This window comes from Lates calcarifer, linkage group LG6, assembly GCF_001640805.2.
Source record: "Lates calcarifer isolate ASB-BC8 linkage group LG6, TLL_Latcal_v3, whole genome shotgun sequence".
In the NCBI taxonomy this organism is placed as follows: domain Eukaryota; kingdom Metazoa; phylum Chordata; class Actinopteri; family Centropomidae; genus Lates; species Lates calcarifer.
The window spans coordinates 16,983,506-17,208,064 of NC_066838.1; the positions used below are offsets into that span (position 1 = coordinate 16,983,506).

Genomic DNA, 224,559 nt, shown 5'->3' on the forward strand with positions numbered 1-224,559 from the left:
TTATCATTCCCATTTATAGAGGCTCTTGTTAAGAGAGCCAGAGCCATTTATTGCAGGGAAGAATATTATGAAACAAGTGGAGGGATGGTGGAAAATCACACTGAGCAATGACCAGACTCACTGTATTCCTGTGTCAGACTATCTGACAAACACCTACACACAAAACAGCAAGCACTCGTCAAATTATTATTTGAAGTACAACTTTTTCTACTCTCTGCCCTTTTGATCGACTTTGTATTACTCACACACACATACACACACACACACACCTTCCTCCAAGCTCCTCTTCTGTTGTGCTGCTGTCGTTCTATCTGGGTCTCTCCCCCCCGCCTCGGAAGAGAAAGCAGATATGACTTGTGTCTGATCTCCAGCTTACTTTTTTTTGGAGGGGGTGGGGGTTCATTGATATCGCTCCTGTTCATGTAATGTTGACACTGACTGCCTCAGCAATTATGTGTTTTTGAACTCTTTGTTTTCATCGACTTTCCCAAAACACTGCAGCCACGGGGTCAGAAATGCATCATGGGTAACAGCTGGTATCTTTTATAGCTGATCACACACACCAGGATACACTGGTGTATTTACAGAGACACAAACACACACCAAGTAGTCTAAACACTCTGAAAAAACAATAAGACTAAGAGGAAAGGACCTGCTATAAGTAATTTGCATGAAATGCTACATGCATAGCCCATTAAAGAATGGGATGAAGGGAAACAAGCCAAGGCTCTTATGGTAATTGAAGTATGTTTCCTGAGAGGCTGCCAGTTGGCCCACCAGGATTTGAAGCAACCCTGGCCCCCTTGTGTCAAATGAATCCCCCCTACACCAATCTGTCTGATTGGAAACCCCAAGTTGAAAACATGGAGGAACCGCCCTCACACACAGGGAGCTGGGATCTGAGGGGTCAGACCTTGACCTCCACAGTGTGTCTTTTCCCTTTCAGCTCCACCTTACCCTTCCTTGTCAGTTGCTCAGGGCTGGGTGTGCATCATAAAGATTTATTTTAAAGTCTTTTAAGTTCCTGAAAAATCTAGTTTTTCAATCAGCCTCTGATGACAGTTGTGGGTTTGTTTCTCATATTTTCCTCGGTTGCCAGTACACCCACTCACAACTTATCAGACCATGCCCTCACAGTCCTGATAAAGCAGATTAGTTGAGTGTTAAACTATTGATAAATCATAATTAAGGATAATTTTGCAGATATTTAACTGATTGTTGCGTGTTTAGTCAAGAATATTTAAGGTTACAAAGAAAAGGGGCCTTAAGCATCTTGCAACTATAGAATACTCCCGGAAGTTATTATTTTCTCCCAATTTTGGCTTACTCCTGTTTCTGTTGCTCTATTACTGTATTAAGAACTGATTTGCAAGGCCATTGGACCCTCATGCCAAGGCAGCTTCCACAGCAGAGGAACACAGAGATTACACAGGGATTAAGTGGTGTAATCTCACATGTTGCTCTGCGATGCTGTCCAAAAAAGGAATAAGTGGAGCTTGTTTTTCTTCAGCTATTTGAAAGTGCTTCTTCTCCTTTGAAAAGAATCAGGCATTTTCAAACAAAAACCAACTACCTCCAACTCAAATTGAGAAACCGAGAAACCTGAGAATATATAGTCTGACAGCACTTTATCTTCCTGTTTTCTTTTCAGAACAAAAATATATAAAACCGAAGTTTTCAAGATTTCCCCATCGATCTCTTCTTTCGTCCATCCTTCTTTATCTAGTGTTGACAGATCGTTGACCTTCCTCATCTTTCCTTTTTTTTCTTTCTTCTGAGGGAGAGATAAAGGAAAAGATGGGACTCTTGGAGGGTCTGCAGTGTTTGGGAGGATTGAGGATGATTATTTTTCGTGAAGGGGGGAGGGAGGGAAGGTTGCTGGATGAAAACAGAGGTCCTGGCTTTGCTTTAAGATAGCCTTAAGTGATGCTTTGATTGCTATGACAGTTTATCTTTATTATAAAATTCCATAATGGAAAATCGACCCTGTCCACTAAGCCCAGGACCTTATCTGTGGGAGTCTGCACTGGGTGGAAGTGTGAGTGCAAGAGTGTGTGTGTGTGTGTGTGTGTGTGTGTGTGTGTGCGCGTGCGCGCGCATCTCAGAGGTTATTCAAGAGATAAAAAGGGCAAAGACAAGTGTTGAAATCAGGGACAAGAAATCAAACTGGCCTCAAAACTTTTTGGACAAAATTTATCAAAACACCTTGGAATTGAGCCACTGATTTAATTATTTTTGCTGTTGGAGATTAATGTGCTAAAATCTAAATTTCCTTACTCCGGTTGGGTGAGTTTCTGTGGTGAACAATGCTGCTGTTAGCCAGACCGCATCACTCCAGCAGGGCCTGGTGATAAGGGGCCCTACATTCACCCCACAAGGCTGAAGGACAATAGCGGGCTGGGGCCTTGTTGCCGTCTCAGCGGCCTAGCTCTCCTTTGTCTGCGTGGACGTGTGAAGCTCCAGTGACAGATGGCAGCGACATACTGCCATATCTGTTACCTTTCCGAGTGACGTGCAATATGTACTCTTTCCTACAGACGACCGCGGAGAGACGGCAGCTGTCCATGCCTCTCCCCACACCGCCCTGCAAGGACACAAACTGTACAGTTCACCAACAGCCCAAAACAAACGTGCTTGAAAATTTCCATACAGAATAATCAGGCTACCGTACAGATAATACTATTACTAACAGAATTATACTGTCACTTCCTGTTCTGGCTGAAGCAAATATTATGACAAAAAAGGGAATCTAGACAAATTTCTGTTAAATGAGAGTATTCTATTTGTAGCCAGTGTTATTTTTGGTTGCTGTTGAAGTCCTTGTTTGTTGTTTGAGAAAAAAAGTGAGGCTGTATGCTTTCATAGTTACATCAAATCAGTCCCCCAGGGCTGCACTGTGCAGCATAATAATCTCAAATTGCATAACCTATGTCATCTTTATTCTGAAAGTATCTCCTCTCCTCTCCTCAGCTTTCTTTTGCTCTCCACTCCTCTCCTGTAGCATGGGCACAAGTAACATCAATTTCTTTGAGCCCCTAGACAGAATCAAAAGCTATCTGTAATAAGCAGCCATGATGAGAATATGTATGAATCACAAAGGGCAAGCCTGAGAGATTTAATTCTTTTAGTTTATATGACTCACAGTAAAACACCACCAATAAAAGTGTCTGCATGCTCTCTCCCTGTATCTGTATATATATGTGTGTGTGTGTGTGTGTCTGTCTCCTCCTCCCCCTCCTCCTCCTGTAGGTGATTTATAATGGAACAGTCCTAGCAAGGGCCTTTGGAGGCAGATCGCGGGGAATTGGTCTAATTTGCGTGAACTGCTGTTGATTTATAGCCCAGCCAGAGGTTAATGATGGCGTCGCTCATCGCCGCTTGTTCTTTCCACTGTAATGTCGTTATAAGGAGGCAATGCCAAGACCCCGCGGCATTGTATCCATCGTTCCTTTTCCTCCCAGTGACCCCACTCTCCTCCTCCTCTTTTAGCCGCTCACCCCGACACCTCATCTCACCTCACCTATGCTGCGCAGCTCCACCAGTCACTCACTGGAGATGTACTGGAGAGGTTGATTATCTTTATGAACAGGCTGTTTTGGACAAATGCCTTGACTCTCTGAGTCCTTTGTGGAGTTTGTGCTGCCTCTGTGTTGACATGAAAGCCTCAGGAGCATAAAGGAGCATGTGATGGAGAAAGAATTCAGATCCTTTACTTAACCCCAATATACACTCAGTTTCAAGTTTAGTAGCTACACCTAGCTAAAAGTGATACAGGCTAATGCAACAGTCCTGCAATAAATCCTCCCTTAATGAAGGTTATAATGTTAAATTTTATTGAAAGTGTTTAAGGGAGGTGTTGATTCACTTTTATGATAATTTTGGAGGAAGTAGTTTGTGATACTGTGGAAGTGCATTTTATTATACAGAGAGGTGTTTCTGTTATTTAGCCTACCCTCACTGATATAAATGGGGTGGTGAAAAAACAACTGCCAATATAATGCAATACATTATTCTGACATTATAACCACTGTAATCCTCATGACGTTAGGAATTATTGCAGGACTGTTGTATTAGGCTAATTTACTTTTAGCCAGGTGTACCTAATAAACTGGCAACTGAATGTAACTGTGCAGCCCTTTTCAACATGAGTATATGTGCGAAATTGTATTCTTTTTGTTGATGATAACAGGATTTTAATGTTGTAGAATATTCTAAACTCAAGGTATGACAGTTTTTTTCCAAGATCAAGGATGAACCTCCACTCTGAAGCACTTTAATATCGTACTCGGTCAAGGTGGACCTAACTATTTTGATATACTCTTTTAACACACTTTTAACAGTAATCATATGTTTTTCCTTATCTACAGGTGAGTGGCGGAAGTAGTATTAATTAAGTCAGTCAGTCCTGCATTCAAAATTTTACACAAGGAAAAGAATATAACTGTTGTCAGCAAAATGCATATAAAGTAACAGCACTCATGCAGACTGGCGCCTGTCAGAGGGTTACATCTTCATATATACTTTATATAACTGAATAATTTATATTGATGCATTAACATGTAGGCAACAAGTTAATGTTATAGCTTGTCAAGGTAGAGCTTATTGTAGCTGCTTCATATAGATCTATAAGAATACAGAATAATTTTCTTGTTTTATTATTTTACAGTAATGAATTAAAGTAGATTTAATTTGGGTGATAATTTTGTAGGTTCAGCTATATGTAATTTGTCTTGTTAGAAAAGTTTCTAAAATGATGATAATAATAATAATGATAAACTTCATGTATAAAGCACCTTTCAACGTAGGATTATGGCCACTTTAAGTACATCAGTAAACATACTTTCCAGGTTACTTTCTGCCCCTGGTGGGAGCATGCTATAGAAAGTCGGCAAACACACACCACACAACACACACACACACTATGACATTGACACAGACGCTCAGTGGTTGCAGCGGCGGTTCCAGACAGGGCTCATCTGTGCGTGTCTCCAGAAGCAAGGAATGTTGGTAGCATCAGCCCAGGAGAGGTTGTGTCTGTCTGGGCATGGACGCTGCCCTGTCACCCACCCCGCTGCTCCCACCCTATAAGCCCACCTTTGCCTCCCAGAGCAGCAGATGCAGCAGCAGCAGCACGGCGTGAGAAACCCTGAGACAAAGTCTGCATACAGACGAGAGGGAGAGAGTGAGAGAGAGAGGGGGGGGCTGGAAGCTGAAATCACATCCGCTAAGATGTTTGCGAGTTCACACGCCTGCTCGTTTTCACACCAACTCTGTCTCCATGCTGTGTACTTCTATTGCTTCATACACTGAAAACAATTATTTGCTGATCCATCCAGCCTTTATTAGACAAAGTAAAATTCATCCACCCACATTAAACCCTGAAAATGTTTTCTGCTTGACCTTTGAGAGAGGGTGCTTTGGAGTATTTGTCACAAGAGCAGCACTGTGACAGGAGGCAGCCCTAGTCTGATGCTGGGGGAGGAAAACATCCAAAGTATTTACAAAACACCCATGACACGTGTCAAATCAGTGCTGCTATGCTGTTTGTAGTCAACTCTTGATGGTACCAAAGCATTGCCAAAGAGAATTCTGTAGCGCCGTGGCTCGTCAGCTGGGTATTGCATTTGCTGCTTTTATGAAATGAAATCTACGTGCGCGTCTTTCCCAAGAAACACTCATGAATTCCAAACTACTTTGACAGATTTTCAGAGGCATGAACGAGTATCTCTTGCACGCTCCCCTCTCATCGCCTTCGTTCCCTTTTTGTCATTTCAATCACATTTTCAATGAATCCGCAAAGTTTGCCGAGACAACTTTGAAGCCCAATCTGTTCTGGATTACCAAAGAAATGTGATCCTCAGGGAATTTTATATTTCCTCTTCTTGATTTGTTGCTTTGTTTTATGTAATCTATCTATCTATCTATCTATCTATCTATCTATCTTGTTCATTCCTTTCATAATCTCTCTCTGCAGCTCCATGTGAAAAATTATCTGAAAATGTCAAACCTCTTATGGAGTCATATCTACAAGCCTAGTTAGGACAGTTATTAAATATCACTGAACAAGTGCAGCAGAGGATCAGACAATATCATTATCCCTGTCATTACACATTGAGCTGCAGCATCCATGATACTGATAGGTTTGTGTCTTTCTGATATGCTTGGTGTAGACGTATATGTGTTGTCTGAAGGGAGCACTTAAGGTGGAATTCGGAATATTAATTTTACTCGGTGGTTAATTTTGATGCCAGGCGTGTACAGAAACTGGAGTGGTGTGGTCCACAGGAAGAAATATAAGTGAGAGTATAAGAGCAAAAGCTCGACATAATTCATTACTGTGTCCTAACAGTACTTTTTTAACATGTTCACTCTAAATAAACAAATGTGATACCTTATCGTGATGTAAAACCTTATGTTGCATATGTTGTATAATACTAAATTTACCAAATTATGTTTGTTTGGGTCTTGTTGGAGCTTTGTCTGCGTTGCAGGACAGGCAGAAAGATAATGATACCAAAAGTCTGAAAATGAGAGGAAGAACACGGTAGATTGGAAGGTGCTGTGTGGTTGGCCGATAGCAGTTGGCATGATGCACCACAGAGCGATAAGGTGCTTCTGCCAGACTTTGTAGGACACACACACTTCCATGCACATGCACGCACGCGCACACACACACACCATCTGTTACAGACACACAGGCAGTGCAGGGGCCAGACATTTACTTTGCATGACTCAGAGACAGAAACACATCCAGAGACCATATGTAGTTAATATGCACGGCATGGCTACATGTGATAGACATGAAATAAATCTACTCTTTGAATCAAAGGGCAAGAATTTAACTATTTTGGAAAATCACAACTAAACACCTCCGACATTACCTTCTGAAATTTATTTCTGTGCATGCTTTTAATGACAAATTTCAGGAAACATAAAGAAGATTTGAAACAGCAACTAAAACAGTGTTAGATGACTTGTGTGGACTGAATTGAGTTTTGATGAGCTTCCATTATTTTGTCATTTTATGTGCCTCTTTTATTGAAAGATTTGCATCCCTTTTTCAAAAGAACAACAATCATTTGCAAGATGTTATTAAGCTCAATTGTAAAATTTAAACAAATCAAATATTGACCAAATCCTAAAAAAGGCATTTAAGATTATCAGTGCCATCATGTGTCCTCTAAGCTAATGTCATAAGGAATGTGTTTTGGATTTTTTCAATGTAAAACAAACAATAGGAAGTTTGGTTCGAGCCAGAAGACTTGTGATCAGTCACAGTACAAGAGATGGTGACTTTGTGTATAAATTGAGAAATGCACTTTTTAACATAATGTGTCTTTGTGGTGATGGACATCAAACTGAGTAGAAAATTTAACTTGATGATGTGTTTGAAAAATGTGAGAGCTCTGTAAAGCTTCACACTTTTTCTTACAATATTTTTTTTTTATTTGACATTTTCCAAAACTCCTATCTGCTGCAGACCGAAATGCCAAACTGCTTTGCCCAAAATGATATTTTATCTATTTACATCTTTAATGTGATTTATGCAACCTCAGCAGATTACAGTGCAATTTTTTAATCTAAACTGAAAGACAGACAAACTAAAATGTCTCATTTCAGCCCGTAAATAATGAGCTAACTGAACTAGTTAGCATAATAATAACAGCTTCACTTGCATATGTATGTTATTTGACGGTATTGATTTTCTGCTGCTTTGATGGATGAGTGTGGCGTTTCTCCTGCTTCATTGTCTGAAAGTGTGCGCGTGTGTCGTCAGAGCAGGTTGTGTTTGGCTTCAGATAGAGTTTGGGTCGGGACTTGTGTAGGGGGGAGGTTGGAGGTCAGAGTTTAGCGCTTCAGGCTCGGCTGTGTCATCTGTCTTTGTTGCGTAAATCAGTTGCCTTCTGCCGGGTGGGGGGTCAAGGTTTGGTTAAGGTCAAAGGTCGCCAACAACAGTGGGGTGCCGTACGAGGCAAGGTGCTGCGTCTGTTACGTCTGCTGCGTCACACAGACACAAAGACGCACACACAAAGCTCTGTGGACCTTATCTGGTAGGCGCAAGCCGACATAACAGCCGGACGTCTCCCCCCGATGTAATGCTCATGTTTAAACCGCTGCTTATTCTGTCTGATCTCCATATCTAATTGACACCCCCCAACACACACATAATCTGACCTCTACCCCTACTACACTCAGACACATATTACCCTCGCATTATCAGATTTTCTTCCCTTCCTCCTTCCCAATCTTTCTCTTATCCACCATATTTTTTTATTACAGTTCTCCTCTGCTGCTCCATCTTTGGATAAAAAAAACCCAAGCAAAGAGGAAAAAAGGGCTGCTTACTAAATGGTCTTCTCAGCACCTGCCGCCCCCCCCCCCCCAATCCATCCATCCATCCATCCATTGCTCCATCTCTCTGCTCCCCACCTCGTCCTCCCTCAGCCACCAGCTGAGCCTGCTGACGGCGGCGGCTGTGTGGGGGTTGAGGTCTGTTTGTGGGTGAGGGGGGAAGGAGCAGAGGGATTTTGGGGTTGCTGGGGATGAATGAGGTCGTCTGAATGTGCGACACGTGCCAGGGTGGCTGCTGCTACTGCTGCTGATTCACCCTATAACCCCTCACCCCCACCCCTCCCCCCACACACACACCCCACCCTTTTAAAAACACAAGATGGCACACACACACTCTCACATATATGCACATATGTACACACAATCAAACCTCACAGCATTCCCCTTTTATCTAGCTTAATCCATCTATTAGTGCATATACGCTTGAGACAAACAGTCTTGACAAACATGGCGGTCTGCATGTAAAGACACTCAACATACACACACACACACACACACACACACACATACATGCATGCACAGCTCATTCCTGATTGGCTGAGCACGGCACAAGCAGGCAGGGGGGAATTAAGGTCACATGGTGTGTGCTGCTGTAATCCTTTACTGCACCCAAGGACAGGTTGGCCTCCACCACCACCACCAGCACCACCAGCAGCAGCAGTAGTAACCCGTGACAGGAAAAGAAAAGGGGAAAGGGCGGTGTGTCTAGGTGGCAGTTCATGATTATTTTTTAATAAGAAGATCACACATGTTTTACACACAAACGTCAAGTGTCGTAGCCCTGTCTGCCCTGGGCTACAGTACGTGAGACAACATGGAGGATGGTGCATGTGTGGGCTTGTGTGACTGTGCGTGTGTGTGTAGCAAGAGAGATAAATCAGTGTATTCCCATAAATTCGAGTGATGGATGCAAAGAGAGAAAGCGAGAGGAGAGAGTACAGTAGTACAGTATTATGTGTTGTTTCTCTGGGGAGGCTGAGGTGACAGACCGGTACGCCTCTCACTCCAGTGATTTCGCCTGCCGCCTGCTGCCTCATATACCCACCGCTCTACGGTCAGTTGCCATGGAAACAAGAGGATAGGGTGTATATTTTTTGGTGAAATGTACATTTGGTGTGTTGAGGAGGACGGGGGCCTGGCGGAGGCGGGGCGGAGTGGTGCTCATTTGTTTGACTTGTTCATTTGTCTGTGTGTACACGCATGCACATAAATAGAAACTCTGTGTGTGTGTGTGTGTGTGTGTGTCTGTGTACACGAGTGGGTTTCCTGTTGTCAGACTTCCACTTGATGTCAAGTACTCCTTTTCCGTCTGTTCACCTGAGGGATGGAGGATTAGGTGATTAGTGCAAGATTATCGGGAGGTGAATCCCCTGGTTCTGTTAACGACTCAACAGAGATTCACACTCACACAGACACACAGGCACACACACACACACCAACGAACGCACCAAAGGATCCTGCTCTCATTTCCCAGCTCTATCAGCACCCCTTGTTCTATCGCACTCTTCAGCAAACTCAGAGGCCTGGTGGAGCTTCGATGTTGCAAAAAGTGTGAACGAGAATGTGCGTGCGCATGTACTGTCTCACAGGCGTATTCATATGTATTGGTGTGTACATGTGCATGGTGTAAATGCGCGCATGTGTTTGTGAGCTGAATTCCTGCACATCACTGTTGGTGTGTCATTCCCCCTGAATCAGCAGACTCTGGGTAAACAGAGGCACGGCTAGTTTTAATTACAATGTTAATTGATAGGAAACAAAAGGGGCTTAATTAGGTGCAATGAGGCAATGGGCGCAGTGGCACTGTGGACTTAATGATTCAATGCACTCAGCCTGCCGATACAGACACTCATCTGTACAAGCGTACACACACTCAAGCACGCACAGGAAATAGAGGGCATACTGAGTGAGACAGAAAATGCATGGGGGAAACCCTGAACGGGGAGAGAACAAGGCAGCGAGGCAGAAATTTTAAGTTGTCGCCGTCAGTTATTCACTGCGCCTGTTCTCGTTAACAATTTACTGATGTGCTGTTGTTCCTCATACTAATGTTGTGGAATCGCCAGAGAGCAGAGGAGGAGCGAAGAGAGAGAACAGAAAAAAAATCAGTAGGGCTGCAGTGGAACATGTTGCACAATCCAATCAATATTTTCTAGTCACAGCCGGCATCAGTCTCAGAAATAAACCAAGCTTGATAAACCACATGGAAAATCACAGCCAAACTCTGACAGATACCTCTGAAAATGCCTCTCTGTGAGGGGAAGGTGGGAAGTTTGTATGGTGTCAAGGTAATAGGGTGTCACTCTATTTGCTTATGTGAGCATGCATGTTTGATGACTTTGATAATTGAGCTTTTGTTTGGGACCTCCCTCCTCCTTCCTGCTGCCTCCTGCGTTCCACCCCTCCACCACCCTCACCTCCCTCTCCTTCCCTCCTCTCATCCCTGGTGCTGTTATTGCTGTGATATTTTTCTCTCCTCCATCCCAGAAGTAATTTGGCTTGTGAAATTGCACCTTTTTCCTCGACCCCCCCCCTTGGAGTGCTCCTCTTCGATTTCCTGTCTGGGTGGCTGCAATCACTCTTGCCTTGTCCTTGGTCCGCAACCTTGGCGGCCAACACCCTCTCCGATCCATCGTCATGGAGATGACCCCACATCTATCACCATGGAGACAACCTTTGCACAGCGGTGTGCCACACCCACCCTAAGGACTCGGCAGAGTAACCGGTACCCATAAACACGTATTAAAACACAACAAGCTGCACACATGCATTGTAAACATTCGGGAGGATATTGTTGCTTGTTTTCGTTGTTTGGTATTCTTGTGAGCTGCCGTCTCGCTGAGAGAAGTCTGAAAGTCAGGCGAGAGAGCAAATTCGTGGAATTCAAATAGAACTTTCTCACAAAGTGAACAGCACGCAAACAGATCTCTTAGATGTATCAGTCACATTGATATGCTATGATTAAAGAAGGGCGAGATAAGGCGAATGAAAGAGATGGAGATAGGAGAAATGTAGAGCGAGATAGGCACATAAAAGGACAGAGCAGTGGCCCTTCGGGCTGCTTGATTAACTCCTCTGAATGCAGCACTACTCGATCTATTTTCAGATATTAACATCAACAAAAAAGCCAAAACAGAAATAAGCATTATCATGACTTCCCTCCTCTTCCTCACCTTCATCAGCAGTGCGGTCCTTGTGAAGTGTATCATTGCCCTCATCGACACAGTAGTTGTCGTCCCCCCTTCTTCAAATGTCAGACTTTATTAAACTTCCTCCTCCTTTTACTCATCACAGTCATCATCTTTAGTGAGGCCATTATTCTGAAATGAGTCAGTGATTTCTGCTAGAATACTTTCAAAATAATCATAATAGTGATGTTTTTAATTGAAAAATAATTATTTCTTCCTACTCACACACACACATGCACACACACACACAGACACAGTACTTCTACTTCTGTCTATCTGACCATTCAGTATCAGTTCTACCACACAGGGAGGTATGTGTCACTTGTAACTGGCCTGACTCTTAGATGCCACCATTGTCTTGTATGTGTTTAATAGCTCTGCCAAATAGACTTCCTCCATCTCTATTGCTGAAAGCCCAGTCAGTCTCATGGCATGTGTGCATCTTTCATTACTTCCAATTCAACACTAAACCCCAGAGAAAAGAGGAGTTGGCAGTCAGAGAGGAGAACAGGAGAGAGAGAGAGAGAGAGAGAGAGAGAGAGAGAGAGAGAGAGAGAGAGAGAACAGGATGAAAGGAAGGAGAAAAGCGGGAGAACCAAAAATAACACACCACCACCCACCACCACCCTCCCCCTCCATTTACACCGCCACCCTCAACCCCACCCTCTCCCAGAAAGGGAAGGGAAAAAAAAAAATCTGCGGACCCCCGTTGGAATTGCCAGTACCACTCAAGCGTACTCTTATGCAAATTTTGCTGTGTCCGTGTCAACGGTTGCCGTGTTAACAGGGGGAGCTGTGGTACGCGGGCCCTCCTCACTGCCACATCATTTGTTTAAGTCATCCAAACAAAAGCCAGGGGAGAGAGCCACATGATTGGTGAAATATGCTTGTGTGGGACCACTGCAGTGGAATAATGATTGCAGCATTACTCCTGCGTGTGCCAGGGGCTGTGTGGCCATTTCATGCCAGCACTCAGTGAATGTAAGGGATGTTTATTCATGAGGGAGAGGGGGAGAGAGAGAGTAAGAAAAAGAGCGGTAATAAAGGATGGCGGGGAGGTGGGAGACACTGATATTACTCCTGTGTGAGCTGCCTGTGTCTTGTATGTGCTGAGACAGTGGACCAGCAGGAGGAAAGAAGTGCAGGATGAAACACAGAAGAGGTCTGCAGGTGCAAAAAAAAGAGAGATCATTCTGTGTGTCATTCAAATGGTAAACATTTTTTTCACATGAAGGTCATTACTTAGTGAAAAATGAGTGAAATGCAGTCTCCTTTTTATATACTTTTTTTTATCTGTGACCTTTATTTGGATATAAGAAAACACCCAAACAAAAATTCTTGTAAATGCCTTTTTTTATTTGAAATCAGTATTTTCAGAGTTTCTTTATCTGCAGCAGTTCAGTGTGTGTCTGTAGCCTGGCGAGTCAGCACAGCAGCCGTTCTACAATGATGCTGCGATGTGCTTCACGTGTTTATCAAGGCATTTAAAGACATAAACCCACGCAAATGTGGTTACTGTTGCCACTTGTGTTGAATTTTGCAGTCATTTTACAGTCACAGGCCCAGTCTTTCCTCCTCAAGCCGTGTTGGATTTTTTTCATGTTTCCACTTGAGATGAAAAACAGTACCAACATGTAAGATTTATCATTTTTGCAGAGCGTTAGAAGAAAAGACTGAGAAGACAGAACATACTGTATCTCTGTGTGTCTTTGTAGTTGCAATGTAAGCCTTTATAGTTGGTTAGTTATACAGACTGTGGTATTACAGACAATACAATACAGACTGGTATTGATAGTTAAGGGTGATAGTTACTCTCTCACTATGAACTGATCATCTTTTGGGTTCGCTGCTTGATCTCTGTTGTCTCTTGCGTTTAACACCAAGCTAATTAGAACATGGAGAGAACAGTCTCACTCAGATGATCAAAGACACAGAGTTTTGTGTGTGCGCAATGCTTCAGCAAGGGAATGTAACACTGCAAGAAAACACACACACACACATAGACACACTATGAGCACTTATGATTGGCATTGGTACTCAATTAAAGGCCTGCCTGGCACGTGCGCATCAAGAGCAGCTTTCACAGAAAGCTATCAGTCATCCACATGATGACATGCATATTTCAGGCTTTCCTTCCTGCACTCCACCTCTCATCACTTTTCTTCCTTCACTCCTCCTTTTCTATGTTTTCTTCCCTCACACTCCCCCGCCCCTACCCCCCTCATTATCAGCGTGAGAAACGACACGCTATCTGCCTGTTCGGTAAATATTCCTCAACCCTGTACCTCATTTGCAAAACGGGTCACTGCCACCTGCGTTGAAGTATCCTTTGAAATATAGATAGCGCAATGCACAGGGGCAAAAATCTCCCATGCTCGCCACAAATATGCAATTATTGATGTGTGCGGCTGCATGCACGGGGACGTAAAACATTTTAAAAGCCCACCATTTTGCTCCCTGCTGTTTTTTTGCATCTAGCTATATGTGGGGACTGTTGGCCCAGTCACAACAGAAAGCAACATAGCATCAAAGGCACATGACAGCAAGATAAACAAACCATTGTGATTGCGTGTGACAGAGAGACACTGCAGATATTAGTCACAACAGGAGGTAACGTTTGTATAGCCTGCTTTTACCACATTGTCTTTACAAAAGGAGACTTGTTTATTTATAGAAATGAGCTTGACTATCAGCTTCTTATTTTAAAGATGCAATTTTTTGATGATCTTACAGTGTGTTTCGCTGTGGTTTGCAATACAAGAACCTGGTCTAAAAAGAACTGGAAAGAGCAGAGGTCAGCCTGGTACGTGGATGTGTGTGTTTGTGTGTGTGCGTGTGCCGCCTCATTGCCGTTCACCCCTCAGCAGACATCTCCAGGCCCAGTGGCACATTTAACCAGCCAGGTGTGAAACATGCAGAAGGCCAGATGAGGAGAAAGCTACATTCAAGTGGAGCAGAAATAAACGCTGCGTTGCTTATTTGCATGGTTCTTCTGTGCAGCAACCCCGTCGGCGTCCCTCAGAACCACAGTTAGTATTTTGCAGTTTGCTATTTCTGTTGTTCTGAGGCTTTGATGTCGAAAAGGCTTTGTGTGGCTCCTCTCCACATGGAGAACAAAAGCCAATGCTGACGACGCAAAGCTTGAATGCATATTCAAGTTGCTGCTGCAGAGTAATCCGGTAATCGCTATCTGTTCAACACAAGAGTTTGCAGGATGAGTGTGTGTGTGTGTGTGTGTGTGTGTGCGCCTGTGTGAATAATTGCACATAAGGGTGTGTCTTTAAATGTGTGTGCATGTATGTAATTTTTTTGTGTGTGTTTGGACTTGAATGCACGCCTGTGTGCACGTGTGTGTTAGTGTGAATATGTGTCAAGACCTATACAGCATGCTAATTCAGATGAGAGGCCACACTAGTTATCGGTATTGAACACGCGCCACTGTCAGTGCGTGAGCCTTTGTTTGGGGGCTGTGCTGTTCAGTAATGAGAGGGACTCTGTCGCCTCCGTGTGAGCTGTGGAGGGAGAGGAGAAAGACGCAGTAGCAACACACACACACACACACACACACACACCAACCCCCATCTCTTTCCAATCATGGACTCTGCTTCCTTAACCAACCTCAACAGTCCATAAATTGTCAGGGACAGTTGTAGAGCAGTGCTCTTTTCAAGAGCTAACAGCGATATATCTTTACCTCTCCACTTTCCCTCTTATGTAGAGATTTCTCAGTTGTGTTTTTCCCTTTGTTTTTCACTTTATGGTGAAATTATGATCTCTTATTTTTTAAATCTCTCCCCCTTTCCCCCTGTTTAGCATTTATAAGCAGTACACAAACATATAATGTAGTCATTTGCAGCTATAAGGACATTTCTAAGTATTTGTTAATGTATAATATTTGTCAACAATTATAGCTTCTTCCAGACATAATTTATTTTATTACAACTGTGTTTCACTACAGTGTCATTTATTATCTGTTTACACAGCAGCCTCCACTTATGGGTGCCCACAGGAGGAGTTATAGTTGCTGACAGATACAATAATAAACACTTAAACCTGCTTACACCTGCATTATAGTATGTTATCAAACATTTATCAGATGCTTAGATAAAGCTTATAAATGCTTAATAGGGAGAGTTTAAGTACAGTATTACCAATTTTTGATATGTAGAATGAGCCATTACAGCTCTGCTTGCAGATTAAACATTTGCCTTGAATTCTCGTGTTTGTAGGACACAAATCCTCTTCTCAGGGTTAATTTTGTATTCTCTACATTCTCAAAGTGGACAGGTTTATTATGTATCAGTATATCAAAGTTAACAGACGCCATTATATATACATGTCTCCATGATGGATAGGTTGGCGAAAATCACATTGCAGACAATACTGATACCTTTGGACTGTAGGGTCAGGGGAAGTGGAGTTGAGAGGAGGGGAGAGATGGTGAGACCTGTTGTGGAGGACAGGAAGAGGAGGAGGACCAAGGGAAGAGCGAGCAGCACCCAACTTTGAGCCATGTACACCAGCCATTCAGAGCCGACCTTGTAATCAAAGAGAGTTGAAAAGCAATTAACTGGGACAATTATAGCAGCCAGAGGAGGCTGAATGGTTGGCTAAGTAAAGCAGTGTGTCATTGAATGGAGATTAATTGATGAGGGGAATATTTCAAGGTCTCTATTTGGCCTCTAGAAGTTTAAGTCGAACATGTTTTGTCACTGTCAAAGCACAGAAGCCTATTCAGGGATTTCCCCATCCTCATTATCTGGTTGAGGTATCAAAACATTGGAGGTCAAACAGATTTATCTTCTTTTTATTCTGGTTCTATACGAAGAAGTCCATTATACAATATAGTAAGTCTTCTTTTATACATCATTAATATCAATATTAGGGGACTTAGATTACCTATGTAATAGAATTTGCAAAAGGAGACTAACTACATGTAGTTTTTTAAAGGGGTATAGCATTTTAGTGAAAACAAGAAGAAAGACCCCTTTTGCTCCGGTCACCATGAGCTATGAGAGGGCAAATCTCTGCAAATAGAAAACTCAGATGCCAAAATCTTCTCTGAAAAAATCCCAGCGATTGTTGGAGAAAAGCCAATCTGATATAAAAAGCTTTTCACCATGACCAGCTAATGCAGGATGCAGGCGGGGGGACAAAATGAAGAGATGATTACAGTGTATTCAGAGAGTTCATATGGGGGGCAAATACTGTGTGAAACTGGTCGAGCAAAGAGGGAGAGGGTCAGAGAGGCGATGAGTAATGGCTTGTAGAGGATGAGCATTTTACACAGTGGGTCAAATATGACTGAATGATGAATGTCTTGTGACTAACTACCTCATCTACATCAGTTCTTTTCTCTTTTTCTTTCTTTGCTTTTTTGCTGGAGCATTGTGTACTTGGACAACAAGATACCAGCTGGCTTGTCTGGCACATACAGGTTCTCTACAGTCACCATGGAGAAACTCAGTACTCCTCCTCACTCGGTTACAAGAATCCACACAGCATGCATCACACATGAATAATCAAATTTTACCACTACATTCAAACACACTCCAGCCCAGTGCTCCTTCCCCATTTCATTTTCCAGCGCAGTTTGCTCCGTCTATCAATAATTCAACAAGCGACAAGATGGAGGAGAATGATTGAGCTTGTTTTCTCTTTATGGTTGGACGACAGTCAGTCCAATTAAAAGTGGAGACAGTGTTTTTTCGATTTCCCCCGTTTTTGGATTAATTAACGCGTACGTGTGTGTGTCTGTGTGTGAGTGTGCATGTGTGCGTGTGTGTGTTTTGAATAGAAGCACAGAGTGTGGGACTCTGCCTGTGCCTAGTTATCAGTGCGGGCCAGCCATGCCGCCGTCTCACTCGGCCTCACACTCAGTCAACGGTGAACAAAACAGCAGAGAGAACTCTGTCACTCACACACACAAGCACATGTATGCACGTACAGTATGCACAAAAGCACATGTGCACACAAATATCCCTTAATAGGACCAGACATAAGATGAATATGACTTCAGAAAAATGATGCACACTCACCCTTTTGACCCTATTTACACAAAGTTAAAACGATGTTGCTTTAAAAGGTAATTCATGTTCATTACTACTTGGGTTTTTGTGGAACTGACCATCACTTCTATGACAACATAGTAATTACTGTGGTAATTGTTGAGCTCTGGAAACATGACTGCATTATACAACAAGGTCAGACAGAGCAAAAAACACAATCTGATGATTAGCCAGATAACCATAAATGAGCACACCTGAAATGTCAGTAATAACACCTCACTGCAAACTCAAACTTTCTTTTCTGAACTGGGGTTTTGTTTAAGGATACATTCATTGATATTTTTGACCACTTGGGGGCAGCAAAACAAGCTTAACTACACTACTAAACGCAATGATGACCTAATCTTACATAGTTGTTGTTGCGAATGTGTGCGCAATTGCTTTTTAACACATCTAGCAGCAAGAGCAACACACAAATTTATTTTAAATTGTGTTTCTGGCTACCTGATGAATGCATGTCCAATTTCAGTCTCCTTCTAGCTGTAGTTTTGGTGTCCGCTAACTTCTGATGGAAAAATATGTCTTTTCAGCTGCTAAATGCTCCACTGTGTTCACCAGTTAGTCTGTTTGTCTGTCTAGAATTGATCAGGTAGTGCACGGCTGCCTGGGCTGGAAATGACATCAATGAGAACAAACTTGCAGGTGTAAAACCAAAGCAAGTAACTGAAAGACCACATAAACCTGTAAATCTGCATTCATGAGAATAATCTGTGGATATCTTGGCAAACCTCTTGTAGAGACATCACTGTTTATATTTGATTTATTGTTGACATAACAAGACTACAACCATGCTACCAGCTCTGAGAAGCTGTATTAACTTTCCTGGGGCTAAGTGCTAATGTTCTTTAGCAGATATGGTGTTTACCACATTCACCACTTTAGTGTGTTAGCATGCTAATCCTGGCTAGCATAAGAATTAGCATTAAACCTGAAGTACGTCTGAGGCTGATGAGAATGCCATAATAAAGTACAAGACAAATTAAAATTCTGATCTTTAGGGATCACCAAAATGGCTGCAATTGAAGGGGAGATGTACGTTTGTTCAAATTCCATTCCATTTTATTCAGTAGTTGTTGAGACAGTTGACTCAAAATTAGAACTGTTAACTGAATGAAAAGTCAGGGAATCACCAAAGTCAGAAGGATTTGTCCTCTGGACACCATGAATATTTGTACCAAGTTTCATGGCAATCCATCCAACAGTTGTTGAGAAATCTCAGTCTGAACCAAAATGGTGGACAGACCAACTGACATTGCCATCCCTAGAGCCAAGCAACTAGCATGACTAAAACTGTTGATAAGTGTGGCTTTAAACCTGTATGATTGTCTAACTGCTCCTGTTTTTTTGCCCAGTTGGACTTTTGTTACACAATGTTATTGCATACTCAGTTCTTAACAAATACTATGGTGAGTACAAAGTTATCGTTACTGATAAAAAAATAATGACAACAATGAAAACAAGACCCAGGCTGTAATAAACCACAATTATCTTTTAAGCTGTGGGACCTGAGACTTGATTTGGACTTGTTTTTCTTTGTTTGTTTCTTCAGGAATACTTAAAGTAAAAAGGTTGAGTGAGTTAATCTCCCATCTCTGTCACAGCAAGAGTCTCTACATTTTCCTCATTCTTTTTCATTGCACAATATTTGCATGGAAAACGCCTCAGAAACCCACATATGCCTTGACATTGAGTCGTCGCCCCAATGATCTCTATTAGGCTAATTAAGCCAATTAACCTACTGAAACAATTCAGCGAGGCCGCTGCACCACCTCGCCAACGTTGAACGAAACCCTGAAGGTACATCGCACAGAGGCGTGTGTGTGACTGATCCCTTCCCAGATACACCAAAAGGACAAGCACTGTTTCATATCATTAGCATAAACAAATTAGGGCATCGCTCCCTCGTTAGGCCAAATATGTCTCATTAGTGCCACAGCTGAACAAACCTCCTGATTAGGCCTCACTGTCTCCCTTTGAAGCCCGCAAAAGGAGAGTCTATTTTTTAATTAAGCTCATTTGCATTTACAAATGAGAAGCTAATTAATGAGACTCGTTTTCTGGGGCTTTTCTAGTTTAGCTGAAAGCATGTGGAACAGTTTCTACCTGTGTGTAGAGAAGTAAACAGTCAAAAGAGGCCAAGAAAGCAGAAACTGTGGCTGAGCTTAACAGAGAGCTGTGTTGATGTTGCTTGAACTCATGAAGCTACCAAATTGATGTTGTTACATAATTTCAAATGACTTAATGCAGAGAGCAACGTATAATTGAGATGTTTTTCGTTGTTTGTGTAACCAGCTCCTTTCTTAGTCATAATCTTAGATAAGGCTTCTTCTACACAACATTATTGTGTCGCTCTGATGGGAGCAACTGATTTAAGTTTGTTTTCGTGGGTTCACACACACTACAGGCCTCGCAATTCCCCGGGGAGCCTAAGGTGGGCAGAGCAGAGTAGGGGGAGGCGTGGGCGGCTTGTCAGGATAAGAAGGTGACAGGGCAAATACGGTGTGCATGAGTGTCAACGTGTGTGTGTGTGTGTGTGTGTGAACATGCGTGTGTGTGTGTGTTGGAGGAAGAAAAGAGGGAGAACAAGAGGGAGAGAAAGAGGGAAAGAGAGGTGTGATATCATCAATTAAATAACCCTCCCACACAGCATCTGGTGCTCTCTCTCAGGCCGTCTGTCTCTTTTTCCCGACCGTTGCACGCTGATTATTTTGCTCCTTCGTTCCTTCTTCCTCTTTCTGTCGTTCAGTAACATCAATCCCTTTTTGTTTCTCAGCCTGAATGTGCTAGTTAGCCGAGGTCACAGAGTGCAGCTCCCCCCCACCACCACCACCACCACTAGCATCAGCACCACCTCTGCCTCTCTTGAACACTGCACCTTCCATCCACCTCAATAATATTTGCAGGTTAGCTCAAGTGCAGCAGGTGATGGAAACAGGAGGAAAAAGAGAAGAGAGTTAATGTAACCAAGTGGAAGAGCATTAAGAGCAAAACCACTGATGCTACATTAACCAGGCAGATGTGCACGCTACTAATTAATTCCTAACCCCTGGTAACTGCGCTACCTTGGTTTGGGCCTACTCCATGATTCAGTAAGACACTTTTCCATGCTAATGAGACGACCGTCCTCTCCGTCCTCCCCTGCCTTCTCCGTCTTTCCTCTCTCCGTCTTATCGTAGAACGAGGCCCGGTTCGTGTGCATCGTGGAAAGACTAATACGAGATCGAATGATGGGGATGAAGAAAGCTTTTATATTAATAGGCAGAATCCAATTATAAGTTTGTGTGAACTGAGCTAGCTGGAAAAATGAATTAGCATTTTAACATTTTGGTTTGATGTTAGATTCCAAGATGAGAGAGGAGGAGGAGGAAGAAGACGAAGAGGAAGAGGGGAGCTTCTGAAATGAGAAAAAAAAGGGGTGGGGGGGGATCACAGATAAGTGATTTGGTGTGAATGGATCAAATCATTTGTTGGATCTTTCAAGGTAAGAAGTGATGAATGGAGAGGAGAGATCTTGTAACACATGAGGGTGAGACATAGGTTAATGTGTTTTTTTTTTTCCTTCTTCTTATGTTTGAATGTGAGTGTGTGTGTGTGTGTGTTGACATGGGGCAGCATATCTCGTTTTTATGTGCCAGATTTTGGAATCTAGGTCAGCGTGGTGAATTAGAAACAATCTGCATCCCTTTGCACGGCTACAGCGAATCCCTCCAATGAAGATTCATACACATGCGCTTTCACATGCACACACACACACACACACACAAAAAAAAAACACCCACGCACACAAACACGTACTCACGCATGCACATCAGTCAAGCCCTAACAAATATAATCCAATTTTAGATATGAGCATTAGTACCTCAAAATTCTCAAAGATTTGAAAGAAGAAAATATTAAAGGAATTTCTATTAGGCCTGCTGACAAAAAAAATGATATGTGCCTTCGACAAATGGGGGCATTTTTTTTCACTCACACAGCGGTTCAGTGCAGGAGAATGATGAGTGTGACACCAGTGTGTGGGAATGAGTGGGATTTGATGGAGTCTGCGCTTTGTTGTAGAAACACTCTTGGTTAATGATATGCCTCTCTCATCCAGCCCCGAGTCTCGGCTCCCCTCCCATTCTGCGAGCGAGGAGAGATAACGAGGGAGCAGACAGCTCAAAAAACTTCACACAAAGAGGGAGAGGGAATCGGCGCAAACGCACGATCTCAGCCTTCACTCGGTAGAAACTTTCTCCTCTCCTCCGTCTCCTTTTCTCCTCCCGTCTGTTTCCCGACAGTCTTCAGATGCTTGTTCAAACTTGTTCAAATACGCCTACTGATCAAGTAGGGGACAGCTGCACTTGTGTAACTCAAACGTTGGAGGGCTCTCTGGAAACAAGTCCAATTTGAATGTAGTATATAAACAAAACTGAATTTGAGTGTAGCTCAAGGCGGGAACAGCAGTAGGGTGACGGAGACACTTTTGAGTCCGTGACTCATAACTATGAGGAGTGTTGGTTTGAGAACGTGTCTGCTGCTGCGCTGCGCGTGGTTTCTGCGTGTGCGCACGCGCCTCGCACGTTCGTGTGCGTGGGCGCGCGTGAGCTGTGCGTGTGCTCACATGTATTCATGCATGTGCTGTATGTGCGACTCAGTGGGACAGGGACTCGTCCCCCTCTAGAGCACCATGCTCTGATGGATGTTAATGTGGACTGACGCAGGGGTGTCCCCCGAGGGAGGAAACACGGCCAGCGAAGGGGAGAGGGAGGAAGGGTGTGTGTGTGTGTGTTGGGGGGTGGGGGTGGGGGGGGTTCATTCCTCTAATCCTCTCCCTTCTTCACAGAGCCGGAGTGGGGAAGAGGCACTGAACCGCCCAATGAATAAATAAAAGCCTCAGCCTCCGCCTCCACCTCCCCCCCTCCCGCCCGAAGCCCTGCACAGGAGCACTTAAAAGCATTTTAACAAGAGAGTCACTTCATTAAATATGGACTTCCTGTCCGCAAAAAAACCCTAGAAGGAAAACTCAGTGTGACTTTTCACATTGTGAAATATGGGGAAGAATGTGGGGGTGGAGGAGAGCATGCACGGGAGTTCGAGGCAGAAAAGAAAACTATTGCGTAGAGAGAGACAAAGGGAGAGAAATATAGCAGAGTTGGGAGTTGGGGGGGGTAAGGGATGAGCAAGGCGAGATAACAGAACCAGTGAGGTGGAAATTGGCGAGGACCTGTCAGATCTCTAAATTTGCAGAGCACACATTGGGCCAGTTTTGCATCCATAGTGTGTCTTTTATTTTGTTCTCTTTTTTTTCAAGGCCCATACAACAAATGTCATAAAATCATTACAGAGATGAAGAATAAGATTGAGGAGGAAGAAGAAATGGAAGATAAAGATGCAGTGGGAAGCAGATCAGCTCAATAACATTCACATTTCAAAGGCTTGAAATCTGTCTGGCACTGAGCAGTTTCTCAGAAATGTGAAGTTATGTAAAATGTTCAGATCTGATAGCTTCCTTTGTATTATTATTATTTTTTTGTCACTTTGCGAGAATGGGTCCGACTGCCCAAGTTCAACTCACAGTCGCATTATAAATAAACCATTTGTTATGAACAGTTGTGTTTGTGTTTTAACAGAGCGGCGTTCAAAGAGAATATATCACCTCGCTCCTTTCACAAGATGCTTCACAAGTCGAAGGATACAAGTTCAAGGCAAGTGTCAGGTCTTTTATTTAAAGTCCATGTCATGTCTGAAGTCTCTGTGTTGGATCACTCACAACAATGTGTGCATTTCTATGAATTTCACTGTTTATTAATTATATCTTGTCGAGTAATAAATGAGAATGTACAGGAGCTATGGCCAATCAGTTTTGTTTGTTTAATTATTTCAACCTGGAGAAGTTTGGAAACAGGATGGCGTTATTAAACATGTTCAGCTCTTATTTCCGAGAACTGAACTGTTTTGTATTACTGAGTCTGAGAGAAATAATGACATTTGGGAAACACACTGATTCGCAGTTAGATAAGAAGACTGATAACACTCTCCTGTCTGTGCATTCACTATGTAACTGCAGCTGCTTCAGCTGAACTGGCTGTTTTTACATTTCGTTTTTGCGCAGGTTAAACAAATGTCGTACAACATGTTAAACAGTGAGCATCAGAGGTGCTGGTGGGTGTGTTTTGAACTTTGGGCAGAGCAAGGCTAGCTGTTTCCCTGTTTCCAGTCTTTATACTGAGCTTTGCTAATCACCTCCCATCTGTAGCTCCACAGTTAATGCTTCGGCATGAGAGTGGTATTGGTTGAACTCTGGGGGGAAAAAAAACTATGCATTTTCCAAAATTACAAACCTCTGTAACTAAAAAAGGATTAATTGGCACTACTATCAGTCCCAGTGTGATAAGTGAACAATTAGGGGAAAAGATATTCAGTCAGCAGCAAAATGTGCTATCTTACAATTTGGCAAACTTTGAGAGGAAGATTTTTTCTATGAACATATGCGATAAATGGTCAAATCAGACATTAGCGAATCTATATGCAGCAAGTCTGACATTAGCCTGCAGTAAGAACATAGGTGTCATCCACTCGTAGCTGACGCTAACAGCTAAAACCTGATATTTCAACCTTGTCTCCCAGAGCTAGGTTTATATACAGGTAAACTGCAACAGCAAATACATTTACTGAAGTATACCTGAATGCCTAGACATACATTAACTGTTATATTTAGGCATCCACAGCACTTGGTTAAGGTTATGGAAATGTCATGGTCTGGTTTAATACATAAAAAGTCAACAGTGACATCAGACACAAAGTGTTTATTAACATATAACCAAAACCATGATGTTTCCCTGATCTTAGCACTCTTGATGCAAACCCTAGTTTGTGGTGTGATAGTCATGCGCACTGCATTTTCTGCAAAATGTATTTGCTGTTGTTTAGTTGTATATAAACGTATTTTCTAGGAGACAGGGTTGGATATTTGCCTGGATATATTTTCAAAAGCCCTACAATGGATGTTGACGCAGTGTCTTCAGTTTTGTCCACAGTCTGTACGCAACTCAATTATTTTCAGCTCAAAATCTTAGATGGTTTTGAATCCAGATCCACTTCATGGTACAGCTTTGTCACACTGGAGCTAGAAAAGCTTGTTGTGCATCATTTCAACAACGTGTCCATTCACTGTCACAGGATGGCTGAAAAAAAATGAAAGAAAGGCGCCATAGCAATGTTTGAAAGACCTATTTCTCAAATGTCATGATCATCAAGTATGATTCAGCTGTTATGATGAGGCATTATCTTTTTGTAATTTGAGTACAAATCCACAACTTGGGTGCATCACCAATATCATTTTCAGTTGTGCAGTGGATTTCTCTATTTTTCATTTTCTGTGAACATAAATGCTTTTAGTCATGTTCCTCTGTGTTTGTATCTCTATGATCAGCGAGAAATTTTGCCCAATATTTCAACAGAGTTCTTCAGTCCTCCAGAGACCAGCGTGGAGCCTCTCATCATTTTTATCTTGGATGTGGGCTGGGAGCCAGATTTCACGATGTTAAGGTAATTACAACAGTACAATGAGGATCAAATAATAACAAACAAAGACATTTTTCACAATCGTAACATTAATTTTTTTTTTTTTTTTTTTACTAGTTCAGTCAGTAGATACAAGAGCATTTGTCTGGCCTTTTCTCTCCATTATATCCATCAAAAATGATATTCTTTGCACATCCAAAAAAAAAAAAAATTTTTTAAATCATGAACTGCATGTTTGTTGATGAACACGTATAAACCAGTATCATAAAACTGATACAGTTACTGCTTAAGTAAACCTAGTGCCTCTTAAGGCTTTTTATTTGGACTTCCTGGCAAAATTTTCTCATCCACTCTCACTTTTTACTGCTATTTACTCATTGAGCACCTTCTACTGTTTCCACTGTGATGGACGTTATGAATCACCTTGCTGGTTCAAATCAATTCAATTCAGATTCATGATAGCTAATTTTGTAGTTTGTTTTTCTAATGTAGACAGCTGTATCACCATTCAGATGCACATCAGTACATACATTACTGAGAAATGTCATGTTACGTAACCGTTTATAAGCACTTTCAGTTCAGTCTGTTACTGGTTCAAATTGTTCCGTTTAGTATGCAAAACCAGATCTCCATAAACACTGATGTTCAGGTTAACAGCTGGGTAACTACCTGTCTGCAACAGTGTCTACATCATGACTGATTCTGCGACTTTTGTTCTTGTCGTACACTTTGACACAGGAAGTATATGCTATGCTATGCTCTATCGCACCTGAGCCGACACTTTCAGCGTAGAGGTGGAAATTACAAATGACTTTACTGATTCAAATTGATAAGTTACAAATCTTTTGTACAGATTTGTTTTCAAGTTCAGTTTGTACTGGGTCTGGGTCCTTCAGGAAGTAGCCATATGCGCCCACTCTAAAGTCAGTCACCCTCTCCTGCCTGTTTGGCTCAATTGGTGCTGTGTGACAAAGTTTTATTAGCTTTAAGCAATGAAGTAGGTGACCAAGTGCTACACGTTTTCCCCTCAGGGCTTACCATAGCTGTTTGCCCTCACCGCGGAGATCATTCAGTACAACAAACCCCATGTTCTAGACTCAACCTTGGCTGCTGCTGATACCAGCTCTCCTACATACATACCCTTGCGCATACCCTCGATACTTCCCTACATGTCGAAGCACATGCAGCAAAAAGTCAGCTTGGGACGGTGCACAATTTGTTCATGTACCAGAATCAGACAGTAATTTCAGTGGTTGTTAGCCTGTGGATACTAATCCTGGCTGCCTGCAGACTTTGCTGAGACTTGCTCCCGCTGTTTAGTTGGTAGTTAGACAACTGTAAGCCCTGTTAGTGTTAATAATTGTTTTAAAAATTGATTCAAACACTTTTTATTGTCTCCAATTCATTTCTAATTTCTGCCACTGTCATGATAGAACACACATATGAGTTGGTAGATGTTTGTTTATTCACTGTAAAAACTAAGAACACACACATACACACACACAGAACATCAACACAGTTGTCACACTAGTAAAAAGTAAAGTAAAACACTTAATGATTTAATCTTTGATAGTGACACTTTTTACTACATAGTGAGCAGAGTATCTTGAGGTTGGAGACAAAAGACAAAAAAATAATATAAATAAATAAATAAACAAACAAAAAAAACTTGTAATATAGGTAGGAAGACTTTGTGTTTACTCAGTCATAATCCTCAGGTTAGGAAGCTGTAGGGATTCATTTGACAGTGGAGACCACACAACTCACCTGTGAATTGGTTTCTGCATTTGCAACAGTCATTTAAACATCCTATGTTGACTTAAAGCAGCGGCACCTTTAAGGGGGGCGAAAGGGACTCCAAAGTGGGTCAGAGTAAAAATATCTTCAACAATTATTCATGGGACCCCGCCTATCTCTACCATACCTCCACCCTGTGAAAAATCTGCATTGCACTGCAGTGAGGAGAGACAAAATGGAGAGGAAGAGATAAGGACTGAGGGGAGACACGGAGGAGAAAGGTTTAGGGTGAAAAGATCGAAGCGAAGAGTGGGCACTTTGTTTACTTATTTTGGCTTGGCTTGTGATGAAACGTGGGTGCAACGTGCAATGCACAAAGAACAATGTTCAATGTGTGCCATGCAAACACTTCCTTTGATGCTCGACGCTAAATTTTTCCAACATTTGCTCCGCCGTCAAACCTCCCACCAAACACCAACACTGTACCCACCATTGCAAATGACTGCCAGGACTGGCTGAATGAAACATTTACCATACCGATCCACAGCTATCTCATGTACCTTTCTGTCTCTTCTGAGATGAAGCAAAGGGTTCAGATTGGTGGGGAACAGGCTTTGCAAAGCAGAGACTTTGTGAAATCTCTCTGATTGGGCAGGTACAGAGCATGGCGTCCTGTGATTTGTGACAGCGGTGGGATTTTGGAGACTTTGGGTTGGGCGCTTGAGGTTGAATGAGTGCAAGGCTTTGGGTTTGTTTCGTTCTTCTGTGAGTGCCTGTACCAAAAAGCATCGCGATTGGAGAAATGAATAAAATCGAGGATTATGATTGGCTGCAAGGAAAACTGGATTCCAGTGCAGCAGAAGGGTGTCATGGCTGCCAGGTCCCTGTAGGTCTGCACTGTAAATCCACACATTAATCAGAGTCGGCAGGGAGAGATCAAAGGAGCCTGTTCCATCTTTACTCAGAGCATCACTTTGATGTGTGTGTGTGTGTGTGTGTGTGTGTGTGTGGGAAAGGGGGAGAGTCAGACAGAGAGAGTGGGGCTCAAAATTAGGATATGAGAGAGAGCCTGAAGAGAAAACCCTCATGTGTGGAGCCTGCTGGGTCTTAATATACAACATATTAGCAAAAATCAAGATCTGGTGTGACTTTGAATATCAACACACACTTAAACATACACACTGCTCTTACAAAATGCTCTCATTCCACTGCATCCACGGGAGTACAGACACAGCAAAATTAGCACATGTAAGGATGACAGTGTAAGGCTGATACAGCACATGCACAGTACAGAGGATCGCGACCACATGACTGAATGCATGCGTGTAGTCATACACACATTTGTGTATGTGCACACACATGCATTATTCCTGTCAGATTTGACAGCACCACCAAATTCACACCAATAGAAAATACTTTTCTGCCCCATGGTGGTCCTCTGCTGTCACTGCAACGTGAAAGCCTTTCTCGCAGCGTGCGCACACATACACACACACACACACACACACACACACACACACTGAGCCACAGCACAAAATGTGGTATGCCACCATTGTATGGCAGCTGAGCCTGCAGTTGCCATGGTGACGTAGAGCTGCAGCACAGGCTTTAAAAGCATCATGTATTATTAGTTGGTGTGTTGACACTTTTCGTGTTTCTTCCATTCTTTGTGAATCAGGAGCTTTTAGTGCTCGGTCCTCCTGGAAAAAAGGTGAGGACTGTGTGCAGTGCTGCCAGCTGAACACTAGGGGATGTGATCACAATAGATTGAGAGGTGAAACTGTGCTATTATTATGGTCTGTACCGGATATTTTTCTTACGTCAGAGCAACAGTTCAAAGTTGTTATTTCAGCTTATTTCAGCTTATTTCAGCGTGGACACTGAAGCTTTTCTTTCGTCTGCATCTTGTATACAATTAGCTTCTTTTTAATGGAGCTGTTGTTAGATTATTAGGAATTAATACCCACTGGATGGAATTAACAGAAATAAATCACCAAAATTACATCAGGAAATACTTAAATATTTTTACTGATCTGTGCACAAATATTGTGTTGTCCATTATGTGTTTTAGCTATTTTGTCAACTCATGGGCTTTTCTGCCATCTGCTGGCCAAAGTATTGAACATACAGTGATGACATACCCTCGATTTTAACCCAGTGTAGCAGCAGTTTTTGATACACTGTTTCAGATCTAAAATTCTTCCTCCTCTCCACTGGCATGTGAATCAAGGGAGGATCTCACATACAAAAATATTTCATGAGAATGTCTGCTGTTAAAAAAGGCCAGCTGACTTTTTTGCAGAGTGAAGTTTGAGTTTATCTCTTTTAAGAAATAAAAAATAGATTGTAGTTTCTTTATGAAATAAATGATTAATATAACATCATAAAATACTTTCCAAACTTTTTCCCATTTCACATTGTTGAAGGTAATTTCTTTTCTTAGGCACTTTTTGTTTGTGTGCTTTGTGGTTTTATGGCATTATGTTGTTTTGACAGCTTGAATCACGTCTTTGTAGTCATCTACCTGTTTTTTCATTCAGCATTTATTGATCACTGTTGGATGAATGTGTTCGTCTTTTGTAGCTTTTTCTTGGATACTCACTACCACAATTTTATAGAATTGCTTTGTTTCTTTCTCTTTCACTTGTGGAAACACAAATGTACATACGTTGTATTAAATGCATCAAAATGAAATTGCCATCGAAAAGATTTGTTCACCATTAGTGTTTAAATCAAAATTACAGCCCAGTGCACTTTTCACATCAGGACGTCATGTAATGGTGCATAAGAATAGTATACTATATGTAGTAGATTACATGCATAAAGACTATGACAGTCAGATTTGGTGGTGCATGTGACTGTGCAGACATCTTCTTCAAATCTCAATTAATGACAGCTCAAGAATTGAATCATTAAAAGCTAAGTACCAATTAGCAGCAAGTGTCAGTTTTAATAAAAGTCTGGTAATAATCATTTTATCAGTGCGTTTTTACAATGTAACATAAGGGAACATGTACAGGTGCAAAAGTCTGAAAAATAATAACACTATTTATCAAACACGATAATAATTATATTAGCAAAGATGAACGTAGTCATAAATGGACCCTGACTACCAGTGACTGAAATAAACTTACTAAGATGTTTACCTAAAGATACTGATGTTAAGACAGGAAAAACACTCTACTTGAATAATATTTTGTGTCTGATATAATTTCACACACAAAAACTTTCATAAGTGAAGTTTCCACATTATACTTGTTAATTGCATATTGAACCATAGTTGACTTCTAGTTGTGACGTTCCACATGTAAAAATCAGACCAAAGGTGAGCACAGAGGAACTTTCCGCCTTCAGCAAATGAATGTGAAAACACACTTGAGTGTCAAACTCAGCATATAAATCATTCTGTATATAAATCATCCTGCGGGGTGAAGGTCAGACATTCAATTGAAATAATAATAAGCACAAAAACACACTTATTTGTGAGTGTAGGTGGACAAACAGCCCAAGGAATATTGACCAAATGAAACATAAACCTCCACAAAAACTTCACTAACTGGATTATAGCTTTTTTTTTAGCTCCTTCCTCCACAAGGTGGCACCATTGCCTCAACTATTTCCTCAGCAATATACAGTACAAATGCAAGGGGGACTGAGTTTGCAAAAAGTCATATGGAAACTCCAGCTGTAGATTGTGGTTTAAGATTGAAGTTTAATCACACTTGAAGCTTCATCATGATGTAATGCTCTATAATGGACACAGAGTGGCAGCCTCACCTTCACTATTAACTTTCATACTTAGCCAGTGGCAGTCATGACACCTGTTCCTTGGCTTCAGGAAAACTTGTAAAGAGGATGTCTTATCATATCACCTGTGTGATATGTCAGCTCATTGTCCTAAGTCTGACTGAGAATCTTTTGCAAACATTTACTGATTTCTAATTACTATATTTATCCCTGTATTACTGCTACTGGGGTTTATTCAGCAGTGAATTCACAGTGACATCTTAACTTCACTTTTAAGCATCTATGGCATCATTATATCCCCCCTTCTTTTCCTTTCTTTTCTCAAGTTCTTGGGATTTTGGAGAAAAACCCTATACGTGTATATACAAGATACACAAATACTTGCCTATAATTTTCATGAGGGTTAGGCCCATGTAGCATTGAATAAACCGACAAAATTGAAGCTATTTGTCTTTCTTTAATCACTGTCTGGCCAGCGTAAGATGCTACATTACTCTGCAAAGGTGGCTGAGTGTGTAACCTGCCCCTGGGCAAAGCCTTTTGGTGCCAATGCTGACTCTGCTATAGGTGCTGCAAGGTGAATGGCGGTCAAGCAGGAGCACTGGAAGCTTATTGTTTCTGTGATCTGTCCAGAACAGGCTGCACAGATAAAAACTACAGCCTTATTCTTTCACTGTCATCTTCTCTATCTAAATTCATAGATCCACAGTTTTAAAAAAAATTACACCCTGGATCAGGATGTTGAAACCTCTCGACATCCTTATGTTGTGTCAGTGTCTTTCTGCACCCCCCGCCTGATCTCTCACTATGTATTCTTGATCTAGATATACCTTCTTTAGACAGGTGAGTACTTTTTATCCACCTTCCTTTCTTTTACTGCTACATCTGTGTACACTGAGCTCATGTTGCCTAATACTTCTTGTGACCTACGCATTTGATAGTAATAACAACGACTAAAGACATCGACTCTCACGTTCATTTAAATCTCCTTTATTTAGACAGGTCTAAATAGGCTGTAACATAACAGTGAACAATACAGTAACAGACACGGCTGGGCTGCGTGTCAGTTTGCGTCGCAATTATCACGTTATGATTGAAAATGGGAGCAGACCTGCGCTCTTCCCGAGTTAATTAAAACGCCCCCCTGATTGGACGGGCAGATAATCCCGGCGGGCCTCGTGCTCCTACTAACTTGCGAGCAGGGCAGAGCGCGAGTCACAATCTGCCCAAGGCGAGGGAGGGCAAATAAGACGCGCGAGAGGAAACCGACTGTATAGTCTTATACGAGGGGAGACACGAGCGCTCCGGTCTCACCGAGCACAGTTATAGAGAAGTGTTGTTGAACGTGGGCTATGCGCGCAACAAGGGGGAGCGCAGTGTACAGAGGAGGTGAACGCATGTAGAGGCTCAGCTTCAGATTCACAGCCTCCCTTCTTGAAGAGTCACTGCACTGACAGAGGAAAGGAGTGAGGGAAGAGAGAGGAAGTCCTAGAAACAGCAACTCTTGGAGAGAACTACGTGAGTACAACCCTACAATCTTCAAAACAAAAGATAGGACAGAGGGGAAAGAACGGAAGAGTAGACTTTTCCTGGTCAGAATCTGCTCTGGAAGAGAAAAATGAATGTCAGCGAAGAGAACCTGCTCAAGTCCATCAGCAACGACGCGCTCCTCGACCTGACGCAGCGCTACGGCCAGTCAGCCTTCGGGTTCGGCGCTGGCCATGGTGCTGGAAGCCCCGCTCGGTTCCCGCTCACGCCGGCCACCGACTTCCTCTCCGGGCAGACCGCGAAGTCGAACGAGAGCGGCGGGGAGCACACGAGCGACGACGAAGACGGCTTCGACTCGCTGGAGTCCCGGAAGAGGGGCTCGTCGTTCGGGGACGACAAGCCCGGGGGGCCTCTCGCCAAGAAGTCCAAGGAGCAGCGGTCCCTGCGGCTCAGCATCAACGCCCGGGAGAGGAGGAGGATGCACGACCTGAACGACGCGCTGGACGGCCTGCGAGCCGTTATCCCCTACGCCCACAGCCCCTCGGTGAGAAAACTCTCCAAAATAGCCACTCTCCTCTTGGCCAAGAACTATATCCTCATGCAGGCTCAGGCTCTGGAGGAGATGAGGCGGCTGGTGGCGTATCTGAACCAGGGACAGACCATAACTTCACCAATCCCCACCGCCCTGGCTCCCTTTGGACAGGCTGCCGTCTACCCTTTCTCGGGCTCTGCTCTCGCCACCTGTGCCGAAAAGTGCACTACTTATTCCGGGACACCGTCGAGTCTCTTCAAACACTGTAACGACAAGCCTTGATTTGGTTTCATTCTCTTTCTCGAACTTTTACCTATACTGCACCCATGTCGGTCTCTCTCCCACTCTAGTTATTTTTAAATCATTCTGTGGAAAATAAAAAACGAGTTTAGTCGAATGCATATAATCTTAAAATATGGTTAAGTAATTAAATGCTGCGATCTTTCATCCAGATTTAACAAACGCTAACTGTTTAGGCCTTCTTATAGGATGAAGTCAAACAAAAACCCTGTCACTTTTCTCTCTCGCTTGTACTTTACAGAGACTCTACAGGCCATGTCCAAATTATAAGTTTGGGTACATTTTTAGAAATGTTCTGTCATCAGCTCTTATTTGTGATCTATGCAACATTCAGTAACAACAAGAAAAGTAGAAAAGCCAAGAATTGCGCCCTAATCTCGACATTTAGATTTAATCCCGCAATTATGAAAGGACTTCCCTCGACTGACTGTGCTGATGCTATGTGGGGATAAAAAAAAAGTCTAATGTGATGTTGGCTGATATATTTTCTGAAACGACGTGTTGACAACTCTCTTTTTGTTTGTTTATTTTAATTTATTGCACATCTCACATGATTGTATTGTACAACTGTGGATAAATCACTCGCTCCAAGCCCGGCTATACTAATGGTTATATACAGCCTATACACTGAAGAAGCGTTTTGGTTGTGTTGCAACATGGATTTCATATATTGTTTATATGTCTTTATAATTAAAACACATATCTATGCTTGGGCCCGGTTTGCTTCATTTCAACAGCCATCTCACAGCTTTTAAAACTCACATTAAACACACATTGTACATACACTAAAATGACAAATGCCAGCCACAGCTGCACACGATATAGCCTATTTCATTTTCATTATTTAAAACAACAGTTTCAAACACTTTTCTTCTCGCGCATAATTAGGTTGTTGACAAATGAGATTGTTTAAAACCAGGTGAAAACGAATCTACTCTTTAACGCACGACGTTTAAAAAACGACTGTGGTGAAAAACTGGCTAAAATATAGAGATGAACAATAAAATTCTAGACAAATAATAAAAAAAAAAATCTATAAAATCAAGTTGTCAACTCTCACGCAGTTAAAACAATCACCAGTTCTCACCCTCTGAGTGGCCCTCCTGTAAAAAAAAAAAAATGAGTTGGCAACTTTCTTTTCTTGCATGAGAAGCCACTGACATGAGGGAGATAAGTCTAAACGAGCTCAATTGGGGCTGGTAAGGCCCGGTTGGCACGCAGTGGGGTCGGTGGCGCTGAGGGGAAGGACGCAAAAGCCCGCCCGGGGCACCCTGGACCTGTCTCTGGGTATTTGGGTGATTGCAGGCTTCCTTTGCCGGGCTCTTAAACCCTGGACAGCTATTAACACGATTTCAGCTCCTGTCTCCTTGCTCCACTTAATTCAATGAACGTTACAGTGCCAGTTTTTTCTCTTTTTTGGTGGGGAGTGGGTACATTTAGAAAAGCACCTGAAAATTGATGTAGAAGTGGTCATAGTGGGGTCATATTTGTGTTCTTGAAAACAAGCATCTCTTTGTGTTTTCTTTGTCTTTGATTGTTTTCATCTGTTAGTCACATTTACCTTGAAACTGACACTTTTTTGGGATATCTTTCTCCGTATTTTATTGGTTTTTGGTGTGACACTGATGTAGGTATATTTTGTCTCTTTTTGAGTCTATCATATTTCTATTTAAATGTTCTTGTTGTAAATAACAAACACCTGACCTGACAAAAATAATAGATGTTTAGTGTAATTGTAGCCTGAAAATTAGCAGAGAATTTCTCAAATACGCCAGTAAATATTCTTTTTTCCCATCACAGCTTTTCCACTAAGTTGAATTATTTTGTGATTAACAGCATCAGTCTTCCCTTATCATTTTTTAGTGTGCTAAACCAAAAGGGATCATTTCTCATAATCCCACAGGTGCCCTTCTTTTCCCAAATTATCTACATTAATTTGGTGTCTCTGTTTGTTCCACACAAGCTAAGACACTGGTCAGAATACATTAGACCAGGCCAGTCTATTTATGCCAGTCAGAGTGACTAAGTGATCCACCCCAGTCTCTCTCTTACAATTTAGTTGCATGTCACAACAACAGGCCACCCATGGCATCTTAAATTGGCCCTCTGATGACACACGTCTTTTCTGAGGCCCCCACGAGACAGTCAGGGCAGCGGGGATGAAATGTGACAAATGCTGCCGATGACGTGAGGACTCGGGGGCCCCTGTGCTCAATCAGTCTCTGCACAGCCTAATTGCCACAAATGAGACTGTTGCCTTTTTTTTTTTCTTTTTTTTTTGCATGGATGGTTGGGTGGTCACTTTCCCTCCCTATAGGCCTCTAATGTCAAGCTGCTGAGATATATGTTTTATTGTGTCACCTTATTATCTTAATGGCCTTCAGTGTGCATGGTGGCAGTGTGTCACTTGGCATGTAGGCTGTATCTATACATTACGACAGAGTTGAGACTTTTGCTGGTAATGTTTCCTGGCCCCTTTTGCCCACTAGCAGTGGATGGTGTGTACATCAAAATCACCAATTATCTTCAGCTTTAGCTATACTGAGAATTGTTGTGTAGTTCAGGGATGTGTAAGCTACAATTTGTTGGTGTATTTTGCCTTTTCTTTGATGAACACCTGAGGAATATTAAAGTGATATCATTATAAAAAAGTGGTAAAGCATGCCTGGTGCATAGAGTACATAGTGTATGTTACTGCGTGTGTTGAGTCCCTATTTGATTTGATGGTGGAGAGAAATGATAATGTCATTTTAATTTATGTGAACATACATTTTATGTCACTTAGAGCATTTGATTTCTAGTACAGTAGCAGACAGTTATAACTGAGTTTTTTGATAAAAGAAACCGTCACATACAGTAAAATGAAGGCTCAAACAAACACATTTGCATAGTATAGAGGATGGTTTTTAGCAGTATAATTAAAATTATGCAAACACACATTTTCTTTCATTTCTGGATGCAACACAGCAAGCAGATCAATGCCTGAAAATGCCCTGGGCATGCCCCTGCAGAAAAGTCTGCCATGTGTGTCAAGATGTAAAACTCGAAAGCACCAAGTGAGTCTCTCTGAAAAAAACTTGAGAAGGCTGCAATAATACAAACATTCTTTAAAGTTGTTATTAAAACAAAACAAAAAAATCAGCACAGTTTACAGAGAAAGACAATCATGTCTGCTTAAAATATCTAATGAAAATATCTCATTTGCATCAGATTTATTTGTTGTACCATGGCACAGCACCCAGAACATGTAAATGAAAACACAGTGTGCATTTCCTCGCAAAAAAAAAAAAACACACACACCAGGTGGAGTATTACAGATGAACATAATTTCATCTTTAATTATGATAACAGGTCATCGTTTTGAAAAAACACTAACTAATCCATGTAGTTCAAACTATTGCAAGATAATATTAATCTGAGATTTAAATGAAAGCTGGATAAGATAGGATAGAATAAATCAAATATCACAGCATTACAAAGAGCTGCCACAGACTGACAAATTACCACCTATTCCTACCCACTGTCTGTTGCTGACAGTGTCTCTTTTGCAGACAAACACACAGCACTATAGTCAGTGCACTACCACTCTCTCGACAGCCCAGTGTGGTGCAGGGTACGGACAGACTGTGTGATGTCTGTAAACATTTGTGTTTGCTCTCAGTGGGATAGAAAGGGAGTGATTTCATTAGCATGGCTCGGAGCTTTGAGGTATGTTTGTGTGCTTTTCTCTAACCCGATGGTATAGTACTAAAACCATATGCCCTTAAGTGCGTACCTCTGCCTAATGCATCTGACAGCGCTGTTTTCTCTAATTAAGTTCTTTCTATGTGCAAGCTCATGTGTCTGATGCACACTGTAGCACTCCATCTCACACACACAGCCTTGTACACAGACCGTATTTACAACAGGGGCCTTGAAGGAAAATGAACATACTTCAGCTCTGATTATGCTAACAGTGTTGGGGACCATAAAGCATTTTTTTTTTCAGTAAAATTTGCTCACAGAAGCATAGTTGCCGCTTTAGACGCCAAGTGACATGGAAGATTTGGTTGTTCTGGGCAGGTTCAAGAGGGGGGAAGGGGTGAGGAGGTGAGATAAACAATAGAGCTAGACAAGTGTATGTGCGTGTGTGTGTGTGTGTGTGTGTATGATGGTTCATCAGTGTGTGTGTGTGTGGGGTAGTAGAAGGAGAACACAGGACAGAGAGTAAGAGGTGCTGGTGTGTGCTCAGTGTTGTTTTTTTGTGCCGGCGGTGGCACTGTAAGGATGCCTCCGTTAACCACCTTCCACCCACCCACCCATCACCCATGGACCCCCCAAACTTCTCTTCTTGGCTCCACTATGACATCACACTCCCGTCGTCCCTCCCAGCCCCGCCTTGTCGAAAGCGATGAGCGGGTGAGTCAGTTGGTTCCGAGGAGCCATGTGATTCGGGGCGACGTTGCTGCAAGTGCAGCGGGATGGGCCGGGGCCTTTCATTCGTTAATCAGACGTCTAAAGGGGGGTGGAGAGGGGATGTCTGTATGTGTCTGTGTGTGTGTGTGTGTGTGTGTGTGTGTGTGTGTGTGTGTGTGTGTGTGTGTGTGTGTGTGTGCGCGCGCCTGTGTTTTGTGCTCATATGGCCGCAAACCCTTGAAACATGGCAGTCAGGCAAAGCGTTTTGCCTATCGCCACAAGGCACCTGACACCACGCATGGTAGACCCAGACAGTGTGGCAGGGGCCAAATTGGGCCTGGTGGGAGTGGAGCAGGAGATGGAGGAGGGACAGGCAACACTGGATGACAACAGTCTAAGCCATTGTTGAACATGATGTCCTATTCAGGGCTGCAGTTATCTCTCATAGGTGCTCTTTGAGAGTGGCTCATGTCGAAATAGATCCTGTGACATCTCTGTTCTCAAGAGCGCAGACTTGTTTCCTGTCCACTTTGTTAAAGCCTCCCTTTTCTTTTCTCCTCCTTCCTTCTTTTTTTTTTTTTTTTTTAACAAACATGCTTCCATGTTTCTCTTCCACCCACAGTTCCCTCCCCCTCTTTCTATCACTGCGCTCGTCACTCTCACTCTTTCCCTTTTAGCTTGTTGTCTTGACAGAGGATCTGAGCTGACAAACGGGGGCATCCGTTACTGTAGTACTGCCTAATCTCTGTAATGGCCCCACAGATTCACTGGAACTGGTGGTGAACAAACACACACACACACACACGCACACACACACACACACCTCAACTTGCTGGACAAGTGTACATGCAAAGCTCCGGGGTCAGCCTTTAGTACACACTATATCCTCCTACACTACTCTGTATCTGCTGCTCTTTCTCTCTCTCTCTCACTCACACACACACACACACACACACACACACACACACACACACACACACATGGCCCAGCTCCCCTCTTCCTGTTCAGTACCAGCTGAGGAGCACCATGGTTTTGTGGGGAGCAGGGGGAGCTCGTTATCCTCATTAATTAATGACAAAAGCGATGTAATTGGCCATCCATAATCCTCCATGCGGAGACGGTGTGACAGGCAGGGCCGGGACCATCGTCTACAGCAAGTGCAACTCATAAACACACACAGAGAAAATGAAGACACTTCTCATCCTGTTAGTGTGTGTGTGTGTGTAGCTAATGATGTCGGTCTTGTAATTACAAAGTGATACTAAAAGTTGTAACAGAGGGGAAGTGTAACCCTATATATTTCTATCACTTCCACACAAATGGAGAACAATTCAAAGTATGTCACTTGATTTTCTAATTCTCGTCCTGTTGTGGCTCCACTGGGCCCAGGCTTCTACACCAGGCTGCAACATGCTGTACCCCCCCCCCCCCCCCCTCTGAATGAAAAGACAAGATTAATGGCACTTCCTGTCGCTGACGATCTTGCGCTAGCCTAATTAAAACCATTGGAACATGCGCGTGGCCAAGGATCAGTGGCTTTTAATGAGGAGCTTGTAGGCTGATTTGGGCCTCATTTTCTGCTTAATAAGGCCGGTTTAAAAAGTAATTTTGGAGGGATGTGACTCCTTTAAACCTGCTCATTATCAATGATAGCGCTTCACTTAAGTACTTCAGGAAACGCTGTGTTTAATTAATATTGTGTCGCGCACGTGGATTAGCTGACAGGCTGGAATGGTGGAGTGCGAGCAAGTGAGCGAGGGAGCTAAAATTGATGAAGAACTTTCAAGGGCACTGATTTCATTAAGCAGCTTCATTACAGCCCAAATAACTCTTCATGTCATTTCAATGCTTCAGTCGCTCTCACCACACACACACACACACACATACACACACACACTCACACATGCACACAAAATAATCCTGTGCTGAGTGGGGAAGGTGCACCAAGGATTTTTACATTTTAAGTGAAAATAAGACAATGACATTTTTGCTTCAGGCGATGACACCTTTTCTCTACCTGACAAAATTTTTTTAATGCTGCCATACAATATTAGCAGGCCTGTGTTTTGCCATTTAATGTATTGTGTTGTGTTTTTTTATTCCCTTCTCATTTCACAGATTTTTCTTTGAGAGCTCATAAACAGAGCTTTTAAGGTCAAGCAGTTTAAGGGCTTGAGAGTGCTGTAACAACTTTCACTGTGCACTTCTAACCCTCCCACAACAGTGAGGTTACAAAAGCTCTTATGGACCCTTCATCCCATTGTGATAATCTTCTTAGCCCCCTGACTCCACTGTTCAATATGTATAGAGCAGAAAAAGAGCTGGTCTTGAGGGGCTTTGATTATCCTGAGGCTCAGTCTCTGGGATTTTCCTCTCTCTAGGACCGGTTACCACACACAAACAGTCTGAGCACTTTGCTCCATGAGGCTCTTTGTTACACGGCAATGTGGTGTAGTTGACATCAGTCAATCAAGTTTACACTGGTATATACTGAAATAGACTATAATACTATTTACTCACATCCTAAAGGCCAACACTGATAAAAACATTCATCTTCTCCTGCCTACTCAGCCTTTACACACTACCAAACTGTCAGCCATATTCCGTCAATGAAAACATTACAGCCCTAAAAGGTAACTGATCAATCATTATCAACCCACAACCCAATATACACTGAGGGAACACTCACTGTGTATCAGGTTGAATGTGTGTACCAATTTTCAAGGCATTTAGTTCCATTTGTTGTGAAAACATTTCACCCAAGACCACAAATGTCAACCTCATGTGGGAAAAGTCATTAGGATACATCATCCTGGGGCTGTGAATGCTTGTACAAAATTTTGATTGGGGTATATCATCTGGGAACCACGAATGTCTGTGCAAAAATTTGTGACAATAAAACCTGGTGATTCAGTTGTGATATTTCAGTCTGCAGCATAGTCGTACACTGACAAACTAGGACCACCTCACTAGCATGGCTAGAATCACAAATGTGTAATGTTCAATAATGGTTGAAAATCTGACTCTTGAAATCCCATACATACTGTCATATACAATTTCCCCAATGAGATGATCTCTCAAATTATTCTGTTAATCTCTCTTTATTTATCTCTTTCTCTTCATTAACCCCTGTCCTGCAGTTTGTTTTATAAGCTTTGGGATGGAGTAAAAGAAACAAGTAGCTTCCACTTGGTTGAAAATTCACTATCAAAAGAGGAGAGGAAGAGAGGGGGGTGAAATCCAGAGGAAATGGGGCGTTACAATTCAGGGAAGAGATCAATTGGGAGAGAAACGTACTCACTCTAATCTCTACAATGGGGACCTGCTTACATTATTTTCAGCATGTCTTGTTGCTAGTATTCACACTGTACAACATCCTATCAGGTAATATCACAGTCTTTGAAGGATTAGTAGGAATAAGAGGGGTTTTACTCTGTTTTTTTGAAAGGGATAATTCTCCTGAAATATTCTAACATTTTTATACTATTATGGAAATGGATTGTAGCCTTTTTTTTTTTTTTAATTCTGAGGTTTCTTGAGGACAGTGTGATAGGAGAGTGGATGGTGTTAGTGATTGAAAGAGAGTGACAGGAAACAAGCAGACACTGCATTGTGGGGAGAGGAGGGGTTTCAGCAAAAATATTATGCAATAAAACCCTCCCTCTCTCTCTCGTTCCTTCTCAGAAAGAATGACTGACTTTCAAGGTTTTTGATTTTTGCCCTCCTCTCTTTATGTAGCATTATGAGCCACATGAAGGAGTTAACTCTTGGCTGCTAATGCTAATGCCACAGTGGTTAATACAGGAGCTCTAGATAAGCCACAGCTCTGCTACCTTGTTATTCCTTTTTCATAGAATGCAAATAAGAGGATAATAACGCCGGATATGATCCCTAGAGACAGTTACTGTTCTCCAATTGTTTTTTGGTTCCGAGTCAAACAACAGAAAAACACCTCTTGTTTGTTTCCGTGCTATCCCCTGCTGTTTTTGTTTTGCTAATATGAATATCTGGAAAGAGATGAAATCGTATGTGAGACATACCAAACGCCACAGTGAAAACAGTGCCTTGTTAAAAGACAATATTGTTCGCAATTAATGAATCAATTAGCTTATCTAACTGCCAGGCTATACTGTATATTAATCATTCATTATCAGTGCTCTGCTAACCTTCCATTGTTATCTCAGTGGTCCAATAGTTGTCCCCCAGGCCTCCTGTCTCAAGGTTGATCTGCACAGAGGATGGACAAGAGACAGCTGCCCATCAGTCTCCTGCCACAGCAGGCCATTAGAGCATGGCCTGTGTTTGTGTCTATGTGTTTGTCATTTGCAGGTTTAATTAGACACTGCTGTTAATGGAGGAGATGACTTTGGGGCTGTGGATGAGTGACACTCCATCATCTCGGGCAGCAGGGCTACAATATGTTTCACTAAGAGCTGAGGAGGGGAAGGAAAGAGAGAGAAATACGATAGAGGAGTGCAGATGAAGCAGAGGGAAAGAGTTAAGGGTGAAGGGAGGGTCATATTGATATTATTTATGAATGGATGGCTCTGTGTCTGTGAGTATGTGTATATTTATGTGTGTGTGTGTGTGTGTAAGAGAGAGAGAGAGAGAGAGAGAGTGTTTGTTAATGGAGCCCCATACTGTATCTCTGTCGGTCCAGGTCACCTGCCGTTCCCTCTGTTGTGTTAAGGATTATCCCAGGAAGTGAATTGGAGCAACAGTAATGTGAAGCTTGCCTCTTACTGTAAGCCCGCCCAGGAGTCTCTAACACACACACACACACACACACACACACACACACACACACACACATAGTTTTCTGGAGAGGAAAGACCCCCCATACACATACACAAACTCATATAAACACAACATATACATAATTCATTAAAGAACCACAATGATGATTTTGCATGTTATGAGGTTTTGCAGGTTATGGGCCGTTAATAACAATAACAATTACATTTGCAATGATTTCTACACAGCAGAAAAATCCATTTGGCAGTTTTTTTTTTCAAAATCACAGTTAACATTTGATAGAGTTGATATATATATATATATATATATATATATATATAATATATATATATGTTGTTGTTTTGACTTATACATGTTTGTACAGGTGCTTTCGTGCTGCCATTCCACACAATAAAAACATGTTTTCCTCAAAACACACTGCTCATAAACAAATTAATTTATTACTTTCTGAGAATGGAAATGCAAAATATTATTAATCCAATCCCATCAATCGTAATCTTTCTTCTATTAATATTGCAAACAATAAAAACAGTGTTTTGTGATCCAAGTCAGGGAATTATACAGGGCACATTTATATTATCCCCCTCTTATGCACACACACACACACACACACACACACAGATTTCTGATCTTCCTTATAAGGTGAACATGGGATTTCTGATAATGTCCCGGCTCCATTTTCATTTTAATCACGCAATGGGATCAGACAAGCTGGTGGGGCAGGTTTGGCCTGGCTTGGTTGATTGTTCTGATTGAGTTTTCTTTGTTTGGCAGATATGTAATACAGCCTGCTTAAGAGGATTTGATGAGGGGAAGGAGGTTATTGTGTGATTTAATCATGTTCACTGAGGTGAACCTGCACTTGTCCACTTTCTGACAGGAAGACAGCCAGCTTAATGTCTTAGCACAGAGAGGGACAAGTTTGTTGGTATTAAAGCCATACTGCTGGCATGCGTCACATCTGCATAGTTTATGATTTGACACGGGTGATGCCACGAGTGATGTAACATATATATACGATTTTTAGGATGGGGTACCTGAATGTGTGTGATTGGAGTTGGGAGTAGATGGGTTGATTTTTTTTTATGGAAACACACACAAAAAAAGTGATTTATAATGATATTAGTTTTTCGAAAAATTTGACATGTGAGGCTGACAGTATTCATGAAAGGACAAAAACATCATTTAGGTGTCCCCACTACGTCTGTGGCATTCAAGTCACTCCTATTGAAGATGTAAACCTTTAAAAGTGAGTCATGCATATATATTTTTATTTATTAAAATGAGGCTAAATAATTTCAACAGGTCTTCCTTATCGTTTTTGGCAAATGTTAGTCAAGCAGGAGTAAGTTTGTGTGTGTTTGCGGTGGCTATTTTCAGCTGTGGATTTGTGAGTATTTACAGCAGCAGGATGGTGTATGTAGCACTGGCTGAAAATAAACTACAGTGCCCATGTTAATCGTGATGAGGGAACATATCACCCAGTGCAACAGTGTGACTCATTGATGTGCACACAGACAGTGCTTGTCAGTGGGATCAATTCGTTGTCGGTTTTGGCTTTTTCACGGGATTTGTTGACACCAAGAACGATAATAGAATTTCACCAGAATTATTTGTTAGGTTAAAGAAAAAGTGTTGGAGTTCAGAGAGTCGGATGTCTGGGTGGGTTTTTGGGGAGGAGGAGGAGCAGGAGGAGGAGGAAGGATGGGTGGGGGGTTGGGGGGGTCTTTTAACATTTAATGTTTTAATGTGAGACTGGATATAAGCAAAGATGGATTAGCTAGAGACACATCCCTAGACAGATAATAGACAGATTATGGATAAGCAAATGTCAGGAGGATAAACTATGTCATGAACAATGCACAAAAGATGAAATCAGCTGACGCAGTTTCTCACATATCATGAGGATGTAAGGATTTAAACGGCTACAGCCTTAACTATTTCCATTTTCAAACTGGCATAAGGGCAACCAAAAATTTTACCAGCTTTGTATGACATAAAATATCTTATTTAAAAAGCACTGACTTTTTCTGCTTTAGTCATTCACTGTACCCGTCATATTCACATAAATGTCATGTGTGGCCACCAAGGTGTCCCTGTAAAAGCTGCACTCTAAATATGTCCATAAGGGTTTCCTGATATCTAACTGGTCTTGCCGTCTGCCACTGGGAGGATTAAGCTGGCTGCGGTGGTGGGGTGACCCCCTTCTCCTGATGTTCACTCTCCCTCTCACATTCTCACTCTCTGCTCCTCATTAACATCAGTAATGATCATCGGAAGAGATAATCATCAGATAGAGCTTCATCTACAGTAACTTGAGTATTGCTGAAAGGAAGCAAAGCAAACTTGTAATATAATGCACTGTGCAAGTGCTACTATGTGTGTGTGTGTGTGTGTGTGTGTGTTTGTGTGTGTGTGTGTGTGTGTGTGTGAGAGAGAGAGAGTGAGAGAGAGAGAGAGAGAGAGAGTTAAGCCTAGCATTAGCTTTGCTCAGTTTGTGGATTTTCCTCCATCAGCAGCAGTATTATTTACACAAGTCCCAGAGGGGTGCCTGCTCCTGGTCCAACACTTACTCGCTGGTATTTTGACATGACAGTTTTTCTAGACTGAGAGAAATGAGGCACCAACATGTAAAATCCCTTCTTCTGCCAGTAGACTATATAGGAAACAACATAAGTGTATCTTTTTACAATATAACACAAACAGTTACATGATTTTGACAGAGATTGTACAGTGGGTTTATTTTTCCTGGATCTAAGCATTATGATATTAATATACATTTTTTAACAGTGTACCCTTAATTACTTAATCCTCTTATGGCCCCTCCAATGCCCTGAAAAACAGGGTCATGTGTGGTTGCGTGTGAATGTGTGAGTGTGTGTGTGCTTGCAGGTACTGAATATCCAAGTAGAGTCCCACATGCCCTGCTGAAGGCACGATGCCCCACCCAAACACACTGCAGCTGCGCGACGTTGCCCGTCAGCCTCTCCCCTCCCTCCGCCTCTTCTGACCTCTGTACAAACACTTAGCTGGGCCCATCACATCACGACCAGATCAAGATTTATATCTGTGCACATGTATAGTATTTATTATAGCAGCCACAACCAGAGCAGCACCTTAAACGCTGACGTTGTTTCTTGTTTATTCACTAAAATTTTGCAGAATTGTAGCATTTTTCCATATTTTAGTTTTCCTTTATTTGCTGTCATACAATCACATTGCTTTTCTTTGTTGTTTCTATACAAATACACAGATAGAAATAACTGCTGTATTGTGAGTTTTCTGCATACCTGCAAAATAATTTCACACAAATTGTTGTAAAATGTCTCAAACTTCTCCCGTCTCGTGTTTTTTACTGGCTGCAGTACAGAGGCTTTGTTGCTGACTTGCTGGCTGGTTGACTGTGACTGGTTGGCTTAGTGTCAGCTGTTGGCCCAGCCGGGCTCAGCTCAGATTGCTCCAGATTAGGAGATGGGGCACTCTGAGAGCAACTATGATCCATATTAAAGCTGCATAAAATGAAAATTGCAAAGATTTAGAGGCGGATCATAGGCCACAGAGAATTTAATCACAACCTGGCAGTGTGTGTGTGTGTGTGTGTGTCTGTGTGTGTGCGCGCGCGTGTGTGTGTGTGCATGCGTGCGTGCACGCTTTTGTGTGTGCGCAACTCTCTGCATAATACATAGTGCACAGTGACATGAGGATTATTGATGTAGGCTGTATTTACTTATCAACCCAGTGTTCAGAGATGTATCACAAATGTTTTATCAGTTCTGCAGTTCCTCTCTGTCATGGCTGCCCAGCAGCATGATGATGCATGAAGAGTGTGGGGTTTCTGTGTTTTAAACTTTGGAAAGACAAATGTGATGTGGTCACAGACAAAAAATATAAAAATAATGGACATGCATTTGTTCTGTGTTGGTGTGCGAGTGGGCGAGAGAGAGAGAGTGTGTGTGTGTGCGTGTGTGTTTATGTGTGAGCACAGCCGGGGATGATACTGTTCCGGTGTCCTCAACACTTGTAATCCCCCTAAAGCTTTAAATACTGTTACTGTTTATTCAAATGGTAGTCTAGTAATAGTTAGTGGTGCAGAGGTCCTAAATTCTGAGGCATGATATTTAAACTACATTTCCTGTAATGTCATAAAAATCTCTTCAAAACTATTAATTGGATCTTACATAATTCAACACTCAAGTATCTTTGCAATTATACAGTAGGTAAGACTCAACTCAAGTCTTTGGAAATATCTAAATATGTGAATCTATAAAAAATATAAATAAGTCTTCACAGTGTATTACTACATTACTAAATATTACTCAGTTACAACTTTAAGGGTACTTTGACGTTGCTCGGGTGTTTCCATTATATTTCTTTTTCATTGCATTTGAGGATCAAATAATGGACTTTTAATGGACATACAGAACATTACCTCAGTTGAGTAAATATGAGAGATTGATGTTGATTAAACTACCCATTAGTATAAAAAGTTGTCAGGACTGGCGCCTAAATCTCATCTTAGATTTTACTGCATGAATAAGTACGCATTTGAAAATTTGCACCGTGATAGGGGCCATTCTGCATGATGAGTATTTTTACTTCAATTCTTACAGTATGTACATTTTACTGATGATACTGTGTTTTTGATCTTTCACTTGGAATTGCCACTAACAATTATGTCCGTTATCAGTTAATCTTCTGATTAGATTCTTCATTCATCAATTATTTAAACCAGAAAACTGAAAAACTCCCCTCAGAACATACTAGAGCAGAAGATTTTGGTTGGTTGGTTTTGTCACACTAACAGTCCAAAACCCCTCAAATATACAATTTACTATAATTTAAAACCAAGAAAAGCAGTAAATTCTCATATTTTTGAACCTGCAAATATCAAATGTTTGGCATTTTTGTTTAAAAAATGACTTATGAAACTGCTTATCTTTATTGTTATAGATATTTTTTTCACTGTGGTATTTCTAGTTTTATTCAAATAAAGGAGCAGAATATTTCTTAAGTTTGACGTGTTCTTCAAGAATGAAATTTACTCTTTAGACCATATTATCTTACCATTGATTATCAGGATGATTTGTTTAATTCATTCTAACTACATACTGTAGTACTGTATGCATTTTTATATCCTGTTTCTTGTCTTATATAGAGTCTACATAATACTGTGTGCTTGGCTTATAGCATCAGTAATTATGCTGTTGTTCTACAGTGAAATGTTACATAGAAGGTGCTGCCCCTCTGCTTTTACTTCACCCTCACCCTGATAGTAGTTTTATTTTACCTCTCCTCTCTCTAACAAGTCGTCCAGATTAACTCTAAGCATACCCAGTTTAACAGTAGTTTAGTTGTCAGTTTCTTTTACAGTACTGGTGTTAAAAATGTTGTGTTTCTTTACAGTGTTGTTTTGTTGTTTATAATGTTTTCAGTGTATGTGCATGAGCATTTGCAGCCGTTGGCTACATGTGCTTGAGAAACCTGACAGAACTCATGACTTGTGCCCTATTTGTGTTCACCTGTATCAGCATCTCTGCTGCATGTAAACACATGTGATGTTGCCTACATGAATATCATTTCTGTCTCTCTTTTTCTATCTCTTTCATTGTCTACTTCTCCAGTCTTGTGCAGGTTTTTTGTTACACGTCTCTCTTCTGTTAGCTGCTTCCTCCTCTCTTTCTTCCTCCCTCCCTTTTCTTCCATTCCATATTTCGAAATCCCTCTCCAAGAGCACATTGTGTGTGTGTGTGTGTGTCTGCATGATTCTTGTACACACAAATGTGCGCACACACACACTCTCACAGAACGCAGACTTAGATCGAGCAGATGGTGACCGTATTCATTTTTTCCCCGACTAACATTAACCATTCATTATAGACAGCAGACTAAGCCAATCCCACATCCGCCCCCATGCAACACGTACACACACACACACACACACACACACACACACACACACACACACACACACATAATGTCCAATAATTTTGCCATTAGCCCAGTGACGGTCCCAAAATCTTGCGTGCCCCTCAGTCAGTGTTGATACTCTCTCCTTCCAGACGGTCCCAGCTCTGCTCTGACTCAATCTGTTGACATTTCTGATTCGGTCCCCATGACTCAAATTTCTCCTCCTTCACTTTCAGCAACCCACAACAGGAATGAGGAGCATCTGACGATTCCCTCTGTCTCCCCTGCCATCCAATCCTGCTAATTTTTTTTTCCCTTCTTTGTTCCTTCCACTTTCACTGTCTGGCTTCTTCTGGCAACTTCCCCATAAGTAAGAGAAACAATCACTCTGCTTTCATCCTTTGTTTCTCTTTCTGTCTCATTACCTCCTCTCCTCATTTCTGTCTCTCTGTAATCAAATAGGGGGGGAAAAAACTAAAACCTGTTAGGCAGTAAATCAGGTTTAATCTCTGGCTTGAAGAAAAGATGAACATTAATCCACATCTGTCCATACAAATGTTTACCGCTCATATTTCAGACCTCATTAGGCCCTGCTGTTAAGCTGCATGCTTGTGGTTATGTACATAATATGCTGCAAGAAAAATAAAGGAAAAGAGAGGCAGAGCGACTGATATGTGTGTACAAATGTAGTTTTGGTGAATGTGTGTGTGCGCACGCGCTTGCAGACATGCACGTTTGCCTCCTTGCATGCCTCCCCTGTAGTGAAAGCCATCTGAGAGGGTTTTGGCCCTCTGCCGCTCTGCGAGGTCTGAAAGGTGCAGAAGCAGAGAACTCTCACACACTTAAACTAATGAGAGTTTTAGATGCAGTCAGAGAGCAGTGTGAGTTAGTGTTCCTCAGCCACCCACTGGACATCAATCGCCCTGCGGCCTGAAGGCTTTACTCAGCTCCCTTTGCTAAACTGTGCCCATTGCTACCCTTTACACACACACACACACTCGCACAGACCCACATGCACAGTCGAGACATCCTGAGGAGTCTAAACCAACTGTGGTCTATACCAGAAAGGAGTGTATCATTGCTGTATGCTGCAAGCTTTTCCAAAGCCAAGACTCTGACTTTATATCACAATATGGTGAGTTGACTGCATACAAGGAGTGAACACAACAACCTGTAAAAAAAATTACAGCTTAAAGGTCTTTACACACCAGGGGCATGACAAATAAACAACACGAAAAAGCAAAATATTTGCAAATCCTAAGGAGCTGAAGCTCTACCATGGCCAGTTCTGAACATATTTTTAGGATGTCGGTAGGACAGTTTGAGGTCGTGCAGGGGGATGTTAGCGCTGCACCTGAGGAAGCTGAGGATCAACTACTGGGATCCTACTGACCTAGAGTAGCCCCTGGTAGTCTATGTTATTGGTTGGTGCCTTTATTCGCAGTGGGAAAGCTCAGAAAAATTTATCTCCCTCCTGAAAAAAACTATGTCAAATATTCTCTGTGTAATATTTGCATTGTGTGTTAAAGGACTCATGACAAAAGCAACAGTTTGACTAAATATACTAAATATATAATATTTATATTATAAGTATCTTCAAACATTATTGCCTTTTCAATACAAAATTTCCTCTTTGCATTTAGCTGTACCATCTTTCCTTGAGCTGCAATGTGTAGATCTCACCACAAGGGGGGAATTTGGTGCTGAAATGACTCTAACTTTAAAAGACATTTATTTGTCTAACTCAAACTGCTAACTTAGCTTAATCTAAACATCGTACAAAAAGAAGACTCTGGATTTTTCCCCCGTCTCTTAATTAACAGTATGAACAGCAACAGTAACAGCAAAAGCAAAAACTGTTTCAATGCTCATATCGTCACCCAACTATTGTTTTAAGATAGACTTGAAAAATGTCAACCTTTCCTTTAAAGATACTCTGTGGAGTTTTTTTTAACCATAGAGTGTGCTGTAGAGCACTATTATTATAGGTGGATCAATAATACAAGTATTGTATTATATGTACTGAGCACATGGGTGAGTGATGCGATACTTCCTGCCACCAGTTTCTCCTACTCCTACTGATGGACAGTTGGTGGTGGTAACACACAAAGAAGCGTAGCAAAGACCGTGAAGAAACCAGCAAACATGGATATAAACAAAGCGTGACTTAAAATATTCAGAAAATAAGCTTTGTATTTATTATGAGGAAGCAAATTGCTTTTCAAAATGATTGTTAGACCTTTAGAGGGAAACATGTTACCATACTTTTTTTGTTTACAGAGAAACTCCACATGGCACCTTTAAATTTTGTTACAGCTTAATTCAATGCAGTCTAAACCTCATGTGTTATAGAGACAATGACAGTGAGGTGTGTGTGTAGCACTGACGTATTGAATTGTGTCATATTGTAACGTGTTTGTAAAGTCTCTAATAATGGACATAATAACCAACACACCATTTCACTACATTATGTAATACGTTATTAATAATAATACATATTATGATTTCACACCATGTGTATCATGTGTATGATAATATTCAATTTGTGACGTAGACTTAGGAGTTGCAGCCTTTAATGTTTGCATTATTTTGTGAGATCACAATATAAGATTCAGTAAGCATTGATTTGATATCATTTGCACAAAGGCTGTGAAACTTTATTTAGTGTGTGGTCTAATGACTGACTTTTCACTAATGAATTAGGTGGAAGGCTTTAGTTCCTGGTGACACAGCCTCAGACAATCACAAGAAGTTTACAGAACATCACGGAGAGAGAGATCAGATTCCATGTGTTTGCCCTTGTGCTATGTTTAATATCACAGGTGTTGTGTATTTGACCTGGTCTGAATCTGTTCATTTTCTCTGGTGTGTCTAAATTTTTTTTTTTGTACAAGTACAACCCCCTCCCCCAAAATACTGTAAAAACCACATTAACACCCTCCCTCTCCGTCCTTTTTGTCTCCTCTCCATCCAGCTCCTCTTCTGTCAGTCACCCCGGTGCCCTAAAACTGTCCTAAATGACTTAATCTACAGGGCGACAGTCCTCCAGAGAGGCTGGTGAGTGAGGACGGTCTCTGTGTGCTGTAAGGGGATTGCTGTAATTACTGGGATCTGTGCACCGTATTTATCTTTTCAAGGGATGGGTGATCCTGCCATAAAAAGCCCAACATTTGGCAGTTAACTAATGCACACCATTAGATTGATTGTGCTGGATTTGTGTTTGTGTGCGTGTGTATGTGTGTGTCCCATATTTCCCTACTGCTGCCATCCTCTGTGATGTGTGTTAAATAATGCTTGGTTGTTCTCTGTAATCCTGATTAAATGGGGGTTAATGTGTGTCTGTTTTACTTTAACACAGACCCTCCCACCGCGACCTTCTGTGACTTAAGAGTCTGTATAAACGAACTGGCTCATGAGGCACAATCAGACAGAGAGAGATGCGGCGAGACAAGGCTGAGGTATGAGGTTCGTGTGACACCGGTGGGTTTGTCTGTTTTGCAGCCTTGATGTTTCACTATGTGGGAACAAGAGACAGGATGAGTGACATTTTGTCCCAAAATAAATAAAAAAACATCGCCTGATATGCTCTTTTTCTTGAACATAAACCTCAGCAGCTTTCAAAATCTGACATTAGGCGTAAAATAAAAGGGAGAAAATAATGAAAGAAAATGAAATTATCACTCTTCTTGGATGTGGCAGAGAAACAAACAGATTGACCACGCTCTTCTTTCCAAAATCCTCCCCCGTGCAGGCAACATGTTCCTCACGTCCATCTTGGCTGTTTTTTCAGATATTTGGTGTCAGCGTGTGTGTCTGTCTCTCTCTCTCTCTCTCTCTCTCTCTCTGTGTGTGTGTGTGTGTGTGTGTGTTTGTACGTGTAAATGTGCACATGGGTTTGTGTGTGTGTGTGTGTGTGTGTGTGTGTGTGTGTGCGGGTTGTGAAGACGGAGGCTGCACCAGGCTGTCCAGCCTACACACAAACCGTCCCGTCGTTAAATCACCTTACTGTTCCATCCACCATCCACTGCCCTGAGCATGTTTTTCATTTGATGTGTGTTTTGGTTGAAATGAAAGACGCACGGGGAGAGGAGAGAGCGAAAATAAAAATGCTGGGGTATTGGAAGAGGATGCATAAACATTGGATGTCAAAGTAACTTCAGACTGTCTTCTCTTTGCGTTAATAAAACTAACTTTTGCCATCTTTGTCACTTCAAACTCTCTCTCTCGCGCGCACACATTCGCTCTCTCATTTAATCTCTTTTCTCCGTCCCCCTTATCCCACTTGTTCCTTTATTAATTTTTATGTTTCTGACCTCGGACACGGGCATGAGTACACAGATATATTACAGTAATTATCTAATTTTACAGTGCCATTAAATGTCACAGAAATCCAGAGTTATGGCATTAATACAATAAAGAGGTTTTGGGCCAGAGGGATGATAACTTAATACTGGACCAGTCTGTAACAAACTGTCCACTATGGATTTTTGCCAGTTTTATTCTATCAATATCATCAATGTCTTTGATAGTTATAACACTGAATACATTATACAGCAAATGTATTAGTATTAGTATTAATATTAGGTAGAACTGTCCAGTGCCATGTTAAATGTGTTTCACGACACAGACCACAACGTGTTCAAAGTTTCAAAAGTCAAATGTAAAGTTGCTTTTAAAATTGCATGTGTGCCATTCTTGGCTGTTTTATATTTAGCTGGATATTCAGAGCACAATCGTAGTTCCACATGATGGACAAAACATACATATCACATCCTCATTCCTCTGTTCAGACAACTATGTTTTCCACCAGGATTCAGATTTTTACGACATATTATATTTAGATTCTCCTCATTTTCCCGGATCCTGGCCGGCAATAGTGTTATTTACTGTGGCTCTGACTGAGGCACATTTGGGAGCAGTTCAAATTCAAAGCTGTGCCAATCTACTCGTTCCTTTTTTTGTCTTTTTTTCTACCCCCCCCCCTCCAGCCCCCCCTTCCATCTCCCTCTATTTCTCTCGCTCACTCATTGCTTGTTTCTATGTACCTCTGTCCCAGTAGATGGAGATGTGAAATATTTAAACACACTTTGTTGTTTGGGGGACAATGCACTTCAGCAGATGGGCCATCGCCGCACAGACCCCAATGTATGCAAATCTCCATACAAAGCAGCCCAGGATGTTTTCAATATAACACAAGTGCCTCAGGCCCTGTTTTAATCCCTCTTTACCCGCAGCCAATGCACTGTTTCATCCAGTCAAACGCCTTAAGCGCTATGTCAACTTGGACATCTGGCCACATAACTGAACCAAAAAAAAAAGAAAAAAAAGAAGTGTGCATGTGTGTTACGAAGGGAGCATGTTTGTGGAGGGTTAGAAGGAGAGATAAAGGTGACACAGTGCATGCTGTTGGACTGAAATATCGAGAGATAAAATTATCAGTGGCATCATTAGAGGCAGAGTACATCCAAGGAACCGCGCGCAGTAGTTTCTGAGGTGGATTCTTCACCCGCTACACCAGGGGAAACAGGTGCCAGTGTTGCTTTCTTCATTGTCTCTTAACTTGTTTTGCTGTTTTCTCACTTGTTTTTCTCACCCCCACCCTCTAGGAATAAGCAGCCACACGCACACGTAGAAGTACACACGCATGCATATGTGTGCACAGATGCACCAACACACACACTCACGCACACACGCACACAAAATGTGGCATGTTAACACACGCATGCTGCCTGCAGACTTTCTGGTCAGAACACTGATTTCTGTCGTTGTGACATCTGAAGGGTGCTACAGCACAGCCAGACACCTGGATACACATGGCATCCTTCACTACTGTGTGTCAAAGTCCACGTGCATGTGTATGTGAGTGCGAGTGGCTTTGTGTGTGCACACTAGGTGTGCGTTAGGTGTGGGGGAAGGTGCCATAGAAGGCAGCATCTCCTGAGGGTAACTCATCAGCTTTTCCTGGATGGACCACAAGTTCAGATGCTTGTGGCAATGTCGCATGTCCTCATTGACCTACATGATACAGACTACACATGTTCATGTATGTGGTACATACCTTCATGCAAACCTACACGTGTATACTGCAAGATTCATGGATTCACATGGGACAATGAAGTCATATTTGATCATGCAAATCCTTGTCAACGTTTATGAGGATTGAGCGGTTTATTAGAATCAGTTAAATGTTACCTGGAGTCTTTAGTTTACGATGTATTGGACTCATCAAGGATACTTACTGTAAATCAAGGCAAAATACTTGTATGTGTTGTCTCCTTTGTGTTTTAAATGCTGTGTAGTTTATTTGCAACTGCACATATAAGCTGAACTGCACCACAAAACTAATATGTGTATATATATTATATATATATATATATATATATGTATATATATATATATATATATATATATAGAGAGAGAGAGAGAGAGAGAGAGAGATTTTTTAGATAATTAACATATGGGTAAAAAAGAAAGAAAGATATGTTTCAAGACTTTCTGTGTTGTTTCCCTCAGTGGTCATTGTCTGTGTTGACAAAATAGGTTAAAAACAGACACTGAGCCTGTATCACCTTAAACTACCTTGATTATACTTGAATTGCCTTTTGTTCTCTTGAGTAAGAGACACTGACTTCTAATTTATCCTGTAACTGATTTTGAAAGACATTTAATAGGTATAAATGTCATTTATAGCTTATAAAAACAATGTTGATGAAAATACAGCCTAGTCCAGAGCTTAAATTATGAGTTCATGTGGATGTTGATGGAAAATATTGTTTTAAGCGTATTTCTCTTGTTTCCTCAACGTCTTTGCTGATTTTCATCAAATTGTGAAAATGTGTTGAGGTTATGAGTAGCCACTATATATCGGAGGCTCTGTAAGCATATTCCTTTTGCACTGTGTTTGTAGCTGGCATGAGAGAGACTGCCTGCAGCTTGTGTGATGGTCTGTGGATATGTGTGGATGTGGGGGGTGGGGGTGGGGGGTGGGGGGCTCGTGTGTGCATGTGTACTTAAACCTCAGGCCATGAAAGTGTTCGTGTCTGTATGTGTGTGCCTCATTATGTGCATGTGGTTGCATGTGTACGTATCTGTGTGTGTGTGTGTGTGTGTGTGTGTGTGTGTGTGTGTATGTGTGTGTGCAGGGGGTGTGGGGGGTGTGGGGGGGAGTGTAGGTGAGTGCAGAAGACAAACCTGTCAGTTTCACAGCTGGTTTCTCTGGCTGCAGGGCTCAGGCCGGAGCAGGGTGACACTCGGCATCACAGCACCACAACACAGGGCCTGGGGTAAACACACCATTGTATACTGTAGGCAGATGCACACACATGCACAGACACACACATACCTTGGTTCAATGCCCTCACCCGTAAGACCAAGAGACCAGTGAAACACACCACCTGGGCAAGTCATCATATCTTGTCAAAGATTTTTTTTTTTCTTTTTGGCTCGATGGAGGTGTGAACAACATCACAGACCAGATTGCCTGGCAATGGACTGGCCATCATGTTGTAAGGAAAGGGGTGGGGTGGGGGGTGGGGGGGTTGAGAGGAACACGGAGTGAGAGAAATAACAAGAGAAAAGTATAATGTAAGACGAGAATGGCTTTCCTCTTTTTTTTTTAATAGCTCTGCTGAAGGCACGGCATTGGCTTGTCTCCTCGCATCATGAGCCGCAGTTGCTCGATCTCGACTATCATGGCCGCTCTTGACGCATTATTGATGATAGGGGTTGACGTGGGCTATTAGCTGGACGGTCCCTTTCCCATCCAGCCGTCCAGGAAGAGACGGTACTCCCGTCCCTTTGGTCTCATTTCGGGACTCGCCTCTTAGTGTGCTCCCGAGCCGAGAGTGGACTCTGTGGGGAAAAAGAGCCTCAGGCAGCCCTTGCCCCACCTCCCCTCCAACCCACCACAACCAAAGCACCCCCCTACATCCCCACACATTTCCACCACACATTGCCATCACTTCCATCTCACTAAGATGGAAGTGATGGCAATTTCTTCAGGGTATTAGGAGGATGTTGGCCTTTTTTTTTCTTGTAACAAGCACAGTTTACAAGCAAAAAGCACATCAAGGGAAGACCAAAAAAAAAGGTTAGGAGACATCATAATGTGGAATCTGGAAGTGATAATTATGATTCTGTAGAGAGCTAATGAGGAGCAGAACGCAGGTATAGTCAGAAAAATAAACACCACATTGTGAATTCTGTTGACATTTTGGAAGGAGAGACCCAAAGTGGACTCAATTAGAAAAATAAAGTAAACATGTTGACAGGAGAAATGAAACTGTGTTTTGACTGCTGCTGTCAAGGGAGGTTCCCCTGTCTAAAGTTTACACAGTAAATGATTCTGCCTCAGTGATTCTGCCCCGGATATGTATGTGTGTGTGCATGTTTGTGTGTCAAGTGTGTGTGTGTGTGTGTGTGTGTCTGTGCGTTTGAATGTGTGCACTCCACGATCAACTTCTGCTAAATACTAATTACTGAATACTTAGTACGGATGCCCTTTCTATTGGGTCCCTTTAGTATAAACATTCATTATGGCTCTTTTTCTCCTTTGTAGCTCCATCATCATTATTCTACCGCATCCCCCGAGGAGCGAGACAGAGCCGAGGCCGGGGCCGGGGCCGGACTAGGCTGGGGGAGAAAACACTGTAGAACCAGAGCGCCAGGACCTGGGAATGCACACAAGTGATATTTGTGCGCAGAGATCAAAAAGCGTTTACCTTTAGATGTTTCCCTGATATGAATATTCAACATCCTTATTGAAATCTAATTTGGGTCTCCTTGTCTCAGGGGTCTTTTCATCAGTGCCTGTTGCCTGAGGCCACTGCTGATTGACAGCCAAACTTTAGAAAAGAGCAAGCAGGAAAAAAGGGGAGATCTGGTGGTGTTGGAGATGTGAGCGGTGTGAAGCTGGGGGAGAGCTGGAACAGATGAGTGGAGGGGTACTGAGAGTGGGGGGTGGGGGGTGGTGGGGGCGACGGGGGTGGGGTATTTAACCTCCTCGTGTGCATGCACAAACAGAATGCTGCAGATTAATAGAAAGTATGAGTGAATGTACTGAAGCAGAACCATTTAACACCATCCCATCATTTCAGGGTTTTCTCCTCCTGTCTGAAAGCCCTTTATCTCCCTCTCACCTTGATGTGAACACACACACATTGTTTTGTTTGCACAGGAGGATCAGTTAGTATTTCTCATTTGGAAAGATCTGCATAAAGCTGCGATGATAGGTCGATTAGTCGATTGACTAATCATTGAAGCTTTAATTAATTTAACTTTTAATTGAACTATTTTGATAATCGAACAACGGTTTTAGTTGTTTTCCAAGCAAAAGCAGCCAAATGTTCTGATTTAAATCCAGGATTTGCTGCTTTTTTCTTTTCTAAAATTTGAAGATGCTGCCCTGGACTCTGAAAGTTTGATGGACATTTTTCACTATTTTCTGCTGTTTGATGAATTGATTCATTGAAAGAATAATGAAGAGATGATAATGAAAATATTCATTAGTAGCAGCCCTAGATCTGCACATGTGCTACATGTAGCAATGGCAAATTTTCTTTCATTTCTTGTTTTAACAAACAACTTTACTGTTGATTCCCAAACAGTTTTCACCTGATTTATCCTCATTACAGCTTTGCTCTTTAAGCCTAATCAAACATAATGGGTGTGTGTGTGTGTTTGCATGTGTCTGCACGTCACATGATCTACTAAAAATCAGAGCTGAAACTACTCGTCTATTATGAAGTTGATCAACAGATTAATCAGGAACTGTTTTCGTAGTCAGTATATCATTAATGTCATTTTTTAAAAGCAGAAATAGTGAACAGTTTGTGGCTCCAGCTGCTCGGGTTTGAGATATGCTGCTTTTCTTTGTCTTGTGTGAAGCACTAGAAGTAAACTGATTATCTCTGGGTTCTGGTTCGACCAAAATATCTAGCGTTTTCTGACATTTTATAAACCAAACTGTTAAAGAAGAAACTACTGACCAGATTGAACAATAGCATCAAACAGTGTATACAATATTGTTAGTGGCAGCCCCAGCATGAATAGTGGAATAAAATCATTCCTAGACTGGTATGTTTACAAAGAGTAAAGACAACACACATTTAACACAAATACTATAAATTCTTATGGATGAATTTGAAAGATTTGCCATATTTCTACATTTGCGAGAGTTTTTCATTTGTCCTCTTCTTGTCTTAAAACGAAGCATCTGACGCTCCTTGCCAAAGGCATGGCACCATATTGTTTTCTAAAATTATATCTCTAAACATTTGCTCAGTTATTTGTCTCCGTTTCTGACTGAGGACCTGTGAACTCCATAACCATTCATTTGGCAAAATAAGAAAGAAAAAAAAAATGCTGTACTCTCACTCTGACTGCAGGGGAGAGCTGGTCTGTCATGATGGAGTGCATTTGTGCCTTTGTTTTTCTGGCTTATATAATAACAAATATTAGAGGCTGAAAACAGCCTGAGCTGCCCTTCTTCTGGTGTGGCTCTGAAAACAGAAAACATGGACCGTGAAGAAAGATTCAAACCGAACACACCTATAGGTTAAGACATTATTGCAATGTTAGCCTCACAAAAAAAAAACTGCCAATGTTGGATATTACTTTGTTCTTTAAAGACTTCCTATTGCTGGTGGGGCTGAATTAAGATTAAGGAGAACAAATGGCATGTGTATGTACCCACACACACACACAGCACACACAAACCAACACTGTCCTCATCTGGCCAGTGGGTTGTGCATGGTTTAATGTTATTATTGCGCAGGTGTGGGTCTTGTCCCTCAGGGTTCCATTAAAATGATGCCCCTCTCAATGGCGGCTCCATTTGCTCTTTAGATTTAACACAGGCCATATGTCTAGCAGGAGGCAAACAGCTGATGGGGTTTAATTGACAGAAATCAACATATTTGGTTGTGTGTGTGTACGCGTGTGTGTGTTGGTGTGCTAATAGTGGATGTGCTGTGGCATCAGGGGATCTCTTTAAAGGGTCAATTATGTATCAGAACAGAGTTTAGAAAGAGAGGGGAAGAAAAAAGAAGAAGGGCAGCAGAGAGGAGACACAGAGGCAAATAGAGAGTGATGTTCAGAGCAAGGAAAGAAGAGGAGGAAACTGCCGCAGACTCAAAGCATTGCAGTTTAGCATTGCAGGACGTAACCCTGCACATCAGCAAGTGAATATATTTCCTTCATTTTGGGGCTGACATTCTTGTCCATTCCAGGAACACCGCTGGGTACAGAGTGTTAACTTCATGTTTCATCTGGCTTCACAGAGATACTGCGCCTGACTGCAGTCAAATCATGTAAAATTACCTCTGTCACAGAGCTGATTTAGGCTCAGGAGGGGACCCAAAACATATGAGATCGTATCCACCGCCAGGCCCTCAAACTCAATCAAACCATGCAAGACAGTGAAATAATGAGATTTGACATACCAAACCATTTTATGTGCATTTAACAGAAACATTTCTTGGATGCCTTTGGAAAAAAAAGAAGAATGGTTAAAAGTAGTTCTAAGTCATAAGGGATAACCCAACATTAGACCAACAGGCACAATGCAATTAGCACATAAAACCTGTCAATGGCCCTCAATATCACAGCCCTCTAAGGAGTGGCAGACTTATAAAGCCTCCTGATCTATTACTACAAAGTGATTAATCCTCCCCACACAATGACCACTCTTAAACTGGGCCTCTATATTATTAGGTAGCCCTATATGGCGCTTTAGCTTTGCACTAATTAGCATTCAGATCAGGGACCAAAGAGACAGGCCCTCCACCACTGAGGAAGGACACAGGATGAGATGGCGACACAGTGAAATGTCATTAACTTGATGTTAATTACTAATTAATGGGGCTATTTCATTTACATGTATCTCTGGCTCTCTGATGGGGCCTGCCTTTACCGGGTTACTCTTACCAGCCGACAAGTTGGGGGAGGGTTTATCTCCCCTCTCCTCTCCACTCCCCCCCTCACAGTGTTTCATCTCTGCTAATTAAATAGTGGGCCACTCATCATGATTATGTCTGCTTTTACAACACCATTTTGTGTCACTGAGAGCACTCCAATAAGCGGCTGACCACTTCTTTGACACGGTGGCTGTTTTCTGTATGAACTGTACATTAAAAAAGCCAAACTCGCTCCACTCAACTGACTTCTATCTGACTTGTTACTTTCACTCACTTGTGACCCCCCCACCCCCAAATCCCCTTCCCTTTCTTCTCATCGCCACGCGGCAGCCACAAACCACCCGTCTCCATGGCAACCTGAGCCGTTCAGGTCCCATGAGAAGGAGTGGGTTGGGTTGACTAGCGTCTGGCCATTCACACGTGGGCAGTGCCAGCTAGCCAACATGGCACACAGCATCCTGCCATATGGTGCCACCACATACGTCCTGCTGGCCCGGACTCGGGATCTGGGCCTGTAGTGAGCCGATAGTGTGAACAGGACAGACCTGCACCAGAACCTGTTCAGCAGCTGATCCACATGCAGAATTGGCTACAGATGAGCAGACAAATGGTTCTCAGCTTCACAGTGGAAAAACCCTTTTTCACTCTTGACCTTTCACTCTTGTACATGTATGAAAATGCTCATGTAGTTATGGGTAATATTTGGAAGTCATCTCAGTGAAAACTTCAAAAGAGATCTTAAGACCTAAGGCCTCCACTATAACAGGCAGAAAATGTTTGTTCAGTGTTTGAAGGCTAGATGGCACCATGTCCTCTCCTCATTACTGAGACTGTGCTGCCTCTCTGTGGCACTAACGAGAAAATACATGCAGATAAGTGCAGCATACAGAAACCACTCACCAATGCTGACAAAATATATTTTTATTCAAAGATAATATAGGCTTTTAAATACAACATATCTTAAAAGCAATACTGCATTTTCTTGCATTAATGTTTCTTTTTATCATACATATCTTACACATTATCAAAAACTAGTCAGAAGGCTTTCAGGAACCTGCAGTGAAATATATTGGTGAACAGAACTCTAGCTATTTTATCATGTAAATGTTTACATTTTGCAGGACATCGGCAGAGTGACAAAAAGGGATAATGAAAAAAAGTGAAAGTCAAAAGTGAAAAAAAGGGACAAGCGATGAAGGCATCTGGAAATGCACATCTGCTAAGGCGGGTTAAACATCTAAGGAATGTGTGGCATTGGTTTCCAAAAATAAAAATAAAAACCGGAAAATGTTGAAAGCTTAAATAGACGTAATTGTGTATCTGAAAGGCGGAGGTGTATACTTTCTTTATAATCTCAAGATATCTATCTAAAGATATTTCAGATCGGGTGTCAACTCTGCTGTATAGTTAATTTCTTATTCTCATACTTTTGTAACCACTGACCAAATATAACAGGCATTTCAAAAATAAGACAAGGCAAAAGAACCAAAAAAAAGACTTTCAAGTGACTATAGAAAACATCCAAGAAAACAAAAGCCTATGTGCCTTTGTATGTAAATAACAGTGACAAGTGACACAAAGCAACAAAACCCCTAATAACAAGGCAAATATTAGCAATGTACGATGACACTGTGTGATGTCAGTGAACACATCTTGCAGTTCTCTCATTGCTTAAATTAGGCACAAAATAATAAATGCATAGATTTAAAGTACACACATGTCAAGTAAGCGTCTAGACTGGACACATCTTCTAAATGTAAAACAGAAATGGCAAAGCTGCTTTGTGAACACTGAAGCTAAATGCTAGAAAAGTCATTTCAACAGTCAGCCAGAACTATGCAGCTAGCTGCATGCTGCTACATACTGTACTTTGCAGTAATAACATTACACCAAATGTTCTCCAGTTCCTCAAACAAACTTGAACCCAAAGACATCATTTTTAAATCCTCTCGCCTCTTCCAGTGACATTCATCACATCAGAGTCTAACATGGAGACTTATGGTATTTAAAACTGCTTTAATGAGACAAAGCGTAGAGATACACTTCGTCTGACACCGCCATGACAAGCGAATGGGTTCCCTCCTCTGCTAACGATCTCCTTTTCCGACTACTGACATCACTTCCTGTCTAGAGGCTAGGTAACAGTGATATTAAGTGCGATAATAAGAGTGGATCTTTAAATGAGAAAAAAAGTTGGAGGTGATTATATGGGCAAGTTTCTTTCCACCAATCCTGTCTCGTTAGGAAAGTGCAGGTCAGAGAAGAGGAAAAAGTGAGGATACTAGACTTGCAGAAAGAAAGATTTTCCATATTGCATCACACTTTTTAAAACTTATGATTTTCCATCGTCTTACCTGATATATTTCTTTTCCTGTTATCTAACTGAATATATTTTTTTCTCTCTCAAAAATGTTTTTTTTAATTGACAAAAAAAATCATTGAGCTGTATAAATATATAAGTACACAAAATAATTAAGTGAGGTATTTCTATCACATGCAATCACATAGAAAGAAAATAAAAATAATTAATAACCTTTGGTCTTCTGACTCAAGACATATTCTTCAAGACAACAGTCAGGGAGAATGCACTCGGTTAAAGCCTTGCTTGCCATAAAGCTTTATCTGACCCCCTTGAACTGTAACAATAAGATGAGCTCGTAACTATGGAGACGGGGACCGTAGAAGGTAAATCGTACAGGACATTAGAGCGACTGCCAAGTAATTAGTGGCCGGGTAATGAGGTGTCACTCAGAGCGTTCTCTTAGAGATGGGTGAGTGGGGGATACTAATAAAAGACCAGGTATGAGGTGCTGGACTCTTCCTGCGTCAAACACCCCCCCCCCCCCCCCCCCCCTTTCAGTTGCTCCCACCCACACACCCCTCTATCCCTGCAGGGTAAGAACACACCACCTTGGTCTGTCACAGCTGTCACAGGGAGGCTCCTGAGACTAACACATCCATCACTCTCACAGCTCCTTTCACACACACACACACACACACACACACACACACACACACAAACACACCAAAAAGAGTGAGCTACTGCTTTCGGATAACAATCTCTCTGACTTCTCTAGGCTTCAGTAACACATTCTGTAACAAGCATAAACCGTAGCCCAGCAACTATGTAACCACCATCCTCTGCACGAGCTGGGACCTGGAGGTAGCGTAGACTTTTTCTTTTTTTTTCTCCTGTTCCCCATCTTCCAGATGCTCCCTGAGCTGACAGAGCATCCGCTAACACAGCTGTGTTTTTCTCGGCTTCGATGCTCTAGCTCCTTAAGATTTGTCGGTAACATTGTGCAGACTCTGCTGTGTGCTTTTCAGTAACTGTTGCAGTACTTCCTTAACCAGACGCGGGACCGATCTATGTTTCCCGGGTGTTATATGCAGGTTTTATCCGTGTGCCACTTGCTATCCATTGGCTAGTTCTCCAGTGTGGATAATGTCCTAGCTGCTGGTTGGAATAGCATTCTGGTCCCTCCGATGAGTAACGATTTAGATGTGGATGTTGTGGTGGCGCACCTTGCTGGAGTCAATATCGACCCGGCGGGCCTCGGCAAAAGCCAGGAAGGTGCAGAGGCCCAGCAGGTTGACTGTGGTAATGAGGGCAAACACAGACGCCCACGAGCCTGTGGCCTCAATGAGATACCCCGAGAAATACACCATGAGGACCCCTGCACAGGAACACACATACACACATACAGTCATCATTGTTGTCACAAAGATGGCACACACTAGCTTCCATGTGGTAGCTGAGTTCAGTTTTCCACAGAGGAAGTGTCACAGTCCACTCTACATCCCTCACAGGATCACTAACTGTCATCCTCTGTTCTCTGCATTATTCATCAGACACAAACTCAATCATGCTCCCTTGATGAAATATGCATTGCACACAGGAGCTGTCATGACTGACAGAAGAAACACCAGCTCAGAAGTTTGAATTTAGGGATGTCAATGAATTATTTCACTTAATAGATTGTTAAAGGCCAAACACAATAATTCAGCAGCTGCTGGTGAAAGATTCATCACAGATGTTTGTTCTCAGTGTCTCACCTGAGAAAGCACCGACATGTATTCATAACACCTGTAAAAGAAATGCATACACACATTTAAAATTCAAAACTTAATTAAAGTTTCACCTGTGGTTTTAAAAAATGATCACATAGGTCAGTGCTTAATGGTTTTATATTGATGAAAATTTCATAAAAAGGTTTTAAAAAACATTTTTTTTAAACTTACCAAATAGTGCTCCAGCACAGGAAGGAGCAAGATCTTGAACATTTACAGACACCCCGCTGGAAAAGACATTAACCGTCATTAACTGTTTTATCTTAAAAGGTGAACTGCCTCAAAACTAAAACTAAAAAAGAGAAAATAAAGGCCTGTGTCCAGGGAAATGGACAGTTTATATTCTGCTATCATTTACTGTATCTGCATAGTTTCCTGCATAAATTGTACTTAACACCTCTGGAGCCTGAATGAAAAAAACAAAACAAAAACATTTTCTCTCTGAGGAAGTAAGCCCATTAAAAAATAGTGTTACTGTGGCCCTGGAGGGACCGACAAATGTGAGATACAATCTATTTTTTATCCTGACCAATAAGCATAAAAACACCAGATCATGAGGTCACATAGAGTCAAAAGATTTTATCAAACCACACACTTGATACTTCCTCATACTTCCACATTCTTTGGTTTTGTCTCCATTGCACCCACAAGCGTTCATCCACCCTTTCTGACTATGCAGTCATGCATTTGTTACAATGAGGGACATACCCTCACAGTTTAAAGGATACAACTGATGTTATTATAAATGTAATTAATTAGCTTTATTAAGAATTACAGTTCATATTAATGAGCCATTTTAGTAGGTATGACCTCTTCCAGGACAAATAAAAGATAATAAGCTCCTACAACTGTAATTTTCCTGAAGTGGTTGAAGCAAAACGGCACGACACTAAGGGACTGAATGACTAAGAGGCACTGACTGGGTCAAACAACAGAGCAAACTTTCAAACTGTAGGTCGAATATAAGTTGAGACGATGGGCCCGACAGCATAATTTGATACTTTCTGTGTAAAAGCAAACTTGTTCATTGGAATAAGTGGTGGTCGTTTAGCACTTTAATGTCTGAGAGGCTGCTATGCAGTGCTGTCTGCATAGCAATGGAAATGAATGTAATGGTTTTAAAATGGCATCGCCAAGAGGAGGCATACAAAACAATACAAAACATATAACTGACAAACTGATGCCTGGGGAACACCACATTTAAAAATCTAAAAAAAAAAAAAATGTGTTTGTTTCAGGACCAGAGAGAGAGAGAAGAGTGTGAGGACATTGTGGGTGCCGGTACCTGTGACTGAAGGTGGTGAGGCCCATGGTGGCAGACACAAATGCTACAGCCCAGGGGAAGGTGGGGTTGCCACACAGAAGAAGGGTAAACACACTGGACACACCCATGGAGAAAAACTAACAGAGGGATGAATGCACACAAAAACACATAAATCAAAATTCTTAAAGAATTCATTTAGTGTAAAGAGGAAAGAGGACATTCATACACTGTGAGCTGAAGAATATCCACACAGTGACATTAAACAGGTAACATGTACACAGAACAATAAGGCAGCTGTCAAATATTGTACCTGCATCAACTTCCTCACTGAGGCTGTATCGAAACCTGAGGAGATAAGAGAGAGGAAATAGGACAGGCAAATTATACAGCTGCTTTATCAATAATAAACTACATTTATAATTATTAACTACACAAATAATCCTGGTATCAGTTCCTAAGATGCTCTACCTTGACTGATGAGGTGGTCAGACAAGCAGCCACTGAAGAGGGATGAGGGTATAGCCACCAACCAGGGAATGACATTGAACACCCAACCCTGAAAAGACAAAACATTTTCTGGGCATGAATGAACTTCAGGGAACCAAGTGTTGGGGCATTTTGTTGTGTTAGGCACTTGTCAGGTTGCTGTTTTTTATGGAGGGGAATATCAGTCAGGGTGTCAGTTAGCCCGTTTGGTCTACCACATTGGTCCAGACTGGGATATCTCATTAGTCAGTGGATTGTCATGAAATTTGGTCCAAGACATTCATGGTGCCCAGAGGATAAACGTTAATGTATTTGGTGATCCCCTGGCTTTTTCTGCTGCACAACCATCTGGTTGACATTTTGTTTTACAGTGAAATGTCTTGACAACTACTGGATAGACTACCAAGAAATTTGAGACATCAGCTATCCATGGTCCCCAGAGGATGAATCCTTACAGCTTTGATGATCCACTGACTTGTCATCTAGTGCTATGAGCAGGTAAAATTTTTTATTTATCCGGTGAAAAACTCTACATCTTCAGAGTGGATTGGCACAAAATTTTCTACAGACATTCATGATTTACAAAAGGTGTATCATTATGTTTTTGATGATCACCTGACTTTTCTTCTAGTGCCAACATCATTTTTTTTTAATTTTTCCACTTTGATCTATGACCAGTTATCTGCAAAACTGATAACATTCCCATCAACCTAAGCTGTACTTTGTGTTTAGTGTTAATTAGCAAATGTTCATATGCTGACATGCAAACTAAGATGGTGAGCCTGGTAAATGTTAAAGCTGCTTAACATCAGCATATTAGCAGTTAGCTTTTGTGAGGTAGTTAGCATTCTAGTGTTAGTAGTTAGCTCAGAGCACTGCTGTGCCTGAGTACAGCCTGGTAGTCCCAGGAGTCTTTTTGTCTTCGAAGCCTGTAATCTTCAGGTCAAATATGTGATCAAAGGGAGGGTGAACAGGTAGCGTGTTTACCTTGGCATCCGGGAAAGTGTCTTTAAAGAATGTTGGCAGCCATGACAAGAGAGTGAAGAAGGTGCTCGCTGTGCAGAGGTGCGTAACAATGACAGCACTGGTCGGAGAATGTAGAGAGACAGACAGAATAAGTGCACTGCAGCTACATTTACACATATAAAAGGTTGTTTGTTAACAAAGACAATGCCATATTTGTTTGAACACTGTCTCGCTGATTTTGACAGAGGCTTGTATCTGTACTACTTGTTTGACATCTATTGTTTTCCTTTCTAAATCACATCTGTGGCAAGGCAAACAGCAAGTTTTTTTGAATAGTTTAATCCCAAAGCAACCAAACTAATATATTTTCTATTACCCTCAAGGTGGATACATCAAATAAAACCACAGAGGTTTGTCTTGTCACTGAAAATGGCACATATCAGTTGCATTACAGTATATAAATATCTAGGAAAGGAAGGACATGGAAGAACTCAATACCAGAGACACTGAAAGACAGCTGAGAACATATAAAAGCTGGTTGTGAGTCCACAGAAACAGCTGTACTAGAAAAACCTGCTTACTAATTTATGATCTGTCAAGACTGAGATGTGTTTTTAGACGTCTCTACATTCTTCCTCTTAAATTATTCTTCTAAATTTCTAGATTGGCCCCTGACTCATATTTTCACGGTTTCAAAACACAGAATCTCAGGGGTTGGATATTGCTGTAATACAGCCACAGGGTTACAGCAGAACTTCCTGACTCAAGCAGGCAAAATTACAGTTGCTCATTCGTCCAAATATGAGATCAAACAAACAGCTGTGTGTATGGATAGCTGTACACACAGAGGACAGAACACATACATACACACCCACATGCGCACACAAACACACACACACACACACACACACACACACACACACACACACACACTTCCTTTATCCTTATCTCACCAGACTGCAGGTTGTTTGAGGAGCCGCAACCAATGTCTCCTGGACAGTTTGGATTGGGGCCCACCGCTTCCCAGGGACTCAAGAGTGATGATAGGGCCTGCAAAAACAGATGAATGCAGGCACGTGGGCATACAAGAGGACACTGACTCCAATTATACAAATAAGTGGCTACAAGATAGGAGCATGCAGTGACACCGCAGATACTGTCGGCGCAGTTAAAGCCTCCCTTACCTTCCCCTTTGAGTAGATATTTCCACATGCAGTAGGCCCACAGGACTGAGAGGAGACCAGAGACATAGAAAACACTCTCCCAGCCATACAGGTCCAACATGAGGGAGCCAGCCCCTCCAATCACAAGAGTGCTGGAAAAAAAAGGTCACAACAAGACATGACAAGTCACGCAAACACACCCCTGTAATAACAATGTTTCAACATAGTAAAGCACTTGATTAGGCATGTGCAAGTATCAGATATGAAATGACTTTTTCTAAACACTAACAGGTATTACAAGTGATTGTGGAATCATGCTAGACCCAGCTTTCCAATGAACTCACAGCAGTGATTTTCTGGCAAGAGACTCTCATCCCATTCCCACCATTCCCCCCCCAGTCGTTACATAACACTTGACTCACCCCAGGTAGGAGCCACTACCCACGGTGCTCATGAGGAAGCCTCTCTCACTCTCCACCACCTTTTGAGAGCACAGACTCGCGAGAGACGGGTAATGAACGCCTAAGATCAAGGCAGAAAACACAATCAGGGAGAACATTCAGGAAGAAATCCCAAAAAGAATCAAAGAGGGGGGGATTTTTTTACCATCTCATCACACAAAATAACATATGAATTTGTGGGGGAAATGGTAGATTTTTTGAGTGATATGAATAACATGGCAAATGCTTTTGCAGGTGCTGAACTGATTGTGATTCAGAAATAGCAGCACCCGCCAAAGAGATTTTCCTACATCACCACACCTATGAATAACATTCAATTGTGTTCTCAAGCCAGATATGAAAATGTCATAAAGGCGGTGAATAATAATGATGTTGTAATTCATACGGGTCACAAACAGAGGTCTTTAAATGTCAGATGGTTACTCAACAAACGTAATGATCTTCAATTTCTAAAAACAGATGATATGATACCTGTAAATCACATCAGTTTTAGCTCTTAAAGGGCTTTAAAATGAAACAAGTTTCATGCCAGAATGCAACACAAAGTGACAAATAAGAGTGTTTGATTGTTAAAGAACAAGAAATAGGCTTAACTGACTACGACTTTATCATGTGTCTGTGTGCTTTCATGTTGTCTTAATTAATTCTGTCCTTCCAGATCTTTAAAAAATGCATAGGACAATCTTTTTCGAGGCCTGGAAACGACGACTATGTTTCATCGCCGACTTAACCTCAAGCTGTGATTCATCTTAGCACGCCACCCGTCTCACCTTGCAACAGGCCCATGAGGAAACGGGCCAGTGTCATGGAGAGGATTGGCTGGGAGCAGAAGTGGGCCAGGATTGGGGTGAAGGCTGTCATCGACCCCCAGGCTGCTGCAGACAGCAGGAGCACCTTCTCACCTCCCACCCTGTGGATGCACAATATACAGAACAGTGTGTATTAGCTTGAGCTCCTGGCTGCTCAGAGATCAGCTTACATCACCTAAAGATGTCTGTAAAGTCATGTGGGTCATGGTTATCCAAGAAAATCTACAGCCAAGTCCAGCTGCCCTCGATTCAACTTTTCGTGGATCATGTAAAGGTTTTGAGAGGCGGCTCATCTTATCTCAGATTTCACACCGGTGAAAATACACAAGCAGCCTATCAGTTTATTACACTGTGAGCCTATGACCGTTAACAACATGATAACACAGGGAAAACATTTATTTGGTATATTATCTGTCCAGGGTGAGCAAACAGCTTTTGCGTCACTGCCAGCTTGCAAATGACACTTGATGAGCAGGAAGCCAAAAGAGGTGGCAGCTGAAAACCAGTATCACAGTCAACATTCCTATTACTGGCAGACCTACGGTAGGATCCGGTAACCCTCAGCCCATTATCTTATCACGTAATAAAACGTTTCCTACCGGTCACTGACGTAGCCACCAAACACTTGGGTGAAGCAGTAGCCCCAGAAGAAGCTGCCCAGCACCATGCCGGACTCCCTTTTGGTCCAGTTGAACTGCTCTGCCATGGTGACGGCGCAGATGGGCATTGCCACGCGAGCGCAGTAGAGGAGGCACGTCCCCAGCAGCAGCACCACTGTCCATACCCTCGCCACTGGCCTGCACGGGAGGAGGATGGGATTGAATTATTTAGTCGAACAGAGGCAACAACTGGAAACAAACTTTGGACTTAAAAAGTAGATAGGGGGATTGATTATATAACAGGGGGGAGGAAATCACTTCACCCAATTTGGTTTCCCCACAGTAAATGTCTCCTAACACATGAAGCATGTGACAGTTTTACATCAATAGGGAATAAGTGCAACTTCCCCAAAAACTAGGGAAAGAGTTTGGTGTCACAACAGTATAATAATCTAATATTACTGTATCACAATCAATTTTTCACACAGGAAGTATGACTTACTTCCTTCTTTCTTTATAAAGCATGTGGTCTATGTGGCAGCTACATCTTAAGAGCTCTGAACCATGAAACGCCATTGATGATGTGTCATTTCACTTCCAGACACAGAGGTACTTTAGTTACAAAAAGCGCGGATATGTTTCTATACTGCCTGGTGAATGACCTCTAGGGTTATTACAGACCAAACAGTTAATGTAAAAGTGTCAGGTTTTGGTTCTTATAGGGGGAATTTGTTGGGTTAAGACACTGGTAAACACGACAAACAATCAGCACTGTTGAATATATGTCTATCAAGGTTTTGAAGATAACATTACCTTGACCAGTTCGTGTTGTGTTCCGGCCACTTCTTATGACACCCAGGGACTCCGATCTTGTCGGACGGATGGTTTTCCTTGTGACAGACCAAATCTGGACCATAGTTCTTGCCATATTTTTGAATTACTGCCATTCAACGCGAGGTAACGGCAGCCTCCTCTCAACCGCTTCGGCTATTTACTTTGGAGCTCTTATTTTTCCGGGGTCGATAGTGAGAAAAGTGCACGTTTCAGCGAGAGACAAACCTTCTCCGCGTAACCGTTTCACATCTCGGGAGGGTTGTTCGACGTTTAAAATCCGTAACCCGAAAGACTGGACGAACAGGACCTCAAGCGATGGTCGCGGAACTGAGCTAGAGGAGGAAGACTGTTTTTCCTGATGCCCTAGGAGGAGTAATCCACGTGTCAGTTTTTCTCCCCAGCCTCCTCCACTCAGCCACGCAGTTCTTCTTTTGATCGGTAGGGTTCATCAGGAAGTGATTTAGTCTTTTTTTAACCTCCTCGCTAACCCTGTTTTCAGCTGCCTGGTCAGCCCGTTTCAGCCGTTACAGTATCACCCAAAAACGCCGGAGAGAGACGCCCCTGGGCTGCGGTGCTTTTCCAGTCATGACGGTGCAATATAGAAAATATAACAGCGTCGTCTACGGGAGCATCGTTAGAGCACCAGGATGTACTCTCTCCTACTGACCTGTCCTTGCCGGATGAAGTCGTGATGGTGCCCGTTCCTGAGAAGCTGCTGCGGGGTACAGATATGCGCAGTGCTGCCTACAAGGTTGTTTTAATGGTCCGTCTGCTCCTGGCTGTTTGGAGTTAGGAGGCAATCGTTATGTAATAATCTGCATTCAGCACAACTTTTACCAGCTCCCTTACAGTGCCTGTGGTGGTGGAGGAAGAAGTCACATCCTTTACTCAAGTTAAAGTTGTACCACAATGTAAAAACACTGAATTACATAAGGTATAAATGTTATTATAAAGGCACAGTCATGTTGTTTGTGGTCGTTTTGTGTTACATTGTGATCATTTGTGTGTCCTTTAACTGAGCTCTATGACTTTCAAACAAGAAATAGTCCCATAGAAAACTGCCTGCACACTGACACACTGACAAAAAAGTGACATAGGTTCTAAAGATGCAAAAGTAGTAAGGTTATTTTACTTTTTCTTCAGTATGCGGCAGTTTTTAATTAATGAAACTGAACTCTTGATTCTGACCACATGCAAATATCAACAATCACTTCAAACAGAGACTCTGGTGCAGGTGCCCCTGGCCTCTGTGGCCTCTGAGCCTACATGGTAATTCATCCCTGTGCAGAAGTATTATCAGCAAAATGCACTTTTTGATGTTTAAGTAGAAATACTGATAAACAGTATTTAATCAAGTACTAGTGAGTGCTGTTAAGTACTTATTTGAGGTATTTCAATTTCATGCTACTTTATACTTATAGTAGGCCTGCATTTATTTGACAGCTTATTTTATGATAATATAAAATAGTTTAAATTATCTTCACCTCAACCAACCACAACAATAAAATGTTACTTACATATTAATGCATCAGTAATTATCCAGTAATGTCATATATGCAAAACTCATATTTAAATCAATTTTCTTGATAATTATTTTCTAGTTTATGTTCAAGTGACACTTTTATTTAAGTACAGAACAATAATAATATACGTTGCTGGGTTATTGTTACTGAAACATTTTATTGTTACTGGCAGCATTTTAATCTTGTAGTTGGTGTAAATGGAGATTATTTTAACTACTTGGGCAATTGGTTAACAATCTTTGTGAATTGGAGTCACTGTATCTGTCAGATACTTTTAGTGGCGTTAAAAGTACAGTATCTCTCTTTCTCCAACATTGTGAGGCTGAAGCATAAAGTGACATAAAACAGGAAGTAAAAGTACTTAAAAACTGTACATATGTGCAGAACATGAGTAAATGTACTTAAGTTACTTTCCAACTCTGCTTCTGCACCACTTTGAAATTTGCAGAATTAAAAACACACCAAGCTCTACAGTCTTTTATGACTTGCCCAGTTTAAAAATTCACTTTTATTGCAAAATAATATACCAGCAAAAAAAAAGCACATCAAATTTTGAAGAAGAGCTACTTGTTCCATACATGTAAGTAATCCATCTGTAAAAGTGTCCCCATGTCTGTGGACATAAGATTTATCCATTCACATCTTTCAATATCATCTCTATTTTATAACAATATGAAACCAAGGCTGCCTTTAACGTACGCTGCAAACTCCATGGCATTCCAGGAATCTTGCTCCTACCTGTTTTAATTGCTACCGTGCTGTATAGCTTGAAAGTTTCTCTATTCTTTGTTCTTGCTGTCGCCAGCTTAAGCAATAACGCAATACAAATCTGCAGCTGAATTTAACTTTCAAAGTCACAGTAGTTTGAAACATCCCAAGTATCTTGCTTTGGCTATCGCCGTCACATAAGAGTACTAGCTAAGAGACTACCAGCTGAAATGTGTATGTTTTATGTAAGGAAAAAGAATGTTTATTTGAGGCAGTGCACACTAAGCCAACCATTTTCCCTGAACATCAAACCCCTTCTGAGTGGTCACACACAGAAAGTGACAGCCTAATTTAGGCTTTATTCACACCTTCCTATGCCAACAACTTTCCCTGCCAACAGACAGAAAAACTAGTGTAACTGAAATATACTCATTTTACATAAACAAAATATGTAAATTATAATATCAAGTAAAATAATGGTATGCATGTTATTTTAGTGTGAGAAGTCATTTTAAAATGCCATCAATCCAGTTTGCACATTCTACGTTACTGAAGTATCAAAAAGCAACCCTTACAAAAAGAAAAGGTTGTACTCTATATGAGTCAGTTTGTTGGGATATAAATAGATAAAGGAAATGTGTCCGTTTTATAATGCTGTGGTATGTTTTCACTGTGGGTCCTTATTTTGGGTCTTCGATGGTTCCCTTGCTGAGGTCTGTCATTTTGGGGTACTTCACTTTCTTTTGGTCAAGTTCGTTTTGAGCCCACAGCAGTAGTTTCAGGAGCTTGGCCAGTTTGGGTGTTGACTCTCTGTTTTCATAGTCTAGCACACACTGATTCACTTCACTCCACACCTGAAAGACAAAGGCACATACATGTTATTGCTCTCAATACTTTCACTATGGAACAGTTAATATGCTTTCATTCAGTTGGCGTACTCACAAGGGGGGAGAGTTTTTTAAAAAAGGGGCACAGGCTGAGATATCCTGACCTTTTGTTCCCTATATGAGTCATGAAAAGTGGATCCTAAAATTCCCATAATTCAACACATTTATGCTGTTTATTTAACCCCCCCCATGTCTGTCAAATGCCAGTATATTTCAAACCCCAAGTCCCAACATCTTAACATAAGCGTTCTCCCAATCTGACATAACCCTGCCTGATTACACTTTTAGGGTCATTTTCTTAGACTACAGAATTTGTTAACAGGCTGAAAGGTACTCCTTGTGACATAATTGGTCCTTTTAAGCAGTTAAAGGAGAAACACAGCCAGCAACACAAAACTACATCAGTTTCAGCATCAGTTTAAACTAATCTACTCCTTGTGAATGTGAATATATGCAGCACATTAATCAAACAGAAAGACCAAGTGCAAGACAAAAGTAGAGGAACTTTAATAATTTTCTTTGACCCTACCTTTTGTCTCTGCATCATATTGAGCAGATCGCCAAAAGGTGACTCCTCAGGGTTGTCGAATGCTAGCAGGGCCAGTGTCCTCTCCATCTCAGTCAGACATTCTCGGCTCTCCTCCCCCTGCTCTGCTAATTGGGACTGGGCAAACTCAAGGGCAGCTTCAGTCTCCCTCAAACGGATCAGCTCAATCAGATGCTGCTGCTGCAAACACACACACACACACTCTCAAACATTAAAATATGCAGTACAAATGACATCTCTGAAAGAACAAAGCCGAGACATCTGCACTGTGTTTTACTTTACCTGTAGGTGAAAGTAGAGGTAACGGTTAGTATCCAGCAGTTCTGGGTGCAGACTGTTGATCAACGCAATGGCATCTTGGATCTGTCCCTTCAGGATCATCTCTCTTATCTTAATTCTTTCATCTAGGGAATCCAAATCCACACTGGGCTCTATTCCAGACTCCATCCTGAACTTCTCCGCTGCCTCCTTGAAGCCCTCTGTTGGACAGAAATCGTGGTGAAATCCTGCACATTCCACATTCAGACGCCAGGCACAACTGATCTGTTTAGACAACTGAGAGCAAACTGCGAGTAACAAAGAATACTCCTTCACCTGTCACCAAGTAGTTCATAATGAGCCTATTCATATCAGCTCTCTGAATGTGGACATTGTTGAGTTTATCCATCCACTCTTCCCTTGTTATATCGTCCGGCTTCTCTGCATAACTCATTATGATAAAATCCTGAAAGAGCAGAGAATGATGATCTTGTCAGTTAACAGAATGACATTTTAAACTCATGGCAAGAACGATTATATAACATTTTAACTGTTTTGGTAATTTATTCTTCAGTTTGGCAGCAACACGGCACCGGAAATCCACAGTCAAAACATTTGGGGCCTTCGATGAAAAACACAACATTGAAGCCTGACTTTCGTCAACGCGAATGAAAACAAAGACAACTTCCGCCTTTCTGTGCATTTATATCGAACATACACATCCCGAGTGAGTGCTGTTCTATTTCACTATATTCTATTGATATGCATCTACAACCCTATGCAAATATAATGGTTACTTTATTCACAATACCTGAAATTTTTGTCGCTACTTCCCAGCAGTAGCTAGCTAGCTAGCGGAGGGGAACCTCTTCTGTTGCTGCTGCTTCTTCTTCTTCCTCTCCTATTTCCGGCACTGTAAACTACACACTGCTGCCCCCTACAGTAAGTTAAACGAATTGCATGACTATTTGAGACTGGATACAGGTCGAACGGTGTATGGACATAACTCAATTTTCTCTGCTTGCATAATTTACAGTGGTTTGTTATATTAGCGTTCAATACTGTTAGTTTTTATATTAAACTATTGTTATATAACTATTTTATTGTTATTTCCTTTAAGTAATTGATGTCTAATTGTACTCCGTGGATATATTGAAAACATCCTTTTAGGCAGAGGAGTAGTTCTGTTTTGGGCAGGAATAAAATGCTTCACATAAATGTATGCTTATCTCACCAAATGAGCAAAATTTGTAAAGAAAATTGAAGAAACTATTATATCAAAATACAATACTTCCCACATCAGTGCAGCAATCTATGATATTTTCATAACTACTTTTACATGATATTATTATTGAATGTGTGTGTTATTAAATGTATTTCTTGTTTATTTAATTCTTATTCAAGTTTTTGCATGTCACACAATAAGCTTGCAGATTTGAAACAGGTATAAACATGACAAGCCCCGCCTCCCTCCTGTGGTTACCCTGTTTGCTGTTTCTGTGGTAACAATGTTGTTAACTTCAGTCAGGAGAGCTTTTAGAAGCGAAGTGAATAAGTGAATAATTGAACTTCACTATTAATTATATAACCAAACCGAGAAAATATTGAATGAACGAACAGGTAAAACTATAACTAGTCTGTTGTTATTCACTACAATTAACTTTTGAGGTTGTTAAGTGCGACATGACCGCTACTTGTTCAGGGTCAGCTGCCACCAACTGGAAATTAGCCCTAGCGTTAATTTACAACAGCTGTAACTCAGCCTCAAACCTTGTGTGTCTCGTTTCTGGTTCTTTTCAGTGTTTCTTTTCCAGAGATGTCTACCTCTCCCGGAGTTTTAAACACCACAGCGGTGAGGGACATGTTACAGTTTCCAGTTTTGCCCCCGATTGAAGGTGCGCAGCAGCGGCGAGACATCGAGCAGAGCACAGCTGCCAAGGAGGAGATAGTGGAGAAGATAAAAGCTCATAAGAGCTTGCTGAGGCACAGAAGGAGTAAAGTGCAACAAGAGCAAGTTCATATGAGATTGTATGTTTTTTGCCAATACTTCACTTATAGCCAGACCTCTAAAGGATGATCCCACTAGCTAATTTAGACAGTTACTCATTATATTGACTACTGGGTTTCCTGCGATGTAACAGACTGTTGACTGAATTATTACAGGGTGTCTAGAGCAATGGAAACTTACCGACAGAGCAAAGAGAGGAGAGTACTGCGCAGCCATTCACCAGAGCCTCAGCTTCCAGCCTCTGTACGACAAGTATCCCACTAACTATGCATACATTTTGAATATTAATTTACACCCAAATATTGCATAATATAACATGGTATATCTCAATACTATCTCATTACAGATGCTTAGTGAGGAAAGGAAGCGTAGGGTGAGTTTTCTTTTTAGTTTTAAATCTCACCTGTCGAGAGACTAAACCCTGTACTGTATCTGTTATTTTATTTTGGCCTCTTTTGCAGATGAACTATGTGTTCCTGAGGCAGCGTCTGGAGAGCCGCCCATTCACTCCCATCCAGCAGCAATGGTTGGACGCCATTGTTTCCAGAGTCCCACCAAAACTTAAAGAGAGCCCTCAGACAACTAAACTGCTACAGGAGCTCTGCATGGAAGTCAGTGATGACTTCCGCAATGTTATTGTCAAGCACACAGGTATTTCCAGTTATTTGTGTGTGTGTGTGTGTGTGTGTGTGTGTGTGTGTGTGTGTGTGCGTGCCTGTACTCGTGGAGTACATGATGTAGACTACAGGTGAACCACATCTCATTGTGACATATTTTCTTCTTTTAGTGGACACAGTACTAAAAGATCCACAGAAAGAGGAACTTATCTCAGAAAAACAGACAGCTACCCAAACAAAGTGAGAGCAAATTATCAATGCACAATAACAGTAGACGATCTGTTTTTAATGGCCTTTTGTAAAATACATGTCCAATGTTTTTGCAGAAGTCTCGACTTCTCTCAGCCATGGCATGATAGCTTTATCAGAAGCCGCAAGATGATAAAAACAAATCTGCACGTTCTTCATCCGGTAATGCAAATTATCTTGGATATTGGCCACACGACATTTTCTCCACTGGTCCTGGTTGATCTTTCAGGATGCAGGTAATACGAATGTAACATGGTACTGTTAAAATAGGCACATAACGAGGACAATTTTTTAAAATTTAATTTTGGCTTCTGTTGGTTCAGGGCCTCAGGATCTGTGGACTGTAAGAGCTTACAGAACAAAATGGCTGTGGAGTGTAAGAGGACAGAAGATCGTATCATGAACACCTGGTTTCCCAAAGTCATCCACTTACTAACCAGTAAAGAGACTCTGAAAGGAGTTAAGGAGGAGAAATTGGACTCCTTCTATGACTGTGCATCCACGCTCATCTCCAATCAGGTGAGATAATGCTGATTTTAGATTTAATTTTGACTTGAGAACAGACAGTAATGATTTAAGGTAAGGCTATTTCAGTCATTACTGACATCCGAGACGGTACTTAGATATAATAATTATGTGATACTGATCTTAAGACTCACAGACATTTTTCTTTTATAAACTCCTAGTTGAAATCCCTGCTTCAGACAAGTGTAGAGGAGTTTGTCAATCTGTTTGATCCAAGCAATCACCACCGCTTGCCCCCTCTTCCGTATGGCCTTGACATTTGATGATGAAAAGATGGAAATTTACCCAACCTTGCAAGACCTGGAAGCTGCTGTTTTTGAGATTCTTTATGTCATCACAAGTACTCTGCAGGTGAAGTTTTGTGTGATAGCCAGTCAAAGGAAAATTACCAAATTGCATTTTGAACTAATAGTTGATAGCTAATGACTGATTTCTATGAAATTCATCAACAGAAAGTACAGACGGTCCAGTCTTGGTTGACGCAAACCACATCTTCGTTTGTGGATGCTAAGGTGGCTGATCACATCCTTGCCTGGGCTCAGGACACTTTAAAGACCGCTCTGTGCAGGAACCTAGAGGAAACTGACAAACATTTCCAGAGTTATGGTGATGTTCCATAATGCAGTCATTCCCTATCATCATGCCATTGAAGTGGGAATTAATCCACTTCACTGCTGACTTCTCTGTTTTATTTTGCAGTCGACAACTATGACTGGCTGGTCAATGGAACTGCACAGGCTCGAGTGGAGATGTTCATGGAAGAGGAGCACTCTTTTGACCAGTACACTAAGGTAACAAATAATGAAGTTTCATTCATGCTGCATAATACTATACTCACCTTGTAACCAGTTTTCCTGATGATTGTCAATGTGTTATCTCACTGCTTTTTAAAGCAAGTGGAGGAGTTTCGTGCTCTGTCAAAGGAGATTATCAGACTCCCAGCAAAAGCCCACTTCACAATGGTCCATCTGGACTGTGAAGAGCTGAAACAAGGGCTGGCCAACAAAGCCAAAACCTATGCTGAAATACTTCTGAAGAAAATGATCACTAGCCACCGTGAGCAAAATTTACAGTGAGTAACTTCTTGTCACATTCGCAAGCAAAACTGTCCTGCATTTTTAAATGTTTACGTTTTGATCTATTTATGTTTACATTTGTCTTTTCGAAGGATCTGCTCTGAATTTGAAACCATCCGAAAGAAAGCTCTGAAAGTTCCAGAAAATACAGAGGACATGACTCAGATGATTGATTACATAAATTTCATAAAAACAAAGGGTATTGCAGAGCTGAGTGAAAAAATAAAGGTAAACACCCTCATGATTGGTTCTACCTGTTGTATCTTACAAAATATCATCATTCCTTCATAACATCATTCACTACTAAACTGTGTTCTGACAGGAGGCTTACGGCAGAGTGATTTACCTCCTGGATGTCCACATCATTGAGCCAGAGGATCTGGAGCTTAATACGACTGTCTTTCGCTGGCCAGAAAACATCCTCCATGACTTTGAACTCAGTGATGAGGTAATGCTCCTGTGTCTGCCTATAACAATATATCATGGATGTTTTTTTTAAGGATGACCTGATTCAAGAGAGTTTTGTCATTTTCTAGGTGATGCAATCTGCCAAGCTGAAAGGGGAACAGGAGCTGCTTGCTAAAAGAGAAAGATTAATGGTACAGCTGGAGAAGTTGGGACGCAGAATAGAGGAGTTCCCACATTGCTCAGAGCTGGATATGATGCAGCAGGTACAGTGTCACTGGCGCTTTCAAATAACCTTAAAGGAATACTTTAACATTCTGGGAAACACATGTATTTGCTGTCTTGCAGAGAGTTAGAAGACTGATAACACTCTCATATCTGTACAGTAAATATGTTTCTAGATTCAGCATAACCTGGCTCTGTCCCAAAGGTAACAAATCTGCCCACCATCACCTCTAAAGATCATCAAAGACATCAATGCACCTGGCTTGCTCCCATCACACCGCCATATTGAACAGACAGATATAAGACTGATACTGATCTTTTCATCTAACTCTTGGCAAGAAAGTGAAAAAGCTTATTTCCAAAATGTTAAACTATTACTGTTACAGTAGTTAGGAGCTTTTTTTATAACCATATTTCAAAGCGCCTGTGACTCATTTACTTTGAGTTTTGCTGCAGATATAATTGCCTTGTTATCATTTTTTGGGCAGTATGTTACAGATGTCAGAACAGTTCAGAAACTTCTCCAGGAGGCTGAGGAGACAATCAGCTTTATTAACAGTGAAGAGGCCTTCTACAAATGGGACCTTACATGTTACCCAGAAGTTGAAGTCATCAAAGAGAGTATTGAACCGTATCAGAAGCTGTTTGGACTTGTGCTAAAGTGGCAGCGCACAGAGAACAGGTCTAATTTCAGTTTGATGGATGTTGTGTTTTAATTGAAAAAAATTATTATAGTGTGTGTTATATTAGTGTTATAACCTTTTATTCTCTTTGTGTATAGATGGATGGATGGTTCCTTCCAAGACCTAGATGGCGAGAGCATGGAGGTAAAAGTGGATGAGTTCTTTAGGGAGATCTTCAAGACGCTGAAGTTTTTCCAACAGAAACAGAATAAGGCTGAGCAAGAGATGGAGAAGATTGCTGGGAAGACCAGGCGGCGACCTAGTGAAGACGATCCAAGGAAGCTAGAGAATCCTACAATACTTTTGTGCTCCACTGTAATGGAGCAGATCAAAGAGTTCAAGGTATGTATGTAACTGTAACTGTATGTACGTAACTGTTATTTCAAAGGGGTTCATTAATAAAGTCATGTAGTAAGTAGAGTCTAAAGAATTATGTGGAATGTGCTTGTGTCAACAGGACCATATCCCTGTAGTGTCCATCTTGTGTAATCCAGGCATCAGAGCCCGCCACTGGGACCAGATGTCAAAGATAGTGGGATATGACCTCACTCCTAATTCTGGTACTACACTACGCAAAGTTCTTAAACAGAACCTGACTCCTTACCTGGAAGAATTTGAGTCTATCAGTGCTGCTGCTAGTAAAGTGAGAACTCCTGAAATTTTGTGTTTGTTTTTATAGCATTTTGATAAAAACCTCAATAGTGAATCTACATGTTGAATGCTACATATCCACACTATGCGTCTTTACAGGAGTTTTCCCTGGAGAAGGCAATGCAAACCATGATGCATATTTGGGATGGTGTTTCCTTCCACCACCAACCTTACAGGGAGACAGGAGTGTCTATCTTGACTGCCCTGGATGAGATTCAGACAATGCTAGATGACCAAATTGTGAAGACTCAGACAATGAGGGGCTCACCATTCATCAAACCTTTTGAAAATGAGATCAAGGTTAGCTTCAAGTTTTGAGATATCTGTTTAGCTAATGATAATAAATACATGTGCTGTGTCCCAGGTGGGTGTATTTTTAACTCTGCTTACACCCAGTCCTGCAGAGCTTTAACTGTTTGTCGTTTGACCTCACAGCTATGGGAGGAGCGTCTGCTTCGCATTCAGGAAACCATAGATGAGTGGCTGAAGGTGCAGGCCCAGTGGCTTTACCTGGAGCCCATCTTCTCTTCTCAGGACATCATGCAGCAGATTCCAGAAGAGGGACGACTTTTCCAAACTGTTGATAAAAATTGGAAAGAGGTCATGAGGCACTGTGTTAAAGACCCTAAGGTACTTGTCAAAAAAGGTTTTTAGTGATCACCAAAAGAAAAAATCAGAAAGATAAATTGTTTGAAATAACCAGTGATTTGTAATCATAGATCCTGCCGGCAACCTCGCTGCCTGGTTTGCTAGAAAAACTTCAAGATTCCAACAACCTTCTGGATAGCATCATGAAAGGACTTAATGCCTACCTGGAGAAGAAACGTCTCTTTTTTCCAAGGTAAACAAAAACATTTTGCAGTGTCTCTGTTCAATTCTTTGTTAATATCACTGATTTTGATACTCATTGCTGCGGCCAGGTTCTTCTTTCTGTCCAATGATGAAATGCTGGAGATTCTGTCTGAGACCAAGGACCCCCTGCGAGTGCAGCCCCATCTGAAGAAGTGCTTTGAGGGCATTTCCAAACTGGCACTTCCTACCCAACCTGGATATCCAGGCAAGGCAGCCACACATATTGTTCTTGTTACATGCCACCGTGGTTGATAAACGTTCATTAAATTATTTTTCTTGCTCAGGCCATGTATAGCAGTGAAGGGGAGCGTGTTCAGCTAATCCATCTTATCTCCACATCTGAAGCCAAAGGAGCTGTGGAGAAGTGGTTGGTGCAAGTGGAGGATGTGATGCTTCGTAGTGTCAGAGATGTAGTGGCCCGGTCTAGGGTGGTGAGATCACTGTTCTCCATACCTTGAATAATGCACACTACCCTAATTTATTAACTCTAATACCATTATTGTGTGTAGATTACATACTGCGTTTGGGCAATTAATGAATATAAATGTGAGTCAGTGACAGCTAATTGGTTTAGTGTGTTTGTGTTGACAGGCCTACGCTGAGACTGCACGGAGCCAGTGGGTCAAGGAGTGGCCTGGGCAGGTGGTGCTTTGCACCTCCCAGATTTTCTGGACCTTGGAGGTGCATGAAGCTATCAGAGCAGGAGCTGATGTAAGTTCTTACACCTTCTTTTCTAAAAAAGGTCAATTGTAAGATCAAAATTTCATTTAACAATTATGAAAAACCTTAATAGTGTAACATTAATGAAATTTGATAGTGTAGAGGTGCAAAGCAGTGATGTGTCTCACCAACTGACCTGAATTTTTTTCTCGAGATTATCATGACAATCATCAACTTAGGAAAAAATAAAGGTAATTGGGCTTTTATTCTTTATAGGGTTTAAAGAACTATTATCAGCAACTCCAGAGTCAGCTGAATGATATCGTGGAGCTGGTGAGAGGGAAACTGCCCAAACAAACTCGGATTACTTTGGGAGCACTGGTCACAATTGATGTCCATGCCAGAGATGTAGTCATGGACCTTATTGAGAAAGGTACAAAGACAAAGTTAATAACTGTAACAGTGTTTTGCTTCATCATTCACACTGGCACACAGAAAAATGTTTGTCAAATACATTGGTGTCCACTTTTAACAGGTGTATCACATGAAACAGACTTTCAGTGGCTAGCCCAGCTGCGTTATTACTGGAGCAATGACAATGTTCGTGTTCGCATAATCAACTGTGATGTCAAATACGCTTATGAGTACCTGGGGAATTCACCGCGGCTGGTCATCACTCCACTGACTGACAGATGCTACCGAACCCTGGTAAAATACAGTAACCGCCTGCTTAAACATGAATACAAGTCACACTCTTTATTGGAATACTGCAGAGCAATCAGATATTTTAATACTAAATTACAAAGACTCACCTCTGTTTTAGATTGGAGCTTTCTACCTGAATTTGGGTGGTGCACCTGAGGGTCCAGCTGGAACAGGAAAGACCGAAACCACCAAAGATCTAGCCAAAGCTCTTGCTGTGCAGTGTGTGGTCTTCAACTGTTCTGACGGATTGGATTATCTTGCTATGGGCAAAGTAACACCCGCAGGAAATTTTGGATTTATATTATTCTAATGCCACAGTTATACATGTTAAAACATCATGTTTTAACTTGTACTTTGGTGTATTCTCTCATAGTTTTTTAAAGGTCTGGCTTCATCTGGTGCATGGGCTTGCTTTGATGAGTTCAACCGTATTGAGCTGGAGGTGCTGTCTGTAGTGGCCCAACAAGTACTCTGCATCCAGAGGGCCGTCGAGCAGAAGCTGGAGTACTTTGACTTCGAAGGGACAATGCTCAAACTCAATCCCAACTGCTTTGTGTCTATAACAATGAACCCTGGCTATGCAGGACGCTCAGAGCTCCCAGACAACCTCAAGGTCTTTTATCAGTGAAATATTTTATCACACATTGTCAGTTTGCAATGTCAGTTATGAATACATTAGCTCTTACATGCTCTGCATTATTTATGATATTAATCAACTTCTCAAATAATTTTAATTGACTTCCCAACATCAGATTAAACATTGTGTTGCACTGATGGTGTTTTTGAACCCCTTGCATATAATGTCACATAGTATAAGAAAATGTGCTACTGTCAAACATCAGCAGTAACAGATTTACTTGATTTTTCTGTCTTTTCTCTGTGCAGGTGTTGTTCCGAACAGTGGCCATGATGGTCCCCAACTACGCACTGATAGCAGAGATCTCTCTGTATTCATATGGCTTCCTCAATGCCAAACCACTGTCCGTAAAGATTGTGATGACCTACAGGCTCTGTTCTGAGCAGCTCTCGTCCCAGTTCCATTATGATTATGGCATGAGGGCTGTCAAAGCTGTACTTGTGGCTGCAGGAAATCTCAAGCTCAAGTTTCCTGATGAGAATGAGGACATGCTGGTATTTGTACTGCATTTGCCATACATTTGTCCATACAGTATCCTAATTGTGAACTTTTTTGGTTTGTTAATTGGTTTGCTCTTTCTGACCCTTGCACTTTTTTCCCACATATTGTAACACTCAGCTCCTGAGGTCCATAAAGGATGTTAATGAGCCCAAGTTTCTCTCCCATGATATTCCGCTATTCAATGGGATCACCAGTGATTTGTTTCCAGGTATCTCCCTTCCTGAGGCTGATTATCAGGTGAGTATATATGTTAATGTCATTACTTATTCTCTTGTACTAAATCTAAGCACAGTTATGCATTTTCTAACACTCTGTTGTATATTAATATCAATGTTTTCATATGTTTGGCAGCTGTTTCTGGAGACTGCTGCAGAGTGCTGTAAAAATCACAATGTACAGCCAACAGAAGTCTTCTTAGAGAAGATGATTCAGACATATGAGATGATGATAGTCAGGCATGGGTATGTTATATATCAATTTCCCATGTTACCATATTTTGATATCCTCCTTACCATCTTTCCAGTTATACATTACTTCACATGATTGAGACATGGCTTGAAGGGAGTATGTGAAACACAATATTGCATGAAAGTGTTCTTTTTTAATTTCAGGTTCATGCTGGTTGGAGAGCCCTTTGCTGGAAAGACCAAAGTGCTACATGTGCTAGCTGACACTCTGACTCTCATGAATGAGAAAGGGTATGGTGAAGAGGAGAAGGTCATCTTCAGGACTTTGAATCCAAAGTCCATCACCATGGGACAGCTCTTTGGACAGTTTGATCTAGTTTCCCATGAGGTACGCCTGTGCCTTGGATCCTCTTTTATTTATCCCGTATTACAGATCCTGTGGTTTTCACAGTATTGATGTAGACAACAGGTATCCCTTTCTTCCTCTTTTTCTGTTCACTTATTGTTTTTCCTCACTTGTAGTGGACAGATGGGATTGTGGCCAACACATTTCGTGAATTTGCATCATCTGAAACACCAGACCGTAAATGGGTGGTGTTTGATGGTCCCATAGATACACTGTGGATTGAGAGCATGAACACTGTGCTGGATGACAACAAAAAGGTAAAGAATTGCATTTTTTTTTGCAATATAGTAGTTGAATCGTTTTCACATTATTAATAAGATCTTTATTGCTTTACCTTTTCCTCTACAGTTGTGCCTGATGAGTGGTGAGATCATCCAGATGTCCAGTCAAATGAGTCTGATTTTTGAAGCGATGGATCTGTCACAGGCCTCTGTAAGTTAAATATTTGGAGTAAAAGAAATTACTTTAGTTGGATTATCCCATCTTAAAGTTTAACAGTTGCTAGTGCGTTTTCTGGAGGGCCACTAACATGTTTGATAGGACTGCAGAGGATATTTGATGCAAACAAGGTTTGACATAATTTAGAAGTCACCCCTCAGTACATAGTTTGTTCACTAGAGGGCAGTGACAGGTTGATTTATCAGCTGGAATATTTACAGCTCAGTATGTACTATAGCTTGGTAAAATTTTAAGCATACTTTGTCACATGTAATACTGAAAAGTATTAGCCTCAAAAACACAATACAGGTAGGGCTAGAGTACTTACAGGATCTAATTGGATGTTATAAAAAGGTCATGCTTGGTTATTTTCTCACTGCAGCCTGCCACAGTCAGTCGATGTGGTATGATCTACATGGAACCGTCTCAGCTGGGTTGGGAGCCCTTAGTGATCTCCTGGATGGACTCTCTTCCTGATGCCCTGCAGAGCCCTGACAACCGTTCCCTGCTGCTAGAGCTCTTCCACTGGCTCCTGCCACCTGCCCTCAGGATGCTGCGTAAACACTGCAGAGTAAGTGACCCCAATCCCCAGAAAAATCTAAACACAAGTATCTGTAGAACATTTATAAGTTTACATTTATTTCTATATAAAATACAGAAGTTTTGTCATGCCCGATTATGGTTTTGTTTACAGGAGGTTGTTTCCACTAGCAACAGTAACACTGTGGTGTCCTTGTGTCGACTGTTTGAGATGCTGCTCACTGAACCTATAAAGACAGATCCTGGAGATAAAAATGTTCGGACCTGGATCATGGTAAAAAGGCTGGATCATTTATCATTTTGAATAATGATTGTTGTAAACATTGTTTATTCAAAACTCTTGCTTTGGACCTGCAAACTTCCATGCAAATATTTTGCTGTTTTTGTATTTGCACTTTCTGCTTCAGTTGAATTAGATTTTTATATGACACCTTCCCTTCTCGCTTTGTATGATCGCAGGCAGCTTTTGCCTTCTCCCTGGTGTGGTCTGTGGGTGGCAGTTGTGATGCAGACAGCAGAGAGAAGTTTAGTGAGTTCTTCAGGGTGATCATTTCAGGAAAAACTGAAGAATCCCCAGTCCCCACCACTGTGGGAAAATGGGAGTGCCCCATGGATGAGAAAGGCCTGGTGTATGACTATTTTTATGAGGTACTGTGTAATCACATTAGTCAGGTGTATTTCACTTGTTTTTATTTTAGTAAATCAGACTGTTATCTCTCATACAGTTTAAAGGAAAAGGCCGCTGGGTTCACTGGAATGATGGCATCAAGAATGTCAGCCTGGGGGACAAAAACACCAAAGTGCAGGAGATTATTGTTCCTACCATAGACACTGTTCGCTACACCTACCTCTTGGACCTATGCATCAACTATGGAGTGTCAGTATTCTCAAGGGTTGCAGTGGCAATGATCAACACAAAAGTGCTTTATTACCATAAATTATTGTGACTTCTGCCAGGGCCACACACACTGTTTTTCCTCATTGTTACTAATTTTATTTCAACCTGAATTTATTTATTTAGTCTCACAAAATTGATTTATTTCTTTTGTTTGTTGCATTTTTTATATCTCTGCCCAGGCCTCTCCTGTTTGTTGGTCCTACTGGCACTGGGAAGTCAGTGTATGTGAAGGAGAAACTGATGAACAATCTGGACAAAGACCGCTATTTACCCTTCTTCATCAATTTTTCAGCCCGCACTAGTTCCAACCAAACCCAGGTGAGAATTTAGGAACCACGGATGAAAGAATGTTCCAGAGAGAAATGTTGTAATTACCAGGAAATAGATAGATGAAGTACTTTATTAATCATAAACATTATGTGAGGAAATGATCTAATCAAACAAGAGAGGATAATTCTTTTAATTTTTTATCCTTTATTCCGTATATATGTCATCCTCCAGAATATCATCATGTCCAGGTTAGATAAGAGAAGGAAGGGGGTGTTTGGGCCCCCCATGGGAAAGAAGTGTGTCATCTTTGTGGATGACATGAACATGCCTGCACTAGAACAGTTTGGAGCACAGCCTCCTGTGGAGCTTCTTCGACAGTACATAGACCATGGAAACTGGTATGAACCATTCACTACTACAGACCAATTTCATTATAAAACCAGCACAAGATATAGCTGTAAAAGACTAAATTTACTGCATGAAAGCACTGGTCATTTCACAGACAGACCTTTATCCCTGTTGCTATGTTAGGTACGATCTGAAGGATACCTCCAGGATTGCTCTTGTCGACCTCCAGCTTGTCTCAGCTATGGGCCCCCCTGGTGGTGGGAGGAATGCAGTGACATCTCGCTTCCTGCGGCACTTCAACAATGTTAGCATTAATGCCTTCAGTGATGAGACCATGGTCCGCATCTTCTCTAATGTGGTGGCCTTCTATCTCAAAAACAATGAATTCCCTCCTGAATATTTCACTGTTGGCAACCAAATTGTGACAGCTACTATGGAAGTGAGTGCTCTAAAGACACACCTTGAAATCACATTAGCTGTTGCATTGGATAAATGTGTTTTCCATGTATTAAAGACTCTTAGCAATCATGCCTTCTCCAATGCTTTACTTTTCTTATATATGTTTTATAACCCAAAGGTGTATAAGAAAGCCATGGAGAACCTGCTACCAACTCCAGCCAAGTCTCACTACACGTTCAACCTCAGGGACTTCTCACGCGTTATCCAAGGCTGCCTGTTACTGAAGAAGGAGTCTCTAGAGAACAAACGCACTATGATACGCTTGTTTGTCCATGAGGTCTTCCGTGTCTACTATGACCGTCTGGTGGATGACAAAGATCGAACATGGCTCTACCAGCTGATGAACGGCATCCTCAAAGATCACTTCAAAGACTCCTTTGATCAGGTGTTTGATCACCTGAAACAAGGCAAGAAAGTAAGTTGTGTCTGAGCTATAACCTCTGTAGTGTCATGTACTTTACTTAAATCAGGAAAGAGGAGGAGCTTTTTGCTGCCTGCATCTAAATAAGATTTGATATATTTTTTGGATATATTTTATACCAGCATATGCAAAATCGTGGCCTACTAACACAAAATACTGTATATACTTACAAAACAAATCAAACAAATATAAATGCTTTAAATTGTGGCATCAAATGTCTTCCTTTATTAGCTGGTTGAGGAAGACATGCGGAATCTTCTGTTCGGCGACTATATGAACCCTGACCTAGAGGATGATGAGCGCCTGTATGCAGAGGTGCCTTCAATGAAAAGCTTTTCCCAGGTGGTGGAGATATGTCTTGATGAATACAACCAGATGCACAAGAATCGCATGAACCTCGTCATCTTCCGGTAAACAGCAATAAACAGCTATAGATTAAATTCAGCAACAGGCCCCACAAAAATATTGATGTTATTATATATATTGATGTGAAACAGCCTTTAAAATGTGGAGGTGTTTCACCTAGTTAGAGAAATTTATCTTGTTGGAAGAAAGATTTTTAGACTGACCATACAACCAAATGACTTCAGCTTTTATGAAGTAAGTTAATGAGATTATTTATTTATGTTCAAGTCAGTCTTTGCATGTAAACTTTAATTGATCAAAATGTCTGCATTATGTAGCTATGTTCTGGAGCACCTGTCGCGTATCAGCCGTGTGTTGAAGCAGCCAGGAGGCAATGCCCTGCTTGTTGGAGTGGGAGGCAGCGGACGCCAGTCCATCACCCGTTTGGCTACGTCCATGGCTCACATGACCATGTTCCAGCCTGAGATCTCTAAGAGCTATGGCATGACTGAGTGGAGAGATGACCTCAAGGTTAGTTTAATGGTTTAGGAAAGAGTTCTGATGCATTGCATGTATTCTTCATATCATTTCAGTCTCTGCTTGTGATTTGTTTTCCATTTTCAAACAGCTGTGGACATATTTAACATACATTTTTAATGTCACAATACTCTGTCTCCCTTTTTTCCTTTATACTACAGATGCTGTTAAAAAATGCTGGGGTGAAAGGTCAAAAGACAGTGTTCTTGCTAACTGATGCTCAGATCAAAGATGAGGCTTTTCTAGAAGATGTAGACAGTGTCCTGAACACAGGAGAGGTGCCCAATCTGTTTGCCATAGATGAAAAGCAAGAGATTATGGAGGTAGGTTGTTATAAGATCTTACAGAGCAATTCATACATTGAGTAAAGGCCCTATTCATTTATATTTAATGTAACATATCACATATCATCTTTTTCTCTAGGCAGTACGTCCCATTGCCCAAGCTGGCAATAAGACTTTGGAGTTGAGCCCTTTGACTCTTTTCGCATTCTTTGTGGCACGCTGTAGAGAGAACCTGCACATTGTTGTGGCCTTCAGTCCCATTGGGGATGCCTTTCGAAATCGCCTGCGCCAGTTTCCATCTCTTATCAACTGCTGTACCATTGACTGGTTCCAGGTAGTATATAAGCATAGGAGGCATTCATTCACATTTTATCTGCAGTGAAATATACTGCATATACTAGACACCAAAAACACTAAAAGCTAGGTGTGCATCTGTGAGTCAGTCAGTCAGGTAGTCAGTCATTTGAGCCAGAGATAACATCAAAAGAAAGAAAAGGGGAGAATATATTAGGTATAAGTTAACTCCTGACACTAGCCTTAACAGTGTGAGCAGTCTGCTTTTGCATGTTCCCGTCTTTGTTCTTATCCTCACTATCCTTTTCTTGTCTGTGCCCTGACAGCCATGGCCAGAGGAGGCCCTCGAGCGAGTGGCCAACTCCTTCCTGGAGTCACTGGAAATGAGTGAAAATGAGAGGCAGCAGGTCATACCCATCTGCAAAACATTCCATACCTCTGCCAAACAGCTCTCACAGAGGTATGACATGTGGTTATTTATAAGTCTTATATTCAAAAGTAAAGTACATTTATATTAAAATGTTGTTTTCATTGCAGATTTCTCTCTGAGCTCGGTCGGCATAATTATGTGACACCCACATCCTACCTGGAGCTGATTGCAGCTTTCCGTCTGCTACTCACTCAGAAAAGAGACACTGTCATGAAGGCGAAACAGAGATATACCAACGGTCTGGATAAACTAGCCTTCGCTGAATCTCAGGTAGTGATCACAGGAACTGTTTTGTTTGTTGTCCTGTTTTTTTAATGTTGAGCATACCTCAGCCATAATTTGTTTTAAAAATATTTTTCTGTAGGTGGGTGAGATGAAGCAAGAACTGGTAGATCTACAACCCAAGCTGAAGCAGGCAAAGATAGACAACACCAAAATGATGAAGGTGACCAAAACACATCTTTATTCAGCCTCAACATTGCTTTAGTGAATGTCAATGCATTGCATATATTTTATAATGTGATGACCCTCAGGTGATTGAAGTGGAGTCCGTTGAGGTGGAAGCCAAAAGTAAAGTTGTGCGTGTTGATGAGGAGGCAGCGACTATAAAAGCCAATGAGGCTCAGGCTCTGAAGAATGAGTGTGAGAGCGACTTGGCTGAGGCTATCCCTGCCCTTGAAGCTGCTCTCTCCGCCTTGGACACTTTGAAGGTGAGGACCCCTCAACCGCACTGTTACTCTGTATGAGGTTTAGCCACTCAGACCAATGCAGTTTAGACAGTTGTTAGTAAGTTGAGCTGTTTGTTTCGTTTTAGCCCTCTGATGTCACAATTGTGAAGTCGATGAAAAATCCACCTTCAGGGGTGAAGCTGGTGATGTCAGCTGTCTGTGTGATGAAGGACATAAAGCCAGATAAGATAGCTGACCCAGCTGGGACTGGAAAAAAGGTTGGACTAAGGAAAAGTATATCTTATTTCAAAAGCTCATCATAACAGAAGCATTTTAACATTCCAACCTGTCCTAATATAAGTAATATGTCTTTTGTTATTGTCTAGGTTCTTGACTACTGGGGTCCAAGCAAGAAGCTGCTGGGGGATATGAACTTCTTACGAGATCTTAAAGAATATGACAAGGACAATATTCCTGTGAGTGTCAGAAGAAACTACATTCCCATTAAAGGAAACACTTATATTTTGTTTTCACTAACTCTGCTATCTCTTCATTGCAGGTCCCAGTGATGCAGAAAATCCGTAGTGAGTACATGACAAATCCTGACTTTGACCCCAGTGTAGTAGCAAAGGCCTCTTCTGCTGCAGAGGGCCTATGCAAGTGGATCCAAGCAATGGAGGTGTATGACAGGGTGGCAAAGGTGCAGTGTCTCCAGATTTGCATAGATTTTTTTCTCATTACCTGTCCTAATAACATATGCATGGATGAATAAACATGTTATTTGTTTTCCACCACTCTCTGTGGTTTTAGGTTGTGGCTCCTAAGAAGGCCAATCTTGCAGAGGCCCAGGAGTCCCTGGCTGCTACCATGGCCCTGCTGGACCAGAAGAGAGCCGAGCTAAAGGAGGTCGAGGACCGTTTAGCTGCTCTTCAAAAAACGTTTGAGGAGAAGACAGAGGAGAAGGCTCAGCTTGAGTTTCAAGTGGATTTGTGTGCCAGGAAGTTGGAGAGGGCTGAGAAACTCATTGGTGGTCTGGGTGGAGAGAAGACCAGGTAATGATGCGCAGAAATATTACATGGTTAATTATTTTCTGCAATTAAAATAATTGCAATATTCCACTGACTGAAACCATGTCCATCTTTAGATGGTCAAAGGCAGCAGATGACCTTCAGAACACATATGACAACCTGACTGGAGATGTTCTCATCTCCGCTGGTGTCATCGCCTACCTCGGTGCTTTCACTGCCGGCTTCAGACAGGATTGCACCAAGTTATGGACCAAACTCTGCCAAGTAACAGTCATCCAGATTTTGTATTTAGACTTTTTTTTTACTTACTCTCTTTAAAGTCATACACATTAAATTGCTTTTTATCCTTTTTCACCTCTCTCAAACTCTCTAGTCTAAGAACATTCCATCATCAGATGACTTCTCTCTCAGTAAGACCCTGGGAGATCCCATTAAGATTAGGGCTTGGAACATTGCAGGCCTTCCCAGTGACTCTTTCTCTATCGACAATGGTGTCATTGTCAGTAATTCACGTAGATGGTGAGTGTTAAATCTAATTAAGTACGAGTAAAACTGGCAGCAAAGATGTGTGGTTCAACCTAAAATTCACGTCATGCTTAATGTTTGTGTTATTACAGGCCCTTGATGATTGACCCTCAGGGCCAAGCCAACAAGTGGGTGAAGAATTCAGAGAAAGACAACAACCTGAGTGTAATCAAGCTGACAGATGCTGACTACATGAGAACCTTAGAAAACTGTATTCAGTTTGGAACACCTTTGCTGCTGGAAAATGTAGGAGAGGAGCTGGACCCTTCACTGGAACCACTGCTGCTCAAACAAACCTTCAAACAAGGTGCTGGGAATGTGATATGGCTGCCAAAGGACCATCTGAGATTTAAGTTTAAAAACTGTGAAAATAAGCCCAGTAATTTCTGTTTCACCCAGGCGGTGTGGATTGCATCAGGCTTGGGGAGAGTGTGATTGAGTACTCCTGCGATTTCCGTTTCTACATCACCACTAAGCTGAGGAACCCCCACTACCTACCAGAACTGGCCACCAAGGTGTCCCTGCTCAATTTCATGATCACTCCAGAGGGCTTGGAGGATCAGCTGCTGGGGATTGTGGTTGCTAAGGAGAGGTAGTGCTCATAAAATAGTCACTTTGGTATTCCACTGAAATACAGCTTGTCACCTTGGTAGAGCATTGTTCTCTGCTTCATTTGTTCTACAGGCCAGAACTGGAGGAGGAGAGAAATGCACTAATCCTGCAGTCAGCTGCAAATAAGAGGCAGCTAAAGGAAATTGAGGATAAGATCCTAGAAACGCTGCAGTCTTCTGAGGGAAATATCCTGGAGGATGAGAGTGCCATTCAGATTCTCGACTCTGCTAAGATCATGTCCAATGAGATTACCAAGAAACAGCAGGTGTGGGCAATCTACAAAATGAGATGAGATCTGGATTGTGAATGTGACAAGTCTGACATTTAGTCATCTAACCCAACTGTTTACATATTTCCCAGATCGCAGAAAAGACAGAGATCAAGATAGCAGAGTCCAGAGAGGGTTACAGAGCCATTGCCAAGCACTCCTCCATCCTGTTCTTCAGCATTGCTGATCTGACTAACATAGACCCTATGTACCAGTACTCTCTGAGCTGGTTTGTCAACCTCTACATTAACTCTATACAAGACAGGTGAGTGATACACATTAGTATCTTAAAAGAGGAAATCTTCTGAGACTTTATGACTGAATCAAAGACAATGACTGTACCAGTCATAACGTTTAGAGAACATTGTTCTCCATCTGTTGTGCATACTGTAAATACACCTGTAAACACAATATCACACAGGAATCACACATTTGAGGATTATTACTGCAACTTTGTGTTAATTCTCATCGTAAATGCTAATGTCTTTTAACTTTAACAATTTTCAGAAAAATTTCAGAAAAGTACAGTCAGTAAACCACACAGAGGACAGGCCTTTATTATATACAATTAATGACATTGTGAAAATGAAAGTATTCATATACAGTAGCTGCAAGTGAAAAGGATCAAATTTTAATTATTTTATTTGTGGAGCTGGAGTATTTGTCTGCTATAACATCAAATAGCATTTGAAGACATCTTAGAGTATAATGTTTCATTCAGCTGTATAAGCATATTTAACTTAAGTGGGACTAACTAGACTGAGACCTTCACACAGTCAGCAGAGATTAAGCTACATTTTGAACTTCCGAATCAAAGACAAACTATACGCTAAAATCTGAAACTTTTAGCATAGGTTTATATGATCTTTAATTGGTCTGTGTTTATCTCAAGCTTCCTTTGTTTTTGTCTTTTATTCATCAGTAACAAGTCCAAGATCCTGGAGAGGAGGCTTCGATACCTGATTGATCACTTCACCTATAACCTGTACTGCAATGTCTGTCGCTCTCTGTTTGAGAAGGACAAACTCCTCTTCTCCTTCCTCCTCTGCTGCAACCTACTCCTGTAAGTGGTAAAGCTACCGTGGGACATTAGTTGAATGAATTAGTATGGATTTGATTTCAGCTGTTAACAAAGTTCTCATATGAAAATACGATCTTTTAAATTGTGGTATCTTCTTTTGATATTTACATTCAGAGCGAAAGAGGAAATTCAATACTCTGAATTCATGTTCTTGCTGACCGGAGGAGTGGGCCTGCAGAACACCATTGCTAACCCCGATCCCAGCTGGCTACAGGACAAGAGCTGGGATGAGATCTGTCGAGCCAGTGAGCTGCCTGGCTTACAAGGAATAAAGTAAGGAGCATCACTCAACCAAGGACTCATTTTAGTTAGTCACGTCTGTTCTGTTTCTAATCATTACTTATTTTTGACTGATGGAGTGAGTCTGGGTGTTACTTATTCCACAGAGAGGCTTTCATCAAGAGTCCAGGAGACTTCAAGCCTGTTTATGACAGCAAGGAGCCGTGTAATACTCCTCTGCCTGCACCATGGTGTGACCAGCTCAATGACCTGCAGAAAATGATCATTGTTCGTTGTCTCAGGCCTGATAAGATAGTGCCAGCTGTGACTAAATATGTCACTGGCAACCTCGGGAAGAAGTTTGTACAGCCCCCTCCCTTCGACCTGAGTAAGAGCTACCTGGACTCCAACTCCACCATCCCTCTCGTGTTTGTGCTGTCTCCAGGAGCTGATCCCATGGCTAGTATGTCCTACTTCACCAATGTCTGACTGTCAAGGTTTCATGTAATGCTACCCCTACTTCAGTAGAAGTAACAGTATCCCTCCACAGGTTTACTGAAATTTGCCACTGACAAGAACATGGGTGGTGCCAAGTTCCAGTCCATCTCTCTGGGTCAGGGCCAGGGCCCCATTGCTGCTAAAATGATATCCACAGCCATGCAGGATGGGACATGGGTGTGTTTACAGAACTGTCACCTGGCTGTTTCCTGGATGTCAACCTTAGAGAAAATCTGTGAGGACTTCAGTCCAGCAACATGCCACCCCGACTTCCGCCTTTGGCTCACAAGCTACCCTTCACCCAAGGTAAAGCACTGTGCATTTCATTCTGAACATGCATTAGGAACTTTAAGTAGCAATCTAGAGTTTTCATCTGTGTATAGTCCTTAAGAAATAACTTCCTTTCTGATATCAGTTTCCAGTGACAATCCTGCAGAATGGGGTAAAAATGACAAACGAGCCTCCTACAGGTCTCAGACTCAACCTACTTCAGTCTTACCTGTCAGATCCTGTTTCTGACCCTAACTTCTTCAATAACTGCCCCAATAAGGAGATGGTGGGCAAATTTTCATTTCATATACAACAGGAATTTGCATTTCTTTATTTAACAGTTCTATCACGTATGACATTCTTGGACTCTTTGATTCCTCTACTAGATTTGGGAAAAGCTCCTGTATGGACTCTGTTTCTTCCATGCACTTGTTCAGGAGAGAAAGAAGTTTGGTCCACTAGGTTGGAATATTCCTTATGGCTTCAATGAGTCTGACCTCCGTATAAGCATCAGACAACTACAGGTATTCATTCAGAGATTCAGTGGCTTAGTTTCTACCATCACAACAATCTAAAATTAATTTAATATCTTTTCCACTTTAGTTGTTTGTGAACGAATATGATGAGGTGCCATTCGAGGCCATAACATATCTGACCGGGGAGTGTAACTATGGTGGTCGTGTGACAGACGACTGGGATAGGCGGCTCCTGATGACCATCTTAGCAGACTTCTACAACAAGGATGTCATTGAGAAACCTCGCTACCCTTTCTCACCTAGTGGGGAATACTTTGCCCCACCTAAATCTATTTATGAGGACTACATTGAATTTATCAAGGTAAAAACTCTTCAGATGACACATGTCAAGAGGATATGTACTTGTTAATTTTCCATATGTAACTGATACCTTTCCTTTTTTGCGTTCTAGGAACTTCCATTCAGCCAGCATCCAGAGGTGTTTGGGATGCACGAAAATGTAGACATTTCCAAAGATCTCCAGCAGACGAAGTTGCTGTTTGATTCACTGCTACTCACCCAGGGTGGTGGCGCTAAAGGAGGGGGTAGCTCTGGGAGTGACAACACGCTCTATGACATAGCAAATGACATCCTTACAAAGGTAAATACTACTTAGATTTCCTCTTCATTCAGCATTTTTAGCCATGCTAGTGGACATATCTGTTGTCCACTGCTTTGGTCCTGAGTAAAATATTTCAGCAACTAGTAGGTGGATTGACAGGGAATTTTGTGCAGACCTTCATTGTTCCCAGAGGATGAATCATACTGAATTTGGTGATCTCTTAACATTCCTCTGGTGTCACCAGGGGGTCAAGATTTTCATTTATCCCATGAAATATCTCAACATCTACCTGATGAACTGACACAACCTTTTGTACAGACAATCATAGTTCCCAGACAGTGACTCCTAATACCTTTGGTTGGCTGTAGACAGGGATGCTTTTGTTTATTTTGTGTGAGATACCTAAAAAAAAGTGTGTTATTGTAGCCCTGCTGTGAGATGAGGAACTATAACATGATTTTCTCATCATTTTAAAACTGTACTGTTAGATTTAACCAAACATTTTTTTTAAAGATTTAGTTTAAGTTTTTGAGAGAAAATACACAGGACACCAGCTCAGTTGTAGTTTTCTGGTAAAGAATTTCAATTGGCATTTCTTATTCCTTGATTATAATCTGTATGCACTGAATATTTGTAACTAACAGGTTTGCTTTTTTCCCCCATAGCTTCCAGCTAATTTTGACACAGAAGCAGCTCTTCTGAAGTTCCCAGTGCTATATGAGGAGAGTATGAACACTGTGCTCATCCAAGAGATGGAGCGCTACAACACGTACGGACAAACAGCTCAGTGCAGAACTTTAAGAAGTACAGCACATCACCAAGTATTTCATATGACCTAACTGCTTTTTTTGATCTCACTCAGGCTGTGTAGCACGATCCGTGTGAGTCTACAGAACCTGCTGAAGGCCATTAAGGGTTTGGTGGTGATGGATGCAGAGCTGGAGGCAGTTGCAGGCAGTCTGACAGTGGGCAAGGTCCCAGAGATATGGGCCAAGCGCTCCTATCCCAGCCTCAAACCCTTGGGCAGTTATGTTACTGACTTTCTCACAAGATTGAAGTTTTTGCAGGTGAGACTGCATAACAAAGATCATTTCGCTGTTATTTTTTGATTAGACATGGGAAAAAACATTGTATTCTTGAATATGATTAAAGGTGAGTTTGTTAAGTTTATTACTTCTTATTTTTACTTACATTTTCACTTTAACTCTTTTGTGTCTATAGGATTGGTACGACACCTGTAAGCCCAACGTGTTCTGGCTGTCTGGCTTCTTCTTCACCCAGGCCTTCCTAACTGGGGCTATGCAGAACTATGCCAGGAAATACCACATCCCCATTGACCTACTAGGTTTTGATTTTGAGGTTAAATGACACACCTTTTATAATCCCACTGTCTCTACGTCTCTACCTCAATGATCTTCTCATAACCTTAAGAGTATACTAACATATGATTGTGTTTTCATGATCCTAGGTTCTTCCTATTGATGAGTCAGACACATCACCTGAGGATGGTGTTTATGTCATTGGATTGTTTCTGGATGGAGCTCGATGGGACAAAGAGAGGTAGATATTCATACCACATATATTTTTACATATTTTTTAGAATAGTCATTGAATAGTCATGTCGTTGTAATTGTGAAATGTAAGGACACTGGATAAACATTTTTCTCTTTATCATCAGTGGAGTTCTGGCTGAGCAGCACCCCAAAGTCCTATTTGACTCAATACCCATCATCTGGATAAAACCCAGTAAGTATTAACTAGCAAAGTATGACAAATGAAATGCATGCCATTCATGTTTTCAGGTGTCTGTTTCAAGCCCAGTATTGTAAAGTTGTTGCTGTTTCTTTTCTCTTTCTCATTATTTTTCCTCTCCATTTTCCTGTGTCTCTCCCATGCAGCTCAAAAGAAGAGCATCGATCAGCCTCAGAAACTGTACGTGTGCCCTCTCTACAAGACCAGCGAGAGGAAGGGCACCCTCTCTACCACAGGCCACTCCACCAATTTTGTAATTTCTATGATGTTGCCCACCAGCAGACCCCCTCAACACTGGATCAAGCGTGGTGTGGCCATGCTCTGCCAGCTTGATGACTGAAATTAGATGACACACTTAAGACTGAAGCACTTTACTGTACTTTACTGTGGTACATTAAACACTTTTGGATTCTCTGTTCCTTAACAATGCAAAATTAAACATATTCTCTGTTTCTGACTGACAAGTATGTGTTTCAAAACTATGGACAGAGCATGGATGTGGATAGCTATGGAGAAGTAAATAACTGAATTTTTAAAAAATCTCAAAAAAAAAGACATCATGCACTTCTGTCCTCAATAGGTCCTAGACCAAAACAAAAAACACTGCACTGATTTTAATACATTTCACAAACAGAAACATAATGCATGCAGAGTCCCATGTATTTATTTACCATGTAGGCTTACAGAATATACCCAGTCCACAGCCCTTGTTAAGTTACTAATTTAAAAGTGTGAAACTGTCTTACAATCAGTTCAAACAATAAAATCAGAGCTGTACTTGCACCTTTTGAGTTTGAGCAGCTCACAAGAATCCTTTACTAGCATCAAGTTAGGTGACTGTAACATTGCTTTTGGAACACATTTACACTCATGTACCATGACAGTAATGTGGCCACAAGCCAAATGTTACAAAATGGATTCCTAACATGAAAAACATAGGGGTTGTAATGAGAACCAGGGTAACTAGTAACAAGAAACTTTGACATTACTGAATTGGTGGTGCTGTTAAAGCCTGATGATCCTGCTTGTGTAAACTGCTACTTGTCTATCTTACTTACCTACCTATCCTACTTTTCATACAGATGATCACTGAAATTTATTACCTGGAAAACTGAACTTGATATATATTATATGTGATTTTACACTTCCACCAACTTATGCAAATGTAAATTTGGGCACTCTCAGAATCAGTATTTAAAGTAATAAAACTATTTGCATTAAAATGGTGGAAAAAATAAAATAATATGAGTCAGAAATGAAATCTAAAAAGCTATCTTTTATCTATTTTCCAGCTGTGTATTTACACTGTGTTGTTAACTATGGCCTTTGCTTTGTTATGAGAGAATGTGCATATGAGCTGAATTGTGGTAGTTGTTGCAGTGTTCAGTAGGTCAAAGCTAGGTGCTGTCAGCAAAGACCCCGTGATCTGGTATTTATAGTGGAAGAGATATAAATAGCTTCAGCATGTGTGGATACTGAGAAGCCCACTGGCTGTACTGTTGTAAAAACTACTGAGGGAGCACTGCCATTTGACTGAAGGTAAACACCAGATAATGAATAAATAATGCATTTAGAGGAAAACTAGACTGATTAGTCTGGAGCTTGAAGGCCATTGCTGTTGTGGTAGAGAGATTAACCTGCTGAACTTGATTTGTAGCTGTTGAATTCCCATGTCATGTTGAATTTCCAGGTTATTTGATAGCACTTATAATACTGTTCAAATGTTGTGTCTCTTGTCTTTATGGCATTTCTTCTGCTACCTTAAGATTCCTGCTTAAGCAGGGCGTGAGAAATGATCAGTCACTTATAAGCCGTGCAGCAGGAATCTCCATACTTTTGTTTTGGCCATGCTGAAAGAGAAATACTGCAAACACTCCGCAGGAGATCTATAACTTAATAGGACTGCTCATTGGAATCATTATATTTAATGAAACTAAACTCATTTTGACATTAATTCAACAATTGCCTGCGACTATTTCCTGCTTAGCTGCACTGTGCTACAGTTCACTTTCCCCTGTTGGTATTCAGGGTTGTAAGTGGTGTGTGAGTTCTCAGGTACCCAGTTTAATGGTCTTGTTTACCATATGGCTGTGTCTCCCCCGGGCAAACTACATGTGTATTCACCCTTTCAGATGAACACAGAGACAGAAGATGACTTTTATCAATCGGAGGACGACGACTTGGATGAAGATGAGGCAACGCAATATATAATTGAACAAAGTCTGATTCAATATAGAAAACTCAAAGGACTGAATCCAAGGTTAGCCTTTCAGGGCTGTGTATTAAATGTCTCTCTGTACATTATGAATCTCTTGTTCATTGTTTGAATTCCTGTTCTGTGCCATGTCCTTTGATAGTGATCTGAAACCCAGTGAAGATCCTGATGAGATTTTCAAAGCAGTCACGGAGGGTAAGATGTTGTTTTTAAATCTGACAAAGCTGATTCAGATAGTCGTTAATCTTTACAGAAGTTCTGATATGATATCCTGTCTTCATGTACAGGTGATGAGAACGCACTGGACAGACTGGCAGTGCAACCAGAGACTCTGTCCAGAGTTGATGATCGAGGGTGGATTCCTCTGCATGAGGCTGCCGTGCAGCAGGATAAAAGGATACTGGAGATTATATTCTCAGGTAGTAAAGTTATATGATTGTAATATTTCATCATACAGACTCTTGTTTTTAAATTCTGTATGTTGATTAGTTGTTTGGTGTTTGGGTTCCAGCATCACCCCCAGGTGCAGCCCAGTGTCGCACTCTCAAGGGTGAGACTCCACTGTTTCTAGCTGTGGTCCATGGACTCAGAGAGAATGCTACATTCCTGTTACAGAATGGTTGTAGCCCAGATCTCCAGAACGATGAGCAGGATTCTCCATTAGTGGCAGGTATCTGACATTAAATTCATGTGAATGCAAAATGCACCTTGTTTTACAGAAATCTAAACATATTTGCTCTTTTTTTCCCCTCCCTCTTACTCTGTATTTCTTAGCCATTCTGAATGACCAGTATGACCTGGCCACACTACTGCTTCGCTACAATGCAATGGTCGATCAAACAGGACCACTGAACAGGACAGCTCTACATGAATGCGCCTTCTTAGGCTTGGAGAACTTTGTGTATCTGCTCCTAGAGTCTGGTGCCAACCCAAATGCATGTGACATCAAAAATAAAACTCCACTGGCCCTGGCTGCACAGAATGGACATTTGAATGTGGTGGAGGTCCTGTTACAGAAAGGTATATGTATTTAATCTCTGCTATGGATCTGTTTTCCATTAGTTCATTCACTGAGTTGCTCTGACAGTATGTGGTGCAATAGTACAGGATAAAAAGATTTTTTTTAAAAAAGACAACTGGCATACAGGACTGTGTGGATAAATGTTTTAGTCCTATAATGGACTTATATTTCTATTGACTTTCCCAGGCCTGGAAATTATACTCATATGCTATCTGTGTTCATTTTGTAGGAGCCCATGTCTGGTGTGAATCAGAGTCGGGTACTATTTTGTTTGATGCAGCAGCATCGGGAAACCCGGACATAATCTCCTTACTGCTGGACCACGGAGCAGATCCCAACCTACCTCTTTACAGTGGGCACCTGCCAATTCACCGTGTGGCGTACCACGGACACAGACTGTGAGGAGTATCTATGTTACAACTAACTTTCACACACTTTTCAAATGGGGTTTGAACCACTGTCATGTTATTAAACAAGGACTCCTCTTTGACAGGGCACTGGAGCACCTCATCCCAGTGACTAAAATGAACGCTGTAAAGGAAAGTGGGATGAGTCCTCTTCATTCTGCAGCTGCAGGGGGACATGCTCAATGTGTGGAGATGCTGCTCAAAGCTGGCTATGATCCAAACTTCATGCTGCACCCGAGGGTGCGCCGCAACTATGACGATGAGCGCAGGTCTGCCCTCTTTTTCGCTGTATCCAACAATGATCTTCAGTGCACCCGCTTGCTGTTAGAAGCTGGGGCGATGGTGAATCAGGATCCAATAAACTGTTTGCAGGTGGCTCTCAGACAGGGCAACTATGAACTGATCAACACACTGCTGAAGTTTGGGGCAAATGTAAACTACTACTCCCGTGTCAACACCACCCACTTCCCCTCAGCTCTGCAGTATGCCTTGAAAGACGAGGTCATGCTGAGAATGATTCTAAACCATGGGTATGATGTTAAACGTTGCTTTGACTGTCCGTACGGTGACTGTTCCCATGACTATGGTCCTTGGACGACCTCAGTCATCAAAGACATGGTGGTGAGACAAAGCTTGTCTGAGAGAGAAATTGAAAAAGGGGGACCAATAGAGTAACACTTTCTGTCAAGGTTTCTTTTTGACTGCCACATGTGTCTTTGTTTGTGTCTTTTAGTTCTGTGAGGTGATAACCGTGTCCTGGCTTAAGCACTTGTGTGGTCAGGTTGTGCGCATCATGCTCGACTACACCGACCACGTCTCCTTCTGCACCAAACTTAAGGACATCTTGGAGGAGCAGAAACAGTGGCCAGAGATCTGCCATATTCAAAGTAAGAACTGTCACGATTGATCGTCTGTTTATTTTTGACGTGTCAGCAAAAGTGTATTGAAGATTTTGTGTGTATTCACTGACTTCACTGACCTTATTTGCACTCAGGAAATGCACGGAGTCTGAAGCACTTGTGTCGGTTGCGGATAAGGGAGCATCTCAGTCGCCTGCGCTTGAGAGCCCCAGTTTTCATCAGCTTCCTTCCTCTTCCTCCCAGGCTGAAAGATTACCTACGCTACAAGGAGTTTGACGTTTACAGCAGGGGCAGCATGGTTAACCCAGTGTGAAAACACATTTACAGCTGTCACAGATAGAGGAATAAAGAGAGTTGTTTGTGTGTTTATGTATGTTTCATGCACTTTATGCCATGCAGTATTATTTGTACATAACTGTTTTGAGTTCTTTAAACAGCTCCATGTAAATGGCTCCATAAAAATGTACTCTGTTATAGTGACTCTCTGGTTAAATGGGTCCTAAAGAAACATTCTGGAAAAAATACAAATACTGCTGTATTATTATTCATATAATTTTACACTTGCTCTTATTGTAATAATTCAATTTCAAAAGGCAAATACAGAAAACTGCAAAACAATATTTGATCAATTTATTTATATCATGAAAAATACATGAAAGCATAAAACCTTTATCCAATCAAAACTTGTACAACATAATCACAAAAACATTTAAAACTGCAAAAAACCAAAAACAAAACAAACAAACAAAAAAAAACCTCTGCCTCTTTGTCTCCACCTGGTGGTATTATGAAGTATTACAAGAGTGGCATTTGTATCATCCCACATGGTTTTACATTTTAACTAACTAACTTGTCTGCTACTTGCTATTTGTGTAATTATGCACAACCAGGGCTTCCATACCAAGATAGTACACTGCTGGATGCATCCTACATCTTATTCACATTGTGTGTTGTTAAATTAGAGCACTGTTTTCACTTTCACTACTACTCCACTCACATCCCATCACTACATCAGTTCTTGCAGTACCTGTATCCGCCGCTGGGTTGCGCGGATTCTCTCGTATGTAAACATAGTGACGGCAGCGTTTTGCAGTGGTGGAGAAGAACGTATACGTCATTTTCACAATGGCGGAGGCTGGGTGAGGAGGAGAGTGTGTGTGTGTGAAGCGGCGCCGTAATCGTTAGAGCCACATTGCCCGTAATACGTGCACGGTGCCCGAAAATGGCCCTGAACCCCAGCGCGGTGGGGAAAAAGGACTCAGAATGTATCGAGACGGGCGAACTCCACCCCGACGGTGGCGAACCCCAGAAGAATTCAGCCGCCACCTCGGCCACAGCCAACCAAAATGGCGATCAGGCTGGATGTGGAGACAGTGTAATGCCCGAACATGAAGCCCCTGAGCGGCGGAGGAGCGCGCAGTCGGACGCCCGGAGCTTTAGCAGTTCTCCCTTACCGGGCCAGAGACCGAGCGAGGAGCTGCCACGGAGAAATTTTCAAATTCCGAGGAAGATAAGAGAACGGAAAGGTGGTGCCATATCGCTGCTATTTTGAACAGAGCCTGTACTGTCTTTCATAATTCTGCTGCTGCATGTTGCTAGCCTGCTAGCTAGCTGGCTGGTTTTCATAGTTTAATAGACTTTTGCAAAATATTCACCAGTATTTTGGGTGTAACTGAGATGAACGTCACACGGCTTAAGCACACGAGTAGTCCTGATCGATGTAGCGTGAGTTGTTTTAGCAGACAGAGCTTTGGTAGCCGGGCTCAGGTATCCAAGTTACCAGTGAGCAGCAGGCAGCTACGTTGCTGTGAAGGCGCCCGAAAAACGGCACTTTGAGGATTGCCTGTTTGGAAACCCACCTTGTTTGGTGTCGTCACCTGTTCATGGGACCACAGTCTGGTTGAATAGTGCTGCTGGAGTCATGAGTGCGTTGCAGCCATCACCTGACAACATGTGGGTGTCCCATTGACCTCAGTGAAGGGCATGGTTTTCTCCACCCCACCCGTCTGTATAAAACGTTTCCACTGTGCCATGACATTTTTAATGCAATCTAAGTAGGACCCCTTGTCCCAGCTGGATGTCACTGGTATTACAGAGCCCCTCACCTCAGTACCCCACAGAGCATTGCCCTGTGCAGCCTTCTGCACTGGCCCCCATCTCTCAGAAAGGTGGAAGTGCCAGATGAACAGTGCTTGTCACAAGCCTTGCTGTGAAACATCAGTTATGTGTCTGTATGTGCAGAGTTGAAATGAAGTGGGTGGACATATCATTCTGAGCCTCATAAGCAGCTGTGCAGTATGTGGTCAGCATTCCCACCATGCAATGTATGAAATGTAGAGAGACTTGGCTGCATGTGCACCCCACTGGCCCGTCTCCAGTCTTCATCCTTAAGCCTCACATGAGGGATGCTTACTGTGTGTTGCCCCACAGCTTTAGGCTGCTGATGCTCCGTCCACGTAGCCTGTTGTGGTGGTTTCACTTCTTTGCATCTGTTTTGATTGACATGATAAACCTTATGGAAATAAGAGCAAATGCAACGTTCGCTCACCTTTGCAGCAGTAATGGATCAGCCTTTGTCCAACCCTAACAATTCTGTCTTTCCAAAAGAACATTTCGGTAGTGTGTTGTGATGAGTTGGCTCCAGCAGATGAGAAATAAGTTGGGCATAGGATGCTGCTGGTTCATTGCAATTCCACTGAGCTGTAAACACACAGTGTATTCTTGCCTGCAAGCACTCAATTCACATCACTTCCTCCTCTACCTGATGTCTTTTATATAAGAACATGTGACTCAAATATTGAGAAAAACTCCCAACATGTGCATCCCCTTTCTGTGTAGGAAAATACTGTATATTTTAGACTTGATGTCATCATACTGGATTACCTTATAAATGAGGAAAGAGTTTGACAATCAGTCTCATGTGGCCATCTCCTGCAAGTTAACTTTGCCCATGCACACAGGACTATGCTTCAGATGATATATTCTAATCCACTGACTTGCCCCTGTGTGTGCAGGCTTGTACCAGTTTCTGCCCCCTGACAGCCGGGAGTTTGAGGACCTTGTGAAGATTGTCTCCTCGTTTTACCTAGACTCATCGTCACGAGGAACGTTCTCCTACTGCAAAGCCAGGCTCATTCACAATGAACTGCTGGAGAAGGAGGTTGGTAATTGTCTTCCTGCACCCGCCAATGTCGGCATGAGTGTTTCAGTCGTTCCCTTTTCATTTAGTCAGCCTTTTTGTAGGTTGAAACCAAATATAGCAAAATCACAATTAGCCGCTTTCACAGCTAAGATGTTTTAACAAGTCAGCGGTGTTGAAATTCCGCAAATGCTGTTGTAGCTCATGGGACGAGAGAAGACCACATGCTGAGGGCAGGCTGTAATTAAATGTTTTCAGCATGTGATCCACGTTTTACATTCGACCAGAGGCATGTATGTAAGGCTTTGTGAGGTTCAGACGGCTGTATCTCATTTGCTTTCTATTCCCTTTGTGTGTCAGTTCATCGAGAAGCGGAGAGAGATGAAGCAGGAGGGGCGGACCGAACAAGAACTGACTGAGTCTTACTGCTTCCTTTATCCAGACAAATCCAAGGTTGGCCTTTCTGCAAAGCCTTACTCACACATTTAAAAGATGATGGACAAGTTATAAAGCATAATGTTTTTCCTCAAACATGATTCTGAGCTTTGTTGGTTCTCTTGTGTGTCTAGCTCCAGTGGATCTGTGAGAAGGGTCTGTCTGTTGGACACTCTAGGATTAATACACTAGGAAATCCTTCAGTGGGTAAGCTGGTCTCTTGCATGTTGCTATTGGCTTAAAAATAGACTTTAAATAGAAGAAGATGGAAGGATGTTTTTTTTATTCCTGCTCTCATGATAATGCTTTGAGTATTACCACCCTGATCAGTTTCCTCTTTTTCTGATGGAATTCATTTTCAAATGTAACATCAGATGCTTGATTACTATTTTAACCAGGTGAAATTCCAACTGAAGCCAGTGCAACAGTGGCTTTTCATTAGCAGGGAACGGCTCTGACATATGAAACAATATGAGTGAAATGTTTGTTTTTTTTTCCCCATAACTGAGTGCCCACTCAAGAAATAAACATAGGAATATATCTGGATTGTTTCTCAAAAAAATCATTAACAAGTGTGAATGTGACCTAAAAGTGCAATCATGGTGCTTTTCCTCTAATTCAGTTGTTTTGTCATTGTAGGTGTTTATCTCTCCAAATATTCTGATTTGTTACAAATCAATCCTTTTGAAGTGGGCTCGTCTGGAGACATGATCATTTTTAAAGTTATGAGGGTATGGCTACCATTCTATTTTCATAATGTAGCACTGACAGGTTTCTAATTCTTGTGAGACTTAAAGCCAGGTCGTGTGTTTTGTCTCTCAGGGCCGAATAAAGCACATCCACGAGAACATGCCTAAGAATGCAATGGAGCCCACACCCAAGTTTGACTCTCACTTGTCCAAAAGTGCCAATAGGGTTACGTCTTTGCTGTCTTACAGGGCTTTTGAGCTCACACAGGTAAACACTGTCTCTATTTCATTTATGTATTGTGTTTATTTTACAAAAGAAATGTTTTTAATTTCTGTGTTTCAACCTGTGTCTCTCGTTGTCTTCCAGCAATATTTTTTCGAGTTTGCATTTGATGAAATCAAGGCACGGCCCAGGCACGTGTGCCCCTACGCTGTGATCTCCTTTCAGTACAAAGGCAAAGAGGCTGCTGCAGCTCCTATGACTGCACACAGGTATGAATTCCTGCAGGAAATGGTGAAACCCAGCACATTGAGGAGGTTGGCAAGAGCTGTTCTTTGTTTTATAAACTGATTTTTTTGTCTCTCTCCTCAACAGGTTTAACACTATTTCCTCTGAAGGAAGCAGAGGTAAAACATGTTTAATCTGACATATTTGATAAATATCTTTAAAAACTAATAAGTCTCTGTGTTGTCTTAAATTAGTGTCATGACTGTGTAAACTGGGATATGTATAAAGGCCATTTCACACGAGGAGTGGAAAACACCCAGCTACAACAACTACAATAAAACAAATATAATAATAAATACACAGTAAGTGAACAGAAAAATGTACAAATGTGCAAAAAGTCGAAAGTATTGTGCAAGGTAGAATTACAGTATGGAGAAAAGTGCAAAAATAGAAACATGCATAGTAGATAAAAAGTAGATTAATCGTTATGTGCAAAAGCAAACTGAATGAAAAGTGTGATGTGGGTCAAGAGTAGGTTAACAAGTTGGTAGTAATGGCAGTAGATTGTTGAAGTTGTAAAAATTGATCTAATTCAGCAAAAAGGGGAGGAAAGAACATGCTGCTCTGGCTAATCATACTGCTCCCATTCTAATCAGTAGTGCAGTATTACTTTGATTAGCGCACTCACAGATAATCAGGTGAGGAAGAGTGCTACCCCAAATTATCCAAAATAGATGCAACAGCAAGTGCCAAAAATATGAGTATATGTCAAAAATTGCCCTTTCAGGTGACAAACCAGCAGTTACCAAAAATTATGAGCCATGCTTTCTTTGACCTTTGACGTGTGCTTTTGATGTTGTTGCAGGGAAGAACTGCTACACTGTGTGGAGTGGTCCTTTAGTGAACAAGGGCCAGGAGTTATTCCCAGTATGTTTACGATCCTCCTCACGCCCCTACCTTCCTTTCAAACTGTAAGTAAACCTTTAGTCTCTCACAACAATTGTGTGTACCTGTAGAAAACACCCACACTGCTCTTGGAATTCCCTCTGTTAATCATTAAAGACACCTTTTGCCACAAAAGGCTTTTAAATGCTGAACTTTAAACATTACACATACCTTGTAGTTTAGAGGAGGAGATTACGGTTTACATGAGCAATATACAGGCAATGTTTTTATTTTTTTCTAGCATGTGTTATGAGTTGCTCTCTGATAAATGTCCTTGTGCTCCCCTGCAGGCCTGAGAAGCTGGAGGTGAATCGGGGCATGCAGCTAGAGCAGGTGAAGCGAAAGATTCCTTCTGTGCTCTTCTCTTGGGACACCTACAGTGCATCACGGGAAGGTCAGTCCAGACCACACGTGTATATCTCATGATAAATATGGTAGAGAGGAGCCCATTGATGTTATGAACAAAGTGTTTGCATTATCTCGGATAAAACTGAGCATAGAGAAGATAAACATAGGCCTGCTTTGTATTCCAGTTTTCTGTTTTCTGTCCCCAGTGATGAAGTGTGGGATGTCCTGCAGCCTGTTTGAGGTGGTGGATGGAAAAGGCAAACCGACCAGTGGCAGTCTGGCAGCGCTGGTCAACAAACTGGAGAGAGACAGGATGGTGAGTCACCCTGAAGCTGTTACCTACCAGGTTCTCGTGCATGATGTTCCTAAAAGGATACAGAACCAGCTCACTGAATCGCAATTTGTCAACAAAATAAACTTGGTGCTGAATTGAATTTAAAATTTGAGGATGTATTAATGCAGAAAGCTTTTGTTTGGATACTTGTTGGAAAATCTGAGAAAGCTCTGAGATACGGTCAAGAATAAAAGTTTGTTAACACACTCTTGCACCATTTTGTGTCATTAGCAAGAAAATGTTGTAGGGGATATACCTGTCAAACTGTCACATTGTTTCGTGCTACATAAGCAGCAGCTATAAACAAATAAAATGAACCTGGCAGTGTAGTACATGTGTACACAAGATGCAAGTGAAAATCTGTCTGTCAGCACACTGATATTTTGATTGCTCACATGTTCTGATAATAATACATTCCAGTGTTTCTGACTCAAGTGTCTGCTCTCGTTATTCAGGTGCTGGTTAAGTCCCTTTTTGACAGGGGCTTTCTCTTCCTGCTGTCCTCAGCTCAGATGGTTGAGTCCAAAGGTACTAAAAAGCTTTTTCCTTTACTTTCCTCTCATAATTCTCTGCTGTGTTCAATCGAACACCTACTTGTTGCCTCCGGTGAGGGTTCAGCTTTAAAAAAAGTTGCTGTTTGTTTTCTAGAGCGGCGGGGGCGGGCTGAGAAGAACCTGCAAGCATTATTCATCTTTCAGGAGTCAAGGATGGTTGTTAAGTATTGTAAGTGTTATTCACTATCTGTCCATCCTTTTTCTGACCACGCTTCACTGCCAGCATTTGCATGAAACCTAGAAAACTGTTTGAATATGAGAAATATCCTCATTACATTTCCTTATTGAAACCCCAGCTTCCCCCTTTTAAAAAAAATCAAAAACAGAGGTGCTTCCATGTCATAACTATGACCCTTTTTATACTTTAATGAAGCACCATTCTTTAAACACTCACTACTTATTGTGCTGATAGACATCTTGATACCGACATCTGTACTGCATTTCAGCATCCAGACTGTTTGAGCCTGAGCCACTCACGGTGGAGCCTCAGCCCGCTATCCTGTCCTCCATGGAGCCCTTCGTCCCTGCTCTGCATTACGCCCTGTTCAAGCTGCGCCCCAACCCAGGCAAGGATCTCAGCACTGGGGTGGAGCGGCAGGCCGCGGATTATCTAACGCGTATGGACGCAGGCACGGTACGACCATTCATCCTACCGGACTACAAATATAATGTGGATGAACGGACCAACCCACTCCCAGTCCCCAGACCCAAATTTAACATGGATGCTGTGCTGCGTTCTTACATCCACAACCCTGCCAACTACATGTTACCCTTAAACAAGGCAAAGGACATCATTGAAAGAATACGGAACCCCACGCCCGTACCCACACCTGCCCCAGCCCCAGTGGAATACAGCCCCGTTTCTGACTGGGGCGGCTCGGACAGGGGCTCAGACAGGGCGGAGAGACCCTCAGAGAGGTTACCCCAGGAGAAACCGCCCCAAGACAGCAGCAGACGGAGACAAGGGTTGGCGCATTCAAACGGAGCCCAGTCGCAGCACAAGTCTCACATTGAGCCTCAGCCTCAGCCCCAGAGGTTACGGCTGTCCCAGAATGAGTACGATAAAGACAAGATGAAAGAACTGCTAAAGCTAATTCAGCTCCACAAGAAAGCACTAATAAAGGACCCTGGGAAGGAACGGGGAGAGGATGGGGCCTGGGATGCCAACAGTCTAAAAAGGAAGTTTGAGGGAGACGAGAAGGGAGGCATGAACAAACACCAACGCACAGATCCGCTGAGCAATGGGGAACCTAGTCGAGGTGAGGAGGGCTGCAGCTGTCTGTGTAGCTTGATTATAAATAGTGTAATTTCATTTTTGTTTTTTTGTGAGTTTCCACTGCCTTGAAAATTCTGTTTCTCTGACGGAATGAATATTACATTAGTTGTCTGATTACTGTAGTGCTCAGTGATTTAGTTGCAAATTAAAAAAACACTGCTGCCCATTGGCACGATATTAACAAACCTAGTGCACTGGTTTACACCAAAATTAACTCGCTGTATGATTGTTAACGGTTTTTAATAATTTTATGTCAAAATACTTGCATCTTTATCACTAATCCAGGTAACTGTTCATATTCCTGTGTACCAGTGCAGTTCACTAGAACCTTAAAAAAACTATCTGCAATTAAGGTAGTTTCAGTCTGGACCTTTCACAGTATTTTGAAATGTTGTCATATTTGCAATAATACATATCTCTCTCCATACTGTATGATACGTAGAATCTTAGCTTTAGCTTTTAAGAGCTGAATGCATCAAATTAAGTGTGTGTGTCCTGCTAGGTAACCAAGCAGATGAGATGGTTGATGAAGCTGGACACAGTGACAATCTGACAGCAGTAATGGAAAGCATGGGCATCTATGACACTGATCTGAGGTCCCGTGGCAACACCAACACCTCAGCGGTCACCGAGACCCAGCGCCTCCTCAAGATCCTCCTAGCCACTCTCAACAAAGCCGTGGCTCAGGGTTCAATGTCTGTCCAGTCAAACCACGGCGAACCGTCGACGGGTTCAGGCAGGGGGGAGCCCTCCCTGCCTGACCCAGATCATAGGAAACACAATGAGCCAGCGTCGCAAACAAACTACACAGAGGTGAGATGTAAACAGCTGTTTCAAGGGTTGGCATTTTGGAATATTTTGGCACGCATTAAATGTGTTCATGGACCTAAAAATAACTACTAGCATTTTCTCTGTTCAGGAGGACATGGACTGTAGCCCTGGTAGTCCATTCAGCGCGGGCTCCCCACCAGAGCAAGCTCACACCTCAGATAACCCAGCCTGGGTTGTCCCCGTCAATGAAGGTACCTCAAAGCAGTCTGTTCACACAGGCCTCTTCCTTGCAGGCATATTTAGATATGGTTCACATGACACCACTATGACATGTTTCCCGTCTGCTTTTATTTAGACAAAGCGCAATCTTTTCCTGAGCCTAAGCCTGAGCCGAAGCCCGAGCCGAAGTCCGAGCTGAAGCCCGAGCCCGAGCCGGAGGCTGTGACAGTGGCAGCATCACAGCACCCGGAGCCAAAGACGCCTGCAGTCGTGGAAGTAAAAAAGGGGGTCACACCACCCACATTACCAGTGGCAGAGGAGGTTCCCTTCAGGCCTTCCATCAGCCTGGACACTATACTCAGCCAGGAAATTCACAGCCTCTCCTCTGACATTAAAAACATCATGCAGACTCACCACATCTGCTATACCTCGCAGCTACCACCGCGGTTGCCTCCACGCCACTGCTGGCTGCCCAATAGCTGCTTCTCAGACTTTGTTGTACCTTACGTTTCTCCTGTCCCCATTCAGGGGCATGTCAAAGCACTGTGTGAGAAGATGGACAAGTTGATCCCAGCCCCACCTGCTCCCTCCAAGGGTGCTTCTCCACCTCCCCCAGTGACAACGTCTAATCTTACAACCCCACCCCCTGCCCCCATCCAGACTTCTAAAACTAAAACAGAGCCCGCCTTGTCAAAGAGTACCGCCTCCTCTCAGACTGTCAAAACGGGCTCTGTCAAAGAAACTGCATCCGCAAAGGTTAAAACGGAAGGTGCATCAACAGAGTTGGGGGGAGATATCTATTCTCCCTCTCAAGTCACAGCAGGCTCTCCAGAGCTCAACTCCCAAAACCCAGGCTCTGCATCTGGCAGTGGGTCTGGCCTGCTTGCTGGCAGCCTCATTGGTCAGCTGAAGCCTGAGGTTTTCAGCAGTTTGGTGGAGATCTTTAAGGACGTCACCAAGAATACAGTGAAATTCTACATCTACTCTGGAGATGAGGGGGAAGAGAGCACTGTCTGCAAGGAAATAAAGGTACAATGCAATACACCATTGTGGCCTTGATAGTAGATTACCAATCTAGTTATTCTTGTTATAATCAATTATTTAGTCTATTAAGTGTCAGAAATGGCAAAAATGTCCCTTTAAAGTTCTCTGATACCTAATGGATGTCTTTAAATACCTTGTTTTACCCACTCAAAAGCCAAAACTCAGAGAGTGTGTTAACATTTATATAAGATAAAAATCCTCTCACTAGAGAAACTTAACTACTATTAGATCATCAAAACTGTAATAATTTTCTGTGGATCAAATTGTTTGGACACTACTTCAAAGTGTTTTTACAGCTCATTTTATGTGTCTGCATTCATTTTCTATCTATTCTTTATTTTTCTGGATTACATTTTTTGTTTCTTTTTTCTATTGGAGCCAAAGAGCTTTCACACAGTAGTGCATTGCACAGGCACACACAAGTGAACATACAGATCAGAACAGCGGGAAATGTGAAAGTCTACACCACCTCCTCTTTGTCACTATGCGTTCCATGTCTCAGTGCTCAGTGCTTTCCGTATCTGTCAGTCAGTCAGCACTTTTATTTGTGTAAGAGAGGAGGACATGTTCATCTGTCTGTCTCTAACAATTACGTCTCTCCTATCTGCCACAAAGGAGTACTTGAAAAGTCTTGGCAACAGTGAGTGCAGCCCGCAGACGTTTCTGGAAAACAGCGGTAGTTTAGATAAGCTCCTCATCATCATTCAGAACGAGGACATCGCTGCACACGTGCACAAGGTACGATTACCTCCTGTCACCCTCCTTCATCACAGTCATGGTCTCTCCAACAAACGTAGGTGACTCTGCACCAGCTGAACCAGACAGTGATGAAACAGAAATAATGACATCTTAATTGAATTCTTACATCTGCTGCAGGGTGTTGTTTTTTTGGTCTGGTTGCTGAGTTAATTTATTCTAATTGACAGCAATTTTGCATGTTGTGTTAGGATATATAGTAAAGTGTGAAAATTCAATTTATTTTCTGATATGAGGGATGTTTTAATTCAAAAAGTGATAAAACTTTGTAAAAAAAAAAAAGTCATTTTTTCACCCTGCAGATCCCAGCTTTGGTGTCTTTGAAGAAGTTGCCTTCAGTGAGTTTTGCTGGCGTGGACACTCTGGACGATGTCAAGAACCACACTTATAATGAACTCTTTGTGTCCGGGGGCTTCATGGTGTCTGATGAGTTTGTCCTGAACCCTGACCTCATCACACAGGGTAAGTTTTACTTTTCTTTGTTGAAGCTTTACAAGTTTGTGGAAAATATCACCTGGACGATGCTTGAGAGCTTGTGTTGCTTGTTTTGTCCAGAGCGTTTGCAGGGGCTGCTGAAGTTCTTGGAGGAGCAGAGCACCCCTGAACACCCCTGGCAGTGGAAGGTGCACTGCAAGTCCCAGAAGAAGCTTAAAGAGCTGGGGAGGTCAGTATCTCAACAGGAGCCCACCCCAAAACAGAAGTGAGCGCATGAAAATGATCTTTATGTGTATTGAAGAAACATCTCAACATATGGATGCTGTTCTCTTAAAGGTTAAACACCAATGCCATGGGGCTGCTGAACCTTTTAACGGCTTATCAGAAGAAGCACCTAGTCGAGTTCCTCCCTTATCATGAGTGTGACACCCAGTCGCGTCAGGCTCCAGACCTGGACTGCCTCATCAAACTCCAAGCTCAGCACACGCAACAACGGCACCTTATCTTCCTCACAGGTATTTTAATCATCCTCATCATTAACTTCATCTACTCACCAGTCATCTGACACCAGCAAAAAAAAAAAAAAAAAAACATCCTAAGGTGTCAGTGTTGAGATGTTTGTATGAGATGTGATTTACCTCTGTGCAAACTAGTTGAATGAACTGATCAGAATGATATAAAGATATTTATTGTTGTGATGTGTTTTTACAGAGAGGCCATTTGAGATGTTCCTACAGTACTCCAGAAATGGAATAGTGATAGCGAGCATTGATGATGTTATGAGCGGTTTCCACAGTCTGATTGGCTCCATTAATCAGAATGAGCTTCCAACGCCGCCCTCTACTGGTGGGTAGCATCAAGATCAGCACTAAACATTGAAACACACTGGGATTTCATGTCATTTTGTTGTAGAGTAATTACTTTGCTAAATTGCCTTCTGTTCTATACAGTTATCTCGCCACTTAAAGATGTCTGTACTATCAGCAGTGTTTTTTTTAATACATTTGATGCTGTTAATGCATCTGTAGCGCATCAGCTGATAATATCTTCCTCTCTGCTTTTCCATTTCTCTCCCTCTCTGCCCTTGCCTGCTCTCCCAGTAGTGAATGATGAGTGTGTGGAAGAGGAGGACATGTCATTAGACTCTGATGATGGTGAGCCACCCACTATAGCAGATCCCTCAGAGCAGAACCATGAAGTTGAGAAGCAGAAGCCTCCGCAGCCGCCCCCACCAGATATGGAGGAGTTTCGTCCTCCGCTTCCAGACCAGCAGGCCACCCCGGAGACAACTCCAACGTTGTCTGACTACAGCGCTCTCAAAACCGCCATCTCTCAGTTCAAAGCCACCAACCAGATCGGCATGGGTCCTTCGGACATTGGCAGCTTGTCACCGGGAGGTTTTCCTGTGAATCCCCACCAGAGCTTCCTGTGTCCGTCAGCCTCGTGGTCATCCTACACTGGCTCTTCAAGCTACGCGGCATCCCCGGCTTATCCAGCCTCACCCTGCAGCAGCACCCAGGAACAGGAGTATCGCCCCCCAGTTACCGCTTCTGTTACAGTCCCAACTCCCCCTATTATGGCCACAGCAGGACCTCTAGCCAATCTGGCTTCCCTCCCCTTGGAGGTCAAACCTCCCCCTCCACCTCACCTCATGATGCTGGGTCACACATATGGCTCAGACACTGGCACAGCCGGGGCTACCGGGAACTCTCCGCTCCCCACCTCTCTTCCTTACACAGACCATAGTGACACAGCCCAGCCAGGTTACATGGCTGGCATTCCTAAAACTGCTAGCGGGACACCCACACAACATGACAGAACACTCAGTGGACCTGGGGAGGGTTTATGGGGCACTGCAGGGACCAGTACTTGTGAGACTGGCAGTGGCCAGGGTTTGGTCACATCTGGCCTACTGGACCCCAGTGGGCTCCCTAAGACTGGGGAAACCCTTGGAGGTGGCACCCCTGGCAGTCAGGGGGCCAGGACTCAGGTGAATTGCGCTGACAACCTCGGACCGTCTGTGGGCATTCCCACAGTGGCCGCCAGGGGGGGCTCTTTAGTCAGACCTAAGCTGCCCCCACATCCAATGTGCGGTGTGGGCTATGGTAGTATAGGGGGCATCCCTGGACATATGGACCACGGGCATATGCGGGGTGGTATGGGTCCTGGTTCTTTAGGGAACTTTCGAGGGAGAGGAATCCCTCCAGGACTTTGGCCTCGGCCAGGACGAGGACACGATCGGGGGGACGGGACTGGAGGTGGACCCTGCTCTTGGGGTTACCCAGCAGGCAGGGGAGGGGCACAGGATTACTACTCGGACTACACATACTCTCACAATTATGCCCCTGAATAGACAATCAACATGATAAAAGGGGCAACACAAACGCCATACTCCAGAGACTATTAGAGCTGGCTGAATGTATATATTTCCTTGTCATAAACACATTGATTTAAATCAGTAAATAAGGATCCTGGTTTTCTACATTAATAAAAATTGATACAGGCAGTGCCGAGTGTCCTACTGTCATGTAAACTGTATGTACACTCTTTCCATGTGAGCTATTTGAGACCCTGTTCAAACCACTATATTTATATTTGCCAACAAATGTTAATGGCCTTCCAGCTTCTCGGAATTAATCATGTTATTTCTGTTTGTCCCGGTTTTGAAACGGTTTGTGAACAAGGGGAAAGGCTGATATTTTTTTATGGAAAAAAAAAAAAACCTAGTGAATGAAATTTCACTTTTGCTGTTGGTTTTCTTTTTTTTTTATTTTACATATTTGGTTGTCCTAAATTCTATTAAAATAAAACATTTCAAATCTTGTTTGTGTGACAGGTTTGATGACAGTGTCAAGCAAACCATTAAAATTATAAATCACAGCTGTCTTTACTGTCCTTTTCACTCAAACTCTAATATTTATTCAGCTGCCTATCATTTATATGTCCAGTATGAAGGTGGATAACTTCACCCCAAATAGCTGTAACTGGGGTAATATAGGAAAAATGGAATATGCCAGAAATAAAACAATGAACTTAAAATTGTCTCACATGAATCAACAGGTTAGACTTATATGAGAAACTGGTGTCTTGGTGCTCATTAAAAAAATAATATTATATTAAAAACAGGCATTAAAAACCGTGGAAAAGATAATTTTCTGACCATGACAGAAGGCGCAGGGCGCCGCAGTGGAAATCAGTTAAATCTATTTTCTCCTGCAGTGTGAGCTGTGTGTAGAGAGCAGTTTGGAGGGACTGCAGCACCATGCCGAGTGACACTGGCCTTCAAACTGTATCACCATCGAAAGAATCATTAGGAGAGTTGATGCTCTCTCTGTATGGGTTTATTGCATTGTTTCATTAACTCTGTGGAGATTTTAATGGAGAGAGACACCAGAGGGCGCCCTTTCCTCCCCTTTATTTGGAAAATAGGTTACTGCTTTATCTCCAGAGCCCTATTCCAGTTGTGCAGCTGTTATGCCATGGTGACTTTGGAAACTGTGAAAATGTGTTTTTCCCATTGACCCTCCACAAAAAAAAAAAACCTATTTGTTTGGGAGAGGCTTACTGAGCAAGAATGTTTTGTTCCAGCAACACCCTAGTCTACAAAGTTACATTTACTCCTGGAAGCCGCCCAGCACAAATACTGTCTTGGCAGCTCCATTAGTGTGTTGGTTGTTTGCATCCTCTGAGGGATCCTCAGAGGCGTTAATATAGTACAAAGAAAAATATAAAACATACAGAGTATACATAAACCTGCCAAGATCCAGGTACGTTGTGTATATTCTTTGTATACTGAGTAAAATCATTGATAGGTAACGTTTGGTCCTTTTTATCCAATAAACGCAGTGGTGGCATGAACCTAAATCTAAAGCACTTCTGCACCAATGTTCTCTTTTCTCTTTATTTTATTCTTCTACTCCACAACAATAATTTGACATCTTTAGTGGCTTTACAAATCAGGATTTCACATACAAAACATATGAAGAGCTTCTGGATTGGATGATTTGTTAGAGACTGAAGTACTCAACAGCATGTATGTAACAGCGTAGATTAGTCAGTTAACTATTTTAATTGGCAACTATTTTGATATGTCATCATACATATAAAATGCCAAACATTTCATGGTTTCAGCATCTTAATTGTGAGGATTTGCTGGTTTTTGACTGAGGGGTCACATTCTGATGGGCAGTTCCCATTATTTTCTGAGCTTGTATGTACCAAATAATTGATTAATAAAACAAAATCATAATGAAATGAGATTCATAATGAAAAAAAAAAAAACAATAGTTGCAGTCCTTCATTAGTATTTTTTACTTAAAACTCTTCAAGTACATTTTTATTTACTTTATGTGAACAACAGGCTTTTATTTGTAGTGGAGTATTTTTACAGTTTGGTCTTACAACTTTTACTTAAGTAAATAAGTAAATGGCAGGAGACACAATTGTCGCTCTAAATGAACCTGAAGCGGAAACCACCTGTAAACACAGGTGGTTTCACAGGATTCACAGGACCTTTCACCTCACGTGCTGATGAGGCTAACCTTTTAGCACACAGGTGTTGTTTACACATCCAGCAAATACGGAGCAACTCTGATGGATGTAAGTCCAATATTCACTCTCTTTTTGCTTCTGTGTTGTTCTATCCACTAAATCCTGAGGGAAACATATCAGGCTCTTTAGCGGATAAACGCTCCGCCTGTTCACCTGCTAGCCTAGCTTAGCTGTTAAGTTTGTCAGCAGCAGGTAAAATTTGTTTGAGCGTTTACATCTAAATTGTGGTCGTTAATCGAAAGCAATGTACTGAGGATGCACGGTAGTTTACCGCTGAGGGGAACCACAGAGTTTGTGCTAATTATCTGTGGATCTGTGGAATACAGTTTGGAGGGTTGTAACCTACTTTTCTCGAGAATTTCTATTTTTATTCCACTGTATATTTCTACTCCAGCGCATTTTAGAGAGAGATTATATTTGTTTTACTCCGCTGTATTGATTTGAGAGCTATATTTACTTTAAACTCTCATTTCAAGATTTTCTACTTAAAAAAACAAATAAACAAACAACCAATGGGTTTATAAAACACTACGTTGCCTTTGTTTTGGCTTGTTTCCCCTTGTGTCTGAGTTGTATTTCCTCCAGTGAGACATTACATGTTAAAACGTCTTAGATGATTTCATTTAAATATTGAGTCCCAAGAAGTACAATTATTCAGTTTTCCGTTAAAAATTGGACTACAGCGATGAAGTGCTGATAAAACGTTTACTTGCAATGTAGTATTTTACCTTGTATGTTCAGAACGTTTACCTAACTAAAGGTAGGAATACTACGGTCTGAAAATACTCAATTACAAATAAAGGTCCTACATTTATAATGTTTCTGAAGTAAAAGTATGAGAGCAAAATCTGCAAAATACATGTATACTTCCATTAGCAGAAGTATAAGAAATCATTATGCTGAAACACTCCTTTTAGAGTGTTACACCATCAATATTACATTGCATTGTTAGATACTTAATACTATCATTTGTCAAAGTGTAGCTGATTATAGATCATGTATAAACTTTTGCTTAGTTTAAAAGTAAAGCACTGTGTCATATGTTATTCTGTATGCACATTCTTTATCTGAAAAGTTACTAGTGACTAAACTTGTCAAGTAAATGTAATGGAATAAAGAGTACAATATTTCTCTCTGAAATATGGTGAAATGTAGTGAAAAATATAAAGTAACCTATTACTTCCACCACTGATTATAAGCAACCCCTTTCCACACACAGACCCTGTCATCTGATTCCATGTGTTGAAATAAAAACACATTTCATTGGATCAGGGCATACAGGGGAAGTAATAACACAGGTCAAGTTTGTGCACAGTTCCAAAGTTGTTCAAAGGGGATCAGTGAGCTGTGGAGTTCCCTGGGTTCAGGTGTTACCTGAAGAGGTTTCTTTGCAAGATGTGGGGCTTTAGGCCAAAATGAAACGTAGCTCTGCTCTGAGTGTAACTGAGCATCACTTCTCTTGTTACGTGCCTCAACACCTCAGTTTATGGAAATCCTCCAATTTCCACTGTTATTTTTCCTTATATTTATAGCTCCCAGGCTATGAAGCAACGTTGCTTCTGAATAAGTCTTGTCCAGGGAAAAGTAATGTAGCTTTTATAAAGCTCCTATAGAGGCAAAACTTTGTTGTGTGGTTAGACACACATAACAGTGGCTCTATTTGCACAGAAGGACCTAATCCAAGTAACATTTCATGAGGCTACATCAGCCATAGAAATGCAACCAACATAGTGATACTACAACCAGAGTCTACAGACATGCTGGTGTCTCTGTGAGCCTGTACTTAGACAGGTATAATGTCCATCCAGTTTAGTGTGTTAGCATGCTAAGATTTGCTAATCAGCACTAAACACAAATTGCAGCTGAGACTGATGGGAGTGACATTAGTTTCAAGGGTAATTGGTAATAAATCAAATCAAAATTTTGACCTGATGATGGCGCTAGTTGAAAAGTCAGGGGATCACCAAAGTAATTACAATTCATCCTGAGGGGAACATCAGTGTGTGTACCTAATTTCAAAGCAATCCATCGAAGAGTTGTTAAGATATTTCAGGCTGGACCAAAGAGGTATTGAACGACAGTGCCATCCCTAGAGCCATGTTGCCGGTGTAGCTGAAAAATAGTGCCATAAAGTACATTATTGAGTATCACTGACACTATAAGACATTGTAGATAGGGTGCCCATACTGTCTCTGACAGTAAAGGTCTTTTTTTAATGGAAATAATAAAGCCATATTTCATCAGAGTTCATTGTTGTCTTTTTAGTGGACAAGTGTGACAGATAATAACAAGGGAAGCAACATTACAACATAACACAATAAAGCCGATGAAAGAAATGACACAAGCTTAACACCAAGGAAGAGTAAAAAGACAAGAGGATGTTGGAAAAATGTGCTCATGAGCAACAGTATAAAACCTAAAATACTTTGAGTCATTGTTCTTGTCAAATCCTATAATATCCAGCTAAATTCTACTTACTGAAGCACAAAATGGCCCCAGAGACAGAGAGAGGCAAAGAGAGAGCGAGAGTCTGGAGACTGTTCCTCCCTCTAATGGCTTAGATCAGGGTTTATGACTGCATATACATATATTTATTTGTTTGCAATGAAATGTGATAGATCTATACATTTGACTAATGTGGCGCTCATGTGCAATGTTCCCTACAGTGATCTGACTGAGACCAGAATCCTCTTGGACATCCAGCTCATTTGAGAGCACATAACGTGCTTCTGCCTGCGTTCATATTCAGCGGAGAGGTATGATAAACAGCCTGTTGTCTGGTGTGCAGCAGTCCACATTTATTTTAATCTTTTTTGGGAAGCAAAAGAAAAAAAGATGTACAGTATAGAATAGCCAGTTGGTTAGTGGATTGTTCTGAAACGAATGCTGTGTGTGTTTCTCGAGCACATATTCCAAGTCAAGTGTCCAATTAGAATGAAATAAGGGTTCTAGTTGATTTGGTGACATTGGGCCTCAACTGAGCTTGTGTATGTGGGTGTCACAGCGTCTGAAAGATGTGTATGTATCTGCCACAGCTGGATGCCTCCACTCCTGCCTGATGACTGTTTTGACAGTTCAATAATAGCCCCTGTTGACAGTCAAGGCAGCCCTCCACGAGCGAAAGCAATTCAACTTGTGCTACTCAGAGTAAAACTCCCCTTTCACAGTAATTAGATTCTTGAATAAGATGATTTTGAATCCCTGGGAGCTCAGCCGAACTAGGGAAAACAATTAATCTGGAAAGGGAAGTGCATGCTTTAATTGAAGCCTGATGGAGTTCCTTTACATTTGGGTATTTTGTTTGAGCGGCTCAGGATAATTTGCAGAAAGCAGAATGAGTGAGCCATATGAGATTGGACCTGGTCTGTGTAGCCTGGAAATTCTGATATTATTACCTCCGCCAAGGGGGTTGTGTTTTCACCCATGTTTGTTGGTTTGTTTGTTTGTTTATTTGTCAGCAGGATTATGTTAAAAAAAAGTACTGAACCAATTGGCACCAAACTTGGTGGAGGGATGAGGCATGGGCCAGAGATGATATCATTAAATTTTGGTGCATGTCCAGTTGAAGGAGTGGACCTAGGAATTTTTTAAACCTCTGTCCTTATTGCTGTGAGATAGGGGATTCTTAAACATTTTTGTCAGTTTCTCAGAAACTAATGTATGGATCTTGATGTAAAAAAAATGGACATATTTATATCTTTATATTTTATATCTTTATATATATAATATTTATATCTGTTAATTTGTACAATTGGTACTTCCTCAATTTTTCTGTTATATGAGCTACACAGATGTGTGTGGGACTGTTTGGCCTAGGTGGAGGTATACCCTCAACTGCATGCAACTCTAATTTTAAAGTGTTGTACAAGCATTATGTATTACACATATAACTAGCAAGTGATTTTTTTGAACTAATTCAAATGTGACCCATGTAGAGTATTGCTATAGCTAAATAGCATATTGCTAGCTGCCATGCATGCTCTGGTGTCAAGATTATCTGATTAGCACGGATTAGCTCACTAGTGCCCCCCCCCCATATCGCAATTTATCAGCTTAGTTTACTGATCTATCAATAGGGCATGCAATGGGTCAAGCTGATGGTGAAATTTAAGCACACCCTCTAAGGAAGTTGTGCTGTAAATTAACAGGTCATTACAGTTTGAGCATTTAATTTAATACAAATTTTAAAAGTCACAGCCCTTACATATACGTAAAGAGTAAAACAGGAAGTATTGTAATGCTCCTGATTTCAGCAAACCTGTCTGTTGACTACCTCCTCATGTTTCAAATGATCGTTTATGTGGAGCTTTTTATTCCTCTTATTTTTATCAAAATGCACAGCCGAGGCCTTCCATCGTTGGTAAAGTACTTGCTGTCACGAGGTTAAAATAAAATGCACGATACTAAATGGCGTCACGATACTGACTTCACTCGTCCTAACTGACATGCTGCCTACACTGAGGTTGATTCCTAAATCGGCAGTGTGCTTACATAACCGGGGTCACCTGTGAACCCTCTGTGAAATAGAAAGCCCTTAATGAAGTGCTCACATCGTGTCCTCTGTATTTTAACCCATCTGCTAATCATATCAGAAACAATAAATCCCAACCCAGCTGTGTGTTGCTGCTGTGTCACAGAGCGGAACCAGATTAGAGGGATTTAAAAACACTGAAATTGACAAAGCACCTGGTTTTTATCCATGTGGTAATCTCCTAAAACCTAACCCCAACTCATCACACCATGTAATGTCTCTAGTACCCTGCCTCTGAAAAACAACAGGTCATGACAGACGCTGATACAAGATGTTGCATCACATGGGCACATAGCCACACGTTACACAACCTTTGGTTGGGAATTTAAAAATCATGTTTACCATTGTGAAAACATTGTAAACTTTGCTAAATATAGAAATCCAGTAGCAGTGTGATTAAACTGAGTGGTGCATTACAATACAGTGCTCTCTTAGTCTAGTGGATTTTGCTTTAATCCCTGAGAGTTTAACAGTGATGAAAGTTGGTGCTGTCAAAGAGCTCGTCTGTCCCAGTTTCATGCACGGTTGCCCATTTGATTCTAGATTTTCCACCTTTTTTTTGTCTGTGAATTTACATTCAAGTTGCACAACAATATTATTCTCCTCTGGGTGGAAAGAAGTCAAGTTTTAATTAAGGATTTAGAAATAATCTAAGGCCCCTCATCTAATGACATGCTTTCCTTTGTGAGATGTGTGGTTACTGACAACTTCTCTTTGACATTATATGAAGGATTACATCTAATCCTATCCAATCTCAATGCAATCCTTAGTCCCACTCAATGTGTGCATTAAGATTAAACTACAATCTCAAAACATTATGGATGCTTGGACTTTGAGAAATTGATTTGTTTCTTTTGAGGCCACTGTTTCTCTCATCAGTTCTTGAATATCCCCTTCATCCCTGAGCACCCATATGCTCTCTGTGGTCTTTCATGTCATCGACTTAATGTTCTGGTCCCGCACACTTATGTTCTGTCACGGCTGTGCGTGTGAGTCCTTCTTCAACATCTTTCATCTCTTGTTGTCGCAGTGTGTAATTCTGTCATTTCAAGCATGTTACACTCAATTTAAAAAAACAAAAACAAAACAAAGCTACACAAACTAATGCCCTCCCTCTGGGTTTGCGTCAGATCTGCTTGAAGTATTTGTCACTCTAGTTCAAATTTTTGTGGTCGTGTTTGTTCCGCAGTGTTCAAAGTGCTCTGCTGTGTTTGATCAAAGAGATGCTGTCTTTGAAGAGCTGTCCAATTGCTGTTTGTTTTTGGTTTGTTGACACTCCTGATTTCTGTACTTCACTATTTGCCAGATAAGCAGAGCGCAGATAGCGAGTCATTGTTTTCCGCTGCCAGATTAATGCAACAGGTTTGTATGAGATATGTATACGTATGATGGATCACTGCAGGATGCACCTCTGTTTTCTGCCAGATAAGATTTTTAAATGTTTGCTGAAAGCTATAGCTTCTGCACAGAAACATTCATTGCTTTTCTTGCTGTATCTTAATTCCTTTTTTTTTTTAAATATGATGCTGAAATAATTGCCTTCAAAACCAAAAGTACATCAGCAGAGCAGGCAGTCGATCTAAAGGGACTGAATCCTTTATTGGGAAGAAAAAGGGAACAGAAGTTTTCAGGAGTTGGATGGAGTTTTAGGTTCTTCATGTTGAAGCTGCATATTATAAGAGATATGGTCTGTATATTTAAAGTTATCTTCAGCTGATGCAGTGGTGGTGCCACACTAATTATGGAGCGCCTCAGCCCAACCAAGATAAATAGGCTGAACTTGCTTCCTCCAGTCTGTTACAGTCATAAACCTACAGCGTTTTCCGGGCCTTTTAATCCTTGTTAAACACTTTTCTGCGAAAAGTGAGCCAGATTCATTCTCTGATCCCGCGAGAAATATTCCCCCACTATTGCTGTACCTGAGCACACAGAGAACTTATTAGCTGATTTTGGGGGGTGATAATGGCTCTACTCTGATTTAGCAGTGTCAGTACACTGAGGGTAATAAACCAAAGTTGAAACTTTCATTTCGACTACTGGGCCAGATGACAGAGAAGAGCAGAATTGGAACGGGAGATATTTTCACTCTTTCAGTTAGGAAAGGGACATGATGTTCTTTTTCTTTTTCCCTTCACGACATTAATGTTCATTTCTAATAACATCTCAATGCTAATTCCTGAGTAAGGAGTTTTGAATTGTCCTAAGGTCTTTCCACCTCCAATAAATAAATGAATAAAGGAAAGGAAGAAAAGCTCCCATGCAGCATCAGCTTTCGGGCGTCCATCCTGTTCCCTCTTCGCTTATCATTGGCTCCATGAATGCTACATGCTTGTTAGTTTGGATTTTGGACTGGTCTCTTGTGGAGGGGGAGAAAACTGAAGTTAGGGTGCTGGGGTCGTAGGTCGCAATGGGGATAACAGGAGGTTTGGGCTGTTTGCAGCAGTTGCAGCGACATGGAGTCAGGTAGAGGTACATGAGGATGCAGACCATGGTCACCACGCAGCCCAGCAGTGTTGTGTAGCCAGTGTTGAATGACTCTCCTGGAGGCAGCAGCACCGTCACGTTCACCTCGCGGGTTGCATTCAGTGCCTGTTTTATATCCACAGCTGTGCACACGTACAGACCTGAGTCATTGACCTTGGTTGCTTGGATCTCTAAGGTGCCATTAGGAAACAGGCTAATTAGTGTGTCATTTACGCTAGCCTGGGTGATGTACCCCTTGCTGGGAGAGCGCCATGTAAATGAGAGGTCTGTGCTACTCAGGGATGTTTGGCAGTCTAGACGCACTCTGTCTCCCTCTGAAACCACCACGCTGGAGAGGAGCACGGTCACAGGCTGCGAGACAGCTTTTTCCACAGTGCAGTTTTGGAAGAAGCGGGTGTGTCGCAGGAACCGAATGGACGCCCGCTGGTCCCCGTAGATGGAACAGGTGTGCTCATCCGTGAAGTCCTTCAGTGAGTCATAACCTCGCAGATCCCAGTGCCAGAACACACTGAACATGGAGCAGTCGCAGATCAGAGAGTTGTTGTGGAGATACAGCCCCCGCTGCACCAACCCAGGCAAAGCTTTCACATCCTCCCAGGGCAGACGGCTCATTCGGTTGGACGAGAGGTCCAGCATGGTCAGGAAGGGATGACTGTGGTCTTGGATGGAGAAGAACGGGAAGTATGTGATTTGATTCAGGCTGAAATAGGCCTTTTTTAAACTGCTCAGTCCGCTCAGTGTGCTGGACTCCACCTGGGTGATCTTGTTATTGAAGAGGAGGAGCTCCTCCAGCCTCCACAGCCCCTGGAAATAGTGCTGCTCCACCACATGCAGCTTATTGGAGGATAGGTCGAGGTGCCTGAGGCCAGAGGCATTGTGAAACACCCCGGGGCCCAGGGCGCTGAGCTGATTGTGAGCCATCCGGAGATTCTCCAATCTGGGCATCCTGTTGAAGCTGCCCGGACCAAGCCAGGACAGATGGTTGTGGCTGAGGTCAAGGGTGACAGAGAAGGAGGGCAGGGACAGAGGTAGCTTTGCCAGACCACTGGAGCTACAGCTCACTGTGTCAGATATACAAAGGCACATGGATGGACAGGTCTCCTCAGAGACATGGAGGAGACAGAGCAGCGCCAAGAAAGTGCCTGGATACAGTCCAGAGGTCATGTTTCCGGGAGTTGAATCCTTCGAGGTTTCTAATCCACGTTGCTCTCCCTGGTTAGATAACAATCAAATGAAAAACAGCATGATATATTAAAAAGCTACTCTTTTTTGACCCACTCGCTGCTTTGATCTGTTCAACAGACGTATAAGATGATTGCAAGGTTAATGCCATACAGGAAGTTTCAGTATCTATGGCAGATGATGAAAAACGGCTCAATGTAATAACCACAAATCCTTTTTGCCTCAGAAAATCTTAGTATTCAGCTTTTGAATCACAAATAGTTGCCTCAGACTGTTTAGAGATGTTTAAACACAGACCTAATACATTTTTTTGGCGCAGTAATAGGTTTGCAGCATTTATTTTCACTGTCTATTTTCTCAGTTAATCAATGAATCATTTGGTTTATATAATGTCAGAAAACAGCGAAAATGCTCTTAACATTTTCCCAAAGACTTGAAATGTCTTGTTTTGCCTGAGAAAGAATGCAAAACAAATGATTTCTGGTTCAGTATTACAGAGTACAACAAAAGACAACGCTGTTGTGCAGCTCTAAGACACATTATGAGAGCTTACTATTTTAAAGTCATATGCACAGAGGGAAATACTTCACTTTAAAAAGATTTTTCTTCTCAGTTGAAGTTCATCATTATCAGAAATCAGTTATAATAAGTCATAACAGATTTCCAGCTACTGACCTTGTAAAGTCTACATGAATTTGAAAGCAGAAAGGGCAAGAGTTCATACCACTTCCAGACAAGTGAGCAATTTGGCTCACTTTGTTAATCCCATTCTCTCCTCAGAAAAATTGAAAAAAAGGGGGAAAAAAGCAAACTCTCCCAAACCATAAATCCAAAGTAAACTGCTTAGCAACCACACAAGACTCCAACTTCCCTGTGCTTCCCCTCTTTCGAAGTTGCATGCCATCACTTGAATACTCACAACATTGCTGCCTAATCCTTATCTGCTGCTCAGATCCTCCTCCTGAGGGACGCTGCTCTCGCCTTTCTCTTTGGCCAAGTTTAAGGTCCCCCCTACCGGCTTTCTTCTCGTCCCAAATGAGAGCGCTGCTCAACAAACATCCTGCAGTGCTTTGCAGTGTATAACAAACAGTGCCGAGCTCACTTAATCACCCACAATCCCCTCCTCCCTCCTCTGTGTCATTTAGAGATCAGCCTCGTGTCTCCCTCTCTCATCATTAAATAATGGCACTGGTGGCTGCCCTCCTCTCTCTCTGTCTCTCTCTCCCTCCCTCTCAACAATATCAGTTTTCCCACAATATTCTATTAATATTCTACTCCATTAAACTTTTAGTATTTTGCTTACTAACAGATTAGTTGAACCAAGGAGCTTTCTTCATGAATATTACATATGTTATCCAGTAACCTCTCACCAATAATCCCAGAGGACTGAAATTTAGCTGTGCCTACTGTAATTTTTTTCTTGTCTCGTGTGTGTGTGTGTGTGTGTGTGTGTGTGTGTGTGAGTGAGAGAGAGAGAGAGACTTTAGCTGGATGTCGGTTTACTTTATCATTGTAAGTACACCTTCTTGAATTCATCCCTTGTCATCCCTCGGTGTAGTTTGAAGGCTGTTGTGTTGAGATTCTTTCTCACTCAAGGTCTCCTCTTACCTGTGCACACTCCTTACGTTGTTGTTCCTGTTTAAGTGGTTTTGAGTGAGTAGATGTTGCTCCCCCCCCCCCCCCCCCACACACACACACACACACATATATGCATTCACATGCACGCTTTCTTTCTTAAGTGCCTTATGCAGCACATCCCTTTCTTTCTTTTTCTGAGCCCCCGACATCCCTCCTTCCCCTTGGCTGTGGGTTTGACTGGATATATGCTGCCCATGCTGCTTGGTCATGGTGGTCCTGACAGCTCTGATTTCTGTCACAGTGAATTAGCTTTGCCTCCCAGCAGCCACCTCCTCGCTGCCCCCCCCCCCACTCTCCACCCACCTCCCTGTAAGTGCTTAGAGCTTTGACAGGCTCCCACTCATTCACTCTCTCACTCACTCACTCACTCTGCAGAGGCACATAGCCTATTCCCCCATGGATGTGGGGCTTGCTGGACATGGGGTGGGGTAGGGGTTCACTTCTCATAAGGTGGGGCTGGTGGGAGCAGATGTGTTGTCTGCAGGAAGGTGGATGCAGGAGACAGGAAGCTGACTGCTGGGTTTTGAGGCTTCTGTCTAAAATCGGTTCAGAATATTCCTCCTCAGTGTTTAGAGATAGGATTAAGGGTAAGAAAACACCATTTGGATGTATTCATGTTGAAATGAACAAGCTATCACCATCTCTGGCATTGTGGCATTACACACAATCTTGTCCCAAGGCTAGTCATCAGCTTGGCTGGAACATGTAAGAAATATATACGCCTACACATGTACATTTGAGATATGTTAGAAAAGGATTCTAAACAGGCCCTCCATGTAGGTGTTATGTTTATGTGGGCTTACATCATGGCTCAAGTGGCCTCTAAGTAATTTGCCCATTTTCTTGCAAATTGAACTTTGTCCTACTCTAAAGAAGATCTGTATCCGGAGCTAGCTCTTGAAATATTCATGTTTCATTGATTGTTTTAAGGTATTATGTAACACTCCTGTTTGTTGAATGGGCTGCTCCAATCATGTATGTAGCGTTTTTCTAGGTCCTTAATTGTATACAGATCACGTAAGCCCTATAAACCAGTATGCTCATCTGCATAAGCTGGTAATGATTCATGGTTTGGTGCGCTCAGAAGAATATGAGCATATGAGGCATCTAAATAAGGTGTATCACCGTGCCAGAGTGATGTCAGTGGCTGCATTTGTTTTTAGCTACAGTATAATTGTGCAGGGAGCCTTTTTCTTTCTCTCAAGCAGCCCCTTGTTTTCGCTGCTGTTGACTGAACTTGAGCATTTCAGTGGCTCATTATTTTCAGTATTGACTTCCGTTTTGTAAAGGATCCATCATTTTCGAGTGCAATCAATTGTCATTGTCCTCGGAGATCAGTTCAACCAAAGCATGAACAGGTAAACAAGACTGAGAGATGGTTGAGTTTCTGTGCAGACTTATCCACTTCAATTGCAGGTCAATTATTTTTTGCCGTTTTCTGCTGATTGCCTCTCATCATATGGTAATAGTCTCTTTAGTTTCAAAAGAATGAGGTCCTCTGGAATGTCAATATTAACACCTTCCTCATCTCCCTCCTTTTCTTCACCCCAGTGTGGTCAACAAAATCCCTCTGCAGTCCTCTGTTTGTTGTTCCGCAGTGTGTCTGTTGTCAGACTGGACCGTGTGGCTCCAGCCTGCTGTTCTGTAAAATCCCTAACCTAATCAGTGTCTTTGTATCAAGCTGCTTTGCAAATCTCCGCCTTCTCCTTTTGCATATATTTGATTAGACCCAGCGTATGCAAAATAGTCCCGTCAAATCAGCCAGGTTCAGAGTGGACCTCAAAGCTTAAACCCTGACCCTGATGCATCCTGCCCCCAGCAGAAAGTGATTTTCTCTTTACCATCTGCTGCAGAGACGAAGGGAAAAAGAAAACACAGCAGTAGCACAGGGAAATGTCGGTTCTTATCTTGCCCTTGAGAAGCAGTGAAGCTCACTAAGAGTCGATAATATAAAGCTTTATAGTCTCAGATGCAAGAAGAGTATTTTTGTTGAACATTAAATGTTCTGCAGGAATGCAGAAATGTATGTAAGGATTCTTCTGTTATTATTCGTCCTTGGTGCTCAAAAATAATGCTAGACTCATAAAGAGCAAGTGTTAGAATTATGTTAACAATATCCATAATAGCTTAATACTGAGCAGCTGCTTTATTCCTTCAATAACACGCTGTAATGTGATTTGAAAGACAAAGATTTGAAACTGAAGACAAGGAAATAAACAATGTCATGCTGTATGTATGTTACTGAATAAATATCTGGCAAAGTGACAGAGCAGGACGAGACACAATATCAGGCCCGTCTGCCACATTAATGCACTGAAATATCCACCAGCAACTCTGTAGACCCTGCAGCTGAAGGGTTTCTGTAGCCTCTGTCTGGCAATTATGAACCCTTGAACCTGAACATCCGAACCCTTGTTCAGTATTTATTCTGCTTTTCAACAGCTTTTTGTTAGCGTGGCTGCCAGCCAGGCTCTCAAATATGAGTGAGTCAGTGCCTGGATAAAGATTCGGAAGATTGAGTTTTATTTCTTTTCTCTCCGTGGGTGAATTTGCAGTCTGGGTGAGCTCTTTGTTGGAAAGGAGTTTCAGACAGTGCAAGATTGTTTGCTTGTCGCGAGGAGCTGCTCAGTTGTTCCATATGCTCTGTATTCATAGTGATTGCGGTGCATTATTTGAGAATGTCTCACTCAGAAAGCCCCCCACCCCACCCCCCAAAAAAACCTGGTGGGACTCTGGTTTTGTACATTTGTACAGTGAGTGCACACAGTACATTAAAAGACAGTATGACTCTATCTTCTCCAGTCAGTGCTTTTCCACACTCAACCCATCTGGTGAATGTAGTGTAGTGTAAAGAGTGAAGAGACAAGCACACCATCTAGTGGTTTAAGACTCAACTGGAATGATGAAGCATCCAATGCATTGCCCCCTTCCCCCTATCACTACTACCAGTGGTACATAAAGGAATAAGAATAAATAAAATGCAAATAAATTTAAAGAAACACTATACCACATACAGTAGATTAATAGGATTTAAAACTATAATGAAACATACTTGAAAGAGCTAGCCTGGTTCTGTAAAAGTACTGACTGACCAATACTGGAAATTTGAGGCCAGTACTGATCTGTATTTGTGACAAACGATAACAATATATCAGCCTGTAGTAATTTATTTTAAACATAAGCACATAACATGAACAAAAATATCTTGGATATGGATCTTATTTTTCTTTTTTTCCTCTTGAAATTGTGACTAAAATACCTATATGAGTAGGACATTTAACAGTGGGAACATCAACGTGCTGGTGTTCTCAGGTGGATAAACTATGTTAATGGAGACACTACAACTTCAGATCTACTTTGGCATTTTTGTTCTGCAATTTGTTGTTACTCATCAGACGTCGAGTACACTTTATTAGCAACTTTATAAGGAACATCTGTACTTTATTAGGAGCATCTGTACACCTGCTTATTCATGCAATTACCCAGCAGCAGTGCAATGCAAAAAATCATGCAGATACAGATCAGGAGCTTGAGTTAATGTTCACGTCAAACATCAGAATGGGGAAAAATGTGATCTCAGTGACTTTTACTGTGACGTGATTGTTGGTCCCAGATGGGCTGGTTTGACTGTTTCTGAAGCTGCTGATCTCCCGGGATTTTCACATATAACAGTCTCTAGAGTTTACTCAGAACAGTGCCAAAAAACCATCCAGTGAGCTGCAGCTCTGTGGACGGAAACACCTTGTTGATGAGCGAGGTCAGAGGAGAATGGCCATACTGGTTGGAGCTGACAGACAGGCTACGGCAACTCAGATGACCAATCATTGCAACTGTGGTGAGAAGAAAAGCATCTCAGAATGCACAACATGTTGAACCTTGAGGCGAATGGGCTGCAACTTCCACTCCTGTCAGCCAAGAAGAGAAATCTGAGGCTGCAGTGGACACAGGCTCACCAAAACTGAACAGATGAAGACTGGAAAAATGTAGCCTAGTCTAATGAATCTTGATTTCTGCTGAGGCACATGGATGGGTGGTTCAGAAATTGGTGTCAAGAGGATGAATCCATGGACTCAACCTGACTTGTGTTAACAGTCAAGGCTGCTAGCGGTGGTGTAATGGAATGGAGAATGTTTTCTTGGCACACTTTGAGCCCCTTAATACCAATCAATCATTGTTTGAGTGCCACAGCCTGTCTGAGTGTTCTTGCTGATCATGTGCATCTCTTTATGGCCACAGTTTGCCATCTCCCCAATCACCAGACCTGAAAGCCATACCATGAACTGTAAATGTATTCTGATATAGGTACATCTTCAGCAAGTTAACAGTGGCTGATGTATTGGCCTTGCCAGGTGAGAAATCCGCATACCAGTACCTATAAACTCTCTGATTTACTGTTGTTCCACAGTTGTTTAATCAGTACAAAAACCAAAGTGTAAAAATGGAAAGTTGTGGTTTTATCTGGGGGTTATGTACATGTGTGACTTCACCGCTTGTCGTTGTTACAGTTTAATTTCTGTAGGAATTAAACAAATTAGATTTAACTTGTTAAATAGAGAATTTTAGAGGTGCTGGTAGGATAAGAGTAAGATTTTAAAAAAATCTTTACCCAGAGCCAGGCTAGCTGTTTTCCACTGCTTTTTATGCTAGTGCTAATTAATCAGCTGCTGGTTGTAGATTCATATTTAAGAGACAGATATGAGAGAGGTATTGATCTTTTTGTCTCATTCGCGGCAAGAAGGCGAATAAAAGTATTTCCCAAAGTGTTATGCTGTTCCTTTAAGATTCATTCCAAATTATTTATTTATGATAACATTGACAGTCCTGGATATTTTTACATTTCAAATCCACCTAATTTACACTGTAGGCAGAATCCACAGCTGATTTTAATTAAAAAAAAAAAAAAAATCTGACTGAGGTAAAATCTCACCCATATGCTCACATGTACAGATGTTTAGCTGCTGTGTTTATGTGACTCATGAGCACAGGAATCAAGCATAATTCTTGATTATAATGCAAAGCCACGTTGTCATGCGTGTTAATACACAGAGAACAGCATGCAGGAATGAGAGCTTGGGGTATGAGCAGCCCCACGTCTCCCCGGCCTCTATCATCTGTGCTGATTGTTAACGGATTTCAATTAGGACTCACAGGAGTTAATATGATTGCTTGCTGTTTACCCTTTCTTGCTTCCTTCCATGGAAGCCAATTATGCATGAGTAGCAGTGGATGAGTACTGGACACTGCTAATGGCTCTGCTTCTCCCTTTGTGTTCACATTACTGAAGGATATGGGTTGTGAAATGAGATCACTACTGACTACTGTGCTATCAGTGATTGTGCTATAAAACATTATGGGCCAGAACATAGTAAATTGTGTGACGTGACTGTGGGGTGGCAGGCTGTCTGCTCTTCCCTTGCTCTTTTATCTGTTATCCTCTCATCTCCTTCCTCCTCTCTTCCCTTTTTTGTCATCTCTTGTTTCTCCCTTCTGCTCTCATTTCTTTCTCCTCTCTCTCTCCCTCCCTCCTCCTCGCTCATCCACTGAACCTTAACCCATCTCTCTTCCTTTTGCTTTTTGCCCCCTCTCCTCTCACCCTTTACTCCTCTCCATTCGTTTATCCTCTCAACTCTTATCTCCCCACATCACTTCTTTACACCTCTCCTCTCTGCCTTTCATCTCCTGCCCTGTGGTTATCAACAGAGACAGACAGGACATGAGCCAAGCCTCTTGCCTCTCTCCCTTCCATATCACTTATGGTGGATTGACATATCTTAGAAAATCCATTATATCCTAATCAATAAGGATTAACATACATAATATAGAGATTTCATATAAATCATTGTATAAATTAATCATTATCTTATTACTCAGGGAATCTATTGCCCATATATCATCTGCAGTACCTGATTGCATATGTGCATATCCTTGTGCGTGGCCATGAATGCAGACAGCTGGTTTTGCCTCTGCTGTGCAGCTCTGTAAAGAATAAATGAAGTTGAGAGAAGCTGCAAATATGTCCAGAAGTGTCTCGTATTAGTTCATGATCTATACATGTGTTTACATGTGTTGAAAAAACAAACGGCAAGTAGAGGAACACTGTGCTGTTTCACAAAAGGTGAAGGATGGAAACAGCAATATTTTATGCGGAGCAGGTTTATCTGACGGCGCTCCTCAGTTGAGATAGTGTGATGGATCCTGCAGCCAGCTGCCTGTGCCACCTGAGCCACGTCGCTGTTGCTGTGTCGCAGCGCTCCACTCAGACAGACACCGGGGGGACGTTAGGGGTGATGAGCAGTTAGCAGTTCCATCAAGGATCTCCGGGGCCATCCGTGGAAAATGAAACCATCTCTGAACAGGTAACTCAATTTAACTCGTGGCCGCCTTCTCTGAAGCTACAAGCACAAATACTTTCCCAGCTGATGAGATGAGGTAACAGAGCATGGCCGGAGTCAGTGAGTGCAACAGGAGAGGCCCGCTCCTCCCAAATTGCCTGGACATGGTCAAGGGAGGCTTTTCCACCACTTTTACAGATGGAGAAGCGGAGACTGAAGAGTAGAAAGGTTCTGGGTTTTCTCTCCTTCCTTTTTAATCAATAAAATAGACTGGCTTTAATCATGGAGCTATTGAGTGCTGAAGCTAGCAAAATGGAGAGTTGGTCTTCTGGAACCATTCCCAACTTTGCCCCCCGCTTCAAAGGCATTTGCCTGCACAGGGGGGAAAAATGCTGTATTTGGACTGAATTTGCAGTGAAGCCGATGAGGAGCCAAAACTTTCAAAATACAGTTTTCAATTCCACTGTGTGCTCCACACATGGAAACGAATGGCTTCTTTTCTGAGAGGATGTATAAGAAATAGTGCCTTATGGGAGTCTGTCAGTTTAATGTTTAGTCCCAGTGGTTGGAAGAAGTACTTATATCTTAACTTAAGTCAGTGTAGCAATACAGCAATATAAAAATACCCCATTACAAAAGGCCTGCGTTTTAAATCCCATAAAACTAAAAGTGTTATGACAAAAGCAAAAGGAAATGTTCTCAGTATGAAGAAAAATGGTTTCTATTATATTATTAGTTTGTTTATACCAATGTATCAATTTGCAAATAGCCTTTCATAGTTGTAGCCAGTCTAGCTGGAGCTACTTTTTTAATTACTTTATATACAGTTAGGTAGTTTAATTCAGCAGTTTTCTCTAAAGGGTCACAAGATAAATCTGGGGAGGTTGTGAGATGATTAATGGAGGGAAAAAACAAGGCTGTGCTGCACAAATTTGCACGTATTTTTTGCATTTATTTTCTGATCTTTGCTTTTTTGTACAATCTTGGATAATTTTACGTTGTCGGACTCAAACAGTTAATAACATTTAAATGAAACCATCTGAGATGTTTAGAGGGGAAATATCTCTTTGTTGGAACTGCTAATAACTCATAGATGTATGAAACATCACAAGGTGCCCCTAGTATGCACAGGATTTTTTGCCGTCACAAACCAGAACTGTTTGGAATCACAAACTAATGGCTGTCAGCTGTTGCTATTTCCCTCTGCAATATAGTGGAGTAGAAGCATGAAATAGCTAAAAATGGAAATACTCAAGTAAAGTAAACTCGTAACTTGAAATTGAACTTAAGTGCAGCATTGCATTGCATTTGGCAGCCAAAAACAGGTTTGGTTTGGATCACTTTAAAGCTCTGAAATGGATCTTCACATTTTGACAATTAGACAGATCAGCTCCATGGAGAAGGTGGTGTCACTCTCACACTGCTCATTAGAAATCACTCTTATTAGACCATTTCATAATTGTTCTCCAGCTAAATTATATAATGATCACATTGACCTTTCCACAGTCGCGCTTAGTAGTCTGAGTTGGTGCATTCAGGAAAGTCAATTTAATGAGTGCATTGTAATGTGTGGCTCAATGATGCTATCTTCTACTCCATTATTAATCACAATAAAAAAGTTAGCTCTGTTAATTATTGCAAATGTGTTACAGTGAAAATGCCAATGTGGTTTGAAAGCCTCTAGGTATTTCAGAGGAAGTGATGGAAGAATTCCTACTAAAATGTGTCCTGTTAAAGTCAGCCACAACAGCAGATAGATCTAGTTTTAGATGTTGAGCACTGTCTTTCAGTAAAGTCTGTATGACTCCATTAGAACACATTAGATGAAACTTTAATGTTCCCCGTGGGCAAATTGAAGGGCCATGAACATGTAGCATGTACTGGCATCCTACATTTACTATAAAGTAGCGGGGGGTGTAATGAGGAAATAGACTCTCCTTTAATGTCGAAGTGTAGGTTCAAGCCTCTGTCACATTAGCATCTTTCCTGCTGAAGTGTCCTTGAGCAGGACACTGAACCCCTACCAGCACCAGACCTGCTGTTCTGCAGCTGAATCTAAGGATAATGGAGTCATAAACACAACAAAGCGGACAGGCCCATGCTGATCACCTGCAGTGATTCTCATTGATTATTCACTAATGCCAGACGCTAATTCTACTTGAAAACAAAATGCTAAGGAAAAATTATGCGGCGCCGGGGGTTTTAAAAACAGAGAAAAGAAGCCGTACATCATGCCTCTCTGTCAGCCGCACGCTGTGAAAGTGAGGCAGAAGATGAAAAAGAGAAGAGGTGGTGGGGGGGTGGCGGGTATGAAAACAGGATTGAGTGAGACTGATTCTAGCCTGCAGAGGGCAACCATTAAGCTCACCAAATATCGTTATCAGATTTTCAATAAGGTTGCAGCCATCAGATAGTGAACGCAGACAGTGCTGCTCCTTCTCCTCCCCCTCATTCTTGCTGCACCAGGTGCAACATGTTTTTGCAATTCAATCTGACTCCAAGGCCACGAAGGAGGCTTTACTTATTGCTTAGTTCCCAGAACAAATCCAGCAAATATCAGGGGCTGGTCCGCAGTGGGAGTGGCTGGAGGCTCAGGGGCTTGGATGTGCTCTGTTGTTTGAGTGATTACACAATGATTACCACCTGCTGTGTTGTGTTGTGCTGTGTGTACGCTGCGGTACAAGAGCACTTAAGGGATTTACAGTATTTTTCATTATCAAAATTTAAATAGCTTTGCTGATAAAGTCTGTTCAAAATGAAACCATATTTCAATAGATTATCCCGCCCCCCCCCCGCAAACCCCCAACACTTATCACAATCCAACGCTAATGAGAGATAAGAAATTGGAGATAAGGGAGTTTGGGCTTAAGGGGAGTTCTTTTGCTTTATTGTATACTAAGTGCTAAAGTAGCAGAAAGGTTATAAAATAATAAATTGTTTCCATAAGCCTTCACATATCAACAGAGAGAGCACTGGTTAGTTTGGATAAAATAAGAGAGGAGGGGTACCAAAGAATAAAAGTGGGATCCCATCTGTCAGTGCAGTCTGGCTGAAGTTGGCCCTCGCCTCTCCGTTCTGATTATTTCCTTATCTCTCTCTTACTGGCTGGCGGTGAGTAACAGTGACCCGCTGGATTGCTTCCTAGACCATATTTCCCGGTCTGACTCTGGCATCGCAATCCATTCCAAATGTCAGTGGATGTATTCTGAGGCTTAGTATCACACAAAGCAGCAAAAGAATGACTTACCAATAGAGAAAACTTGATCAAATAAGCTGCCATGTTGAACATGCAGATAACATGCAGCCATGAGAGGGCTGAATGTGAATGGGTGTTTAATGGATGGTTAATTAGTGGCATAACTTTGTAAGTCCTGTATTTAATTACTTTTGCTTCATGCCAAAACTGAAAATAAAAATATGAACAATCCAACACTTGACACCTTCACAAAGACAGACTTTGACTATGGCTGGATCTCACCAGCTTCAGATAGATATCTATAATAAAACATGGCCAATTGAGAAACGCTTCGTTCAGCTACGTTCACTTCAGCAGAAAATGTTTGCCTTCTGGAGGAATTCGACAGTTTCGAGGTTAATGTGGCAGGGATCAGTACCTCTTCTAACTTGTCAGTCAGACTCAGGATTGTTTCCTTGGAACAAAAAAAAAAAAAAGATTGATGATGGGGTTTTTGTGGTCTCTAACCAAGTATTTCCCCTCTCATTACTCGCTCCACAACCCTGTCAGCAAACCACAAATTATGAGCCATGTTTTCATTTGATGTCACTGGTCACCACCTGTCACTGTTTGTTACCATGGAAACATGGCTCTTGGCTATGAGTAAGCTTTGGGAGTCAGGTCAGGTGGCTACCTTTTTAAGGTTTAAATAAGTAAGTGTTTTTTAAAAACACTGTCTAACTCACATATGAAAAAGGAAAAAAGCGCCATCACAGAATTTTAAAGCAGAATTTAAAAGTTTCAGACTTTAGCGTCCCCACAGTGGTACTAACAAGACTGCAATGCACCCAGCCACTCTCTGACCTCAGTCTTTAACAGTAATGAGAGTATAATTTTTCAAGTTATACCATGAGAAGTCTGATGCAAAAAAAAAACCCTCCAGACAAGTAACTTCTTTTACAAAAAAGATATATATATATAGATTACATAGAATACGCTTCATAGGTTCTTTTGCTCCAACTGAACTTAACGAGACTGATGTGAGTGAATGTAGCAGAGCATTTCAATTAAAGGGGAAGTGTACTCTATACATCAAACCATGTAAAATCTATTCTGCAGTATTAAGTAAACATAATAGAGTATACCACACAATTTCTTAACAAAGCACTACTAATTCTTTAACAAAAAATAGACAAAGTAAATTACCCAAATTATGAGATCACATTATTATACTTAGATATTACTTTATTAAAAGGTGGCTCCTACAGTAAGGATATTTGTTTTTGCATGAGAATGCTTTTAATCTGATGCATTTAAACACATCCCACTCTTATGAGAGTTTGTAAGCCTGTCACTTAGAGCTGCAACTAACATTTATTTTCATCAAGGATTATCCTGACAATTATTTTCTTCACTAATCAATGAATCAGAATATAGTGATTATTATCATTTTGCATGTCCAGTGTGAGATATTCTTATTTCTTGTCCAACAGTACAAAACCTAAAGATATTCAGTTTACTGTTGTGTATGACAAAGAGAAATAATTATTTTTAGACCCGAAAAATTTCTGAAACAGTTCACTCATTATCAAAATAAATGCTGATCAATCAACATGACGTGGTCGGTTTGGAAAATAAAAACAAAACTCTCAAAACTTTCTTTGTCTTTTCAACAAGTTTGTTTGGATACCTGTGTAGAATATGGCGAATGTGCAGCCTGCAAAAATTGTGCCGGCATCTCTGAAACACATTGCACACACACACGACACATTCACCGTTTGCCAAACAATCCCTCTTTGCCTTGTTACTCTGCTGCTGTGATTTTTCTTCACCCAGATTGTGTCCTGTCCAAGTAAACAGTGTCTTTGAAGTATTCCCCCAATGTTAATAGCCATGGCACCTTTAATGATGAGGCAACAGACAAGGCCTGGGAGAAATATTAGCTCAGCAAGGTCATAGCAGACAAGGTCCCATCTGTCTCTGTGCAGCCTCGGTGGATCCCAGGCCCTTACATTACTGTGGCCCTGGGGCAGGGAAAATGGATCATCAATCTGATTTAGAGAGGCTCTGGCCAGTGCTGTCATTTCCAGGCTGAATAACACTAGTTTCTTCTCCCGTCACCTTTCGCAGGTAAATTCGTAATGGGTAGTGATGTTTAACTGTCATGTATGGCGTTGCCGAGCTCAGACCTTTAGAGAGCTTCACATCACATTACATCACACCAGCATGCCTCACTGTGGCTCTCTGCAGCCAGCATGCTTATCTGGTTTTAGTACGACACTGCAGTCAGGGAAGTAAAAAGAAAAATAGAGCAGAAAAAGAAAGTCGTAATAGCCGTTCATTTTTATATACTGGTGAATATACTACTGCTATGTATTGGAGAGTAATTCCCTGCCATGAAGTTTAAGTCTGTTGGTAAACTCAGTGGCCAATCACTTTGCTCCAACTTTAGAAATGAGACACCGTGTAAAACTGGATCGGCCATGCCTTTAGTGCAGCCACTTTTCTCTTTACACTGTGTTTTGCACACACACACACACACACACACACACACACACACACACACACACGCTCTCACAAAAACAAAAAAACACACCCACACCTCGACACTTTCCTGCCATGGAATTTGGTGTTGTGGCTGACGCAGTAGAAATGTGGTGTAAACGACAGGCCTCTGTGGCCACACGGCACTGTTGATAATGAGTCTGTAATCCATTTGATAGGCTATAAACAGGGTGAGATTCTTATGAGCCTCAGCCAGGAGAGGAAGCCAAACAGCACCTTGGGGTAGACATTACCATAAAGAAATAAGCATGAAGAGGAGCACTAGTCTAGTGCAGGCGGCAGGTCACCACTGCTTGAACCTCACCCCTGTCGGTGGATCTTTGCATAAGGGATGTTTGAAAATGAAAGGGTGGGAGAAATCCCACTCTCACTGATTTCTGTCATCTCCTTTTCACGCTGGTTTTTCCAGCCCCTCCAATCCCAGGCTGTCGTCTTATCAGCCTTGCCCACCTATGAAGCCTCCTCTTAAGCAGCTCCTGCACCAGGAAAATGTCACGTTTGTCTGCCAGTGTAAATTTGCTTATCTTATACAGAAAGGAGCCTGTGAGAGGGAAGTGGTTGTCTCCACAATGCAGGGCCTTAAGGGATCTTTTGAAACCCAGTTCTTTTCTGCTCAGCATCCCTCTAATGTGACACAAATCCCTCCAACAGAGGAATGGCTTCTCCATCCCCAGGTTTGCTTCAGGTACATTAGTTGTATTTTTCTGCCCTCTATGTAATGTGTTACATTCAAGTGCAGCAAGGAAACAGCAGGGGAACCCCGGCTGTTACCCCTGGCTGGGTGTTTAAAAACCTTGGCTGCAGCCCAAGAAGCTAGCGGGTGGCTAGGCCAAGCTTGCTGTGCTCTGTCAGACTTTGAACCCGACTCCTGCAAATCCACACATTGTTATTCACCTGGAACTCGCCGTCTGGTTGACTTCCAGACCCAAACAGCATTACAGCGGGGCCGCTCAACGCTCTCTCCCCAAAATTCAGCTCAGCCCTAGCACAGGTCTTTATTCTCTGCATCACATCACACTTTCATACTGAGTCCAAGCATCCCTGTAGAATTCCCTCCCTCTGCACACAGTGTGACAGTGTGCTTTGTTCTCTCTGGCAAGGTGAATATCATCAGGGGATCATTTAATAAGAGAAGGATTGCTTGGAAAGGACAAGAAAGGGCCTCAGGTGGAGAACCTCCCTCTGATGAGGATTAGTTTTATCCTGCATATGCAAATGACATTGATTAAACCATAGACAGTACGTCTCCTCTTCAGTGTGGCATTCCTCTCCTGCAGGTAGTCTCTTGAGAAAGCACTGCAATACAGCCTTGGGAGACAATGCTAATAGCCAAAGATGAACTGCCGTCATCATGATCATAATTTGTGGCTCACAGACAGAGGGGTAGTGGCAAATTACATAGACATGTCATTGAACAACTTGTGTTTGTTTTTCCTGATCTGCATGCTGATTAGCATGATAAGTAACATACTTCTCTATTCCTAAAATGCACTGGATGCTTCTCACAGTCCATGACTATACAGCCTTATCGTCTCCCCATGCTGAGACTTTTAACGTCTTAATCCCTCAGCATATTGCGGAAGATTATCTTTCTAAAATTAACTAGCCCCTTGAGACTGCAGAGATAGCAGCTGCTTTTTTGCCACTTGGTGAGTTTTCAACAAACAAAGTGGCTTATTGCATACGGGAGAGCGTGCTCACATTAGCTTTTTAAAAGCTGTAAGATTATAGGACTATTATGCTGTTTCCACTGCCGCTTGGTGTATTCAAATAGAAGAAATGTTCGAATGCAGGTTGGGGGATTCGTAAGATTTTTTTGTTGTTGTTGTTGCAAAAGCTGTTTGGCGGCATATGTTCTCTGCATGTTGTCACTGTTCTGGGAAATAAAAATGGAAGAATTCGTCAGGGCTGCCAGCTCTACTTCAGTCCCGGTGTGTCTGGCATTTATGAAAGGTAGTCAATCTGAATTACTCAGAGGTAAACTTCAACTGACATATCCTGTGGAAAAAAACCTGCTGTGTCTTCTTTGAAATAAAGTATAGATTAATCATGCTTATGGCTGCAAGTAAACAAGATTTAATTAAGGCACATTGATTTTAATTTTATTTCTTTTTTCGCCAAAGAATGTCAGCTAATCTTCCATATTGCTGGGTTTCCAAGAAAAACGTGACTGGGCTCCTTTTTTTTTTTTATTTAAATCTCATCTGACATTTTGTCATATAGAGCTATACATCTGCAGGCATTATGGCTGCTTGGATAGAGAATAAGTTATTAAGTCATAACACTGTTCATGGTCATGATTTTCTCACTTTATAAGTCATCAGATGTCTGCAGCTAAATATCTATGTTATAATATATCAAGTCTGGGGTTGTAAATGTTAATAAATTGGTCATAAATTGATTTTGGATGCAGCTCTGCAGCTATACAGCTCTTTTTCCAGAGGGTAAATGGTCCATTGGATGGCTCTAGCCAATTAATTTAAAAGTGAGCTAAAATGATAAAGCAAGTTGGATGTGCACCAACCAAAGGACTTTCTACATCCTGGACATGTAGAAAGCATTGTCCAAAGCACTAAATAATTAATGATTAAGAAAGCTAAGAATGAATACCCCCCCTAAAATATGCCTTATTGGAAAGTACCATTATGCCACTGTGTTCTAAACTACTAGAAGTTTAGTTTGTTTGAAGTCTTTTAAAGGTATATATAGGTTAATTTTTTTGACATCTAGCTCTTGTTTCATTTGAGTTTGAACACCTCTCTCTGAATGTTAGCTAATGTAATGTAAAGGCTCAAATACTTAATATACTGATCTTAGCTTTGAAATTATGTGTAATAATAGGAATGCTGGTTTTTATTCTGCTGCTGCATTAATGGGAAAATAAATGCACAAAATTCATTCATTATCTTCAACTCATTTTTATTCAGAAGCCTCAGGAGTCTTTTCACAGCATACACTGGAATAGAGGCAGGAAAACAACCCGGACAGACCTCTACTTCATCACAGAGTGATCACTGATTCAATAATAAGTCACACTTACACCTATGGGTAATTTAGAGTCATAAATCCCCCTGATTTGCATGTGTTTAGACTGTGGGAGGAAAGCTTCATGAACATGTGCAGAACAAATGTATAATTAAAACTGATGCATCAGTTATCAGCAACAGGTGACAAACTCACATAAGGCCATGGATAGATGAGATTACCTATCATTTCTACGCTTATCTAACCAATCTTGCTTCTGTTTGAAATGCAGTGGTGGAATATTCAACAATTACATTTACACAAGAACTGTGCATTAGTGCAAATTTGAGGCACTTGCATTTTACATGATTATTAATACTTCTACTCCACTACAGTTCAGAGGGAAATATTGTACTCTCACTGCACTGCATCTGTTTGACAGCTTTAATCAGAAGTTTCCCTGCCATATTAATACCATAGAGGTAGTTATTCTACATTATGACTACTTTTACTTCTCATACTGATTTTCACTAAAAATACTAAATTACTTTTCATTACTTTATGTGAAATTTGCAATGCAATGGAGTGCTTCTCTATTGCAGCATTGTTACTTTCACTTAAAGGTGATGTATGTGCGTTGTTGCTATCGCTACATAGCCAACATTAGCATTAACAGCTGTTTACTCACTGCAGTGTCCAGTCTGCCCACAGTCCAACATGAGTGGATGAAGAAGCAGTGCAACACAAAGGTCATTTTTTAACCTTTTGTCTTGTAAACACAACACAACAGCTGTTAATGCTAACATTGGCTTTGTAGCAAAAACTTACATATAGCACCTTTTAAGTAATAGATCCGAATACTTCCTCCTGCATTCCTGAAATGCAATAGCAGTAAAACATAGCTACTTTCCTCACAGAAAATAAATGTCTATGTGAATATAGCTGTCTGTAGAATCGTGTCAGGCCCATTATTTATTTTTCTGTGTTAGTCTCTTGTCCATTTTTTGTAAGAATGACACCCTCCATCTCCCTCACTGCAATCCAAAAAACCTCACCTAAACTGACTGACAGGCAGACGTGTGGTGACTGCTGGTGATTTGAAGAGGCCACTTGGAAGACAAGCAGCTGAAGCCTACATAAAATGACATGAACGGGCCATCCATTCTAAGAGTAATGAGGGCTTGTATGGCTTTTTACCTGTATCAATGCTTGTGTGTGCTTTTATGAAATTATACTCATTACTCACTATTTGGTGCTGAACTGTGTTCCGCTTCAACTCACTCTCTGGTAATATAAGCTATTTTATAGAGTGCATCTATTATCTGTAATCTGATAAAGATTTCACAGGAGTGTATGGTTGCTCTGCTCCAGCCTCCTTTGTGTGCAGTAAACCTGAGACTCAGACAAGTGAGTCATGTTGAAAGTGACAGCAGATATTTATCACTGCCACTGTTTATGGTGCAGGCTGCATGAACACTTTTTCCTTTTTTTGCTGTCAATCTGGGGGCCTAAGCAGGAGAGTTAAGCACTAATAAGACAGCTTCAGTGTTCATCTCGTGCGCCTCCCCTCCTTTCCTCTGTCAGATGAAGGGAGAGATCTGAGCACGTCCTGGAGAGCTTCCCCAGTGATCAGTGAGTTGAAATAAAGCCGATTGCTTAAGTAAGTAAGAACAACCACAACCGACTGACTGGCTAGATGCGTTGTAGCGGTATATTTTGCTCCGAGCAATGTTTTAATGTGCGAAAATCAAAAACAGTTACAGGTTTTGCATCATGTACACAGAGTGGAGGCAATTGGGTTGCTGCTGTACACTGGCAAGCACCCACTTTTCAAAATTAGGACTTGCTCCCGTATCAACATGCCTTTTTTTTCCCTCACAGAAAACATGATGAATAATTAAATAATAAATAGTGGAAGCGAGGAAAATGTCATCAGAGCCTCAACTCGATTTATATATTTTTCCTGAAGTTAAAAAAGGAAAAAAAAATCTTCCTGTATTCAGTTTTTAGATTTTGTTCTCTTCAGAGCTCAAACATCCTTCACTAACGTGTTTCATTTTATGTGTGTTCCCTCTGTTTGTGATTGAATTTTTAAAATGAAATCAATAAGAGACTATGATGTTTACCTAAATTCTCCTCACAACAGCCTCTGTGCTAAGAACGTCCTTTAGATGTTTTGCATTCAGTGTACTGCACGCTGTGTGAGCATCTTGAACAGGTTAATAAAACGCGGAAAAACATTTACTGCAAAATGAACTGTGCAGGAAATTACTGACCCTGAAGGGACTGAATTTCTATTTGCTTTTGGTCTCAGCCTGTGATCATGATATACCCACATCCCTACAGCTACTTTGTGATTGCTGAGGTCGTCTCTTAATAGTTTACTGTTTGCTTTCAGTGCACTTTCAAATCACTCGTATCACCTTGTGATCTTCGACACACGTGTTTTCTGAAAGCATCCTGAGAGCAAAATGGGGGGACGTTCCTGCTTTGTTGGACTCTGTCTCTGAGGCTTTCATCAATTACGTCCTCAAGGCTCAACCTACCAGCATATTTCCACTCTCAAATGAATGGAATTTTCTATTATTTAGCTGCTAATATGGCTCCTGATGGCCCCTAAAGTCTGACAGGATGGGCTTGTGCTTGATGCTTTCCTGCACTCTAGGCCAGCTCTGACTTAAAAGGGGCCTGACTCTGGCCACACTGGTCATTTTATCTGTTCTCCTCGTTTCCTGCTAGTTACATTAGCTTGCCCACTGGGGTTTCTTTTGGCACATTAAAACAGATTTGGGTTAATAATTGATGCTGCGATTTATGGACTCTAGTGCCTGAGGTTCAATTGTAAGCCTCCACTTAAAAGGAAAGCATGCCTCTCATTCCTGCCTTTGCCTGTGCGATAATTTATAACCTCACTTTGATGGTGTGCAATTTATTGTATAGGAGTTTTTTTTTTAAGGAAGGATCCAGACATATCATTTTTCATACAACAGTCATTTTGATGTGATTATGTTTGAGTTTCAGATTTCTCGTTCACACATCAACTCAAAACAATGAAGAAAAAATATTGATCTATGCGCCACGAGCAGTAGATCTATTTGTATTTGTGCAGCGTTGTGCTCCTGGCCTTTCTTTGATTAAGAAATGTTGCCTGAAATTAATGTTCAATATCAACACCTGTTTTGACATTACGTGAAAAGATCTATAGTATGTTAATCAATAGTATTACTTAGGTGATCATAGATGGATGTGATTTATGTGTAGGCATCAGGCTTAGCTTTAATTAAAATTCTGCAAGGAGGCTGTGAAGAATTACATGACTCATAATGTTTGCCTGTGATAGCCTCTCCATCTCTACACAGATGTAGGAGTGAGAGTCGATCATGTATTTCATCTGAATTTGTCATTGTCAGCTTTCAACTAAATGTCTCGACGTATTCTGTTAAATGCCTCTCTGAGAGGAAAAACGTAGCTGTTTTTCTTTGATTTATCTTCAAACACTCATAGGATCCAGATTCTTGGGTTGTCTATAAAGTCTACAGACAATTACAGACTTTTTTCTTTTCTTTGATTGGATTCCATATTTCCTGATTGTTAAGGTGCTTAAAGGGATACTTGTGTTTTTTTGCCACAGTAGCAGCAGCTGCAGTGTTTGTCAGTCATTTGGTTGGTCCGCCACTTTGGTTCAAACTGAAATATCTCAAAATCTTTTGGATGGATAGCCGTGAACTTTTGTAGAAACTCTCCTGATCCCCAGAGAATTTATCCGTCTGACTTTGTTGATCCCCTAAGTTTACTTCTGTCACCTCCATGAGGTTGACTTTTGTGGTTTTGTTTGCGATTTCTTGACAGTCGATAGATGGGTTGCCACTAAATTTTTTCATATCTCCACGTTCCCCCCCGGCATGAACTGTAATAACTTTGATTTCTTTTAACTTTTAATCCAGTGTCATCACCTGGTCAAAATTCCTAACTGTTCCTGTGCTTTGGTTTATGATGAAATACATGGAAAACTAATGACACTCCCATCAGCCTCAGCTTGTACTTTGTGTTTAGTGCTAATGAAAGATGGTTGATATAAACTAAACATCACCATGTTAACATTGTCATTGTGAGCTTGTTAGCAGGCTGACATGAGCATTTAACTCATGACAGAACTGCGTCTCAGTCCAGCCTCTAAATCTTTTACCACGGCTACAGATGCTTGTTACCACAGGTTTGGGCACTCAGTGGTAAACTGTGGTCACTCGGTCATTCGTGAATGTGGTCAGCACTTGTCAAGTGTGAATAGATTTGTTTTCTCAGTGGTGGCTGCACCTTGTCTAATCATATGCTCTTATGCAAATTAAGTTCAATCTGAAGGTCAGCCAACAACTTTGTTCAGCAGCAACACTCTGCCAGGTGAGCAGACACAGTTGCAGGACTATATTCAACCTGATGAAAGACGGAGCCCGTATGGGATACAATTTAAGAGCACCTGCAGCACTGGAAGGCTTTTTGCCCATTAAGTATGACAACCTCTTTTGCTGACTCAGAATACAAAAAAAATTCTCAAAAAACAATCTAACAAAAAGAATCAGCTATGAAATTTTTGGCATTTTTAGCATTTTTCAAAGACTGTAATTCTTTTCCTTTTTCAAGGAAATTAATAAGGGAGAGGAGGATCCATTCCCGACAGAACAGAATATAAAGTAGGAGGAAGCGTTAAGAAATGCACCTGGTTTCAATCCCCTGAAAAGAAGGATTGCTACCATTTCCAGCTCCATTTTAATTTCCTGTTTATTTCACTCTCTGAAGCTTTGGGAACTCTGAAAGGATTTAAATGCCCTTCAGTCCCCGTGTCTTTCTCCCATTGCCTTTGATTTATAGATTTGATTTTCAGCTTGAAAGCAAAAAGGGAGAAATTCCAAAAGGAGAAAAAAAACACCATCATGACATGGAGGGGCTTAAAGTGAGCTGAAAGGTGGAGGAAATAGGAAGGATATAAAACGCCCATTGCCAGCTCCACAGATGAAATATGAGGAATTGTCGAGAACCATGTAACAAAACGTGATATGTAGCAAATGAACTGGGCTTTATTCAATCCCCGAGCAACCATAAGACGTCCCATTCTGCACTGTCTGTATTGTGCTGTGCCCTGTGTCGACAAGACTCACTTTCACTCGACACTGTCGGGCGCCCATTAAATGCTACAATACACAATCATTCCTCCTTCCAAACTCTGTAAACACAGTGTGCTCCCTGTTACTCTCTTTCACTTTGAGCCTATGATTCCTCAGCAGGATATGTCACTTGGGGACAGGCACCCCGATTTGACCGCGGCTCTTTTCGTCTTCGTAGTGCATCATTATTGTAACCCAGTAGGTAGCTGTGTATGAATTTATGCATTTCTTCTCCTCGATTCTTCCTCTATATCCGAGAGATCAGCTGGGATGACTCCAAAAGGCACCCAGTGTGCTGATAGTGGAGCATCCGCAGGGGGAAAAGGCAGCTTTTGTGACCCACAGTTCCAGCCACAGTGCTCCTCTGAGACCACTGGGCCATGGGGGAATCTAAAGGGAGACAGACCGAAGCTGAGAGACAGGAGGGATACTGGAGGACCGTGGAGGCACTGAGCTCACTGAACAGATAAACCCAAGGGATTACTGTCAGACTGCACGCTCCTCAGGCTTGCACATGGTCAAAATTAGGAGCAGTTTAACTTGAACCTCTTTTAATTGTATATGGCTTCCAGCTAAAGGAGGTGATGAACAGTGTAGGAGGCAGCAGCCGTAAGTGTCGATTCAAGTGGATGGCTTTTATAGGTGAAGGTAGTGATTTATTGTTCCACCTTATGTGATAGCTATGTGCAGTAATTTGTAACAGAGTTAATTTCCACCTAATGAGTGAGAGAGATTAATTCATGTGCATGATGAATTGCACAGCGGCAAGCAGTCAGGCTAAGCAAATTCTTGTTCAAAATATGTGTGCGTGTGTGTGCACCTTTTGTGTATGCTTTTCAAAGTCTGGTAAAGACTGCAGGGGCACTTATCTGAAATAAGTAGGCCTGCCCTCCACCGCAGTCCTCGCTTGCAGCTCCATATGGTAATGAGCTGTGTAAGATGAAGACAATATGTTATTTGCAACACAAACAGGACTGCAGTTCATTCAAGAAGCATAGGCGTAAACCACTCACACAGTTTCAGCGACAACAGTATTTTTCAAGGTGTAAAGTTCATCTGAAAAATGGAAGAATGAGCTCGTTTGTGTTGCAATAATACAATGAGCATTTCAGAAAAGTGAAATGGTTTGAAGTGAGGCTTGTGCAATGCCAATACATCAGACGCTAACTCACTGTGGTGGTATGTGACCAGCTGCCAAAACATAAATTGAAACGAGTAACAAATTTTGGAAGCTTGCCTCCCAAAGTGAAAGGGATGATGAGGTTATGATGTCCATCTGCAGTACAGTATGTGCAGTGTCTCTGCGTTAGCGTCTTCATTAACATGAAGATTGTTTTAATCTGCCCAAATTGGTCAATTTAAACGCGCCGACATTTGGCACTGGTGCTCCTTTTATCGAGTTCAGAAATGTCTCCGCTGACAGAGGAGAGAGAGAGAGAGAGAGAGGAGGGAGAGAGAAAGAGAGAGAGAAAGGGTTGTAGGTGTTGAGATGGAAAGTGTAGCTCTCCTTTGTGTCACATTGCAAGCACAGAGCTACAATATATTTATAACCACAGTCATTACTTTCCAGAATGCCTTTATTCCTGGACAGTCTGGGGGCAGAAATCAGTTCAAAACAAGAACAAGCCACTGTTAAAATAAAAATGGTAATCAGAGATCTAAAGGGTTCAGCAGCACACTTTGTACTGAGGAAGTGTCCTAATGTTTATCACAGTGCGGGTTTGAGCTTTTTCCAGATTTCTGTCACTGGTTTGTTGTAAAGTAATCAACTATGATGATATCTTACTTTTCTTAAGACCACATGGAAGCAATGAGAAGGTAATTAGCATGTTAAGAAACACGCAACAGCTCAGTATGATTCATCACTGCACACAAAAATAGTAACAATTATGTGAGTAATTATAATTTTGCTTTTGTGTCACAGAGCAGCTGATTGAGTTATTTGGGAGCTATTCATTAAGAAAGCTCAGTGTGTTGGTTCACAGATATCAGAGAAATAATTATTTAGGATTTCAGTAAAGGAATAGTTCAACATTTTGGGAAATGCACTTACGTGTTTCTTTGCTAAAGGTTAGATAAAAGATTAGTGTTTTCACCTCTAAAGGAATAGTTCAACATTTTGGGAAATTTGCTTACTTCCATCCTTGCCAAGAGTTCAATGAGAGGATTGACACCACACATCACTTTAGTCTCTGCTGGTTCCCTAAATTGCACCCTCATGGTGATGAGAAGACATCAGCAAGTCACAGCCCCCTGCTAAGAAATAGTCAGACACATAACCTCACAATAAAACCACAAGTTGCGTTTACACTTTTGTTGCTGTATGTACTAAACAAATGAGATTTAACATGTTAATTAATGAGCTCTGTGGAGGTGCTGGTGGTCTGGTTTCCCCCGTTTCCAGTTTTTATGCTAAGCTAAGCTAACTGGCTCCTGGCTGTAGTTTCATATGGAGGGTACAGATATGAGAGTAGTATTGTATCTTCTCATCTAACTCTCTGCAAGAAAGGGAATAAACATAATATTTTGAAGTTATTCATTGTGTTTTCCTGGAAATATTTAGGGACCACTTGTTACTGATTTTTAAATCGTCCCAGGTTTTTTTTTTTTTTATTATATCTTGTTGTAAAATGTTACCAACAAAACAGTCATTTGCAGTGGAAATGTAACTTATTTATTAGAGAACGTACTTTTACTTTTGAGAGATCAACAGTTGTGAAAGGTTCTGTGTTCATTCACACCTGTCTCCCTTTATCCTCACACAGGCACGTCACGTCACCCCCACCCTCACCTACACACAAACACACACAGACACGGAGAGAGATTGTTATGAGTCATTCGCAAAGACTGCAGATAAAATCTCGTCCATCACAATGTACCGTGAAGACACTTGTGATAAAATAATTCGCAGAGGACCAGAGCCGCTCAGAAGGTCGCCTAATTAACCGACACAAGGCAAGAAGCATTTGCTATCACAATCAAATTTGTGGCTAAGGTCCTCCTGGCTTGCTAACACAGCTGCACCCACTTATCATGTAAATCCAGTGGACCATGTGGTTAGCCATCAAAACAAAGGCCCAGTCACCCACTAATAGGGCCTCTGGAAGATTCCAGGACTGTGTGGGCAGGAGGTCAGCACCTTTGTGTCCATTGCTGCCACATATAATCCCTCTGATCATTATCGCTGCTGGGCCGGCTCCCAATCAGGAGCAGGTACTTGTCACATCTGTTAAAAAAAATGGCAGCAGTCTTGGGTTAATATTCTTTTTGGCTTTTCCTTCTTCTCACTCACAGTTTTGTGCTCGTCTCAGAGGCCACTTCTCTGAATAACCATCTAAGCAGACTCGCTGTCACATAACCCACGAGTTTCAAAGATAGCCTGGGGAGAAAAACCTCTTGTTACCAGGCTACCCACTGCAGTTATGTATTCCAGTGGTCACTTGTGCATTATCTGTCTATCTTTCACATTTCAGAGTGTGAATGGGTACTGAGCTCACAGCAGCAGCTTTACAGAGACATAATTAGAAGGGAGCAGGTATGACAGATGGATTACAGTCATAATTGAGAGCGTGGAGAGTCTATCGTCCTAGCTGCACTGCACCTGCTTTGTCTTTTGGCATAAACAGCAGAAGAGGTAAGAATTTGTCTTCTCATACAGTGTGCCTATAGAATTACAATACGTTTTTTTTTCTACTTCTTTTTCTCCTTGCAGGCACTGATTCTGCTTACAGTGATAAAGAAAAGAGTAGATAGCCTGATTTTTATTATTCCACAGCAGATGGTACAAAATGAGACATGGGGGCCCAGCAGCTCAGTGACCTTCATGTTGCTAATCTAACACTGCCCCTACATTGATCTAACATTAACACCTCACCCCTCACAGAATATGCATGACTCCAAACAGGCTGGTGGCCTGTGTGCGATCTCGAACAAATCACCTCGACATGCAATTACCTCCTGCTCCAGAGTTATTTCTTTCCTGTGGATACGTCGGCCCTTTCATTTGAGTCTGGGAATTAAACAGCTTTCCGGGTTAATTAATGTGACAGACAGACCCCATTGTGCCTTGTGTCAGCCCAAAAGGAAACCTTATTGCCTCTTGTCCTGAAGGTTGACTTTTTATTGTTCTTTGATTCGTCGTTCTTTAAAGGAGCACACAGTGCCAGCCGTATAATTGACTTGAAGAAGACTGCATCGAGCAGACATGTTATTGAATGCTTGAAACAAAAGCTCTAGCTTCTCATAGGAGCCCATGATTTTTCTAGTGGGATGCACTGAAATGTAGTGCACCCCTGGCATATGAAGACCATGGCTTTATTTGTTTGTTTGGCCAGCTGTAATATATATTGAGCATAAACCTCTTCCAGGATGCATTCTCACTCTCCCCCTGCTTGTTGCTTCCTACTTCACCCAATGATGAAACCCAAATGGAATTTAACCGAGTGTGTGTGTGTGTGTGTGTGTGTGTGCGAGCACGTGACGGTGTCTCTGTGTGAGAGTGAGGAAAGAGAAAGAGAGAAGATCCAAACCAAAGTGTAATCTCAGTCTAAATCACACAGCCTCCCCTGGGGGAAAGGCCCCTCTTCCTGGGGTTAGTCAGTGAATTAAATCATGGTGAGGGCCCCATTTTTCAAAAGTAACCTTTCCGTTGACAGTATAAGTGGGAGTCAGGCTCTCACCACAGAGTCCGGCTAGTGGAATTAGTGTCGTGCATTGCGACACCAGTCTCTCAGGGTGTCATTTGTAGGGGCTATTGCTGCATTTTTTTTTTTCCGGGGCTGCCTGCCTGCTTGCCTGTCTCAGTGTGCTCACAGCGGAGGAGCCCATCTGCCTCCCTCCCCTCTCACATCCCTCACTTCTCTCCTCAGCAGTTCCCACACAGTTCCCTTAAATGTATTTTTGGTGCATCTCATGAATTTTGGCCCCAGCGTATGGTATTTTGCACCCAGAACCACATTATCATCTGTGGAGTTGGACATGCACGATTTGCCTATTGAAAGATATTCATGCAATCAGTGCAGCTAATGGAGATAAATACACTACATGCAGGATTAGGCTTGAATTAATCTCTATTCAACTTAATTAATTAGAAATTTGTCCATCCAAGCCTGTAGTGTCAATAGGACATGTTTCAATAAGAGCTACATTGCCTTTTCTAATCTTTTAATTGAACAGAAACGAACGTAACGAACATGTTCATAAAAATGGGATTCTGTGCCTCATATTCATTTCCCCGATAAAGCAACTCTCGGAAGCTGTTTATTACTCAGTGATCAAGCAACTTAAGTGACTTATCCTGTAATCCATTCACTGTTCACTAATTTTTTCAACAACAGCAGTCTTGTGGTTGCTGTTGTTGGCTGTGCGGTTGCTGGTCGAGAAGTGGTCAGTTTCTAAGGTTACTTGAAAACGAAGGCTCACACATGAATTATGTATCTACAAAGTACTCAGTGGTCACCTTTTCTCACACTCTAACCCACTGAATGAATACAGCATCATTAGTAGAGCCTAACAATGTTTTTTTTTTTAAATATGAGATTTACTTTGAATCACACACAGAAGCCCCTCCCCTCCTTTTAAAAAAAAAAAAAAAAATTAATGCCACAAATTGCCAAGTGAGTCCCTGGCTAATGCATACCCACGAAAGCAAATTATCATAATCTGCCTGTTTGTAAAAGCACCATCTGTGCAGTTAAATAGTTTGGTGATGATAGTGTTTTGTTAAGAAGATGTGAGGGCTCCTTGCTCCTAAAGGTGTGGTTAATTCTCGCCAGCCTGTGTGTGCCAATGTGCGTGCCCGCATAATGTGTGCGTGCGTGCGTGCGTGGTGTGTGTGTGTGTGTGCGCGCGCGGGGGTGCACAGGATGAATCAGGAGTGTCTTCTGAAGAAGGGTTGCCTGGGAGACCAGCCTGGACCCCTCCAAACGTGTCTGTTCTGCGCTCTCCCTCCCTCCTCCCCTCTCTCTCCCTCTATCTATCTCTCTCTTCCGTTTTTAAAGGTGCATCAGTAATGAATCCAAAACTATTTCAGGAAAGGCACTTTTTAGTCGGCAGGTGAAGCCCTTCATACCTGCAGTTCTGCCGTGTTCTCATAATGCCACAGATCTCCGTTTCGTGCCTTCCACCGTCAGCATCAAAAGAAAACACACACACACACAAAAAAAGTCTGTGTGTGTTTGAGGGAGAGAGGGGAGAGATAAAAGAGGGAGGGGAAGTGGCGAGAGAAAGAGATTATGAACGCTGAGGTGCAGCGCACTGAGAGGCACTCAGAGGAACAATTGTCATACTATTCAAGTCAGTAAGTGCATTTGCTCGTCTTGTTTACCTTGTCGTTGAACTGATGTCTGAAGACACCGAGCACCAACTTCCTGAAAATCCTGCCATAAAGTGATGCTACTTTTCCCCCCCAGCCCAGCTGAATGACGTCTCGCAGGGAAAGGGGGCTGAAAACTCGGCGCACACAGTGAATCCCTCGCTGTGACTCATTCATTTTGTATAAATGCGACCGGTTGCGGAGAGACAGAAAAGGAGCTGGGGCTTTAATTAGCTGGATTTTTCTCAGTCCTCTGCTACGTGAACGCACATTCCATCCCCTGCTAGACGCCTTTTTTTCTCCTTTCCTTCTTTCTTCATTTCTTTCTGTTTTTATTTATTTATTTATTTTTGAGACTGTGGAGATGATATGCACCCCTGGGAGACAGACACCACAGCCGACCGAGGCATCCCTGCGCTCCCTTGGAGTTGGTCTGAGCGAGAAGAAATGTCTCCCACTTCTGCCGGTCCTTTTAACATTTAAGTATTGATTTATTTATTTATTTTTAGGTTGAATTCCCTGATATTCCGCTGCGTGTTATTCGGTAGAGTTTACTATCGCTTCGGGGTCGTGAGGATATGTCAGTGATCAGCAGCGGCTTCGTTGTGTTTCCATCCGCGCTTTGGATTTTATCGTTAAATGGACAGAATTAGGCCAGTTCATCTGCGGCGAGTGTTCGAGTTCTTTTTACGGACATTTTCTGACTAATGGATGTAGCCTCCCTTTCAGATGGGGGACTGAATTAACCGTGAGGGGGCTTCTCTATTCAACAAGCTGCACCGCTCACTCCTGGCAGCGAAAGCGATGGGCGCAGTTTGTCTGAGCCATCTACAGCGTCTTGGTTCCTCAGCCCAGCTTGTTGAATCTCCTCCCTGGTGACCAAAGAAAGAATGGGTTCGTATTAACATAAAAAACTTCTCTGGTTCTTTTATCGGCGGATTGCAGACTCCATCCCCCTCCACCCCCTTTTCCCCCTCTAAAAAAGTTGATCATGGCTCGTCCCGGGCTGCGCGTGAAGCTGAGCTCTATATGGAGAGTGTTTTGGCTCATGAGGACCGTGGTGGATTTCGCGCTGCCTCAGGAGACTTACGCGCCCCATTCAATACGGACCGAGGGGCACCTGACCCTCGGAGGACTCTTCCCGGTGCACGCCAGAGGGGCCGACGGCACGCCGTGCGGGGACCTGAAAAAGGAGAACGGCATCCAGCGGCTCGAGGCCATGATGTACGCTTTGGATCAGATAAACCAGGACGAGCAGCTCTTACCCAACATCACCCTCGGCGCCAGGGTTCTGGACACTTGTTCGAGGGATACCTACGCGCTGGAGCAGTCTTTAACTTTCGTCCAAGCCCTGATCACGAAGGACACCTCAGACGTGAGGTGCACTAATGGGGAGCCACCGGTGTTTGTCAAGCCTGAAAAAGTGGTGGGAGTCATCGGAGCCTCGGCGAGTTCAGTATCGATTATGGTTGCCAACATCCTACGCCTCTTTCAGGCAAGTCTGTGAGCGTGTGGAATAGTTTTATGGGAATTGTGAAAATAGTCTTGTTATCACTGTAGCTGCAGTATGTTCCAGCCTCTTTTTTTGTAATAATCAGCTTTTTAGAGAAGCGTGAAAGTGATGCGCCTCCTCACTGCTACCCACCCAGTAACGGGAAGCGGATGAAACGGGATGCCATAAGTGTAGAACAACTATAAACCTTATCTCATTAGTTGCTGACAAAAATCTGCTATTTTGAGGTGGTAACATACATCGTTTGCCTTTTTTTCTGTTTCTAACTCACTGTTTGTTATGGCTAATTCTCAGTTGGACTTCTCTCCATCTTAAAATATGGAAGCAAAGGGGAAGGTGAAGTGAGTTTGGGTGGTTTTCCCCTCCACTACACTGTGTGGATGAGACAGCTGAGTGTGCTGTTGCTTGTCCCCGATGGTGCTGAAGGAACAGCTCCCGTCTGTTCTAGTCTCACTCCGGAGTCTGGATGAGTGGGCACTGACAGCCTGACACAATCACACCCAAACTCAACAACCCCCTCCTGAGAATAACAGGCCTGCTTCATGTGATTGCACATGATTATGTGAGCCTCTTGCGCAAGGGGGGGTGGGGGGGACTGCAGGCGTTCTTATGAATTGTTTTGAACCTGAAAGCCTTCATTTATGGTTGACTGGCTTGGTTTATCTACAGGGGGGACCCTTCAATGAAATGAGCTTGTTTCAGACTCTCAGCACCCTAATTGAACTCAATGGTTTCAAGTAAATGAAATGAATTTGCACCACTAATTTCAAAATGAGTTAGCTCAGATTTTATGGGGAACGCATTTCTATTCCTGTTGGCTGAGAGTCAGCTGATGGAAGTTGGCTCACTGCTGGTGCTGCAGTGGAATGGGAAACGCAGTAGGGCACCAATACAGCAGATTAATTATTTAAAACACTTCTCTATAGCAAAATATCTAATTACTTGAAATACCAATGTGGTGCTTTTTTTTGGTTCCAAATGTGCAGACTTCTGTACAGTTTTTCTTCTTGCGGGAGGGGAGCAGCAGCAGCAGCAGCAGCAGCGGAGTTGGAACCCAAGGAGGAGGAGGATCACCTGAGCTGCAGTGTTGGCGCCAATGATTTGTGGTTGCAGATTGTAACTCACTGTCTTGTCGTGTTTTGTTGCAGTTCAATTAGACAAACCATGGGCTTGGCTCTAAGTAGCTGTTTAACTGCAACTGCAAGACCATCAAAATACTTAACATGCTTTTAGCAACCCCCTCCCAGCCCTCCACCCTTCCTCCTTCTCTACCTCTCTTCCTTTTCTTTTTTCACACACACACACACACACACACACACACACACGCATACACACACACACACACTTACACATGAAACACTTTTTTATTTTTTTCACAGCAGCCATCCTCCAGAGGTTTGTGGCTCCATTGGCTGGACAATTAGACTGATGGTCCTCACCGCAACCTTAAGCCCAGCTGTGGTTCCTGTTCACTCTTTGTACAGGCTGAGTTAACAAACTAAATTTTTTATTATACCAAGTTAGTAAAAACCCTCCAGTCATGCTTTGAAGAGTCCTCGCTGCAGTCATTATCTTGTTGCAGAGTTGTAAGTCTTCCCTTTTTTTTTCCAAGCAAGCATGCACACATTTGTGAAATCTCGATGGGTTTAAAGGGCCAGAGATGGTTTCGTTAGCCCAACAGGTGCATCAGCATGTCTGTTGGTGTCTAAGAGCTTTGGCACGTGTAGGTGTCATCCATGTGCGATGTTGCACCGGAGCTCAGGCGCTGTAATCAAGCTTGAGGAATCTGTGGATTGACAGCAGTTGTCATGCAGCTCCGTCCGTCAGTCTTGCGTTTCTTCTCGTTTCCCCAAATTGGTGCCAGAAAGGTGGCAGGGAGCAGATGAACTCCCTGTTCCTGTTTTTGCCCTTCAGCACGCTTAGTTTTTTCTCTCTCTGGTGCCAGTGGTGACGATAGGATTTATAATAATGATGGTCAGTTAAACGTGAGGGCACATGATACTGTATAATCAATACATACCAGAAGTGAGAGCTCACAGCCTATTTACTCTCATTCATCTTACAGCATTTGATTAGCTTGTGGCAGCAATTGCAAGTTTCTGAGATTGTTCTTAACTGCAATCCATCAAGTATCAAATGATTCCTGTCAAAAGCATCAAAAGCTTGAGAAAGCACCTGTTCAGACATAATTAAAGAACCACGGCTAATTTTTTTTTCTCTCTCTCAAAGAGGGAGACATCAAATGAGCTCTAAGTGTTCAATTTCTTGTCTTAGTTGATTTAAATTATGTTTGATTATTGGATATGGCCCATAACTAAGGAATCTAATGGACTTTGAAGTTTAATCTTTACACTTGAAACCTGCAGACAATGACCTCTCCCCGAGCTGTCGTCCTAGCCTCCTTCCTGCTTTGTTCTCAGTGGTTCTCATCAGGTCATTTTGTGTTTCACCCCTGTGATAAATGAATCATCAGGGAAGCTAAATAGTGATTGTAGATTTTTATTGCCAGACACTAAATATCATGGCTGTCTATTCAGGACATGAGTAGTTGCTGAACTGTTAATGCTGGGAAATTGACATGAGGGATAGATTTTTCTGAGGACCCAGGAGGGTTGATCAATACTGTTGCCATGGTGAGGCCGATTTGCTGCTAAGATGTTTTTATTTCACTGCCTTTCATGCTGTGTTGGAAATGAGAAGCAACAATGCCACAGGAGGAAAAAAAAATCAATCAGCCAAACTTTTGGATTGTTACCAGGAGCTATGATGTTGTGCACCTTTTTGAAAAATCATCCAATCCTTACCCTCTGCACTCATCGTGGAAGGGACGACGCTGTAGTTGAAAAGACGGGGCAACTTTGTCCATTTGTACGTCCTGGCCACTTGAATGAGTCATGAAATTGATTTTTATCCAGATGACATTTACATCAGGGAGTGCAGCTCGCTATTCTCTGTCGCATCTCTTCTCCCGAGGACCAAGGAAAAACTTTGTATTGAATGCAGGTGAACTCCGTCTTGTCCTCCTGTCTGGGGAAGCAGCCCCTTCAGACTAGCTGTCTAAGTGAGGCATTGACGTCCTCTGCGCTCATAGCCCTGACAGGCTCCGGTCGGCTTTTTATCTCTCCTTTTTCACAGAATCATCACTGTGATTGATTTGAAGGAGATTGAAGCCTTGCAGTGTGATCTATTCAGCTGACAGTGGTAAAGATGGACACCAAAGGAATATGAAGGCTCTGTGTATGAGTGTGTGTGTGTGTGTGTTACATAACAAGCTCTGGAAGTGACACCAAATGTCAGAAGTTAAATATGTCTGCTTTTCTAAACACGGTTGCCATTTGTACATAGATGCATGAAGCAGCGCAGGTCAATTAATCGCATCTCCAGCGCTGTATTCAGCCCAATCGCACGAGACGCGGTCAAGTATGCAACGTATGAGTAGACGCATGCACACACCCATACAGTATGCAGACAGAGGGCTCCCATTACCATTGCTGAAGGAATGAAAACACAACAGTCTCATAGATATTTCATGATCCACACCAGTGATTTTGGTTCTCGCATTTTCTCTCCATCACTTGGTAATTGGCTTTTATTCAGTGTGACACAAAGGCTCCACTCAGTACATTATAACTTTATGACAAGAATCTGAAACATGGATAACAAAGGAAGTAATTCCAGTCTTTCAACTAACTTGCCACTTATCTCCAAACTAAGGATCAAACTTGAGTTGTAAAACATAACTCAACTCAAGAATGACCAGAAAAAATAAAGCCAAATTTTTATTATATGAATAGAATTTAATGATTACTATGCTGCTTCTTATAGCCCTGCGATGGACTGGCGATCTGTCCAGGACCCTTAATGGATACACGGTATAGATAATGAATGAATGTTTATTATTAGTAGTATATTGTGTGTTTGGATCTCATGTTCATGTTTTGAAACTTGAACACACAACTACCTAGTTCCCAGTTCTTCTTTTATTCTAAATGGACATGACAGCATTTTCATCATAAGTGATGTTCTTCTACTTAAAGTGGGTGGGTTGTGAACACGTGTATTTATAGATAGCTGCGATAAAACGTCACATATCAGCTGTGAATTTGGTCATTCATATTATACTGTGCATCAACCATGTTAATATTACATCAACAGAACAATACATGAGTAGCTGCGGGAGACAATTGTTGTTTGTGTAGAATAAAAACATAAATTCTTTTTCTGTAGAACACAAAATAGGCAAATACAATTATTTTTTTCAAAGCACAAACACGAAAACACAAAACACGTTTTGAAAAAAAAAATCTATTGTGTCTAATAACACCATTTTCACAAATAACAAAATTGCCTGACAGACTTTAAAAGGGTTATTGAGTCATCAGTCACACTAACATGTTTGTGCAGATTTTGTAGTAAATCTAATGATTATCTTTCCCAGTCCTTGGGAGGAATGAGAGCCCTGCTGGTTTTCATTCCAGTCATTTAATCAGACACTGACTTATGGCCCGGTCAGACCAGATTTGGCAAGGTGAGACTTACTCCCACACTGAGGCAAAAAGCAGGTGGGAGGGGAAATAATATGGGCAGGGTTACAAGCATAAGCAGCACGTGTTAGCATGGCTAACAGGCTAACAATAGCATTCCACAAGTTGAGAATTTTACACCTTTTTTTTTTTAAACAACTACTGCATACTGTTGTTTATTCTATATCCCTGTCCTTGCACTCAGTGCCAGCCACACAGTGCAAACCTTCCTCTGCTGCTTATGTTCTTTAAGCATGCAGGTATACAAACAAGGATACATACAATCAATATGTACTTAAAGAGAGGTCAATCCCACCTGCTCTTTCAAATTGGCTGAACATCAATGACGCACGTTATTTCCCAGGTCACGGTGTCAAAGATTGAACTCTGCGGGGAGTGAACAAGGCAAGATTAATCCATGACAGGCAGCGAATATGTCTCACCTGACATAGTGAAATGATGGGGTGAAGGCAGTGTTAGATCTGGGACGCGGATGAATGCATGTTCCTCAAATTATGTAGGTGGACAGCATGGCAGCAGTGCTCTGAGTCTGAGACACCAGGTCTGAAAACTGCTGATCCTTGCTGGAATTGGATGAATAAATGGGGGAGGGGACATATTATTTTTGTGTTTAAATTCAGGTGCTAGGTGCAAAATTAAATTCTATGACTGGTAACTGTCTCTAGAGCATGGACTATACTCCGGGAAAATGTGTCTAATGGTTTGAGAAAACTGGGATTCAGACCTGCAAAGGCAATTATTAAAGTGATAACTACACAGAGAGAAACATTGCCTCACAGCCTAATTCTCTAAATTTCCATCCTCTTGCCCCTTTTTGGATGGTGGTGGTGGTGGTGTTTTGTCACGGGTGAAGGAGTGGAGCAGGTATATATTCACACACACACACACACACACACACACACACAAACACAAACACAATGCAGTGTTAGAAGCTGATGGAATATTAATAAAATGAATAAAATATTCTTGTGTCAGACAAGTTGTCATTGGGGCTGACATGCGGTCATTAGGTCAGCAGTCTGCCACGGTTAGAACATGAGGAAACCATCCACGCCTGATATTAGGGTCTTGGTTATTCCCACAGGCCTGGGGGGGATGGTGCACTTTATTATTCAGCTACATAATAGCATGCTATATGAATAAATGTTTCTCAATCGAAACACGGGTAGTACACCCTTATTCCATTCCTCATTTGTTTCCAGACATATTCTAGTTTGTTTCTATGTAATGATTCCACTTAGAGCTCGTGAATATTGATTCAGTATCTTTTACGCAAAGCCACATGTACATGGGGTTTGGGGGTCTGTGCTTGATGATTGCAGCATCTTGACTCCATTTTCTCTCACTGCATTGGAGGGGTGGGGGAAGAGGGCACCTGCTTAAAAGCTTAGCTCCACTAACATTGAGGTCACACTGGTGTTCCTTTAAAACTTATTGTCGGTATGTAAAATGTGGCAAGAATAGCACTCGTAGACTTTGCTGGAAGTTTTTTGCACTTTATCTGCCGAGCAGAAGGAGCCAGAGAAGAGGAAACCCCATTACGTCCGATCCTCTTACGGGGATGAGTGGAGAAGCATGAGGAGGTCTCTGCTGGCTGCTGGTTGGCCTCTCACTCATTCTTCCAAAAGATAAAATGTCCCAATTGCTTCAGCAGAAGACGATCCAGTTGAAAAGGCATTATTGCAGGCCTCGTTGTAGTGATCTGTGATCCGTGCAACATTATAGTAGAGCCTGAATTACAAAGTTACTCAACCATAGTAGACTTCTGTGCTGTATGACTAAGTAGCATCTGTTTTTGCTGTAGAAAATGAGCGGGAAATGTTTTTATAGATCGATAAGAGATTTGCCATTTAAATATGATCTGTTTTTACTAGGCAAATTCCTCTCCTCTTACAGTTTCTGAATTCCTGGCAAATGAGTTAAGTGAATTTGTTAAAAGGCTCCTTTTAGAGGTGCCTGTGAGAGTGTCTCCAGCTTCAAAAGGAGGCATGTCACTTTCCCTCATCCAGCTCTGAAATCACATGGCACCTTATAAATTACACTGCACTTCAGCCTCATCCTGTGGATCTACTTGTCAGGGAGAATTCCCTCTTAACACATAAAAGATGTTGCATTTTAAGGAAAGAGGGAGTGAACAGGGGCAACACTTTAGTTGAAGTTCCCATACTTAGCATTTATAAGTATAACCAGTTTTAATGTTATGGCTGGATGGCGTATATATCTAAACATAAATAACATAAATGTTTATAACATGCTAAAATGTAGGTACACCTATGTTTATTAATGTATTTATTAACAATTATAACCCCTCCTGTGGCCACCCATCAGTAGATGCGGATGTATAAACAGATAACAAATGACAGTGTAGTAAAACACAGTTATAATTATATACATTTTGTTATAAGCAATAGACACTGAACATTAATTAACACTTAAAATGTCCTTATATCTGCTTATAACTGCTATATATTGTGTATTATAAAGCCACTTATTAAATACTATATAGTGCTTATAAATGCCAAATCTGATGACTAAAAGTATCACCCAAACAATACTCAGAGTCTAGAGTTCTGCTCGCAGCTCTGAGAGGTGGTGCTTTAGGTACAGTGGTGCTTTGGCTAAATGCTAACATTAGTAGTGCTAACACACTGATGTTTAGCAGGTATTGTTCACCATGTCCACCGACAGCCCTAATTTGTGGTAACAAGACTAAGAGCCTGCAGTCAAGCTAGTGTTTCTGAGAGATCATGCTCAGGCACAGTGGTGCTTAAGCTAAATGTTATTGTCAGTGTGTTAGCGTGCTGAGTGTAAAATCTTTATCAGTTAAGTAATTGGTAAGTATAGTCAAATAAATATAGTGAGTTAAAAAGTACAACATTTCCCTCTGAAATGTTGAGATAAAGCAGCATAAAATGGAAGAAGAGCTCAAAATTGCAGGATTCATCATCTGGGGATCATAAATGCCTCAACCATTTCCAGTTACATGGCAATCTGTTCAATAATAGTAGAGATATTTTAGCCGGGGCCAAAGCGGTGGATCGACTAACAGTCAGACCAACATTGCAATAAATTCAGCACATTTTCAGCATCTAAATTACACTTTTTATACAGTTATTGGTAACAGTCATGTATATAAAAAAAGGCCTATGCAACAGTGTAGTTAAGATATAATAAACTTTGTGAAGTGGGCTGCCAACTTAAAAAGGACAGAAGGTGGACTGCTCACATGGCCGTCTTGGCGTCCCTGGAGGCTGGTGGCACAAGGCTGTGTTTAGACTGCATGCCCATGTGAGGACTCTAATGTAGATAGTCATGCCGCTGAAGAGCAGCAAGAAATAGACAAGAAGAAGAAGAGTCACCACACGCCAGCTTGAGCTGCAAGACAGGGAAGAGAAAACACAATGGTCCTTCTGCTACAGTGTTTATATTTCTCTGTTACCTCAAGTGGTATCGAGCTATGTGGATATAGTTGTTTTCGTTTATGTACTCCAGTTTTGACATTGTTTTTCTGAAAGAGATGCTGCAGTTGATTTAATTGAAAGTATCTTTTTTTCCTTTCACCTCCACTGCATTGGGGTAGAGGCCTTAGCAGCAGACAGTGCTGGAATTTACAAAAAAACCCTCTTACATGTACAAATACAGCACACAAAATCTTGTTTAAGTAAAACAGCAGAGGTATTATTAGCAAAATGTATCTAAAGTAGACAACGTTTTCATTCTAATAGTACTCATAATGCAGAAAAACTGGTCTTGTGAATGTTGTAACATATAATATGATGAATTATTATTGCTAATGCATTAATGTGACTTTATATTTTTCTGGGTCATTTACTCTATAAAGATCAATCATATTTTATAAACTTAAATGTTTTGTGTGTAAAATCTGTTGGACACAGATTTTCAGCTGTGACAGTAAAGTAACTGGTAACCATAGCTTTCAATAAATGTAGTGAATTTAAAAGTACAATATTACTAATAACCTTCTGAAATATTGAGCTATAAAGTGGCATAAAATAAAACAGTGAATTGTATACTTTAATACAATGTTAGTACTAGTATTAATCATGGTAAAAGGCTTCATACCACTAGTGAATTGTCAGTACATGTGTTCATGTGTGCCTGTGTGTACATTTGTGTGTGTGTGTCTGTGTCTGTGTGTGTTGTTTGTATTACGGAGATGTCAGGGCCCAGTGTGCTCTCTCACAGTATACATAATAAACTGTCATCAGGATTCATTCCTTGTCCTTCACTTGTGTTATTACAGCAGGGCCTGAGGGTGCATCAGAATGGTTGCTAACAACAGTATAGTAATATATAACCATTATATCAGCCAGTGCAATGTGGACCTTTATAGGGAGGCTAAATTATTAGAGTGCAGCCTGGGCCTCGGGTAGTTATGCTAAAATACCTGTTGATTTCACATGTGAGAATGAATGAAATGAGAGGAACTTTGGAGTTTCGTTAGCTTCAATTTCATTTTGTCTGTATTCCCCCCTGAAATGATTTTTGGTGAGTGTGTGTATGTGTGTGTGTGGCTGGCAATGCAGTGGTGTACGAGTGCTGTTTGAACATGTTTGTGTGTCCCTGTTCTTTTGAGCTTGAAAAGTATACTGTGCTGCAGCAGCCAGCGTATACATAAAAAATCAGTTGACAGGATTACTGTTTTCAGATGCAAATCTCATGGGATATCGAGTGCTCTCTGAAACGCCTGCATGTGGCAGTTGATTTCAGGGAAGGGATTTCGGGACATTGATTTCGGGGAAGACCTCAATCACCATTGACATTTTGCAAATTAGGGAAGCTCTTTCCTTTTCAAATACGGTTGCTTAAACTACAATTGACTGCTGGACAAGAGCTATCGATGACAGAATATAGTGTCTTTTAACCACCTTATCGGTGCTGGAGCACTCACATGTGGCCCACAGTGAGGCTAGGTGGATCAATACCATGTCATTTATCAATAGATTATGCATTGTGCTGTCATTCGCTCTCTACCTGGAGGTCAAAGGCCAATCAGATGCAATATTTACCTGTAAATTTAGTTTGGCTCTTGGAAAATGAAACCATCTGTGTGACGCAGCAGCCAGTCAAAATCTCAATCTCCCTGCATTCCTGCCAGTGGGAAAAAAAAAATCTAAAATTCATATAAAATTCAGGAGGACTACATGAGTTTTGTTTTAATGTTAGTTTTGTACAATCCTGATGAAATGCTTCCGTCAGTCAGGTTCAGTGTTCCTACTGCTGCTGATGGTTTTCCTGTTGAAGCCTGTATGTGTGTATATGTGTTGATCATGTTGTGGGCAGAAATACGTTCAAATATTTACATTATGTGCTCCCATCTTGGTGATGAATTCACAATGTTAACCCATAAATTTCAGGGTTAAGACCTAGGCTAAGGCAGGGAGTGGTTAAGGCAGGGGTAAGTCTCACAAGAAAAAGGAAATATCATTCATTTCAGCAAATACCCCAAAACAACAATTGTTTGTGTTGAAGAGACAAAGCCGTCCATCTGCTGCACTAATTATGACTCTTGTCCATTAGGAGCAAAGGAGGAAGTAGTGTGGTGCTATTATAGAGAAAAAAAGTCCAAAGAGGAAGGTGACCAGTATGGACGGTTGAAAAAGTCAAAGTGATGTGGTCCTATCGGCTGCCGCATAAGATCACAAAACACTTACAGTACAGGCTATGTGTTGTTCTGGAGGGCAGTCACAAATGATGTATTTTGTCAATTAATTTGAAGGACTGGTTGGGTACGTCCTCGGGTAATAAATGTAAGTCCATGTATGTGTGTTTGAGTGTGTCCTTGCTCGCATTAATCACTTACCTCTCCTCAGGGGACGGATGAGCTGGTCCCCACAAGGTTAAGGCTGCTGGAAGGATTAGGTTAAGCTTGGGGTAAGGGTTGAGGTTAGACATGGTTATGGCCAAGGTTAGTTTAAAACCTCCAGGCTATGAATGTACATCAATGCAGTGCTCTCCTAAGTGACAAAAACCGTGTATGTGTGCGTAAGTGTATGTGTGCGTAAGTGTGTGTGGTGTGTGTGTGTGTGTGTGTGTGTGTGTGTGTGTGTGTGTGTGTGTGTGTGTTTCAGGGTGGCAATAATCCTACGCTCTTAGTGCTCAACCAATTTTCCAGTTCCTGTGCACAGTTGGAAACACATCACACTTTTTTATTTGGAGAAACCATCCACACAGAGGTTATGGTTTTGAATGTGTTCTAATGAACATAAAGTCAAGCCCTAAATAAACACAAGGTACTTAAAACCACTCACCACTGGATGCAGCACAAGTGGCTTGGAACAGCCACAAGACTTTGATGTGTTTAATGCACCGATTCACTGTACTGTGGTGATGTAACGTTAATGTTAACATTTTAAGTTTTGGACATATTTAGTCCACATAATACTATCTTGCCTCAATACTGTATTCATGGGTTTAGCTTCAATAATACTGCTGCAGAGGAATTTTCCCTCTCAGACATCTGTCATTTTTTTATGTTTTATGTATTTGGATTACTGTCTGAAACACTTACAACATTGAAGGCTAGAAGTTCTTGAAAACACAAACTGTGGATTTAAAATTTCCATGAAATAAATCAGATCAGCCTCTTTCATGCATTTTTTATTCTGGATGATCAATGAACCAACAAGTTTAAAAGCCTCTGTCTCAGATCTTCTAAATATATATTCAAGGTGTTTTGTTTGTGTTTCTTCAGCTCATTTGACAGATTGTGATATTAGTAGACTTGAGATCCACATGAGTTGCTTTGAGAGAGATGCATGTTAGTGCTCTGAAAATCAAGATAAAGATAACCCCTCAGTAGTGGTGTGTGACAGTTCCATTGTATTCAACTGGACCCATTCCTGTTTCAGCTGGTTAACTTGTCTGTGGGTAATTGTCTGATCTGGCGTCTGTTGCGCATCTCTGATTCTGCCTCTGAAATACATGTCAGTGTGCAGCCTTCTGACACTTTGTCTCACTGTGAGTGGAAGTTATGTGAAATGTGCGTGTCACAAAAAACACATTCCACATAAATCTTCTCGGCCCATTAGTCGAGACACTTGCCCTGATGAATCATGATCTCAGCGAGAATGAGAGTCTGTTTACACAGAATAGCTCCATCCAAAAAGACTGTGTCCAGTTCTTCCAGAGTTGGCAGGTTATTCAGTGCAGCTCTGGAAAAAGCTTCTTGTTCTCACTGACTGGACAATTGTCCATTGTTCGGGCTGTGCGGTGGAGCCAGTGTGTTGCTGACAGGACTACCAGGTCAGATGCCCTCACTGATGCACCACATCGGCAGCACAGAGCAGAACAGAGAGCCCATGGGCAGCCAGGTCACGACTAAGCACAGGATCGTTCTCATCAGTGTGAGCCGCAGGGTGGGAAGATAGCAGATGTACAGAGACTTTAATAACCTTGACTTCAAGTCTCTACAATTCTGCAACAGTTACCTTTCCCTGCAGGTGGGTTTCCATCCAAATCTTGCAAAAGAAAATGTGAATGAATGCACTTCCACTTCCATCCACTACTCTTAGGGTGAATATTAGGAGTCAGGATAAAAAGCTGGTGGCGCTGTGCATCAAGATACTGTGCTTGAAGCAGCGCCAGTCAAACCTCAAATGTTGAAGAAATTGTAGAACACCTGATGGAAATGTAGCATTTCTGTTTGCTTCATGTATTAAATTAAATGCACATGAAAACAGTCTGATGGAAACTTATCTTGTGCCTCATCGCCCAAGAACACATAACAGTATAATGCTGACTGCAACTATTTCTGCAATTATTCCTACTTCTGCCACTACTGATAATAGTAAAACTCAAACTGTCCAAGGCTAAAGGACCATACCAGTGTGCTTGCCAGTTTTCACTAATGTTAGATTATCACTGGGTAGGAATGCAGTTAAAGCACAGTTTGATTTGGAAGGTCCACACTGCATTTGCCACATAAACACAATGGGACTATAATTTGTGCAGGCTTGATGTTCACTGTGATAGATTACACAACTCAAGCAAGCATCAAGAGTCTCTGAATGTATTTTCATATTGTAGAGGAATTAATGGAACACAATGGATTTCTTTTATAGTAAAAAAAACAAAAAAAAATTAGAATTGATAAAATGCTGCAGTTTGGTTTGCTACATGATTAGCTGTGATGTTAAGTGCCCAGTACTTGTAGTAAATTGGCTAAAACTCACAAAACCACTGGCATTCTTTAAAGTGTGATAAATAATGAGCCTAAATCTAATTAGTCAACAGCTGTTAATAAAGTCATAATGTTTAACATAAGGTATAATGTTTACTGCGTTTACTCTCTTAGTTTAACATGTTAGCATGTTAACATTTGATAATTAGCAATAAATATAAATATACAGCTGAGACTAATGGGAATGTTGTTTGTATTTGACAAATGGAAGCTATATTTTGACCTGATGGTGCTAGAGTAAAAGCCAATGGATCACCAAACTAATCATTATTTATCCTAAGAGGGGCATGGATGTTTGTACCACCTTTCATAGCAATCCATCCATTAGCTGTTGAGACATTTCAACTAAAATCACATGTCAACCACATGATTTCCCTACTGGAAAAGTCAGGACATCACTAAATTAATAAGGATTCATTCTCTGGAAACCATGAATTACCATTCAGAATTTCATGGCAATCTATCAAAGAGATGATGAGATATTTCTTTCTTAACAATCCAACATCCACAGACCCATATTAGCTCGCATGGCTAAAAAGCAGATTTAAAAAACAACAGCAACTATTAAGGATCAACAAACATAATGTTTTGAGAGAAAATTTCACTTTCTATTCTTTTGCCTCAAGCATCCAAGTCATTAAGAATGCAGCAGTCAGGATTTTAACCATTTGATGACCATCGTTAATTCTAGCATCAGCTCATTGGCTACAAGATTTAAAGTTTGTCTCTTGATCGCATTGAGAGCATTCAACAGTCTGACACTCAGCAGAACTTTTATTTCCTCATGAATCACACTGAGATCCTCAGGCTGTTCTGACTGTCCCCTGTCTAGACAGAAGAGGAAAGGTGACTGTGCTTTTGCCATTAGGACCCTGAGACTGCAGAGGGAAAGGAACTTTATTGCCCTGAACTGAGCCTCTTAGACTGTTGCTGTGTACTTCTACCAACAACCTCTACCAATCAAACGCTTCAGGCTGTAGATGGTTAATGTGCGGGCCAGATAGAGTTTGCCAGTCCTAGTAAAGGAGGCAAAATTTGTGTAAAGCCTGAGAGGAGGGTCTATCTTTGCAGCTAAATTCAGGGCAATAAAGTCCCATAGCAGACTGTGAAATAGTCTACCTTGAAAACTTTTTTTTCTTTACCCACTGTTGTCTTTTTAATCATTTTTATCACTTTTTTTTATCAGCTTTATACTTGGATATTGTGGATTTTGTCTACTTTTAGTTTTATGCTGCTATATTTTAAATGTTTCTGTGTTTGTTTATTCATTTATTCCTTCATTTGCTTTTCCATTTCATTTTAACTACTTTTCTTGTGAATGTGTCACAGGATTTTTATTGCCTTTTTTTTTTATAGATTTTAATGTTGTTTGTTGTTACACCAGTTTTTTAAAGCCCTTGTTGATGAGTATGAATATCTTACTGTGAATGGCAGTTTAAGCAGCTAATTCTGTTTTTTTCCTGTAATATAAGAATGTCGGCTCTGAGTAAATTACGCTACAACTGCATGCATTCATCTCCATACGCCACCCGTGAAAATCATCAGTTACCACAATGCGCAGTGTAATCTGTGAAAACAAAATGGCACCACATTTAGCTATTTAAATATGTGTGTCAGACTTTTGCCGGAAAGTGTATTCTTTTGTATTTGTACGCACACTCTTGTTCACATTTGTAACTTCTCTGACACACAGATCCATACGGGCTGACAGTGGATTTAGTGCGTGTCGTGAATGCAGGTGTTGCTGATAAGATACGATAATCTCAACTCTGGGAGACGTTCAAGGCAGCACTGCAGGCAACGCCAAACGAGCAGATAACTGCCTATTAAAACGTTCCGTTCTGTTCTAAACCGGGACATATATCGCAAGTGTATGGCATCGGGCGGGGGCTCAGACACCCTGACAGAAGGAACAGGATATCTGTGATATTTTCCACTGCTGTGATCAGTGCGTAATTACATGGCCCTTCTAAAGAATTCTTTGTGAGGAGCAGACAGAGAGGAAAGATAAGATCGAGGAGGCTCACCCTCATTGTCTGCGCTATTAGGGGAGAAATGGGCCTGGAGATGATGCTCTGTCGAGTCTGAAGAGAGAGCTATACGGGCAGAGATGGCGGCGGGGAGGGGGGCTAGTACAGAGGGAATCATTTGGATGCAGGTCAGAGTGTTGCAGGTGCACATCTGACAATGAATGTGGCAGACCCTGCATGCTCCAGGTATAGGTGGGGAAAAACACGTTCTTTGGTGGATAATATGTTAGAGTCATATCAGGACTGGACAGAGCAATGAGGCAGAGCGGAGATGTAAAGATTCCCACAACACAGACATGTACATCTGTATTCAGATGTCTCTCGTGAAAGCAACATTCTTGTGTTTCTCTTACCTAGGTAAAGCATAATGGCACGCAGATTTCAGTATGGGTTTATTGATATTTCATATTTCTAAGAGAAAAAATAAAGTTATCACCCAGGCTATAAAGAACACAGTTGAAAAAACAAAGCTGCGTCCAGTGCACTTTGCAGGCAGGAAAAATCAATACAGCCATCTGTAATGTGAGACCCCGTGGATATAAAGGAATACATTTGATAACACTTAGTCATAAACCTGCAGGCTATGTTTTATTCTTACCGTGAGTTGAGGTTCTGTCGCACCTGGAGAGAGCACATAGCACAGCCGCGATGATCAAGGCTGTTCTGCTGAACTGCATTGTTCTCTGCAGGGCCTCGCTTTGTGTGAAGCCTAAGTAAAAAGAAGCTTTACAGAGCGACTTGAAGAGATTCTGTACCTGCACATAATAAGCCTCACAAGTGACAGCCTGAAAGCTCGACTGTCATGCCGGCTTGAAATGCAAGATCCTTAAGTCAGTAGGCTCTGTTTGTAACATGTATTTGTAACAGCACCTTTACACCAAACTGCATAGATGTTGTGCTTCAGACTCTTCTCCAATGAGGCTTTGAGACCTATTTGGTGTTGGGAAACGATTATTTCTTTGAAATACCAATAGAGTTGGAAAAAGCAGTCTGTTTACCAGATGGAAAGATGGAGGTCGGTCAGGTTCCCTTTGTGAGCTATCCACACTTTCCTCCCACGCCTCGGCTCTACTCTACTGTGTGGCTCTCCTGGTCAAATATCTGATTTGTGAGTCATACCTAGCCTCTGTACCCATGGAGAAACACGCTGGTTGTCTTAAAATACACTCTGGCAGGGCAGCCATGCAAGAGCTCAGGCCCAGCACAGAGCACTGGAGCTGCCCAGGGGACAGGCATGGAGCGAGCGGGAGAGACGGAGGGTGAGGGAATTGGCGGGGGGTGGGGGGGCAAGTGGGCGGAAAGAAGGAGATGGTGGAAGGGTCGTGTTAGATAAAGGATTATGAAAGCCTAACTTTCTATCATGTAACACCGAAGCTAGTTCAGTGGTGTGGGCAAGTCTGAAAGGGGTGGTGTTTGTGATTTCTGTAACAAAAAGCTGAAAAACACAGTAAACATCCAGACTGGTTAAACTCTATTCAGGCGAGGTCCTTGTAGAATAACTGGCTGGAAAATGGAGATATAGTAGGAGAGTGATGTGAGGCTGGCCTTGGCGAGGAAGCAAGTAGGTGCTCGGTGGTGGGGGAATTAAAAAGAAGAATCCAGTCTCTTACAAACACCTATTAATGTCTAATTTTCTTCTCCAAATACAGTGTGGAGGGAACAGAATTGCTGCCTGGGTTATATTCACTACCAACACTTTGGGGCACTCCCATATAACAGACAAGTCCTAGGGAGGAAGTTGGGATGGATGGTTGTGTGTACAAAGCACAGATCTCACATCCTTCATCAAACATTTTGTTACATTTAGGGAACTAAGTGACTTGGTTAGTGACAGATTATGTTTTTTGTGAAATTGTTAAAAACTCAATTTGTCAGTCAGCACTGAGTTTCTCAATATTAAATGTTTCCCAGAGTTGCTTATCAATATTTTTACATTAACCATGGATCAAATTAGTATCTGTGAAATGGGTTGCTTTTAGTGATGAACAAACAGAGAATTATGACTCATCCCTGCAGTTTCAGCTAACTTTTAGACAGATATTTTCTCAGAAGTTGGTGGAAAACCAAAATAGAGCTGAAAGGAATTTGAATATTGGACTCAAATTCTTGAGCTGGCCAGAAACGTAACTACAAATGAATATTAATGCAGTATTTCCTCCAGGTTGATAATTTACTTGTGGTGGTGGGTGGCGTAGCGTGTGACCTATGTGTATGCAGGCTGCTCACAAAGAAGCCACTCAAGTTAACGCATCACATGCAGCTTAGACAGGTGTAAGGGCAAAAATTAGATAGTCTGAAAAGAGTGAAATAAGGCATCCTAATGTAACATTTTTAAGCTGACACAGTTATTTTATCAACCTGGGCAGGTTTTAATCTACTTGGGTGGGCCACCCGAGTGAAGCCTATGTACAGGAAACACTGTTAATGCAGCTGTTTGCTAACAGCCTCAACCTTACAAGGTGAAATAAGGTGGTCAGTGTTTTGTGCTGTTCCCACATGGGCCCAAAGAAATCAATGAATGCAGGTCCAATCAAATGGTTTGAGTTCCCTAAACATAACCATGAAAATAATATAATACTATGCTTTTGTCGTCACAAGTGGATGTTCTAGGGAAATTCGCTGACAACACTGTGCAGATATGTTCAGTATGAGCATTTTGCATCGGCAGTGAGCACTTTGCAGATACATTGTCGATTAAAAAAACATAATCCCGACGGCATTGCATTTCCGACAAAACATATTTGCTAATGCAAATTAGCTGCGCCTGATTTTTAGGAGCGCGGGTTAAAATGAAAAATAAAGAGAGAATTGGGGGCAAAAACAGACTGAGGACAGCGAGGATGGGAAAGTTGGCTGGCATTCGAGCAAATGACTGGGGGCAGATTGTCTCAACTTGGGGGGAAAACTGGCAGCCTGGGGACCTCTGTGGGCAGGAAGTGTCTGCTGATCATCTGTGCGGGCGTGTCTGCATGCAGACAGATGACAGGGAGGGAGGGAGAGACACACAGGAAGATGAGACTCACTTGTCTCTCTCCGACGGGGCTGAAACACACAGAGGGGCGGAGAACAAGGGAGTGAGGCTGAAAGTCACAGGTTGTGTGAGGGCACAATGATGAAACGCAGCCCTCACAAAAGGAGAGTTTGAGTGAAAGTGAGAGACACAGATGGGCAGGAAGAGAGTGGGAGAGAGTGACAGAGAGAGGGAGGGAAAGCTGTCGGTTTCCCTCTGCCCTCCTTCCCTGCCTCCTCGGCTGTGTTGGCAGTGCCTTGCTCTGGTGAAGAGAGATTACCAAAGCCCAGCCTGAGGTTGCATGTATGGACACAGTCATTACCTCTGCCCTGCTAACAAATGGCATTGCTGTCTGAATACAAAAGGATGGCTGTCTGATCCCCACCCCACTGCCAAAGAGTTGCAGGGGCTTGATTTAGTGGGAAAGATGTAAAACTTGATAACTGCTCAATATCTTTATAGGCCTGTTTATCGTGCTGTATTATTTTGTTTGTAGGATATCGACTGTTGCTTTTTTTACAACACCGTACAGAGGAGCTACCAAATAAATCTTCAGATGAGGGATGTGTTTTTTGGGAGAAAATATTCATTCCATTATGGTTGGGGTGTCGAGTTTTTGAATTGCTTTCAAAATGGCTCCTTGGCCCGGTTCATAGGATCATATTTACAGTTTGTGTGTGCGTGTCATTGTGCCGGTGTCACGAGGACAATCTGTGCATTGGCGTCCGGCCACAGTCAGCATGGGGTTATAGAGTCGGGTCTGTCAGAACCCGCTGTCATTTCCGCCGTCACCGTGGAGATTGTTGCAAACAGCCGAGTGGAGCTGACTGATGTCAAGATATACTTAGAAGCTAATCATGCAGCAAATAGAGGCACAGGGATCCCTGCAACAGGAACTGCCTGGCCGCCCTCGCTCCAGTTAAAACCATTCATGGGAAACATTTCAGCTCTGCCACTCAGAGCTCGTTTGAGGCTATGTTTTCGAGAGCTGTTCTTGGATTAATTGATACCAAAGCCAGTCTGGACAAGACTCTAGTTTTCTGTGCCTAATTTTTGACACTGATGGTGTCTAGTCAGTGTTGCCTTTTGTTGGGAAAAGCTCTGTGTTTGAAAGATGGCCTTTGTTTTTTGTCTAAGTTTTTGTTTAAGAACCCATGGACTGTCATCCCCCTCTGTTTTCCGTAGAGACAGCCTGTCTTTTCATATCTGCAGACTTTCCTCTACTCAGATGGCAAGGATAGATGGTTGCCATTACCCCAACTGAGAGTCCTGTTGTGCCATATGCTGCCTATTTTTCTTCAAAAAAAAAAAAAGAAAGAAAAGAAACGTTTCTTTTTGCACCAACCGAATGAGCAAAAAGAAAGAGCAGCACAGCAAGCTGCATCTGCAAGGGATGCTCTCAGTCATTACCTTCACACCAGCAGAGCAGGACAGTTAAAGCACAAACATTACAGTCTCTCACCTTTCTTTAGAACCGCCCCTGGTGCTTGTGGGATGCTGTATGTGAAAATGCAATGGAAAGGCCAAGGCGCTCTAATTAACTTCACCTGGCATTCCCACTTACTGTGAACGTGTCTAACCTTTACACAACCTCGCTTAGTCACCTCTCCTCTTAAACACCCAGGTTGAAATTCTCATTTAATGTCAGTAAGCAAATTACCAACACCGTCCCAACCCTCTTTTTTCTTTTTTCCTAACCTTCTTCAGACTTCAGAAACAGATTTTTATTCAGGGGCGGCCGCAGCACTTTGTGGTGGTAAATCAATAAAACAGTGTCCCCTATAACAGACCTCTGTGTTTTCCTTCCATCGATCCTGTCAGCCCAGATACATTCAAGAGCAAGCCAGGCGATTACCCTCAGCAATCCTAACTTTGATCTATACTGCAGATGACAGGTGCCAGACATCAGCTTTGGGTAATTGTGATACTGAAAGGGAGCGTCGTTAATCATTCTTTCTTGGCCTGACTTCAGTTGCTGATGATCGGTTGGCGGTTATTGTAGTGGTTGTCAATGCAGACTGCTTGCAGGCATCGCCTTCACCCTTTCACCTTGCTGCCACTACAGAACATAGATCATGTTGTCATGTGTGATGCCATGTTTCTAATATAACGTTCTTAATGATATAAGTAGAACTGCAAGCAGAATTCCTAATATGAAAGGATTAAGGGAAAATAATATCTACCTCATTACATCTGATAATTTACAGAAAATAACTCAAAATTATCTCTATTATGAACTAACATCACTAAAGACATTCAAATCTGCTGCAATTTGTTGCAATAGGAGCTTATTTAGTTGACACAATTCTGGGCATCAATCATTCAACTGCAACCAAAGTGGAAAAGTCAAACTTTGTTACTTTTAATCTACTGAGACAAACATAATCAAGTTCAGAATTTGATTCAGGATTTAATTTAATTCACTTATTTCATACAAAAGGTTAAATTACTAACTTGCAATCAACTTAATTTGTGGGCTGTTAGTTGCCAGAGAGGACAAAACACAAAGACATTAGATTGTAATCAGTATCAGTTAGTCAGCAACTCTTTGTATCGTAATTCCAGCAGGTTTAATCCTCGCACCTCTGCATTTTCTTAATCAAGGTTTTGATCAAGCACTTTTGTTAGCTGGAGGTCAAAGTGGTAATTAAAAAAGCACAGGCTGAAAATGTGGGTGTTTGTACTGCAAGGAGGTGTAGATTCCTGGGGAATAAGGGGAGTAGAAATTATATCAACAGGGTACAAGGCTGGGACAAAGTAAAAAGACATCGCCATCCTAAATGGTTCCCTGCAGCAAAAAGCTCCAGAGAGACAAATGTTCAAGCAGCGTTCTATCCCAGCTGGGGCGGAGATAGGACGTGATTCAACAAACCTATAACACCTTTTGACTCCATAGTATTACTACAGCAGCTCTGTTAAGATACATCGCCTATCAAATGCTCCAAATAGATGCTTCACTTTTAGGAAAGAAGAGTCTTTTTAAATGCAAATCACTGTAGCTGTTGCTTTTCCATTACTTTGCTGTACTCCCTCTTTGACCCAGTACACTCGATCTAGACAGCGCTGATGTGATTTAACTTGTGACATTGCTGCAGCATTGCCACCTGTGAATTTGTTTAATTGCATCGCTGATTTTGTGCTGATTTTGTAGTTAGTTTTTTTTTCTCCTCTTTTTTGGCAACTTGAAACATATTGAGTCGTCTCGAGCTCGACCTTCTTCTCTGCTCCTCAATTTGTCAGCTTTGTGCAGTTGACCCCCTTTGAGTTGTGGGTCAAAGCTATAACTCACACTGTGTGAGTTGAAGCAATCCCATCAGCGAGCCGCTGTGTCCTCATTCCTGTTTCCCCAGTGTCTGCCTGCTTTTGATCACTCTAACAGAAATGGATGCCATTCATACAGTGCTTAGATTAGACTGTGTGATGAGGTGCTGCACTGGGTTCAAGAGAAAATGATGTATGTCCCTGCTTGTGCATCTGCCTGTCCAATGGGAGGTAGCCATTTTGATCCCAGACATGCCACCCGGTGTGATTGCAGTTTCACAACCTCAAACACAGCTGCTGATGAGATGTTTGGGACTTTATCAAGCAGAAATATGAACACCCTAATACTACATTTCTTTATCAACTGATTTATTTGACACTTGGAAGTGTTTAGACAGAAAGTGAAGCAAATCTTCACCTTGCATCATTTTCGTAAATGTGACCGGTGAACTGCCTCCAAGCAGCCAATGGAATTCTCTGAATTCACCAGAGATAAAGAGCTGAGGGTTAGTTACAACAGACGCACCGTGTCTGCGGGAGCGCGTCTCTGTTTCCCTTCAGCTCAGCGTCTGACTGAACTCTGAATTCACCAGAGATAAAGACCCCTGTTCATTCTGTTATTTCCCTTCAGTCTCTCCTTTTCCCTCTCATTTCTGTGTGTTTATGAAACCGATTCATGAAGGAAATGCAGGAAACGTGCTGAAACATTTTCAATATGTTTTCGTAGCAATGTGTGGCATCCTGGGTGAATTTGTGTCCAACATTATCTTTCAGTAGTTAGGCGTCGCCAGACCAATTCACTCACATTTGCGAAGGGTCTGGAGTGTTATCAGTAGTCGCAGAGCAGAATGAATCTGCATGCAATTTGATAGACCTACAACCAGTCAGAGTCAAAATGAAATGTGAAGTAGTGCAGAGTGACAGAAAAATGTCTGGAAGCACTTTACCTGCTGGTGTTTGTTTTTCATTTAGAGAAAATATATTGTCCACTTCACAGCAGCAGATTCAACAGATATTTCCTCACCAGCAGCAGCCATCTTGGTTGTTAAAGAAAATAATTCAGCGGTGCTCTCTCCTCTCCTCAGGTGTCATATCAAACATGCCCCTTTTTGGATAAATGGCTGTGATTGGTCCAAACTGTCTCAGGACAAATGGATGTCTGTCCGAGCAGGATGGGGCCCAGACCCATCTGCAAGAGCGAATAAATCAGGGCTTGCTAATTGGTCTGGTTTCTGGGTTAATTTGTAAGCAATCACACCAACTCTATAATTCCCTTCAAACTCTGTCTGAATACACAATAGTCTACAGCCATGTTATCAGCTCTGTGAGGCTGTATTTAGGCTCAGTGGTGCCTTGAGCCAAATTACCATGTTACCATGTTCACCCTCTTAGCACATTAACTGTTGCTAATTAGCACTTAACACAAAGCACAACTGAATATTTAGTCATAACCCAAAAGTATTTGACTAATTTTGACCTGATGATGATGCTAGAAAAAAAAAGGGTCGTTAAGAGTCATTGTATGGGAACCATGAATGTCTGTAAAATAAATGATGGCAATTCATCCAATAGCTGCTGAGATACTTTAGACTGACAGATCAACATTTCCCTCTCTGGAGTCATACTGCTAGCATGGCTAAAAATCTGAGCAATTTAAAGAAGTGTTTTGGGGTAAGAAGAACACCTGCAGGCTATTAAGGAGTTTCCTGAACATTAGGAAAAGTGACTATCTTGCATCTTTCTTAAGAGCTTGATTGATATGGCCTGTTTTTATATCCTTATGAGATACTCTAAGTTATCTACACATCCACTGTTCAGTTAATAGTATGTAGTGTAGTATGATAGTGATAATTAAGTGTGATTACGCTGTTTTCTTTAAAGAGAGGACTTAGCGTGCAAGTATTAGTTAACACCCGCAACCTCCATTCACAAATTCCCCACAAAAATAATTAATTCAGAGTCTACTTACAAGCCTTTTCTGGAGCCTTCAACCACACCCAGTGGTCTTCCTCAGTGGATGGAATTTGTTCAGTTGTTGTGCAGCTTAGTTATCATCATGTCACATGAGTGCAGAACTTTGGTCACATTATAACTGTCTTTGCTCAAAGACTTGAGGAAGATTGTGATTGAAAGCTCCAGTTAAATACTGTATATCAAAGGCAGATATAAGGCTTTAATTTAAGAGCAAAGTTCCATACTTGGCTCACATGATGATAATTGAGCCATTTCCATGACAGACCCAAGTCCCATCTGCTAGATGAGCTCTATTAAGTGCTTTTTCTTTCTGCTGATTTATGATCAAAATGTGTTATTGTTATATTTTCACTTGTCATATATCACTTTCCACACCAATATTACACGGTAGACCTCCGTGGACTAGGCATTAGAGCCTGTTTCACGAATCATATTAGCTTATCTTTGCTGTTAACCTAGATCAAATACAGGCTGAAATACAAGAGACAAAAGCAGCACAGGCATAGGACTGAATTCCGTAAGTTTTATATTTGGATATGCTGTAGAGTGATGAAGACAGACCAAGGTCTCATCAGGGGGGAAGAACAGGAGAGAGCTTAAGAATCTGTGCTGCTAATTCATAAAAAGTGCTGGAAAGAGAGTAAGTCTTCACTGATATGTTACTGAAGAAACTGACAACACTGGACGTTGCCCAAGTAACAGTGTTAATATTGGCTTTGTTAAATATTGCATTACATAATGTGAATTTATTCTTAGATGATCAATTGATGAGATAATGTGAAATATATGAAAAACGTAATGCTCATTTGTTTTGCATGCCATTTTGTCAACCCCAGCGGCCCTGTGCATTTGTCATGTGCAGCTCCTGCTTGTGTTTCAGAATTTCAATTTATTAATGGGACAAAATTATTGTTTATTCTAGTAAAGCCCATGGGAAAGTTGTCAAATATTACATATGACATTGTGTATTACATATTGGGTATTGCTATTATACCTATTTATGTTGTGTCTGTTATGTTCTCTCTCCTATAACCTGCACTGTTACTTCACCTTCTATAAACAATTCATTTGTAAGTTGTAAACCTAAATTATAGTTTAAACGTCTTTATCTTGCCCACACACATAAAACTGATGCAAATATGCAAATGTTAGCAAATTAAACAGTAGAGTAAAACAAGTAAAACACATTCAGCATTAAAGAAATAGTTTGACACAGAAAAATCCTTATTTACCACCCACGTCTGTATGTTCAGCACAAGGTTACATCCTGCAGCTGGTTAGCTTAGCCTTGCACAAAGGCTGGAAAGTAGCCAGATTTTGTTACCCTGGGTCACCCTGCTTCCAGTCTGCCAACCTTAGCTAACTAGTTTATTGAAGTAGCTTCATATATAGCATACAAACATGAGAAAGTTATCTGTCTTCTCATTCAACCCTGCAATAAAGTTTATTTCCCGAAGTGTTGTTCCATTCCTTAAGCCTCCAAATATAGCTGCAACTGGCAAGCACCGTCTTTATCATATCTATCATACAGTATGAGACACATTGAGGACATATAGTGCAGAAATTTTACATTCAGAATATAGACGCTCAAATAAAATGGAAGATAGTAAATACAGTGCACTGTAAAATAAATAAGCAGTGATTTCGGACATGGCCGTTCAATAATGTGATTTTTCAGAACTGTCACCATAGTAACCACCTATGATTCTGCACCAGGAATAACACCAACACATGAGTAAACGTTCCCTTCCTCTCTCCTACCCCACCTCTTCTCTTCAAGATCCCGCAGATCAGCTATGCGTCGACAGCCCCGGAGTTAAGTGACGACAGGCGCTATGACTTCTTCTCGCGGGTGGTTCCTCCAGACTCATTCCAGGCCCAGGCCATGGTGGATATCATCCGAGCCCTGGGATGGACTTACGTCTCCACCATTGCCTCGGAGGGCAGCTACGGAGAGAAAGGGGTGGAGGCCTTCACACAACTCTCCAAAGAAGCAGGTAAGTAAGGGTGATCAGTGATCGATCCTATGCAAAATTATATATGTATACTTTTCTGATTCAAAACATGCACTTGCATTTTTGACCCAGAGAATGTTCAGTTCCACAGTTTATCGTAAAATCTGTTTTCGGTGGATGAATTATTGATCTGTTTGGCAACTTCTGCTGTAGTTCCCCAGTGAGTTGTGGAGTGTTACTGGAAATGAAGACAGAGAAAAAGCTTGCAGAGATGATGCCACATCACATAAATGAGCATATATGCATGTCACTGTTTTTTAAACATGACCATTTCAGCTTTTAGCTCTATGTAAACTCAGAAAAGGAACTGTCTGAAATTTTCTATCGTGTTTTCCTTGGCCAACAGAGAGGAGATAGAATGGTCTGGCAACTGGTCATTTGGGAGAGTTTTGTTTTACACTCTGCCTTTTCTGTTTCACTCAGCTTCATTTTTTATCCCTGCCAGTGAGAGTGCAGGGCTCTGAGGATGTTAATGATGGTCAGTCAGCTTTATGGTCAGTCAGTTCAAACCACTCTGGTCCGGGTGTGTTCATGAAGCAGCAGGGCTTAAGATATTTTGTCTTTTTGGAAAAGAAGACTGGCGCCTTTGGTGAACGTCCCTCGATATTTCTCTAACAAACCACATGATTAAACAGAGAAAGCTGAATCACTGAATGGTCTAGCAAGCAAGCTATTAGAGTCTTGTTTGTTGAATCCTGTAATGTAACATTAATGGTGATTGTTTAAAGTGGCAATGATCCTTTTTCAGCCTCAACAGTTACATTTTTATGTTTAGATTTGCCTTCAGAGAGGTTAGAATAAGGATCTTGATGAGTACTTACAGTACAGAAGAGATTCGCATTCAGACAAGGTGTTGTGGTTTTGCCTGTAACTGGGCTGAAAATTGTGCACACGCTTGACTCACCTGCTTTTTCCACATTGATGCTGTTGTTGGCATGTGGTGGTACATGTGAATCAGCAGCCACTGCTGTAGCCAGAGAGACGCTCAGTTGCTGTAACAGTACAATGGGTCGGCTATCTTTGTCAAATCGTGTGGTTTACTGTGCTTTGCTTTAGAAGGTCTGCAGAGACTTCCCACAGTTGTGCTGCAGTATTTCTGCAAAATCAGGACAAGGATACATTGCTACAATCATTTTGGATGATTGCAAGAAGGCTTTTAATGCACAAGAGTTGGCAATAGGCCTGTGTTCAAAACCCCAATTTCTTTTCCATCTTTTTGAAAGAATCACTTGAAGATGAATGTTACCTGGGCTAGAAAAATTACCCCCCATTATCCATGATAGCTCATCCATGCAAGTCACGACAACAGGACCGAGTATTTTGCTGCCTCTCACCTTCACCTCCACAGATCCCAGTCCATGTCCTGTAAATCTGCAGGGAGTGATGTCTGTCTCTTCTAATAGACTGATGTGCAGAAACCTCTAAAATGAGGAAAGCTAATGATATCCCACAGGCACCGATCAGAAGTCCAGCATGCATGAATATTTTATCTGTGTGCATTCATGTCCAGTGTGATCACTCATTAAAACTTTAAGAAGCTGTTTGTGGCTGCGTAATTTGCATTGACAGAGAGAGAGAGAGAGAGAGAGAGAGGGAAAGTAGCCAACAAATAAGGAAAAATCCTGCTTTAAGGCTTATTTTGGAAGTTTCAATTCATCTTATATCCTGTGATAAACACAGTTTCTTCCAGCTGGTTTTCTCAGATACATTTTCCACTTTATTTCCTTTTGCAAAAGGCAGCAAATGCGCTGATATTATTATGACTCCCGAACAGCTACACAAAGAGCATGAAAACATAAGCCATTGTTGTTGTTGACTCGCCCTGTTGCTTCTTAGCTGCAGTCACTTTGCAATATTTTGCATTCATATACAAATGGGAATTATTTCTTCTAAAGAAAAGCTTCCGGTACCCAAGGCATCTAATCTTTAATAAACACATTAATTATGTAATAGCACAACTATACGTTCACAGGATTCACTGAAAGGCAGTGGTTCTGTGCCAGAACTGACTGGGATGGATTGAATTGAATAGAAGATGTAAATATCTCAGTGAATATGGAACGAGAATATCTGGAAAATACTGTAAGTCTGTTATGAGTAAATGTATTAAACATACATCATTTCCAAGAAATCGCTTAACTGCAGGGCAGCAACAACATGGTTGGATGGGTGTTGTTGCAGCATCCCTGCAAGTTGATCAATGAGACCTTGAGACAGTTTTTGTGGCTTGCCCTGTCTGGTTGCAGTGAAATGTCAGATGCATTAGTAGGATTCTCGCTTCACCACTTCAAGGAGAACCATCTAGCAGACTAATGCAATATGGCTGCCCATTACCCCAAGCTGAGACTGGAGTGATGGTCAGCCTCTATTGATCCTCTGTTTTTTTGTTTTTTTTTTATTCCACTCTGCTTTCTCTCTCCCCTGTTTAGGCACTGTTCCATTGTGCACCTTCATCCTGGCTGCAGGTGAAGCTGGCAGAGATTAATCGTGTTTGTATTTTTCTGTGTCTGTCTGGACTCAAGCCAGAGCGATGGAGTTCAGTTTTCCCATTTGATAAAAAGACTTGCATTTGAGGAAAACCTCCCACAATGTATCACTGTGGAATTGATTGCAGCGAGTTGCCAAAACAATGTGTTCTTAGATCAAGTCTGAGCTGTGAGGAGAGGGAAAAAAAAAAAATCTGCCAGTGAAGTAAAGCACTCATATTTAGCAGTAGGAATGAACTGGGGAAGAAGTCTGATGCATGTGCAGACACCATAAAATAGACCATGATACTTCTGCATGATCCCTCGACATCGCCAGAGTCCCAGAACAGTAGTAGAAAGGCATGCAGGATATGGAAGGGCACACACAGAGGCGAATATGAATGTCAGCTGCACGTCAGCCCATTTTGATGTGGAGGGAGCAGGTCTGCCTTTTGGCTGTCGAGGTGATAAATATAATTGCAGCATTATGGATCCCCTGGAGGTTTGGGTTTGGAGGGTGTTGAGTAGGCAGGCGGGGGGTCAAATCCATCAAGAGCCTCTAATTTAAAGGGATTTGTATTTCACTAAGCAAAATGGCAAAGCTGGATTCCTCACCCTGAAGTGCATTTTCAGAACCGAGGACATTGAGGATGAATAATTGAAGCAGTTAATGCAGCGCATGACCTATGGCACTCAGACAGATAAGTGGAGAACTTCCAAGACCTGATGAATTTAGCCATCGTGATCATTACGCTGTCTTTGATATATTAACCAAATGTGAAGCAGAGGGCAAGGGTTCACGGTGCATATACTTTTGATAATATGTTGTAGGTAAATGAATAAGGTGCAAACCAGCATGTCACTTCTATTACAAGCAGAAATTTAATACTTTGAGTGTTTAGATATATTTTAGACAGACGTATATGTCGTCCTCGCTCTCCTCACTGACTAAGTGACAGCTAGACAGTGCAGTATTACAACTATACAGCCCTATTTCTTGGATAAGACTTCAACAAGTGGGAATAAAACACTCTCTTCTCCCAGAGCCTGACATTTATCTGTCTCACATCACACATCTCCAGCCAAGACAGACACGCGGCTCTTCTTTAAACCCACAGTTTGATTCGAGGACTCTTTCAAGTCCACACAACTCCTCCCAGTGACAGGTGAAGGCAATCCGACCCCACAGCACAGTGCTCTGGAAGCACAGATACACCACGTGCATTTCCATCATGCCTACCTCCCCAACTAAAAGACTTCACTGACCATCTGACTGACTGACAGATGAGGTATTCTGCAGGCATTCAATAATTTAGCCACCACTGCACAACCGCCGGCCCGCAGCCTTTAGGGCAGTCTTAAACCCCGCAGCACGTTCAGCTCTGCTGCTTTCTCTCTCTGAAGATGGGATCTGCTCCAAATGCTTCTTATATTCATCAGTGGCTCCTGTGGTCTCTGTCTGTAATATTGACTGTTGTGACCTATGATACATCTCTGCTCAAGACTGTTATACCATTATAACTCTTCACACAAGCCCACAGGGTTTTTGTCATAATGGAGTTAATGCATTTTCATGAGATTTAAGATCTCTGCACATTATGAGTTCCTCCTTTTTTCCCCTCCCTGGAATGAAAGTGAATGTGTGATACCTACGTGCAGACACACTGCCCCCCCGCAGCTGAATGCTGCTGCTAATACGCCAGGATCAGCTGTTAAACAGTGCTAGAGTCTCCTAAAACAGAAACCGGGAAGTGCAGTGTCATACTGTAGGATTTCTGGCTGAAATCAACTGAAATCTCTCTTCTGAAACAGAGCTTTAGTGTCATCCCTTTGAGACCCACAGCGATAGCTGCTCTGCACAAATGACACCAAGCACGTTTCACTTTAACAGGATACCACAAACCCTTGAGCAACAGCTAGGCCACTGGCGGGATCTCCATTTTTATGTGTAGTCCACTTAGAGAGGATAACAGCAGTCATCCCAGCGTGTTTTCTCGCATCAAGAGATATCACTAATTCTGCCTGCTGATACCAGAAAAATGGATAGTTAGGAGGAGGTTCAGCAGTTGTCATTCTGTTATCTTCTGCCTTTAGAAATGCCACTGTAAACCATGACTGGAGATGTGTGATCTGCCAGCTAAAAGCTGTTTATATCAAAGTAATGAGCCTGAGGAGACCGGCAATTAGGAGATTCCTTCCATTTCTCTGTCTACTCAGGGAAACTCAAACTGAAAGGTTATTGGGTAGGCTATTAAAATGCTTGAGTGGGAGAAATTTTAATTGGTTTGTGCAAAGCTTTGCTGTTGAGTCAGGACACAGGCTGCTGCCTCAGTCTAGGCCTACAGTAGTTAGGATGTTCTCTCACACAGGTGATCATATTAAGTGTTTATCCGAAGTGCTTCAAAGGTTAGCTTGTCCTTTGTGCCTATAATTATCACACTAGAGTGGAGCAAAACTCTTCTTTTTTTTTAATATATTTTTTTATTTTTTGCGAAAGATATAATTTTGCTTCTCTACCTTATAACAAGCTGTTGAATGTAACCCTGAAGACAACAATATCTAGCAAACTGTTAAAAGCCAATTGAGATAATGTACTGTGCCAAATACAGTATCTAGAAACTATTCAGTACACACAGAAGCAATCAGTACCCTTCATCCTGTAAAAACTCATTAGTGGTGACCTGTCTGAAGATGATTTATTGTCTGTATTAATATCCTCTTTGTTTGTTATTCCCGGCTATGCTATCTGATTGGTTCAGGGTCTGACACAAGATGTTTGATAATGACTTTAAATGAAAAGTCAATGGAAAGCTGTTGGATTTTCACAAATCCATAATATAAAATCTGTAGCTTTACGTCCCTGTGCGGTGTGGATTATTGGATTTGTTATAGCAGATATGTTTATACCTCTCTCACTCTGTGAAATGATGCTCGTGCTCAGTCGGAGGGGTGCAGTTTGAGTGTTATATTGCATGCTGCTGCGGTTTGCAGATCATTGCCAAAATGTAAATGTATACACTGTAAGACTATCATTTAGACTGTATAGCAAGCATGACAGCATCATCAAAATCTCACTATTGTGTTCACATGTGTTTCTTATTTCCATATGGTTGAGATTTCCATAGGAAAGAAAAAGCAGCTGTTGTTACCCCAGGCTTTCTGAGTGTGATAGTGTGTGTGTGTACATTTATGTGTGAGAGTGAGTGAATGGGTGAGATCAGCCCAGAGGCCTTATCATTTCTTACTCCTTTCCCATTAAAAGGTGGAATCTGCATCGCCCAGTCTTTGAAAATACCCCACAACCCCAAGCTGGAGGATTATGACAAAGCCATCCAACAACTGTTGGAAACGCAGCACTCGAGGGCAGTCATCATCTTCGCCAGCGAGGAAGACATACGGTGAGCAGCGCCGCACATTCTGGCTTCATCCATGTTTCTCAGGCACATTGATGGCTTGCCATGTTGAGATCTTTAATCTTCGAGTAGCAGCTCCTGAAGACAGGCTAGAGGCGCAGATTTACCATGCGTACAGGACGTCTGCTGCACAAACATACCTCCAACAACACAAACACAAGCATGCCTCGGAGGGGAAGTGGGAATACATATTGCAAACAAAGCAACAGAGATATTGTTTAATTTACAATGCCCCATGGGGAATGTTTATGTAAAGAAACACAGAATCAAACATTTAATACCTGTAAATTCAGAGTAAAGAATCCAGAAGTGGGTGTGCTAGTGAAATGTAAAAGAAAAGAGAAGATGACTGAGATACATGGACATTGATGACTGTAACTCCCTATTGTCTTTAAATGAGAGATAAAAATAGCATCTTTGCCCAACACAAAACAAAACACAACCTAGTTAACATAAAATAACAATAGCTTCCCTCTTTTCTTTCTCACCTTTAATGCAAAGAAGGGATGAACATTGTAGGGCAACATGATGGGCCTGTAATGTCCAAACAGCTCCTGAAAGCCAGCTGTGCCTTTTGTCTAATAGATATTAGATTGCACACACCTCTTGTGCTCTCTCCTAATTCACATACGGATGTCCTTGCAGGGGAGTTCTCAATGCCACCAAGAGGGCCAATCAGGTGGGCCATTTCCTGTGGATTGGATCTGACAGCTGGGGGGCCAAGAGCAGTCCAATCCACCAGCTTGAAGATGTAGCAGTGGGAGCAGTCACTATACTGCCCAAGCGCTCCTCCATTAAAGGTACAGACACACTGGTGCACATGCAGACACTCACACTGCATGTATTGTTTTCTATTGTTGTTTGTTTGTTTGTTTTTTGGGACTAATTATAAATGAGTCAAATTAGATAAGTCAAATTTATGAAATCTAACTGTTTTTTACAGGTGCTTGGGGGCTGCAGACACAAACACTGACATGTTATCACCTTATAAAATTGGTGATTGATATGGTGAACTTGTTGGCAAGCAGTTGTCATTTACACATCCAGCAGAAATGGACCAGTCTTTTTTACCTGTTTTCAGTCAAGTGGTCAGGTGATTTAGAGTAAATATAAAAAATATTGGGGGTGTTCTGGCGGCATGGTAATGACATGTACCATATAACTGCAATGTCCATGGTTCGACCCTCTTCCTGGAGGACCCCTATTACATATCCTAATCCTCTCTCTTACCCATACAAGGCAATACAACTCAATAGCAGTACAAACCACATCCTCCCAGAGGCTTTTTACACATCCAGCAGCTACAGAGGAACTTTAGCATTCATTTAAAGTCGTGGTTCTGCACTCCTGGCAAATGTTTGTTCAATATTCACTCTCCTTTTAGCTCTGTCATTGGTTTTTAATAACTCCTTAGATAAATATCTGACAGCTGCTAAATGCTCCACTATGTTCACCAGCCAGTCACTAAGTGTATCTGTCTGCCATTTGGTGCTGAGCAGGTAGTATGCAGTGGATTTTTAGAGCTTTCTGGTGCATCTGGAAACCATGCTGATGAGAGAGGTGAGAGTGAATTAAAACAGTAAAGTTGCATAAAACCAAAACAATGAGTTAAAGGATGCTAAAATTCCCCTCCGACCTGAGGAGAACTGCAGTCAGGTGATAGTTCTCTTTGGGTTCATCACTATGAGCGACCTTTTTTCACATTATAGTCATTTCATCCATTGTTAATATAAATAATTGATTATCACAGCTTAAAGAACACATTTTATTTTATTTTATTTTATTTGTTGCATGTCTAAGTTTCATTCTCACTTGCAAGCCCATAAAATATGTAATATCCAATACATTTCAAGAGAGATGATGTAATTTTATTTACCATTTTTGTACCCACCTCATCTTCTGTCTCACACACTTCTGCTTAAGCTGGCAATTTCCTACTTTTCTCAGAATTACTTTTCACAATCCTCAGAGAGCAAGTATGACCTTGTTGTTACATTTGACCGTGGGTTGAACATGACCAGACTAAAATCAGTTTGGATAAATTGGCCACTTTATTATTTAATGTTGAAACCAGTGAATGTAAGTGCTCCACCTCTTGCAGACATCACATATATATTAATCAAGGTGGTTTTACTCACTTTAAAAATTAAAAATCTACCATCTCAGTCTGCTGGAGAAATTTGTACAACTGGTCTCTAGCATTATTGAAATTAACACAAAATGAAAGGTCTGAGAAAAAGCTTTGATTTAGTTTTTAACCCTAAGCATTTTAGCATTTCCTGTCAATAAACTATTTGCTTATGGGTGGATTTCTATCTAAAGCTACGGCTTAAAAAAGTCCACCCACAAGGAAAAGGAAGCAAACAAGGAACTTATACTGCTGCATGTGCAAAGACATGTACAAATTCACCACAGAAATAAGACTATTCTTGGCATGTGCCATCTATTTTAAGTTCAGTCCAGTGTCACAGTCCTAATAACCAGTCATCATTACAATCGAGGAAATGTGAAGATTTCCGTAATTAGGGGAGGTCTAGCCAGGACAAATGTACACTCTGGAGGCAGCAAGGATATTATTAATCCACCATGCATCATTGATGGTCTTTTGAAAAGAAAATCAGCTGAGTCATTCAGCTCTGATTAGCCATCATCACCTCTACCCACAACTCAGCTGATAATGACTGGGTAACAGAGAGTGGAGACGCAGACTTTAAAATGTAAAAAAATATTATCATCAAGACAGAAGATTATGCTTTATTAAAAAAAAAAAAAAAAAACACTGCACCATGAATCTCACAGTGAAGTTTAGTTCCAGCTCAGTTTCCTGACCCACATTGGGTGGTACAGTTGCACAAATATTAAAAATCTCTCCTCAAGCTAATGCTTCATACAGGCACCAAAGCCCTGCTGAAATTAGTATTAAGCTAATACATCATGCCTTCAATCCACTTCTGTTGTAATGGATTTTATGGAGTGGAGAAAACCTGTTCAGCACCTGCAGGACCCCACAGCTAGAGGCAACAGGCTGTGGCACCACTTACAATCCCTGTGTTATTTATTATGCATCCTGTTTTTTAATTAATGTAATTTCCTAGATGAAAGGGGTGATTAAAGTTCTATGGGGCTTGAGAGGAAGAGGAACCACCGTGGTCAAATTTTGATGAAGTAGTGCTTGCTGGTCTGCTTCCAACACCTAGCGGCCAGCACCACACCACCACTACTGCCACCGCCGCCGCCGCCACACTGCTACTGCTGCACAAGTTTCGCTTCATTTCCTCCAGGTCTGAATTGGTTGATAATTGGTCCGGAACTGAGCCATTCTCCACTTTCGTTTGTTCCCAGGGTTTGATGAATACTTCACTGCACTCACCCTCGAGAACAATCGGAGGAACGTGTGGTTTGCTGAGTTTTGGGAAGAAAACTTTGACTGCAGGCTCCTCAGTGCCTCGAAGAGAGAGGACACCAGCCGTAAATGCACAGGTACACGAGTTTTGACACGAACAAATTAGGGAAATATCTGTAAAACACTAAAAGAAGATGCATAATTTCACCCTCCTGTATCAGGCTGATGTGAACTTGACCTTTTGTTCGCATTAGAAGCCTTGGATAGAGTGTTGGGATTTTAATTCCACCCCTCTTGTCTGCAGCGCAGTCAGAAAGTCTAACACCAGGTGTTTCTACCCAGCAGGTGCAGGACAGGCAGAGTTTATTATTAGAATAATAATGCACCACGTGGTCTGAGTCATACTACAGTTACAGACCGTCTGCTCCTGTGGCTAATGTCCTGTAACTCTTAAATCCCATATTCCCTCCTTTCGCCCCTTAACCCAGTCACCTTGACAGCTCAGCACAGTCATGACGTGTGTACTAACTGCACCGAGCCAGAGTACATTTTATTTAGGTCGGAAATTACAGGGGGAAATGACAAAGCTAAGCAAATACTGCTCATGCCCCCATTCTGCTTTTATTGCCATCTTTGTGGTAGCATTAATTATAGTGTTGTTGCTATCATTGGTGCATGCTCCTATTACCTAAACTCTGCCTGCCAGCATTGTGACAGGCATTGCACTGCATTTATTATCTATGTGGATGATGCCTGTTATGTGGGATGCTGTATTAATCTTGCTTGCATACGTGATGACGGTAATGGCAGTGTGACACAAATTACTGTTTGCTAAAGGATTTTTGTTCCCTTTATAATCTCCTATTTGGCATCTTTTGTTGCGAGTCAAAGACAGAAGATGCTTGTACTCTAAGTGAGCCCCACAAAGCCTCTGTAAAATGACTATAAATGTCTTTTATCTTTTCTTCAATTCCTCTGAAAATGGCTATACAGCTGCTGCTATATTCTCTTTTTCTTTGTTCCTCAAGCCGAGCTGATATTTATGAATGTTAAATACTAACGTGAGGCTTTTGCATTCAGACACTATCCATTGAGCATGCCATTCAGAGCTAAAAGAAAAGCAAAAAGGTTATGTGTGGGCTGAAATGTATGTTCGGAGAAATGGGCTGAAATGTCAGCACAGATTGCTTTTGACCTCCTTCAGTTTATGCAAGTCTCCCACATCCTTATATGTGTCCTATTAACATCATCTGCTCCTCCACTGAGCTCTCCATGTGAACTATTAGCAGCTATCACTGAGGAGAAAATTGTCTTTTAGTATTCGCTGTTATTTTCTTGATGATGCATTTTTTTTGTTATCTGGGAGCTTGAATATTATAATTATGATGATAAGGATGATGATCATTATTATGATGATGATGATGATTAAAAGTAACAGTACTATTTTTGTTATCATTTTCATTCACTCTTTGAAATGCAGTTTTTATCTATCAGGAGTGTGAAATAACTAATTGTAACAAAAACAAAATATCCAGCAGTGGTTATACATTATGTATTCACGCAGTGTGTCAGCAGAGTGAGGCAAAACTTTTACAGCCGCCCATAGTGAAAGGGCAGTACACAGAGAGGAGGATATAAAGGAGGAGGAGGCCCCTGCAGGAAGAGTGTGTTACTAAAGTTCATGGTGATCTTCATCACCTTGCAAATGGGACAAATGATGTCCATTTGTTAGCAGCCAATTACTTTGTAACACACCACAGTAACTCAATCTGAATCTGCTGTATTTGTCACAAACACTTTGTCTCACAGCTCAGCTTGATATCTTCCACTAGGGAATTAAAGGCGTCTTCTTATTTCCTTTGGTACTTTGGCCCTTTAGGTCTAATTCCTTCAAAATCAAAACTGAGCTAACTGGCAGGAAAGTGCTAAACTGAGGAATAAAAACAAAGCTGGAGATGTTGGGGAGCGCTGAGAGAACGTCATGTCTAACAGCTCATGGTGTATTTGGCTGTTAGTCCTCCTCTTCCTTCTCTTCCCTCAGGCCAGGAGCGCATCGGGATCAACTCCAAGTACGAGCAGGAAGGGAAGGTACAGTTTGTGATTGACGCGGTGTACGCCATGGCCCACGCTCTCCACAACATGCACAGGGACTTATGCCCCGATCATCTTGGCGTTTGTCCACAAATGGAGTCTGCGGAGGGAAAGACTCTGCTGAAGTACATACGTAACACCAGCTTCAACGGTGAGTGACACTTTCTAGGAGTCTACACAACAGATGCCTACAGAATGTGTGGGTAAGAAAAGCAAAATTGTGTATGTTGTCTACTTTAGTTTTGGAGGACATTTTACACCTTATACTGACTCTAGTGAGCAGGTTAAAATTAGATTACTGTCTACTTATCATCACTGCAGATATACTCTATTCTGTTGTTTTATTGAACAGCATGAAATGTGTTTTGTCCATTAAGTTTCAAGTTCTGTGGTGGAGGTACAGAATAATGGCGCATACTTTAGATTTGAGAAATACTAGATGGAAAATGAGTAAGACGAAGCACTGATGTTTTGTCTCACGGTGTTTGAGCTTATCTGAGGCTACTGACCCTACTTCATTAGTTAAAGGAACACTTTTGTTTTCTGGCCAAGAGTCATGTGAGAGGATGGAAGCCACATTCACATCTGTATGGTAATATGCAGCTGGAGCCAGCAGCTGCTTAGCTGAGCTTAGAACAAAGATGGAAAAACACCTCTAAAGCTTGTTAATTAACATGTTATCTTTTTTTTCTTAAATCTGTACAAAAACCAAAGTGTTAAAATGACAAGTTATGGTGTTATGTGTTATTATTTAGCCATTAGCAGCAACCTCTCTGCAGGTTGCCTGGCATCCGATCCTGCACATGACCCCTCGTGAAATGTTAAGTCGTTGTTTTTACTAGGGATACACCAATATATCAACCGAACAACAATACCAGCTGATATTTGCCTTGTTGACTGCCATGCCGACTGTACCAACTCCTCTGTTTTTTGCAGTATGTGCAGTTAGTTGGGGGCCACAATTTAAATTTGTGTTTGCTTTCATTCATGGTTAAAAGGCACCACAACACTTTCTGGATCTGTGGAATATTTTGAGCCAAAATGATATATTATGGGTCTGCCAGTACATGAACCTCTACATAATTCAGCCCTGTGCGGAAATTGATGTGGAAGATACTAAACAATTAATGGCAAATAGCTATTAATGACAAATGCTCTGAAATGCAGGACTGAGTGGAGGGAGGGAGCCAAATGGGAGACGAGTTTAAAACAAGAGAAAACCTTTGTCATTACTAATGTACTGGCATGTATGTCAGCCAGTGATCATTAGAGGCTCCTCTGAAGTGCATTGTGTCTTCACAAAATGTTCTAGATAAGATTCAGCTATTAAAAAAAAGGATTCAGTGGAGTCTTCTCTGAAAACTGGCCTACTTTTAGAGGTGGACCCGGCTCATTTTGTTTCTTTTCTTTAAATAACAGTGTGCTGTGATGTATTTTGATGCCATATGAGGGTCATACATATACTTGTATGGGCTTTACTGGAATAGACATACAGTATTAATGATTCACACAATGTCCTTGTCTTTTATCTCCTTTCATTATTTATTTTTTGGCTATATTTCCAACACAAACTTGCAAGGAGAGGAAAAATCGTACGTCCTTGTCTTGTCAAATGAATGAATGAATAAAATAACACAGACGCACTATGGCCAGTCTTATAATCTTTTCAAAAAGCTTTTGCTACTAAAAATAGCAACACATTTTGAAGGACTTTTGTCATTAAATGTATCCATTATTCAAAAAGAACAAAGCGTAGGCAGCAGAGATCAAGTCATGCTGTTTTTTTTTCATGAACCCACAAAACATCTATAGTGCTGTTATTAATTCACATGGGCAGAATTTGAACAATTACATTTCTAGTCTGATAATCAGACTTATTTGTATTTCACCTAATTATTCAGTTGGAGACATCTGGTCATCTTAGCCAGTTTCAAAACAATCACTACTGAGTCTCCTCAATGTAATTTTCAGGCAAAACAGAAGCTCTGATGAAGTTTGCACAATAATCGATTGCCTGTTACATATGTGCTTTCCACAGTAACTTGTAAGGATACATCTATTCTACATCACGTTTGGGGTTGTCTCTACATCGATGTTATTAGAGAGAAACTCTAGGCTTTGGGTTAGCCTTTCTTCTTGGGTGAAAATAGCCTTTTTCTCTATGTTTTTCTTTTCTTTGTTAGTTAAACAGCTCTTTGTATTACATGCCCTAGGCTATCATCTTTTTTTTTCTTTTATTTTGTAATTAAATGCTGGTGTCTGTATTATGTGTTTATGTGTTTTTGTCTCACAATGCCCCTTTTCAGTGCTTCGAGTTGAAAATCAAGCATTTCAGATTCCACTGTAAGATACAAAGAAAACACTAAAGTCTAAAGTTTGGAGGTTATGATATTGATATATAATTTTTATCACTATGAGTTGAATCAGAATTACTTCACTTAATGCTTAATGGTTGAATCAGCCTATAAAGGATAAAATGGTTCTTACTTGGCTTAAAAAGCAGGATACTCAACCTGGCCTACTTAGAGAGACACAGTTGAATGATGAACACATGAAGCTACGGAATGAATGGATTGGACATGTGGTTTACCCCTCCTCTTGCAGCACTGGTACACAAAAGTCTGCCTTTCATAATAGAGAAGGTCATAGCAGTTGAAAAGGGCTCTTTCCTTTTTCTTTTTATTCTGAGAACACTTGTTGCTTTGCAGTATCTATGCACTTATATGAATCATGGCTTATTGTTGTCGTTGTTGTCATTGTTGTTGTCGTTGTTTTTCCTCAAACAACACCAGACCTCCTTGAATCACAAAAAAATCAGGCTGTGGCAGTGATTCAAAGGTCTGGAACCTGCCTGTGAAATTTTATTACCAGCTTTATATAAAGGATGAAGCTCAAATCCCATGAAAAGACCGAATGCATTAGTCCATCTCTCAGTTTCTCATCTTTCTGACCTCCCTACCCTGTCTGTGGCTTCCATTTGCACTGAAGACAGAACTCTTCACAAATACATCACAAATATCTGAATCATTTTTTATTCAGTTTTTATTCAAGTTATTCACTAAGACAAGCTAATGTTACTCAGGGAGTAAATAGTGTTTTGCTGGAGATTATTTTCAGCAGCAGTTTAATACACAGGTGGGTGTGGGATTGACTTATAATAAAACAGTACCCCTGTTCATCTTAATAAAGGAACATGTCATCCTTTATTATGATGTGTGTGCAGCTCACTGATGTGTTTTAATATTGTTTTTGGACAACAGTGGCACAGAGGAAAAATATATACTATCAGGCTTTTGTTTCATAGACAGTACTTGCTGGTATTATCATCATTATTTGCTTTTTAGACTGGATTTGTTAACAAAAGCAAGAAAGAATAACAGTGGACTTATGCTTTTGCATATTTTAAGTATAACAAGGGACATCATGCTCCGATCCACAAGAAGACTGTGCTCCAATAATGTATATTTCATATTTTGTTGTCACTAGTTCAGCGTGAGCATTGCAGCAGTCACCCTTTACAATTATTTATGTACTAAAATGTGTGAAAGCAAACTTCTGTCAGTGAGCTAAAGGCTAAAGAGCTGCCTGCCTTTGTCTAACACTGTCGCTATGGCAGCAGTGCAGAGTTCCAGCAGGCAAGAAGCCCTCGGATTTTAAGGTGGAACTAAAGGCACGGAATACATGCAGTTGCCTGAGCAGTGTTAAAAAATTTCAAGGAGACCTTAACTAAGTGCAGATTCATGCATGGGATTGAAAATCTGCTGTTCAATCTCAATAACCATCTGGGATTGTGCTGACTTTTCTGGATTTCCAGCTTCCACAGAACCATTTACACCAGTAAAGGCTCTGACAAGTCAAGTCAAGTCAAGTCAAATTTTATTTATATAGCGCCAAAGACGACAAAGAAGCAGGCTCACTTCACCTGAGTCAAAAGTAAGATCTCTACCTCCTCTATCTCCTCTACCTCTTCCTCTGCTGCTGTGATATTTTCAAACCTTTTCACTGGCAAGTTACAGTTGTTCTGTTGTTGGCTCCGCCAGGCATATCTCACTGCCCCTTATTGCATTTAGACTGGAACCACGCACATTATACTGTGTTTGTGCCGCTGCTAATGTATGTTTGAGAGTGAAGGAGTGTAAGCCTCCTTTGTTGATCTCCCCACTGTGCCGGAGTCACAGAGCTAAGGAGTGAGAGGCAGAAAAAAAAAAAAAAAGGAGGAGAGAATAATGATGCGAGAGAAACACAGCAGTGGATCCCCAGTCCACCCACACTGCTCGGCACAGCACAGCAGCAGTGCACTTTTGTCATGTCTTAGTTCAGAGCCACATGCAAATGCATAAATCTTTCATCTTAGACAGCGCTCTCACTAAGGAGTCTACACAGACCATTTTGTTCCCTTGAAAATATCAGCCAATAGAAAAAATAGAAAGGAATTTCTAATGCCTTTTTATCTGCACACACAGAAACACCACTTAATTATTTGCTCTAAAGCTGAAGAGCGCCAAGTGCCCAATCACTCATGTCACTTTACTGAATGACTGTGTGTTTGTGTATTTGTGTAAGCCTTATTTTTATTTATTTTTTTATTTATTTTCTGGGGCGTGGAGTGAGAATGGTAACCCTGTCACAGCTATTGCTCACAGGAGTCAATACCTTGTCAACATCTTTATACGCCATGTCAACAAGCCTGCTGCCTGTTTGGTGGAAGCAGAAGTGACAGGACGGTGACTGCCACCCACCGAGTTCTAGTTGGGTTTTCATATTGAGAGAGTTTTTGCTGTGGGCTTCACGAGTAGAGTTGAATTAATTCTGAACACCCATCCGGCTTCATTTTTTGCGCCGACATGTGGATGCAGATGAATTGATGTTCTACTTTTTAAATGGAAAGACAGATGGGTCAAATGACTCCAGTGGTGCCATTACCGTATTGTTAATGTGGAATGTGTGTGCTGTCACTTTGCATAACAGCAGATAGTGAGGGATTGGTGGCTCTGCATCAACATGGAAATGGCCACTCATAGTCTTATCAGCTGACATTTGTAATGCACACTGGTGTCACAAAGTCAAAAAGGAAAATTTAGCTACTTGTTCACAGTATTTTATTAAAATGGCCCCTTATTCTCTGGCCTGAAATGTGTGGGGTTTTTTTTCCCTCTTGCTACCTCTGCCTCTCCTGTTTTACAAGAGTCTTTTGCCCTGAAACTTTTGTAGAATGTTCAATGACAAATGTCCTTGGAAAAAAAAAAAACTGGAGGGAGATGAAATTCCCTTCTGGCTGAAAACGAAGGAAAAGGTGCAGGGGCCTTCCATCCCAAAAGCCACGAGCTCTGTTCTAGATACAAAAGACAACATGTTCCCAAAAGTGTTTTGGACACATGCTCCTGGTCCTTCTCTCTAGACTTTTTATAGCCAGAGCTATTAAAGTACTTAATTCCCATGCCAAGTGTCATCAGACTCCCCCCTGTCCTATTTCAAAAATGGTACCTCCATCCATGCTGATGAACTGCTGTATGCAGTGCCAAGGTGAATAGACTTGTAAAATGCAGCAGTTCCTCATCCTTTCCCAGCATTGTGGGATGGCAGAAATGACCTCATCAACAATGCAGGCCTCATGTATAAAATAAAGTGCAACCATTTTTCCCATTAATGCCATTCAACGCTCTCTGCTGTGAGGAAGATCTCATGTTGAGTGACATCCGCATTAACACACCACCTTGCAGGCACTTTGCCGTCATGTTCGAATTATTGAGGCGCGTGTATCCGCCGCAACTGACAAGCTTGAGATCTCGCACAAACACACATTTTTTTAAAAAAACCTCTTTTTTTCCCCTCATGCATAAAATTTCAGGTGTCCACAGTCCTCTCTAAGCTAATTAGTGAAATCTTCAGGGCTCTGCTTGAGACAGGCTGCTCCACACTGAGAGCAGATGGGGACCGTATGATGCTTTGGCTGACCTGTTTATCCTCCCTGCATCTCCTGTTGTTGTCCGCTGTGTGACTGAAATGCATTACTTTCAACCTGAGGAAGTGCACGCTCATTTTAAAACAGCAGTCAATTTCTGGTATTAAAGCAGCTGAGAGTCTGCGTGTCTAGGCCGTGTTTTGAATGTGAAGATAGATTCCTCTGGTGGTCATTGTGCAGCCATGATGATGCATAGGAAGCAGGTGAGGAGGTGCTATATTGGTCGGTGGGGAGCTTGCCTCCCTGTTCGTGACTGTCGTGAAGGTTCAAGATATAGGTCAGGGTGTTTGGACACTCCTTTGTGTGGTCCATGTAGGCCACTGCACAGTGAGAGGCAAGGGGTTAAAAGTTCATGTTTTTCTCTTATCATAAGGCGTGCTGTGCCCTGTCACACCAGTGTCTAACACTTCTCTATTCTGCTGTCCTTTTGCTGCATTTTCTCTCTGTACAGGCAGCGCCGGCACCTCTGTTGTGTTTAACAAAAATGGTGATGCCCCAGGACGCTATGACCTGTTCCAGTTCCAGATGACCAACTCCTCCACCCCAGAGTATAAGATGGTAGGACAGTGGGTGGAGACCCTCCAGCTCCGGGTACGACACACACCAAATTTCAAATGTTGCTTGTATGCTTGTATCTAAACAGGATAGCTGCACTCAGCTATGCAAAAGATTTACTAGTGTGAAGGCTTTTTGTGTTTTCCAAAATTGAAATCTCTTGTGTGACAAGGGGGTGCTCATTATTTGCATTTCAAATGTGGAGAGAACTCAGGTGCAGGCGTGTTTTACTTTCAGTCTAATTGATGTATTTTAGGTACAGATAATGAATCTGTTAGTGCAATTTAGCAAGAAAAAGAAAGTGTTACTCTTTACCCAGCAGATAAATTCTCCAAATTTCTTCAGGTGTAATATTTTCCTCCAACAACTGAATGTATAAACATGTTCACACACACATTTAGTTAATGTGTTGCTTACTAATGTAATCCATTAGTTAAACATATTCTGCATTCCAACATAAAGATACTTTTAGACTAATAAAACAAGTGTTTATATTTGTACTTAAAAACAGGTTTTTCTCAAAGGTGTCCCAACAGCTGCTTTTAAGAAGAGAAAAATAAAACATGCAATTAAACCAAGTCAAGATTTTAAAATCAGTGTGAAGGGGGATAAAAGGTGGTAATTTTAGTCTGTCACATTTAGTATACTATTAAAAAAGGTTTGATATGTTGGGGCAGGACTAAAACATCAGAATTTGAGTTTTAAGAGTCCAACATTAAAAAGAAGAAAGCGAGGCTAGCTCTTGCTCTGTTGTTGGAGATGACTCTTCTCCCACCAGATAGGTTGGAGGACTGACGGTGGAGGAGAGTGGGAGGAAGAAAAAGAACATGTTTTTAACCCAAGTGTCAGCCCATATATGTTCAGTCTTTGGCAGCAGAGAGCTGCCAAAGATGTTGATGTTGTTAGAAGCTGACACCTAAATACACACCTCCTATGTTACTCCTGGCGCTCGGCAGCTTTGCTGCACGTTGTACTGTACATGATGAAATTCAAAATCTATGATCACATTTTATCTGGTGGAATTTAAAGTACACTCCGGAGCGCCGGATAGATCATATGAAAGCTTGTGGTACTTTACAGGAAATGGGAAGGATTTTAATATAAGAATATGTGAAAGTTTGATTTATTTGACATTTTTTGGCATATCCAAAAGATAGTAGAACCCCTGGGATAACAACATGGATGAGGTGTTTTTCATTTCATGGGACTTTTCAATAATTTTAATTCACCTGCAAAAAAGAAAAAGAAAAAAAAAAAGTCTAATATAGTATTAGGTGCAGAGTTGGCTTGAAATTACCCATACTGATTGACAGGATGAAACCTGAGCTGAAATTTCTATGTATTTCTATGTATCTCAGATTTAAAAAAAAAAAAAAAAAAAAACATTTACATACAGATGAGTTAACATTTGCATAATGGCTCTCTGGATCACAAGAATTAAACCCAACCGAATGGAATTGATAGCACAGGTGGAACAATGTTTGTAGCTGGAGATTTGAGTTTCATTCTGTTTTAGTGTGATTACAAACAAAATGCTGTCACAATACAATTATATTTCAATGAAAAAGGTATCACTTTGTTCACTAACACATAAAGAGAAATCTAATTTAAAGGTTAACCTGGAACGAGCCATCCTGATACACTTGGCGATCATCGATAAATAAATTCAATGTTGCGCTGTTCCAGCTCACAGAGGCTCAAATTATCTGTAAAATTAATAAGTATAGCAAAAACCCAAATGAAAACTATAGCAGCCGTAGGGGTCCAAGGTGTCAAAAATCTTGCTTCTGGTCTCCATGGAAACAGAGCTGTTGGTCTCATTACTGTTTCCACACTGTGTGTAATCGGGAGGTTTTCCAGAGAGCACCATTCATTGTCCAAATAACAAATGGCACCTTCATGCCCCCAGATAAATGGCAGATGATAATCCACCCAGACACCACAGAAACAACACATTTGTCATACAGGTACACACAACACAAACACACGGTGGATGTGAGTGTGTATGTGTACGTGCCTGCGCACGTGTGTTTGCTGCAAAGCTGCAGCCAGTATCTGCAATTATCGGCAGTTGCCACATTTGGAGGAGGCTGTGCTGTTTGTATCCTTAGCTGGACTCATGTTATATGTGATGGTATTTGTACCTGGTGAAGTTTGTACCTGCTGTTGTTGGTATTTAAGAGTGGCTACACTAAAAATCTTGTATGTTGTGTGTGAAATATGAAAAAGGTATGGTCCTGTGCCAGACTATTTCTTGGAGTCTTCCTGGAGTCATGTAGTCACCGTGACATTGCCAGCAGGCAGCCAGCAGTTGGTTTTTGTATGGATTAATCACACGGAATATAACACTCACTAATTAGTGAGTTTTAGAGGTGCTGAGCCAGGCTAGCCGTTTCCTCTTTCTTCCTATCTTTATGCTAAGCTAACAGTTTCCTGGTGGGAGCTTTGTATTCAACAGACAAATATGAGAGTGGCATTGATTTTTCTCATCTGACTCTCGGCAAGAAAGAGAATGTGTTTACCAAAATGTCAAACTCCTAATCCTTCAAGTCTGGAATTCACTCCACACACATCAAGGCTTAATGTAAACAACAAATATCATCACTAAAATTAATTTGTGTTCATTTTCAATATAATTTTATGCTATGCTGTACTGATTTTAATGCAGGCAGTTGAGAACTCGTTCTCTCAAAACACCTTTTAAATCTGTGATATCAACAGTTTTAGAGGACAATAAAAATCTGTTTAATAATTTCACTATTAAACTGATTTCCACATTTGAATCCTTTTTGTTTGTTGAACTCCAGTTTATTTATTTTTGGTTACTGGCTGATACTGTATACTTCTGTGAATCTAAACCATGCTGGTGTATCTTTAATCTTGTGGTGCTTTTAAAGCCACGGATCAGTACACGTTCATAATAAATCAAAAGCTCAGCTCAGATCAGAGTTTTATGAAAGCATTTTTAACGCCCTAACAAAATATGTAAGAGCCTTAAAAAATTCCATTTCATTGTGACTTTTTTGGGGGGCTAGAGTCGAACGTCGAAACTATAGTTTGAGCTTAAATCATGAAACACCTTCGGGGCGTCTTCAGATCAGAGTTCCAGATAGTTCTTCAGCACGTCCGTCTACTGCACTCTTCATTTTGATGACAAAATCATAAATAGAAATAGCTCTACAAAGTCTAAAAGAGGCATTTTGCCATCCCATCCCATTCTCTTTCCTTCTCATCACATATTTCATACCTCACTGGCTCCTGTATTAAAACATAATGTCTTTTGCATTTCACATTGCTTTATTTTTATTTCACTGAACAAAGGTAAGCTCTGTTGCCATGGTGATTTCAATTACTTTCAAGTATTAGAAAAGGCAATCCCTCTAAGAAATTGGCAAGAGACATGTTGCACTGTATTAGGTTAATCGTTTTTTGACTATGTCGAAGTTTCTTTCTTTTTTTTGTTGTTTGCTGTTTGCAAAGATTGCATTGTACTTTGTTTTTTGCAAAGAATGTCACTTCATGTCATTCATAACACAGTAATTAACAGCTAGTTAATAAGTTGTGTTGGAGCAGTATATGAATGTTTCAGTCATTTTCTCTAGCCCACATGGTTTCTTATGTTTAGTGATATCTCTGGCTTATCTGTCTGTTGCTAACCTTGTCTTCCTGTGCTGTGTGTCATCTCTCTCCCAGCTGGAGGAGCTTCAGTGGCCAGATGGGGAGCAGGAGGTGCCCATCTCAGTGTGCAGTCTGCCCTGCAAAACTGGAGAGAGGAAGAAGAGAGTAAAGGGCATGCCATGCTGCTGGCATTGCGAGCTATGTGATGGCTACCGGTACCAGTATGACGAGACTTCATGCAGCCTGTGCGCCTATAACATGAGGCCCAACCCCAACAGAACCGCCTGCCAGCCCATCCCAATCGTCAAGCTGGAGTGGCACTCCCCTTGGGCAATAATCCCCGTGTTCCTGGCCATGCTTGGCATCATCGCCACCATCTTCGTCATGGCGACCTTTGTGCGCTACAACGACACACCCATCGTGCGGGCGTCGGGCCGAGAGCTGAGCTACGTGCTGCTGACGGGCATCTTTCTGTGTTACATCATCACCTTCCTCATGATTGCCAAGCCTGACGTGGCCGTGTGCGCCTTCAGGAGGATCTTCCTCGGCCTGGGCATGTGCATCAGCTATGCCGCGCTACTCACCAAGACCAACCGCATCTATCGGATCTTCGAGCAGGGCAAGCAGACGGTCACGGCCCCGCGCTTCATCAGCCCCACCTCGCAGATCGCCATCACTTCCAGTCTGATCTGCGTGCAGCTGCTGGGTGTGCTGGTGTGGTTCGCTGTGGACCCACCAAACACCATCGTCGACTATGATGAGCAGAAAACCATTGATCCCATGCTGGCCCGCGGAGTGCTGAAGTGCGACATCACAGACCTTCAGATAATCTGCTCACTGGGCTACAGCATCCTGTTGATGGTGACCTGCACCATCTACGCCATCAAGACAAGGGACGTACCTGAAGACTTCAACGAAGCCAAGCCCATTGGCTTCACTATGTACACCACTTGCATAGTCTGGCTGGCCTTCATCCCGATTTTCTTTGGCACGGCCCAGTCGGCAGAGAAGGTGAGTCATTTCTTTCTCCTTTGCTTTCTCTCTCTCTGTCACCACCCTTCTCTTTGTCTGTCTCTCTCCCTTCTCTTACAAATTTCCCTTTCATTCCTTCGGCCCTGTTTTTATCATGTCCAAACACATGCGCATATGCATATTTGTGCAAACACCCAATGAAAACACAAACAGTACATGAGGGGAACTCATATACACATGCACACCCATGTTTAGTGACTGTACAAAGTCATTGGTTCATTTTCTTTTGATTTCATATTCACACGGTTCCAATGTGCATGGAAACCCACACCAGGACCACCGCAGACAGAAATAGGCATACAAAGGAGGAAGAGTTGATGTTAAGCACCAGAATCCTGAAATGCCTGAGGAGTGATATGGATTGAGGCGCCCGCAGCTCCCGATGCCATTATCTTAGCTCTCACACCTAAGGCTCAACATACACTATTATGCTTTTTTCTGGGAAGAGAGACAAGCAGGTTGAGGAGGTGGAGTGAGAGGAGGATGAGGAGCTGGTGGAATAGGAAGACAGGCAGAAAAGGGTGGGAGGTTTTGGGGGGGGGCTAAATAGAAGTTTGATTCAACACATTCCATCTCCTGACAGCTGCGCTCCATTCAACAAAGTATTTGACATTGGGTGCTTCTGGAGTTGATTGAGAATATGACACTTTGACCTTCTGTGCTAGTCATTGCTTATCTGGCCAGCGCTGGGCAGAATACAGATGCATTCATCTGCCGGACTCATGAGCCACTCGTGCTACTTGGCAGGCCGTGCGTACAAGACAGAGTGGAGGGGAAGTTTTCCACTGACAGAATATCGATGCAGACAGGAAAGTGTTACTCCTAACCTTTTGAGAGGCACACCGTTCAATATCCTTCCTGCTAAGCTACTGCATGAGATGGATCAGAAACTGATTTTCCTCATCTCAATTTGCTGCTGATTTCATAGATGAATTACACCCTCAGCAGCGATTAGGAGTTCATTATGTTACTCGCGGCGACTGGCGAGGCAGTAATGTGTTTATCTTTCCCCTTTATGCAGTTAACCATTTCTTCACACCAGCGCATGCCTTACTCTCACCTCCAGTTCGCGCCACAGCATCCTGGTGTAATGGCCTTTGTGGGCGCATTTCTGTTCACTCCCCACCCGCTGCTGGTGAGAAGTGCCTTTGCATGTCTTGATAAAATCCTGCAAAAAGCTGCAGTGTAGTTAAGGTGAAGTGAAGCTTACGTTATCCATCATTTCAGCTTACTTATGCTTAACACGCATTCCTCACATCTGTTCCTGCTAAGACTGTATTACTGACTTGTAAGATTCCTGAATACTTCACTAAAACAATGGTTGGGAAAAAAATAGCAAAAAATTGTGTCATTAGATGATAGATAAGATTAATGCTGTGTGTGTTTGTGTGTAGATCTATGTTTGGACAAACTATTGGAGGCAAAATGTGATGCTTTTGTATATACTCTTTTTAAATACCTTGCCCTCTTTTGTTTTTATGTGCAGATGTGGCTAAACACCCACGCAGATTTGAGTAATCTCTCTCACCCCAGGTTGTCCAATATCAAAAGATTTATGAAAACACTGATGATATGATGCCAGCTGCCAGTGATAATCCATCTGCCTGTTTGACCTCATGTTATTCTGTTGCATTGTATCGTAACTGACGTTGTGACTGCGCTGAGCAGAGCTTCTTCAACTCGATGCCATTCAGATGCCCTTATTTTTCCACACCTGTGACTCCCTCCCTCCTTCCTCTGTTATGCCCATTTAAACTCATGTCGAGGGAAGCCATGCAAAAACTGTGACAAAAGATCACAGAGCATCCTCCCCGCCCCTCGTGCACCTGCATGTGCTCAGTCAACTACTCAAACACTCTCAATTTAATGACTGTGAGAGTCACCAGCATCCAAATTCAGCTGTCCTCAGGCTGAGAGATCAACTGACTTTTGAAACAAACTCCAGGCCTGCGAGTCACTTCAGACAGCTTTTTGGATAATCAGACAACAAAGAAATGTTCAAAATAGTGTGAACAATACACAAAAACCTTTTTCACTTGACCCTAAATTTAAAGGAACTTCCAAATAGATTTAAGGGATGCTGTCAGTGAACATGAGAACTCTCTTATTCTGTAACGTCTTTGACCAAAAAACACAACATTCCTTACAGTTGAGAAGTGTAGGATGATGATATAATGAAACACTTTCCCTGAGGCAAAGACACTTTCTAGTAAAACACCCACAAGATTCAGTCACGCTTAAAAGAGAACTACATGTCATGAAAACTCACATACTGGACCTCACTACATGTCCAGAAACCACTTAGGCTCTTGTAAGATGTCTCCTGTACCCACATGAACTCCTTGAAGACGAGCCGTGCTGCCAAGTATCATTAGCAATGACTAACGATACTTGGCGAAAACTTTCTCATTCCATCTTTCAGCAGGTAAAATGAAAATTGCATCTTCTAATCCTCCTGTCTCCCCTACAAAAAACTGCATTTGACAGGAGTTGGACCTGACACTTATTGCAAAGATGTGGAGTGCTTCGAAAATAATGTGAAACTCCCCTGCCTATCAGTTGTTTCATGCTTGAAACCTTGAGCAGATTGCACCAGAGGAAGACCGCGGGCAAAAAGTTAAAACTGGTCAAGTGTACTGCAAAGACAGAAAGGTTGTAGTTTTTATTTGAAAAAATACTTACTGAACATCGCTCAAGATACCACGACCAATTTATTTATCAAGGGGGCGAAGGCATGACGTCACTGTTTTACACCACAACTCTCTTTTGTGTGTAGGTTTTTTATGTGTATAGACAAATATAAACTTACACTTGCTTAAAGTTATAATAAGGTTCTGCGTGCCAAAGTATAATGCCAAAATTAATTAGTATTGTTTATTTATTTGCATGTACAAATTTAACAAAACAAAATGAAATTAAATGTGTGTGTACAAGAAATTCTAATGACTCAAACAAACTTACGAAATAATTTAAATTAACTAAAGGAGAGGCACAATTGGGCAAATTATAGAAAAAGCAACATGACAACCATGTAATTAAACAATGAGCAAATAAAACAAACATAATATTGCACAAAGAAAATATAATTCTTTTTAATTAAGTTATATTGAGTTTAGAGGAAAGTTTTTTGAGTGTACGCAATCTGGTGATCCTATCTGGATAAATGAAAACAGATACTACAGCCAAATATTGATAATAATATTGGCTTTTTGAAATACAGGTTTATCTCCATGACCTCGCCCTCAAACAATAATGTGATCAGGGTTTAATTTATGACTGCTGAAATTGTTGCTTCTGACAGAATCACCACTGTTGCAAAGAGTCATTTTCTGTGTAGCACAGAAACCATAACATTGTAAGAACCTTTCTCCAAACACAGCATGTGTTCTTCTCTGAAGTCAGCCACCAAAATCACTATGTTTTCGTATCTTTGGACCTGTAGAACGCTTCTAAATTTTGGCCAAGGTCTGGCCAGTCAGAAGTCATTTCCTCCACTTGGATGATTGAGCCATGATCAGAACAATGAACAAAACCCAGCAAAGCCAAAACAGTGTCTTTTCCTCAGATTGCTCAAATTTTTTCTCTTCATCTACCAATCTTGATGCCCAGAAATGTGGACCTCCTGTGCAGAGTCAAAATGAAGGGAAGGCCATCCACACACAAAAGCGGTGCCTCCAATGTGGAATAGGGCTTTGAGGCACAAAGCCAGACAGAGTTATTCATGACATGAGCCGCGTTAGAAAGTAGGCCACCCAAAACAACAAGAGACATCCAGGTAGTTGAGGGGAGACTGCAAATCCTCTGGATCCATTATTGAAGGCATTCTCTAATGGGGCAGAGAGCATCCTAATTGTCACTTACTGAATCAGTTCCTTATCGCTGTGTGCATTTATACTACTCAACCATACGAAACTAAATTGCCTTTGCAGTAAGTATATCCCTGGTGGGTATAATTATGAGAATTACCCTCAACAGCTTTTTGTCTAAATGGAAGACATGTCATTTGTTGTGGCTGGATGTTGGCATTCAGCTTGTCAATGAGATGTAAAATTCAAACTCAACTGTTTGATTCCTGATGAGGACATTAATAAATCATTACCGTGGCTATAAATAGAGGGTTGCCAAGCAGTTGTGAAAATGACTTCATGTATTTATTTATGTTAAAGCAACAGGAATTAATTATGAATGTTCTGTGACAAGTTAAACATTCGAGTGGTGGGTGAGAGGGGCTACGAATTTGGGTCAAGCTCGAGAGGCACAAAGAAAAACCCTATCTCAGTGATTAGAGACAGTGAGAGGAAAGGATTTGGTTTGGTGTGTTTGTGTGCACATACAGGCAGTGAGAGCCTATATACCTACATGTGTTTTTCTGTATCTGTATGTGCGTGATGAGTATGAGCACCTAATGCTTATTGTGCACCTGCATAGTCAATAATTCAGTTCTGATAGGGTCAGCATTGCAGCGTCTAAGGTATCAGAATCTCATTAAAAGCTTATTCCAGTCGTGTTTAGTTGCTCGCACCAAACTCTGTAGTGTTGCTATGGATACCAGACAGGTTACCAACCACCAAACATGGAAACACAGCACAGGGCGGAGATTCTCTGGTGATTATATTTGATGCCACGTGTACGCCTCGCAACCCCTTTGATCACTTGCCCCAATATCTAATCACAAAGGCTGCAAATTCACACGGCTCAGGTTCTCCAAGAAGGCACAACATTTCTGTTCTCCCCCAGCTTAGAGTGACAGAGAACAAGAGTGCACTGAGAGCATTGTGATATTCATACAGTTATTAATGCATGGTGCACCAGCCAGATCACTGCCTCTGACGCTGCTCCACGGAGAAACAGGAGGGGATGGAGAGAGAAAGAAGCGGTTGTGTATTGGCATGTTGATGATATCAGGCATCCTGAATGACTAGTGGAGATTGGAAGACAAAAGGCATGACTGGCATGTAAATGAGTCCGTCTTGTATGAAAGGAATTACCATTAGTCGTGCTATTTACCAGGAAAAACTCTATGCAAATAGTGACATTTCTTCCTCTCAGTGAATCGGCGAGCATTTTCACTGCTCTGCATATACATTGCGGTGGCTAATGTGTTTACAGTTGTATACACTCCCTATCCACATTACCAGTGGCTGACTGGAAAGTGCCATGTAAGTGACATCTGATGCTCTCAAGTGCAGTAGATTAGTGAAGAGGCTTCGGTGATGCGCTCTTGAAACAATAATGTCCCCTCTTGAAGTGATTCTTTCTCCTTCAAGACCCTTAAATGAAACAAGAGGCTCTTGCGTGTCTTGCTGAATTACTGACTTCACTACCTCTTAGTGAAATCACTACCTTTTCATGAAGTCACTATGTAAAATTCACGTTAACCTGAATCATAGCGTGATCTGGCTTATGTAAGCTTCGCAATTACAATTTGACAATGTGAAAGGTGTTACATAACCTCTGAAAAGCAACGCCGCGGAGGAAGCATATAAAGAGACTGTACCGGTGTAAGGCTCACATGAATGGCAATCTTGTGAATGATCTTACCACTTAACGCAGTGAGAGCCTTTCACAGGCTGCACTCCACTGTGTGCAGAGCCAGAGAAAAACAAATGCAGACCTGCTGTATATTGCAGATACAGTGTTCTTAGTCGATGTTCAGTCTTTTATTGTATTTTACATTAAAACAGGCTCAGCTACAAGAACTGTTAGTGGAGGAATGAGTATCTTTGAGGGTATAGATTGGTCTGATGAATACTTGAGTGGTGAGATAAAATGTATGATTTGAAGGGAAAGCAAAGGTGACTGCAGCACGTCACGATCTGTCAATACAGCCGAGTTTCCAATTGAACAGACTGGAGGAGAGAAGAGGCCATTTGAAGACATTTTGATAAAGACCATGGTGATGCTTCTGCTATTGTCATTAATACGCTTGAACCGTCTTTGACTTGAGTGAGTAGCTGCAGGTCAGGCTTTAATAAATGCTGCTGGATTATGTTACCGTGCGCATGGCTGCTCCTTTCCCCACAGCTACACACAGCAAATATGCAGACCATCTACGTATCTGATAATAATGTTAGGTTATCAAAACAAGAATATTGTCATTGAATTAAACCATCAGTTATTATCAGGGAAGTTTTGTGTTATATTAGTGTATCAAACAGTGATGTAGGCTCTTGTGTCCAGAGAAATTTCTTCATTCTATGATTGAAAAAAGCACAATGACCAATGAACTTTTTTTGCTGGATGCTCATATCTTGATATCAGGCAGTGGTTATTATTAGGTTTTGCCTCATCACAGTCCTCTACAGTGTGACAGTTCTGTAATTGACTGCAGATGTTAAGCCACCATAGTTGTCTTGTCTCTCATTTTTCCTGATAAGGGTTTAAATGCTACTCTTGGCTTATTTGTCTTGCCTTAGAGAGATGTCCATACCACATACAAAGGAAGTGTCCATTTATGTTTTCTGCTCTTCCAGTCTGGATTAAATTCACTCTCCACCTGTCTGTGCTTCCTTCCAGCTGTACATTCAGACAACCACCCTGACCATCTCCATGAACCTCAGTGCCTCAGTAGCACTGGGCATGCTCTACATGCCCAAGGTGTACATCATTATCTTCCACCCTGAGCTGAACGTACAGAAGAGGAAGCGTAGCTTCAAGGCTGTGGTCACAGCTGCCACAATGTCATCACGTCTGTCCCAGAAGCCCAACGAAAGGCCCAACGGAGAGGCTAAGACTGAGCTATGTGAGAACCCTGCTGCTGACCCCATGAGTAAGTATCCCACTGGGCCAAGCCTCAGAGCCACATACATATGCACCACAACCCATACTCATTCAAGTTAATGTTAAATCACAAGGCTTAAAAGATGATTAGAATGATAGAATTTAACATTAAAAATAAAGTTGTAACACTTTTTAGTCTCCGTGCAATATTTCACATTTATTGACAGAATACAAACGTTTAACAAATGTTTTATTAACACACTATAATCTAGTTATAAGCAGCTATGAGGGCATTTCAAATGTAAATTATTTGTAGTAACTCTAACTCACCTTATGAAGTTATATTTTATAAAACTACTATAACTACCTGTTTTATCAGTTGTCATTGTTTAGACACCAGCCTACACTTGTGGGAATTATAGTGTTTGACAAATACAGTAATAAACCCTTATATATTAAAATAATAATAAAACACCAAATGAATGCTTTCATATGTTAAACATTACATCTATGAAAGCTAGCATCACACATACACACATGAATTTAATATCAAGTAATTTTGAGTTACAGAAGGCACAGTCACTCTGTCTGGTTTGTTTTCAATGAGATAATAAAGCTTTTACAGAGAGGGCATAATACAAACCATAAAGACCCAGATGTGAGATCTATATATTTATATATATATGTATACTGTGAATATATCTGTGCAATGGAGGCTTTGGTTTTAAATCTTAATTTCCCTAGAAGAGCGAATGAGATGTCTCTCTTATTCTTTCTCATATCTTTCTCATGTTTCCTTTCTTGACTAGATTCATTCCATTCCAGCAATTTAATTGGGTAGCTACTTGGGTAAGAAGTATGTATAATGTCCTATAGAATGGACCCAGTTATCTCGCTTCCTGATAAATGGCTAGACCTTTAGCAGAAGTGCACAGCAGAGAGCATGAGAGAAGATGGGGGACTTGCTCTGTGAAGAGATTTGAAGGAGCAGGGCTTTGTTGCCGGGAATGGAGGGAGATAATCTGTCTCTGTAGCTGTGTGTTACTCATACCACCCTTCATCTGAAACAGTAAGCATGATCCTGTTAGCAGAGATAATACTGGGTATTAGTACATGAGTGGGGAAGCCTACATACCTCCATAGTTAGGTGATATAGTGTTTGTTTTGGGTGGGCAACACCAACATTAAAAATGGTTTTAGAGAAGAATGCGTAAAAACTGAATTTATTTATTTAGTTATTTATTTACATACAGTCTATGTTTTAGACCAGTGTTGCCATGGAAGCTCTTTGCTCTTCTCTAGTTGTCAGGATGAAGACAGAGATGATTGACAGCTCATGCAAATCACACATCACAGGCTCCAAAGGCCTCCTCTCCCACAACGCTTCTAATCACGTAGAACGATCATGGCACCCACAGGTGCACCAGCCCCTCAACCCCTCTTTGAATTATGCCTATGAGATGACAGATTTTCCTGGGAATTTCTCCAAACACCCAACACTTGTCATGCTCATCTGTCATCAGCCGAACGAGCTCGCGTGTGCACTGTATGTGTGTCTACGTACAACTGTGTGAGTTCATCTGTGTGCAATTTGCGACGTGTGTAACAGTGTGCGACTGAATGTGCGACTTACGCACGTATAAGTCAGAGAGCTGATGCAAGTGTATCAGGGGATGGGGAGAACGTTTCCTTGCCAGCCACACATGTGGCTCATTGGGCACATACATATTCTGCATAGAGGGTAAAACCTTAACATCTGTCGCAGCAGCACATCAAAAGTCCCCAAGCAGGGCATACGGTCTCTGGGAGGCCCTCCCAAAAGTGCACCGAGTCATCTGTTCTGTGTGTCTCTCACCTTCTGTCTCTCCTACATGAGTGTCTTCTCGCCTCGTCTCTCCTGCCTGCACACTCTCTCCTCCTCTTGCCCTTCTTTTTTAGCAGCAGTGGAAGTGACATTTATTAATGGCGAATTTATGTGCATGACCGCCCCGAAACCTGAACTGTGCCTCGACCATCCCTGGAGACTGTCCGTCAATTCCTGTAACCATCAGAGCGCCAAATACCTCCCTTTCAGGCCTCATCAGCCCCGAATGAGATGACTCTGAGTGATTTATAGGATTAAGAGCATTAACAGTTCTGCAGATTTCCATTGGTACTGATACAGTGTGATATCTTCATGATTAGGCCTCTCAGACAGGAGGTTTCACCCTGTAATTCAGAGATAGTGATTGATGGGTGAACGATTCACTGCTCTATACTGTTTTTTCCCAGATATAAATGAACCAAAACAGGCATGTGAGGAAGCTCTAATGCTTTTCAGATTGAATTCGTTTCATTAACAACAAATGCTGAGGTAAGAAAATACAACCTAATGAACATCACAGCAAAAGATAAGATATGTTAAGGAATGGGACGAATAATCAGCTATCACCATTAAAAATTTAGACAATGGTGTAGGTACATTTCTCAATTCCAGACATGTAAACACACACATATAGACAAACAGCATCTCACTCAAAAATGATTGCTCTTCCTGAAGATTGTTTATGGTTTACCAGCAAGAATCTGTTGTACATTTACTAATGTTTTATTCATCATACTTGCTGGCCAAGACTACAAAATGCAGCTGTAAAGAAATGGTGCGACTTTAATTGCGTAGCCCATGGGAGTTGGTCGGCATAGCAACATTAAAGCAGCAGAATGAGAATTTACAGCAATGTCTGTGATTAAGAAAATGTGTGTTGACCTTCTCCACAACGCAGAGAGGACGATGTGTGTACAGGAATACACACCCTTGTACTTGCTGTCGGTCCCCCGACTGCTCTGACATTTTCTCGTCCCAGTCTTAAAAACCACAACATCGCACCCCACCAAAATATCAACCAAATCCTTATAATTCCTACCCAAAAACAGCCTATTAAAAAAGTCACGATGAGCCAGAGTGACCTCAGTTCACCAAAAAAAGATGCTTCACTCTGATGGTTTGAAGCTCAAATTGGTTCTCATAGCGATGGATATATACAGGAGGATACACAAACACACACAGCACCTAGGCACTCAGCCACATTCAGATATGTTTCCATGGCAATCCAGACTGGGATCACATTGCATGCCCTAGCATTTGTTCGGTGCCCACTTGTGTGGTGTTTGTGTTTTTTATCACTAGTTAACATCTGAAAATAGAATCTCAGGCTTTACATGGGGGCATTGTGAGTTGAAATGGATACGCTGGGCCAGAAAATGTTGCCGCTGATTGCACACAGCTGATGATAAGAATGCACGGCACAGCAGGCCGAGTTTCCTGAAGCGGGTGTTTATATGCCTCTGCTTGCAAATTTTAAAGATGCATAAATATTTTTCTTCTTTTGTTTTGTCTCTCAAAGTAAATCTTTTTTTTTTTTTCTTTTTTACTCTATTCTCAGGTCAAGCAACCAAGAAAACATATGTGAGTTACAACAACCTCAGGATCTGATCAGCTTGAAAAATGAATGCTGTTTGTCCTTTATCTGTGATTGAATAAAAGGGAAGGGAGCAGTAGCGGAACAGAGAGAGACAGACAGAGACAGGAGAGAGAGCGCAGGCGTCCCAGCACCACCTGCAGTACCTATGCACTCCAGGACTGTGGATAGCATCCAACCTTCATCCAGACAATGATACATGAGTCCTGACAGAAACTAGCACAGCTGTAGGCCAGCGTGGTTGGGCCTCCACAACCAGACTGTAGGTTTTAAGCTTGTGTTGTTGGCCCCCTTCTCTCTGACAGAGAACAACTTGCCTGCTAAAAGGGGTCACTGTGGAAGAGGACAGTCACAAAAAAAAGAAAAAGAACAATGGATCCGCTTTCAAGATATTTTCTTTTGAAATGTCATTAAAGCCATATTCTCTTGGGGTTCCCATTATCTGATTTCTGTTTTGTATTGTTTCTAAGTGATTTTCTTCTGTGCCTCTTTTTCTTGAAGTTGATTTAATTACCTTGAACAGCGAGCTCTGCCACATACAGTATTTTTGTTTTACTGAAATCAACTCAAAATCCGTCCCAGATGATTATTATGTTAAGAGTGATGGGCATTGTAAGTATATTTTATTTTTTTTGTAAATATTTGAGAGTATTTTCATGTTTGGAGTACAAAAATAGATATCCAGTCTTTGTTCAATTGGATTTGGATGGTAATGAAAAGCACCACAAAGTGTTCACTTTGCATGTGCCAATGTATGTCTGTTATATTTGATGTAAACAAAAAAAAAAAAAAGAGAGAAATAAATTCTGAAAATGATAATGAGCTTCAGCATCCTTCTGCAGTTTGTTTTCTTCACCAAGACTAAGCTTCATTAAATAACAGAATATGGCTTTAATCTGTTGTTGAATTGACCTCGCCCCCCTTTCCCCTGTATCTGCAAGCATGTTTGTTTTACATAGTTTCGTACTGGGTACATTGTGCCTAATTATGGTGTGGGAAACATTAATATCGGAGCAATCATGCAAGTATGTTGTGATATCTGTCAAAATATGAACATGTAATAAAATCATTTTGTTAACTTTTATACAATTAAACCAGGCAGCATATCATAGTTATTTCTGTGCACATGCATGTATGAGTGGGCATGTTTGTGTTTTCATACACAGAAGTAGAGGGTCCAGCGTGTTTAAAACTGATGTATGAATAAGTACAATTAATCACTTGTTGTTTATATTGGGGGGGGGGGGGGGGGGGTCCTGTAAACCGATGGAAATGTCACGCACTTGCATTTACTGTCTCGTGCTATGACAGGACACATTAGGGAGCTCACTGAGCAGTGCTGTCACGCAGAGACGAGACCCTGCGAGAGGAGAGGATGTCCATTCAGCTGGCTCCCTTTACTCACCCCTTTTGCTCTTTCTGTCTCATCCTGTTGTTTCTCTCTCTTGCTGTTGCTCCTTCCAGAGTCTTGCCACCAATCCCCCCCCCCCACCACACACACTACATGAATAATATAACATGTCAGATCAATTTGTCCCACTGATGACCAAGGCTTTACGAGCTAACTGTTCTTTATTCCTGTGCCTGCCTGCAAGCATAATGTTACTATTTTCAATATTGATTATTATATAAAAACATGAATAGGCCACGCATGAGAGACTTCTGTTTCTTCATCCGGTATGCGTCTCCCTCCAGGCTGGTACATGGGCAAATGATATACGACCAAGAGATGCTGATTCCTCTTTTCTGTTTGTGTGTGTGACTGTGTGTGTGTGTGTGTGTGAGAGAGAGAGAGAGAGATAGAGAGATGGAGAGAGAGAGGGAAAGAGATCCTTACCCACACAGGTTTTCTGTTGTTTCTCTTTCCATTTGTCTGGCATCTCTCTCAGCTCCTGTGGGACCAGATGGTCTTTACTTCTCATACGCACAGTCTGTCATTTTCTGTTGCACACGGCCAAGAAAAATCCCACTTATGCCCAATTAAGACTAGCCTCTCCCCCACCAAATTAATTGCCTGTGTCAGTGTCTGTGTGCAAGTAATCAGTAGGGGCTGAACAGAGTTTAGATTTGCAGCTCAGCAAAAAGAAAAGAAATGATAAACAGCAGCTCGAGCTGTAGCACTCTGGATCTTGATATATGAAGCAAAAACTTCCAAAGATCTTTGAAATGCAGGACATGCACAGCACGTTCAGGAATCATTTTTACCCAACCTAAAATAGCATGAGGTATGGTTTACTCCAGCTTCAAACTCTCAAGGCTCCTGTGTAAGAAGCCCACCTGCTCAGTGCACACCTGTTCTGTAGGCAGCACTTTCCTGGGAGAATCAAGTAGGGGGGAAACATCAAAGGGAGGAAACTAATCATGGTGGACTGAGAGCAAGGCACGCTCTACCACCAGGACTTAAATGTTTCAAACTCTAAGGACTGTCAGTTGCACATTATTATGCGTGGAACATTTGAAGCTGAACAATAGATTTTATAGACTTTTTTTAAAAATGCGCATGGTGCATGCTTGCCAAAAGTTCTGACTCTTTAAGAGTTGTCTAGCTACAAAATTGTCAAAACTGTCGACACCGTGAAAGAATTACAAGTCTGCGTGACCCAATTTGGATGACAAGGTGACACCTGCCGCGCCATGAAATGAACATTTTCAGTGCGCGCCTCATGCGACATGAAGTCCCAGCACCAAAGGGCTTGGGCTTTCTTCTTCTATCTGAGTTTTCATGTCACTTTGGTCCAGCTCCGCCTTTGAGGAAAGCCTTCTTTATCTTGTCAGATCTTCTGATGCGCTCTTTCACAGACAATTTACTGATGCTGAGTCTAGATTAGCTCTGTTTCATGGCTCCTGGGCCCTGGGCTCTCCTATCTCTCCATAAATGTCCAATTATCCAACTCCAGCCAGAGCGAAACGTTATCTGCTTCCCGTCAGTGACCAACTGAGGCCTGACATAAACGCAGGAACAGATAAAGACACACTTCATTTTTCTTATTTTGTTCCCTGTTGCATCTTGTACACAATACCTCCTCGTGATACTTGTTTTTTTGTTTACCAGCATCCTTTGCTTCCTCTGCATCTCTTCTGTTTTCAAGAAATCAGGCCAGTTACTGTTACCAGCACATGGTGACACTAAGATTTTATAATTAGTGGTACAGGAAGATAGCCAGTGGTTAGACATGAATCATAACATCCACATCTTCTCATAGGCACTAATTATCATCTGAAGGAAGATCACGTGTAAAAAAAAAAAAAAAAAATTGTGAAGAGGCTCCTTAGCTGAAACCACTATGTTTGTTTTTGTACGTGCGATCCAAGAAAAAGATACAGTGCCTATTTCTCTGAGAGAATAAATTAGTTTGGGGTCACTGGGTGCCATTTCTTATCTGTGAGTCCACAGAGCTACTCTTTGCCCTGCTTAGGCTGCACAGTGTGTGTGTATGTGGGAGTGTGTATGTGTGTGTTTGTCACAGCGTTATTGCATTTTTAATCAGCGGAAGAGACCAGGCATCATTCTCATCACATTAGTGTCTCCTGGTATTTATTCCTCTCTCTCTTTTTTCTCTCTCTCTTCCTCTCTCTCTCTCTCTCTCACCACTTTTACTCCTGGGGGGAGCCGGGTGGGTGGAGAGGATACATTTGAAATTTGCTCATTTGACAGTCGTTGGAGATATGGATTCTGACAGTACACAATTAGCTCAGTCACCTCCTTTATCTTCACTTATCTTTGGCTGGGGGATTTAGTACGTGTTACCTCCACTGTAATGACTGTTATACCTCTCTCACTGTCTCCCCCCCTGTCCCAAACAGCCCAGCCCACCTCACCCCCACCCCCAACTATCTCTACATCCAAACTCCTAATTCCATCTTTCCCCCAGTTAATGATTATTTGAAAATTACATATGTGACTTCATGGATTTAATTGACTGCTGTGTTATTAAGACGGCAGAGTGAGACGAATGCTCTTCAGAATTCGCAGCTGAGTAGGTGCGCTAATCTGCCACTTTCCCCCAATTTCCCCTGTCAGAGAAATGCATTCATGGAGAAAAGGAGTACAGAGCGCTGGCATACATCTCGTTGAATATGTTGCATATTTGTTATGCTTTGGCTGCGTGAAAGATGCAACTCACTTGTATAATATAAAGTAGTACATTTCTGACAGTGAATCGTAGCTCAGGTTCACGGCGCAAACAAAAGCCAGCAGCATTTAAACCACGGCAGATCATGTGTAGCTTAAACAGGAGTTGACAGAGATAAGTGCTGGCTGGCTGTGAAATTTAACTAGAGAGTTAAGCCCTTGATTTCAAGGAGCATGGCATAAACAATGCATTTCCACATCCCACGCAGATCACTGTTATTTCAAAGAAAAGTAAATGCCTAAGAGAAACAAAATACTGAAATGGAAATGACTAGTCAGGGAAGAGTGACAGAAATCCACATCAAACAAAGATGAAATGAAATTGAAAACCCAAAAGGTACAGTGATTGAATCACATGCGGCACTTTTTGTTTGCTTGTTTGGGTGCAGATTAGTGGAAACAGGTGTCTGGTGTTATGCTTTTACTTAGTCTCCTTCTTCTTAAAACTGATCCTAATTCAGGCTCATAAATCCCTCACACGAATCCACCTCTAAAAGCTTAAAAGCTACGAGTTTAGCTTTGGGCATTGTGCAGGAAGTGTACTGTCAAATGATTATAAATCAATTCAAAGCGTGAAGTATGGTCTTACCTCGCAAACTACATCGCTGAATATTGCGTGTCTCATTTTTCAGTTGGCGGTGGAGTGTGGAGCACTCTCCATTTGATTAAACTCTACCCAAAGGCTGCATCAATTATGTATCTTCACAATGGAGTTAATGGACTGCAATAACAGTTGAAGATGACTTGACTAAATTTCCACATGACATGGCAAGAAAAATCTCACTTTAGTAATGTAACCCTCCTGAACAGCTTGTCTGAAATGATAAAAGATCAGGTCTGCTTCTAGCTTATTAAATAAAATCACATTTTCTTTTGTTAATTCCACTGTTAATCTGTAAAACATTGCGCCCCTCCTCGACAGATCTGTCTCCTCCAGGAGTTTACTATGTAATACACGTCAGGCTGTGTGCGAACATACACTCTCTGCCATGCATGTAAACATACCTGTGTGGGGGGGGAGCGTGTGCACCAAATGTGTACGTGTGTGAATGTCTCAGCTCAGCTTGCAGCCCATCTACCTTGTGAGCCAGCTTCTATAATAATTGTGGTCTCTGGGGTTCCAATCCCACGAGTGGACCCTCACAGAGAACAGAAGGGGCCCACCAAAGCCCCGACAACGCAGTCACTGACCCATCTGGCCATCAGGCCAGCAGGGAGCACACAGGGATGCAGAGACCAAAGCTATGTACAAACATCCTGTACTAACATGAGAGTGGGCAGATCACACAATGCCTGCAAAAGGTAGAAATGGTGTACAGCAGCCACATACTGAGCAACTCTCATGTTTTATTTTGAAATGTTGTGTGTTGTCTGAACTGCGAGTAATGACAGAGGGCAAAGAGTTTCCATATTATCTCGTACCACAGGGAGGAAAAATGCTGTATGGTGCATGAAGTGACAGTGATCCCTGCTGCTGCGTTGTGTATAATTTAGAGGAGAAAAACAACATGTTGATTCAGCTGTGATATTTGCAAGTCAGGCGGAGGTTGGTTCAACATGACATGGCAGAGCAGCAGGGGAGGGGCGTGGGGGGGTGGGTTAACCTGACCTCAGAGCTGCTGTTTCTTCTCTACACTCAAATGCACAGCCATGTAAATGTTCCTAATAACCCCTCACATGACAAGTGTCTGCCGCTGCCCCTGCTGCTCACACCATTAACGCCAGCGCAAGCAGCCAGTACAAGGTAGCACATGTCATGTTTTCTCCTCTAATGCCGCCACCCCCCACTCCTCCCACCTCCCCAAACTTTTCAGCTCTGTCACGCCTCTGACAATCCACAGCATACACGCAAATGGGGCTCCTTCCATGACTGAAGACAAGGATTTCCATCCCAGCACTGGAATGGATCCAATTTATGAGATAAGAGGCAAAATGCAATTAGTCTACACTTTCTGAATCTGTGACTGAATTATGGGGTCTCACAGCTGTTCTGACTTATCTCACTTTCTAATTATGAGTGTGACTTAAGAGAGAGCCAACATGTTTTATTATCAACAGGAATTAACAGAGGATCGCTTCTTCGCCGATGCACTGTTTAATAAACATCAGTGATACCTCCACTGATTCACGAGAGGGTTATGAATTTAAATAAACTCAAAGATCTTACAATAGGATTTTGTAGCCTGTACACACAGTATCTGATTAATGATAATAGCAGTTTTGTATTTTGTTTGCCACAGCTTAAGGCTACGTGTTATTTGTCTACAGAAGAGATGATGATCTCATGTAAAGGTTATTAATCAGCCCCTTTGCCATGATGTGATTCTACTGCCATCTACTGATACTGCAGTGACCTCCTGTCTCTCTCTCTTTGTTTTCCCCAAGTGCCTCAGAGCTGTGCTTTCTCACTACTCTGTCTCAAAATGTAAGATGCATACAACTACTACTGACAGATGACAAAATGTAGTTCTGAATAGACTTCCCATTCAGCGCTCAGGGCAAACAAGCTCATTGTGTCAGCATTGGAAAGCATTCAGATTATTTTAACTCATTCTTTCACAAGATGGCGCTGCAGTTGTTAGTGGGAGGACAGGCTGCAGCCTGAGATGAGGTGAGGACTTCATCATGATCATTTTCAGTGCTGTAAGAGAATTTAAACATATAACATTAGGATGGCAGTGCAATCAGTGACATTAATTCCCTTGATGCTGACTCTAACTTAACCACAACCACTATAAACCCCAGCCTTTAGCTTAATCTTACCACTGATTCCGTGTTTTGTCAGGAACAAAGACTTGGATTTGAGAATAACACACAAACACCAAAACCTTTCTGTTTCCAGAAAAGGAAATGTATGCTTCAAAAGGTGCCGTATTCTTAGAGTTCATACAATCATAAGAATCACAAACTAGAGTCAAATAAAATCCACTTTCGAGAAAGTAAAATGAAAAACAACCTGCATTTTTAACACAATGCACCAAGTCAGTACAGATGTGCAATTTAGCAGTGATAGACAAAACTGAAAGTGAAATTAACAACGCATTTTCAGACGTGCTCAACAACAGTGTATAACAAATCCAACCTTAGCGTGACTGCAGTGATATCATCAAAGGCTGTGTCCACAACCTCTGAGAGTGACCTGCACATGAGATTTGTTTGTGCATTAAACACACACACACACACACACACACACACACACACACACACACACACACACACACACACACACACACACACACTTGGAAAAAAAATGATCTTATCTTACTTTAATGGAGGAAAATAGACTATTTATATTACTGGATGGTAATGGAGTCTTTCCTGTAACGCTGCACTGCAACGTCTTAGTCTGTGAAGATTCTCAGCCATCCAGGTCATGGTATTTCTAAGTGCTCTACAAAGGCAACTGGGCTTGCTTGAGGTTCTTGAAGTTTCTCATCCAAAAGGTGTCTTCAGTTTTTCAGTTCAGAACAGAAGAAGCCTCTCGGATGAGAAGCAAAAATGTTTCCAAGTACCTCAAGCAAGTCCAGTTGCCCTTGTGCAGCACTTTCTTTTGGGTGAATTATGCACTCTGTGCCTGTACTTATCTTAAATGTTGTGTAAATCATATTTTTTTTACTGTATGTGTGCATTTGATTAGTAAAAAGAAATGTGTGATGTTGTGATCACTGCACAACTACATGTGCAAACTTCAAACACAGGTGATCACATCAGTGGAGAAAAACTACTACTACTTTTATGGCTTGTCTTGTGGGGATAACCTTTTTGCTCTAAGTTAAGAGGTTATCATCCCAGCAATGTTGCAAATTGCATGTCTTAAAACACATAATTCAATTTGATTTAATTGTATATAACAATGTGTTGTCACTCACCATTGGAGCTCACCTCTCTAATGAGATATTGAGGCCCTGTGTCCATCAAACATGGTTCAAATTATCAGTTCATGATTGAAAGTAGATTTCTGACTAGCTACTTAGCAGTTAGCTGAAAAGCTAGTTTTAGTCAGCTAGCAGGACTGACAGTAGTTACCTCACTAAATTGGGAAGGGAAAAAAGCCCTCTAAATAAAATATTTCCTGCTGAGTTTTTATAACAATGGTTAATCAGTTGCCTATTGTTGAGAGGCTTTTTAAGCTGGCCTGTGTTATGCTGAGTGACACTAGTTATTTGAAATTTGGATATTATTCATACATTTTTCCACCACTTTTCTTTCCTCCCTTAGGCTTAATGAGGGTTAGTAACAGAACAATGTGCCAATGTAGTTTTGTTATGAAATGTCACATTAGCAGATATTTTTGCATTTGGTCTTGAGATGTTTTAATATTTTCACAGATGAAAAGTAAAATTGGTATAGGACCCGCGTGGTTACATGCCAGGATTATGCTAAATGAAACTGGCTTTGACAGTTTCATTTCTGTATCAATATGTTCATAACATATAGGTTTAACTCTCTCTCTCTCTCTCTCTCTCACACATATATATATATATATATGTGTGTGTGTGTTTATTAATTTATATATAGGATGCAAAACATTTTTATGGATTGCCTATAATAAAAAATGAAATATATACCCCTTGCTTCCCTGACAATTATCCGTCATCATTGTGATGTTTTTTGTTGTTTTTTTTCATTGTGCTTTCAGCCTAATGGGAAACAGAGTGCCACATTTCTTGGGTTTTGGCCATCTAATGAGGCCAATTACTGCGTTGTCCATATCATGTGCTGCTGCCCACCATCATACCCTCTCTGCTATTTCCACTGCTAAGTAGCAGATCACCTTACCGCCTCCTCAAGCACTAGGGTGCACACAAAGACTGATTAGTCTTTCTCTTTTTTTTTTAATCAAGAAAAAGTTTGTGTCAATGATACTGTGCAGTGGAAATAATTACCCTCCTGTTTGCAATGAGATCTTGTGGCCTGGCATGGCTACAGGCCTAATTAGAATTTGTTATAACCCCAGGAATTATAAACAAGCTCACAAAACACCAGTTTTGATTAGTGCTCTGCCAGTGTTTGAAAATAACAAAGATACAGCAGGTGCTGCATAAATGCTAAATGCGGGCATGTAGAAATCTGTGAAGCAATTTCAGACAATTATAAAGCAAAAACATTTATTGTTTGTCTGTATTTTATTTACTGCAATCTTATTTCAGAAATGAAAAGTCATGACACAGATGAGACTTGTGGTTTTGTGTGCAGCACTGCAAAGCAACCACAAGTGCAGATTTTCAAGAGCAGTGCATCAGACACATCAACAACTTAAAGGTCATTTCCACCTATAGTTTTCATGATCTTATACATTTTTCATCACCTACATTAACTTTCATTCTCAATAAATTATTAATGAGTGCAGAAAGGAGGTTGATGAAGAGAGAGATTGGCAAGTGCATAAAATAGCCTCAACTCTACATATTGATACACCCTCATTACCTCCTACTGGCTGCTACTATCGATTAGCTCAAGTCCATTTGTAGATTCAAACTACTTGACTGCTATTGTAGCAATTAGATGATCCTTCAAGGAGAGTATTAATAGAAAGCATATTGCTTCCTACTGCGGATGTACTTAGAAGAAACTACAGTAGGTTGTGTTCTTTTACAGAGGTTGTCACTTTGTTTAAAATCCTTTGCAACTTGTGCAGTGAGACATTAAATCCAGCCATTAAAATTAAAGGTAATTTGGTGCATTTTACAAGATCCAGTTTGAACATTGCTTCAAATACCTTTGTTAAGCTTTTGGCTTCACACAGACCTCAAAGTTGTTTAAAAGAAATAAATTAAACATTTTTGAGAGCTCCTCTCTAATTTTCTTATTATTTATGGAGCTAAAAGATACAGGCTAAAATCAATCTGACTAAAAGCTTGTAAAAAAAAAAAAAAAAAGAAAAGAAAAGAAAATTCTGATAAATAGAATGATAATATTTAATTTGTCATTCACTACTACTTCTTCATTCAGGAATGACACAAAGTTGAGAACTGATCCCCTACTGTGTAGTTCAATGTCAGTCTCTAGTTGTGTCTGCTTGTGACTTTACTTTTCGTTATTGGGCAACCAAATTATTAGGCGGATCATGCTCAAGCCAACTCTAGCGTTCTCGC

General features: G+C 41.6%; 8 protein-coding genes and 1 long non-coding RNA gene across 11 annotated transcripts; 6 read left to right on the top strand and 3 right to left on the bottom strand.

Moving 5' to 3' along the window:
* Positions 1-25,056: 25,056 nt before the first annotated feature.
* On the top strand, positions 25,057-51,549 carry LOC127142569 (uncharacterized). Its single transcript, XR_007813420.1, has 3 exons — positions 25,057-25,138; positions 50,950-51,032; positions 51,334-51,549. It is a non-coding gene; the product is annotated as an uncharacterized LOC127142569 (long non-coding RNA).
* bhlhe23 (basic helix-loop-helix family, member e23) lies at positions 31,613-33,632 on the top strand. The gene has a single exon (XM_018686040.2). It carries the CDS (start codon positions 32,217-32,219, stop codon positions 32,898-32,900), a length of 684 nt encoding a protein of 227 aa, XP_018541556.1. The 5' UTR covers positions 31,613-32,216; the 3' UTR covers positions 32,901-33,632.
* A 9,244-nt stretch (positions 51,550-60,793) lies between the features above and the next one.
* On the bottom strand, positions 60,794-71,505 carry slc17a9b (solute carrier family 17 member 9b). Its single transcript, XM_018686039.2, is given in 14 exon segments — positions 60,794-63,567; positions 63,947-63,959; positions 63,961-63,977; positions 64,133-64,188; positions 65,247-65,362; positions 65,536-65,570; positions 65,694-65,781; positions 66,699-66,795; positions 67,631-67,727; positions 67,862-67,992; positions 68,263-68,362; positions 69,072-69,211; positions 69,710-69,907; positions 70,523-71,505. Coding segments are annotated over 14 exon segments (1,401 nt in total). The 5' UTR covers positions 70,657-71,505; the 3' UTR covers positions 60,794-63,388.
* Positions 71,506-72,555: 1,050 nt separating this feature from the next.
* On the bottom strand, positions 72,556-75,402 carry LOC108889544 (glucose-induced degradation protein 8-B homolog). The gene is made up of 5 exons (XM_018686062.2): positions 75,278-75,402; positions 74,803-74,932; positions 74,491-74,687; positions 74,191-74,388; positions 72,556-73,628 (listed from the first exon to the last, which is right to left on the bottom strand). The coding sequence occupies exons 2-5, from the start codon at positions 74,918-74,920 to the stop codon at positions 73,455-73,457; spliced, it is 687 nt and encodes a 228-aa protein (XP_018541578.1). The 5' UTR covers positions 74,921-74,932; positions 75,278-75,402; the 3' UTR covers positions 72,556-73,454.
* A 576-nt stretch (positions 75,403-75,978) lies between these two features.
* dnah12 (dynein, axonemal, heavy chain 12) lies at positions 75,979-99,686 on the top strand. Its single transcript, XM_018686058.2, is given in 76 exon segments — positions 75,979-76,086; positions 76,267-76,494; positions 76,630-76,717; positions 76,821-76,847; positions 76,936-77,125; positions 77,262-77,331; positions 77,418-77,576; positions 77,664-77,859; positions 78,027-78,098; positions 78,100-78,216; positions 78,318-78,471; positions 78,565-78,656; positions 78,759-78,937; positions 79,034-79,169; positions 79,264-79,389; positions 79,478-79,612; positions 80,060-80,253; positions 80,353-80,596; positions 80,712-80,897; positions 81,005-81,205; positions 81,341-81,535; positions 81,625-81,746; positions 81,826-81,934; positions 81,936-81,962; positions 82,042-82,188; positions 82,349-82,468; positions 82,694-82,850; positions 82,953-83,125; positions 83,241-83,393; positions 83,496-83,735; positions 84,008-84,253; positions 84,378-84,497; positions 84,612-84,721; positions 84,872-85,055; positions 85,190-85,330; positions 85,422-85,505; positions 85,894-86,082; positions 86,206-86,325; positions 86,511-86,699; positions 86,777-86,928; positions 87,129-87,267; positions 87,451-87,617; positions 87,751-88,006; positions 88,145-88,441; positions 88,679-88,857; positions 89,131-89,323; positions 89,491-89,652; positions 89,753-89,947; positions 90,234-90,367; positions 90,445-90,607; positions 90,702-90,782; positions 90,871-91,047; positions 91,152-91,283; positions 91,392-91,481; positions 91,565-91,705; positions 91,816-92,057; positions 92,150-92,297; positions 92,407-92,552; positions 92,651-92,865; positions 92,958-93,150; positions 93,243-93,435; positions 93,531-93,703; positions 94,361-94,501; positions 94,634-94,792; positions 94,906-95,201; positions 95,289-95,542; positions 95,652-95,792; positions 95,893-96,030; positions 96,110-96,343; positions 96,434-96,622; positions 97,249-97,352; positions 97,446-97,650; positions 97,805-97,942; positions 98,052-98,143; positions 98,262-98,329; positions 98,482-99,686. Coding segments are annotated over 75 exon segments (11,925 nt in total). The 5' UTR covers positions 75,979-76,086; positions 76,267-76,282; the 3' UTR covers positions 98,676-99,686.
* A 104-nt stretch (positions 99,687-99,790) lies between these two features.
* Positions 99,791-103,312, top strand: asb14b (ankyrin repeat and SOCS box containing 14b). The gene is made up of 10 exons (XM_018686030.2): positions 99,791-99,874; positions 100,468-100,595; positions 100,693-100,745; positions 100,838-100,969; positions 101,062-101,220; positions 101,325-101,570; positions 101,801-101,969; positions 102,065-102,599; positions 102,712-102,865; positions 102,973-103,312. Exons 2-10 carry the CDS (start codon positions 100,468-100,470, stop codon positions 103,149-103,151), a joined length of 1,755 nt encoding a protein of 584 aa, XP_018541546.1. The 5' UTR covers positions 99,791-99,874; the 3' UTR covers positions 103,152-103,312.
* Positions 103,313-103,940: 628 nt separating this feature from the next.
* On the top strand, positions 103,941-117,111 carry tasorb (transcription activation suppressor b). Of its 2 annotated transcripts, none has more exons than XM_018686028.2 (23): positions 103,941-104,364; positions 105,853-105,998; positions 106,338-106,430; positions 106,547-106,619; positions 107,052-107,143; positions 107,235-107,369; positions 107,469-107,593; positions 107,697-107,728; positions 108,415-108,520; positions 108,785-108,888; positions 109,049-109,158; positions 109,632-109,704; positions 109,825-109,899; positions 110,177-110,989; positions 111,509-111,819; positions 111,926-112,028; positions 112,133-113,025; positions 113,656-113,778; positions 114,099-114,258; positions 114,352-114,460; positions 114,568-114,746; positions 114,943-115,077; positions 115,332-117,111. In XM_018686028.2, exons 1-23 carry the CDS (start codon positions 104,061-104,063, stop codon positions 116,582-116,584), a joined length of 5,547 nt encoding a protein of 1,848 aa, XP_018541544.1. In that variant the 5' UTR covers positions 103,941-104,060; the 3' UTR covers positions 116,585-117,111. The 2 variants fall into 2 exon arrangements, with proteins under 2 accessions (XP_018541544.1, XP_018541545.1); XM_018686029.2 differs by having other exon boundaries at positions 115,335-117,111.
* Positions 117,112-118,702: 1,591 nt separating this feature from the next.
* On the top strand, positions 118,703-215,426 carry LOC108889527 (metabotropic glutamate receptor 7). Of its 2 annotated transcripts, XM_051071290.1 has the most exons (11): positions 118,703-118,830; positions 121,449-121,538; positions 181,441-181,657; positions 187,403-187,538; positions 188,199-188,353; positions 190,896-191,033; positions 192,938-193,138; positions 199,401-199,540; positions 203,198-204,133; positions 210,671-210,923; positions 214,297-215,426. In XM_051071290.1, exons 3-11 carry the CDS (start codon positions 181,546-181,548, stop codon positions 214,344-214,346), a joined length of 2,121 nt encoding a protein of 706 aa, XP_050927247.1. In that variant the 5' UTR covers positions 118,703-118,830; positions 121,449-121,538; positions 181,441-181,545; the 3' UTR covers positions 214,347-215,426. The 2 variants fall into 2 exon arrangements, with proteins under 2 accessions (XP_050927247.1, XP_018541553.1); XM_018686037.1 differs by lacking the exons at positions 118,703-118,830; positions 121,449-121,538 and adding an exon at positions 154,679-156,620.
* On the bottom strand, positions 125,451-126,965 carry LOC108889528 (amphoterin-induced protein 3-like). Its single transcript, XM_018686038.2, has one exon. It carries the CDS (start codon positions 126,959-126,961, stop codon positions 125,579-125,581), a length of 1,383 nt encoding a protein of 460 aa, XP_018541554.1. The 5' UTR covers positions 126,962-126,965; the 3' UTR covers positions 125,451-125,578.
* Positions 215,427-224,559: the final 9,133 nt, after the last annotated feature.

Excerpts from the sequence above, each read along its gene's own strand:
- bhlhe23 (XM_018686040.2), top strand. The coding sequence starts at position 32,217 with ATGAATGTCAGCGAAGAGAACCTGCTCAAGTCCATCAGCAACGACGCG.
- LOC108889544 (XM_018686062.2), bottom strand. The coding sequence starts at position 74,920 with ATGAGTTATGCAGAGAAGCCGGACGATATAACAAGGGAAGAGTGGATG. Across the intron at positions 74,389-74,490 it reads ACCTCTACTTTCACCTACAG|CAGCAGCATCTGATTGAGCT; the intron begins GTAAAGTAAAAC and ends GTGTGTTTGCAG. Across the intron at positions 73,629-74,190 it reads ATATGATGCAGAGACAAAAG|GTGTGGAGTGAAGTGAATCA; the intron begins GTAGGGTCAAAG and ends TTTGTCTTTCAG.
- asb14b (XM_018686030.2), top strand. The coding sequence starts at position 100,468 with ATGAACACAGAGACAGAAGATGACTTTTATCAATCGGAGGACGACGAC. Across the intron at positions 100,596-100,692 it reads CTCAAAGGACTGAATCCAAG|TGATCTGAAACCCAGTGAAG; the intron begins GTTAGCCTTTCA and ends GTCCTTTGATAG. Across the intron at positions 101,970-102,064 it reads GCGTACCACGGACACAGACT|GGCACTGGAGCACCTCATCC; the intron begins GTGAGGAGTATC and ends CCTCTTTGACAG.
- tasorb (XM_018686028.2), top strand. The coding sequence starts at position 104,061 with ATGGCCCTGAACCCCAGCGCGGTGGGGAAAAAGGACTCAGAATGTATC. Across the intron at positions 107,594-107,696 it reads GCTCCTATGACTGCACACAG|GTTTAACACTATTTCCTCTG; the intron begins GTATGAATTCCT and ends TCTCCTCAACAG. Across the intron at positions 108,889-109,048 it reads CTACAGTGCATCACGGGAAG|TGATGAAGTGTGGGATGTCC; the intron begins GTCAGTCCAGAC and ends TTCTGTCCCCAG.
- LOC108889528 (XM_018686038.2), bottom strand. The coding sequence starts at position 126,961 with ATGACCTCTGGACTGTATCCAGGCACTTTCTTGGCGCTGCTCTGTCTC.
- LOC108889527 (XM_018686037.1), top strand. The coding sequence starts at position 156,117 with ATGGCTCGTCCCGGGCTGCGCGTGAAGCTGAGCTCTATATGGAGAGTG. Across the intron at positions 188,354-190,895 it reads CAAGCGCTCCTCCATTAAAG|GGTTTGATGAATACTTCACT; the intron begins GTACAGACACAC and ends GTTTGTTCCCAG. Across the intron at positions 199,541-203,197 it reads TGGAGACCCTCCAGCTCCGG|CTGGAGGAGCTTCAGTGGCC; the intron begins GTACGACACACA and ends TCTCTCTCCCAG.